This window comes from Callospermophilus lateralis, chromosome 18, assembly GCF_048772815.1.
Source record: "Callospermophilus lateralis isolate mCalLat2 chromosome 18, mCalLat2.hap1, whole genome shotgun sequence".
NCBI lineage: Eukaryota > Metazoa > Chordata > Mammalia > Rodentia > Sciuridae > Callospermophilus > Callospermophilus lateralis.
In genome coordinates this window covers 2081894-2301429 of record NC_135322.1, presented here as the reverse complement: position 1 = coordinate 2301429, position 219536 = coordinate 2081894, and the positions used below count along the sequence as shown (strand labels likewise).

General features: G+C 56.4%; 19 protein-coding genes and 1 long non-coding RNA gene across 40 annotated transcripts in view; 9 read left to right on the top strand and 11 right to left on the bottom strand.

The window, feature by feature from the left end:
- The first annotated feature begins 14549 nt into the window (after nt 1–14549).
- On the top strand, nt 14550–21067 carry Kmt5c (lysine methyltransferase 5C). Of its 4 annotated transcripts, none has more exons than XM_076838784.1 (9): nt 14550–14622; nt 16242–16476; nt 16631–16796; nt 17059–17168; nt 17371–17534; nt 17629–17648; nt 19295–19431; nt 19558–19742; nt 19924–21067. In XM_076838784.1, exons 2-9 carry the CDS (start codon nt 16367–16369, stop codon nt 20415–20417), a joined length of 1386 nt encoding a protein of 461 aa, XP_076694899.1. In that variant the 5' UTR covers nt 14550–14622; nt 16242–16366; the 3' UTR covers nt 20418–21067. The 4 variants fall into 4 exon arrangements, with proteins under 4 accessions (XP_076694899.1, XP_076694895.1, XP_076694898.1 ...); XM_076838780.1 differs by having other exon boundaries at nt 14600–14622; nt 15438–16476; XM_076838783.1 differs by lacking the exon at nt 14550–14622 and adding an exon at nt 14629–15564.
- Nucleotides 21068–25851: 4784 nt separating this feature from the next.
- Nucleotides 25852–26831, bottom strand: Cox6b2 (cytochrome c oxidase subunit 6B2). The gene is made up of 3 exons (XM_076839161.1): nt 26576–26831; nt 26099–26199; nt 25852–26015 (listed from the first exon to the last, which is right to left on the bottom strand). Exons 1-3 carry the CDS (start codon nt 26760–26762, stop codon nt 25962–25964), a joined length of 342 nt encoding a protein of 113 aa, XP_076695276.1. The 5' UTR covers nt 26763–26831; the 3' UTR covers nt 25852–25961.
- A 9818-nt stretch (nt 26832–36649) lies between these two features.
- Il11 (interleukin 11) lies at nt 36650–39777 on the bottom strand. Its single transcript, XM_076839456.1, has 5 exons — nt 39771–39777; nt 38487–38659; nt 38221–38307; nt 37973–38134; nt 36650–36820 (listed from the first exon to the last, which is right to left on the bottom strand). Exons 1-5 carry the CDS (start codon nt 39775–39777, stop codon nt 36650–36652), a joined length of 600 nt encoding a protein of 199 aa, XP_076695571.1.
- A 4412-nt stretch (nt 39778–44189) lies between these two features.
- Tmem190 (transmembrane protein 190) lies at nt 44190–45230 on the top strand. Its single transcript, XM_076839226.1, has 5 exons — nt 44190–44247; nt 44337–44372; nt 44651–44776; nt 44856–44940; nt 45023–45230. Exons 1-5 carry the CDS (start codon nt 44190–44192, stop codon nt 45228–45230), a joined length of 513 nt encoding a protein of 170 aa, XP_076695341.1.
- Nucleotides 45231–46018: 788 nt separating this feature from the next.
- Tmem238 (transmembrane protein 238) lies at nt 46019–49565 on the bottom strand. Its single transcript, XM_076839069.1, has 2 exons — nt 48971–49565; nt 46019–46135 (listed from the first exon to the last, which is right to left on the bottom strand). The coding sequence occupies exon 1, from the start codon at nt 49497–49499 to the stop codon at nt 48978–48980; it is 522 nt and encodes a 173-aa protein (XP_076695184.1). The 5' UTR covers nt 49500–49565; the 3' UTR covers nt 46019–46135; nt 48971–48977.
- Nucleotides 49566–51164: 1599 nt separating this feature from the next.
- Rpl28 (ribosomal protein L28) lies at nt 51165–53783 on the top strand. The gene is made up of 5 exons (XM_076839068.2): nt 51165–51252; nt 51603–51691; nt 51787–51910; nt 53354–53472; nt 53653–53783. The coding sequence occupies exons 2-5, from the start codon at nt 51611–51613 to the stop codon at nt 53740–53742; spliced, it is 414 nt and encodes a 137-aa protein (XP_076695183.1). The 5' UTR covers nt 51165–51252; nt 51603–51610; the 3' UTR covers nt 53743–53783.
- A 7645-nt stretch (nt 53784–61428) lies between these two features.
- Nucleotides 61429–66772, bottom strand: Ube2s (ubiquitin conjugating enzyme E2 S). The gene is made up of 4 exons (XM_076837929.1): nt 66338–66772; nt 65603–65750; nt 63582–63772; nt 61429–61922 (listed from the first exon to the last, which is right to left on the bottom strand). Exons 1-4 carry the CDS (start codon nt 66338–66340, stop codon nt 61596–61598), a joined length of 669 nt encoding a protein of 222 aa, XP_076694044.1. The 5' UTR covers nt 66341–66772; the 3' UTR covers nt 61429–61595.
- Nucleotides 66773–83437: 16665 nt separating this feature from the next.
- Nucleotides 83438–90228, bottom strand: Shisa7 (shisa family member 7). 2 transcript variants are annotated; one of them, XM_076838901.1, is made up of 5 exons: nt 89549–90228; nt 87714–87868; nt 86293–86358; nt 85728–85877; nt 83438–84278 (listed from the first exon to the last, which is right to left on the bottom strand). In XM_076838901.1, the coding sequence occupies exons 1-5, from the start codon at nt 90226–90228 to the stop codon at nt 83635–83637; spliced, it is 1695 nt and encodes a 564-aa protein (XP_076695016.1). In that variant the 3' UTR covers nt 83438–83634. The 2 variants fall into 2 exon arrangements, with proteins under 2 accessions (XP_076695016.1, XP_076695017.1); XM_076838902.1 differs by lacking the exon at nt 86293–86358.
- On the top strand, nt 84100–101324 carry LOC143383902 (uncharacterized). 2 transcript variants are annotated; one of them, XR_013089208.2, is made up of 4 exons: nt 84100–84252; nt 97816–97943; nt 100420–100529; nt 100900–101324. It is a non-coding gene; the product is annotated as an uncharacterized LOC143383902 (long non-coding RNA). The 2 variants fall into 2 exon arrangements; XR_013089209.1 differs by lacking the exons at nt 97816–97943; nt 100420–100529; nt 100900–101324 and adding an exon at nt 88682–88971.
- Isoc2 (isochorismatase domain containing 2) lies at nt 96535–104340 on the bottom strand. Of its 3 annotated transcripts, none has more exons than XM_076838903.2 (7): nt 104204–104340; nt 99495–99634; nt 98918–99127; nt 98645–98715; nt 98404–98521; nt 97764–97829; nt 96535–96932 (listed from the first exon to the last, which is right to left on the bottom strand). In XM_076838903.2, the coding sequence occupies exons 2-7, from the start codon at nt 99630–99632 to the stop codon at nt 96855–96857; spliced, it is 681 nt and encodes a 226-aa protein (XP_076695018.1). In that variant the 5' UTR covers nt 99633–99634; nt 104204–104340; the 3' UTR covers nt 96535–96854. The 3 variants fall into 3 exon arrangements, with proteins under 3 accessions (XP_076695018.1, XP_076695019.1, XP_076695020.1); XM_076838904.2 differs by having other exon boundaries at nt 98930–99127; XM_076838905.2 differs by lacking the exon at nt 97764–97829.
- Nucleotides 104341–105262: 922 nt separating this feature from the next.
- C18H19orf85 (chromosome 18 C19orf85 homolog) lies at nt 105263–112564 on the bottom strand. Its single transcript, XM_076839225.2, has 2 exons — nt 112392–112564; nt 105263–105776 (listed from the first exon to the last, which is right to left on the bottom strand). Exons 1-2 carry the CDS (start codon nt 112562–112564, stop codon nt 105263–105265), a joined length of 687 nt encoding a protein of 228 aa, XP_076695340.2.
- Nucleotides 112565–118679: 6115 nt separating this feature from the next.
- Nucleotides 118680–126030, top strand: Znf628 (zinc finger protein 628). Of its 3 annotated transcripts, none has more exons than XM_076838952.2 (2): nt 118680–118841; nt 122763–126030. In XM_076838952.2, exon 2 carries the CDS (start codon nt 122768–122770, stop codon nt 125909–125911), a length of 3144 nt encoding a protein of 1047 aa, XP_076695067.2. In that variant the 5' UTR covers nt 118680–118841; nt 122763–122767; the 3' UTR covers nt 125912–126030. The 3 variants fall into 3 exon arrangements, with proteins under 3 accessions (XP_076695067.2, XP_076961968.1, XP_076961967.1); XM_077105853.1 differs by lacking the exon at nt 118680–118841 and having other exon boundaries at nt 122782–122933; nt 123080–126030; XM_077105852.1 differs by lacking the exon at nt 118680–118841 and having other exon boundaries at nt 122782–123185; nt 123548–126030.
- A 402-nt stretch (nt 126031–126432) lies between these two features.
- Nucleotides 126433–129131, top strand: Nat14 (N-acetyltransferase 14 (putative)). Of its 3 annotated transcripts, none has more exons than XM_076838955.2 (3): nt 126433–126747; nt 127447–127572; nt 128131–129131. In XM_076838955.2, exons 2-3 carry the CDS (start codon nt 127501–127503, stop codon nt 128677–128679), a joined length of 621 nt encoding a protein of 206 aa, XP_076695070.2. In that variant the 5' UTR covers nt 126433–126747; nt 127447–127500; the 3' UTR covers nt 128680–129131. The 3 variants fall into 3 exon arrangements, with proteins under 3 accessions (XP_076695070.2, XP_076695069.2, XP_076695068.2); XM_076838954.2 differs by lacking the exon at nt 126433–126747 and adding an exon at nt 126765–127069 and having other exon boundaries at nt 127450–127572; XM_076838953.2 differs by lacking the exon at nt 126433–126747 and adding an exon at nt 126765–127069.
- A 176-nt stretch (nt 129132–129307) lies between these two features.
- On the top strand, nt 129308–150690 carry Ssc5d (scavenger receptor cysteine rich family member with 5 domains). Of its 3 annotated transcripts, XM_076838749.2 has the most exons (14): nt 129308–130112; nt 130571–130597; nt 130892–131200; nt 131490–131603; nt 131791–131901; nt 132191–132499; nt 132908–133225; nt 133772–133948; nt 137190–137507; nt 138996–139592; nt 139669–139983; nt 140189–140335; nt 146307–146471; nt 149303–150690. In XM_076838749.2, the coding sequence occupies exons 1-14, from the start codon at nt 130088–130090 to the stop codon at nt 150646–150648; spliced, it is 4278 nt and encodes a 1425-aa protein (XP_076694864.1). In that variant the 5' UTR covers nt 129308–130087; the 3' UTR covers nt 150649–150690. The 3 variants fall into 3 exon arrangements, with proteins under 3 accessions (XP_076694864.1, XP_076694866.1, XP_076694865.1); XM_076838751.2 differs by lacking the exon at nt 137190–137507; XM_076838750.2 differs by lacking the exon at nt 139669–139983.
- Nucleotides 150691–156329: 5639 nt separating this feature from the next.
- On the bottom strand, nt 156330–162713 carry Sbk2 (SH3 domain binding kinase family member 2). Its single transcript, XM_076838878.2, has 4 exons — nt 162635–162713; nt 160550–160804; nt 158333–158535; nt 156330–157462 (listed from the first exon to the last, which is right to left on the bottom strand). Exons 2-4 carry the CDS (start codon nt 160800–160802, stop codon nt 156875–156877), a joined length of 1044 nt encoding a protein of 347 aa, XP_076694993.2. The 5' UTR covers nt 160803–160804; nt 162635–162713; the 3' UTR covers nt 156330–156874.
- A 3350-nt stretch (nt 162714–166063) lies between these two features.
- Nucleotides 166064–170101, bottom strand: Sbk3 (SH3 domain binding kinase family member 3). The gene is made up of 4 exons (XM_076839224.2): nt 170032–170101; nt 169427–169577; nt 168787–168989; nt 166064–166867 (listed from the first exon to the last, which is right to left on the bottom strand). The coding sequence occupies exons 1-4, from the start codon at nt 170074–170076 to the stop codon at nt 166064–166066; spliced, it is 1203 nt and encodes a 400-aa protein (XP_076695339.2). The 5' UTR covers nt 170077–170101.
- An 18524-nt stretch (nt 170102–188625) lies between these two features.
- Znf579 (zinc finger protein 579) lies at nt 188626–191866 on the bottom strand. The gene is made up of 2 exons (XM_076838356.2): nt 191771–191866; nt 188626–190680 (listed from the first exon to the last, which is right to left on the bottom strand). The coding sequence occupies exon 2, from the start codon at nt 190676–190678 to the stop codon at nt 189014–189016; it is 1665 nt and encodes a 554-aa protein (XP_076694471.2). The 5' UTR covers nt 190679–190680; nt 191771–191866; the 3' UTR covers nt 188626–189013.
- A 6425-nt stretch (nt 191867–198291) lies between these two features.
- Nucleotides 198292–205278, bottom strand: Fiz1 (FLT3 interacting zinc finger 1). 2 transcript variants are annotated; one of them, XM_076838042.2, is made up of 3 exons: nt 205229–205278; nt 203411–203762; nt 198292–200550 (listed from the first exon to the last, which is right to left on the bottom strand). In XM_076838042.2, the coding sequence occupies exons 2-3, from the start codon at nt 203726–203728 to the stop codon at nt 199360–199362; spliced, it is 1509 nt and encodes a 502-aa protein (XP_076694157.2). In that variant the 5' UTR covers nt 203729–203762; nt 205229–205278; the 3' UTR covers nt 198292–199359. The 2 variants fall into 2 exon arrangements, with proteins under 2 accessions (XP_076694157.2, XP_076694155.2); XM_076838040.2 differs by lacking the exon at nt 205229–205278 and adding an exon at nt 204292–204641.
- A 757-nt stretch (nt 205279–206035) lies between these two features.
- On the top strand, nt 206036–209184 carry Znf524 (zinc finger protein 524). 3 transcript variants are annotated; one of them, XM_076838531.1, is made up of 4 exons: nt 206036–206129; nt 206954–207085; nt 207779–208673; nt 208879–209184. In XM_076838531.1, exons 2-4 carry the CDS (start codon nt 207058–207060, stop codon nt 208925–208927), a joined length of 972 nt encoding a protein of 323 aa, XP_076694646.1. In that variant the 5' UTR covers nt 206036–206129; nt 206954–207057; the 3' UTR covers nt 208928–209184. The 3 variants fall into 3 exon arrangements, with proteins under 3 accessions (XP_076694646.1, XP_076694645.1, XP_076694647.1); XM_076838530.1 differs by lacking the exon at nt 208879–209184 and having other exon boundaries at nt 207779–208836; XM_076838532.1 differs by lacking the exons at nt 206954–207085; nt 208879–209184 and having other exon boundaries at nt 207779–208836.
- A 1234-nt stretch (nt 209185–210418) lies between these two features.
- The window catches only part of Znf865 (zinc finger protein 865), a 9662-nt gene continuing 544 nt past the window's right edge, over nt 210419–219536 (top strand). Inside the window, exons 1-3 of one of the 5 annotated variants that reach the window (XM_076837996.2) lie at nt 210419–210511; nt 216190–216354; nt 216528–219536. The exon at nt 216528–219536 is cut by the window's right edge and continues 544 nt beyond it. In XM_076837996.2, the coding sequence (XP_076694111.1) occupies nt 216343–216354; nt 216528–219536 (3021 nt within the window). In that variant the 5' untranslated portion in view covers nt 210419–210511; nt 216190–216342. The other 4 variants (XM_076837995.2, XM_076837994.2, XM_076837997.2 and 1 more) reach the window with 4 other exon arrangements.

The following is a 219536-nucleotide window of genomic DNA, read 5'->3' as shown; positions in this document are numbered from 1 at the left end:
ACTGACTACCTAACTTTAAATCTGGCTTCAACAGCATCTCTGTAAGCCTTACTTTGATCATCTGTAAAATGGGCACAGTAACCAACCCACAGATTCAGGGGTGTTTACACAGAAACAGCTTTCCTTTTTTTTTTTTTTTTTCTTTTTTTCTTTTTTTTTTTTTTTGGTACTGAGAATTGAACCTAGAGGTGCTTTACCACTGAGCCACATCCCCAACTCTTTTTATATTTTATTAAGAGACAGGGTCTCACTGAGTGGCTTAGGGCTCACTCAGTTGTTGCTGAGGCTGGCTCTGAACTAGAGATCCTCTGACAACCTCTGAGATGACAGGTGGGCACCCCTGTGCCCAGCTAAAGAAACTGGTTTGTGTTAGAAGCTCAGTAACTTGGTCAGAGGATGTAGCTCAGTGGTAGAGACTATGCCTAGCGCGTACCAGGCCCTGGATTGCATCCCCAGCCCCTCAAAAATAAATGAATAAATAGCTCAGTAATGGGTGAAGAGAAATTTCATTGTCTGCAGTAAGTCTTTAGGAGGATTCCCACCCCTGGCTGAGTGGCGGCTAGCTGGGCTGGGTGGGTACCTGGGTGTTTTGCTCCTGCCCCAGCCAGATGGCTGGCCTAGATGATGAGCTCTGTTAGGAAAGCACCTCGCTGCTCAGTTGCCTAGGTGCAAAGAGCCCTGGCAACTCGCCCTGGTGACTGTAGGCAGTTGGAGCCATGCAAGGCCCAGGGGTCACCAGAAGTCAAGGGCATCTAGTGTAGTCCTTGGCTGCCAGTGGACCAGATTTTTAATTTGGTCACACATTGCTGGTCATGGAGTCCACCTCAGAGTCACTGTAAGAGTCCGGCGAAACGTCGGAGGAAGAGACCACCAAGAGACAGCTCATGCAATTGCAGAAGGGGATTTATTGGGGATCCATTCCATTCCAGCAAGCTGGGGCTCCAGGCTCACTCAAGAAGGGAGAGCAGCCCAGAGCCCAGAGCTGAGGTCAAGCAGTGCTTAAGTACACTTTTTGAGGAGGGCGGGGGCTTTGCATACATCAGAACAAATCATCATGAGGCGCGGGGAAAATTGAACAACAACTCTGAGACATGATTAGTACATTCATTGGCGGGAACAGATTGGGGGGGCGGTGATTGGTCACTCCTAAGCGGGGTACACATTCAAACTGATTGGTTCAGGCCCTGTATGCCTACGTGACAAGCTGCACAGGGCCCTAAGCTATTAATCAGCTAAATGGCCAGTAGGGCATTGTCTTAACTGCCTCAGGAATTTCAGGTTCTGGGTGTAGCAGAGGAACTTAACAATACCTGGTCCTTCACTTTTTAACTCAGGCCTTATAGCTTAGAAGCAGCTTAGAAATTTTACCCTTACATCACCAGGCCACAGGAGGGAAGAAAGGAGGCAGGGAAACTAAATGGATGCCTGCACATGCCAGGCACTGGTAACATCAGAACTCCATTTTGCCATAAAATGCTGTCCTTTAACCCTCATGTTTGGTGTGTGTGATGCTGAGGACCACCCCAGGGCCTCTGGCAAGCCAGGCAGCCCTGGGCCACTGACCTGCATCTGCAGCCCATCCCTGTTCTTTCTTTCCTTATGTTATGCTCGAATTTGGGACCCCCAAAAGACCACCAGAGACCCAAGATCGATGTAAGCAGCAAAGAGGTGTTTATTGAGAGCTAGCTGGGTCCTCCGTGCGCACACACAGCAACTGGTGATGCTGAGAGGCCCCGAGCCCAGGGTTTGCAGCAGTTTTATACATTCTTTGGAGAAGGCAGGGACCCCCACATACATCATAGCATCTCTTAGCAAATCATCACACACCGCGGGAAAATCAAATAACAACTCTAAAACATGATTAGCACAGTCACTGGCGGGAACAAGTTGGGTAGGGGTGATTGGTTACTACAAGAGGGGGATTCGTTTGAATTGATTGGTTTAAGCCAAGAGGGGTGTTCGTGCTGAACTACATGGTTTCCCAACATGTTATCAACCACCATAAACTACTGGGAGGGTCATCTGGCATCCCAGGTATTTCCCTGTCTCATGCTGATTGGTGGCTGCTAGGGGGTTGTTATGGATCCCCACCTAGCCTGACTGAGTGAGGGACACCTGGTGCAGCAGATCTCTCCTGTTTTTGTAGATAAACAACTTAGCAGAGTGGGAATGTGCCTAGGAGTGCTCTGTGGGTCTTTTCAAGGACAAAGGTCATGTCCCTTCCTTGGACAGGCTTTGCTCTGAGGTAGAGGCTGGTTTTTCATTTCTTGTATGTGGAATTGAACCCCGGGGTACTTAACCGCTGAGCCACATTCCCAGCCCTTTTTATTTTATTTTATTTCTTAAAATTTCTTTTTACTAGTAGATGGACACAATACCTTATTTTACTATTTATTTATTTATTTATTTTAATTTTTAATATTTATTTTTTAGTTCTCGGCGGACACAACATCTTTGTCTGTATGTGGTGCTGAGGATCGATCCTGGGCCGCATGCATGCCAGGCGAGCGCGCTACCACTTGAGCCACATCCCCAGCCCAATATTAATGCTCTATATTACTAATATTATACTGCATGTGTATTTTCTCAATGCATATTTATATTCTTTCTGTTGTGTATTATTTTACTGTATGTTTGCACTTTTATGGTGTCATTTGTAATTTCTTTTTTTTTTTTAACAATTTTTTTTTTTTAAAGAGAGAGAGAGAGAGAACTTCAATATTTATTCTTCAGTTTTCGGCAGACACAACATCTTTGTTTGTATGTGGTGCTGAGGATCAAACCTGGGCCGCACGCATGCCAGGTGCCTGATTTATTTTTATGTGGTGCTGAGGATCAAACCCAGCGCTTACACGTATTAAGCAAGTGCTCTACCACTGAGCTAGGACCCCAGCCCCTTGATTTTTATTTTGAGACAGGATCTTCTAGGTTGCTTAGGCCCTCACTAAGTTGCTGAGGCTGGCTTTGACTTGTGATTCCCCGTCTCAGCCTCTGGAGTCACTGAAATTATAGGCACGTGTCACTGTACCCAGTGTTGGTAAAGATGGTGCCCAGAGTGCTTCTCTTCCGGGAGCTCAAGAGTATTGGTAAAGATGGCGCCTGGAGTGCTTCTCTTCCAGGAGCTCAGGTCCATGACGCACCTCCAATCCCTGTGAATGGCATGAACGTTGAATGGCGCATCTCCAATCCCTGTGAATGGCGTGAACTTTGAATGGCGCACCTCCAATCCCTGAAGTGACGTGAACTCTCAGCCAATGAAGTAACAGCCCACTCACCTTGCTCCTCCTCATCCTCTGTTAAGACCATAAATATCAATACCCTGTTCATGTTCCTTCTCTTCTCTTACTCTCTCTTACTCTGTCTCACTCTCTCTTACTCTCTTTCCTCTCTCTTCCCCCTCCCTTCTCTCTCCCCCCTCCCTTCTCTCTCCCCCATCTCCTCTCTATCCCCTCTCTTCTCTCTCTCCCTTCCCCCTCTCCTCTCTCTCTCCCCTTCTCTTCTCTCTCTCTCGACTCCCTTTGCTTCTGCGACTGGCCACTACGGTCCGGTCCCTCTAATAAAATCTCGGACAGGTAAAAGATTGTTTTGGCTTGTTGAGTTTACAGAGCTTTTCCATCGTCCTTTACATTGGTGCCAAAACCCGGGACGGGGATCCCCGTCGCTCAAGGCGGAACCCTGTTCCCAAACTTCGAGCCCAACCAGTCCTGTCATAGTCCACTCCTCTGATCGCCTGCCTGACATCCACCACCGGCCTGCAGATTGGTGAGTTCCCCCATCCCATGAGCGCCTGAACCTGACTCACCAGAATGAGGGAATTGGCTGTTGAGGCAATCCCTCCAGGTGTTTTGGGGGGGCAATCCACCCCACCCAGACCCATCAGGGTCGTGGTGGACCCTGGGCACTCTGCTAGGACACCCCTGGGAATCGACCACCTGGGACATAGGATTAATTCTCTTTCTAACTCCTCCGTCTCTCTTCACTCTTATCTCCCATGAACAGGTTAGCGTAATTGCCACAGCCCGTCTCACCAGAGTCCGGAACTGCGTTTGTTCCTCCCGGAACTCTGTTCCTCCCGTTCCTGACTCTCTCGCTCCAGTCGAAAAACCTTCCTGACGTCAGGTTGCCCATGGCCCCAGCCCTATTTGGGTCTCACAGATCGCACTTCACTGGTGACGACCGGGTAGTGCCCTCTGTATTTCCTGGAGGCAGTCAGTCATTTTGGGGACACCCACTTGATCCTCCATTCGCCCCAAGCTTCCAGGAAGCTTTTTCTGGCCCGGATTTTCTCTCTGTCCCTCTTTTACTCTTTCTGACTCCCATCTTGCCCTTCCAGCATGGGAACTTCCTTGTCCCTCCCGGCCGATTCTCCCTGGCGGTGCCTCTTAGATAATTTGAAAACCCTGAGCCTGGCCCCTGATATTAAACTGAAAAGGCTTATAAAATTCTGTACCCAGGACTGGACTACATACCCCTTAGACAACCAAAACGTTTGGCCCACGTGTGGGCCTCTGGATCCCAATTTACTCCAGGATCTTTTTAATTACTGTGAGCAATCAAAGAAGTAGAATGGGATTCCTTATGTGGAGGCTTTTTAAACCTCCTTCCTCCTCCTCTTCTCCACCCTCTGCCTCCAAACCTTCTCCTTCTTCCTCTTCTCTGCTCTCCACCTCCACTTTGGATCCAGCTGAAGAACCGCATCTATACCGCTCTCCCCCGCCATTAGCCCTGCTTTCCCCACTTTCACCTCCTCCCTCTTCCCCGTCTTCTACATCTGTGGCTTCTTCTTCGGACACTTCTCCTCCTCTTCCTCCTAATACTTCTGCACAAACTCCTCCCACTTCCGTTCCTTCCGTCCCAGTCCCTCCACCTCAGTTTAGTCCACCCGCCACCCATTCAGCCACCCATTCACGCACTAATACACCACCTACCCCACAAGTCACCACATCTCATCACCTGACTCAAACTTCACATGTTGTGGCCCACTTCGGGAGGTCGCCGGGCCGGATGGGATTTTAAGGGTTTATGTTCCTTTTTCTATGCTTGACCTTTCTCACGTAGAAAGAAAATTGAGGTCTTATACTGCAAACTCTCTCTTATATTAAAGAGTTTCAATACTTAACTCAAGCCTATAGTCTCACCTTTCATGATCTCTATATGATTCTGTCCAATACTCTCCTCCCTGAGGAAAGGAGAAGGGTCTGGGACCAGGCTAGGGCCTATGCAGACCAGGTTCATCAGACTGATGCCCACCATCCCTTAGGGACTCAGGCGGTTCCAGACCAGGACCCCCATTGGGATTATAATGACCCCCAAGACCTGGGACGTAGGGACCACCTTATTACCTGTCTGATAGCTGGCCTAAAGGTGGCAGCACAAAAGGCTATTAACTTTGATAAACTCCAGGAATCGTCCAGGAGAAAAATGAAAACCCTTGGCCTTCCTAGACGGACTAACAAAGGCCTCCTTCAGTGCACTAATTTGGACCCTGAATCCCCAGATGGGAGGAACTTCTTATGACCTATTTTTTCCCACAAAGCTACCCCGACATCCGGGCAAAGCTAAAAAAATTAGAGGGGGACTCTTGACTCCTCAGACCGAGCTGTTGGCCATGGCCTTCAAGGTCTACCACAACAGAGATGAAAGAGCCAAACGCCAGAAATGCCAGATGTTGGCCCAGGTGCTACAGGGCTGCTTCCAACCTAGGGAAAGGGGGAGGCAACAACCCCCACAATGAGGACCCTCTGGGCCCTGCTTCAACCTATGGAAAGGGGGAAACAACAACCCCCCCCCCCCAACGAGAACCCCTGGCCCTGCTTTAAGTGTGGTGAGGAAGGACATTGGGCTAGAGCTTGCCCTGACCCCAGGGCACCACCCAGACCGTGCCCCAGGTGCAGATGTCCTGGCCACTGGGGATCAGACTGCCCCAATTCCCGGAGGGGAGCTGAGGTCAGTCACCCCGCCAGTGACCTGCTGGGCCTAGCAGCCGAGGATTGACGGGGCCCTGGGTCTTCTGTCCCGACCTATTCCATCACCAGGCAGGAACCCAGGGTGTTTACTGGAGGGGATGGGCGTCCCATAAATGTTTTGGCAGACACCAGGGCCACATTCTCCATTCTGAGAGAGGTTTGGGGAACTACCTATCCCTCTGAATCTCCTATCCTCGGGGTAGGAGGTCAAACCAACTTCCCGCACAGAACTCCTCCCCTCACGTGCTCCTTATCTGAGTTCTCCTTTTCACACCATTTTTTGGTTATGCCTTAGTGTCCCGGTGCCCTTGCTGGGAAGGGATATATTATCCATCTTGAAGGCCCCCATAACCTTACCCTTATTGTCCTCCCCTACTTATATCTTCGTCATGGCTTTACTCCCGATGAAGAAGAGACTTTACCCCCTTGTGTCTGGTGTGGAGACCCCAGCTACCACCAGAACACACACTTTCCCCTCCCCTGTAAAATAGTGGATCCAAATGTATGGGACACTGAAACCCCGTCCTCTGCTAATTGGTCTCCCTTGGAAGTGCATTTTAAAGACCCTAACCACTTCCCAAACCAGGCTCAATACCCACTGCCAACTGCCAGTCTTTTTTTAAAAAAAAAAAAAGAGAAAGAGAGAGAGAGAATTTTTTAATATTTACTTTTTAGTTTTTGGTGGACACGTCTTTGTTTGTATGTGGTGCTGAGGATCGAACCCGGACCGCACACATGCCAGGCGAGCGTGCTACTGCTTGAGCCACACCCCAGCCCCACCAATTGCCAGTCTTAAGGGTCTAAAGCCAATCATTCAGAGCTTACTAAGAAAGGGGTTCCTCCGTCCCACACACTCTCCATTCAATACCCCAATTTTAGCAGTAAAAAAGCCTAATGGAACATACCGTTTGGTGCAGGATTTAAGGTTAATAAATTCTTCAACCAGGCCCATACATCCCCGGGTTCCAAACCCTTATACTATCCTTTCCTCCATTCCTGCAAACTCCACCTGTTTTTCAGTTACTGATCTTAAAGATGCTTTCTTTTCGATTCCACTATCTATCTCTTCCCAAGACATATTTGCCTTCACCTGGACTGATCCAGAAACTAGACATTCCCGACAGTTGACCTGGACTGTCCTGCCCCAGGGGTTTTGAGACAGCCCGCATATCTCTGGACAAGTCCTCACTGGAGATCTTGAAGATTTTTTCCCTCTATGCCCCAACTCAACCCTCCTACAATATGTTGATGACCTCCTCCTCTGTAGTTCCTCATTAGAAACCTCAAAGTTGGACACAGCCACCCTTCTGAATTTTCTTGCTCACCGAGGATATAGGGTTTTCCCGCAAAAGGTGCAGCTCTCTCTGAGGTTGTTTACTTTGGGTTCCACATTTCCCCAGGAAAGAAAGCTCTCACAACCGATAGAAAAGGCCTTATTGAAAGCCTTCCAGTACCAAAAACTAAGGAGGAGATTCTCTCGTTCCTGGGTCTGGCAGGCTATGTTAGGGCATGGGTACCAAATTACTCATTACTTGCCAAACCATTATATGATCTAGCAAAGGGGAACAAGCATGAGCCCTTGTGACTTTCAGCAGCACCACACTTCAGGACCCTCCAGAAGGCCCTCTGACAAGCACCGGCTCTACACCTGCCAGAGGTTAACAGGCCTTTTACTCTATGTTCATGGAAACAAAGGGCAAGGCTTGGGGGTGCTGTGACAAAGGTATGCGCCCACCTTCGCTCCGGTGGCATACCTTTCCAAACAGTTAGATCCAACTGCCCAGGGTTGGGCTCCTTGTCTCTGCGCCCTAGCGGCCTCCTATGTTTTATTAAAGGAATCACAAAAGCTTACCTTTGGAGCCCAAACCACTGTCACCTCCCCTCATCACCTCAAGGACTTGCTAACACACAAAGGACTGCAAACCCTCCCTCCCTGTCGAATCCTCTCTCTTGGTCTCTTTCCTCTACGACTCCTCCATGTGCTTCCAAACCTGCGCCCCTCTCAACCCGGCAACTCTGTTACCCATTCAGGCCCAAGGTCAAACACAGTCCCCAATACATAAATGCAGGGAAATTCTAGAAAACTTCCTCCCATGCCCAATTAATATTACTGAGGGACCTCTAGACCAACCTGATTACACCTGGTTCACTGATGGCAGCTCCTTTATGCATGAGGGGATCAGAAAAGCTGGATATGCCATAGTGTCCCTATCAGCCAATCCCTTGCCTGCAAATACCACCAACCAACAGGCTGAGCTGGTAGCTGCAACGCGAGCCTGCAAATTGGCAGCACGGAAAAATCTTACGCTTTATACTGATTCCAAATATGTTTTCCACATTCTTTTATCTCATGCAGCAATTTGGAAGGAGAGAGGTCTCCTGAACTCAAAGGGCACTTCTATAACCAACTCCACATACATCACCCAGCTACTACAAGCCTCCCAGCTTCCTAAAAAACTTGGAGTTGTCCATTGCAGATCACACCAGAATGACTCCTCCCCCGTCACCCAGGGGAATTCAAAAGCAGATCAGGCAGCCAGGTCAGCCGCCTTTTCAGAACCCACTGGATCTCTCACGGCCACGGGCTCTCCATCATTACCCAGGAACGGAGACCCACCTAAACAGGCCCTCTTTACTTACCTCCACTCCATTTTCCACACCAGTCCGCAGACTCTTGTTGGGAAAAGTATAATGGCAGCTTCACCTCAGAAAAAAAAACCCAACGTGGCGCCTAAGGACCTTCTCTTCCTACTTTCCCCTTTTTCCACTGGTGTGAAAAGCTCCCACAGGTGTGAACTCTCTCACCAGTGCCAATTTCAAGTCTCGCTGGTGGGAAACCTTAGCCCCAATAAGAACTAATTCCTGGGCTCCGGAACTGATATCTGGAAGAACTTGCCAATAAATGGGTGGCCTGCCACTTATCTGAGTCCTGCCATCTCTCCTTAGATCTATATAAGCACACAGCCTTTTGCAATAAAATTGGAACTCTCCCCGGCAAATTGTCTTGCGTAGAGGATTCTTTCAACTCTCAAAGTCTTTCTTTACTCTGACTCCCCAGAATAAAGAAGTGATACAGCAAATGACAGTCTCATGCCAGATATGCAAAAGAGTGAATTCCAATAGGTCTTTAAAGCCCGGAACCTTCCCTTCTCATCAGGCTAGGGGCCATATTCCTGGGGCAGCTTGGCAAATCGATTTTACCAACATGCCCAGAGTAAAAAACTTCAAATACATGCTAGTTTTAATAGACACATTCTCGGGTTGGGTAGAGGCCTTCCCCACCTCAAATAAGCGGGCTCCACAGTGGCCAACATCCTCCTAAGCAAAGTAATCCCTCGGTTTGGGATGCCCGCTTCAGTCCAATCTGACAACGGGCCTGAGTTTGTCTCTCAAGTAACCCAGAATGTGGCAAAGACATTGTCCATCCCATGGCACTTTCATTGTCCCTATCGCCCCCAAGCCTCAGGTAAGGTTGAGTGAGCCAACCGCACAATGAAAGTCATCATAAGGAAACTATCTTTACAGACTCATTTAGATTGGGTTAGACTCCTCCCTCTTGCCCTACTAGGCATGAGGGCTTTACCAAAAATGCCATCCCTTGCCTCCCCCTTTGAGATAATGTATGGTTGTCCCCTTCTCCCCCCGGGAATCTCACCAGAGCCTTGGCCCCTCCCCGACCAATATGCTCTTCCCCTCCTCTTCCTTATACGCTCTGACCTGTGGAAGCAACCGGATCCAGAGAACTCAGCTGCCTCCTTTCCGCTCAAACCAGGAGAATGGGTCGACTTTTCTTCCCCAGGGGAAAGACCCCCCAACACCAAAATGGGAAGGGCCATTACAGGTAGTCCTGTGTACACCCCATGCTGCAAAACTCCAACAGGAAGGAAAGAAACTCACCCCTGGATTCATATATCTAGGTTAAAACCAGCGGCAAGCCCTCCAGAGGACAACCCACCACAGCTCCCAACCTTGCAGGACCCCCACAATCGCCCAGATTTACCTGTGAGATATCCCCAGATAACCCTCTCAAGCTCCGTTTTTCAGAGTCATGCACCACCCTTCATCCCATTCCAGAGAAGAACATAAGAATGGGCCTCCTGATAGGATCTAGGAACCCACAGCAACACAGTACACCCACACCCTTTTTAGAAATCAGCATTTGGCACAGCAATCCTATTGGGACCTCTTCACAAACCCTGTCAGCTGCTGGATTCTCCTGATACTGGGACCTCTAGTTGGTCTTTTTGTTCTGTGTCTTCCTTCCTTGCATTTTAAAATTCCTTCAAGGACAAATTAACAAAATCTCTAACCAAACTTTCAATCAGCTCCTCCTCAGGGATTACCAGCTACTTGCCAACAAGCCAGATGACATGCACATCCAGTCATCCCAATAAACCTTCATCGAGTGCTGAAAGATGAAGATACCGAGTGACAACTGCACAGAAGGGCCATCTCTACCCCTCCATGCCAAAGAAATAAGCCCTTGGTTTTCAGCTTTATGTTCTAATCTGCCTTCTCCTAGGCATAGGCTTTTTCCTACCAGCCCTACAGACTAGACGACATGCCAGAAATTAATGCTGTTTCTTTTCATAGTTGCAGGGCACGTTCATGGACTTCTCCCCAGAGGAAATCCATGCCTTCAGTGCATGGATATGGGGCCTCCTGGCCCTTCTTCTCCAACCAACTGACCTCCCTTCCTCCCTCTAAACTATGCCCCTACTCAACAGGAAGTAGCCAGATCGAGTACCACGCACCCAAACCAAAACAAAAAAGGGAGGAATGTTGGTAAAGATGGCGCCCTGAGTGCTTCTTTTCTGGGAGCTCAGGTCCTTGACGCACTGAAGGCGTGAGAACCATCACCTCCAATCCCTGTGAATGGCGTGAACTTTGAATGGCGCATCTCCAATCCCTGAAGTGGCGTGAACTCTCAGCCAATGAAGAAGTAACAGCCCACTCGCCTTGCTCCTCCTCATCCTCTGTTAAGACCATAAATATCAACACCCTGTTCATGTTCCTTCTCTTACTCTTACTCTCTTACTCTCTCTCCTCCCTCTCTTCTCTCTCTTCCCCTCCCCTCTCTCTCCCCCCTCTCCTCTCTCTCCCTTCCCCTTCTGTTATCTCTCTCTCTCCCCTCTCTCTCTCTTCTCTCTCTCTCTCTCTCTCTCTCTCTCTCTCTCTCTCTCTCTCTCTCTCTCCTCCCTTTGCTTCTGCTACTGGCCGCTATGGTCCTGCTAATAAAATCTCAGACAGGTAAACGGTTGTTTTGGCTTGTTGAGTTTACGGAGCTTTTCCATCATCCTTTACACCCAGCTCTTATTTTTCTATTTTTCAAACAAGGCTGAGACCAAACAGTTTTTTTTTCAAGTATTTTTATTAGTTATAGATGGACAGAATGCCTTTATTTATTTTTATGTGTTGCTAAGAATCGAACCCAGTGCCTCACATATGCTAGGCAAGTGCTCTACCACTGAGCCACAATTGCAGCCCCCAAACAGTTTTTATAGAGAGGTATTTTAACAGGAATCCAGAGGCTCAAACCCTGGAAGTGGAGTTGACAGGTCAAATTTTTATTTACATTATGAAATATTTCTGAGATGTGGAAAGAATAGAGAGTAAATATATGAACTCATGAGCATCATCCTCTGAGGCTTCTGACAGCATTCCTTCATTCCCACTCCTGTCCCAGTCCTGGGTTGATCGTGGCCTTGTACTTTTCTATCCTTTTACAGCAGGTATCCACACACAACTCACACAATGCTCACGTATTTTAAAACTTTGTAAATGGGCCAGGAATGGTGGTGCTCACCTGAAGTTCACTACTTGGGAGGCTGAGACAGGAGGATTGAGACTTTGAGGCTATCCTGGGCAACATACTGAAACCCTATCTTAAAAACAAAAATACAGAGAGCTGGGGGCTGGGGATGTGGCTCAAGCGGTAGTGCGCTCACCTGGCATGCGTGTAGCCCTGGTTCGATTCTCAGAAGCACATGCAAACAAAGATGTTGTGTCCGCCGAAAACTAAAAAATAAATATTAAAAGATTCTCTCTCTCTCTCTCTCTCTCTCTTCTCTCTCTCTCTCTCTCTTTAAAAAAAAATAGAGCTGTCAACATTTCAAACACCAGTCAAGAACCACTGGGACTTCAGTGGCAGGCCTGAGAGTGCTGGGTTAGGGTTTTTATTTTAAACCTTTTTGCACTGCTGGGGATTGATCCCAGGGTGCTTTATCATTGAGCTAGCTCCCTAGCCCTTTGTATTTTCTATGTTGAGACAGGTTCCTGCTAACTTGCCCAGGCTGGCCTCAAACTTGCAATCTCCTGCTTCAGCCCCCAAGTGCCCAGGACTACAGGCATGTGCCACCATGCCTTGCAAATCTTCACAAGTGTGTTGATCCTGTAGGGTTTAGGATGTGTGCCAGGGTCATCTGGTGGGCAAAACAGCAGTTATGGTTGTTCAAGATGGCTTTGGTCAGTCAGGAGTGGTGGTGTACACCTGTAATCCCAACTACCTGTGAGACCCAGGCAGGAGGATGGCAAGTTCAAGGTCAGCCTGGGCAGTTTATCAATATAATAAAATAAAAAGGGTTGGGGAGGTAGCTCAGTTGTCGAGTGCCCCTGAGTTCAATCCCAGTACTGAGGGATGCAAGGAATGGCATTTGGCTATCTAGACTTCTACACCGGAAAACCTTGGGCTGGGGTTGTTGGAGTGGATAAGGAAGTGCAGGTTCGTCTGCTTTCACCACCTGCAGTGTTGCTTTGTATGACTACAGCAGGATCCACTTGTCCATTCTTTACATGCTGGATGCTGGGACATTTTGGTTTCTTGCTGGAGAAACACTGGCGAGAGTCTTGTATAATCTCCTCCTTCCATTCAAGAGCCCCAAGTAGAAGGGCTGTACTCTTTTTTTTTTTTTTTTTAATTTTTTTAAATAATTTTTTAACATTTATTTATTTATTTTCGTTTATTGCGGACACAACATCTTTGTCTGTATGTGGTGCTGCGGATCGAACCCGGGCCGCACACATGCCAGGTGAGCGCGCTACTGCTTGAGCCACATCCCCAGCCCAGAAGGGCTGTACTCTTGAGGTTCATACCTACTTAGAATGTCTAGCAACTGAGCATTTTGCGGGGTTCTGTACATTTGCTGTCTCCCCTTCCCTGGATAAAGCTGCTTCTCCCCTCTGAAGTTGGTGGTCTCTCTCTCCCAGTCTGAGGGCACTATGTTGACCAGGTCAGTCACCCCAGGGGTCACCCTGCCTTAGTTCTGCCACCTCTGCCCACCTGTGTTGCTGTGCAGGTTGCAGGGCCACTCAAGGACAAGACCCCAGATCTGATTCTCCTCTGACTGCACTGGACCTGCCCAAAGTGATGGTGACCAGAGGAAGGTGTGGTCACCTGTAGCTGGAGGGATGCTGGGGTGAGGGAGCACTGGAGGGATTAGGGAGGTGAAGCATGGAGCTGGGGAAGCTGGAAGCAAAAGAGTGTGTTTGTTTTATAGATGAAAACCTGAAGCTCAGAAATGGCAAGACACTTCCCCAAGGTCAAAGGGCAAGGCAGAAACTGTCAGCCTTATCCCTATTGTTTGGCCATTCATACATTCAATTTGCATTTACAAAGCACTTACTGTGTGTCATGCATTGTTCTAGGGGCTACAGTGGAAAACAAAACAAAGACCGTCTGCTTATTATTCTGGACAAAATTATGATGAATTGCTAATTATGTTTGCCTCAGAATGAAGCAAGGGGTGATCCTAATTAAGGAGGTTCCCCAGGGGAGCACCCCATGAGTCAGGTCTTGTCCTCAAAGCCCCTGTTTCTCAGTCGTCTCTCTTTCCCACCGGTTCGTATTGCACGAAAGCCCCCACAGAGTGCTTGTGGGGACACCTTTTCAGAAAGAACCCGGGGAAGTGGGAGAGGGAGTGGCCTAGGAGGGTGGGAGGAGAGTCCTTTGTAGCAGGCCGGGCTGTCAATAAAGTTCTGTCGCCTTGGCAACCGCAGGCCTCGCGGGGCGCGGGGAAGGGAGGCGAGAGCACGTTCCTTTTCTCCCGCCCGGATTTCTCCCTCTTGTGGCTGAAAAAGAAAGAGAATGGGGAGGTCGCGACTCTGGAGGGACCGGCGGGAGCCTTAGCCAATGGAGAGATGGCCCTTCCCAAGGTTAGCCAATGACATACAAGTTCTGAAGCCGGCACAATCCGCCCTCTTTCTTCTCGAACCAGAATAACCCGACCCCACCAGAGTTTCGCTCCGAGCGACCGCGCTTTCCTCCAATGAGGGCGTTGACTTGGGGCAGAAGCAGAGGAGGAGGCGGGAAATGTCTCCATGGGGAGCCGCTGACGGACAGCGGCGTGAGCCACTGGCTGCAGTTCACAGCGCTTGTTGGCAGGGCGGGCGTGGCGGGGTTTTGTCGGGGCACCGAGGGGGGCCGGGAGGGGAGGGAAAGAGTGAGACTCGGCCAATGGAAGTGGCGCGAGAGCCAGAGCAACGGCTGAGTGGCGGTGGTTTTGTCCAATAGGAGGCCGTGGCGGCTGTGGGGGCGGGCCCGCGGAGCAGAGGGGGTGCAGCGACCGGGTCTGACGAGAGCCGGAGGAGGCAGTGGGAGGTGGCGGCGGCAGCAGCGCGGGCGCCTGAGGAGGAGGAGGAGGAGGAGGAGGAGAAGCGGGTGAGGGGCGGCGCGGGGCCCGACCTCTGAGCCCCTTCTCGGCCCCCGCCCCGCGCCGCCTGGCTCCCAGTCGCCCCCCGCCCCTGCTGCCCCCGGCCCTTCCTCGCGCCCAGGCGCCCACGTCTCCCCGCCCCGGGCAGGCCTCGGGCTCGGCCGCGGCTCCTTCCCGTGGTTCCTCACTCAGGACTCTCCCTGCCCCTCTCGCCCGCACCGCTTCTGCGTGTACTCCAGGGCCGGCTCTGGCCCTGGGTCTCCCCGGCCTCCCGCACCCCGGGCCTTCCTCCTTCGTTCTCCCTGCACCCAGTGCCCTCCCCGACCCCTCTCAGCCCAGGCCTTTCCCTGCTCTTACTCCCCAGGTCCCTTCCGGGACCTCGGATCGCCCTCAGATCCTCCACTTGCCCTTCCTGGACCCCCAGGCCCTGCCCCTGGACCCTCAGGGCCTTCCCAGGCTTCTTCCTAGGACTCCCCAGGCATTCCCCAGGCCCTTCCCTCGCCTCCTGGGAACATCCAGACTTTCCAAACCCTGTTCTTCCCCAGGCTCCACCCTAGACTCCCAAGTCTTTGCCTGGCTTGTCCCGGGATCCCAGGGATCCCAGGCCTCCAAATCTCCCCTCGCTTTCCTGGGCTTCCCCCTGGACCCCCAGGCCTGCCCCAGCACTTCCCGGAAGCCCCCCCACCCCAGGCCCTTGCCGTAGCTCTTTTTCCTTCCCCCTACCCTTACTCCTGGCTTTATTTTTTCTTTACCCACATGCTGCTCCAGCCTCAGTGTTTTTCCTAGTGCGCTCCTGCAGTACCCCCTCTTCTTTTGCCCCCAGCCTTCCTGTCTTTTCCAGACCCCTCTCCCAGCTGATGTAGCTTCTGATGTCTCTGCCGCTCCCCCTCCTTGCCGGTCGGTCCCCATCTACCCCTCTCCCAAGACACAGATGGGCCTGAGGCACCATGGTATGGGTACACAGCAGACCCTCCTTCAGAGTTAGGGTTTGTTTGTTGTTTTTCTTAATCTCTTCGTTTTCTCTCATCCTTGCTCCTTTCCCCCCTTCTTTTGATCTGTTCCACTTCTCTGTACTAAATTCCTTTCCTCCTCCCCCGCTTTTGTTCTCTGAGCACCCCCATCCTTGGAGAGGGCGCAGGTGCTGAGACCCTGCCTGCTCTCCCTCCCCTCTTCCCCTCCTGGCTGCCTGGGGCTTCACCCAAAGCCTCCTAGCCTCTCCGGAGGGCTGCTAGGGAGTACATGGTGGAGACAGTGGCCCAGGGAGGGGGGAAGGTGGATCCTGGGCATATTGGGAACACTGGCTTCTTCCCAAGCTCCCCTGACTCCTGCCTCCTGCCGTGCTGAGCTTTTTAGAGTTATCCCAGACTCCAATTAATCAGCCTCCCTGAGCCCACAGGGACTTGTCTGCCTGCCACCCAGTGGGCTCTGCAAGGGTGTGCGTTTGCAGGGAAAGTTGTTGCGTGAGTTTGGGGGTTCATGCCTGCACTGCAGAGCTGGAGGGGTGGAGGTGCTAATCTGCAGGCTGATATCTGTCACTGGGTGTCCCCATTGTCAGAATACTTGTTGCATCTCACCCTCTGAGAGCCCTGTGAAGTCAGTGCTGCTGTTCTCACATTCCATTCTACAGATGAGCAGACTGCAGGGCCCCCCAGTGTCTCAGGCAGCTTCTGAGTGGCTCAGGGCACGCCCCCCGCCTGTAGCTCCTTGGTGCCCTCTGTGGTCTGCCAGAGGCAGCATGGTCCCTGCAGCACCATGGGCCCTGACAGAGTGACAGCCCGAGAACTGTGTGAGAACGACGACCTGGCCACCAGCCTAGTCCTGGATCCCTACCTCGGCTTCCGAACCCATAAAATGAACATAAGGTGAGGTGGCCTGGGGGCAGGGTATGCAGCCTGGGGGCAAGGGTAGGGTGGGCGAGACCTGCTTCTTGGTGGCCTCAGCCCATCCTCGAAGCTCCAGGTGGGTTGGGGGCACTGCCAGGAAGGCCCTGGGACTCAGGTTTGCCCTCTCCCACAGCCCTGTGCCCCCCCTGCGGCGACAGCACCACCTGCGGTCAGCGCTGGAAGCTTTCCTGAGGCAGCGGGACCTGGAGGCTGCATACCGGGCCCTGACGCTGGGAGGCTGGATGGCCCACTACTTCCAGAGCCGGGGCCCGCGGCAGGAGGCTGCCCTCAAGATCCACGTGAGGGAGCTCCTCCCAGCCCCCTGTGGCCCTAATGCCCACCCTTGGGACACCTGAGGAGACTCAGAGAATCCTAGGAGAACAACCCTCTAAGAGTCCTACCTCTTTGTCAGATGAGGAAATTGAGACCCCAAAAGGGGATACAAAGCCCTAGAACACACAGCCGGCCAGTCAGTGGTAGAGCAGGCCTAGCCTCAGAGAGCACAGGAGCCCCCACAGCTGCCCCTGCTCATCTCCTCACTCCGTACCCCACACCTCATAGGTCTTTCGCTACCTCCGCTCCTTCCTGCCCGAAAGCGGCTTCACCATCCTGCCCTGCACCCGCTACTCCATGGAGACCAACGGGGCCAAGATTGTGTCCACCCGTGCTTGGTAAAAGGGCCTGCAGGGAAGGGAGACCAGCTCCTCTGCTGGAGGTGCAGCCCAGATAGGTCGGGAGCTGGGAGGATTTGAGAGACTAGCACTGCCCCCTGGAGTCCGCAGGCTGGAGCCTCAGCTTCCTGGATCCCTCTAGAGCAAGAGGCCGCCCCCAGCAGAGGCGTGCTCAGAGCCCTGTGCCCTGGCCTCTTGGCAGGAAGAAGAATGAGAAGTTGGAGCTGCTGGTGGGCTGCATCGCAGAGCTGCGGGAGGCGGACGAGGGGCTGCTGAGGGCTGGGGAGAACGACTTCAGCATCATGTACTCTACCCGCAAGAGGAGTGCACAGCTGTGGCTGGGCCCCGCCGCCTTCATCAACCACGGTGAGGGCAGGGCTTGGGTGGGCACTGAGGGCCAGGTCGCTGCCCTCACTTGCTCACCACATCTCTTCTCTCCCCCTCATCCGATTGGCTGCAGACTGCAAGCCCAATTGCAAGGTAAGGCCTGCAGAGCCAGAGAGGAGCCAGTATGTGGGAAGTGAGGGGTCAGCCGCCTGGAGGAGTGATTGGGGGCAAGAGAGCCTGAAAGCATCCAACCTGACAAAGAGGTTTGGTCACAGTGCCCTGCACAGACAGAGTGGGAAAGCATGTGTTTCCCGGTGGGCTGTTCATGCAGTCATGCTAGCACCCAGCTTGCTGGCTCAAGCCCTCTGAAAGGGAGGCCGAGTGGGATAGGGAGTCACATCACACTTAGTGACAGTCAGGGCCCCTCACCCCAGCTTCTCCTGTAGATAGCTGTGAAAGAGACCCCCAGTGATAAGGAACTGGGGCTCCACAAGAAACTCTGGGTGGCCCAGCAGCAGGAAGAATGCTGCTGGCTTGGAACACAGAGCCAAGGGATCAGGAAAGGTGAGAGACCATGAAGCCTCGAGTGTTCACTGTGCAGCCATTGCTGGGCGGGGTTCTGGCTACATTGCCTGGCTTTGGGTTTCTTTTCTCAGACGCCCCTATTGTAGGGGTCATATGGTGAACATCAGATTCAGAGGATCTGGGGATGAATGACACACAGCCCTTGCTTAGTCGTCTCACCCTGCACCTAGACACAGGGTGGGATGGAAACACAGATGGGCACAGGAGGGAGTAGCCAGCTCGCTTAGTGATCCGGAGCCCACAGACTTCACAAGAAGTGACACCACACTGGGTGTTGAGGAAGAGCAGGATTTTCCTAGGCGTTAGAAGAAAACAGGGGCATGAGAAAGGCATTCCAGGCAGGATATGTCATGCCAGAAGGCCTGGCTGGAATGAGGCGTAGTGTGCCCTGGGATGCCATGGTCTAGGTCAGGGAGCCATGGACACTCCAATCAAGTGCGTAATAGGAGGTTCACTGTCTAGACAGTGATGGCAGCAGGTGTGCAGAAGCCTTAGTGAGAAAGGACAGGGTGGCCTTGCAGACTAGTGTGTCATGGAGCTTGAGCTGATGAGGGACTGGCTGCAGGAGCTATCCAGGGACCAGAAGAGGACAAAGATGCAGAAGGTGCTCATCAGTTGGCCTGGAGACCATCAGGCAAGGAGGCATTGAAGGCCACTTCAGGCAAGTGTCAGGCTTGAATAGACAGATGGATAGTGTTCTTGCCCTTCCTTTAGGGAGTGTAGAGGCAAGTGTGATTATGGAGAAGGTGAGGAGCCCAAGGGACAGCCCACTGGGCAGGTGATCACAGAGTCAGGGAGGAGGATATGGACACTGGGGCTGCAGAATGCACAGGAAGGGGGGCTGCCCAAGGCAGGCTGACAGTGAGCAGCTGTAGGGGTGCATTCAGGGGTGGGTCTTGGCACAGGCCAGAGCAGCCTGAGGAAGTATGCGGGAGGGAGCTGTTACCCCTACTGGTGCTGCATTGTGCTGGGAGGTCAGGGCAGCTCATCTCTTCCTGCAAGGAGGGGTGGACACCAGCCTGCAGACAGATCGCTTACAGGCTGCGAGCATAGGACAGGCCCTGGATGGGGTAGCCATCTCAGAATGGTGTTTCTTGGTGGGTCAGCCGTGACCTATTCCAGGAGAGGACTCTTGAACCTACCTGGCTAGGCTGAGGGAGGGGTCAGGCCCAGCCTATGCCTCAGGCGGGTGTGCTAAGTGGGCACGGCCTCAGTTTGTGCCTGCAGATGGGAACACAGCTTGTGTGAAGGTGCTGCGGGATATCGAGCCGGGGGATGAAGTGACATGCTTCTACGGTGAGGGCTTCTTCGGGGAGAAGAATGAGCACTGTGAATGCTACACCTGTGAGAGGTGGGCACAGGCTGGGGGCGGGTGGGATGGGGACAGGCCAGCTGGCCCCAGGAGGCATCCTGGGACCAATCCCTGAGCACATCCATCCCCAGCTGCCCCCTTGCCTCCCTATTTCTTGCTCCTCAGGAAAGGTGAAGGAGCCTTTCGACTGCAGCCCAGGGAGCTTCAGCAGCCACCACAGCTCCTGGACAAGTATGAGCTCCGGGAGACCAAGCGACGCCTGCAGCGAGGCATGGACAGCAACCGGCAGAACCTGCTGGGCCCACGGGCCTGCACTCACCTGTCCCCACTGCATTGGGACCCATTTTGTGGTGAGCACAGACCGATGGGACCCTCCTGCCCTCTCAGACCTGCTGTTGAACACCTCTTCTTGCATTTCTTTTCTGAAGAGCCTGGTGCAGAACAATCCATTTTCCATTGGAGGACCTACCCAGGCCCTCCTGACATGGCCTCCCTTTTCTCTCCCTCTCTGGTCCCTCTGTGTCCCTTCAGCTGCCTGTCAGCCCCTGCACCTGCCACCCTGCGGCCCCCGCTTGGACATCTCACCCCTCTGGCTCCAATGGCTGCCTAAGCCCCACCCTCGAGTGCGCCCCCGGAAACGCCGACGCCCCCGGCCCCGTCAGGCCCCCATGCCCCCCACTGTCCGTGCTGCCTACATCTCCCTCCACCGATGGGGAGGCTGTGGCCCCCACTGCCGCCTGCGGGCTGAGGCCCTGGTGACTCTGGGCCTTCCCCCTCGCACCCACTGGGCCCCCCAGCAGGACTGGCACTGGGCCCGGCGCTACGGGCTGCCTTATGTGGTGCGTGTGGACCTCAGCCGTCTGGCCCCTGCCCTACCAGCCTCCCCTGCCCCAGCTGATGCCCTAGGCCCCATCCCCATCCCTAAGCAGGCCCTTGCCTTTTCCCCCTTCTCCCCGCCCAAGCGCCTGAGGCTGGTGGTCAATCATGGCTCCATCGACCTGGATGTCAACAGTGGAGAGCCGTGACTGGTCAGGCAGAGGGGCCCAGGCAGGGTGGGGAAAGTCTTTCTCTTAGACACCCCACCAGACCCAGAAGGGACCTCTTGAGAAGGAGCTGACCCTTGACTCCAGCACAGTTCTGACCCTGGGACGGGGTTGGTTAGGATATCCCCAGGGATCTGATACCTGACCCTCTATGACTGCTGACCCCTGAGCCACCCTCACACCCAGCAATGAGCCCTGGCCATTTGCTGCCCTTGCCCCCACTCAGGACCACAGGAGCCACCCCCTCCCCTCAATCCTTCCACTCCAGGGAGAAAAGCCATAGTGCATGGGGACCACTCTATGGCATCTCCCCAGAAGCCCAGGCCTCATGAGGAGGTAGAACTGACTCGGGGGGTGGCCCTCCTAGAGACTGCCCCCATGATGGGGAGTGGATGTGCTCCCGACTCTGCAGCTGTGAGGTAGGGGCAGGTGGGGGGGCGGTGGTGCTGGGCACGTTCTCACCACCCCCACAGGTCTCAGGGAGGCCGGGTGCGACCTTATCTTTCTCATGGTGCTATCCCTGGTGCTACTGGGGTGTGCGAGCCTCTCCATTCCCCACACCAGAATGGGGTATGTTGGGGGATTGGAAGCACTTGAACTTTTTTATTTTATTAAAAACCTTGTTATAAGCAGTACCCTTGGAAATTTCTTGGTACCTCAGCTGCTGGGGAGGTGAGGAAGAGGCTCAGCCCTTGGGCTGTGAGCTGTCGTGAAAGGATAAAGCGCAATGGGTTCTGAGGTTGCAGAGTATGGAGGCAGAAGCCCCATCACCCTTCAGACTGCTCCCTGAAAATGCCTTCTGACCCAGGAGGAAACGATTCTCCTGTTTTCCGTATGAGGTAACTGAGGTCCAGGAAGCAGAGTGACTTACCCAGGGTACATGGGGACTTGACCACCCTTCTCTCAATTGTTAAGTCAGACATACCCACTCAGTTGGATGGGCCTGGCCAACCAAGGAGGTGGTCCTGGTATGCCTTTCTGTTTTCAAGCAGGTCTCATTTCCTGTATGTGTGGGAGAGGTCGGGGGGCAATTCTGGGGATTGAATCCAGGGTGCTCTACCACAGCTCCATCCCCAGACCTTTTTATTTTATGAGACAGGTTCTCACTAAGTTGCTGAGGCTAGCCTTGAGCTTGCCTTCCTTCTGCCTCAGCCTCCCAAGCCACTAAGATTACAGGCTTGAACTAATAAGTCCTGCTATGTCTTGTTTCTTTTTTTTTTTTTTCCTTTTTTTAAAAATCTTTTTTGTAATTGTAGATGGACAGCATGCCTTTATTTTATGTGTTTATTTTTACATGGTGCTGAGGATCGAACCCAGCGCCTCACATGTGCAAGGCAAGCACTTTGCTACTGAGCCACGCCCCAGCCCCTGCTGTCTTGTTTCTTCAAGTCCAACCCAAAATCTTGATTTTTGTTGTCCTCTGTTAACTCACAGCAACCCTAAAGCCTTGTTTGACAGGATAGAATAGTAATGGCTCAGCTGCTGACTGGCCAGCACTTCACAGACTCTAGGCTTCCCCTGAGCACCTCACAGATGTCCTCGTTAGACCACACTAACTTCTACAGTTCACGTGTGGGCTGTAGGCCCCTGTGTTTTTCCTCCATGTCAGCCAGCTGTGGACACAGTCACCCTGGGCGGGCAAGGCCCCAGGCATCTGTATTAGCAGCCCGTCCTCAGCCTGGTGGAGAAGGAACCTATAGGAAAGTGGAGGCAGCACTGGGCCACGTGGGCTGTGGATGGTCTGGGCAGGGTACCCTGGCAGTGGACTTGAGAAATGTTTTTTCATATAAAATTTACTTGCATAGATTGACTGGGCCTATCATTCCTTCTGCAAAGGGAAATCTTTCTTACAGTGCCATTCCTGCTAAACCCTGCTTGTTTCTCCCTCCTATTCCTAATGAGGAGGAGGGGACTCCAGGTCACTCAGCAGTTATGAGGGAAAGAGGAGAGATCTTTGCTGTAATGGGCACTAAAGAATTTATTTCCTACAGAAATTGAAGCAATTACTTTTTTTTTTTTTTTTTTTTTTTTTTTTGATACTGGGGATTTAACCCAGGGATGTTTAACCCCTGAGCCACATCCCTAGCCCTTTTTTGTATTTTCTTTTTTTTTAGAGACAGGGTCTCACTGAATTGCTAAATGCCTCACTAAGTTGCTGAGACTGGCTTTGAGCTCTCCATCTTCCTGCTTCAGTGTCCCGAACTCCTGGGATTACAAGAGTGCCCAAAAGTGATTGCTTTTTGAAATTCAGGCATTGTCACCATGGTTTCTAGACAGAATGCTTAAAAAAAAAAAAAAAAAAAAAAAAGAATGATAGCAGAACAGGGGTTCTTATCCCATGATTTGTGGACTGGAGACTGGAACTTCTACACACCTCTTGAAACCCTAGTCTAGTTTACGTTCTGAATACTTATTCATGTGAACTTTTTTTCCTGGGGATTCACAGCCTTCATCAAAGTCTCAGAAGTATATCCATCTGGGCCAGGTTGTGGCTCAGTGGTAGAGTGCCTGCCCAGCATTTGCGAGGCACTAGGTTTGATCCCCGGCACCACATAAACAAAGGTATTGTTGTCCATCTACAACTAAAAAAAAAAAAAATTTAAAGTATCCACAACCCAAGGGGAAAAAAGGTTAAAAATCAGTGGTTAGAGCACTAAAAACAAAGAGTTAGGGGGGCTGGGGGTGCAGCTAAGTAGACTACTGCTTAGCGTGTGTGAAGCGCTGAGCATGAGAAGATGGCACTCTCTATGTATCGAGATGGGCTGCCAGCACAGCCCTGAGAGGTGGGGTATGTCCAGGGTTATCTATAGACAGGAATACATGGAGAGGGTAGCCCTGCCCAATGTTCCCTGGCTGGGATTCCACATTGACCACAGGGTGCCACAGGGAAGCTCTGGGCACTAGCCCACTGGTGGGACCTGGAGGTTACTCCAGTGGAGCTGGAGCTAGATGTCATGAGCTTACATGGTGGCTCAGTCACCAGAGAGGAAGAAACTGCTTGGGAAGAGGGAATTGTCTGAGGGTTGATGGGTTAAGTCCCAGGCCTGAGGACTCCATCATATGTGTGGGGACAGCAGGAAACTGCGAAGGAACAGAGAGACTGGTAGTCAGACAGAAGCAGATAGGAGTTAAAACAGGAAACGCTGAAAGACAACATGGAACCCAGGTGTTGTCATGTGCCAGGCAACTGTACTATTCTCAGACTTGGCGGGCAGGAGCCCTGTCATGAGGACCCTCCATTCTAGACTCAGCTCCTACTGTGGGAGTGCTGTGTGACCCTTTGTGCTGAGCTCAAGTAGACCAGATGCCTCCAGGAGTTACAGGACTGTAGTGATGGGTCATCCCTCTGCCCATCTAGTCCCCCACTGTCCAGCACAATAGTACACACCAGAGTTGAGTTCTGTACTCTGCTGGTGACTCCAGTTGTTTCTGTAGACAGCCCACACGCTGAGGACAGCTGGGCTCATCCAGATTCTTTACATTCTCACCCTCTCCCACAGCCCTGGGAAGCATGGGTATCATCACCATATTGGGGCTGAAAGTTCACAGTACAAGGGTCTAGGGGGGTCTATCCTGGGTCATGTGACTGGCCAGTTGCAGTCCAGTTGCACCTATTGTCAGAGCCCATCCAGGCTCCTGGACCTTCGGGATAGGAAAGATGCAGATGCCAGAACCAACCTGCTGGGAGCCATGGAACAGCAAGCTGGCAGCAGTGCGTCATGGGATGGAGATGGAGGGAAACAGGCGTTCAGGGCCTTTGGAACAACTGTGACCAAGGCACAGTGTCTGTCAGTAGGCTGGGAGGAGGAGGAGAAGGAAGACCTCGAAGGCAGCCACACCAGGTGCCTTTGGCAGGAATAGCTGGCCAAGGTTTGTGGTGGGATGGCCCACCAGGCTGGAAGCAAGGCAAGTCAGGCCCTGGCAGGGGAGGCCAGGAATGAGAGACCAGGAAGTGGCCAAATGATGGTGGGGAGGAGAGGAGAGGAGGAGGCAGCCTCAGGCAGAAAGAAAGTTCAGAACACTGGCTCTGGGAAGGAAAAAGTTAGTCATGGCTGCACAGGTGTTGACCCTGTGCTCTGGACACTACCTGGATGACCTCACTAAGTCCTCAGACAGCCAACCTTGCTTGACTCCAGGTTCTTGCCCTCTGGCTTCCCTTCCAGCATAAGTGCCACCTCTGTGGCTTTGGGGTTGTTCAGTGACCAGATGTGGTCCCCCCCTACCATAGCCATGTCCACACCCTGCTTCTCAGAGGCAGGAAGGTAGGAGGCCATCCAAGGAGATGGTTCCTGTGGGATGTGCCCTGGGCAGGATGCTGGACAGGTCATCATGGAGTGAGGGTGGGATGGAGCTAGTCCTCTGAACTGACCAGCCCCTCTGCCCTGCTTAGAATATTCTGATAACATAACCCATCTACAGCTGGGTCACCCAATGAGTTATTATTTGTCATAGTCACCTTTGAGCCTTGGGTTGAGCAGGGCCTCTTGAGGCCACCTGGATCAGGATGTAGGGCTTCCTTCACAAGCTTTCATTTGAGGTTGATAGTCTTAGGCAGCAGCAAGTTTCAGGGAAGGACCAGCCTGGAACCCTTGGGCTCTGTCAAGGGCCACTCTTTGGCCTGGGGAGAGGCCACAGTTCAAGGAACACCTGGAACCAGAACAACTCAGCAGCTTGGTTCCGCAGCTGCTATGGATGGGGAAAGAGCAAGGATTCAGCCGAGGCTGAGCTTCCCAAAGGGGCATTGGGAGAAACCAAAGTGCCAAGTTGGGAGAGGGACAGATGGGGTCATTTGTGTGCACATGTACTCACACAGGGGTAGGGGGGTGCTGTTGCTTAGAGAACAGAGGAGGCTGCTGCTGCTGTCCCTTAGGATATGGAAAGGATGGACATGACACATCCCAGGAACCCTACTAGGAAAGGGGGCTCATGTGACTGGCACAGTGATGCTCAGAGAGGAAAAAGGTGGCGGGTAGGACATGGTGGAAAGGAGATAAAGCGTCAGAGCAGGGTGAGCAGGGAGGAATGTGGGCAGCTCTGGGCAATATGAAGACCCCTTAGAACTGGAGACTGGATGGACAGGGTGGAAGGGGTGGGGGAAGGTAAAGGAGATGACCCAGACAGGAGGGGAGGAGGCTGAGCCGTGGGCATAAAGACTTGGGTGACAGGTAGATGTGGGGATTGAGAGGCACGACTCGCTGGAGCCATCTGGGTATACTGGGGTATGCGCATCTTGGCTGGTCCAAATTGGGGCACGGGAGCCCCTTGACTTTTTCCTATCTTCCTGCCTTAGAGCCCTGACTGCCCTTCCTGAGAGGGCGGTGTCCTGACCCTGCCCATCCCCCGTTATCAGAAAAAACAGTGTTGGGACACAGGCCCCCAGAGCCCTGCCCCACCCCCATGAATCACCAAGGAACACTAGCAACAGCACAACTTTATTGGTGGCTTAGACTGGGGGGGTGGTAACTAAGGCGGGTCTTCCCGACACGGGCCACCGGCGCTGAAGGCTGGGAACACCGCGCTCGGCGGTCAGATTTTGCCTGGGAAAGTCCCTTGCCTGATCTGCTCGTTCCAGCGCTGCACCTGGAGAGGAGCAGCGGGCCGCCTCAGCTCAGCCCCAGCCCTCCGCCCCTCCGCCCCTCCGCCCGCGCCCCTCGCCCGCTCACCCAGCTGATGGGGCACAGCGAGCGGTACGCGCGGAAATAGTACTGGCAGGGCTCGGTGCTCTTCCCGCGGCGGCTCATGTTCTTGAGGCAGCGGTGATAGTCTGCGCAGTGCCGCGGGCGGGTCACCTGGCAGGTCCCGCCCAGGACCCTGGCCCGCGCCCCCCGGACCCGGACCCGCCGTCTGCAGGCCCGGCCCGCCCCGCCCACCCCCAGCTCCGCTCTCCACTGACGCCCCGCCCCCTCTAGCTCCTCACCCCGCTCCCCCAGGGCTCGGCGCCCCTCCAGGCCATGCCCCGCCCCTCGCACTCCGGCCCCGCCCCTCGCACTCCGGCCCCGCCCCTCGCGGGCCAGGCCCCGCCCCAGGCTTGGCCCGTACCCCTACCCCCTAACGGTCCTGGCGACTCCAGGTGGGCCCCGCCTGCCCGCCTCCCTCGTCGCTCGCCCTGCTCCCCTCTAACCTGGCCCACCAGGTCTCACCCAGGAAGTTCTGGTAGCAGTTACGGGTCTGGTTCTGGTTGGGGAAGCGCGGGTCGAAAGGGGGAGTCGTCCATTTCCCCCTGGGGGGCTTCTGGGTTTCAACGTCCAGTATCCTCGGAGGACTTACCTCCTGCGGAGCAGGAGGGGGTTCCGTGGGGCTCTGACCGCACCCAGTTCCTGAGCCCATCCCGAGCACCTGTCCTGCCCTCACCAGACTGATGTCCACGCGTCGTCGGTCCACTGTGCTTGGGGTTCCCGGGAGCCTCCGGCTTCTGAGGGGGGTGGGTTCCGCCCAGCTCAGGAAAACATGACCCTCGGGTCGGATTGGCTGGGACCCCAACAGACCCATCCAATGGGAGCCGTTGCGGGGCCGGACTGGGACGCGGGCGGGGACAGTGCAGACTGCCTCCAGGCTGGGACTGACGCCCCCTCGGGGCCGCGCACACACACAGGCACTGAGGCGGACTTTGGCTGAGTCTCAGACTCAGGCTTTTAATCTCTGCGAAGTTGGGCTACTCCGCGGGCTCTCCCTGCCCCGCCCCCCCCCCAAATATAAACTTATAGATAACTCTGGTCTCTACTGGAGAGGGAAAATCCCCCCGCCTGGACTTTCCAGCATTCTGCATCCTACAGTAGGGGTGCACAGCACCCTGGGGCCTGTAGGGGAAGAGGAGAAAGGGAAGGTGAGGTCACAGCCTTGCAGGATCCCCACCAGGGCTAGGGCCAGGGCCAGGTCTAATACAGGTATCCGGGTCTCAGGGGTACCTGGCCCCGCTGGGCTCCTCTGGACAGTTTGCCGACTGAGAGCAAGTTCTCTGCAACCTGCTATTCAAAGTGCTGGGAACTCGGCATGCTGCAAAGACAGAAAAGCCAGAGAGGACCTTGGGGGACTGTCAAGGACATCTGAAACCAAGGCTCTAAGTATATCACCGAAAAATACCTATTACATAAAACTTACGACTCTCATTTACAATGTACCCCTTAAATTAGCATTCAGTACATTCAAACCGTGAAATCACATCACCTCCAGTTCCAGAATGTTCTCATCACTTCAAAAGAAATCTTAATCCATTAGCAGTCACTCCCTATTCCTGCACCACCTTCAGCCCCTGAAAAACCCCTTCCTGTCTTCACAAATTCACCTACTTGTGGACATTTTGTGGAAATGGAACCATTTTACAAAACAGGGCCCATTATGTCCAGTTCCTGGCACTTGCCATAACATTTTTAAGGTTGCCCAGTATTGCAGCCTGGTGGCTTCCCCTTCTGTGCTCTCCAGGCCTGCTTCAGTCAGGCCTTCTCCAACATGTCTCCTCCCTGCCGAGACCCATGGGTCCTGTCTCAGTCCTCCCTCCTTCTTGCAGCATATGACATATGGTCCCCTGCTGCTCCTCCCTCATCACCTTCAGACAGCATTCTGGATGCTCCTGCCTTTTGCTATTCTACTGTCTGACTTTGGTTCTTCTTAACAACTTGGGCTGTCTCTTCATTTCTATTTACTGGTGACCTCCATCAGTGACCCTTCCATAGGCAGTGACACCCCAAATTGCTTCCTCTAAATTCCAGAATCATGTTATCCAACTACTACCCCATGGCTTCCCTGACCATCTCAGAATTGAGATGCAGCACAGAATTCACAATCTTCTCCCCAGCCTCTTTGATCCCCATGATCCCTCTGCTCTTAGCTCCCACCCTTGCCTCTCTGCATTCATACTCCTAGCCAGAGAGCCCTTTCAAGGTAAATCAGTTCCTGCCATTATTATTTTTTTTTTTTTTTTGAGGGAGGGATACTGAGGATTGAACGCCAGGGCACTTGACCACTGAGCTGCATCCCCAGCCCTATTTTGCATTTAGAGACGAGGTCTCACTGAGTTGCTTAGGATTTCACTAAGTTGCTAATGCTGGCTTTGAACTCAAGATTCTCCTGCCTCAGCCTCCCAAGCCACTACAATTACAGGTGTGTGCCAACGCACCCAACATCTTTTTTTTTTAACATATTTTTTAGTTGCAGATGAACACAATACCTTTGTTTATTTTTATGTGGTGCTGAAGATCAAACCCAGTGCCTCACACATGCTGGGCAAGCACTCGATCACTGATCTACAGCCCCAGTCCCAGTTCCTGCCACTCTTGTGCCCCAAACCTAGTTTATTCAGCATCAAAAGCTACAATCCTTAAACTTTTCTGCAAAGTTCTGTATGATGGGACCCTGACTGCATTTCCCACATCTGGACTCCTGGACTCACTCGGCACACACAGGCACTCTGCTCCTGCCTTGGTACTCAGCAGAGGCCTTCAGGTGTTTACACAAATGACTCCAGCTCCATACTGCCTCCCTGGCCACCTGCACTATGGTGGGGCTGTCCCTGACTTGTCCCTGCCCACTAGGTGCCAGCAGCATACCCCATGTTCACCCTCACTGTTGGATGCTGCATCCCTCCTGCCTAGAACAACACCCAGACACAGTAAACACTGATGCTAGGCAGGTTAGCTCAGCAGGCCCTGGGCCCTGGCGACAACCCCCCAGATATACATAAACATAGAGTCTATCTAAGGTGACATCAGGGAACAGATCCCCACTCTCCTGCAGACTAAGGAGTTGACAATAAGCATTAGCAGCTGATCCCAAGTACCTGGGCGATGGGTGAAACGAGCCCTGTTCTTCCGTTGTTATCTCTGCCTTGGTGACCACATCACTCCTATGGTCAATTTCCAAGAGCACAGGCCGGAGAATTTCCGAGGATGACCCCGCCTTGGCCAGAGGATGCTGGCTCAGCATGCTTTCAGGTTCTTGAGATATTCTCCTGGCCAGCTGGGGCGTCCTGACCGAGCCGGGCGTTCTAACTGAGCCGGGCGCCTTGACTGAGCCGCGTGCCCTGACTGAGCCGGGCGCACTGACTGAGCCAGGCGTGCTGACTGTGGTGGGCATCTTGACTGAGCCAGGCTCGCTGACTGTGCCGGGCGTCTTGACTGAGCCGGGCTCACTGACTGTGGTGGGCGCCCTGACTGAGCCGGGCGTGCTGACTGTGGTGGGCGCCCTGACTGAGCCGGGCGCGCTGACTGTGCCGGGCGTCTTGACTGAGCCGGGCTCGCTGACTGTGGTGGGTGCCCTGACTGAGCCGGGCGCGCTGACTGTGGTGGGCGCCCTGACTGAGCCGGGCTCGCTGACTGTGCCGGGCGTCTTGACTGAGCCGGGCTCGCTGACTGTGGTGGGCGCCCTGACTGAGCCTGGCGCACTGACTGTGGTGGGCGCCCTGACTGAGCCTGGCGCACTGACTGTGGTGGGCGCCCTGACTGAGCCGGGCTCGCTGACTGTGGTGGGCGCCCTGACTGAGCCTGGCGCACTGACTGTGGTGGGTGCCCTGACTGAGCCTGGCACGCTGACTGTGCCGGGCTCACTGACTGTGGTGGGCGCCCTGACTGAGCCAGGCTCGCTGACTGTGGTGGGCACCCTGACTGAGCCTGGCGCACTGACTGTGGTGGGCGCCCTGACTGAGCCTGGCGCACTGACTGTGGTGGGTGCCCTGACTGAGCCGGGCTCGCTGACTGTGGTGGGCGCCCTGACTGAGCCTGGCGCACTGACTGTGGTGGGTGCCCTGACTGAGCCTGGCACGCTGACTGTGCCAGGCTCACTGACTGTGGTGGGCGCCCTGACTGAGCCAGGCTCGCTGACTGTGGTGGGTGCCCTGACTGAGCCAGGCTCGCTGACTGTGGTGGGTGCCCTGACTGAGCCGGGCTCGCTGACTGTGGTGGGTGCCCTGACTGAGCCTGGCGCGCTGACTGTGGTGGGTGCCCTGACTGAGCCTGGTGCGCTGACTGTGGTGGGTGCCCTGACTGAGCCTGGCGCGCTGACTGTGCCGGGCTCACTGACTGTGGTGGGCGCCCTGACTGAGCCAGGCTCGCTGACTGTGGTGGGCGCCCTGACTGAGCCTGGCGCACTGACTGTGGTGGGTGCCCTGACTGAGCCGGGCGCGCTAACTGTGCCGGGTGTACTGACTGAGCCTGGCGCCCTGACTGAACCAGGCATGCTGACTGTGGCGGGCGTCTTGACTGAGCCGGGCTCACTGACTGTGCCGGGTGTCTTGACTGAGCCAGGGGACTTGAGCGAGCCCCGGGTCCTGACTGAGCCAGGCATCCTGAGCGAGCCCCGGGTCCTGACTGAGCCAGGTGACTTGAGCGAGCCCCGGGTCCTGACTGAGCCTGGGGACCTGATGGAGTCCACGATTCTGACTGAGCCCGGGCTCCTGGAGATGGGGGCTGCTCCCAGGGGAGACTGTGACGTCAAGTCTTCCCACCCTGAGGCAGGCAGGGCGATGGGAACCTGGGGGTCATCGACTATCTTTGGACTATCAGAGATTGGCACAGAGTAGAGGGTCACCTTAGAAGGCTCCACTGGGTCCCAGGGTGGCTCCTTCTCGGTCCATTTCTTCTGCGTGTTCTCCTTTACCCAGGTGTGTGACTCTGGCTGCTCCCTGACAATCACTGGTGGCCCATCCATGAAGGTCAGCTGGCTGGGACTGAAGGGCAAGGGGGCCTTTGTGGACACGGTGGATGTTCCAGAAGCCACCGAGAGCCAAGAGGGCAGTGAGACCTCAGGGAGTCTCAAGTGCTTCTCTTTGGAGTTGGCTATGATCATCAGCTTGGCCATCGCCAGCCCCTCCACGGAGAAGGGCCTGCTCTGCTCCTGCGGGGGGCCCTCAATGGCCATCTCCCTGGTCTTGATCCATTTCTTCTGATGCTCCACCTCCTTGGACTTCATGCCAGGCAGATCCAGGGTCAACTCCTCCTTCATCCTGTAGGCCCTGTCCTCCAGCCTCCCTCTGCCCCTTAAGCCATCCAGGGTAAGCTCCCGGGCCTTGCTGATCAAGATGTCCTCAGACTCCTTCTTGGTTGTGGTGAAGGGCAGCTCCAGAGACATCATCTGGGTCCTCATCTCCACCTTATTTATCTCCTGGGCTCCCAAGAAGACCACAGGTTTGGACTTCTCTTCAGACCTGCCTCTCTCCAGCATGTCCCCTCCAGGAATTCCCACGGGCAACACTTCTGGCTTGGCAGTGGCCTTCTCCTGCAAGGTGGACGGGCCAACTGCCGGCTGGTACTGGGGAAGTGAGGCTGGAGCCTTGCGGGATGGTGCAAGTGAGAGTAGAGATTCCGTGTGGGGGGGAGGGGGAGCAGCAGATGGAGGCAGGGCCTGCTGAGATGAAGGGAGGGTCTTCTGGGGAGGGAAATACAGGGCTGGAGGCTTCCGGGACGGGTAAGGCAAGGCTGGGGTCTTCCGGGAAATAGTTGATGCAGGTGGCAGCTTTTGTGATGGGCCACCTCCAGTGGTGGCCTTCCGGAATGGAGCACGAGCTGCTGGGGACTTCCGGGATGGAGCAGGGATTGCCGGCACCTTCTGGGCCTGGTCTACAATGAACGGTGCTTTCAGGGGCGTGGTTGGGGCAGGCATGGCCTTGTGGGAGAGTGGTGGGCCTGTGCCCTGCCGGGAGGCCATGCTCTTGGCCTTGTCACAGGGCTCAGGAAAAGAGATGCGAGTTGGAAAGAGGTACATGGGTGGTGGGTAGGGAGATGGACCCAAGGAGGAAGAGGATAAAGTGCTGGACTCCGGGTCCATTAGTTCTTCAACGTCTTGCTTCCACAGGAGTGTCTCTAAGTGATCATAGGAGCCCAGGAAGGTGAAATCGGGGCTTTGGTTGGAGATACAGCGGGTTGGGTTTTTAATCACACCTCCCTTGCCTGGAGCCTCATCAGAATCAGATGTGCCCGGCTGTAGATGGGTGGACGGATGAACGGTCAGGGCCCCAAGAGACCACAGACTCAGGAGTCCTGCCTGAGTTCCTCTCCCCTAGGCCTCAGACCTGGGGGTCCGCCCCCCAGCCCCCTCCCTCAGACCCAGGGGGCCACCCCCACAGCCTCCTCCCTCAGACCCAGGGATCCAGGATCCAGCCCTCCTCCTTCAGACCTGGGGGTCCACCCCCCAGCCTCCTCCCTCAGACCCAGGGGTCCAGGCCCAGCCTCCTCCCTCAGACCTAGGGCACAGGCCCAGCCTCCTCCCTCAGACCCAGGGGTCCAGGCCCAGCCTCCTCCCTCAGACCCAGGGGTCCAGGCCCAGCCTCCTCCCTCAGACCCAGGGTCCAGGCCCAGCCTCCTCCCTCAGACCCAGGGGTCCAGGCCCAGCCTCCTCCCTCAGACCCAGGGTCCAGGCCCAGCCTCCTCCCTCAGACCCAGGGTCCAGGCCCAGCCTCCTCCCACAGACCCAGGGGTCCAGGACCCAGCCCTCCTCCTTCAGACCCGGGGGTCCACCCCCCCAGCCTCCTCCCTCAGACCCAGGGTCCCCTGGAGTATAGCTGGCCTTAGAGGACTGTGACTGGTTGATGGTGTTGGAAATGATGCTGAAGATGGTGCGGATGGTGATACTGGCCTTTCCTGGTGGGAGAAAGTGGACTAAGCCCTTGTAGAGGAGCAGAGCCAGGCCCACATGTGGGAGGGAGCAGAGGAAGGGAGTTGCTCCTACCAGAAATGTGGACTTGGGTGTTGGACTTGTCAGGGTGGACATCTGGGTGGGACCTGTAGAAGCAATATTGTGGGACTTTGGTGGAACCCGAGCCAAAGACCTGCTCCATGTGCTGCCCTCCACCAGCAACAAGCCTGCACCCACTTCTCTGTGGCTTTCTTCTGATCGCCTGCGTGATCCAGCTGGGACCAGACGAGGGGCACGGAGTCACCCACAGCCTGAGACTTGAATCTTCGCTTGAGGGCCTAGAAGTGGGTGGAGAGAGACAGTCAGAGAAAGGGCAGCCCATCCCAGTGCCCGGCCCACTGGCCTGCCGAGTGGGCTCACCTTGGTCTTCTTCTTCTTCTTCTGAGAGGCCAGCATCTTATAAGGAAAGGTGGGCTCAGGGATTGCACCTGGAGAGAGAGCTGGAAAGAGAGGTGGAGAGAGGAGGGTCAGGACAGGACATGGGGACAAGGCCCTGAGGAGAACAAGCAGGGCCCACCCAGGGCAGAGCAGGGACCCAGTCCAAGTGTTGGCGCTTCCACAGGGAAGGCACCTGGCCCATCAAGAAGGGCCTAACAGATGGCAGAGCCCGCTTACCTGTCTGTCTGATGTGGGCCTGCTCCTGTGGACAGGGAGGGGGCAGTCAGGAGGGGTCACAGGCCCTGGTTCTACACTTCCATTGCCCACCCAGCCAGCAGTCTCATCCCCAGCCCCTCCTCCCTCAGACCCAGTGGTACAGACCCCAGCCCCTTTGCTGGGACCGTGGGACTTTAGACCCTAGGTCCCAGCTCCTCATGGAGTTGGGACTGCGGTTCCCTAGAGCTCTCTGCCTGAGATCTGCGTGTTAGGGCCCCACCTGGAGGTGCCAGGTAGAAGCAGGCGCTGTGGCCAAGGACATGTCCAGCGGGGGTGTTTGCAGGGTCCTGGGGGCCCAGGTGGTGGCAGGCTCCCGAAGCAAGTTGATGAGGCGGATCCAGCGGTTGAACAGGAAGCCCACCTCATGATCGGGGGCGTCTAGTTCCAGGTAGTAGCAGCGGCCAGTGACCAGGCGCAGTTTCAGGCGCCAGGAGGACAGATCATGGACGTATAGGTGCACAAGGTCTAGTGGGATCATCCTGGGGAGGCAGAGACAGCCAGCTAGAGCTGGAGGTGGGGGAGGGTGTGGCAGGGATGGGGGCAGGAAGGCACCTGGTCAGAACGAGGCCGGAGGCGTTCTTGCCCTCTGCGGGCTGAGCAATCAGCAGGATGTCGGGCAGCATCAGGCCTGGCAGGGAGGCAGCCACGCCCATGGTCAGCCGGTTGGCTCTGTGATGCACGAACACGGGGCCCCCACGATTTGTTACCTGGGGTGGCCAGGGAGAGGGGCTGGAACCGATACTTTCCCCAACACGCCTCTAGCACCCTCTGCCTGAGCCCCCTTCCAGCCTACTCCCCGACCCTCTTAAACCCCCACCAATGGTCTCAACCCTCCTTCCCCCTCAGCCCACAGAGCACAGGGAGTAGGGGACCTGGACAAAGTTACTCTCGAACATGGGCAGCGGGCGGAGGGGCAGGTACTCGCCCTTCTGGAGGGTCTTCTGCAGCTCCCCCAGAATAGGGACCCACTTTTGAGGGGTCTGGTGCTGCTGGGGATGCCGGATGTTCCAAAGCCGGTTCATGATGCCTGCAGAGCATTGGGTGAGGTATGAATTAGGGATCTGAGACCCAGGACCCAGCACACCCCTGTTCCACCCTGGCCCACTGGCCTCAGCCCCTTAGGCTTCACGGGTGGTGGGAGCTCAGTGGTTACAGAGAGTGGAGCTTCCCCAGGGCTGTGGCCATGGCCCTGCTGGGGTGGACAGCACTAAGCTGGGGGAGGAGCCTTTGGTGGAGGGCTTTGTGACCTCAACAGACACACAGGGGACTCTTCCTGGGAACTCTTCAGGAGCCCTGTCCTCCAGGGGTATGACCTGGAGTCTCCAGGGTGGGGATGGGTGAATCAAAACCCCAGACCCAGGGTGGGGTCCAGACCCATTGCACCCTCCAGAGCTAAACCTGTGACAAAACAGGGCCCCTTGGGGGTGGGTGTCTGGCTGCTATAAGGGGACCATTAACCAAAGGAGTGAGAGGCCTACCCGCTCTGCCCCTGGCCTGCTCTAGTCCCTGTGTAAGACCCAAACTCACACTGAGCCTCAGTTTCCTCATGTCTAACAGTGGGTGAGCCACGTCAATAGTCCCTGTCACCAAGCTGTACAGAGTGGGATGCCAGCCAGCTTTGGAATGAGTCCAACCAGACTACCATCAGTTTCATCCCCTTAGCTGTGTGACTGCGAGGAATGCACCCCACAAACCTCCATTTCCCTCACCTACCAGGTGGGGCATGTTCAAGGGTCCAGGGGGACCATCTAAGAGCCCACAGGCAGAGCACAGCCCAGGGCTACGGCTCAACCAATGGTCTTCATTATTTAGATTTTTTTTTTGGGGGGGTGGGAAGGTAAGACTGGCATTCCATCATTCTAAAAATAGTGTTTATTATTATTTTAAAATGTGTCATGCAAAATACAGTCATGGTAGAAATTCTGGAAAATACAGACAAGAGCAAACAATGAAAGTCACCCGCATCCCATCCCTCACTTCCACCTAGCCAGCCACTGTCAACACTCGGTGTATTTCCCTCTAGCATTTTTTAAAATCCGTAGATAAAGAGAAATGCAAAACCCTCAGTGGTTCTGCATCCTGCTGTTTCAGGCCACAGGGCATCTTTGGGTGTCTCAGCAGCCCGGTCTGAAGCCTCCTGTGGGCCAGGAGACACTCCATGCTGTGGGTGCCGTGCTCTAGTTAAACATCTCCCCACGGCTGGGCATCTAAATTATTTCCAACTTGTCATAGGAAGCAATGCCAAAATGAACAGCCGCCAGCCTGCAGCTCTGCCCCATGTAGGTCCTGTCAGTCACAGGGTGACCTTCTGGAACCTTCCATTAAATATTTATTGAACACCTTGAAGTGCTGGGCGCCAGACAAGGCCCAGACCCATGTTTCCTTTGAGTTCTCTGAGTAGCTGACCAGTCTCCCCTCCCCTGCTCTGCCCACTCAGGACCTCCGCCTCCCCCTGCACCAGGGACCCCAGCATCCAGGCCCCCAACCCTCTAAGAATCCACCTCTAAGTGCATAGGTATGACAAGTTTAATCCCCATTGTCTCACAAAGGTTTCCTCACATTTTTGTATAAAAACCCAGGCTTCCTTCCCCCCCTCCCCCCCCATAACATAAAAAGTAATTGTTTAATAAATAATATACACTCCTGCCCAGGCCCAGAGGGGCCGACGCCAGGAAGACACGGTGGAAAGATTTCTTAGAGATCCAAGTATCCAGGATCCTGGTTCCCTTCTCCTTAGTCCACCTGCCTCCCACCCCCGACTCCTTAAATAAATAAGTATAAATAAGGCACACATGCCCCCCACCAAGTCTCCTGGAGGGACTGTATCTAACTATGGTGGGTAATGACAGGGGTCATCCCTGCCCTCACACCCTAAGTACTGAAATAAATAAATAAATAAGATGTGGCTTTTAAGGACGATGGTGGCTTTAGGTCCCAGGTCATAGCCGAGTCTTCAGCAGCAGCAGCCCCCGAACGGCCCAGTCCAGAGTCAGATGCAACCCCCCTAGGATGGCGTGAGCCGCCCTGACGCCTCCCCAGGCTGAGGCAGGTGGGGCTAGGGGAGGCGCTGGTGGGTCTGGGGCTGACTGGGGCAGGGCCAGGCGGGACATCTGTCAGGAGGGGACAGAGGTGAGAAAAAGGTAAGGAATGTGGTGGAGGTCTGGGGAAAGGGGATATTTAGGGCATATTTGCAGTCTCTGGTGTGTGAGATGAGGGGTTAGGGAAGGAAGATCTCCAGGAACTAAAAAATTGAGACTGATGTCAAAAGGTTGTCATCTTAAGGTCGGCCTCCAGGACCCGTTTTGAGGGCTGGGAGTGAGGTCTGTAAAGTTGGGGCTGGGCTCCTGATGCTTTCTAGTGAGGGCTGGGGCCTCTTGGGGTAGTCAGGGCTGGAATTTTGGAGCTAGGTCTCTAGGGTCTGTGCACTCAAGTCTGGGGTCAGGCCCAGGATCTCAGGGCTATAGTTTCAGATGTATTGTCTCTAGGACCATCATTCTAAAAACAAGGTTTATTATTTTTAGGGACTCATTATTCGGGACTCATGGGTGGGCTGGGGTCTCAAATCTGGGATCTCAGAGCTAGGAGCTAGAATTAAAGGTCTGAGGTCTTAGGAGTCAGGTTCAGGAACTGGGACCCAAAGTCTTCCAGTCTCTTTGGGGCTTCGGAGGTCAGGTCTCATGGTCTTACACAATCAAGATCTGAGACTGGGATATTTTTGACCATGGAAGAGAGATCTGGGGTCCCAGGCTCAGGGTCTGGGGTCTCAGTACTTGAAATCTGGTCTCCAGGCTGGTTGGATTGGGGTTGCTCAGGGTTAGGAGCTCTGGCTGGGACTTTGAGGGTCACTGCCTTGGGACTAGGGTGTCCAAGTCTGGGGGTAAGGATTCAGATTCTCAAGTCTCCCCCAATCCTGGGGACCTTGGGTCTTGGGGTTCTCTGAGTACGAGGTCTAACTTCAGGTCAAAACCACAGGCTCTGAAGTCTCAGTCTCAGGGTCTGGGACCCTGGGGACATGACGGGGCTCAGGGTCTTGGGGTGAGAGTTTGGGGCTTGGGGGAAGTATTTTGGGGTCTGGGGTCTCAAGGCCACAGGACACTGTGTGTCTCAGGGTCAGGGTCTCAGAGCAGAGATCAGGTTTGGGGTCTGGGTTTCTAGGGTCAGCCTGGGATCCTGGTATCTCAGGATTCAAGGTCTTGGGCTATAGGTTCTAGGGATCTCAAGGATCGGGGTGGGTGGTGTAAAATCTGGGAGCTAAGGCATACCAGGAGCTGCAGCCGTCGCAGGAGCCGGTCCAGCCGAGCCTGCAAAGCACCCAGCTCGGGTTCCAAGGTCTTCAAGGAAGGGCCACCAGCCCTGCGCAGCCACTGCACGTGCCGCAGGTAGGAGAGCAGATCAGCTCGAAGCCTAGTCAGCACGCCTGGCAGCTGGAAAGCAGGCTGGGGCATCAGGACACAGCTGGTACATGCCTGTGCAGCCCCCAAACCCCTGACCCCCAAACCCCAGTTCTTACCTGCAGCGCTCCCAGTGCCCCTGCACTCATGGCCAAGGTGGGCAGGGACTCCAGGTTGTGGTCTCCTTCTGCAGGGAATTTGTCTCTCTGGTGGGAAAGAGGCTTTGAGCAGCTTCCTATTCCCCACCTCTGGTCCCAAACTCTCGTCCCCGCCATGCTGGGTGCCTAGAAGCTCTCCAGGTGGCATGCTGGAAGACACACACCCCCGCCCCCAGCAAGACTCTCATATCTGTCACTGCTCCAGCCCATTCCCTCCAGGCTCCTACCAGCTGTGCGGCCAGCTGCCGAGTGTCCGCCAGGAGGGAGCGTGTCAGGAGCACCGCACTGTCCAGGTCTGCTCGAGGGTCTGGGGGAACTCGAGGGGGACCAGGAGGTGGCCCAGGGGCAACAGCTCTATCTAACCGGAGGCTCAGCACCACCAGGACCAGGTGGCAAACACCTGAAGGCAGGAGGGCACAGAAGGCTCAAGCTGGACCCCGGGTCCGAGGGGAAGGCTGGGCTCCGCACTCCCGGTTCTCGCAAGGAGGGGCTGAGGTCGTGAGTCTCTGGGTGGAGCGCCCGGGGGCAGTTCGCAGGGCCCAGGCGGGCTTCCCTCTCCCTCCCCGACTCTGGCTGCCCCGCCCGTCGGAGCAGACGCGGCCCGGGGCGGGTAGACGGGCCGGGCGTCTCCCGTCCGCCCCCGGACGCCGGAATCTGGGCCCCGGGGCGGGGCATGAGGGGGAGGCACAGGCCAGAACCTGCCCCCTCCCCGGCCCGGGAGCCCAGCGGGCTGGGAGCAGGGGAAGGAGCCAGGGGCTCGCGCTGAGACCCGGACGCACCGACCCCTTCCTCGGGAGGGCTCCGAGGTCCCCAGCTAGGCCCGCCAGAGTGGGCGCAGAAGTCTGGGCCGCAGCGCCGGGCGGGACTCGGGCGCACCTGGGCGGCGAGGTACAGAGCGGTGCGCACAGCCAGAGACGGGCGCTCGGGGCGCGGGGGCTCCGGCCGCGCGCTCGCCGGCTGCCCATCCCCCAGCTGCCCCGCCCACTCCCGCGATCGCCAGCCAATCAGCGCCCCCCGGCCCGCTGCGCTCCCTTATCACACCCCCAGCCCGCCCCCTGGTCCCCTCTGGCCGAGGTCCATCCTCCCGCCCCTTCCCGGCCGGCGGTCTGTCCGTGCGTCTGTCCTGCAGCCGAGTCTGTCTCTCCGAGCTTCTTTCCACACTTCTGTCTGTCTCTGTTCCCCTGCCTGGGACCCGTGCTCCCAGGATTACTCTCATGTTCTAGGACTCTCTGCCTCAGTTTCCCTCGCTGAGCCTCTGTCGGGGTCCCCGGGCTCTTTGGGATCACCTCCCAGCATCTGTCCCTCTGTCCCTGTCTGGCCTGTCCCTCTCTGCTGTCTGATTTGCCCTTTCATCTGTCTCTCTGCTCATCTCTCCTCTTGGCTCCTACTTTCTCTGAATATTCTTTTTCTCCGTCTCTGACTCTCTCTCTCCTCTGTCCTCTGTCCCTCCCTCGCCGGTGGTGCCTCCCTCCCTCCCTGTCCCCTCATCCCATGAACTGGAACCAACTTACAGTTCATGTCCCCACAGGCCAGGGGTTCCCCAAGGCAGGGGGCAGGGAGCCCGGGGCCTTTAACCCTTCCCTGTCCGCTGCCGGGGGAGCCCCGGGGGTCAGCTGGGCTGCGGCCTGGGGTGGGGAGGCATGTGCGTGTGAGCAGCAGGGGCCGCGGCAGTGAGGGAGTGTGTGCGCCTGGGGGGTTATATAGGGGGCCGGGGCGGGCGGGCGGGGGGCAGGCGGCTGGGGAGGGCGGCCTGACACATCCTGACTCACCCTCCCTCCTGCCTTTTCCATTCAGACGAGCCGGCTGCCTAGCAGGGCTCACACCGCCTTGCTCGGAGGAGGGCACGGAAGAAAAAGTTGGAAAAGTTGAAAAGTGAAGGGGGGGGTGGTCGGAGAGGGGCTGGTGAGGTCATTGGCGTCCCCTCCCTCCACCTCCACCGCCAGGGCAGACACATGTGGCTCAAGAGCTGGGGCCCGCTGTGGGTGGGGGTCTGGCTGGACCAGGAAGGGTAGGAGAGGCAAGCCACAGGCCTGGGGAGATGGAGCTGAGGAAAGTCAGGGACGGGGAGAGAGAGATGGGGGACCAGGACAGAGATGGAGACAGAGGAGAGAGACATACCGGGAGATGGAGAGGTCAGGGCGGGAATGGAGGCTGGCGGGAGCAGACTGGGAAACTGTGATGCAGCAGACACCAGGAATGAGGGGACACCAGGAACGAGCGCCCAGAGCCTGAGGGAATCATCCATGAGGCAGAGGAGAGTGTGAAAGGCAAGACAACTGCAGGGACCCTCAGTCCTCTGTCCCTGTTCCCAGAGAGCCCAGGGGAAAGAGGACCAGACAGGAGGCGGCTGCAGGAGAGAGAGTGCGGGACACTGGGCAGGCAGCGACCCAGAGCCAAGGAGACAGAGAGTAGAAGAGGGTGTGGAGATGGGGGACTCAGCAAGGGGACATGACAAAGGCAGGGAGACACTGGTCTAGAAAAGACCAGAGACGGAGCCAGGTGTGGTGCAGAGGCGGGCTCTCTGTGCCTCAGTTTCTTCCTGTGTGAAGCAGGGGTAAGGAGGTCACCTCCACCCTTGAGCACACAGAGATAATGTGAGCTCATCCACCCACATAAAGCACAAAGTAGCACTGGACCAATGTCAACCTCCGCTACTGCCATTGCTCCATTTCACTAACAGTCCAGAGAGACAGACATGAGCCCAACAGACAGTGGTGAGTGGGTGAAAGGGAGCGAGGGGGACAGGGACACCCTAGAGCAGGGCCAAGGTGCTGGAGAACTGAAGGATGTCACACAGAGATGGGGACAAGACAGGTGTCCAGGCAGGAGAGGGACACACAGCCTGGGGAACATAGCAATGCAGTTGGTGACACCAGAGAAATGGGGTGGGGGGGCAGGGTGGCCCAGGATTCACGACCCCAAAAGGGAGAGACAGAGACGTCAACCCAGATTCCCCGGAGTCTCCTCCCCAGAATGGAGTTGGCAAGGAAAGATGGGGTCCGACTGAGCACAGGGGTAAGGACTTCCCAACATCTCTGCAGACCCCCATGCTGGCCCCAGACTACGCTGCACTGCGGGGAGGACTTGGGGCTTGGATGAAAGCTGAGGCTCCCCTCCCCATCCACCCCACGGGGGGACTGCTCAGGTCTCTCAGGAGATGAGGTCACAGCCCCCCACAGTGGGACATGACCTCATCTCCTCAGGTGAGTTTTTTCTCTGCCTTTCTAGGTCTGTCATGGCCACCCCTTCAACGGCCCCCCAGGGGCCCTGCCCAGCCCTGGCTCCCACTGGGACCCGCGCCTCTGACCATTGGGTCTCCGCCCCTCAGGGGGCCTGTTTCCGGCTGAGTCAGCGTGGGGGGCCCAAAGCTGCGTCAGTGAGGGGAGAGCTGACGTAGCCCCCCCCCCAGACCGGCAGGGCCAGCCAAGGTGACTCAGGCCACCAGCCTGGGGGATGGACTGGCCTGAGGGGATGGGGGACTGGGCCTGGGGCCAGCCCTGGAGCAACACAAGGGATCTGGGAATGCCAGCCCTTCCACCCACGGGGATCCAGGAATCACACCCCAGCCCCCTCTTCTCAGACACAGGGGTCCAGACCCCCAGCCTCCTCCCTCAGACCCAGTCCAAGCCCTAAACCCTTGTTTGAAGATAGGTGGAGGGATATTTGGGGCCCTTCTGCACTCTGTGGAGAAGGTCACAAATCTGGGTCAAATGAGGGGTCCCCGGCTGGCATCAGTTTCTAGTCCTGCCTTGGTCCTCACCCTTGGGGGTGTAGCATCAGACTTGACCCCCTCAAGGTATCTGCAGGAGGGTGGCCTTGTGCTTGGGACTTCCTGGGGCAGGGTGGGGACACCTTGGGCTACTTCTATGGAAACAGTAGCAAGAGACCAGACTGACTTAGAGGCAGCCTGGGGAACCCCAAGAATGACAAATGACAAAGCAAGTACAAATAGAGATGGGGCCTCCAAGGCCAGAGTAAGACCCAGACACAGGAAGAGATGGGTGCCGGGGAGACCAGCGTGGCGGGGTCTGGAACAGACTGGGGAGCAGGCAGAGAAGCCCCCAGGTGCTCACAGACTTGGGGGAGGTGCCTCTGCTCTGTGGGGTGGGCTGGGGGTCCTTGCTGTGCTGGCCCTGGGTGAGGTCCCGCTGGCTGCGTGTGATGACTGCAGCTCCCAGGCTGTGTGTGTCTGTCTGTCCCTGGGGGGTCCTGTCTGGCCTCTGGGGGTGACGGGGCAGGCCAGCCACAGAGGCAGCCCAAACCTGTCATTAGCGGTGAGGGCCGTGACAACTGGGCCCCCCAGTCCAAGCCGCGGTCCAGGGCCAGTCAGCCCCGCCCCCCACCCCCTCCTTGATCCCTGAGGAATCCCGGGAATTGGGAAGTGGGTCCAGATGGTGTTGACACAGGAAATGGTCAGCAGCTGCCAGGCCTCAGCCCCACAACCCCTCTGACCCCCACCCCCGGCCCCCTGCCGAGCCCCTCTGACCTGTGTCATCTCTGACGGAGGCAGCAAGGGCCCACTCAGCACCCAGGAGGATGTTTACAGGAGACATGGGTATGACAAGGAGTCAGCCCCGCGGCTTTTTGGGAAATGGGATCTGGAGTTGGACCCCTCCACCCTCTGACCAGGAGTCCAGGCCCCAGCCCTCCTCCCTCTGACCAGGACTCCAGGTCCAGCCCTCCTCCCTCTGACCAGGACTCCAGGCCCCAGCCCTCCTCCTCCTGACTGGGAGTCCAGGGCCCAGCCCTCCTCCCTCTGACCAGGGGTCCAGACCCTAGCCTTCCTCCCTCAGACCCAGGAGTCCAGGTCCCAGCCCTCCTCCGTCTAACCAAGAGTACAAACCCTAGCCCTCCTCCCTTTGTCTAGGAGTGCAGACCCCTGCCCTATTTCCTCAGACCCAGGAGTTTGGACCCCGGACCTCCTCCATCCCGCTGACCAGAACTCCAGACCCCAGCCCTCCTCCTCAGATCCAGGAGCTCTGGGCCAAAGCCAGAACACCAGAAGTCACTGAGGTTCCCTCCGCACTGTGCTGAGTGGTCACGGAGACAGGATAGACTAGGGGTCATGGTCCCTACCAAGTCCCTAATCTGGCTTCCCCTCGTGGGAAACCTGGCCCCTTGACAATCATTGTGGACAGGAAAAACAGCAATGGCACTTGAGAGTCTCCAGTGGACATTCTCCTTTTACAGGTGGGGAAACCGAGTCTCAGGTGGACATGGGCCCCTTGCTCTTGAGGCACCCAACAGCCGCTGAGCCCCTCAAGCCCCCATGTCTTCAGGGCCTGGATAGCCCCATGCCTGGCCACAGGTTCCTAGAGAAGGCCAGCTCTGGCTGGAGCTGGAGAGCCCTCTAGGGTCCTCCCGGCTAGGGCTCCAGCCTCCAGTGTCTCAGGCTGGGTCCAGTCTCCTGGTTGCTGCGGAAACCTTCCCTAACAATGGGGCTCAGTGAGACCCTCCTCCCCTGTGCCCGTGGCCCCTCCCTCTGGTTGCTAAGGGGACAGACTCCCTAGCCACGAGGTTTCCTGAGCCTGGGCCACCAGAGGCTGCCTTCCCCGGCAAGGTCAGGGAGGAAGGGTTCCACAGCGAGGAGGCCTCGGACCCTCCCTTCCGTACTGGGTGGGCTGATGAGAGGGAGGTAGCCAGCCCTAGGCGCCTGCCCGCCTTCCCCTTCCCTCTGGAGTTCCTAAGGGGCTTCTCTAAGGTCCAGAGGTGCCCACACACCGGCCTCTGCCTCCTGGGTGCCAATGGAGTCCCTCTTGCCCAGACATGACAAGGCCAGTGGACTCTCCCTGCCAAGCCCTGGCTGAGGGGACTCCCTAGCAACAGAACTCAGAACCCTGGGCTTGGGGCAGCAGGGCGGGGCTGGCCGTTGCTTGGTGATGACCTTCCAGGCCATTCCCCACAGAGGCCCCAGGGCTCTGGGAGGTAACATGGTGGGCTCAGGGATCCCAGCGTTGGGCCTTTTCCTGCTGATGCAGGGCTCAGTAGGTGAGGGGGCTCATGAGGCGGTCAGGGGCTGAGGAGCCGGCCACCCTGGCCTCCATACAGGCCCCCGACACCACCCTTTTCTCTCACAGATGGGAATGGAATCCAGGGATTCTTCTATCCATGGAGTGAGCCGGAACTGAAATCCTGACACCCCAAGGGAGAGGGAGTCCAAATTAGAGCTTGGGGTCTAAAAGGGCGGAGGCTGGGGTCCAGACTCCTTGGGCTGAGGGAGGAGGGCACCTGGACCCTGGGTCTCAGGGAGGAAGGCCTGGACCCTGGGTCTGGAGGAGGAGGCTGGGCCCTGGTCCTGTACCCCAACACTGGGCAGACAGTGCCCATCCTGGCTGGGCCCTGTCTAGCCTGAGGCCAGCTTTCTGAGCTTGTGCCTGGTATGGTTCCCCAGGCTGTGAGGGAGATGTGTGGGATAGGGAGAGCTGTGGAGGTCAGGCGGCCATCGAAAACCCCAACCTCTGTCTGCGCCTTCGATGCTGCTACCGAGATGGTGTCTGCTACCACCAGCGTCCGGATGGTGAGTGGCCAGGAGGAGGGTGCTGGGACATGGGGCTGGTGGTGGAGCCCAGAGACATCAACCTCCCTGTTTTATGCAGAGAACATGCGCAGGAAGCACATGTGGGCACTGGGCTGGACCTGTGGTGGCCTGCTCTTCCTGATCCTTGTCATCTGCCTGTTCTGGTGAGTAGGTGGGGCTCAGGTGGACACCTGCCCCTCAAAGCACAGGCTGGTGGCCAGACTGAGCACGTCCCCTCCTCTCCAGGTGGGCCAAGCGCCGGGACATGCTGCACCTCCCACCGTTTCTGAAGGGCAAATGCGACCTGTCGAGGACAGTTTCGCTGCTGTCCAAGGACCGAGCATCAAACGAGAAGAAGTCATCTGCAGGCAGCATGCAAACCCCTGGGGAGGGCGGGGAGACAGAAGGGGAAGCGACGGAAGGGGGCGAGGAAACAGAGGAGGGGGGAGACTAGGGGCCTCCCCAGGGGACCCTTCAATATAGATATGGCATATAGGTGTGTGTCTCATTTCTGGGGGCTGCGGGAACAGGTGACTCAGTGTGAACCTGGGGTAGGGTGCATGTGCTTGAGGGAGACTGAGGGTCAGACCTGAGACTGGGTGCCGTGAGCAGAGGGGTGTGCTGAAGGGGGTCTGGAGTGACAGTATTCTGGGGAAGTGGGGCAGATCTGAGCTTAGTGGCCCTAGGCTGAGGGGGCACAGGCGTAGGGGGCTGCAGTGGACCTGAGGTGGAGCTGGGATGAGTGGGGGCTTCGGGCCACCCAAGCAGGACGTGGGGTAGGACGCACACAGCCATGGAAATATGTCCTCAGCTGTCCTGCTGTAGTAGAGGGACTGGCCAGTGCTCCCTCCAGCCCTGTGTGCTGCTTGCCCCCATGGCTGAGCTGGGCATGGCTTTCCCCAGTGGACAGCTTTGGCTCCCAGGCTCCCCACTGGCTGGTGAAAATTCCTGTAGAAGTGTGCGGCCGTGGGAGACTCCTGCACAGCTGGCCTGACCCCTAGCCGGGTTCCAGGCCTGTACCGTCTGCCTTGCGTGTTTCACCCAGTACACAGCTGGAAAACCCAAGGTGCCTGTGTCTGCTTCTGAGAGGACCCAGGCCGCCTTGGGGTGCCAGGCGGAGGCAAGGGTCTGGGCTTGAGGTCCTTTCCTTCACCGTTGCCCTCTGATGCCTTTGAGCTTCCCGATTCTCAGGGGCTTCCATCCCACTCCAGCACAGTCCCTCTCCCAAACAGGCAAGTGGTATTGTAAGGTAGAGCTGTTTATCCAAGTGAGGACACTGGGGGACAGATGGGTGTACTGGTGGTCGGCCGGTGGAGGGGCAGCTGCACTTCTCAGTCAGGTCCTGACTGGTGAGGTCATCTGTAGGAGGGAAGGTGGGGTTAGTGACTGCTCAAGATTGCCTCCTCTCCATCCCAATGTCCTGGGCCCCCCACCAGTGGCAGGGGTGGACGCAGGGAGCCAGCCCCTCACACACTGGCGCACATTCTTACTCATTTGTGTCTCCCTTCCTGCATCCCTCCCATCTGCAGCAGACCCCAGGGTGTGCATGCATGTGCGACTATGTGTGCCTTCAGCTCACTGGAATTCATAGGACCAGGGAGAGGCAGAGGAGAGTGATAGAGGTGCAGAGACCAGAAAAGGACCTGGAGACAGAAGCAGAGGTGAAGAAAGCAGAGATAGAGGGGGGGGAAATAACGGCGGGAGGGTGGCTCTGCCCTTCTCATTTTGGCCTCAGAGGGATAGGGGTGCTATAGAGGTAGAGCATGTCCTTTGTCAAAATTCAAGTTTGGGCTGGAGATGCGATGGCGTGGCACACACCTATGATCCCAGCAACTGGGGAGGCTGGGGCAGAGCGATGGCATGTTCAAGGCCAGCAACTTAGAGAGACCCTGTCTCATAACCAAAAAAATAAAAAGGGCTGGGGATGTAGCTCAGTGGCACAGTATTCCTGGGCTCAATCCTCAGTACTAGGGCAAGGGGACCCCCAAACAAACAACTCTCCATGTGCTGGCTGCACCTCACCCTCCCAGGGAAGGAGGAGCCCTTGTTTGAATGCCTCCCTTTCCTCCTGAGAGGGGCCTGGCTCAGGCAGCAAGGTCTAAGGCTCTGGTGGGCAGTTCCAGCAGTGCAGATCCACTGGCTGGGGTGGCCTTGTGGGCAATGTCAAGGACTTTCAAAGCTCATTTTAACTATAGACAGTTAGTTTTGCATGATATGCCAAATTTTGCAGTGGCTCATGTTTCCCCTACTTACACATATAGTTGTTCCTCCTTTTAGATTTTATTTTTCGGTGCTAGGGATTGAACCCAGGGTCTTATGCCTGTTAGACAAGCATTTGACTACATGCCCCAGCCTTTTGATTTTCTTAAAATTTGAGACAGGGTCTCACTAAGTTGCACAGACTGGCCTTGAGCTTGTGATCCTCCTGCTTCAGCCTCCTGAGTAGCTGGGGTTGCAGGTGCGCACCACTGTACTGTGCCTGGCTCTAGCCTTCCTTTTTCCCTTTCCTTTTTTTTTTTTGACAGTTTTTTTTTTTTAAATATGTGTGTGTGTGTGTGTGTGTGTGTGTGTGTGTGTATGAGAGAGAGAGAGAGAGAGAGAGAGAGAGAAGTTGTAGGTATTTATTTTTATGCGGTGCTGAGGATTGAACCCAGAACCTCACACGTGTGAGGCAAGTGCTCTACCACTGAGCCACAATCCCAGCCCTAATCACAGATTATTTAGGTAAGAGTGTGGGCTCTCTTGAGTGAGAAGCAAGGCTTTTGGCTCTATTCTTTCTCAAACTAGTTTACTCATTTGAACTCAGAGCATAGGATATGGTGAATGACCATTTTCTCAATTCTCACAAATAGTTTATAACTAGTATCAATCTGGATGCATGAGAAAAATTAACTCATCAGAGAGAATCTCTCTGGGTTCACATCTTTTATGGGACTCCCATGTGGAACATGTAGTCACTCATCCACCCATCAGCAAACCCATCCACTCATTCATCCATCCACCACCCATCAGCTCAAACCATCCACCCACACACCCATTCACCCATCTACCCATCCAGCTAAACCACTCATCCACTCATTCATCTACCCACCCACATCTGCCCACTAAACAACCAATCCATACACCCATCCATCAACCAACTCATGCATTCACCCATCTACTTATTGACCCACCTACCTACCCAGCCCCAACATTTACAGGGTTCAGACTTTTTGCCTGGCAATGTTAGGAACAGAGACACCAAGACCCAGGCCTTACCCTTAAAGAGTCCCTGGCAGTGGGAGAGACAGTGCCAACACACAAAGCACAGTCATCCAAGCAGAACTGGAAACTCAGACAAAGGGAAGACTCCGAGGAGGGCAGAGAAGGGGGGCTGGCGCTTAAAGGATGAGCTAGGAGTTTTCTGGGTAGAGGGAAGACAGCAAGGACACTCCCCATATAGAGGGGATGCACAGAGGTCACTTGGTGAGGGAGAGCCTGGCTGTGGGCTGAGGAATATTATAACTGCAGAGAAGGCAAGAAAATGGCCTGGGCTTAACCAGAGGGCAAGAGGGATCCACGGCAGGTCCTGGAGCAGAGGCCGACAGGCAAGCTGGTGTGTTTAGGAAAGGGCATACAGTAGTAATTCTTCCTCATCCGTGTGGGATATGTTCTGACATTCCAGGGATGCCTGAGGCCAGGCATAGTACCGAACCTTACATAAGGTAGAAGGTAAAGGAGAAAGGGGAGGGAACAAGGGCGGTTCCACTCCTCCTGCCTCCGTTGGTCCTTCTCATAGGACTACTTGTCAGGAAAATCCGAGCTCCTCCACCTGTGTGTCGTAAGATCTTGGGCAAAGGTGGCAGCTTTACTGACCTCAGTTTACCCCCTGTAGAAGGGGGATAATAACAATAATCTCAGGCACCCAATCCCCTGAGAGGATTAAATGGGGTCGGCTTGAGGGTGGTATTTCCGAGTGCTGCCTAACCTTGACCACCCCACCTCCGGACTCATGTCCAGTTGCGGGGATCATTCGTGCGCGCCCAGTCTGCACCTACGCCGGCGGTCTCCGAGTCTCCGTCCCTCTGGCTTCTGTCACCCTGCCTCAGTCCCCTCCAGTCTCCGACTCCTGCGGTTCCTGTCTCCCTCGCCCCTCGCGGTCGCCATCTCTCCTGATCTGTTTCCACCTCCACGTCTCCGCCGGACTCCGCTCACCTGGGGCTCACTCGTTGCCAGTGCCTGCCGCCCCCGGCCCGGCCTCGAGCGTGGCGAGCTGCAAGCGCACGCGGCGGGCGCCGGCGGCGGGAGGCCCGGGCGCGCGGGCGGCTCGGCGCGCTCCGAGGGAGCCAGGCGCTGCGCGCGGGCCGGCAGCGGGCGCCGACCAGCGGCGGGACAGCTTGCGCGCCAGGCGGGCGAGTGCCGAGGGCCGCAGGCCGTAGTCGCGCTCGAGCTCCTGGCGCGAGATCTCGATGTTGCCGGTGTACCAGAGGATCCAGCCGAGCAGGCTCAGGAAGACGAGCAGCGCGCCCGAGTAGATGAGTAGGTCGCCGAAGTCGCGGCCGCGCACCTGCAGTTGCGCGAATACGCCGGTCAACAGCGCCGCCATGCCCGCCACGTCCAGCGCCACGGCCAGCAGCAGCGCCATGCGGCAGCGGCCCAGGCCGGCCGCAGGGGCGGGCGCCGTTGCGGCTCCTGTCACCGGCGGGGCCCCCGGCGAGGCGCACGCCGCCGGCACCGCCGCCATGGCCTTGCCCTGCTAGCCGCGCGCTCTGGGAGAGAGCGATCCGGGGTGCGGCCGCCCGGGGCGGGGTCTGGGGCCCGAGCCAGGTGTACCCGGGGCCCGCTGGGTCACCTGAGCTGAGCCGGGCGCGGCGGCCCGGGCCTGACTGAGGGCCTGTGCAGCCCGACCCTCAGGGGCCTGTGCTTTTGCGGATATGGCTGGTCATACGTCAGGGAGCGCCAGGCAAATTCCTGGTGGAACTTCAGGGTGCCACGATGGAGGCAGCAGGGCGTTGTTCTCTTCAGTGCCCACATCCCCATGGTGGACACTGCCGGGGTCAGAAACAAGAGCAGTTAAGGCCCCCAGACTCCAAGGAGCTCTGGGATGCAGAAAATGAACGTCCATAAGGGAGGAAACGGGAGGCTTCCTCTCACTTTCCTTTGTTGGCGCTGGGGATCAAACCCTCAGGCCTCATGCATGCTAGCACACACTGAGCCACACCGCGGAGTCCCTTTGTCTAGACTTCCCCAGGCGCAAAGATGGAACTCCCTCACTGGAGGGACTGATATCCATCAGACCTAGAGCGTGCTAATGGACATAGCAGGACAAGCCCGAAGGTCAGGGCTTATTACCGGTGAAGGATGAAGCCAAGGGCACAGATGTGGACCTGACAGGGTCCCCGCCCTCAAGGAGCTCCCAGAGAAACCGAGTCAAGGTGGCACGGACACTTTCACTCCTGGTGTCCTTAGTAGGTGTCTCCTAAGGGGCTCCCCCAAGGCCAGGCCTAGCTAGGGAAGCTGAGGACACACATCAGGCAGGGCTCCTGCTCCCCAGCCTGACTCAGTCCAAGGGAAACGCGCTTCCAGGGAGCCAATGCGGGTAACCAGGGCGGAGGCATTGAGGCACAAGCAAGAGCCTAGGCGAACCGCTCTGGAATACTAAAGGGAACCAGACAGTCACAGGTAAAGCTCCCTTCCTTCAAACAAACTAGTCCTTAGAGGAAATTCACTCTCCCCTGGGGTGGCAGTCTGAGAGACAGTTATGTCTAGGTTCTCCCCAAACTCCAGGTAGCAATTTTAGATTTCAAGAAGATTGAGGTACAATTGCTGAGAGGGACTAAAGGATTAACCGAAGGCTTCCGAACGTTGCCGAATGGAAACCGAGTGTTTCTAAAAAGATCGGAACCATGCTTGGGTGACTGGGGTAAAGCAGCTGGCTGACCCTTCAGACATTCCGAAAATGCCCGAGCGAGGCTCAGTGTCCCCATCGGGAATAGTCAAGGTCCTACGAAGAAGAGCGGAAGAATCCGAAGACGCCAGGGTTATGTTTAAATCACACACTCTTTCAAATTCACAAGAGTTTATTTATTGCCCACTATGTGCCGCACACAGTGCCAAGCGCTGGGTGAGCAATACTGGACAGATGTCTTTGAGAAATAGGCCTCGAGGTTTCTCGAATTGGATCCACTCGGAATCCACCGTAGAGTTCCGAAAATTTCCGAGCGACCACGGAACCGAGGCTTTCCACGGTCGAGAACACGTCTCCTCCTCTTTAGCCGAGGATTTCCGAAGGCTCCCGAGAGGTACGCGACTGTTGGCGGAAATAGCCGAAAGCCCCGGAGCCACCTCGGAGGCGGGGCCGAAAGCAGGGAGGAAGCGGAGGCCAGCGACTTCAGGTACGCGCTCGGAGGGGAAGCGGAAATGCGTATGCGGTATTAAAGGCGTGGCTCCGCCCCAAGCGTGCCTCTTTCCGTCTCCGGTCGTCGTAGCAAGAGGAGGTTAGCGTGCGCTCTCCTTCCCGCCCCCCCCCCCCCCCCGGCGCGGCCGCCATTTCTCGCTCGCCGCTGGGTGTGAGCTGCCCGGCCTGGCCCCTCTTTGCACCTGGGGTCTTTGGCGGTCCCCACGCCTGTCGCCCGTAGTTGTGGAGTCACGTTCTTCCCCTCCCCGGTCCCTACAGTCGCGTCCTCCGCGTTCGGTCCGCCTCCTTGGGTCATCAGCCCCGCCCGACGGAGGCGTCTGCCTGCCCCGTGGGCACGTGGGTCAGGGTCCCTGTGCCGACGAGGCGCGGTGCGCCAGCGCCGGCCTGCTGCTCGGGCTGACGCCTCGCTCGTGCCCGCTTTCTCCGCAGCCTGCACCATGTCCGCGCACCTGCAGTGGATGGTCGTGCGGAACTGCTCCAGCTTCCTGATCAAGAGGAATAAGCAGACATACAGCACCGTGAGTGGGCCGGGGCGGCTGGCCACCGCGGGAGGCTTGGGGGCGCCGCCTCCGCGTGTCTCTGGCGGCACTGACATTCCCTGCACCTTTCCCAGGAGCCCAATAACCTGAAGGCCCGCAACTCCTTCCGCTACAACGGGCTGATTCACCGCAAGACTGTGGGCGTGGAGCCCGCGGCCGATGGCAAAGGAGTAGTGGTGGTCATGAAGCGCAGATCCGGTGAGCGTCGTCGGATAGGGGCCCCTTCCCGGGCTGGAACTAGGGTGCTTCCCTCGGGCCAGCGGACGGGTTCTGCCGGGAAATGGAGCATGCCTGGAAGCCCCTTCCCTCTGCCCCATCTTAGCTGGCTAGGTCACATCTTGTTTCTTTACCTGTAAAGAGAAACTAACAGAACCCGAGCTTCAGAGGGTTGTTGAGACGGTTCAGTTGCTGGGTTGTGCAGTTGTGTGACATTTTCAGATGTCCTCAAGACAATTCAGGTGGGGTGATGTCTTGGTCTCACTGATGTGAAAATTGAGACAAATAAGGAACTGTCTCTTCTTTCCCTGTAGAGATGATACGCTGGGTCCAAGTAGCAGTTTGACATCTACCCCAGAGTTCTGCTGGCTGAGCTAAAGAGAAGGGGTCCTGAAGAGCCCACCCTGCTAAACTGTGCTCTCAGGCAGATAGGCTTGTTTTGTTTTGTTTTCCCCAGAGTACTTGTGGGAGGTCAAGGGAGGCAGGGATCTGCTGTGGGATACCCACCTCCACCTGGGGTTTTTAAGATAATGAGTTTTCCTTGGGTTCTCAGTGGGACTGGCTTCTGTTCTGGTTCAATGCCTGGTGACCTCAGTGACTCCTACCCATCCTGGAGGGAGATAGTGTCTCTTCTCAGGAGCATCACAGCCCAAGGAGTCACTAGTTAGTTGATTTCCCTAGTGGACTTAAGAGTTCTCCTGAGGACCATTCTGGAGCCATACATCCTAAGAACTTTTGATTCCTCTCTTGAATTGTTGAACACATGAGTGCCTTTTGGGGGCTAAAAATCCTCATGGTGACAGCCTGGTGTCTTGGGGAAGCTGTTTATGTCCCAGTTTCAGGAGCATCATTCTGGCTAGGCTTGTTAGTTCTAACTATGTCCTGATGGATGGCTGCTTCATGATACAAGAAAAGGACATTTTCACAAGAACGGTATTGGAAGAGCATGGAAGAATTTTGAAGATCTTTTTGATGCCAGATAACGAAGCCCAGGCTTGCTTTGCGTTTGACTTTTCTTGGCATCTGGGTCCTACCATGCTGAACACTCTTGCTCCTTCAAGATTGTTCCAGCCTGCATAGCCTGGGTCCTGGAACACTGGAATATTGTGGTTATGGGGTCTAGCTTAGGAACAGTTAGCTCTGCTACATGGGGCCTTGAGAGTCCTTATCCTGTTGCCTCTGTATTTTAGACCACTGTGAAGATGGGTTCGGTATACTTTCCCTGAGGGCCCTTGGCCTGAGTGTCTCCTGGATAGGCAGGCTGTCTGCTGGCCTGGTCCAGGAGGCTGGGGGGATGGCTGGGCAGTAGTTTGCTCAGACTCACAGCCAAGGGTGCTTTGACTCTTGGGGTGAGATTGTACCCTCTTACCCGGGAGGCACGCTAGGGCCTAGGCAGTTGAACTGACCCACAGACTCCCTCACCAGGCCAGCGAAAGCCAGCTACTAATTATGTCCGGACCACCATCAATAAGAATGCGCGGGCCACCCTCAGCAGCATCAGGCACATGATTCGCAAGAACAAGTACCGCCCGGACCTGCGTATGGTGAGTGTTCAGAGGGCCTCTGGGTAAGGGGGGGGGAGGCATGGGCTGGGAAGGTCAGGGACCTTTCCTTTGAGCTACACCCCAGCGACACCCGCCCCCCCCCACCACGTGGACCTTCGAGGCAGGCATTTGGGGTGACCGGAGCCTGTTAGCTGAACCCCACTCTGCCCTTGCCCTCAGGCTGCCATCCGCAGAGCCAGTGCCATCCTGCGCAGCCAGAAGCCTGTGATGGTGAAGAGGAAGCGGACGCGCCCCACTAAGAGCTCTTGAGCCTCAAACCTTCTAAAGCAATAAAGACGCAGCTGACTTTCTTTGGCGCTCTGTGTTGTCACTCAGGCAGCTTCACTAAATCTCTTGAGTGTCCAAGTGTTTTTCTGAGGGGATAATCCGCGCCTGGACATGCAGGAAGTGGGCAGGCAACTGTTTCCAGAAAAGGCTTGCTTGTCTCTTATCTACACACTCCTTTCTGAAATGCTTAAAGAATCCCAGCTGGAGCCCAGTGGGGCTGAGGTTTCTTCCAGCCTGGAATGGTAGCAGCCAAGGAGCTGTGGGTCCTGATGGTGCTCTCAGCCCAAATCTAAATCCTTGGTATCACAGTAGGGTTTGGGACCCTGGAACCTGGTGGCCCACAGGAGTGAAGTCCTCTGATGAGAGAGTCCTGCATGTCCTGGGCCTGAGCTGCAGGGGGCTACCTCATGTGGCCAGTAGGCTACATGAGGTAGGGGGGGCCTACCCAGTAGGGGGGCCAGCAGCCAGCCTCATAAATACCACATCTCTTCTGGTCCCAACCCCAAATGGGAGGCTCTTTGTCAGGTCTCAGCTTAGTGTCTCCTTTGAAGGGATCTTCACTGAGTATGTAGTTTCTCCTGGGTTCCCCAGCTCTTTGTGTTTGCTTCCTAGTGTTACAACCTGTGACATCGGGACCTCTGTGCACACTGAACATGGGCAGCCAGAGTCCTGCCACTGACTGGGCTGTTCCAGCTCTGCTTCCTTGCCAGAATGAAGTGGGTTAATGAATCCAAAGAGCTGAGGACAGGGGCTGTAGGTAGTTAAGTGCTTAGTAATTATCAATGGTCTGTATACTAGAACATGTACTTTGAGAAGCAGAACCTTGTTTCCACTTTTGATTATGTCCAGGTGTGTCTACCCAGTGACACAGCTCAGCAGTATAGCAGAATACTGTAATATTACGTCTGAGTGGCTGCCCAGCCTGCCGAGTCGTTATACTGCATGTTGCCAACACAGGAAAACAAAATTCAAAGTACAGTTTGTACTGAGTGCATGCCACTTGTACCATCTTAAAGTCAAAAAGATCAAAAGTTGACTCCTTGAAGTCAGGGATCATTTGCACACAGACACAAGTTTACATAGGTGCTTGTGTACCCCCAGTCACCTTGTGAGGCAGGTGTCAGCCCCACAGTACCAATGGAGTAGGTCTAAATGGGGAAAATGTTACCCATGTTGATCTTGCCATGCTTCCTGTGTGCCAGTCATGAGCCAAGAATCTAACATCCCAGATCCCTGGCCACAGACAAAGGGGGTCCTTGGGCTGTGATGTGCCTTTGAGGGCTGCAGTCCTGACTATCCACCTCCAGAGCTCAACCCAACTTCTACTTCAGCCTTACCCAGTTCAAAAACCCTGCTGGATTCTCAACAACCCTTCTGTCTTCCTGGACCCTTGCTGCCACACCCTGCCTTTTCCCACTCAGATCTCTAATCCAGATCAAGAGGAATGTTGTCTGAGTTGGGTGGCTTAAACTTGCTTAAACCTCCCATCCTTCCCGCCTGTGGAGGCCCACCTCTTGGCTTACCTCACCTCTGACACTGGTCTGTGCATGTGGCTCACTGGCTCATTCTGCCACATGACCTTCTAGTGAGGCCTCTCCACACCAATGAAACTTGAAAGCCCTCCCCAGACCCTTGCTTCAGTTCAGCATTAAGGTGCAGTCAGTGTTACTTGTCTACCTGTGTGCTGGTGAGTAGGACCCAGCAAAGGTTCTGCCAGCCTTCTGACCCTGGCTGAGGCAGAACTGCCCAAGTGCATGCATGAAAAGATGGCAAATGTGTGTGGTTTTTAGCCAAGTTTTTTTTTTTTTTTTTTTTTTCCATACCTGAGATGGAATTTGAGCACACATCCCCAGTCCTTTTTATTTTTTGAGACAGGGTCTCACTAAATTGCTTAGTGTCTCCTTATCTAGACACTCCTTTCTGAAATGCTTAAAGAATCCTAACTGGCTGGATTTGAACTCTTACCTTCCTGCCTCAGCCTCCTGAGCTGCTGGGATTACAGGCATGCAGCATCACACCCAGCTCCAAGATTTTTTTCTCAACAATTTTTCAACTGAGAATTAAAGTAAGATTTACCCTTTTATTTTTTGTTAATTAATTTTTGGTACCAGGGATTGAACCCAGGGTTACTTAATCACTGAGCCATCCCAGAGCTTCATTTTTTGAGACAGGGTCTTGCCAAGTTGCTGAGACTGACTCAACCTGCAATCTTCCTTCCTCAATTTCCCCAGCCACTGGGATTATAAGCATGTGCCACCATGCCCAGCTCTCTCACTTATTTTGATACAGAGTCTAGTTTGCTGAGGCTGGCTTTGAATTTGGGAATCTTCCTTGGGCCTTTCAAGTTGCTGGGATTGCCACCATGCCTAGCCCAAATTCACCTTTTTATGATGCACAATTCAGTAATTTTTAGTCTATTCATAATAAAGTTGTGTGGTCACAACCACTAATTCCAGAACATTTTCATCATCGCAAATAGGACTCCACATATTTTTTTTTTATTTTTTAATATATATTTTTTAGTATTTGGCGGACACAACTTCTTCGTATGTGGTGCTGAGGATCGAACGCGGACCGCACGCACTCCAGGTGGGTGTGCTACCGCTTGAGCCACATCCCCAGCCCTAGGACTCCACATTTTGAAACATCATTCCCATCCTCCACCTCCCTCCAGCTTTGGCAACTGCCAGTTGCCGTGTGCGGGCAGCAGACATCTTGTATGAATGGGTTGAGCACAGTGTGACCTGTGGTGCCTTGGCGTCCTCTGCTAGCCCAGTGCTTTGCTCCTGTGTGGAGGCCGCCTCACTTTGCACTCTGTGCTCATCTTGTTGACATGTGGTTCACAGTATGTCTCCCCATTTGCCTGGAAACAGAGGAGAGCGAATGCCTCGCCTTTCTTCTTGCCTGCCCCTGCCCCCCCCAGCACCCAGCACAATTCCTGGCACAGGGATGGTGCTCAGCCAGCAAATGTGTAGGTCCATGTCCCCAGTACTCCTACTGGGGACAGTTCCGGTTTTTGCTACTGTATTTCAGAGTACTCCCAGTGGACTCCCACAGGACACACTTCATTCTCCCAGCAATATTGTGTCACCCATCAATACAGAGGCTTGCCAACCAGGGATGCTCCACCAAGCCTTGGCATCCAGCGTTCTGACTGGGCCCGTGTGGAGCGCCCACGTGAAAGCCCCGTAGGCATGGCTCAAGGCCTCAGTAAGACACTTGCCTTACAAGATATTCCAAGGGCTCAAGAGTTATACCTCCCAGGAACCAGTCATGGGCCAGAGTTCCTGAGATGGGCTTGCTTCGAAATGTGCAGGGTTAGAGTAACCCAGATCTACTGAGTTAACCTGCTCTTGACCCAGACTCTCTTACAACAAAATGACAGATTTGTCTTAGGGACTATGTGTAGCATACTGGTTAAGGAGATTCAGCTACAGGTCCCAACCTCTCAGGAGGCTAAGGCAGGAGGATAGCAAGTTCAAGGTTAGCCTTGGCAACTTAGTGAGATTGTATCTCAAAATGAAAAATCAAAAGGTTGGAGATATAACTCATTGGTAGAACTCCCTGGGTTAAATTTCCAGTACTGGGGGAGGGGAAGAGGAATGCATACCTTCAACAAGGTTTTACCATCTCACTGTTTCAGTTAGAGCACATGAGGTTTTCTATTGTTCCACCATTTTGTCAACTCTTGGTATTATCAGATTTTATAATTGTTGGTAATTTCTTTTTTTTTTTTTTTTTTTTTTTTTTAAGAGAGAGAGAATTTTAATATTTATTTTTTAGTTTTCAGTGGACACAACATCTTTGTTTGTATGTGGTGCTGAGGATCAAACCCGGGCCTCAAGCATGCCAGGCGAGCATGCTACCACTTGAGCCACATCCCCAGCCCAATTGTTGGTAATTTCATGGGAGTATAGTGGTATCAATTTTGGTTAACATTTTTCATTTTTTCCAATCAGTAATGATGTTGAATAGCTTTTTATGTGTTTAGTAGCCATTTGCATTTCCTCTTTTGTGAAGTGCTCACTTAAGTCTTTTTGCTGACTTTTCCATTGTATTGTCCTGTCCTTATTGATTTGTAGAAACTCTTTTTTTTTTTTTTTTTAAAGAAAGAGTGAGAGAGAGTGAGAGGGAGAGAGAGAATTTTAATATTTATTTTTTAGTACTTGGCAGACACAACATCTTTGTCTGTATGTGGTGCTGAGGATCGAACCCGGGCCGCACGCATGCCAGGTGAGCGTGCTACCGCTTGAGCCACATCCCCAGCCCCTGTAGAAACTCTTTATATTAATTTTGGATGAGTCTTGGGTTGTATATTTCCAGATGTCTTTTATCATGCTGACTTGTTTTACCAGCTTTTTGTTCGTTTTTAAGTATTGGGGGTTGACCCCAGTGATGCTTTAATACTGAGCGACATCCCCAGCCCCTTTTATTGAGACAGGGTCTCCCTAAGTTGCTGAGGCTGGTTGCAAATTTGCAGTCCACCTGCCTTAGCACTCCCAAGTCTACAGGAGTGCACCACCAAGCCTGGATAGTTTTTTTTTTTTTTTTTTTTTTTAATATTTATTTTTAGGTATAGATAGACACAACACAATGCCTTTTTTTTTTTTTTTTTTTTGGTGCTGGGGATTGAACCCAGGGACTTGTGCATGCTAGGCAAGCACTCTAGCAACTGAGCCATATCCTCAGCCCCTAAAAGAAAATTCACCGAGGTCTACTTTACACAAAGTAAAACATATTATTTTAAAAATAGAGAGAGCTGGGCTTTGTGGTACATGCCTATAATTCCAGCTACTCAGGAGGCTAAGACAGAAGGATCCCAAGTTGGAGGTTAGACTCTCAACTTGTGAGACTGTCTCAAAAAATAAAGACTGGGGATGTATCTCAGTGGTAAAGTGCCCCTGCCTTCAATCCCTAGTACCAAAATAAATAGGGCAGAGGACATAACTCAGTGTAAGAGCATCCCTGAGTTCAATCCCCAGTAATGCAAAAAACAAAAAAACCTTAAATATATAGTGTGATGTCTTGACACATTTATGCACTCATGTGACCACCACTGCCAACTAGAATATGCCTATCACCCCCAAAATGTTCTCATAGCTGAACATTTGATTCACCTGATTCCAGAAAACCAATGTCCTGCTTTCAGTTATTAATTTTCATATAAATGGAATCAAGTATTCTTTCACTTTTTTTATATGCCTTAGCTCAGCTTATATATTTTTGACATTCATGTGTTTTGGGGTCTCAGCTGAGCAGTCCATTGTATGAATTCACCAGGTTCTTTGCTCATTCATGTGTTGATGAAACATTTGGGTTGTTTCCAGTTTTGCCTGTTACAAATAAAGCTTCTAGAAAATTCATGTTGAAGTCATTATGTAAATGTGGCATGTTTTCCTAGGAACAGAATTGCTGGGTCATGTGTGAATTTTTTTCTTTTTTGTGGTCATAGGGATTGAACCCAGGGCCTCGTACATGCTAGGCAAGTGCTGTACACTGAGCTAAATCCCCAGCCCCCCCAATTTTTAAAAAAATAAGTCAATTTTTAATTTTTTGTATTTGTAGATGGACAGCATGCCTTTATTTTATCTTTATGTGGAGCTGAGGATCAAACCCAGGACCCCATACCTGCTAGGCAAGTGCTCTACCACTGAGCTACAGTAGCCCCACATACTGCTTTTAGTGACTGCCATTTAGGTCCAGTGGGTAAGATGTGAGGGTCCCAGTTGCTCTGCCTCCTTGTCAGACTTAGTTATCAGTATTTTGCCTGTTCTAGAATTTCATATTTCTTTTCAATTTTAGCTGACTTCATGGATGTGAAGCCATGGAGGATTTCATTGAGAAAATTTTAAAACATGAATCCACTTTCTTTAATCATCACAGGGCCACTCAGATCATCTAATCCTGTGTATATCTGGATAATTCTTATTTTTTGAGGGATTTGTCCTTTTAATATAAATTGCAATTTTACTGCTATCAAGTTGTCTATCATATTCCCTTACTCTTTAATGTGCTCTACCACTGAGCCACAATCCCAGCCCTTTTGTTTAAATCTTGTTTTTTTTTTTTCCCCCATAGGTTTTTGTTCATTTTCTTGTGTTGCTGGGGACCCATCCCAGGTCTTGCACTAATGGGCAGGTGCTCTACCAGTGAGTGAGCTACACCCTCAACTCTTCAGGTCCACTATCACAGTCCTTTGTTTTATTCCCTGAAGGTCCTTTAAGTGTGCCTTTGTTTTTAAAACAGCACTTCTGTGGTTGCCTTGTGATTACCCTGAGACCTGTTGTCTTCAGTCAGTTTTCAGTTCATCCCCTCCTGCTTGTAGTCACCACAGGCCCTTTTACCTTGCGCAGCTCAAGGTTTTACTCACAAAAGGCAAAGGCAGCCAAGAGGGCCGGGTTGTGGCTCAGTGGTAGAGCACTGTCTGGCATGTGTGGGGTAATGGGTTCAACCCCAGCACCATGAGTGTTCCAGTTGCTCGGCATCTGTGTCCATCTACAACATACTATTTAAAAAAAAAAAAAAAAAAAAAAAAGGAAAAGAAAGGCAGCCAAAGTCTCAAAGCTATTTGAGAGGCTGAGGCATGATGGCAAGTTCAAGGGCTGCCTGGGCAGTTTAGCAAGATCTTTTCAAAGTAAAAAAAAAAAACCCTAGGGATATAGCTCAGTGGTAGAGCACCCTTGGGTTCAATCCCCAGCATCAAAATATAAATTGACCAGTTCCACCACGGTAAAAAGTTTTCACCCACCTATGAAATCTTAGTTGTGTCCTGGTTATTTTCTGCTGCTTTGACAATAATTTACTGCTTTCAACTCTTTAACCCAAGCCTATTCACAGAATAGCAGCGCACATACCACCCCCTGGTGTACACAGCTGGGATAATCCCTGCCCTCCAGTGAGATCAGACCTTGACACCAGGAAGGGACATAACTCCAGTGATTGGGTCTCCAGCCCTTGATTTTGAATAGATTTAAAAGTATCAGGGAAGTCTTGGCCTAGCTGGAATATTCTTAGAGGGATGGGTTTTAAGTCATTCCTGATGGGACTGATGTGGAGGGGCAGCATATGGGAGCTGAGAAGTCCTCAGCCCCACTCCATGCCAAGTACTGAAATAAACCAACAATATATAAGCTTTGTAGAGAGGACTAAGGAATGTGATTTAATAGCATCAATATCAACCTGTGAAATCCTGAGCAAGCAGCTCAGCTGTGTTAACTTCTAGCAGAAACCGGAGATGGGTCTTGTTTGAAGCCTCAGGTTTTGCAATGTTATAGAAAGGTATATACAGGATAGGAACCCACAAAGGAAGTCAATATTAAGGCCAGGCCTGGGATTAGACAATGCAGAGGATAGGCCCAGTATAAGACCAGACAGACAAGCTGATCAGACAAGGTTGAGTGCAAGGCTCTTCAGGCCTGTGGAGGAAGGTCACTGCAAATCACTGCTCATTCAGACAGAGCAAGGGCCGGACATACTGACTGCTGGGAGCAGGCTCCAGGGCTCCACCCCATTTTAGACTGGAAATCCCATTCCCAGAACACCTAGATGTTCTCAAACCCTAAGGAAAGTCCAGTAAACTAGACTAGGAGCCTTTGAAGACTGGGGGCAGAGCAGGGACACCTCATGCTCTAAACAACAATATAAGCACAGGTCCTAGGGCACCTGCCAAACGTAGAAACTGCTTTTCCAACTTTATTTAGAAAAACAAATCCAGGTCCCAGTGTCCCCCACACCCTCCCCCACCCCAGCCATAATTTAAATAATTTAGAGACAGCGTGGGAGGGAAGGGTTAGGAGGGGAGTTGAGCCAGGGATGGGAGGAGGAAGAAAAGCCCACTACAGCCGCCGAAGTGCCCGCTTCTTGTCTGTCTTTTTCTTGGCTGCCAACTTCTTATCGCGCTCACCAGCGTGCTTCTTGGCCATGGGACCATCAGCTCCTCCTAGACCTCCAGGGACCACAGGGTCAGTGGAGGACGCTGCGCCACTGGCCAGGGCCCGGCTGGCCTCAGCCCGCCCACTGCTGGGCCCACCTGCGCCACCGTGGATCTCTGTGAGCAGGCGGGCCCGGGCAGCATACTCCTCGTAGTTCTCCAAGAGCAGGCGGCCTGCCTCCTCGTTGAGCGCAGACTCTGGGTTAGGGTGGATCAGCAGGCACTTGATGGTCTGTGGGGAGAGGGCCCAGCAGCCTTCAGGGGTCTGGAATTGTCCAGCCTCATGCCCTTCATGCTGGCTTTTCCCTTTCTCAACTCAATACCTGAGACCAGTTCCAGCTGAAGCCTTACCTCTGCTGGAGTGGCCAGGCTACTTTCCTGATACCCACAGTAAATGCTCCCATAGGAGCTAATGCTACAGGCAAGCCTGGCCTAGTGGCTTCCTCCTCCTAGTCCCTTGAGGCCTCTCAGAGCCCACTGGTTTAACAGAGGCCTAAATGGAAGAGGGAAGGGACTCAAGGGCACTAAGGACTGGGCTGCTGGGCTCCACAGCTCCGAACTCTGTCTTTCTACAACACGGAATGCAGAAATCCAGACAGAAACCCAAATTTCACAGCCATAGGATTCTGGCAGGGCCCAACAACAACAAGAGGGAAAGGCATCAGGAGGTAGAATATTAAGAGACTAGTGGGCCAGAGGGAAGTCTTCAGGGCAGGCCAGGAAGGGGACGAGTCCTCAGTACCCTCGTCAGCCCAGGTAACAGGTATGATGAGTAACCAGGCCTAAAGTAGCCCCTGGTGGATCCTCTCAAGTGGGTCTGGGCAGACTAGCTACAGCTTCTAAGTATGGAGAGTATCTTCCCCTGACCCCACTTCAGGGGCTACTATAATATATGCAGAGCACCCAGCCCAGCAGACACTATTGATGAAGACCAGAGATGCAGGGACCCTACAATTTTTTACCATGGCACCCTAAACTTGGGGCCTGAATGCCTTGCTACAGGGGCAGGATGAAGCTCAGCATATACCACAGGGCAAGGAAGGTGGAATCCGTGGAAAAGGTTTGGGGTTTGGTTACCATTAAGCTTAATGCTTTCCCAATGCCTCCAAAGAAACCCCAATTCCCATCTTCCCAACTATCTGGTGAAGGGCTTATTAGAAATTTAATTGAAATTGAAAAAAAAAGAAAAGAAAAAAAAGTTCTTTTTTTTTTTTAAAGCTTGGGGGAAGGACAGGGAAGGCATCAAGTGACCTAAATGGTTTAAGTGGTTTTTAGAGACCACGGCACACTGGCCCAGACCAAGGTGTCTCTATTTCAGCCAATGCTGGGATGCTGTGGGCAGTCCAAGAAGCATACCTGGCCTCACCTCAAGGTGCTAGCAACACCTCTCTCTAGCAGTGACAACCAAAAAACATCTCCACAAGGCCAGGGGCAAAATCACCCTGGCTGATAAACAGTGTAGGAAACAATCTAGGACAGACAGCGGAGATGGCTGCATAGACCTTGTCGTTGTTAAAAAACTGCTGAACAAATTAAAAGGAAAAAGAAGCCAGGCAAATGCCTGTAATCCTAGTTACTTAGGAGGCTGAGGCAGGAAGACTGCAGTAACTTAGCAAGACCCTGTCTCAAAATTAAAAAATTTAAAATAAAATTTAAGGGGGTGGGGGAATCCTCTAACCAGACACTGATGTGTATGTATTTGCCAGGACACTATTCTAATCACAAACCCACCACTTGGTTCAGCGCCCTAGATCCAACCCTTCCACAATTTTTCAGAAAAATTGGGAACATGAATTTTTATGTGAAAATCCCCCAGACTTCAGAGTTGATTTTAAAAAAGAAAACAAAGCATGTGGCTCCCACATTACTGGGAAGCCAGGCCAGAACTCACCAGCAGCACATGTCGGATGCCCAGCTCAGCCGTCCAGTCCCTCTTGAGCACATTGACACAGATCTCACCGTTGGCACCCACATTTGGGTGGAATATCTTGGTCAGGAAGTAGCCCTTGGGTGGTGAGGCAGGGAAATCCTTCCCCAGCAGGAGTTTCATACGGAAGAGACCTCCAGCATAAGGGGTACCCTCTTGAGTAGAAGGAAGGAGATTGGGTCAGGAGGTTGAGGACTCCCAGCACCCCAAGCCCAGTTTCCAGGGTCTGGATGTGAGGCAAGTGCCTGACATCTCTTCTCCTAGACTGGAAGAATTCTTGAAGGCAGCAAAAAGCTAGTGTATAAGGGGCCATGACTGACATCCCCCCTTGGACACACCTTCTCTCTCTCCCAGGAAGCAGGGACCTGATGCCCACTTGTTTTCCTGGTAAATGAGAACAACAGTTTTCAACTCCACAGCCTTTCCCCAGCCCAGTACACAACTTCTCCATTTACCTACTGCTGGAGTAGAAAAATGTGGGAACCATGACTGTCTTACCCATCACATAGCCCCCAAATCCAGCACATCAGCAACTGGGCAGCTGCCCTTCAGAATCTCCTGAACGTGACCCCACTTTCAAGTATGGCTTCTCAACAGGCAACTAACTTCTTCCTTGCAGGTCAAAGGAACTAAGTAGGATCTGTCATACCCGTTAACCTCACTACTAGCTTCTTCCCCAAGCTCCTTAGAAGCCTTAGTGTCCCTAAAAGATCTGTTCCTTAACCGCTTCTTTCTATTCCCACTTAACACCCAGATCTGCCTGCTCTAGACCTTTCTGGAAGCCTTGCCTCCCCAACTTCTTGACCCTTCACCTTTCAACCATCCTACACAGCAAGATATGAACTCCTGCCAGGAATGGTGGCACACGTATGTACTCCCAGCGGCTTGGGAGGCTGAGGCACTAAGCAACTCAGTGAGATCCTGTCTCTAAATAAATAAAATACAAAATTAGGCTGGGGGGGCTGGGGATGTGGCTCAAGAGGTAGCGCGCTCGCCTGGCATGCGTGCAGCCCAGGTTCGATCCTCAGCACCACATACAGACAAAGATGTTGTGTCCGCCAAATACTAAAAAAAATAAATATTAAAATTCTCTCTTTAAAAAAAAAAAAAAAAAAATTAGGCGGGGGATGTGGCTCAGTGGTCAAGTGTCCCTGAATTCAATCCTCAGTACCAATAAAGAAAGAATTCCTATAGCTGTCAACATTTTAGGAAAATCTCCCTTGATCATATCACCGCTCCTAACTAGATCTTTCCTTTATAAGCTCTTGTAACACCCTGGCTGATTTTTTTTCCATATTTATTTTTTAGTTTTAGGTAGACACTATATTTTATTTTCTGTGGTGTTGAAGCTCAAACCTAGTGCCTCAAGCATGCTAGGGAAGCACTCTACCACTTGAGCCACAACCCCAGCCCTTGGCTGATGTTTTAAATATTTAAGTGATAACAGAAACATAATTTGCACAAAACAAGGTTCTAAATATCTCTGCAAAACAGAACAATCAAGTACAATCACTTATCTTCCCACAATGCGGAATTTTGCTTATGCCCAGCTACATCAGTGTTCCTGATACTAAAAGATGAACTTTCAGATGTGTGGACTACCTTCCCAACTTTTCCAAATATTAGTCCCACCACCTAGAACTCTCTTCCCACTCTTACTTAATTTTACCTACCCATTCTCAGGTCCCAGGGGAGCCACACTTGACAGCCTCACCCTCAAAAACTTAGGTTAAGATCTACATTATATGCTCTCAGCAAACAAACTTCTCAATGCTTATGGGAAAAGGATGCATGATTGCTCATTTGTGGTATCCTGCTGAGTAGGACTGTGGATACAAGAGTGCTATGCCTGCCCTGCCCACCATCAGTCCTCAGCTCCTAAAAGGGCACGGCCTCTGATGGGTGCTTTCAAGCCTTGTTTGTTCTAGAGCGGGCGACAGAAGATACTAAAAAGCAGCAACTCCCTCTTTCATGCCCACACTCACCAGGGCCCTCGATGGTGACCTGCAGGTCAGTGAGGTCCTCCTCGTTGGGGAAGACCTTGATGCCATCAGGTGGGTCCGTGGTCAGTGTCGTCACTTCCTTGTACACCAGGCGGATGATGTGGGGGGGCAAGTTCTCTACATTGGAGTTCTGAGCATAGTCGGGAGAGGAAGGTGAGTGGCCGGCAAAGCTGGGCCTAAGGATGCCGTGGCCTCCCTAGTCTTGACCCTACAGGTTTCACCCCTGGGCCAGAATGCTTTATCGCGGTCCCGGGCAGACCTCCCAAAAGAAATGGGGGCAGGTCTCCGAAGGGGCCTCTAATGGCTCCACCTAACTCCGATGTCCCCAAGGCCCGCTCCCAACCCCGCACGGGACCCCAACGGTAGGCCCGAGGCCTAGCATGTTTCCATGTCCCACATCCAGCCTTGGAAAACCCACCCTTGAAATCTCGGCTCAGGCCTGGAAATGGCGGCGGGCGTCTCGCTCGCAGTAACACCCGCAGGCGGGTCGCAGAGAGCCCAGACCCTTCCCCGAGCATCTGCGGGTCTTCCTGGCCAGGGCTCCTGCGGGATGCTGGGGCCCCTGTCCGCCTTCAGAAAGGCCCTTGGGTTGGACCCCAGCCCAAGACCCCCATTGGGTCCTCGCATCTGAGGCCGCTCTGAGAAGCTCCTGGGACTATGCCTCCTTCTCCAGGGAGACCCCGACCACCCCTCTCGGGCCCGGTGGCCCGCGCTTACCATGACTGCGGCCGGCCGGGGGCGGGTCCCCCCGGCCCCCTTCCCGCGCTCTTCGGGCCGCCAGCCGGGGCGGGGGGGCCAAACTGCGGCCGCTGCGGCCCTGGCGGCCCCGCTCCGCTGCCGGCTGCCTCCGACGCCCACCGAACACCGCGCCCGCCGCTCCGCCCGCCCCGATGCCCGGCCGCACTGAGCCAGCCGCGCGCGCACCTCCGCGCTTTTATAACCGCCCGAAAGCCCCGCCCCGAGGCGCGCCTTGACCCGAGACGTCAGCGCGCATGTTCCTCGGGACTTTACGCACTCGACCCCTTCCCCGCACACCGCAAGCGTAAGCGAGAAGCGTTCGGGAGGGGACTGCGTGGCGGGCTGGCCAATGAGGGCGCGCGGGGTTCGGAAAGGGGATCCGGGAAAACGAAGGACCTGAGAACCGGAGTGGAAGCGGAAGGAGACCCTGGAGGCGGGGCTGCCGCTGATTGGGCCGTTTGAATGAGAAGCCGCCACGGCCCGCGTACACGCGCGCGCGTCCTGACGCAGAGGAACTCGCGCACGCGACTAACGGTTGTTCTGTGGCCGAGGAGGAGGAGGAGGAAGCGGCACTTGGGTTTTTAAAAGAGTGATGGAAGGCGTTCGGGCCAATGGGAACAAGACTCGCGCAGACCAATCCCTGGTGAGAGAGGCGGGGTCGGGTAGGACTGGAATCCACCGCCGGGAGCGCAGTTGAACGCGGAGAAACCTCTCCTGGCCAATGAAATTCGTTAAGTTTTTTGTGTATGCAAATAAGCTCGCGGTGCCTGTCGGCGCTGCCGCCTCTCCACCAGGGTCGGGGTGGACCCTGGAGTCGCTGAGGTCTTTCTGTGGGGCGCCATTTTGTGCAGGAAGTGACCTGGCACACGTCTGCGTTGAGAAGGCCCACAGACGAGGAAGGCCCAAATAACCCTAAGGCTTGGACCGCTGGCCCCGCACTGTGTGACCTCCGTCCTGCCCAGCTCCGTTTCCTCACGTGGCCAGTGGGATCTGGGATCCCTAGGGATGGCAGGGTAGGGCGGAGAGCCCAGGGCCTTCTCTGGAACTCGCTGTGCCTCCTGTCAGTCAGGTGGACGAGGCCAGGGCTCCAGGGCTGGCCTTCCGGAGGTGCAGGGGGAGCTGCCCACCTCGGGCATCTGTGCGGGTCTGCACCTCCTCGCACCCTGGGGCACCCACAGCAGTCCCTAGTTTGCTGGCCTTCCCAGCCATGGGCAGGGGCAGCAATATTCCGGTCTAGCCTGGCCGCCAGCTTTCCCTCAGGGGCAGTCTTCCTGGAAAAGGAAGGAGGGACGTTTAGGAGAGACCTGCGGCAGAGCAGCAACCTGTAACCATTTCGTGGAGAACTGGCCACAGGTGGGCATCTCACACGCCTGATCACCAGGTTTAGTCAGCTGGGTGCGTAATTCCAGCCCATTTAACAGGCAAGGAAACTGAGGGAGTTGGAGGCCACCCCCAACCTGGGACCAGGTGGAGCTAGTGGTCATCCTGAACACTATCAAAAGACAACACTGGTGACACTAAAGGTTAATATTATGTGGGTGCTGTGTGCCAGGCCCCTTCTAATTTCATCTCTGGACGCCTGCATTCATTCACCTGCCATGTGGCTGCAAGAAGCTGAGGGGACCCAGCAGAAAGTAAAAGGGACAAGACCTGGGCTATGGTGGGCAAGCCAGACAGTGAGACGTAGGTCCTCAGGTGTCATGGCAGTGAATGATGAAGACTAGGACCGTAGGTCAGAGTGGGGTTAGGGTTAGGGTTAGGTCTTGCCTTGGCTGTGCAGGGAAGGGCTCTCTGAGGAATGACCTTCAGGGCTGTGGGAAGGTTTATAGGAGAAGCATTTTGAACTCAGGACCTGCCGTGCAAAGGCCTGGTGAGGGGGATCTTGCCGAGTGCTTGTGGAACCAGCAGAAGGCCATCAAGGCTGGGCAGGAGTGATCATGGGTTCTTGCCAGGGCTTGAGGTCAGGGGAAGAAGTTGATTTATCCTGCAGGGCCTCCTGGGCCATGGTGTCTGTTTTGTTTCTTCTTGGAGCATTGGAGCCACTGGGGAGCACGACATGCCTCCATCTCCCTTGTGGGCAGAAACAAGGAGGCCAGTAAGCATGTGTGATGGTCCAGGTGGAGATGGTGGCTCCAGTAGGACTGGTGGCAGTGGGATGGGAAAAGGAATGGCACTCCACAGGGAATGCCAACAGGAACTGGTGTTGATTGGACGTGGGATGAGGGAGAGGGAAACGGTCACCTGCACCCTGAATCTTCATTGTAAATTTGGACTGGTGACCTTCCCTGAAAAGGTTCTTGGACCTGTGACCCTTTGGGCTTGGTGCCAGCCTACTCACCTCTGCCATCACAGCTCTAGACAGTGGACAGGTGTGGCTGTGTGCCTACACGCTGTTTCTGAGAACAGATGGCAGGCCTAGGTGGCCCTCAGGCTGTGTTTTCCCGCCCAGCTTTAAACTACAAAGCTGAGGTGCCCCACTCCTCAAGGGCCCTCCTCTCCACTTTGTGTTGGATACCCCAATCCTGCAGGGCCTATGAGCTCTTTTGCATGAGGCACTGGGTTCGATCCTCAGCACCACATAAAAACAAAGATTGTGTCCACGTAAACTAAAAAGTTTTTTAAAAACAGAATTGCAGTTATATACTTGTTTCCCTCAACTAGAAGATCAGTGCCAGGAGAGCAGGGGTCTTGGCAGGGCCTCCACCCCTAGCAGAATGCTGGACAAATTGAAGATGTTGACCCATTCGGTGAGTGTTTATTGAGCACCTGCTGTGTGTCAGGCACCAATCTGGATGCAGACGAGGACGCTGTGGGCTTGTTGGAATGAAGGAAGACACACGCAAAGGCAGAACAAGGAGTGCAAACAGGGTCACTTGCCACATAGCACCATCGTGGTCAGTAATGGACTGTGTACTTATGGTGGTGGTTCCTCAAGATTGGATTGGAACTAAAGAAATCTATGGCCTAGTGTTTACTTCACATTGTATATGTTTAGATACACAGACACCACGGTTATAGTTGCCTGCCGTACTCAGTGTGGTCATATGCTGCGTGGCTGGCAGCTGTGGAGGGTAGGCCTACCTCATGTCCTAGGTATGCAGGGGCCTGCCCATCTTGCATCCTACGTCATTATGTAAGTAAAGGCAGAGGGTTTGCCAAATGACACTGATCTCAGATCTTGTTTGGTGACACGGGAGTGAATGTGGTTTGAGAAGGCAGTGTCATGGAAATGAGTAGAGTAGGGGAAAAGGGCCTGGGGTGCCAGGTGGTGAATTGAAAGTGGGAGGTCAGGGCAGGCCTCCTGAACGGGTGTCAACGGGACCCAAGTTTGAAGGAGTTGAGCTATATAGGTATCAGAGGAAGGACATTCCCATCAGTGGGAACACAGGTCTCGCGTATCTCAGGAGCTTCCCAGAGGCAGGTGGGCTGGGAAAGAGTGAGCAAGGTGGAGTGTGGGAGTGGGGTGGGGTGTCACGGAGCATTTTCTAGGCCTAGTTTAGGACTCTGGCCTCTTCTCTGCAGGAATCGGGCGCCACTGCAGGGTCTTGAGCAGAGGAGTTCATGATATGGCTCAGGTTGTCTCAGCCCACTCTCAGTGAGGTGGAGGTGGAAGGGCCAGGGAGGAGGCTGTTGGAAAACCCTGAGAAAGGATGGCAAAGGAGGAAGGAGAGCAGCCATAGAGAAAGAGGGTCCAGGACAGCTGGGGGAGTGTGGCGGCATGGCAGACGCGAAGGGCGGTGGGTGTGGGTCTCACAGAGATGGCCAGTACCAGGAGTGGGGGGATTGGAACCTGGCTCTGTGCTCTCTGTGCCACCACAGGACTCTGTAGGATCCAGGATGGGCCATGGAGTGGTGGGAAGAGGGGCAGGGTGAGGATGTCATCATTACCAAGGGAGAGATGACAGTGGGACATCATCCAGGAGCTGGGGCCTTCCGGGAAACTGAGGCACTGTGAAGACCCCCTTCAAACCCTGATTCTTGCAATCAGATCAGAAAGATTTCAGACCTGTCACTTGGAGAAATAGGTATGAGTTTATTGAAGGGATAGGAAAGGGGACGTTCTCAAGGGAGACAGTAGTCCCTCTCAGAGAGGAGAGGGACAGTCTGCCCTTCCTGCCCTCCAGTTTTATTGGTGATCCTAGAGAAGTTATCAGATTCCTGCCCAGATCCACTCCTGACTTGACTGCTGTGAGAACTCTAGGTCACTTTGGCCCATGCTGACCAGTTTTAATTGGGTTTTTAACCATAAATTCTTACATATTTTGTGGTTTGGAGGAGTTATCCTTATTTCCCTGAGTTTCAGGGTCTGGCCTATGAAAGGATACACAAAATCTCCCTTCAGGGTAACTTGGGTCCTTCTTACCAACATTATTTCAGGCCTGCCTTCCTCCTGCAGATAAGGTAGTTTACTGAGGGTTGTAGCATATCCTGTCCACTGAAGCCAGGCAGAGCTGCAGATGAATTGCTTCTTGGGAAATCACACGTGGGGGTCTGCACAGCAGGCCAGTTACCGGATCATTCCCTGGACCTCATGTTCCCACCACTCGCGTCTGTCTGTGCCCTATCAGTGTGGCTTGTGTCAGGGACTGTGCAGAAAGAGCAAGGGGCACTGTGAAGACCCCCTTCAAACCCTGATTCAAACCAGGCTTGACCCTTGCCTTCAGGGAACTCGGAGTTTATGGCAGTGGCAGAGAGGTTTTGAATGACCCCAGTGGAAACCTGCTTTCTCTGGGGGCAAGTGCCAGCCGTTTTGTTTGTTTTGTTTGAAGCAGTGTTTCCCTGTGTTACCCAGACTGGCCTTGAACTCCTGGACTCAAGCCATCTTCCTCCCCCTCTACCTGCCAAGTAGCTGGGACTGCAGGCGCACATCATCATGCCAGCTCTAGGCCATCTCTTAGCTCATAGCAGTGGAGTACCACCCGGACTGGTGGCCTCCAGGAAGAGATGATGCCCGGGCTGAGGGCCAAGGGAGAGGGGGCATCAACAGGATGGTGGGATGGGGTGAGAGAAGGGTGTCCCGGGCAGGCTGGGCCAAGGCCGGGTGCGGGAGGGAAAGCAGTAACTGGAACGTCACTGTCATTTTAAAAAGCAAAGAGGAGCTGTGTGTAGTGACGCACACCTGTGATTCCAGTGACTTGAGGCTGAGGCAGGAGGTGGCAAGTGCAACTTGCAACTCAGCGAGATCTTAAGCAACTTCGTGAGACCCTGTCTCAAAATAAAAAATAAAGGGGACCAGGGATGTGGCTCAGTGGCAGAGCACCTCTGGGTTCAATCCACAGTACCAAAAAGAAAGAATTAGAAAAGAGGAAATATTAGTGACTCACCTGTAGGAGTGTCGTTGCTCTCTGAGATGTCATTTTGGGTCATTGTATATTAAATTGGCAGCTCTTAGGGGAAAAACCACAGGAGACTGAAGTATAGCTCAGTAGTGCTTGAGTAGAAGGCCTAAGGCCATGGATTCCATCCCAGCACCACCAAAAGCCAAAACCAATACCCCCCACCCCCACCCCCCAAAAAACTATAGGGATAGCCCTTCATTACCTTGTATGCATCAGGCAGTGGTTTCTGAGACACGACTTCAAAAGCACAAACAACAAAAGGAAAATAGGAAAATTGGACTTCAAATTAAAAATTTTCATGCTTCAAAGAACACCACCCAAAGTGAAAAGCTGCAGACCCAGCTCCATCATGAGAGCACTTGCCTCACCTGCACCAGGCCCTGGGCTCAGTCCCCAGCACCACACACACATTAAAAGAAGTGGAAAGATGGGCTGGGAGTGTAGCTAGGTCAGTGGTGGGTGCTTGCCTAGTGCTGCAAGGTCCAGCACTGCCAAAAAAAAAAAAGTGAAAAGACAAGGCTGAGGTCTAGCTTAGTGCACACAGAGGCCTGGGTTCCATCCCACACTGCACACCCACAAGCCTGCACATGCACACACAAAGTGGAAGGCAACTTGCAGGATGGAAAAAGACTTTTGAAAACCAAGGATCTGCCAAGGGGCTGACATCTGGAACATATGAAGAACAAAAGGACACATAACCCAGTTAAAAATGGGCAAAGGAGCTGAACAGGCATTCTTCCAAAGAAGATATAGAAATGGCCACTGAACACAGGCAAAGACGTTTCACATCACCACCATCAGGGATGGAAATCAAAACCTCAGGAGAGGCACTTCATCCCAGTAGGAGGGCTGGCAAGAAGACAGCAACATGCCAGGCACCATGGTGCATGGCTGTCAATCCCAGTGGCTGGGGTGGCTGAGGCAGGAGGATTGCAAGTTTAAAGCCAGCCTCAGCAATTTAGGGAGGCCCCAATCAACTTTCTGAGACCCTGTCTCAAAAAAAAAAGACTGGGGATGTGGCTCAGTGGTTAGGGAGAAGATGGTGACAGGCTGAGCAGTGGTGGTGTGTCTGTGATCCCAGTGACTCGTGAGGCTGAGGCAGGAGGATGCGAGTTCAAGGGCAGCCTGGAGAACTTAACAAGACCTGTCTCAAGAAAAAAAGGGCTGATGGGTGGTTCAGTGGTATAGCACAGGCCTAGCATGTGCAAGACCCTAGGTTCTATCCTAGCACCAAACATAACAACAAGTGAAAGCGAAGAATTTAGTGCAGCCGTGACCCTCACGCACTGCAGGTGGGTGTGTCACATGATGCAGCTGTTGTGGAAAATAGAGTCAAATGGCTCAAGAGTTACGACATGACACAGCTAGTCCACTCCTAGGTGCTTACCCAGGAGAAATGACACTGTCCACACAAAGTCATATGCAGATGTTCACAGAAGCATGTTCACAATAGCCAAAAGATGGACACAACCCAGATGGCCCTCAGCTGTGCGTGGGCGGACATGGGCTGGAATGTTATTCAGCCATGGAGAGGGCTAGCACAGTGATGTGTGTTTCAGAAGGGATGTGCCCCGAGATCCTTATGCTAAGTGAGAGATGCCAGTCACAAAAGACACATTATATGGTTCCATTTACACAAAATGTCCAGAACAGCCAAATCCACAGAGCGAGCAAGTAGGTGAGGGGTGGCCAGGGCCAGGGGCATGGAGTGATGGCTGGTGAGCACAGGCTCCCTGGGTGTGGCAGGTGCTGAGTCCCGATATGGCACTCTGGAGATATATTAACAAGACACGGAAGTTGGCACTACAGATGGGTAGATTTGAAGGCATATGAATTATGTCTCAATACAGCTGTCATTTACTTATTTTGATGGTGATGGAGATCAAACCTGGGTCCTCATGAATGTTAGGCAAACTACCGCTGAGTTACACTCCCAGCCAAGTCATTGATACCTAAAGAGAATTTTAAAAGAAATTAGTGTGATGGGAGAAACTGCAAGAAGAGAGAAGGATGGGGTAAAGAGACAGACAAATCTGAGCCAGGACAGGTGGTGAAGAGAGGCCAGGGTCTGCAGGCCTCAAGAGGCCTTGGGCAGGCTTGGTGGTGCCCTGGGGAGCCTCTGAGGTTCCCTGGATCTGTGTCAAGCTCGGTTCTCATCTGGAGAGGATCCTGGAATGTTGAGAGTGGAGACAAAGTCCAGCATCCAGTTGGTTGTGACCTGGGTTAGGGTGGTGGCTGTGGGGCGAGAAAGGCGATTTGAAGAAGTGACCTAGCAATGGGCAGGAATTGTCAGAGGATGAGTGGGGACAGTCACTCATCCTTCATAAATTTTGGTTATTCAGAAATTTACTTTTGCTCAAAGAAACCTAAATTTCCCCTTGGCTTGAATTTTTGCTGCAGAATTAGCCTTGGTTCCCATGTCCCTCGGTGTTAAATTATAAAAGAAACCTGTGCTTGGGGGGAATTCTGGCCACGGAGTGTAGGGAGGGCAATGAGAGGAGCCCCAGCCCTCCTTCCCTCTGTGTTCTCCCCCTACTGGCAGCCATGTTTTCTGCCCATGTGTCCTGGACACTTGATTAGAGGCCCGTCCATCCACATGTTGGCAGCTCCTGGTCAGCGACTGCCTTCAACTCTTAAACTGCACTTTGTTCCTCCAGAAGTGTCCTGTATCTAATGGTACCCAAGCAGGGTCTGCCTGTGGGCAGATGCCACAGTGAGTGTCCCGTACATTCGTCTGTGGCACAGCTGTGAACATCTCTGCAGAAGAAACTTGGAGAAACTCTGGAATCCCACAGGCTCCGAGTGTGTGTACTTGCCATTCTGCCAAGTGGTCCTTGGCAGGTTCTCCTCTTTGGGTTCTTACCATGAGGACGTGACTTGCTTCTGCAGCACATGTTTATTTAGCACCAGCAGCATGCCAAGCACTGTTCTGGGTGTCTGGGACTCATCAAAGGACGAGTTAGGAGACAAAATCCCTGTCCTCCTGGGGCTTCCATGCCAGCGGGAGGCAGGAAATTAACAGTCAGTACTGAGAGTGGGTGATGACCGTTGGGGTTGGCCTGAGGCCAGGGGCAACCCAGGACGCAGGGTGTCCAGTGCTCACACTGTGAGGGTCTTGGGTTCAGCCTGTAGTCATTAAGACGTATTCCTTAAGACAATTAGTAGCTGTGAAAATCAGAGCAGGCTGAAAGAGGTTCAGGAATGCTGGGGCACAGTCTAAATGGGCAGCTGCAGTGAGAAAGTGACATTTGAATGAAGATTTAACAGAATAGTGGCAGTCCTGGGACAAGGAAAGTGTCTCCGCTTTTATTTGCGTTTCCTTTCTTCCCAGTGGGCTTCTCAGTCCACTGGCTGTGGTTCCCTGCCCCTTACCAGCCTGAATCCTTGAACGCAGCCACTCATGGCTGCAGCTTGAAGTCTCTGTACACACTGGGGTGGGTAACTGTGGGAACCACTTTGCTTTGTGCTTCCAGAGCAGAGGTCTGCTTTCCTGGTGAGAGCATCCCTGCTGATTCCTAAGTGGGCTCCTAAGTGGACCAGGTGCTCCCTCTAGTGGCAGACACAAACCCTGGCGCCCAGGGCCAGGCTAGGCTTTCAGGGCTTCCTTAACTGCTCTGAAAAAGACGCCAAGAATAAGCGGGAAGTACCCAGCCAGGGTGAGAATGGGAGCAGACATACTTCTCACCCAGATGGATGGACTCAGGCTTTCTGTGCTGCAGTTGGCATCGTCTGGTAGAAGTCCTCCAAAGCAGCCAGGCCTTCACCCAACTGTCTGCCTCCAGGAGGGCCTCCTGAGGGACTGAGGGAGGGCGCAGAGTGCTATACAGGAAGATGCTCCTCAGTATTGCTTTCCCCAGGAAACTGGGGACACCTGAGCCCAGATGGGGCTGGTTTGCACCCATTCAACACAATAGACAAGAGCCATCAGAAATCATGGTGGATTTGTTGTTGAATCCTAAGTGCCCTTTTAACCATTTTTTTTTAACTTTAGAAACAAACTGAGGTAGAAATTAACATAAAACAGAAAGGGGACAAACAATAACAAACAACAAACAAGACAGGACAATGAAACACACAACAGGTAAGGCGCCAAAGACAAATTTAACCTACAGAAAACCAGACTTGGACCAGGGGACCAAGGGAGACCAGACTCGGACCAGGGGACCAAGGGAGACCAGACTTGGACCAGGGGACCAAGGGAGACCAGATTTACCTTCCCTGGGGAAATAGATGACTCTTGTAGTTTTAGGTGGGTGGAGGTTGGTGGAGAGATGGCCCTAGGGCTGAGGAACATCTTCTCAGAGGCCTTCCCCTAGGTGATCGCTCCACCACCTCACCTTCCTTGTGCGACCTCCAGAATGCAAGAAAAGTATATCTTGCTGGGGCCTCCAAACTTTGTGGGGCAGGTCACTCAGAAAACATACCGAGTCCCAGTTTTGTCCAAATTGAAGAGTTTCGTCCAAATTGAAGAGTCTTTATTTAGCTAGCCGGCTGGTGACTGCTCCCTGCAGCACCCATAACTGTCTCTGCAAGGAAAAGCCCTGAGCCTGAGCATTATAGGATATTTAAAGGCAAAACCACATCTGGGTTGACGTAGCTGCAAGAATGCAGGTACAGAAGCTGAATTGGGCAGTTAGCGAGACAATGGTATTTCCCATGGGAATTTCCAGGTTGGCATAGCAGCAAGCAAGCAGAAGGGAAGGGGGTCAAAATGACCCTAGTTCAGCACAAGTTAGAGAGTGGTTACTAACGTCTAGACAATCAATCTCTGACAATGTGCATTGCCCCAGAAAAATGAAAAGCAAAGAGAACAATTTTACATTGTATAAAAATTACTATTTTGTGTTGCCGAGTATGCTCTGCTAGGAAACTATTAGTGGGAACAGAGGCGGGCTTTCCCATGGGAGAAGAATTTCTTACATGATATGGAGTCTCAGGGTAAAATGGAGTCTGTTTGGTCATTGCCCGTATAGCCTGGCCCATAACAAAGGAATCTGATGAAAGTGCTAGATCCTTTTCTCTGAAACAAGCCATGAGCCTGCAGTAGTAGTGCATGACTGTAATTCCAACAACTCAGAGGAGAATGTCCTTGCTCTTCACAAATGCCTCCAGGGGCAAGGGGCATGATGATGGACCTATTCTTTTTTTTTAATTTATTTTTTTATTTTTTAGTTTTTGGCGGACACAACATCTTTGTATGTGGTGCTGAGGATGGAACCCAGGCTGCACGCATGCCAGGGGAGTGCGCTACCGCTTGAGCCACATCTCCAGCCCCCTGGACCTACTCTTAACTGCCTCCAAGAAACACCATGGATATTTGTGTGGCAAAGAAAACCAAAAAGCCCCGCTGTGAAATGTCAACACAGGGGACTGGCCAAGCGATGCAGGAGTCTTGAAACTTTCTGTAAGTTACAGAATATAAAGTCTGGAGTATAAAGTGAGACAGGAAGAAGTGAAATAGGAAGCAGGCCTGGTGCAGACTTCATCCAGCTCGGGCCGAGGACAGCAGCCCAGAGGCTGTGCTTACTGACACTACTGCTGGGAACGGAGCCCATGCCAGGCCCAGGGGGAAAGTGGGAGGCTGAATGCCCCTGTCAGGCCTCACCCTTGACCTGCCCGTCCAGGGCACAGTGTGCACAGAGGAGACTGCTTTCCTTGGGAACATAACGAGGTTGTTGGCTGGCATGGGAAGGCCTCGTCCTGTGTCATGTGCCACACGTGCATTGTGGGGTGGTTAAGGCTCCTGTGTGGCATCATCCTGGGTCCAGTTTGAAAGAGAGCCAATACCTCAGATATCACCAGGGATGACAGCAGAGGGACCGGAAGGCACGAGGGCTCTCCGAAACGCCATTGGAAAGTACCTCCACTCATGTTTGACCAGCCAGGGCCAGTCGCATAGGCAGGGAAGTGGAATCCTACCACGGGCCCTGAAGGAGAATGGGCGTCTTCGGTGCAGCAAGTTTATATTTGGAGTCTACCCCTCTCTCCTTTCACACAAATGAGGGCTTACCCACTGTTCTGTGTCCTGCTTTCCTACTTCAGACATCTTGGAGATTGTTCCATACCAAGCAATGTGGGCAGACAGAAGGGCACCCACGTTCTCTTTCATGGACTGCCTCACTCTGTTGAACTCCTGTTTCTCTCCCTGCAGCAAGTACACTTAGCTGGGTGCACGTGTTGCGCACACACGTGACTTCACACCCTCGTGATAATAGGTGAAGAGCAGCAGAGCAGCCTACATATGGGAATTCTGTTTTGTGAGAAAATTATTTGCATATGGAGAATTCTGGAAGAAAACATCAAAACACAAATAGCATTGACTCTGAGCTGTTGGTGGGCCTTCCCCTCGCTTCTCTGAATTCTCTGACAGTCACTGTCGTCATCAGGGTGCATTTGGCTGCCAGGAACAGGAGCCCGATCAAGAGAGACTCATGGAAGGGTTCAGGGACATCCGTGGGTCCTTGCTCCTCAAGAACAGGAAAGTGTTTGTTCTGTTCACTATTTTGCTGGTTAAGTTAGTGAACCGGCATAACAGAAAATAGGATCCGGCTTCTCGGAATCTCCAACCAAGGCTTGGCAGCTGCGGCCTCTCCACCATCCTGTCCCCTGCGTTCTCACCTCAGCATTTCTGTTTCCTGTCTCTTATCCTTCTCCGATCTCTTTCCAGAGTGGTGTGCAAATCATCTTGAGGTAGAGGCCAACACTTAGTTGCCCCTGGGGGAAAACTCTCTGAAAGTTTGTAGAACCAGTACATGGAGACACCTTCTTCCCCTGCTGTGGTCTGCTCAAGCTCTAAGACCAGAAGGCAACTTTGGCCGTCACTTTGCACAAGTTCTAACGCCCTGGATGGGAGGGGGAATGTTTTCTAGTGATCAAAAAAACTGACACTTCGAAGGGCTGCACCGCGCAGTTCCCCCTGTTTAGGATATCCCTCAAAAGAAATGCTGGGCTGGGCGTGATGTCGCACACCTGTCATCCCAGCAGCTTGGGAGGCTAAGGCAGGAGTATGGCAAGTCAAAGCCAGCCTCAGAGACTTAGTGAGGCCCTAGGCAACTTAGGGAGACCCTGTCTCAAAATAAAAGGCCTGGGGGGCTGGGGCTGTAGCTCAGTGGCAAAGTGCTGGCCTAGCATGTGTGAGGCACTGGATTCGATCCTCAGCACCACATAAACAAATAAAGGCATTCTGTCCACCTACAACTTCAACAAATAAAAATTTTTAAAAATAAAAAATAAAAGGCCTGGAGGTGTGGCTCAGAGGTTAAGTGCCCCTGGGTTCAATCCCTGGTACCCCCCATAAAAGGGATGTTGAAAGCCAGGCCCAGTGATGTCCACCTGCAGTCCCAGCCACCCAGAAGGCTGAGGCAGGAGGAGGGTGTTGGAGCCTGGTCTTTCTAGAAGTCATGAGGGAGGCCCTCACCCAACACAACACTGACAGTCTTTAAAAAAAAAAAAAAAAAGCGGGGGTGGGGAGAATTGTGAGCACAGAAACAGGTGCAGAGGGAAGACATGGGTAGTCACAGGGAAAGACAGTGACCTCAAGACAAGGGACCTGGGGAGAGGCCTAGGATGGGTTCTCGCTCTGTGCCCCCAGGAAAAAAACCAGCCCTGCTCACACCTTGACCTCAGACTTCAGAACCACAAGACAATCGGCTTTTGTTGTGTAAGCCACCCAGTTTGCAGTTCTAGAAAAGTCCCCTGCCCTTCCTCTTCATGATATTTAGTCAAAATTTTCAAAGATAAGAATATGACTTCCAGCATCTGCAAACACATGCTTACATGCTCAGAATGGAGAAGTTTCTGAGGAAAAGATCCAGAACTTAACCCTGCCCCACTCGACCCCACTGGCACCACCAGCGTGGTGGTCAGGGCGAGGGCTGTCCCTGAGCCACCTAGACGTAGACACTAGAAACACCAACCTGCCATCAGCTACACGTGTGGGTAACCCAGGGACCCATCCTTTGCCCCAGAAAACCTGGAGACCACAGATCAGGAAACGTCAGTTTATTCCAAAAAATACCAAGTCTCAGCTCCTTGAGCTGTCCTTACCAGGAAATCGAGGCAGGGTCCAGTGCTGGAGGGAGGCGTGAGGAGGGGAAGGGTGGGCAGAGCTATGGAGGGTCTCCTGGTCTGGAACTGTTTGTCACTTTCAGTGACGCCCCTTGGCAGCCCCCAGTCAGAGGGAGGTGCTTGTGCGTGGGTGTGCACGTGTGTGCACGTGTTTGTGTGCATTTATTGGGGGTGCGGGGGAAGACAGATGGTGAGGTCCCAGCTCCATAAGCATCAAGGAGGACAGGCGAGTGGGCCTGCTGCCCACCCCTAGACCTCTGCCCACTATGGCTTATCTGAGTTAAGAGGTCAGGGCCCCAGGGTCAGGCAGCCTGTGCCAAGTGAACTGAGGGTGGAGGGCGAGGCCAGATCCCTAGAGTCCAGGCTAGGGGAGAGCAGGTGCAGGGGGCACCCCACAGCTAAAAGACCCCAAACCTCCCCATTCCAGGGACCAGAGAAAGCTGAGTGTTCACTGGGGGTGCTGAGCAGTGGGGAGGGACCCCAGGCTTGGGCGGCGCTCCAGCTGGCTCCTCTGGGGAGGCCAGAGTCGGCCTGAGCACACTGGAAGGAGGCCTCAGAAGGGACGGGGGAACCCATGAGGGGGAGCCCATGAGAGCAGCCGTAAGCAATGCGACTGAAAAACTGGCTCGGGGCCTAGGTGGATTGGGGCCCCCCAGTTTCCTCAGTATGCTCAATTAGTGCCCCAGGCTCCTGACAAGAAGGGAGGAGCTGAGAGGCCAGTATTTGGGGGGAGACATAAAAGGGAGGGGGTGGCCCAGAGGAGGGAGAAGAGGCCCCCCCCACCTCGCCCTGGGGGCTGGGGAAGGGGGGCATGTAGCCCTTTAAGAACAGGGAATGGCCACCCCCTGCAACATGGCTATGTACAAAGAGAATTGGGGCAGATTGTGCATTGGGTGTTGGGGACTCCCTGGACACTCCTGGTAGCTGGAGAGGGGGCGAAGGAGCACCCTTAGCCCCCGAAGGTGGTTCCAGCAGGGGCTGCTGCTCCCAGGGTCAGGCCAGCAGAGGCGGCGCTGACAGCCACAGGTGGCTCAGCTGGGTTGGCCTCCACAGGGCCAGGGGCCTTTGAAGAGAGTGTGGCCCGAGCCAGTAAGTTCTGATCCTGGTGGGGTCCAGGGAACAAGGCTCAGGCAAGGGCCAGTGATACCATCCAAGGGCTGGGGTGCCCCAACTCTGGTGCTGATGAGAGGTCGCTGGGTGACCCTGTCACCAATCAGATGGCTGGGCAAGGGGCAGTGATGCTGCCGGGGGTACCCTCACCAGGAGTGAAGGGGTGCTGGCCAAGGCCAAGCCTGTGATGGGGCTGATCTGGGCCTCCACCCTGTCAGGAGAGAGGCAGTGGCATAATCCAGAAGGGCACAGTGGGGTGATGTCATCCGAGGGGCCAGCGGGCTCCACACTACTCATTTGAGGGAATGGGAAAATGTCATGTTCTGCTGACCCTGGAGGACAATTGAAATGTAACCTGTCATGTACTCGACCCCTCAGACGGTGACTTTGGGGAGGCCATGGCACATGGCTGCCTGGTATTTGGGGACACACTGGGTGTCACGGATCAAGGGAGAGGATGACACCATGGTTACGATGGACATCGGTGGTGATGACTCCTCGGAGATGATGAGGACATGGCTGCAGTGGCCCTAGGAGGTGCTGACACTGTTGACTCTCATGGATCTGGACACATGGTGGCACAGATCTCCTCGGAGATGATGAGGACATGGCTGCAGTGGCCCTAGGAGGTGCTGACACTGTTGACTCTCATGGATCTGGACACATGGTGACACAGATCTTGGATGTCGTCTCTGGTGATGGCATCCCCCAGGGAGGGAGGTGATGGCACACGGTGGAAGTGGATCTTGGGAGGTGGAGACACCATGGCTCCCACAGATCTTGGAAGAAGATGATGAATTATTAGGTACCATCATGTATCACGGGTCACGAAGACACTGAGGTTGATTAGACACCACTGGCTCTCATGGCTCCTGGGAGATGAGCGCACCACAGTTGTGGTGGATTGGGGGGCATGGAGGACTCTGTGACTGGAGAGGATCTTGGGAAGTGATAACCCCAAAGTATGGTGGGTCCTGGGACGTGGAGACGTGGGTAAAGCAGATCCTGGGAGGTAATCAAAGGGAATTCTGGGAAAAAAATCTGGCATCATCAGTCTTAATGGGTCCTGATAGAGAAGGTCACCGTTAGGAATAATGGATTTAGAAGGCAAGGACGTCACTGGTTAGGGTCAATTCTAGGATATAATGACACCATGCTTGTGCTGGATCCTGAGAGATGGTGACACCACTGGCTGTAGGGAATCTTGGGAAATGATGACAGTATTAATTATGGAAAATCCTGGAAAAAGAGGATGGTTGAGGTGGGTCATAGGGAATCCTGGCAAATGACTGGTTAACATTTGACCCCAAGTGCTATGTCATCATGAGTGGTGGACACTGTGTGGCACTGATGATGTCCTGGCCAAGATCAACAGCAGGCACACCCCAACCCTCCCCTCCAGTAGGAGGCCAGGACTTTGCTGACAGAGCTGGTGATGTCTCTACCTGTGGCAGAGAGAAGTGACACAGCTCTCAGGCTACTGACAAGTGCCACGGCTCCAGAAGCTAGGTGGGTCAGAGTGGGCTCCTTGGAGCAGAAGCCCATCTAGGGACACCGCTCCTAGGAGTCACTGCACAGGGGCCCAACCTCCCTTTAGAGGCTCTGGCAGGCATCATGGTGGTCATATCCCTGGGGTCAGGGAAGGAGCCACCAAGCCAAGTCGTAGTGGGATGGGGCAGAAACTCTGGTGACACCGTCAACAGTGATGGGTGTTCTGAGCAGACACTGCCTCTGAGGGGAAGCATCTGGTGATCACGCTGAAACGTGGAGCGTCACTGTCAACAGCCGACAGCCACACAGTCCTCACTGGTGGAGACTGGTCCCAGAGGGTGGCCTCTGAGTGGTGACACTTAGGTGACATCTCAGGACAGGGGCTTTCTCTAGCACTCCCCCAGGGTGATCCTGGCTCAGTATCATGCCTCGCCCTCTCACACATGGCAACAGCAGTGAGGTGTCCCCTGGTGTCACCCCCGTGGGTGGCGTTTGGTGGTGACATTGCCAAAGCGCTTCATTCTGGAGAGGTCACAGGAGCAGGTTGTCATCTCTGGTGATGGCATCCCCCAGGAACAGCCACAGCCCCTCTGGTGGCATCATAGGGCAAGGCAGCTTCTCTGGTGACAGCATCCAGGAAGGGGGCAGAGTTCTGTGACAGTGTTGTGGAGAGGAGGCCTGACCTTTGGTGAGGACACAACCAGCAAGGCATTTCTCCTGCAGTGTGTCCCAGAGAGATGGCTTCGTCTGTAGCGATGACATCCTAGGACACAGGTATCTTGTCCATAGCAAAAACAAGAAGGAAAGTATTTTCCCCCCAACACTGATGCCAGAGAGGCCTCGGAGCTCAGGATGACTTCGGAGGGTGAGACTTGCCTCTGCAGGGATATCCTAGAAAGTCTGTGGTGATGTCAGAGAGAGTAGAAGCAGCCTCTAGTGATGACCTCATAGGCAGGCCTCTTCCTCTGTGAGGACCTCATGGGAAGGGATTTTGTCCCGCTAGTGACATCACAGAACACAGACATTTCTGTAGTGACTTCATGTGCAGGCCTCTTCCTCTGCGATGACATCATGGGAAGGAGGCATTGACTCAGTGACAGAAGAGGAGGAGGGATCTTGTCTGCCGTCTGACATCCTGGCGGGAGGCTTGGTCTCGGTTCCAAGGGCCCATCCTGGTCTCTGGACCCTGGGTGTGTGAGCCTGTGCCGGTGGATCCCGACTTGGGGCAGGGGACCTGGAAGGCCGCAGCCCGCAGCCCCCCGCCCGGCCTCAGACAGTCACCTCGTTCTTGCTGGCAGTGCGCAGGTGCTGGGGCAGGTGGTGGCCAGGGATGAACTGCAGCTGCTCCAGGGTGCCCTGGCGTTGGAAGGGCGGCCTCCGGGCCAGCGTGCCCCCGCCCCCGCCGGCGTCGGACATCCAGGCGGGCTGGGGCGAGCCGTGCAGGGCGTGGTGGTGGTGGGCGTGCAGGCCGGAGGGCGGCAGCCCGTGCAGCGGCGTCGGGGGCCCCCCCGGCCCCAGCAGCAGGTTGGAGTGTGAGGCCGCCAGGCTGGCCCGGGGGGCCGACTCGGGGGGCAGCGCTGGGCTGCGCGGGGGCGACAGCAGGTGCTCGCGGCTCTGTCGCAGGGCCTCAGGCGAGGAGAGGAGCAGGTGCTCCTGCGACACCAGGCGCGCGCGAGGCAGCGTGAACTCGTAGCGCGAGGCGCGGCCCCCGTCGCCCAGCAGGTGCTCCTGGGACATGACCCGCCGCGGGTTGGGCGCGGGCGCCAGGCCCAGCTCCTCCGGGCCACCCCAGCCCTCCATGCGGTAGCCGCCTCCAGTGCCGGGTCGCCGCAGCGCGTGCAGGGGCAGCGTCCCGCGGGGCACCTCGGCCAGGTGCCGGCGCTTCAGGTAGGCCTCGTCCAAGTCCTTTTCGGCTGGGGAAGAAGGGGAAAGGTGCAGAGTCTCCCTCCCGGCGGCCCAGGGCCTGCCTCCCCCCGCTGCCAGGGGAGCTCCCGCGGGTGCGCCCAAAGGGCCCACAGCCCCGCGCCCCACCCCACTGACGGGCGGGAGGCGGGGTCCCTCTCTTTGGCCTCTGAGTACCCCTTCTTTCCAGAGGTGAACCACTCCGGCTCTGGGGGACCTCTTCACCCCCCTTTCACCGGGAGCACTGTTCCTCACTCTTGGCATGCTGAGTCACTGCCGGGAGGTGCAGTGAGTTTTGCGGGTAGTGACTAGCAGTTTGGAAAAGGGGATAGAATAGGAAAGAAGGCTAGACCAACAGACGTCCTCAGGATGAAGAATACAGGGTCCAGATAACGTGGCTCCGATGTTAGGGGATGAAACGACCCCATGCCTGGGGTTAGTTTATCAGAACCCCCCCAAAAGACAGGCACAGAGAGGACGGGAACAGAATGAGGCTCGTGGCTAGAGCTGACCATGGGAACATGGGCTTCATTGACAAACGCTCTCTACTTCCACAAGTGTTTGAAAATGCCCATGATAACTAGTTTCAAAGCTTTTCTGCAATTAAAAGTATGCATATCTGTGTGCCTCACAGATCGTGATATAAAAAGCATGTCTTAGTGTGGTTTTCAGTTCAAAATGTTAGAAAGCTACTCCACCACCAGGGAAAATCCCCGGGCTGGGAAATGCCTAACCAGGGTGAGGATGATTGGTTCAGAGAGTGGCATGTGACCAGTGGTATCCAGGCCTGGGGTTTTTGCTGGGATTGCAGAAAGGGGATTCTTTTCTGCCAGGGAGACTTAAGCTGACATGGTAGAATGACAGCCGGAACATTCATGGGGCAATCTTTGCGATTATGGGGAGAGAACCTGTCTGAAAATGAGGCCAGCTTGTTTAGAAAAGCTGAGACTATAAAACACTGAAGAAACTCTTGAGCTGCTGGATCCAGCCATATCTCAAGGTAGAGTCATGTAGACTTTCCATGATCAAGCCAACAGGAACTTGTTTTCTTTGCTTAAGTTATATTACTGAAAAATGCAATAGGTGGCCAGGTGCGCTGGCACACACCTGTACTCCCAGCGGCTCAGGAGGCTGAGGCAGGAGGATCACAAGTTCAAAGCCAGCCTAAATAAAAGCGACTCAGTGAGACCCTGTCTCTAAATAAAATACAAAATAGGGCTCAGGGGTTGAGCACTGAGTTCAAACCCCGGTACCACCCCTACAAATGCAATAGGTCTTCAGAGGGTAAACCATGAATTTTCATTAAAAAAGATACCCCAGGTAATTCTAATATAAAATTGCCTTGGGTAATTCTGGAACAAATGTGGATAAAATCCTGAGAGAGGATCTAAATTTTTAGAGGACTGTAGGGTCACTGTCCACTGCCCTGAACCCAACCCTGTCCCCTCCTCCAGACTCACCCAGCCTCTTCAGGGAGGAGTAGCGGTTCAGTTCCGACTTCACAGCAGCCTCATAGGACGGGGGCAGGTGCGAGAGGTTGTGGAACGAGCGAGAGCAGGACAGCGTGGAGTAGTGCAGGGAGGGGCTGGGTGGTGGCAGGGCCCTCCAGTCTGGGGGGCAGGCAGGGGTCAGCCCTGGGTCCAGACCCAACAGCCTCCTCCCTCAGACCCAGGGTCCAGACCCCAGTCCTCCACCCACAGACCCACTTAGTCAATTGGGCCCCTTCCCTGGGGGAGGCAGAAATCTGGGACCCCAGCCACCTTAGCTGCCCCACACCAGTACCCAGGCCTGTTGTGGGGAGGAAGACACACTGCAAGCTGGCACCTGTCTGGGGTTGGGGTGCAGCCCGTGTGTGCCCCCTCTAACATGGGGGGAAGGAGGACCCCTCCATGTCCACTGGAGGACACGGAGGCTGCCTTGGTGGCTGGCACTGTGGGCGCTGTGAGCAGGGCACAGGGCACCTCGCTCCGGTTCCTTCCCAGGCCTGGCTCGGGCGCCCACGGCGGGAGGGAGCCCTCTGCGTACCCAGCATGGCGGCTCGGTGCGTGGGGCTGTTGGCGCTGAGGTGCAGGTAGTTGTGGTGCAGATTCTCTGAGGGGACGGAGAAGGAGGCGATGTCACTGCCCTGCTGCCCCCACCTCCTGGACAGATCCCGGCCCTGAGCTCAGCCCTCGGGCAGGCCTCACTGGGGCTCTCCCAGGTCACACCAGCCATTGGCTGTGTATGGTGACAGTTGGGGACTTGCAGGGGGCAGCATGCAGCACAGGCTGGTGGCTGGGGAGGGGCTGCGGCCACACCCACTCTAAAGTCCAGGCCAGAGAGCCTCCCTCCACCTCCCCACTCATGTCTGCTTGGTCCCTCCTGGCCTCCAGGTGTCCACCCTGACCCATGCTCTCCCCCTGACCATTCAGCCAGTGCATTTCGACACACTTCTCTGTGGAAACCCTTCCTATGGCTCACCCTCACCCCTGGGACGACATGGGACTTGGGAATGGTGATGAGGCCTTGGAAATCTGAAGCCTCATCTTCCCTCTCGCTGCTCCTCTCTCTGAGGCCTGCATAAGCCCAGCTCAGTTCTGCCCAGGGCCTTTGCACATGCTGTTATTCTTTTCCGGCTGCCTTGAAGCCCTTCTCCCCCTCCCTCTCTCTATATATATTTCTCTCTCCCTCTCTCTGTCTTCTCTGGTCCTGGGGATTGAACCCAGGACCCCACACATGCAAGTCACATGCTCTACCACTGAGTTACGTCCCCAGCCCTTTTTATTTTGACACAAGTCTAAGTTGCTCAGGTTGGCATCAAATATGCCATCCTCCTGCCTCAGCCTCCCGAGTGGCTGGGATCCCAGGTGTGCATCTCTCTGCCCTCCTCCTCCTCTTGCCTGGAGAACTATTCAGCATCCATCTTGAATGTTCCTTCTTATAACTGTTCAGACCCTCTTCTCCCCTCCCCCGACTCCAGCTCCCCAGGACCATCATCCCAGCCTCCTCCCAAGCCTCTTCCCCTTCATCTTCCCCTTTTTGACTCCAGAGGCGTGGTTCTTCCCCTCTCTTCTGACGGAGCTGTCCCTGTGACTCCCGCGGCCCTCAGAACCAGGCAGTCTCTCCTTCTTCAGCCCCAGCCTCTCCCTGGCCTCCAGCTGGCCCAGCTGCCCAGGGCCTACGAGGCTGCAGTAGCCCCTCACCCTACGGCCCTTTGGCTCAGACATCACTCTGGGGAGCCCTCCTCCCCCAGGACAGAGGAGACCCTTTTGTCCTCCTTACAGCCCTGGGACGCTCCTCGGTGCACTCAGAACGCCTGCCGAGCCCACGGGTGCTGAGTGCAGGACAGCTCAGGACGGGCAGAGGCTGGGGGCAGGCTGGGGGCAGGCTGGGGGCCCGAGGCGGGCTGGGGGCGAGGCCACAGGGATGAGGGCGCGTCAGACCAGGCAGCCCGTGACACCACTCACCGATGTTGGGGGGCTTCACTGTGCTGTAGAGGTTCTTGGGCGTCCTGGGGGGCATGCTGTCGGGACCCCCAGTCCCTGGGGTCAGGGAGCTGCTTCGGGCCCGGTCCGGACGGGTTCCAGGCCCCGCCTGATGCCTTAGGATGTCCACCAGGGCCCTAAGTGGGGCAGAGGGATGGTCAGTGGCCCAAGGCTTGGGGACAGGAGGGAGGCCGGGCCCTTCCCTCCTGTCCCCTCCTCCGGGGAGTCCCTGGCGCCCTCTCTAGGCCATACTTCCCCTTGAAGGGTCCTTCCCAGCTCACTGCCCCACCCCATGTGGTCCCTGCACATGCTCTGTCCCATCCTGAAACCGGAAGCCACAAAGGAGCCCCAGGAGCCCAGTCACCCAGACCCCAGACCTCGCCATCACCACAACTCCTCATTCCCACCTTTCCCGTGAGCCGCCAGCTCCCGGTGCCCCCGACATTGCCCTGGCCTCCTTCCTAGTATCCCCACTTCTGCCCCGGCAGTTTAGTCTCACCCACAGCCTGGGTGCTTCTCCCCCAAGGTCAGGACCCTCCCAGAGCCCCCTCCACAGTTAGAGACACTCGGCCTGGACTGCTGCTCCTTGCCTCTTTGCTTACCACTTCAGCTGAACCAATCCCTTTCCTGCTGCTGTCAGGGTACCTCAGGGCCTTTGTACATGCTGTTCCTCTGCCTGGAATGCCCTTCCCAAGATATCACTCTCTTCATGTTTCTGCTCAGCAGGCCTTTTCTGACCACTTCATCTAAACCAGACTTTCCCACACTCTCAGCCCTTGATGGGGCTTTTTTCCCTTCAAGCCATTACTAATATCTAAAATTATATTGCATGCATACTTGGTTGCAGACACAGGGCTTGTCTGCATGGCAGGGGAGGTGCTGGGACTGAACCCAGTGTTCCCTACCACTGAGTTACCTCCCACCCCATATTTATCTTATTTTTTCGACAGAGTCTAAGCTGATGAGGCTGCCCTGGAGCTGTGATCCTCCCACCTGGGCACCCCAAGTCACTGGGATTCCGGGCTGCACCTGCCATGCCAGGACTCTACCTGAACCAACTCAGTTAATCTTCACTACAGTCCGATAGGTCAGGATGGTTACAGACAAGGAAACACAGAGGCCAAGCAGGGCTGGGCTGGGGCTCAGCGGTAGAGCGCTCGCCTAGCAGGTGCCTTCAAGGCCCTGGGTTCCATCCTCAGCACCACATAAAAGTAAATAAATAAAATAATGGTACTGCGTCCATCTACAACTAAAAAAAAAAAAAAAAAAAAAAAAATGTTAAGCTGCTGGCCTTGGGCCGCACAGCCGGCAGGCAGCAGGACTAGGTTTATCCAGAAGGCGGGACCTTGTTTTGGTCAGGCAGTAATCCCAGCTCCTGACCCACAGAAGGTAACTGAGAAACGTTTGTGGAGGCCAGGCATGGTGGCACATTTCTGTAACGTGGGAAGCTGAGGCAGGAGGATCGCAAGTTCTTAGAATTTAATGAGGCCTTACCCATCTTAGTGAGGCCATGACTCAAAATATAAAAAGGTCTGGAAATATAGCTCAGTGGTAGAACGCCCCTGAGTTCAGTCCCCAGTACCAAAAAGAAAAAGAGAAAAAAGAAAAAGAAATAGTTGTTGGGTGAAGGAAGGCTGGCGCTCCCCGCTCAGTCGCCGACAGCCCAGTGGGCCTGTCTTCTCCAGTCTCAGGCCCTCCATCTCCCTGGGCCTCTGGTCCAACCCATCCCTGGAGCCTGCCCTCGCCCAAAGGCTCCACTTCCCACGGCCCAGGTCCCGCCCCCAGGTTCCTACCCTGGCTCCCCAACGCACACGCACCTGGGCACGTTGATCTCGCGGTGCGCCCTGGGCGCGCGGGACGCCTTGCTGAAGGCCACTTTGGCTCCGACGCCCACGGCCAGGGCGAAGCTGATGACCCCGCACACCACATAGGCGGTGCTGCCTCCAGGGCCCTCGCCCCCTCGTCCCCCCGCACCCCCAGGACGGCCCCCTTCCAGCCACCCGGCCTGGCCTGGCCCTGGGCCCCCGCCCGCGCCCCCGGCGCCCCCCGCGCCCCCGGCCAGCGGCGGCGGCGTCGTGGCCCATCGAGGCGTGTCGTAGTTGGAGCAGGAGGCCTGCGCCAGGCGCATGTGGCGGTGCTCGCAGCAGAAGCGGTAGTGGCAGGTTCCGCAGCAGAAGCGGTAGGAGCCCGTGCTGCAGTTGAAGGTGGCGTCGTACTGGCCCATGACATCGTAGTAGCCATGGCAGAGCTCGGCAGGAGGCGGCGCCCGGGCTGCTGCGCCGGGGCCGCCTGGGGGGCTGGTCCTGGTGCCGTTGGCGCCCGGGCCCGCCGCGCCCCCGCCGCCCGTCAGCGCCCCGGTCAGGCGCCGCAGGTGCGCTAACAGGGCGGGCAGCGGGCCGGGGGGGTCGGCGCTCGTGGCGTTGGACGGGCGCGCCCCGGCCTGGCCGGCGGTGGAGGCCAGGAGCACGAGGGTCCCGAGGAGCAGGAGGGCCGGCATGAGCGCAGGAAGTCGGCCGCCAGGCTGCTGCGGACGGAAAGCGGAGGCTGGAGTGTGGGCAGCGGAGAGATGGCCAGAGGCGGAGAGTCGTAGACAGGTGGCCGGGCAGGGTGGGAAGAAGGACCGGGAACGGGGAGGGGTGCGGGGAAGGGGCCCAGAGGTGACCGCCGCACGCGGAGTCGGGCGGACATCCCAGCGCGAGGGAAAGGCGACGCACACCGGGGAGGAGAAGGGAAAGGACAGGGGCACGCAGAGAAAAGACCAAGTGACCGAGGGAGGAAGATCGGAGGGTCCACGGAGACATCAGGGCGTGCGCAGAAATAGAGAGGCCAAAGGAGAAGGAGGGTGCGATGAAGGAGGCAAGGAGGGCGGGAGGTGGGGAGAGCAGAGGAGCAAGAGAGCCCGGGAGGCGCGGGAGCGGGCAGAGGCCGGCGGGCGGCAGGACGGTGGGGTGGGGGACACAGTGCGGGGAGGTGGAGCTCCGAGCTGGGAGTGGAAGCTGGCAGCCCAGGCAGGCCAGGGGATCGTGCCAGGTTCTCTCCTGGGCTTGCTGACCTGGGGCAGGAATCCTGATTTGTCTTGAGAGACCGTCCTGAGAATACCGGAAGTTGAGCGGCATCCACAGCCCCCCAGTTTGTGACAACCTAGGGTACCTCAGGCATTGCTCGGAGTTCCCGTGGTGGAGATGGGGGCACAGGCTGAGAGCCACTGGCTCACCCACAGGCTCCTCAGTGCCCCCATGCCCACTTCTGTCCTCTATTTAGTGTCCCCTCTCTCCGTCCCTGTCTCATACACACCACACTCTCTCAGTTCAGGTCTGAAGTGTCTGTCCACAGCGGGGGAGGCAGAGTAGCAGGGCAGCTCATCTGCAGCTCAATGGAGTGCAGCTACTGGACACCTGATGGCTCTTACCCAACCACAGCCCCACGCCTCATTTCCTCACTGTAAGACAAGGGCAGGAGTAAGGCTGGTCACCCCAGGGTTCTTGGGAGGGTGGACCCAGCCTGTAAGGGCTCCGGATGGGACCTGCAGGCATCGAGCAGGATTTCATGGACCAGAAGGACTGTTCTTTTCAGAAGGGAGACTGGATGGGGGTAGAGAAGTGAGTCTGGGGCCATTCAGGGCAGGTTCCCCGCTGTTTCTATGGCAACAGTCCAGCCAGGCCCAGGACATGCCCAAACAGTGGACATAGCAGGTGGGGAGGATGCCTGGCTTCCTTTAGGGAGCAAAGAAGGCTGCACTTGCTCCATTGCCAGGAAGGATGACCGAGCATCAGAACCGGGCAGCGGGCAGTGGGCAGCTGCAGGCTTCCTCCTCCCTCCTACCGGCAGATGCCCAGAAGCTGTCCTCAGTAGTGCAGGCCCTGTGGCGCCAGGTCGGGATGCCGACTCCTTCTGCACAGGGCCGCCAGGCAGTGCCTACTGAGTCCTGGGGGCGTAGGCTTCTGGGAGCCCTGGGGTGCTGTGGGGAGCTAGCCTACAGGGCCCTGTCAGCCTGCGGGTGGCCTTCCAGTGAGCCGGGAGAGTCACAGACACAGATAAATGTGATCCAAGCTGAGAGCATAGCGCTGTGAGGACTGGTGAACAGGAGGGATCATAAGTAAGCAGCATCAGCGGAAGGAGAGTGGGTGGGACTAACCTGACCATATCATCAGGTGCTGTTTTTACTATCCGTCCCCTTCCAGTGCCTGTGTGTGTCTAGGGACACACTGTCAACAAGTGGCTGGCAGTTGGGTGGGGAGAGGGTTGGGGGGTGCAGGTGCCGCCTCACCCCACATGGGGCCTCAGGTTTCACTCTGAGCTCCCAGTGGGACCCATCCCTGAACTCCAGCCTGGATGCCCACTGCCTGTGGCTCTTGTGCTTGGTGTTTAGCTGTGTCTAGAGTGGCTCACCTGCACTGTGGAACAGCTAGACACAGAGTTACAGTGGGACTCAGAAGCTGCACTCCCACGCTTCTCCTCCGCAGACCCGAAAACACATGTTCACACAAAAACATGTAGATGACTGTTCACAGCAGCACCAAGCATGAGACAAGGTCCATCAGGGATGGACAGACATAAAACATGGCAGTCTGCAGAGAGGAGTATCAGTCAGCCCTGAAAAGAAGCCAAGTGCTGATGCCTGCTGCCTGGGGGAGCCCTGAGTGAGGCATTGCTCTGGGGAAGCGGCCAGTCTTAGTGCCTGATTCCGCCGTGTGTACTCCACAGTGCCAAATCCGGAGGCCGGAAGCCTCTTAGTAACTGCCTGGAGCCGAGGGGAGGGGCAGAAGTGGCTGTGTAATGGGTAGGGGGCCTCCTTTGGGGGGGTGAGGACAGCAGTGATAGACACACATGCTTCTGACCCACCAGCCACTCCCCATCCGGACCCTAGACTGCCCCACCCAGGTAAGCCCCAGCTCTGCCAGGAGCCCTGCGCCCTGCTCCTCTTCTCCGTGGCCCCTTCCTGCTTGCTCAGGGTCATGCCCAGCAGGTGCCCACTTCCTACCTTCCTTGTTTGTTTTGGTATAGGGGATTGAACCCAGGGCCGCATCACCAGTGGGCCATCTCCCCAGCCCTTTTTATTTTGAGACAGGGTCTTCCTAAATAGATGAGGCTGGCCTTGAACTTGCACTCCTCCTGCTTCAGCCTCCCCAGCTGCTGGGATCCCAGGTGTGGCCACACCTGGCACTTCTCTGCCTTTTGCACTTGCTGTTCTCTTCTAAGATCCCCTGCTTTCCTCTGGTGTTGCTTCTCCCAGCGGGCCTCCTGTCCAGCCTCTGGCAGCAGCCTGGACATGCGCCAGTGTCCTCCCCTCTTGGTATCCTCTAACTCCTGTCTCCACCCGCCATGTTTTAGTGTCCCATCGCCCCCTCCCCTGCACTAGACATCCATAAGACAGGTCTTCCTGTCAGCGCTTTCACCGTGTCTGGCACCCAGCACTAGTGCCTGGTCCTTTGTAGGTGTCAATGTACCTTTATGTATTCATATGTGGTGCTGAGAATCGAACCCAGTGCCTCAACATGCTAGGCAAGTGCTCCACCACTGAGCCCCAGCCCCAGCCCTCCATTAATGTTTATTGAACAGATAAAACAAGTGTGAGAGGGGTTTCTCTCTGTCTTATGCACGTTTCAGATGGGGAAATCCAAGCTCCAAAGCCCTTATTGTTTGCCTGAGCCCCACAGTGCAGGAGTGGTGCAGTGGCCTCTGAACTTGGTCTTCAGGCACTGAGGCCTGCAGACTGTGCATGGCTCTATCCCACACCCAGAGATGGGGGTGATACACACACAACCACCTGGGGTCCTTCACCACTGAGGCTGCCATCGAAAACCAGGCAGGCAGAACGCTGGCAGAGGGGCCCAGCAGGACCCTGCTCCCCACAGGGGCTGCATCCACCTGGGCAAGGGATGCCCTTGGAGACTCACAGGCTGCCATCTGCCTGTGAAACACTAGACTTGGGAGCTCATGGGACAGGAGGGGCTTTTGTCTCGTCTGCACAAGGCTGTTCTGTGGAGTAGCAGTTCTGCTTTCTCCATCCTGTGCCACCCTCTGGCTGGGCATCCCTTGCTAAAGGAATTCTGTTGTCTCCTCCATTGCATCCAAGTGGACACCTGGGAGACACGCTGCCAGGGCATCGCAAAACCAGCCGGGGGGTGGCAGAGCAGCATACTCCCCATCGAGCTCAGTCTCCCCCCACACAAACTGCCTTTCTGCACCTCCCCATACGGGCAGCACCTACAGGTGGACAGAGGACACACCTGCAGACACAGTGCCCGACCAGAAACAACAAAAAAAAAACAGGGGCTAGCTCTTCCCTTACCTCACAACAGCACTTACCCACACACAGGGGCACAGAGCACAGGACACTAGACAGTGCACCAGACACAACGTGCAAGGACCCCAGTGTGGTCCCCGCAGCTCCACATGGACACAGCCATGCATTTCTGCACCTTTGACTCAGACACCATGACAAGCTGGGGCCACAGCAGCTCAGGAACCAGCCAGGGGGCTGCCAACCTCTCTGCAGTGGGCACACATCTGTGCGGGCCCCTCACAGCTCAGCCACAGAGCCTCGGGGTGCATGCACACGTGGCAACACCCTCGCCTGGGATGGAGAGCCTGGAAGCAGGCATGTGACACCCCACCCTGCCCCCAGAAGGCCCCCACCTCTTGCTCTGTCCTCCTCCACAGCTGGGAGGAGCAGGCCAGACCCTAGTGTCCATGCACTGCCCTGGCCTGGCCTCTCCAGCCAGGCCCGCAACCTGAGAGACAGGGGACACACATCAGGGAGCCAGGCCTGGGCAGGTCTGCTCTGGGTCACGTCCTGTGGACCTCTTGCCACGCAACACTGTTCCAGATTCCACTCTCTTGCTGTCCCCTCTCAGCCTTGCCAGCTGGGGGATGGTGGGTCCTGATGAGTTGCCCCCGGGAAGCCCCCACGGAGAGCAGCAGGAGGTGGGAGCTGAGGGTGCCCAGAAGCCCAGAGCAAAGGGCAGACACTGACCGGGAAGTCGAGATCCGGGAGAGGGATGAGGGTTCAGAAAGAGACAGGGGACAGGGAAGAGAGACAGAGAAGGGAGGAGATATGTCCCCCAGGAGTGGTGCGTGGGGGGAGGTGAAAGGTGGAGAGAGGGGCCGGGGCAGTGGTGAGCAGAGGAAGACACACACCTAGGGAACTGGGGGGCACAGAGTTAGGTGGAGGGAGGGAGAGAGGGGCATGGAGACTGGAAAGGGTCAGAGCCTCTGGAATGGCGGCCATGGGGTCAGCAAGTGGCAGTGGAGGGGCTGGGGATGCAATGGAGAGGGGCGGGAGGGGTTTCCAGGAACATGGGGTTCACAGGCAGTTTGGGGTGGGAATGTCAGAAGCAGGCAAGGAGGACCTACAGAAGGAGAAAGCGGAGGGAGAAGCGGGGTCTGGGTGCCCGTTCAGGGTGCGGGGGAGCTTGAGCAGAGGAAGGCGAGGACCACACCACGATCCTCCCGGGCTGAACACCTGAGGGGGACCACATAGGGGGCCAGGTACGGTCCCCATGCGGTTCCACCTCCGGGTCTCCAGCCCCAGGCGTCCCTGGACCCCTGCCTTCACCGCCCCCTCCTCAGCCGCCCACCGCCGTCTCTGTCGCTGCCGGCATCTGCCCTCCGGTCGAGTCTCCCATAGGTCTGTGGCATCTCTGCGCTGCCTGGGTCTCGGTCTCAATCCGCCCCCTGTTTTAGCCTTCATCCCCTGCCTCCCCCGCTGGGCTCTGCGTCTTCCCGGACTCCGCCACATTCTGTCCCTTTGCCTCTGGCTCCCTGTCTCTGCGTGCCTCTGTCCCTCTGAATGCCAGTGTCCCCTTTCCTCGGACCCCCGCCCCTCCGGCCCCCACTCTCAGGAGAGGTGGGTGGGGGGCGCTGCGGCGGGAGCTGTGTGTTCCCAGCGCAAAATAGGCTCCCGTTGCCATGGTGACGAGAGCGCGGCTCCAGACGCAGGCTTCAGGCTGGGGGTGCAGAGGGGACACCTGGATCCGGAAGGCGGGGGCCGGGGGTGCCGACTCCCGTCCCAGGGGCCCCAGAGGAGGGGCGGCTGGGACTCCTACTCCCAGGGAACGGGGTGCTGGGCTCTGTGCTGCCGGGCCTTCTGGGAGGGGTCTGGGCTGCCAGCATCCGTAGTGAAGGGCTGGCTGGCTGAGGGCTCTTGTCCCTGCATTCCCGGGGGGGACGCAGAGGATACCTTCTTAGGTCCCCAAGTCTTGGGAGGGGGCAAGGACTGTCAATCTCCGGGGGGTTGGGCGTCTATTGAGTTCTAATTCCCAGATTTTCAAGGGGGCTGCAGAATCTTGGAGCTCTCATGTTAGTCCCTGGACTCCTGAGTCGTCGGGGCACAGGGACCACTCAACGTAGCCGACTCTTCTTCCATCCATCCATCCACCCATCCATCCACATGCCTGCTCCTTCCTCCCTGTCCAGTGCCTCAGTCTCCCCCTCCGCACCGGGTGCGGTCGCGCTCACCTCACCTTCCGGATGCGGGACCCTCAGGGAGTCGGGGGTGGTGGCGTGGGGGCTGGCCGGGGGAGGCACAGCGAGCGCGTGTCTGCGAGCCAGCCGGGCTGGGCGTGCGCGCACCGCGCCGATGGGGGCGCAGCGTGGCGGCGACCCCGGCCAGCGGTGCTTTTTCCCCGTGCAGATGCGCCGGCTTCGGTGCAGATGTGGCAGCGGCCGGTCCTCGCCAGTGCCTTGCACAGACTGAGAAAAGGCACCTCCCCCTCCCCACTTGCTTAGGACCCCTCTTTCTCCCACTCGCGGACCCCAGTTGCCCCCAGGAAACCCCCCCAAACCCAATAATGGTTCGGTCTACAGCCACATCAATGTTTATTCTGCGAGTCCGGGTCCCAGTCTATAATAGTCCCCCTCCCAGTTCAGGCCCTTGAAGTGGCCCGGGGCCCAGCCCCACCCCCACCTCGCTCTCAGCCAATTCCCGCCCAGCTCCCAGGAGTTTCATTTGCATTTCCGGGAAGAATTGCCCAATGGGAAGACATAACCACGCCTCCCCTCCCAAGGGGGCGGTACCTCTGGTGGACGGCACCACTCTTGGGATACAGGGATGGGGGAAGAGCACTTCCATGGGGTAACAGGAGGACCTTGGTATCCCCTCAAGTTAGGGCTGGAGATTCATCAGAAAAGGGGGTTCTGGCCTTGGAAGAGGCCCAACAGCCCGCTGTCCGGGACGGGCTCCTTAATGATCTTCTGGATCTGTAGAGGGAGGGAGGAGTCAGGAAGTCTTCAAGGGTCCCCATCTCCATGATGACAAATCAGAGGGACACATCTCCATCTTCATCTTTCCTGACAATCTTGGCAGCAGCTGACTAAGTCAACTATTCTCTCTTCTCAAAAGCTTTCCCAGGGCCTCCCTTTCATCACATCTGTCTGGTTTAAGTCATAACTTCAAACCATGTCAGTCTGATTTGCTGGCTTGGACCACTAAACATGGATGGCTTTGTCCAGGGATTCTTGTCTATACTTACTCTTCAGTTATTTCCTTTCTCCCATCACTCTTCTGGCCTTTGATTCCCAAAATCCAGCCCAGGCTTTGCCCCCTGAACTCCAACCCATTTATCCTAACTACCTATTGAATATGAACAACCAACCATATTTCATCCATCAAAAAGTTCCACCAAGTTTATCTCTGGAAAATTAAACAACAAAAACCAAGGCTGCATCTCCACTGCATCTACCCTAGTGAAGCCCCTATCACTGCTTGCCTCGATGCCTGAAGTTGCCCCCTTGCTGGACTCCCTTTCTCCTCAATCTGACCCATCCTTTTAGCAGAAAATCTTTTTTATTTGCTGATCTGACTATGGTCAGCTCCACTGTGTAAAACCCTGATGACTGCCTATTGCTAAAATCCCAAATCGTTGCCAAGATGTGACTCTACCTCCTGCCTTCCTAGCCTCTTCCGCATACCTGCCCAGCACCGACTATGTCCTCCAACATACAGTTCCTCAAATAAGGCAAGCTCAGTCCCACCCTCTGGGCTTTATCCCAGCTGTTCCCTGCACCAGGGAAGGAACTGACTGCTCCTACCCTCCAGGTTTTGGGTTCCAGATGACCTATCATCGCCCTCTGCACATTCCAGCTCCGGGTCACAACCTGTTATTGAACATGGATCGGCTTTTTGTCTCCACACTGCGTTACTAGCTCCAGGAGGGCTGATTCTACCATTGCCTGGCCAAACCACGTGGCTCAACAGATGCTCAACAGCACGTAAGGAAGGGGAGGGGCAAGAACTGGGGCTTTCTAGTTTGAGTCTTTTCCCATCATCTTGAGGCCTAGGGGTTTGAAGGTGTGGTGGGGAGAGCACACTAGCATTTGGTCAGGCACCAGAAGAGGGTGAGGATGGGCACCAGCACCCAATGGGGCAAAAGCCCAGGGCACGAGAGTTGGCAGTGGGTATCAGGGTGTCAAGGGGTTCTGCTCACAGGGTCCCTGCTGGACTGTCCACCCCGTGTCTGCCTGGCTTCCTTATTTCATTCTAAACCACGAACTTCAGAAGCCTCCGGAACCACCCCATGTAACCCCCTCCTCTGCACTCCAACACCCCACATCATCCCTCTTGTCCTCTGGAGTCTTTATGGGCATCTGACATGTCCTTTCATTTATGTATCATGGTGGCGAGCAATCCTCCACCAGGGTGGGCCAGCAAGGGGACACCAGGATCCATTACCTCCCTGAACTTGGGGTGGGCAGCATCCCCCACAAGCTGCATGATGAGCCCTTCGCTGGTGGAGAGGAAGGCACCACTCTGCCTCATTCGGGCCAGCGCTGTCAGTCGGTCCACCTGACTGTAAGCAAGCCCGAGGAAGAGAGGGCAGGGTCCATGCTGTGGCAGACACCTGATACTCTGGCACATGTGGCACGTGGCCCCAGTTGACCCCCACACATCCACTCCTGGGAGGGACTCTCACCTGCGTGAGGAGCAGGCGTCCACCACAATGTGGACCTGCAGCCCCCGTTCCAGGAGGTCCAGAGTTGTGTGCTAGGGTGGAGAAAGGTCAGAACCAAACCCAGGCCAGAACCAGGGGCCCAAGTGAGGGGCTGGGTCAGAACTGGAGACCCTGAATGGGGCTGAGGGAGGCTCACATCAGAGCAGGGGCCCAGGTTAGGAGGTAAGTCCCTGGTCAGAGGAGGGCCCTACAGGTGAGAATGTGGGGCCCCAGGGGATCAGTGGGGAATCTCACCAAGATGCAAACCTGGGCCTCAATGCCACAGAGCAGCACTGACTGAAGCTGGGGCCGGCTGTCCAGCTCCCGCTGCAGGGTGGGCACCATGCTGAAGCAGGTCTTGCTTACTGGCTGAAGGCCCTCAGCCCCCAGCTCTGGGACTGTGGGGCCTAGGCCTTGTGGGTACTGCTCTGTCAGCAGGGCTGGGACTTGCAGCAGTCGGGCCACCTGTGCCAGAAAGAGGGAACAAAGGCCTTATTCTGAGGGAGGAAGGCTGGGGCCTGGACCCTAGGTATGAAGAAAGATGGTCTATGGCCTGTGAGGGAGGATGGCTGAGGTTTGAACCCCTGTGTCTGAGGAAGGCTGGGCCTGGACCCCCGGGTCTGAGGGAGGAGGCTGGGCCTGGACCCTGTGTCTGAGGAGGGCTGGGCCTGGACCCCCGGGTCTGAGGGAGGAGGCTGGGCCTGGACCCTGGGTCTGAGGGAGGAGGCTGGGCCTGGGCCCCTGGGTCTGAGGGAGGAGGCTGGCCTGGACCCTGGTCTGGGGAGGAGGCTGGGGCCTAGACTTCTGATCCAGGTAATAGGCTGACACATACCCTGAGCATTCGAGCAGCCACAGAGACAATCTGTGGGAAGTAGACGATACTGTGACGAAATCTCTCCTGCATGTCACAAAGGAACAGGATGGAGGATCCCGGGAGGACTCGGCCCAGGCTGGTCCTGGCTGCTGCCATTCCTTCAAGTGAGAGACAGGCAGGGGGCAGGCTCAGCAGGGAGGGAGTCCAGCACATTCTGCAGTTTCCATCCAGGGTTTGCATGGTTTCCGCCTGGGGTCCTCACCCCGGACTTGCTTACTCCAGACCTTTGCATCTACTGATCTCCTGCATCTTCTTCCCATCTTCTTCAGCTAGAAGGACACTTCTCTGGGAAGCCTTTGTAGCCCTGACCATCTTGGTCCCCAGTGTCACCCTCCCAGACCTCTCCATCCTGGAGACTGTACATCAGCAAGCATTTCTATGACCTTAGTTTCCACCTGCCACTAACAGGGTTCTGGGCTCATGCTCTGCCATGTGTCCAGCGCCCTCCCATGAGGCTCCTACGTGAAGCCTCAACCGTACCTCACCTCTGGGGAAACTAAGGACCAAGCAGTGAAGTGACCTTCCCAGGGACACATAGAGTTGGGATGTGCCCCTTGAGAGAAAAGGACTGCACTCTCCAGGCTGTGCCTCTCCCCATCCCACCCCTTGCAGCTGCAGGGCTTAAGCCTTTGAACCTGACTTCCCAGGGTGGCCACTGGCTCTTCTCCCACCTCCCTTTACCCAGTGCAGAATACACTGGCAGACTCCCTCCCAGGTCTCCGAAAGAGGATGGCAAACAGGGCTGGGGATGTGGCTCAAGCAGTAGCACGCTCGCCTGCGGCCCGGGTTCGATCCTCAGCACCACATATAAACAAAGATATTGTGTCCACCAAAAACTAAAAAATAAATATTAAAAAAAATTCTCTCTCTCTCAAAAAAAAAGGAAGAAAGAAAGAGGATGGCACACCACAGCAGGTATTCTTCAGCCATACAAAGGAATGAACTACCAACGCGTCACACCACAGGGGAACTTTGAAATATTCTCAGTGAGAGGTCAGTAACAAGGCCACTCTGTGTGTGTTTTTACTTGTAAGAAATATCCAGAATAGGCAAACCCAGAAATGGAAAGCAGAGTGGCAGCTGCCAGGGATTGGGGCAGGAGGAACCTGGGGTGACTGTTAATGATTCAATATTTCAATTTAGGGTGACAAAAATGTTCTGATTCAGGCAGTAGTGACAGTTGCACAACATCATGAACGTACTAAGAGCTACTTAGCTGCACGGTTTAAAAATGAAGAGGGCAAGTCTTTGGGCTGGAGTGCAGCTCAGCCGTAGAGCATGTGAAGCCTTGGGCTCCAACTCCAGCACCACACACACACACAGGTTTTATGTTCTATGTATTTTACCACTTTTTAAAAAACAGAAAAAGAAGAAAGAGGATGGGACTGGTGAAGCTACCTGCCCAGCAATCCTTCTACAAGGGAGGAAACTGAGTCCTAGGGAGCCCCTGACTTGCCCAGGTCTGGCCTGACTCCCTCCATCAGAGCATCTCCAAGAACCTTGGTGTGTCCCAGGTGTGCCCCAGCCAGTGCCCTAGGAGGCCTGTTTCTGGGTCCCCACGCTGCTGCACAGTGAGGGGAGTTCTGGTGGCGTTTTTCTGCAGGTCTCACACTACACATGGAAGGTTTGTTTTGCTCACTCGTGGGAAGCCACTCTGAATAGTGGCTCCGCACACTCACTCATTCATTGACTCATTTGGGAAACAGAGACTGTGGGGACCCAGTGAAGTGTGGACCAGGGTGGGGGAGGCAGGCACTAAACAATAAACTGCTAATATTTTTAAGCTGAGTGCTGAGCCCATGGGTGTTTATTATTAAAACTTAGTATATCTACCATAGAAAATGTGTTTTATGTGTAACATCTCAACTTTGAGAGTGAACAGAAGACTGTTGGTGATTTGTTTGGTAGTGCTGGGACTGAGCTCAGGACCCTGTGCATGTGAAGCTCTACCACTACACTACACCCCAGAGCAATGGTGAATTTTGTGTTTTATCAATTTTATCTCAATTTTTTAAATGTAATGGATACCCCCCTAAAACAAAACCACAGCAAAGTATTTAATCACATAATTACTACTGTGATAAGTGCTGTGATTACTTGAAACCTGATCTATCTCCTGACAGAGTCTGTATACCTCTTCCCAAGAAGTGAAGAGAGAGAGATGATCTTTTGGAAAACAAAGCTGTTGTTCCTGTTGCCATTCCCACAACCCGGACCCCATGGCTTCTATTTGTCTTCAGGACAGAGATGCAACCCCCTCCAACAAGGTTCTGGGGAGCCCTCCAGCCCCAACCCATCCAAGGGTCTTTGTTGGAGAGCTCCCTGGTGGGTCACTTAGGCCCTGGAATCTCTGTGAGGGGAGTGGGCAGCCCAGGGAGTCCAAGGGTGGGGCGTTGGAAAGCTCCACCAGCGTCAGTCCACTGAGGAGTCCCCTTCAGGCTGGCAGCAGTGTGGACAGTGACTCCAGGTGACAACTACAAGGCCCCATTTCTCAAAATGGTAGATACACAGACCCTCTGCCCCAGAAATCTGCTCCCAAGTCTTTATCTGGCAGACATCCCTGTGAAATGACAAAGGTCACTGATCACAGCACTCTGGCAGGGCAAAGGAGCAGAAACAAATCTAAATGTCCAGTCAGGCACTGGCTGCTACTATAGAATTCTGTGCAGCTAGAAACAACTACAAGGAAGCTCTTTAACAATAAGGAAAATTCAAGAGAAGTGAAAAAGGAGGCCCAGTGCAGTGGTGCATGCCTATGATCCCAGTTCTTGTGAGGCTGAGGCAAGAGGATCACAAGTTTTAGGTCAATCTCAGCAACTTAGTGAGAATCTGTCTCAAAAAGGCTGAGATGTATCTGTGGTATAGACCCTTCAGGTTCAATCTGTAGTACTGTTAAAAAAAAAAAAAAAAAAAAAGGAAAATAGAGTGTATGAAATACTTTCATTTATATCAAAATCTTTATCTACTGTCTCTGGCAGCTACAAGGACCAGACACTCAGGTGGGAAACTGGGTCGAAACTGGGTGAGAAACAGTGTGATGGAGACTTGAGTTTCACCCTTTTGGATTTTGGACAATGTATAACAGGTTGTCCTGTAGAGAAAAAATATGGAAGCCTAGTGCAGTCGCCATGCATGTAATCCCAGAGACCTGGGAGACTGAGGCAGGAGGATCAACCGTTCAAGGCCAGACTGGGCAACTTAGCAAGACCCTGTCTCAAAATAAAAGGCCTGGGATGTAGCTCAGTAGTAAAGCACTTATCTAGCATGTGTGAGGCCTGGGTTCCATCCCCAGTCCCATTTAAAAAAAAAAGAAGAAGAAGAAGAAAGTCCTTTTGTGTGTGTGTGTGTGTGTGTTTTTTTTTTTTTTTTTTTTTCTTTCTTCTTGGCATAGGGGAATGCCCAAGGAGGATCACAAGTTCAAGGCCAGCTTCAGTAACTTGGAGAGGCCCCATCTTAAAACAAAAGGAAAAAAACCTCAACAATAAAACACCCCATGTTCAATCTCCAATGCCCCTTCCAAAAAGGTAATGGGTTGGTTGGCTTGTTTTTACATAAAGTCAAAACCTAAAACTAATTTGTGGTGAAACATGTTAAGATGGTCAAGCACCCTGAGGGTTTCTGGAGAATGTTCCATCACTGTTTACACCAGGTGTTTACTTCATGAAGATTTATTTGAGCAGTGTATTTATGGTTTGCACTGTTTTCTGTATATGTGATATACTCCCCTTTAAAAGTTTTCAAGATAAATAAAACGAAAAGGCCTCGATGACCTTGGTGGGGCTGGACTAGAGGAGGAGCCTTGAGAGGAGATTGGGGCTGGGGTCTACTAGGTTGGGGGGCAGATGTAGAAGAGGGGGCAGGTCGCAGGGCATGTGGTGCAATCCTGTAATCCCAATGGCTCAGGAGGCTGAGGAAGAAGGATCCCAAGTTCAAAGCCAGTCTCAGAAATTCAGCCAGGCCCTAAGCAATTTAGCAAGACCCTGTCTCAAAATAAAAAAAAATAAATAAAATGCGCTGGGGATGTGGCTCAGTGGTGAAGCATCCCCTGGGTTCTGTCCCAGGTACAAAAAACAACAACAACAAAAAAAAAAAACAAAAAAAAAAACCGGGAGGGCAAGACAGAAACTCAGGGGCCTGAAGACACGCCAGGTTTCCGGTCCAGCGCCAGGTTTCCGGTCCAGCGTGGTTCAGGACCTGAACACTAGCGGGGTCCTGAACAGAGGCGAGGGGGGCTGGTCTGGGGAAGTAAATACTTGGACCAGTGTGGGGATAAGATGTGAGGAGGAGGTCTGGGCTGCAGCTGGACCTGAGTGTCGTGGGGAGAGGTCCGGAAGGAGCCCGCGGGAGGCACAGTGCTCTGGCCCGCAGGGGGCGAGGGCGAGCTGGCTACTTCCCCAAGTGCCCTCGGGGACCCGGCTCTGAGATGGACGTCCTGGCTGTACGACCCTGGGCAAGTTTCACTCTGTCGGAACCTCGGGTTCCTTCTCGAGGAAGTGGGGGTCAAACCCACCCATCCGCCGGGAGGACGCAGAACTCGGCCCGGGACTCGGAGGCGGCGGGAGCGCCCGGGAGGGCTCAGGTCACTCCGCGGGCGCCGAAGTTCTCGGCCACGCGGACCTCGCCGGGCGCCGCCGCCTCCTCCCCTTCTGCGCGGCGGGCGGACTTACCCGAGGCGCCGGGGTCTGGCCGGGCGGGACTGGGCACCGCGCTCGGTGGGTCTCCGGCTGTCCGGAACGCACGGCCCGCCGCGGCCAGGGGGTAACCGCCCCGCGCCGGCCAATCCTCACGCGCTCGCCCCGCCCTCCGTGACGTAGAGGGGGCGGGGCTGTTTTCCTGAGAACGTGATTGGTCCGGGGCGGGGCGGGGAGGCCGCGCGCCCGACCATTGGAGAGCCGTGGGGGCGTGTCGGCGAGCAGGGCGGGGCGCCGCGGAAGGCCTGGGGCTCGCGCGGGTGACCTTGCAGGGAAGACCGAGACTAAGCGAGTCCCCTGTTGGCCACCTGTTGGTCCCCTCCTCCTTGAGTGGTTGCACTTGGCAAGCAGGGTGGTGAGAGGGCAGAACTTCCAGGTATCCTGGAACTAAGTCTGCATTCCTCCCTGTTAATGGTGGGCCTTGGCCGACCTCGGTGCCTCTCAGGTCCCACCTTCCCGCTGCACGGCCAGGTGTCTGCCTCAGGGCTCGGGGCCTTGGCGTGTGCCCTTTCTGTCCCCAGGCCCCAGAGCTGCCCTGACCGTCTCCTTGCAAGAATGCACTGCTCGAAATTCCCCTCCGGAATTGGAGGTTTACCTTGGTTTTTGAAAACCTGTCTGGGTACTCCTTTATTGTTGGCTCCTCCACACACAAATGAGAGCGCCAGGAGGGCAGGGTGTCCTCTGCTGCACCTCCACACCTCCATCTGGCCTGGCCCACGGTAGGCGCTCAGTAGATCTTGGGAATAATTGCTAAGAGCCTAGACGTTAGGCAGAGATGAGCCGGGTGAGAGGGAGCAACAGATGCCAAGATGGGGCTCGGAAGAAACAAGGGAGAAGGCAACCCAGAGTGAGACCCCAAGGGGCAGAGGTGGGGCCCTGGGCCTGGTGAGGCCCCTGAGACTGGCCCCGAGGCAGGAGTCTGGGCTTGGCTTGTTTTCTCAGGGTCTGTCAGGAAAGGAGTGGAGGACAGGTCAGGGAACTTCTGGGTGAGGCCTCTGCTTTGTCCTGGGCCCTGGGCTGCATTGCAGTTGATAATCATGGGGTCCCCCAGTCTTGACGGATCCCCTGAGAATGCCAGGTACTAGGCACTTCCCACCTGTCCACCCAGCTCCAGTCCAGATGCCCAATCTCAGACTCTCCCCATTGGGCATGCTGTGTAAGAGGCAGAGGATCTGAGCAATGTGGTGCCAGCATCATGTCCTGCTGCCTCAGGTCTCCCTGGCCCAGAGCATGACAGGACAGATCCCACGCCAGCTGGGGAGTATCAGCAGTCAGAGGCTGTGAGGACAGATCACATGGCACTGAAGGACAGTCTGGGGTGAGTGCAATGTCATCGAAGAGGTCAAGGGTGGAGGCCTCTAAGGCAGCAAGGCTCAGGGTGGCGCTGGTATGGGGTGCCTCCATGGGGGCCATAGCACAAGCCACCCCCAGGAAGGGAGATGGAGGTGGCAAGGGTGGCCTTCTGGCTGGCTTTCTCTGGGGGGTTGCCTCCTGGGACAGGATGGATAGGGCCAGGCTCTGGGTGGCAGCCTCAATCTTGGCGAATTGCCTGCAAGAGAGACGGGTGTTAGCTGTGTGACTACAAAGGACCCCTCTCCTTTCTGCACCCCTGGAGCAACTTGTTCCCTCTTTCCATCCCATTTTTCTTCTTCCTGCTCATCTCTGTGCCCTGGCTCTGTTTTCTTGAGTATGGTAAGGGAAACTGAATAGCTGTGAGGGTGGAAGGGGCAGCCCTTCCAGCCCAGCTCTAGGCACATTTTTGACATTACAGATTTATTATGACCTTATTCCAACATATAAAAGTGTAGGGCTGGGGATGTGGCTCAAGTGGTAACGTACCCGCTTGGCATGTGCGGGGCGCTGGGTTCGTTCCTCAGCACCACATAAAAATAAAATAAAGATGTTGTGTCCACTGAAAAACTGAAAAATAAATATTTAAAAATTCTCTATCTCTCTCCCTCTCTCTTCTTAAAAAAAAAAAAACGTGTAAAATGTCTTATGGAAGTGCTTTCAAAGAAAGGTGCAGGGCAAGGTGTTTCATGCCTCTAGTGTCAGGTACTCAGGAGACTGAGGCAGGGGGATTATGAGATCAAGGCCAGTCTGGGTAACTTAGTGAGTCCCTGTCTCAAAAAATAAAAAAGTTGGGGTTGTAGCTCAGTGATAGAGTGCTTACCTAGCATGCACCAAGCCCTGGGTTCAAACCCCAGTGTGCACACATTACCCATCACCCATCACCCATCACAAAAAGGTGTGCTATGGACTGGTGGCACAATCATATTGATGTGACAATCAATCTGACAATATGGTCTTATTGATGCCCTGTGGGTTCTTTTGGATCAGCCTTCTTCTTGGCTTCTCTAGCAACCGCAGGTTGGAGTCTCCAGCATCTCCCAACTGCAGTAGCCACCCAGTGGATCTCTCCCCTAGCATTCCTACACTCTCAGCAATCTGGATGGCTTTCGTGAACTGTTGTGGACTACACTATGTCTCCAAATTCTTACACTGAGTTTCTAGGTCTGAGTACCTCAGATGAGACTGCATTTTCAGATGAGGCCTGCAGAGAGGTGATTAAGGTGAAACGAAATCATTAGGCTGGGTCCCAGTCCAAGAAGAAGAGACTCCGAGACAGGTTTAAAGCACAGAGGCAAGAGCCCATCGGGTCAGAAGGAGGCAGGTGTGTGCAAGCCAGGGAGAGAGGTCGGAGGGAGCCACCTAGCCCACCCCCTGACTGGGACTTCCAGTCTCCGGAGCCAGAAGAGAATGAGTGTCGTGTAAGCTGCTGGGTCTGCAGTGCTGTGTTGCGGCAGAGCTCCCACAGGCACGCGTCACGCACACACACACACACACACACACACACATACACACACGGGTGCACACACACACACACGTCACGCACACACACACACAGGTGCACACACACACAGGTGCACACACTGGTGAAGGCAGTGAGCCCCATCAGCTGTACTGTGTGACCCTTCCCTACACAGCCCCAGTCGGGCTGAACTGATAGCGGGGAGAGAGGGCAGGACCGCGGCCTAGGGGAAGAGACCCACCAGGCCCCTGGGGCGAGAAAGCCCTGGGCTCTGGATCTGAGTGTGGATCACACGAGTGGGTTCTCTTTCTTACACTAGTGGGGAGGAGAGTCATGGAGCTCTTTGCTAATGGTGTGGGTGTGTATATTAAATTTCCATAAAAAGGCTTATTTAAAAATATATCTGATATCTATAATTCCATGTGAATGAAATATCCAGAACAGGCAAATCCCAAGAGAGAAAAAAGAGATTAGTGATTTTCCAGGGCTGGGGGAGGGGGTCTGGGGGTGGCTTCTTCATAGGAGTGAAGGAAGGTACTGGGACTAGACAGAGGTGATGGCTGAAACATGGTGACTCTATCAAATGCCACTAAACCGTACACTTTAAAATGGCTAAAATGGTGGGTTACAAGTTATGTGTATTTCGCCACATTATTAATTAAACATCTATCTGGGCCTAGGGATGTGGCTCAGTGGTAGAGCACTTGCCTGGCATGTGTGAGGCCCTGGGTTCCATCCCCAGCTCTGCAATATATATCTCACCATCCAGGTATGGTGGCACATGCTTGTAATCCTGGCTACTCAGGAGGCTGGGGGTGGAGGTTCACAAGTTAGAGGCTAGCCTCAGCAACTTAATGAGACCCTCAGCATCTTAGTGAAACCTTGTCTCAAAATAAAAATGAAAAGGGCTTGGAGAGGTGTGGCTAGGTGGTAGAGTACTTGCCTAGCTTGTGTGAGGCCCTGGGTTCAGGCTGCATACTGGAGAAAAAGAAAAAAAGGAGGAGGAGGAGAAGAAGGGAGATAAAAAAAAAGAGGAGGAAGAGGAGAAGGAAGAAGAAATATATGTGAAATATATGCTAAATGCTGCCAAGAGTAAAAACCTAAGGCTGGGGCTGGGGCTCACATGTGAGGCACTGGGTTCAATCCTCAGCACAACTTAAAAATAAAATAATGGTATTGTGTCCATCTACATTATAAATATATAAGTAAACATTTAAAGAAAAAAAAAGAGTAGAACCTAAGTCTACTAAGATCAGACCAGAGGTTCTCAGACTTGAGCACAATTCAGAGTCACCTACAGGTGACTTGGGAACAATGGCCCCTGGCTGGAGCTGTTTTCGGATTCTGTTATTTGGGGGTGGGGTCTGGGAGCCTGCATTCCCCAGGTGATGCTGGCCTGTGCTTCTAGGGGCCTGGGGTAGCTGTCGAGAGCCACTGCACCACCCCGTCCCCACCCAGCCCCACCCTTCGCTGCTTGGACTTCTGCTTGGACTTCTCTGTAGGTTTGGAAATGTTCACAAGAAAGGGTGAGAGCCCACGGGAGGAGGTGGGAGGCTTGCTGGGGGAGCAGGGCCTGAGGGTCGGGGATCTGAGGACGGCCCTCCGCCCCCGGGTTTTCTCAGGGTGAGCCCAGGGGCCAGGGGAATGTGCTCCAGGCTGCCCAGCCCTCAAGACCATGGGGGTCTCGCCTGGGATCTACCTGCCCAGGGGAAGTGTGGCCAGCCGGGGAGCTGCAGGAACCCTGGGCTGGGGGCTCAAGATGAGAAGGGCCTGGAGCAGTTGGCGGGGGGCTCTGAGGCGTTCGAAGGCAGTTCTAGAACACAGGGCTGGGTTTGTTGGGGAGATGAGCTTTCCTCTTTGGTGGTGGTGGTGGTGGTGGTGGTGGGAGGCATTTTGGCGACGGCCAGGTTGGGCCTCCTGGCAGGACCGAGCCTTGGGCGTTGGGGCTGAGGTAGGATAGACTCCCATATACTCAAGTTTGGTTCCAAGACCTGCTGGGCAAGGTTCTGGGTGGCCAGGAGAGGCACCCTACTCACAGGAAGCTGGGTCTGTGGCCAAGTCCACTACCACCCTGGGTCTCAGAGTCCTCATCTGAGAACCTTCCAGGACTGGGGTGTAGGTCAATCAGTTAACCATCATCGTGCACAAGGGCTCACTCCTTAGTGTTAACGCGGAAGTGCTTCTCTGTGCCTGGCACACGGTCAGCTACCACCATCGCCACCAAGGTCAAAGTCAAGGTCAGCACATTATAATCCTCTTCTTCACATCAGCACCATCACTATCGCCACATAATCCTCAGACCAATTGTCACCGTGACTGTCACCACCACCTCTCTGTCATCCTCTCCACCTCATCACCACCGTCACCGTTCTCATCTCCATCATCTCCCCTCTCATACCATCATCACGGTCATCACGGGACAGCTCAACTGTGAGGTGTCCCCAAGAGCTCAGCTGTGGGACCTGCAGGAAAGCTCAGAGGGGAGGCCGCTGGGTGACGAGAGCCTTACCTAGCAGCACTCTGACCCCTGGTAGGAATTAGCTGGTGGTGACTGTAGGCACCTCGGGAATGGCTGGAGGATGTCACTGGGCTGTGCCTTTTTGTGCCTGGTGAGTGGAGCTCTTTGCCTCCTGGCTGACCTGTCCTGAGCTGCTTTCCTCTGCTGCACCCGTCCACATGACACTCTGCCTCACCTTGGGCCCAGAGCTGTGGAGTCAGCCAACCACGGGCTGAACCTCTGAACCATGAGCCCCCAGGAACTTCCCCCTCTCTCTGGGTTTTGTAGCCGGGATTGAACCCAGGGACAGTTCACCACTGAGCCACATCCCCAGCCCTTTATATTTTTAAGTTTGAGACAGGGCCTTGCTAAGTTGCTTAGGGCCTCCTAAGTTGCTGAGGCTGGCTTTGAACTCTTGATTTTCCTGCCTCAGCCTCTGGAGTCCGAGTTGCTGGGGCCACAGGTGTGTGCCACCACGCCAGGTGTCTATATGGTTCCTGTGAGGTCTTTTGGTCACAGCAATAAAAAGCTGAGTAGAGCACTGTCACCACCATCACCCCCATCCTCAGTGCCATCACCATCAGGTGGGCAGGACTGACCACTGGCACAGAGGGTGGGCCCCGACCGCAGGCTGCCTGGGCTTTGTTCACCTCTCTCAGCCTCCTCCTCTGTGACACGGGGACAAAGACAGAACCTCCCAGGGAGATTCTCGGGAGCATTCAGTGACACGCAGTATGCCAAGGCCCCAGCAAGTGTCCTGGACCACAGCAAGGTACTTGTTACTGTCTTGTTTAGGGGGGAACACAGGGGGGAGGGTCTGGGAGCGGGTGGGAGGGGGGTGGACTGAGACAGAAGCTGAAGGACGAGAGGCCCCCAGGCCCCACAGAGACGGGAGGGCGGTGCTAGGCAAAGGGAGCAGGCCACAGACCAGCAGCAAAGGGTGGGGCTGGGTGGGGACGGGGAGAGCCCAGGAACAGGGCGAGGGCCATGAGTGGGTCCTGCCTGGGAGCAGGAGTGGCAGCCTGACTCTAAAGTGCCCCAAGGGCTGGGTGTGCTGGCCAGGGCTGAGGACAGGAGGGTCACAGGTTCAAGGGCAGTCTCACAGTTTAGTGAGATCCTGTCTCAAAATAAAAAATGAAAAAGGCTGGGGATGGGGCTCAGTGGTAAAGTATCCCTGGGTTCTGTCCCTCGGACCACAACAAACAATAAAAAATAAAAGTAAAATAAAAACTAACTAAAACACCCTGTGGGATCCCACTCCCCGCCCCACCCCCACCCTGGTGGCGTCTTCATTGTCCCTCCCCAGGACCAGGGCCGGCTCTCAGGGCAACCTCACTCCTAGGCTCTGTTCACAGAGCAGCCAGAGACCCCAGCCCAGCGCCTGTGCTCACAGCCAGGCCTCCAGGCTCCAGGGTGGCCTGAAGCTGCCGCTTATCCCAGCCTCGGGCCTTTACCCTGGCTGCTGCCTGGCCTCCTCCCTCAGCCGTCCAAGGCCTCCCCGCAGCCCCTGGGACGCCTCTCTCAACACACCGCCCTGGCCCCCGCACTCCCCGTCCTCCCTCTCTCCAAGGCTGCATCCCCTTCTAACAGATCCACAGATTTTTAAATGGAGGCAAAATGTACCCAAAGCCACCATTTCAGAGAGTGCAGGAGACTGGGGGTGGGCAGTGGTGAACAGGCGCACAACGTGTACAGCCACCACCTCTACCCAGCGCCCAGGCTTTCATCACCCCCAAGGCAAGCCCTAACCTGCGAGCCCCCCCAGTGCCCTGGGGCTGCCTTAGGCTCTGTCTATGGATCTGCCTGCTGGGAACATGGAGTCCCGCACAATGCTGCCCTTGGTGGCTCACCACCTTCCCTTAGCACCGCGTTTCAAGGTCGTCCATGCACGCAGTGGTATTTACTTGGGTCCTTCCTTCCTATCTGCCACCCCCATGAGGACCCTTACTTTAGGATGGTAGGGGTCTCCAGGCCATGGCACAGGCCGAGCACACAGGGGCACTCAATAAATGCATCCTGAATGACCCTTGATCCAGCTCTCAGTCCACTCCTGTCCTGTTGGGGCCTTTGATCCTCTCCAAACTCTGCCCCCACCTGTCCCCTTCTCCCACTGTCCCCCACCTGTCCCCTCCTCCCACTGTCTCCCACCTGTCCCCTTCTCCCACTGTCCCCAACCTGTCCCCTTCTCCCACTGTCCCCCACCTGTCCCCTCCTCCCACTGTCTCCCACCTGTCCCCTTCTCCCACTGTCTCCCACCTGGCCTTTCCTCCCACTGTCCCCTCCACCTGTCCTCTCCTCCCACTGTCTCCCACCTGTCCCCTCCTCCCACTGTCCCCCACCTGTCCCCTCCTCCCACTGTCCCCCACCTGTCCCCTCCTCCCACTGTCCCCCACCTGTCCCCTCCTCCCACTGTCCCCCACCTGTCCCCTCCTCCCACTGTCCCCCACCTGTCCCCTCCTCCCACTGTCCCCCACCTGTCCTCTCCTCCCACTCTCTCCCCTACATGTCCTGTCCTCCCACTGTCTCCCACCTGTCACTTCCTCCCACTGTCTCCCACCTGTCCTTTCCTCCCACTGTCCCCAACCTGTCCCCTTCTCCCACTGTCTCCCACCTGTCCCCTCCTCCCACTGTCCCCCACCTGTCCTTTCCTCCCACTGTCCCCCACCTGTCCCCTCCTCCCACTGTCCCCCACCTGTCCCCTCCTCCCACTGTCCCCCACCTGTCCCCTCCTCCCACTGTCCCCCACCTGTCCCCTCCTCCCACTGTCCCCCACCTGTCCCCTCCTCCCACTGTCCCCCACCTGTCCCCTCCTCCCACTGTCCCCCACCTGTCCCCTCCTCCCACTGTCCTCCTACCTGCAGATCTGGTTGTGCAGGAACCTCCTGTGGTTGGGCCTCCTCTTTGATGGCCGGGTGCCCCTGGGCTGCAGGGCCCGCAGCATGTGGGCCGCTGCCCCACTCACAAAAGCACACAGCTCTCGGGGACCAGGCTCAGAGAGCCCCAGTGCTGCAGGGACCCCAGGGTGCATGACCAGGGCACTCTGAAGTCACTCCCCAGATAGTGCTGATTGGAAAGCCCTCCCCAAATCTCGAGGGGCCAGTGGACTCCAGGGCAGGGCAGCCCTGAGGTTGGGATCAACCCTGGGAGCTAGGGTAAGGGCCCCCTCTGATCCCTAACATGGTCCCTACTTCCTGGAGCTGGACCTGAGGCTTGAGGGACGCATGGGCGAAGGGCAGCTGTAGGAAGGCAAATGGCTGGGAGCCAAGGAGCTTCCTGTGTGCCCCCCAGGTGCCCAATTAGCACATAGTTGGACCTGGGATATAGGACAGGGCTGGTAGGTGGGGGGACGGAGAAAAGAGCCCGGAGATAGCCAATTAAGGGGACAAAGGCCTTGTTAAGGAGGCCAGGCCAGGAGCAAGTCAACCTCACCGATTAGTGTTGAGGACCCTTAATTGGAGTCAGGGGAGGGGACAGGTGGTGGGTGGAGAGAAGGGGGCCAGCCCCTGAAAGGAGCTGGGACGCCAGGGTTGAGTGTGCGCAGACTTCTCATCAGCCACCCACCCCCACATGTCCCCCAGCCCCTGGCCCAAGTCTTTAGGGGAAACTGAGCCCCGCGGTCTCCAGCTCGCAGGAGGGCTGGCTTCTGGGTGCTGAGCACTGGCACAGAGGAGGGAATGGCGAAGGGGCAGTGGCAGGGCACTGAGCTGGGGGGTCGAGGGGAAAACACTGGCCAGGTTCCCCCAAAGGGCATTTTATTGAGGACCAGTAGCATTCCTGGTGCTGCTGGGAGAGAGGATGTCCTCTGGTTGGGGGCCTCCAGGACTTCCCTGTCTCGCAGGTTCTCAGAGCTCCAGTCCTCGGGGTGCCCTCTCAGTCGCTGCCCTCTGTCTCCCTGACGTTGCTTTCCTCCTGGGGCCCCCCTGCCGTCTCCCTTTCTCTCCTCTCTGGCCTCACCTACGTGTCCCCTGCTCCTGTCACCGAGGCTCTCTGAGTTTCAGTCTCTCTCTCAGTGTCTGTTTCTTAGGCTCTGAACGTTCCTCTCTCAGGCCCAGAGGTGAGGACCCAGGGCCCCTTGGCCAGGGGCTGAGGGAAGTGGACCCCCATGTCTCTGGAGGATTGGAGGGCAGGAAGGGGCTGCTGCTACCATGGCTGAGGCATGTCCTTTGCTAGCCCAGCTCCGGAGTTGACTTGCATTCCCCAGCCCCAGGAGCCAAGAGCAACACCTATGGCAACCCTGTCCCCACAGCCAGCAGGAACACACAGGGCTGCTACTCCAGGCGCTGGCCTGGGAATGCGCCACCAGGGGTGCCAATGACTTGGCTGGTGCTGGGAGACCAGGCTCAAGGTTCTAGGCCCAGACTTAGGGTTACTTCTCCTGTGCCCTGAGCTGGTGAGACTTTCCCACAGCTGAGGGCTGACTTTGTCCAGGACCTGCACTTCCACGTGCTGGCCAGGTTTCTTTTCCCTATGCCAGCTCTCATAATACTGTCTGTGGTGGCGGATTTAATCATTCAACATCTACTGTGTGCAGAGACTGAGGATGCAACCCGCTGTCCCTGCAGAACTGAGTGGGGAAGGGCCCACAAACAAGCAATGAGAAAACGTCAGGTGGTGTGCGCTGTGGTGGTGCCAAGACTGGACCATGAGATGGAGGTGGGGGTGCAGGTGGGGCCCCTTCAGATGGGGAAGCCCTTTTTAAAAATTTTTTTAGTTGTTGATAGACACAATATCTTTATTTTTATTTATTTACGTTTTTAATGTGGTGCTGAGGATCAAACCCAGGGCCTCACGTTCTACCACTGAGCTACAACCCCAGCCCTGGGGAAGCCTGTTCTGAGGAGGTGACTCTTGTCCTGTAGCCTGAATGCTGAATGTGTTGGATGGACCTTGCTTTCCTCCTAGGGCCCCCCTGCCGTCCACCTTTCTCTCCTCTCTGGCCTCACATACGTGTCCCCTGCTCCTGTCACTGAGGCTCTCTGTCTCACCTGAGGTCAGGGTCCTCTTGCAAGCTCATGTGGCAGAGTTTGTTTCCTTACATCAGTGGATCCACGGAGGCTCACATCCTTGGGGCCAGCAGTACAATCTCTGACTTGTGGACACAGTCTTCCAGGGCCTGACAGTCTATCAGGTCCACCCAGGGCAGTTAGAGTTAGGATCAATTGGAGTTCTCAGAGAAGTAGGATCTACTATTTATTAACCTATTAATCAGTCCATCTAGATAGCTATGGATGGATAGGTGGACAACCCAGTATAGACACCTCTCCAGAAAGAGACTTATTGTAAGACATTTTTTTATATAATTTTATATTTATTTTATTTTATTTTAAAGAGAGAGAGAGACAGAGAAAGAGAGAGAGAATTTTAATATTTATTTATTTTTTTAGTTTTCAGCGGACACAACATCTTTGTTTGTATGTGGTGCTGAGGATCAAACCCGGGCCGCACACATGCCAGGCGAGCGCGCTACTGCTTAAGCCACATCCCCAGCCCCATATTGTAAGACATTTGTTCATGTGTTTGTAGAGGCTGAAAGTCTCCTGATCTGCTTACTTTTTTTCTTTTTAAAAATTTTTAGCTGCAGATGAACATAATACCTCTTTTCTTTTAGTTGTCAATGGATATTTTATTTATTTTCATGTGCTAGGCTAGTACTCTACTACTGAGCTACAACCCCAGTCCCTCTTCCTTTCCTTTTCATTAAGAGTAGGAAAGATTTATTTTGCACTCACAGTTTCAGAGGTTTAGTCCATGATTGGCCAACTCCATAATTGGGCCCAAGACGGAGCAGGACATCATGGTGGAAGGACAAGAATAGCCAGGAAGGAGGGTGAGAGGAAGCACTCCTGATATGCCTTTTGCAAGCTGGAGACCCAGGAGAGTTGGTGGTATTCAGTGGGTTTCACTTTCCACAATCTCAGTTACATGCAAACCTTGGTGTGAGTCATTCTGAGTAGTGTGATGAAATCTCATGTCTTCTCCCTCCGTATTAATCCACTGTACATGCCACCCACTGGTTGCCTGCTTAGTAGCCATCTCTGTTATCAGACAAACTATTATAGTATCATCAAAGTGCTTGTATTTCAGTAACCCAAAGCGCAGGAGCAGTGATGCTGGTAATTTAAATATACTAAAGAGAAGCTGTAAAGTACCTCTTTAAACTGAAAATGAAAGTTCTCACTTTAATAAAGGAAAAAAAAATATTGTTTAGGTTGTTTTTAGTCATCTTTTGTGTCCCTGTGACCAAAAGATCTGACAAGAACAATTAGAGAAGGAAAAGTTTATTCTGGCTGATGGTTTCAGAGGTCTCAGTTCATAGATGGCTGCTCTCATAGCTCTGGACCCAAGGTGAGGCAGATCATCATGACAGAAGAGCATAGTGCACGAAAGCATCTCGGGACATGACACCAGGAAGCAGAGACAGCAAGCCGTTCCATTCACCAGGGACAAAACATAAGCTCCAAAGCACACTTCTCGGTGACCTTCTTCCTCTAGCTACACCCAACCTGGACTACAGTTACACCCAATTAGTCCATATCAGTGGATTAATTCTCTGATTATGTTATACCTCATAAAATAATCATTTCACCTCTGAAAATTCTTGAATTTTCTCTCACATGGGGTTTTGGGAGATACCTCATATCTAAACCATAACTTTCTGCCTCTGGCCCCCAAAAGCTTATGCCCATCTCACAATGCGAAATGCATTTAGTCCATTTCCAAGAGTCCCCATAGTCTTAACAGTTTAGCATTGCCCAAAAATACAAGTCCAAAATCTCATATGAGACTCGAGGCCAGTTAGACTAAAAGATCAAAAGGAATTTACATTCATCCAATATATGACACAGAGTAACATTTCCATTCCACAAGGGAATACCAGGGACACAGAAAGAACGGATGGGACCAGAACAAGACTGAAGTTCAGCTGGACAAACAAGTCCTGTAGCTCCATGTCCAGCCTCTGGGGCACCTGGCTTTGTGGTGTTCTCTCTAGCGGGTGTGTGCAGTCCAGCCATATGGCATTGCTGGTTGCAGTCCACCTGGTTTCTCTCTTGGCTCGTCTCTGCTAGATTCCTGCAGCTTTCCTCGGCAGACTTTCCACATTACTGGCATCTCAGGGGTCTCCAGTGCAGCTTTGGCTTCCTGTTCACATCTACACATTGACCTCTCAGAGGCTGCCGCAGGAATTCCAACCCTGCTACACTTTGCCTTACCTCCTAGGTTGTTCTTGAAAATCTTAATGGAAACTTCCATGATACCCGAAGTACAGTATTCTGCAACCACATGGTTGATGCCAAGGTTTGTCACCATCTTGAGCCATAGCCAAACCTCATGGGACCACAGCTGCTGCCTTCAGTGCCTGGGCAGATGAGCAGAGTGAAATAACTTCCTAGGCCTCCCTGAGCAAGCAGGGCACCTCAAGGGTCTCTTCTCAAAGGAATGTTTACTTTTATACCCTTAAGCCTAAAATGGGTGTGGTCTTGCTAACTTTTGAAATGCCCTCAAGCCATCTTTCCTACTTTTCTAGGTAAAACAGTTAGCACCTCTTTAGTGGCTGTAATCTCTTTTAATAAACACACTTTCCTTAGACCTAGTTAGTCAGTTTTTTTTCTTTCTTTCTTTCTTTTAAAATATTTTTTAGTTGTCAGTGGACCTTTATTTTATTTATTTTTATGTGGTGCTGAGAATCAAACCCAGTGCCTCACACATGCCAGGCTGGTGCTCTACCACTGAGCCACCACCCCAGCCCCACAGTTTTCTAATCATACTGCAAATTTTTCAAGTTTTTCTGCTCTGCTTTCTGCTTCCGATTATCATGGTAAAGTAGCTAAAAGCTGCCAGCAATATCCAGATCACTACCTGAATGCTGTGCTGCCTTGAAATTTCCTCCAATCGATTAATTAGTTCATCACCTTTGAATTCAGCCTCACAAAAAGTCTGACATGGACAAAATGTAGACAACTTCTTTGCCAGAATGTAACACAAATGGTTCCTAGTCCAATTTCCAATAGAAATTTCAGAGGTTTCACCTCATGAACCTCAAGACTGGAATGGGCAATGATGATTTTGTTATCTTATTTGTGACTTCAGCTCCTGGATTCTCCGTTTTCTTGTAAGTACGAGATGCAGGGCTAACAGAGGTTTCTACATACAAGGGTTCAAAGACAGGTCAAGCACAGAACTGATGTGGGATGGGGTGATGATGTCCCAAGACTACTCTTTGGCTTGGCAAATGCTGAACATTCCTCCCTCCTTGGTTCCAAGACACTGTTCTGTGTTTTAAGACTAACTTGTTGAATGTGCATTACCTTTATAGTGAAAGCCTGTTGCTCAAGGCCACTTCTAGACCTCGGATCACCTTCCACTGCAAAGCAGAGAATGCTAAGGAGGGCAGAGCCTCTCCCACCTCCCTTGTTAACACCTCTGGTAAAAGGGGTTGAGTTGAGATCTCTTCATCACTGCAGGAATCCCCGGAGGACTGAGGCAAGGCGGAAGACAGTGGAACCCATATCCCTGGGCCTACCCTCCACATCCACTAACCCAACCCAGCCCTGCAGCCTCCATTATGTTTTGATGGGTGTTTTAAAAGCCAAAGTGAGAGGAATGTCTGAGCTAAGCGGGATGTCATGGGTTTTACCCGCAGGAATGCCCTGCAAACAGGGCCCAAGCCCTGCGGGGCCAAAGTGGGTCTAAATCGGCTCAGAGTTCCAGGCAAACCGAGGCATGTGAGTGTAGTTGGTGCTACTGGATCTAGCAGGTGGAGGCCCGGGCTGCTGCTGACCACCCTACAACCCACAGAAGAACGACGCAAGTCACTGTCACGGGTGTCCAGGTTGAGACACCTGCCCTGCCGCTGGACGAGTGGCGCTGGGGCAGGTCAGGCGGGAGGGAGCTCGGGTCGGTGCCGGGGACTCGGCCTCTGTCTCCCCGCCGGAGCGCCCACGCCAGCAGCGGGCGGGCGGGCTCCGGAAGCGCGCTGCCGGACAGTCGCGGAGCACCGCAGGACGCGCCGCGCCGCTCTGGCACCGCCTCCGCACCAACCCTCTCCGCCCGCTCCGCAGCGCCGAGGCCGGGGGCGGGGCCGGGCGCGGCGCGTGCGTCATGACGCGCGACGCGAGTCGGGGTTTGTGTGCGCAAGAGGCCACCGATAAAGGTTGGGTGCCTCGCGCCGGGGGCCGTCGGGAGGGAGCGCGCCCCCGCCCCTCCCCGGCCCCCGCTACTGCGGCGCCGTGCCGGGCCCCCCTTCCCGTCGGCCCCCGCGGGGAGCTCCTGGGCCTCCCGCCTCGTCCTCCGGACCGGGGCCGCAGGTGAGAGACCGGAGGGCGGGGTGGGGGAGGGGCTGGAGGGCGGAGTCGTTTGGAAAACGGCGAGCGTGAAACCGGAAGGGGCGCCTTAAAGGGAAGTTCTCTATTTCGCCTCCGACTTTTTTGTCCGTTGGGCCGGCTCCGCCCTCTTAAAGGCTTCGGAGATGCGTTTAGAGGCCGGGGCAGGGTTTACATTTTCTAAACTTTCCCGCTGATTTTTCCTCCTGTGAAAAGGAGATTGTCAAATTAAAGTCCAGTGACAGTTTCTCAGACATTCAAGGTAAAACTCCATAGTCCTGGTGCCTTCAAAACGATCCGTAGTTTTGCTGAACAAAGGTAGAGATGAGCATGCAGCAAGCGCATCCCCTTAAAGGGAAATTCTAGCCTGTTGGAGGGGGTGATCTGGCCTTTTAAAGGCACGCTCTCTGATTGCTAAGGTGGATCCCTGTTACCTCCAGAGCGTGGGCATTTCGCGTTTAAGAGGCAATGTCTGGCTTCTCAAAAATGTGTGCAGCTTCTTGGGATCCTTAGTCCCTTTAGAGGACCTGCTTACAGTTAAACTGGACCTCTGTCTTTCTTTTTTTCTTTTTTTTTTAATTGAATCTAGGGGCGCTCTATCACTGAGCTCCATCTCCAGACCTTTTTTGCTCTTTATTTTTTGAGACAGGGTTTTGTAAGTTCCCAGGCTAGCCTCAAACTTGGGATCAGCCTCCTGAGCCGCTGGGATAACAAGCCATTGCCACCACGCCCAGTTGACATTCATCTTTTATTTATTTATTTATTTATTTTCATGTGGTGCTTAGGATCAAACCCAATGCCTCACACATGCTAGGCAAGCACTCTGCCACAAAGCTACAGCCCCAGCCGATATTCATCTTTTTATTTATTTTTTAAATATTTATTTTTTAGTATTTGGCGGACACACCATCTTTGTCTGTATGTGGTGCTGAGGATTGAACCCGGGCCGCACGCATGCCAGGCGAGCGTGCTACCGCTTGAGCCACATCTCCAGCCCATATATTCATCTTTTTAAAAGGAGATCTTTATACTTGTCTAAAGGGAATACTCAGCCTTCATTCATGTAACATATGCTTACTGAGCACACACTGCCAGACAGATGTTAATACAGAAACTGGAATACAACAGTGAACAAGACAAAGGTGCCTGTTTTCATAGCATTCTGGCATGGGGAGGCAGAATAAAACAGGAGGCCCCAGGCATTCTGTAGCAATGGTTGTCAGTGGGAGGGGGTGATGGTACTTCCGGGTGGGTGACAGTGCATAAAGACCTGAAGTGCAGTAGTGAACTTTGTAAACAGTGTAGAGGAGGAGTGCTTAATAGATAATGGTCAGTCAGGCAACATTTTAATTGTCACAGCTGCAGGGATGTGGTTGCCACTAGCATCTAGTGGGGTGGAACCAGGTCCATGCTCAGCACAGTATGCACAGGATGTGCTCTCTGGCAAATGGTGCAATCCTAGTTTTTACTGCTGAGGTTGAGAAACATTGGCTGTATAGTACTGAGAAGGTGATAAATGCTCTAGAGGGAAAATGGGGTAAGGGGAGAAAATGGGGAGAGTTGAAAGAGACTGCATATTTAATAGGGCAATGGGAGAAGGCCTTATAGAGGGGATTTCAGTGAGGATTTGGAGGTGAGGGGTAGGAGATGGGAGCAGCCTGCCTCTCCTGGTTGGGAGGCTGGAGTAATGAAAATGGAGGTGTATAGCAGAACAAGCCAGCAAGGGGCTGAGGCCCCAGGGTGTGGAAAGTCAGCAGGGTCTTGTAAGGGATTTGTTTTCTGCTCTTATGTGGGAATCTGCAGAAGTCTTTGAACAGAGGGATGAAATGCCCAGTTTTCTCTAATGAAGGTTCCTTTAGCTGCAGTGTTGGGAATGGACTGGGGCAGGATGGCAAGGAAAATGGCAGTCTGTTAGGAGGTCACATCTGCCCAGGAGAGAGATGGCAGTGCTTGGACAAAGGTGGGGCTTGTGAGAAGTGGTCACATTCTGACTCGGTTCTCACTGGAACAGAGGAATCTGCTGATGGGTTGATTATACAGAATGAGAGAGCTGGAGCGGGAGAGAGAGAGAGGTGAGGAGGACCCAAGGCCTGAAGAATAGCACCCCTGTTTTCAGAGAAGACTATGGTTGAGTAGGACATTTAATTCCTAATTTGAGGGGGGGCACAGGAGCAAAAAGCTGGATTAGATTTTGCTCTTAGGTGTCCAAGTTTTAAAGTTGAGCCGGTATTGTAGTGTGCGCCTATAATCCCAGCTATTTGGGAGGCTGACGCAGGAGGATCACAAGTTTGAGACTAGCCTGGAGAACTTAGTGAGACTGTCTCAATAAAATTTAAAAGAGGGGAGGGCCTGGGGAATGTAGGTCAGTGGTAGAGCACTGCCTACCCTGTGTGGTGCTGTGGGGTCCATCCCCAGCACCTCAGCTGGCACAGTCTAGCAGGGGATGTGGAGCAGTGGCGTCTCAGGCAGAGGTACGTGTTTGGAGTCACATGTTCCTAGGCTGTAAAGCCACTAGGGGTTGAGAGTTCCTAGGGAGTGGGCAGATAGGGGCGCAGCAAGGCTAGACTGAGCCCCAGTCTCCTATATACAGAAGTCACTGGGACAAGCAGGACCCAACTAGGGACTGAGACAGCCACAGGTGAGGGAGGAGGAGACCTGGCTCTTGGAAGCCAGGGGAGATGGTTGGAAGAAGGAGTTGAGGGCTGAGCAGTAGGATTTAGCAGCAGGGGACAGGGCAAATGTGTGACTGAAGTGGCCTGAGGTGGGAAGTGCAGGCTCTGCTCTGCTGTAAAGGGCTGGAGAGAAGAGAGGCTGTGGCTGGAGGGGGAAATGGGGCGAAGAATTTTTTGTTTCTTTTAAAAAAATGGGAGACATGCTGACAGGCATGGTCCTGGAGAGAGGAAAACTCCAGAAAGCAGTGGGAGCTCCAAGTCTTGGCACAGGAAGGGGCTGATGGGACCCATAGTGCAGTTTCTCAGCCTGACATTTTGGACTGGATTCGTATTTTGGACTAGGTCCACCTTTGTTGGGAGGGTTGTCCTGTGCATTATAGGATGTTGAGAAGCATCGGATCTCTCCACCCACTAAATGCTAGTAGCACTGGCCCCTCCAGTTGACTGACAGGCAGCAGTGTCTCCAGGCATCATTAGATGTCTGGTGGTGGGAGGACATTTGCCCCAGTTGAGAGCCTCTGGTGTGGTGATTGGAACGTGGAGACAGTCTCTTGGTGGCTAGTATGGTTGATGGCAAGGGAAAGGAGGGAAAAGGAGGTGCTGGAGGCTTCAGGAGAAAAGAAGCATGCCAGGCAGTCACCCAGGGTAGTGCGTGAAGCAGAGTAATATGTGTGAGGTGGAGAGGGAGGCAGGCAGGAGTGCACAGTGAGACAGCCCTGTGCTTTCGCTGTGCAAGGGACTGCAGGGTCCTCAGCAGCACTTCCCTTGGGCAAGGGCAGAACTGCGGGAGTGGATGGATGGAGCACTGGAGCTCACAGAGCCTGCAGGATCCAGAGAACTAGATCTGGCTGGCGAGGGAAGGGACTAGAAGGCGGGGTGGTATAGTGGGATGTTCGGCACAGCTCTCTCAGGGCCTGGAGAGTGAATGGTTCAAGGTGTAACAGGAAGAGCCAGTGTTGAAGTGGAGTGGACACGGGAAGCCAGGCTTCCAACTTTAGAGGGTACCAGAGTGGGCCTCCTGGAGGAGATGGCCAGCATGCTGGGAGGTGGCTGATTTGTTTGCTGGGAAGTTTTAGCACCGGAAGTCTCACATCCCAGGGACCCCCTTACTCCTCTCTCAGTCTCAGGTAAAACGTGGGCCACTGTAAACCCTAATCCTGATAAGGGTCCTCTGCAACCCCTGTCCCTTAAAAGTTCAGTGCCTACCCACTCTGATCCGGAATCCCTCCGCCAGGTGTGATGGTTGGCTCCCACGTGGACATGGCGCCTGCCTCTACCGCGGACGGGGCCGGGGAGAAGCCAGGCCCGGCGACCCCCGCCCCTGCGGCCCAGTATGAGTGCGGGGAGTGTGGCAAGTCATTCCGGTGGTCGTCTCGGCTCCTGCACCATCAGCGCACGCACACAGGCGAGCGGCCCTACAAGTGCCCGGATTGCCCCAAGGCCTTCAAGGGCTCCTCAGCCCTGCTTTACCACCAGCGGGGCCACACTGGCGAGCGGCCCTACCAGTGCCCCGACTGCCCCAAGGCCTTCAAGCGCTCCTCGCTGCTGCAGATCCACCGCAGCGTGCACACAGGCCTGCGGGCCTTCACCTGTGGCCAGTGCGGCCTGGCCTTCAAATGGTCGTCCCACTACCAGTACCACCTGCGGCAGCACACGGGTGAGCGCCCCTACCTGTGCCTCGACTGCCCCAAGGCCTTCAAGAACTCATCCAGCCTGCGGCGCCACCGGCACGTGCACACTGGCGAGCGCCCTTACACCTGCGGCGTGTGTGGCAAGAGCTTCACGCAGAGCACAAACCTGCGACAGCACCAGCGGGTGCACACAGGCGAGCGGCCCTTCCGCTGCCCGCTCTGCCCCAAGACCTTCACCCACTCCTCCAACCTGCTGCTGCACCAGCGCACCCACGGCCCCGCCCCCGCCCCGGGCGCCGCCCCCGGCACCACCCCCGTCCCCCCGCCCCCTACGCCTGGTGAACCCTGCGCGGGCAGCAAGGTTTTGGTCTCTGACGCTTACCTGCAGCGCCACCTGCCGTCCAGCAGCCCGCCCGCGCCCCCCGCCCCGCCGCCCCAGCCTCCGCCAGTGGTGCCGGAGCTGTTTCTGGCGGCAGCTGAGACCACGGTGGAGCTGGTGTACCGCTGCGATGGCTGTGAGCAAGGCTTTGGCAGCGAGGAGCTGCTCCTGGAGCACCAGCCGTGCCCGGGGCCTGCTGCCCAGCCCCAGGATGCCCCTGCGGAGACGCCCAACGATGCGCGCCCTGCGTCGTTGTCCCCGACGTCCCCTCTGCCGCAGCCCCCTCCTGTCACTGCTCCTGGCTTTGCCTGCCTTCCCTGTGGAAAATCCTTCCGCACGGTGGCAGGCCTCTCCCGACACCAGCACAGCCATGGGGCAGCTGGGGGACAGGCCTTCCGCTGTGGCAGCTGCGACGGGGCTTTCCCGCAGCTGGCCAGCCTCTTGGCACACCAGCAATGCCACGTGGAAGAGGCTGCGGCTGGGCGCCCACCCCCCCAGGCTGAGGTTGCCGAGGTCACCTGTCCCCAGGAGCCCACGGCCTCTGCTGCTCCTGCCCCGCCGCCTCCCCCGCCTGCTGTGGCTTCTGTAGAGCGGCCATATAAATGTGCAGAGTGCGGCAAGGCCTTCAAGGGCTCCTCAGGGCTGCGGTACCACCTTCGGGACCACACCGGTGAGCGGCCCTACCAGTGCGGTGAGTGTGGCAAGGCCTTCAAGCGTTCCTCTCTGCTGGCCATCCACCAGCGCGTACACACAGGCCTGCGGGCCTTCACCTGTGGCCAGTGCGGCCTCACCTTCAAGTGGTCATCTCACTACCAGTACCACCTGCGGCTACACTCCGGCGAGCGGCCCTACGCCTGCAGTGAGTGTGGAAAGGCCTTCCGCAACACGTCGTGCCTGCGACGCCACCGACATGTGCACACTGGTGAGCGGCCCCACACCTGCAGCGTGTGTGGCAAGAGCTTCGCCCAGACCTCCAACCTGCGGCAGCACCAGCGTGTGCACACGGGCGAGCGGCCCTTCCGCTGCCCGCTCTGCCCCAAGACCTTCACCCACTCTTCCAACCTGCTGCTGCACCAGCGCACCCACTCAGCCGAGCGCCCTTTTGCCTGCCCCATTTGCGGTCGCGGCTTTGTCATGGCCGCCTATCTGCAACGACATCTGAGGACGCATGCCCCAGCCAACACGGCTTCGGGCACTACAGCCTCCGCTGCTGCAAGCTCTCAGCCCCAGGCCCCACTGGCTGCAGCCCCAGCCTCACTAGCCACCCAAGATGTACATGTTCTCCCTCACCTCCAAGCCACGCTTTCCCTCGAAGTGGCTGGGGGCACAGCCCAGGTCCCGCCCCCGGGCCCAGGGGCTCCCAACTCCCAGACGTTTCTCCTGGTGCAGACTGCCCAGGGTCTCCAGCTGATCCCTAGCAGCGTCCAGCCCCCTACTCCTCCACCCCCACCTGCACCTAAGCTCATCCTGCTGCCCTCCAGTGCTGGGAGTGGGGGCAGCCGTGCAAGGCAGTGCCCTCGCGCAGCAGGGAAAGCCAGCCCTGGGACAGGGGTAGTCTGGCTGCCAGGCCCTGGGAGTCTAGGGGTGCAGGGAGGGAGTGGACCAGGGGCCAGCGGGGGAGGCCAGAGCCTCATTGTTCTGCAGAATGTAGTGGGTGGGGAAGCAGGACCCCAGGAAGTGAGTGGGGTCCAGCTCCAGCCCGCACAGGAAGTGGCCACGGTTCAGCTCCAGCCCGCACAGGAAGTGACCACGGTCCAGCTCCAGCCTGCACAGGAAGTGACCACAGTTCAGCTCCAACCCCTGGCAGGCCAGCTTTCTAATTCCAGTGGAGGAGCTGTGACTGCTGAGGCCCCCAATCTGCTGGTGGTTCAGAGTGGGGCAGCTGAGGAATTGCTAACCGGGCCAGGTCCTGGAGAGGCAGGGGATAGTGAGGCTAGCACGGGTGTGGTCCAGGATGTCCTCTTTGAAACACTGCAGACGGATGAGGGGTTGCAGAGCGTGTTGGTGCTGAGCGGAGCAGATGGGGAGCAGACCCGGCTCTGTGTGCAGGAGGTAGAGACCCTTTCCCCCGGACTGACAGAGCCACCTGCCCCTGGCCCGCCGGGGCAGAAACTCCTTATCATCCGCAGTGCCCCAGCGGCTGAACTGCTGGAGAACAGCAGTGTTGGAGGAGGCGCTGCCACACTGCAACTTCTGGCCCCACCACCTCCTGGCCCAGTCTCTACCCCTGCAGGGATGCCTGCTGTTCCCACCTCCCAGATGGTGCAAGTGGTCCCCGCAGGGGCTGGGCCTGGGGTCATGACCTCACAGGGCCTGCCCTCTATCCAAATCGTACAGACCCTACCAGCAGTCCAGCTGGTGCACACATTTTGAGGACTGGCGCCTCTATCCACCCCACACAGAGACTCCTAACTCATTTTCCTTGGCTGAGCTGGGGTTAGCCCCAGAAGTGGGCTGTAGGCTGGGCGTGCTAATAAAGACCCAGAATCTCCTCTCTGTTTTTTTTTCTTCCCCTTGGGGGGTGGGCAGGAGACAGGGAGCAGTCAGGCTATGGCCTCCACCTGGGGTCTTGGATTTTTTTTTTTTTTTTTTTGGAACTGGGGGTTGAACTCAGGGGCACTCGACCACTGAGCCATATCCCCAGCCCTATTTTATATTTTATTTAGCGACACTGCAGTCATTGAGTTGCTTATCACCTTGCCATTGCTGAGGCTGGCTTTGAACTGTCAGTCCTCCTGCCTCAGACTCCCAAGCTGCTGGGATTACAGGCGTTTGCCACTGTGCCCAGCCTAGTCTTGGAGTTTTTAACTTCTGCTTTCTGGCTCTCAAGAGCTCTGCGTCTTTGGACCAGCCACTGTTCTTTATGGAGTTCTTTCCCTATTCATTAAAAGGGAGCTGGTGGTGATGCCATGGTTGGTCTCCAGCAGGGAGGCATTAGAGTCAGAATACCAGTTCTGCCTCTTGTTTGCTGGATGTCACTCGCCCCCTCTCCTCATCTGAAAAATGGGTGGGGGGTAGATCTTTTATCCCGAAGGGCACTGTCAGGGCGCCCCCAGGGATTGAGGTGGGGGCTCCGGACCCCACCCGCAAAGGTTCCAGCACCAATGGGAATCGATGCACTGGCGTCGCGGTTGCGGTCGCCGTCTCCTCCCGCGCTTAGGTCGCTTAGCAACGAGGGACCGTCGTGAAGGAAACTGCGAACGCTCGGGGTCAGTAAGTACTTCTCCCAGACGCTCGTCTCTACTCCCACCACCTCCTTGCTGGCCTCTGCTCCCGTTCGCCCCCAGGTCCCTTTTCCCCCTTGTAGGTCGCCTCCACCCACCTCCAGCAGTCCGGCTCCCTGCCCCGGTCCCACCCTAGCGCACTCGGTTCCCGCCGCCTCCCCCGGAGACGCTTGGCAACAGTTGCTAAGGCCCGGAGCCGGCGCCGCCCCGCCCAGCCGAGCGCGAGTGTGGACGTCACTTCCGCCGGCGACCCCCTCCTGACCCTGCTCCCCCAGCACCTTGTCTAGGGATCGGAGCGCCAGAGGAGGTGCTCGCCCATCCTCACTGGCGCGGCGCGGGGCGAGGGGCACGGGGGCGGGGCGGGGGGAGCGCGGCCCCTCCTCTAGTGGGTCCCGGGGTATTCGTGGACCCCCGGGGCAGTCCCGCCCGGCGCCTGGGAGGGACCGTGCTGCAAGGTGTTCGCGTCCACAGCCTGATTAGGGGCGGATCGCTGACCATGGGGAGGGGGATCAGGAAGACTTTAGGAAGGTCACTGGGTAGGGGGGAACCTATCCTGACACGGCCTTCGCTCAGGGACCCCGAGGGTCCTCGGTACCCGTTTTGGAAATTGCCGCTGCTGCTCGCCCCGCGGGAGGCTTTCGGGACAGAGGCGCCCACCTGGTACTGACCTACTTGTGTTTCCAGCAGGTGCACAAACTACGCCAGCTCCCTTTTGGGGGCGGTGGCCTGGGGGCTGCCATGGCCCCCAGCCACCTGTCTGTGCGGGAGATGAGGGAGGATGAGAAAGCCCTGGTGCTGGAGATGCTCAAGGTGAGAGAGGTGAGGCGGGCAGGGGCGGCCTTGTCCACCCACGCCACGCCTGAGCCGGGCAGGGGCGGGCTTGTCCACCCACGCCACCGCCGGGGGCTTTTCCTCCTAAGCGGCTTGGGCCTTTTCCTCCAGTGCCTTCTCCCCATCTGGCCTCAGCTGCCCCGGCTTTTAGCAGAGGGGGTCCCAGGGGGCAGGGTGCTGCGTCCAGCACCCCAGCACCAACTCCTAGTCTTCCCCGCCTGCCTCCCACCCCAGACTCTCCTGAGCAGAGCCGGTAGCCTCAGTTTCCCCATTCCGTCCTGTCGGGCCTCCTTGTCCTTCAAGAGTGCTTCCCTGAAGCCTGGCTCTGGGACCAACGCTGGATGGTGCCCACAGCTCCATGTCACCCTTCCCTATCCACCCATCCCTCACCCTTTACTCACACCCAGTGTGCCCACCCCCTCAGCTGCCTGCCTCCTCATGAGGGAGCCCCCACTCTGGCCCTGGACAGGTCCACCTCCTTTCCTGATCCTGGGGGCAATAACGTTCTGGATGGCTGAGCCCCACCCCTACCCACAGGCTGGCGTAAAGGACACGGAAAACCGTGTGGCCCTCCATGCTTTGACACGGCCCCCGGCCCTTCTTCTCCTGGCGGCAGCCAGCAGCGGCCTGCGCTTCGTCGTGGCCTCCTTCGCCCTGGCCCTCCTGCTGCCTGTGTTCCTGGCTGTGGCCGCAGTGAAGCTAGGCCTGCGAGCCTGGTGGGGCTCCTTGCCTCCTCCCGGAGGCCTGGGGGGGCCCTGGGTGGCCGTGAGGGGCTCTGGCGATGTGTGTGGAGTCCTGGCCCTGGCCCCTGGCACCAATGCAGGGGATGGAGCCCGGGTCACCCGCCTCTCTGTCTCACGCTGGCACCGCCGCAGGGGAGTGGGTAGGAGGCTCCTAGCCTTTGCTGAGTCTCGGGCTCGAGCCTGGGCAGGGGGCATGGGGGAGCCCCGGGCCCGGCTTGTGGTCCCCGTGGCCGTGGCTGCCTGGGGGGTGGCAGGGCTGCTGGAGGGCTGTGGCTACCAGGCCGAGGGGGGCTGGGGCTGCATGGGCTACACACTGGTGAGGGAGTTCAGCAAAGACCTGTGACTGCAGACCTGGGGCAGGGGGACGCCAGCACCCAACGCTCCTGCTGTGCCCGGGCACTGTCACATCCATGCCCCGGTGACCCCAGCACACCTGTGCCCCAGCGAGGACTGCAGACCTAGACACCCACCCCTCTACCTGTCGCCAGCCTGCAGTGTCCAGTGTGGAACAAATTCCTCTCCCCTTTGGCTACGAGGGCCACCAGAGGTCAACATGTCAAGCCCCTGCCTCAGATTCTGTCTGCACTGAGAATCTCCCTGCTTTGTCTGCAGAGCTGTGCTGTCTGTGCTGCTGGCCCTGGGGGAGCTCTGGGGAGGGACGGAGCAGCCACAAGCTCACCCTGAGCTGGGACTTGAGGCAGGGTGCCTGGGGCAAGGCCTCCCTGGGAGTCGGTGGGGCTGGTGGGCACAGCTCCTGTGCGTCCGTCCGTCTGGTCCTTACAGTGTGTCAATAAAGCCTGAGACTGCTATGTGCGGCCTCGTCCTGATGCCTTTTCCAGCCTGCCTCTGGACCCCGCTGGCCCTTCTGCCTGGCTGGCTCCTCCTCTCGCCAGTTGCTCTCTGTGTTGGTGGAGTGGGGGGTGCTGGGCTGGGGAAGGGGGCAGTGAGCTCACGCAGCTGCCCTGCCAGGCTTCTGAGTCACCTCCCCATTACCAACTTTTTCCCCTCGCTGCTGCCTGGTGTGTGTGGGGAGAGAGAGAGAGAGAGAGAGAGAGAGAGAGAGAGAGTGTGTGTGTGTGTGTGTGTGTAGCTCCCTCCCTCTCCCCCAAGCCTTGGCCCTGTCTGCCCAACCCCCACCTCTTCTATCTGGGGGCTCTGAAGTTCAGCCTCTCCTCCCTCAGATGGGGCCTGAGGGCTTTACATTCAGGTCCACCAGTGGGGCTGTCAAATGAAAAAAGGGTTTTCTCAGTTTCTTTTCCTAATCCAGAAAGTCCCTTCTGGTGTCTGGCTGCAAGCCCTCTTGCTGCTGCAGGAGTGCCCTAGATCTGGCCACTCACAGCCACACTTCCAGGGCTGGACAAGAGAGGAGGCAGGAGGGTGTGCCCCCTCCCTTGCAGTCTTCCAGACACTGGAGTCCAGTCTCTTCCCTGAGCCTGCCATCCCCTAAGCATCTCTGAGCACAGGGTGCGCTGGCGAGCCTGCCTGGTCTCCTCCGTGTGGGTGTTTGCAGTTGGACGCTCTCCCCCTCCCGCCCGCCTCCCCCCTTCTCCCCACGCCTCAGCTGGGCCAGCCCCCTCCCCCTCCTGTCCCCTGCCGCCTCCCTGCAGCCTCTCTGCTCCTGGCAAAGCCTGTAGCCGGCCTGCTCCTCTGCGGGTCCAGGGAGCCTTGGTGTGTCCCTACCTCCCCTCCTCCCCTCCTGCCCTCCTGCCCTCTTCCCCTTCACCCTGTCCCCTGCCCCGGACTCTGCAAACATGAAGGTCTTGGCCTGTCTCCTTGGTGAGTGACCTATTCTCCCGGGGGACTCACTGGGCCTGGGCCCACCTCTGACCCCTTAGCGCATCCAGATTAGGGACTGAGAAGTCCAGCGCCCAGTCCTGGTGCTTTGGGTTACCCTGGCATCTGGCTGCCTAGCCCCCCAGGGAGCCAGCCCTCTGCATGTCCTGTCCCACCCTCCGCAACCCAAGGGACCTGCCCCCCACCCCCATGCCCTGGCCCTGACCTGGTGGGGGATCACCCGCCATTCGACCTGGTCCCAGCCCTGACTTCAGGATCCAGGCATCTGGGGCTCCACCCGCCACAGGGACCTCTTGTCTTGTCCCAGCCTCTGCCCGGTCCACTTCTCAGCAGCAGGGTGTCTGGTTCGGAGGTGTGAGAAGCCTGGGTGTGTCTTGGTGTGTGTAGGCTGGGGAAGGGCCCTGCCTGTCCCTCACTCTGTTCTGTCCACCCCCCTGCAGCAGCGCTGGTGGGGATCCAGGCTGTTGGTAAGTTCCCAACTCTCCTCCCGGCTGGCCTCTGGCCTCGCCCAGCGAGAAGCCTCCCCATCTGTCTCGCCCTCCTGCTGGGTCCCTGGCCACCCCCACTGCACTCTGACTGACCTGGCCCCAGGGAGCAGCGCCTCAGGTGCCTTTGTCTGAGTACCCAGGAGTCCACGTGGAGGGTCCCGGCAGCAGCTGGTCTCCTGATGGGCCCTGTGGGGTAGTCCCTGGGCCTGCCTCACTCTGGTCCTGCCTTGTGGCCTCCTTGATAGGAGTCACAGCCTTCCCTCTGCCCCCCAGAGCGGCTGCGCCTGGCTGATGGTCCCCACGGCTGTGCCGGCCGCCTGGAGGTCTGGCATGGTGGGCGCTGGGGCACCGTGTGTGACGATGGATGGGACCTTCGGGATGCTGCTGTGGCCTGCCGGGAGCTGGGCTGCGGGGGGGCGCTGGCCGCCCCCGGGGGCGCCTTCTTCGGGGAGGGCGCAGGGCCTGTGTGGCTCAGCGAGCTGGCCTGCCGGGGCAGTGAGGGGCAGCTGGGCCTCTGCCCCCACCGGGGCTGGAAGGCCCACATCTGTTCTCACGAGGAGGACGCCGGCGTCGTCTGTGCAGGTGAGGGAACCGCTCTTCCGTTATGGGGCAGCTCTTTTGAGATGGCCCAGGGGCCCAAGTCCTGCACCCCCGTATGTCTGAGCTGACGGGCAGTCCTGCAGAACCTGACCCCTGGCCTCCCTAGAGCCATGTGACCTCCCTAGCGCCACGTATCTCCTTCCTTCTGGGACCCCCAGCTGACAGTCACTTACTTCTGAGCCCCAGGACACCAAGGCATGCAGGGCCCTGTCCCATGGAGCAAGTGGCCTCTGCTCCCCCACCCCTTCACAGCTTCTGTCCTCTCCCATAGGCCAGCGAGTGGCGACCTCCAGGGACGACTCCGCTTCCCCCCCAGATGGAGATCTGTGGCCAGGGCTGTCTGGGGGGCTGAGCCCCGGCTCTGAGGAGCCCCCTGTGACCCAGGGTGAGCCCCAAGGCTGAGGCTGTGCGTGCCCATCCTGTGCCCCTGCTCCCATTTCAGCCAGTACCAAGGTCTCCTGGCACAACCCAGGAGCGCTTTGTCACTTTAGGTCCTCAGGAAGGGAGTCCTGGCCCCCTGGGGACAGGAAGGATGGACAGCTCAGCACCTGTCCTCCTGTGTCCTCTCCTAGTCCTTCGCCCAGCTGGGATCCCCCAGAATGGCCCCCGGAAGAAGAGCCTCCGGCCACCCAAGCCAGCCAAGTCCACCCGGGCGCCTTTGCTGACTGGAGCCCCACGCCAAGGTAAGTCCCTCCAGACCCCCCAACATCCGGATGCTCTGAGACCTGGCTAGACTGAGGACCCTCCATTCCCGCCCCTGGCCTCCACCGAACCCCACGTTCACTGCACCTGCACAGGCCTGGCCTCCCCTTTCCTCCCGCCCTCCCCTGCCGGAGACACCGCTCTGGCCACGCCTTTCTGGGCTGCAGTGCCCCCAGGCTTACCGAGGAGGGGGCTTGGGTCTGCTTCCCCCAGGCTGCAGTCAGAGGAGCCCCTCACTGTCCCTCTCCCTCTTGGTCTGTCCTTACCCAGAGCGGCTGCGCCTGGTTTCAGGCCCCCACGGCTGTGCCGGCCGCCTGGAGGTCTGGCATGGCGGGCGCTGGGGCACCGTGTGTGACGATGGATGGGACCTTCGGGATGCTGCTGTGGCCTGCCGGGAGCTGGGCTGCGGGGGGGCGCTGGCCGCCCCCGGGGGCTCCAGATTTGGGCCTGGTGCAGGGCCCGTGTGGATGGACGATGTGGGGTGTGGAGGAGGAGAGCGGGCCCTCCGGGACTGTCCCCGAAGCCCCTGGGGCCGGAGCAACTGTGACCACAGTGAGGATGCTGGTCTGGTCTGCACTGGTACGCTGGGGCTAGGGCTGTCCTCTGTCCCCACCTTCCTCAGACCCCAGCTCCCTCTGCCTGCATCTAGGAAGCTGCCAAGAGCCTGGTCCCAGGTCTGTCCCTCTGCACTGCAGCCACTCTCCTGGGGAAATGGGAGGGACAGCTGAGGGGCCAGGGCAGCACCCTACCCCCACCCAACATAGTGTCCAGCTGTCTCCTGGAGGTCACTCCCCTCTGGGACCTGTGATGGAACCCGGAGAAGGCGGACACCAAGGAGCTGTGCAGGACTGCCCTCCTGCCCTCCCTCCTGCCCTCCCTCCTGCCCTCCCTCCTGCCCTCCCTTGCCCCTTAGTTTCCCATCAGAACTTGGTGGTCCCTCATCCATCCTAGCTTCCTGTCCTCTTGACCTTCTTTCCTGCTATCCAGGACCCGCCCCCCGGCTGCGCCTGGCCGATGGTCCCCATGGCTGTGCTGGCCGCCTGGAGGTCTGGCATGGTGGGCGCTGGGGGTCAGTGTGTGATGACGCCTGGGACCTTCGGGATGCTGCCGTGGCCTGCAGGGAGCTGGGCTGTGGGGGGGCGCTGGCCGCCCCCGGGGGCGCCTTCTTTGGAGAGGGGACTGGCCCCATCACCCTGGATGACCTGCGCTGTCGGGGAAATGAGACAGCCTTGAGGTTCTGCCCAGCCAGGCCCTGGGGCCAGCATGACTGTCACCACCGGGAGGATGCTGGGGCCGTGTGTGATGGTGAGGGGCTCGAGGGGGGCCCGGGGAGGGCAGGCACTGGGCAGGAAGTGGGGGTGCAGTTGTCCCTCTGCATTCAGTCGCTCTGTCCAACCTCCCACTTCCCCCTAATCCTCTAGCCCATTCCACGGCAAGGTTTTCAACTGGGGGCTGTTTTGCTCCCGTAGGGGGCACTGGGCAGTCTGGAGACAGTTCTGGTAGTCACAACTGGAGGTGGTGCTACTGGAGGTGGACAGAGGCTGGACACTGCTTAACATCCTGTAGTGCAATAGACACTTCAACCCAGAGAATGATCCATCCCCAAATGCCAGCAGTGCGGAGCTGAGCCTCAGCCTGGGCGGCCCTCCCCGCCCTGCCTCCTGCCACCCCAGAAGCAGCTTCCCTCTTCCCATCACCACCAGGCTACCTCCACTTCCTGCCCTCTCTGTTCCCTTACTCCTACCCACACCTTCTCTCCCCGGGTCTGGGACTCAGGGACGGGAGGCTTGGGTGGGGACGTCTGGAGGCTCAGCAGGCGGGAGTGGTGGTAATGGCTTCCTTCTGCCTCAGGCATGCCCCTTGGCCTCGGCTCCCCCACGGCCTCCGCTGTGGACAGCAACAGTTCAGCACCCAGGGAGGTGGCAACCAGGCCACTTTCCACCACGGTGGGCCAGACCCTAGGGACAGCCGGCAGTTCACCTCCTCCAGCTTCTCCTACTACCCCCTGGGAGCCTGGGCCAGAAGCTGGTGAGTCCCTTCTTGCCCCAGCACGAGGAGTCCCCTGGGGTCCTCCCCTCAGGACCTCTGCTGACACCATCCTAAGATCCATGACCATGTTTGAGTAAGGGCCCAGGCTGCTGTAGCTGGCCCTGGATAGAGGGTGGTGGCCTGAGTTCACTATGTCAAGCTCCCGCTTCTCATGCCACAGGGTGTGGCTGTGGGACTGTCACCAGGTCCTCTGCTTAGCTCAGGAATGTCCTCTGGCTTTCTTGTCGGGGAGCTGCTCGGGTTCTTAGAACATGGGGTGAATGATTTTGTCTGTGTCCTTCCCATAAGTTCTGAAAGGGCTGTATCGGTGACGGCTGTTGTTTGAACATAGGCTCTTTACACTCAGGGATGTGAGGGCCACAGACCAGGAGTCAGGGGCCACTGAGGAGTTGGTATGCACAGTTCCCAAGGGGGATGAGGCACTGCAGGCCACGCAGGGCCACAGGAGCACCAGGGTCTGTTAGGGGCAAGCAGGAATGTGGGCAGTGGACTTTGTTGTGGATTCTGTGGGAGTAAGCAGGTGATCCAGTGACTGGATCCCAACAAGTCAAATGAAGCCACTCACCCTAAAAAATCAAACAGAAGTAATGGTGGAAAGCAGGCAAGGAGCTCTGGTCAGTATAGCTGAGCGGGAAGACGGGGGACCTGGGTCTTTAGCCCTATCTTCAGGGTACTGACAGGAGCTTCCAAGTCATATTCACAAGGTGGGTCACAAGCATGCAGTCAAGAGCCTCTGTTGGACTGTGGTCAGGGTGACCAGGTCTCAGGACAGGAGGGACTTGTCAGAAGGGTAAGAAAGTGGCTATTGCCTGAGGGCTAGTTTTGACTCATCACAAGATGTCTTTTGATCAGACCTGTTATTCCTGGAATCCAAGGTGATTCAGAAAAACGGAGACAGGTACAAAACGTAGGTAGAGACACCAAGGGTTTTCATCCTTTTAGTTCACCACTGGGCACTTGCAGGCTCAAGTGAAGAGCTCCTGTTTTTAGTTTACAAAAGACTCAGAAGTACCGGAAATAAAAAGACACAACTGATAGGGCTTTCTTAAGGCTGGGAGAGGCTGAACAGGTGGCGACTGGCTGTCACCACGGGCAGAGCACCAGAGGCCTCATCTCCCTTACCCTCTGTAATAATAGCCAACATTTATTGAGCACTCACTGGCTTCAATTTACAGAGGCTGTTCCAAGTTCTCTGCCTCAGTCCAGGCAGTGCTACAACTCATGGGGTGCTTCCAACTGGTTATAACCCTCGTCTCCAGTAGGCAGCACAGCGGAAAGGTGGAAAAGCCAAGACCCAGAGATTTGTCCAGAGCCCATATTCTTTTTTTACTTCTGATAATATAGTCATACACCACAAGGTGACATTGTGGTTAATAGCAGACCCCAATATATGGCAGTGGTCCCATAAGATTTTATCACTTGGTGAAGCTGTGGCCATTTCAATTTGTGTAAGTACATTCTGTGACATTGCCTGATGACACACTCCTCAGAATGTACCCCACTGCTAAGTAATGCAGCTCTGTACACCTAACAGGAGCAACCACTCCGGCATTCCTAGGAACACAGGTGGGTGGTACCCACTGTTCATACTGTTACCAACCATCACCACCCTCCATCCCCAGACTTCTTCATTATTCCAAATGAAGATTGAGTCACTGTGAAATATTAACCTCCTTCCCTCTGCCCAGCTACTAGTAGTCACCATTCTACTTTCCATCACCATGAATTTGATTCTCATAAGTAGAATCACATACCATTCATTTTTCTGTGACTGGTTTATTTCACATATACAGTACCCTCAAGGTTCATCCACATTGTCAAAAATGACAGGATTTCCTTCTTTTTAAGGGCTGAATGGTATTGTTATAATTATGTACCACATTTTCTTTATCCATTCATCAGCTGATAGACATTTAGGTTGTTTCCACATCTCATTTATTGTGAATAGTGCTGTATTGAACCTAAGACTGCTAATATTACTTTGAGATAATTATTTCAACTCGGGGGAATATATACCCACAAGTGGGATTGCTGGATCATATGGAAGTTCTATTTTTTACTTATTTTTTCATATTTTTTATTGGTGCATCATAATGGTATATGATAGTAAGGCTCATTGTTGCATGTTCATTCATGTAGACAATACAATATAATTTGGCTAATATAGTAGTTCTACTTTTAATTTTCCAGGCACCTCCATACTGTTTTCCATAGAACTTCCCACCAAAGTGTACCAAGGTTCCAGTTTGTTTCTTTTGTGGGGGCATATTGGAGCGTGAACCCCAGAGGTGCTTTACTATAAAGCTATATCCCCAGCCTTTTTCATTTTTTTGGAGACAAGGTCTAAGTTGCAGAATTTAGCCTTGAACTTGATCCTCCTCTCAGTCTCCAAGTCACTGTGGTAACAGGCATGTGCCATTGTGCCTGGCTGGTTCCAATTTCCCTACATCCTCACCAACACTAGTTGCCCTTTGATTTTTTTTTTTTTCCTTTGGTAATAACCATCCTAACAGGTGTAAGGTGGTGACTCATTTCACTTTCAATTTGCATTTCCTTTATGGATAGTGACAAACTTTTTTTCATATTTATTGTGTTTGGAGAAATGTCTATTCTAGTCCTTAGCCTCTTTTATGTAAGGTTACAAGATGTTTTACTTGAGTTGTTGGCATATCCATGTTTTGGAGATTAACCCCTCATGAGATGGACAGTTTGCCAATATTTCCTCCCCTCCTGGAGGCTGCCCTCTCACCCTGTTGATTATTTCCTTTGTTGCACAGAAGCATTTTAGTTTAATGAAGTCTCACTTATTTTTGTTTTTATTGGCTGTGCTTTTGGGCTGGATCCATGAAACCATTGCCAAGACCAATATCACTTTTTGTGTATCCATTCATATACTGAGGGACTTTTGGGTCACTCCCACCTTTGGGTTATTATAAATAGTGCTGCCATGACATTCACATACCTTTTTGAATACCTGCTTCAGTTAACCTTGGGTATATCCCTAGTAGTGGAATTTCTGGATCACAGGGTAATTCTACCTTTAGTTTTCCGAGGGACCACCCAACTGTGCCTGACTGTGCCGTGTGGCCAACGCAGAAGAGCCTTCATAAACACCCCATCTGGAAGGAGAGATGGGTGAATGAGGGGATGGCACGTGGAGGCCAAGGTGGAGGACTGGACAGCTTCCTGTCTCTAAGTTTTTGCATTTCTTCTATGCCAGGGTCCCCTGGGCTGCGGCTGGTGGCTGGGCCCAGCAGGTGCTCAGGCCGGCTGGAGGTGTGGCATGATGGGCGCTGGGGGACAGTGTGTGATGACAGCTGGGACATACGAGACTCAGCTGTGGTCTGCAGAGAGCTGGGCTGCGGGGGGCCTCGGCAGCCAGACCCTGCTGGGGGCCACTTTGGCTGGGGTGCAGGCCCCATCTGGCTGGATGATGTCAGCTGTGTGGGGACAGAGAGTTCGCTGTCTGACTGCCCTGCTGCTCCCTGGGGGAAGCACAACTGCGCTCACAATGAGGATGTCGGGGTCACCTGCACGGGTAAGGATGCCATAGCCACCCCCAGACTCCAAGAGGCTTCCAGGAGGAGGAAATGCAAACTTGCCCTGGCACCGACACTGACCGAGCATGTCCCAGGCCCCAGCCCTGTGCTGTGTGTTTCCCTACATGTGACCACGTTCGAACTGTAGTGTGGACTTACCCTGACCAGGGGATATTGTGCCCATTTCACTGAGGAAGAAGCTGAGCATGGGGAGGTTAAGTAATTTTCTAGAAGTCACATAGCAACCAAGTGGCAAAGCTGGGACTCCCACCCAGGGGATGTCTTCCTCTTTCTTGTTCCAGAAATCAAAGACAGCCCCCCACAAAGAAAAGGGCTTTATCCTCAGATGAAAGGAAGTGGAAAGAGAGGGAGGCATGGAGAGATGGCAAGAAGCCACAGTGAGGGCAGCTTCAACTCACCTTGAGGCGTACAGCTGCGCTCACTTACCACATTCACTGAGCCAGGTGCTGGGTCCTCAGAGTGGACGACACAGCCCTGGTCTTTGAGAAGCTCACAGTTCAGAGAGCGAAAGATGCACAAACAAACCACTGCAAGCCCACGTGACACATAGTTGGGAGGTCCCCAAGGCCATCCTTAGCTCCAGGACTTCAGTAGGACTCACAGAAATCAGAGGCTTATACTCAGGGTGATGGCTCATCACAGTGAAAGGACATGGATTTAAATGAGTCAAGGAAAGAGGTGTGTGGTGCAGGGCTCGGGGACAGGCTGAACTCTCCCTGCACACAGGAAGGACTGCCAACCAGAGACGCACTCTGAGCCTCGATATCCTTGGTTTTGTAGGGCTTGGTCTTGCTTATGCGGCAGTCCATAAATCACTTGGTCAGCACAGACCATCTAGCATGGCCAACTCTTCCACTGGGCAAGATGATTTGAGGGTTTAGAAGTCATTTCCCAGTAGCCAGGGGCAAAGGGCCAAGCCTTTCTTCAGGCAGTTAATCCCTGTCTGTACACATATGCTATCAAAAAGATGTGAGATGAGTAGTAATGTCCAAAAAATGGAGTCACAACTCCACTGATACTCGGCCCTTTCCTCCACTCTCTTCCTGAGTGCCATGGGAGCCACAGAAGAATCTGAAGCCAGGGAGTGGCCTCTCAGACCTGATGCCACCCTGGTGGTTGGTAAGAATTGCCAGGGAGGTAGAGAAAACCCCCAGAAGGCCCAGAAATCTAGGCCTTGATTCAGAGCAGAGGCTGAAGAGTTGGAGAGGTGGGAACAGGAATAAGGGGTGGAGAGGTTCATCACATCCAGACTGTAAGTGCCAAGAAAGCAGGAGATGGTATTGGGTTGGCTCACCACAGTACCCCCAGGGTCTGACATGGTGCGTGGCTCACAGGAAGTGCTCAATACGTACCTCTAGAATGAAGGGACAAATGGGAACTAGGTGACCAGACAGAGGAGGGGCCTGAACAGATGATATGCTCCTCATGGTCTCTGATCCTCTCTTTCCTTTCCACCTGCCTTCCAGGGACCCCTGGCCTGGACACCATCTCAGACCCTTTCAGTTGGAGCTGGCTCCCTGGGCTGGGGAGAGATCAGGATGCCTGGCTCCCAGGAGAGCTTGTCACCAAGCCCTCTGCAAGTCTGACCTCCAGTGTGCTGGAGAAGACCACTAAGGCCCCAGGGAAAATGCCCAAGAGTACTAAGAAGTGGGTGACTAAGATTCCAAAGAGACCAACCACTCAACCTCCTGGGATGCCAACCACTAAACCCTCTAGGGGTCTGAGCACCCCAACCCCCCGAGAACTAACCGCCCAGACCACAATCCTGACCACTGAGGCCTCCCCCAGACGAACTTCTGAGCCCCAAAGGCCCATCTCTGAGGATCCCCACAGACTGACTTCACATCCCACTGGAGTGCCGACTCGTCAGGTGCCCAGGGAAAGGACCTCAAAGACTGTGGCAATGCTGTCCACACAAAGCCCTCGAGACACTACCTCTGAGGCCACTGCCGGGCAAATCCCCCAGGCCTCCCCAGGGACATCTGCTGAGATCCCAGAAGGATCTCCAGAGCCATCCAAGGACTCAGGCCCCTCCCCCACTGCTAGCACCCTCGGGGAACCAGGTGAGTGGTGGAGGAAGGAGTGGGGAACACAGATGGGCTGCCCCTGCCTCCTGACCCTAGAGCTTTCTACCCACAGGCCCTTTCCGGGTTCGTCTGGCTGATGGACCCAACAGGTGTGCTGGCCGGCTAGAAGTATGGCATGCTGGACGCTGGGGGACAGTCTGTGATGACAACTGGGACCTGAGGGATGGCACTGTGGCCTGCTGGGAACTGGGTTGTGGAAAGGTCCGGCCCCGAGTGGGCAAAACTCACTATGGCCCTGGGACTGGGCCCATTTGGTTGGATGACATGGGCTGTAAAGGGACTGAGACTTCGCTAAGTGACTGCCCCTCGGGGCTGTGGGGGAAGCACAACTGTGACCATGAAGAAGACGTGGGGCTCACCTGCACTGGTAGGTGCAGTCTCCCAAGGGGAGGCGGCCAAGGCAATGGGGGGGCGGGCAGGGTGACTGCACCAGGGTGCAATCAGAGGACCTGGATCAGAGGGGTCAGGGCTGGGGCACCAATAGGCTCCAGGAGACTCCAGAGGAGCAGGAAGCAGTGGCGAGGACCTCGGCGACAGGGAACTGCGTCAACTGCTGCCCAATTTCTCCCAAGGCTACACAGACGATGATGACTATCCTCCCTGGACCTGGGACCCCACTTCAGGAGAGGACCTGGCCACGGAGACCACTACAGCAGTGGGGTCTGAACGCACGCGTCCCTGGGGCCCCTCTCCAGCCACCCAGCGACTTCCAGACACAGGTGAGGCCTGGCAGGGCGGCCAGGGGCCTCAGGAAACCTCTGCTCCCCTCCCTGCCGGGTTCCAGAAAGACCCAGGTGAGCTGGCAAGGGCCTCTGGGACCCTGGACAGGCCTCCCGGGGCCCAGGGGAGCCCCCTCCAGGGCCGGCTAGCGGCGACGCCCCGAGGCCCTGGGATCACACTGTCCAGCAGGCCCCGAGCCCACGATCGATCCGGGAACCCGCAGGGCCACGGCAGCAGGCCCCAGAGCCTCCGTGGGGTCCTCGTCCGCCCCGCCCCGAGGCCGCGGCACCACGCCGCCCTCCTCCTCCCGCCCCGCGCTCCGCCTGGCGTTGGCGCCCGCTGCACCGCGTCGCGGCCCCCGCCGCCCCCTTCCCCCTTCCCGCCTCCCACCGTCCCGCTGCGCTCTCGTTTCTCCGGCACGTCTTCCGCCCTGCCGCTTCCCTCTGTCCTCCTCCGCCCCGCTCGGCCGGCTTCCCGCCCCTGTGGTCCAGCACGCCCCCTCCGGAGCGCCTGGCCGCTGGCGTTCTTTCCCGCCTTTCTCCGGCGCCTAGCACGCATGCGCACGCGGTGGGCAGGCGTTCCCGGCGCCTCGTGACGTCACAGGGCGCTGCGCGTCCTGATTGGCTGGATGGCCCACTGCTACGGCGCTGGAGGTGGGATGAAGCGCCGGAGGTGCTTGGAACCCTGTAACCTGCCCCAGAGGGAGAGAGGAAGGGACCTGGCCCTGGGGGCGCCGTGACTCGGGTGGGGGGCTCAGGCAGAAAGTAGGACTGCCCGTCCCGCTTCCCAAGCCGGAAACTGGAGCTGCCAGCGGTGCTGCTCCTCCTTCAGGTGTGGCCAGGGTTTCATCGCCCTGTACCCTGCAACCTGGTGCGGCTTCCCTGGCCTGTAGCGCCCCCTCGTGGCAGAGACGGCCACTTGCGGGACACCTGCCCTGCAGAGGCGGCCTTCCCCAGCTAGACCCCGCAGCGCAAGTAACGCAGAGTTACCAACTGCGCAAGGGAAATCTACACAGTCTCGTGTACAGACCTGATAAGAACCTTGAGAGGGACTGAGAGGTGGGGTGGGGCGTGAAAGAAATGACAGGCATGAATTCGTATCTTCAGTAGCAGTGCAAAAATGACCTCTCTTTGAGCCCTCATTTCTTCCTCTGGCGGTGGGAACTTGGGTTCCAGAGTTGTTGGAAAACCTCAATGAGAGCTCGCTGTCTGTGCTGGACAGGCACGATTCCAACAACCAGGTGGTGTAAGGCCTGTTGCTAACCCCATGTTTCGGATAGGGAAAAGAAAGGATCGGGAAGTTCATCTCTACCGCAGAAGCCCTGATGGGAATCAGCTTTAAAAAAACTTGACACATTTTGCTCATTGGATTGGGGAGGATCTATGCTACTTAGTTAGAAGCTGGAGTTCTGGCGTCTGTCTCCCCCACCAGCTGCCAATCTAGGCCCCATGGGGACCGGAACTGATGGGAGACAACAGTTCCCAATCCAAAGAGCAAAATGTGTGTGAAATTGCTTCAAACCACAAAGCGATGGTTGTTACAGTTATTTACTGGAAATTTCCAGCAACTATAGTATCCCAGGGATGGAGTGATTATTTTTAGTAGTAGAATCAAGGAAAACCTCATGGAGGTGGTGGTATTATTTCACCAGCAGAAAAGAGCAGGAGGGAATTCTCAGAGTAGCAAAGGCCAGAGGGGAGAAGTTTGCATTGCTTGATACTTGCCTTGAGGCTGTCAATCTCAGCCAGATTTTAAACTATAAAGGATCTGTATCCATCTCTATTGCTGCCATAATACGAATTTAATGAGTTAAAGCAACATGAACTTATTTTCCTGCAGTTTTGTAGGTCAGCAGTCAGGCATCGGTCTCACTGGGCTAAGATCAGAATGCCTGCAGGGCTGCTCCCTCCGGGAAGCCCCAAGGGAGAACCCCCGCCCCCTTGCAGCTCCTGGCCTCCCGGCCCCTTCCTCCACCTCCAGAGTCAGTAATATGGCATCTCTCTGAGGCTCTCTGTCTTTAGAGCCTTGTCACTCTGGCTTCACAGCTTCCCTGATTTTAGGGATTTGTATGATTAGTTTGGGCCCAGAATAATCTCCCACCCAAGGTCGGGGTCCTTAACCATATCAGCAAAGTCCCTTTTGCCATATTCACAGGTTTTGTAGATTAGGGGATGGTATTTTGGAGGTGGGGGCATTATTCTGCCTACCGTGTTTGGGTCTAGGATGGGGCTTGGAACTCAGACTTTCTAGTTAATGTTGAATGAGTGAGTGAAGGAGAGTCTACAGTGTAAGCCCAGAGGAGTGTGCGGGGACGACACTGGGGGCTGCGGAGTTGGAGTTCCACATAGCCGCATTTCTTGGAGCTTCCTGGCTGATGGCCTCTGCAGGCCGACTGATTCATGTCAGAGGCCAGCTGTGTGTCAGGTTGTGGACCAATCCCTGGGAACACAGCGGTGAGGAACACAGCAGAGGCTGGAGAGGTCCTGAGGTTGTGCTTTGAAACGGAGCAGTCGAGAGACACCTCAGAAGGTGCCATTTGCACAAAGACCTTGAGGGAGAGGGGGAGAAAGCCATGCAGCTCTCCAGGTGAGGGGCTCCAGGGAGGACCGTGTGTGCAGAGGCCCTGAGGGAAGCTCCTGGGCTGGCTTGAGGAGCCTCCGCCAGGTCGGGGTGCCGGGTGGGTGAAAGGGGCAGGCGGGGAGCCTGGGAGGTCCAAGCCAGAGGTGGCGGTGATTCCTTTAGTGTCAGGGAAGAGATGTGGATGTCTTCAAGCTGTATCTGGGGGTTGAGCTGACGGGCCAGGTCAGGGGTTAGGGGAGGCAAGGAGGTGGGGGCCCACCTGCAGTGTGGGGCGGGTGCACAGCACAGGGTGGGAATGTCAGGAGACATCAGTGTTGCAGTCCTGCAGCTCAGAGGAGCGTCTGGGCTGAGAAGTGAAGAGGCCAGGCCAGCGGTGGGCTGTGTGTATGGTAGTTCCTGCCACCTGCCACTGCGGAGGTAGGATGACCTGTATTTGAGATATTGCCATAAGCCATTGCTGCAGGAGGTCACGCACAGAGAAGAGGGTCCAAGATCGAGTTTAGGTGTAGGATCACATGGTAACAGTCGTGCTGAGTCCACGACGCTGACCGGGTTTGATTCCTTCCTCCTAGTGCAATGTGAGGAGGTGGCTACTGTCCTTGGCCCCGTTTTGCAGATAAGGAGATTGGGGTAGAGAGATGTCAGAATAGCAAAAGGCAGGGCTTAGGTAAAAACTCGAGTTTACTCCACAACATGGAGACTGGTAAGGACAGAATCAGTCCTGAAGAATCCAGGGAGCATGGAGGGGGGAGACCTCATCCAGGGAGGAATTGGGGAGGTCTTTGAGCTAAACCAGGAGTGGGATGAGGCTTGGGATCTGTGCCCAGAGGGAAAGAGGACCCATTCAGAACAGGGGAGAAGCCTGGGCCTGAAGCCTGACATGGCACTGAGCTGTGTGACTGTGGTAATGTTCCTCGAACTCTCTGAGCTTCAGTGGAGTTATCTGTGGCAATTCAGAAGCTTCTCAGTCACTCCCTCTGCACAAGACCAACAAAAATCAAACCCTCTGACAGTACCAAGGATGTGGGGTACAGGTGGGAGCGAGGATTGGCACCCCCCTGGACAGCAGCCTGGTGATGCCCAGGGGAAGTCCCTGCTGCCCACACAGCAATCCTGTGTCAGGGCCAAGCCTGAGGCAAGGCAGGGTTCCCCAGCCACCTGTGCAGCTCCTTTTAGCAGGAGTCCCGGGGCAGATCTGTCTGGTGGACAGGTCACTGGTTGTATGTTCAGTGTGGAATATTACACAGGTTTAAAAAGAATGAACCAGAGTTACATTACTTCAGGGTGAAGAACAGCATATCCTGTGCCCAGCTCTGTGATCCCATGACGTGGACGTCCTGAGGACACCCATTTTACAGATGAGGACACTGGGTCACAGAGAAGTTACTTGCTTACCCAACCAGTTAGGGACACAGCGGGCAGTCACAGTCAACACGAGGTTGAATGAAAACAAGTTCCAAGAGCGCAGTGGCTCTGCACACTATTCTGACACCGGGAGCCGCCGCCCTCTGCGGAAGCAAGTGTGAGCACCTGCGTGAGTGACAGCCACATCCCGCCGTAGCTCCCTCTGGAGAAGGGAGGGACGTAACTGTGTACTGGTCCTTCTTTTAAAAAAACACTTAAAAAGTATATTTTAATGAAATCCAGCCACACCCACGGACGGTGAGCATGTAGTGACCTCTCAGCACTCGCCAGGTGCACAGGACGCGTCTGCAGTCGGTGGGCCGCATTCCAACAGGTGGTCAGCTTGGAGTTTGTTCCTAGTGGAGTCCTCCGAAAGTCCACCCTCTTGGAAAATCTTTAACAGTTCACAAAAATGGACTGTTTTCCCTCTTTTTCTTTCATCATTTCTTAAATTGCTAGCGCTGCTAATGGGTTTCAAGTTCCCTAGGAGTTCAGAGCCATCCCCTTGGTGTTAATAAGGATGAGAAATGTAGCTAATTAAGAATGGAGCAGATTTGGTGGCTGTGAGCCCGGTGACTCAGGAAGCTTAGGCAGGAGGATCACAAGTTCGATGCCAGCCTGGGCAACTGAGTGAGACCCTGTCTCAACAAAGTTTAAAAAGGGAGTTGTAAGGGCTGGGCTGTGGCTCAGTGGTGGAGCGCTTGCCTAGCACGGTGGGGGGGGGGGGGGGCTGGCTCCATCCCCAGTACCCAAAAGGGGGGAAAGTGATTAATAACCTGAAGACATTGCTGGGCCTCGGGTGGAAGTGGACCTGTTCTTTGGGCACGTAGCACATCAGTGTCGCAGAGGTTTCTGCAGGTGGGGCAGCTAGCCACAGAGATCAGAGTGATCATGTCTAAGTGCCTGGGACCTGGGCCCTGCCCTTCTGCCTGGTTTTGAGTGTGGAGGGGAGAGGGTGTTAGCAGGCCCCTCATTGGAAAGTGGGCGGAAGGGAGTTCCCGGGGGAGGCAGCAGAGTCCTGCAGAGCACTGGGGGACTGGGGACTGATGCCCAGGGGCCGGCAGGGCAGCTTCTGTGGACTTCACAGTGGACCATGGGGGCCCGTGGGAAAGCCTGGGAGGGGCCTGGCAGGCTCCATGGTGTGAGGAGGCCTCTAAGGTCAGAATTGGGGGACACGGTCACAGAAGTCGGTCTGGGTGTGGTCAGAGCAGTGGGCAGGGAGCTCTCTGTGAGGCGATGGAGATGCTCTTCCTTTCTGATGCCGGGTGAACACTGGACCTCGTCCTGACGGTAGCTGTACAACTTTGTGAATGCACTGAGAACCATGCCTGTGCCGCTTCAGTCAGCCAGTGGCCATGTTTGTGGGTTCTATCCCAAGAAAAAGGGTGTTGAGCTTTTTGATCAACAAAGTTAGAAGACTGAATTATCTTTCTGTTCTCCCCTAAATGAAATTTTATGTTGATGATAAACTTATATAAATTTGTTTTATAAAGTTGTTCTACAGACTATCCAAGTGTATCTGGCCAAAAAACCTAGGGAGGGCTGGGGTCGTGGCTCAGAGGCAGAGCGCTTGCCTAATACAGGTGAGGCACTGGTTCGATCCTCTGCACCAGAAAAAAATAAATTAAAGTATTGTGTCCATCTACAACTAAAAAATTTTTAAAAAGAAAAGAAAAAAAGAAAGAGACCCAGGGAGCACAGTGTCGGCTGGTGGGCAGAGTCACTGGTTTCCCCAGGGAACGGAAGAGCAGGCCGGCCAGGCACTCAGGGAATGGGAACCCTAAGCGCTCTTGTTCTGTGAGCTGCCTCTGCCACAGGCTCTGTTTCTGGTAGCAGGAGTGTGCCCTTGGCCACCAGGGTGGCTGTAGGACTGGGGAGGTAGTCTGCGTGATGGACTCCCTGGGGCCTGGTGCTGCCGACATTGGGCTGGGCCAGTTGGGGCACAAAGCCGGGTCAGACCCCACCTTCTTCCTCTTGTCTCTTCAGGTGACCAGGATGGTGACAAGTCTTCCTGGACATGGGACACACCTTCCAGAAGGGACCTGGCCAAGGGGACTCCCACTGCAGCCACAGCTGGACCCACTCTAACCACTGGCACCACCAAGAGCCCAGGCCAGCCCTCTCCAGCTCCAAGGGCCCCTGGGGACAGAGGTGAGGCACGTGCCCAGGGAGGGTAGAGGTAGGCTCTAGACCCCTCAGTGGTAGCCCGGCTCTTGCCCCAGGAAGACCCAAGAGAAGTGCATCCTGAGACCGAGGGCGCTATGCAGACCAGGGCGCCCCAGGAGCCATCACAGGTGCATTTGGTAACGTCAGAGCAGGGAGCCAGCCGCTGGCCCTCATGAGCCGCTGGCTGGGGTGGTGTTAGGCACAGGACGGTCCCTCAGCCAGAGCCATGCAGCCCCGGATGCCAACAGGGCTGAGGGGGAGGCGCGGCCTGCACCCCACAAGTCACTGCGGCCAATGAGAGTGCCAGTAACTCCCAGAGAAAGCAGAGGCAAGCCCCGGGGCTGGGTGTGTGCAGAGTGCCCCCACGGGGAGCCCGGCTGTGGGGCGGCAGCCCTGGGAACAGGGCAGCCCGGGAGCAGCCCCTTGACAGAAACAGTCTCGAAGCACTTAGTGGAATTAAGTGGTCATGGACGGGGACCCAGAAATCCCACTCCCAGGACGGTTCCGCAGAGGAATTCTTATACAGGCTTACAACGGGAGGCAGGTATGAGGACGTCCCGGGAACTCTGGGGTTCGCAGGGCGTGGAGGAGAGTGCAGGTGGGTAAGCGATGCAGTGGGCCCGGGATGGGAGCTCCGGATGCACGCCTGCTGGGCACCGCAGGGCACCGCAGGGCCTGGCCCACACCAAGGCGGAAGTCAGAAAAGAAGGAGGTTTTCAGCTGAATGTTTTTCTGCAGAAGTTAAAAACACAACACAAAAATACACACACACACACATACACACTCACACACTTACAAAACATGCTGTGGAGGACACAGGCGTATTTAAGGCCATGTGTCAAATGCACTGGTGAAGTACCTGTGGGAGAGGGTGATGGGGTGGAGAAGGGCCAGGAGGGTTCCAGCCTCTGCTGATGGCCTCCTGCAGAGGAATGACACAGCACGGTTCTCTGCACCTGGGCTCTGACCAGCTGAGACCACCACCGTTCCCAGGGTCTGAGGCTGCAGTACACAGCCACGTCGAGATTCTTGAAATAATGACTAAAAACATTTAGAATGACGAGTGGTGCACCGTGCCGAGTGCTGTTGGAGCACCCTGTGCGTCATTCCCTCAGTCCCCGTGTCGCTCCCCAAACCCAGGGGAATTGAGGCAGGCATCCGTGACACAGCCTCGGTAGCCTGAGTGCTTGTTCCCTGCCGGGACTTATGCTGTGCTTCACGCAGCCACCGTCCCTCTGGGTCCCTGTGGCTGCTCTACAGGGATTTGGTCACCTCTGGTTCATGGGTGGGGATCACACTGAGATTCAAGCAGTGAAGGAGCTTGCCCATGTCACCCAGCCAGGGGGAGAGCCTGGCAGGGGCCCTGCCCTTGGCTTCTCTGCTTCTGGAGCCCGCTAGTACAGGACATGGGAGCGGGTGCACCTCCAAGACCCCGGGCCTGGTGGGGTCTCCAGAGCAGTGCTGTTCCGGTGGCCATTCATCACTTGCAGCTGTTGGAATTTAAGTGAGGCGACATTTTGAACAATGACCCACCCTGTTCCTCATTCATACTGGTCCCATTTCAAGTATTCGCCAGCCACCAGCGGCTAGTGGCCACTGAATTCTGACGCTCAGCTGGTGGAACAGCCCCCTCACTGAGAAGGGGAGATCTGAAACCTAGACTTGGGTGCCAACTGCCCGGGCAGGTTCCTGTGCTCTGCCCTCTCGGCTCGCCTCTGTGAGAAGATGAGCTCTCATGAAGGGGAAGCCAGGCCAGGGGCAGCCAGCCCTCACTCCATTGGGCACAGAATGAAGGGGCACAAAAACCACAGTAGTCAAGATAATGCCACCCTATTAGAGTGTTGCTAAAAATCAAAATTAATGCGAAAAAGACCCACGATGAAGTAAATACCAGAATTAACTAAAGACAGGATCCTACCCACCTCTCTCCACTCCCCTTAACCCAGCCTATTGGATCCTGTCCTTAAAATTTTGTTATTTAGCTCATTGTGGATTTTCTACATTGATTTTGTTTAAGATTTTGCCTTGAAGTACTTATTTTGATTCCTAAGATCACCTCTCCCATCTCCCAGCCTGCTTCCCTGCTCAGGCACCCTGCACCACACCCTGTGTCTGTGCCCAGGCCGCACCCTCCTCAGCCAGCCCCCTCCTCAGCCAGCCCCCTCCTCAGCCAGCCCCCTCCTCAGCACCCTCCTCAGCCAGCCCCCTCCTCAGCCAGCCCCCTCCTCAGCACCCTCCTCAGCCAGCCCCCTCCTCAGCCAGCCCCCTCCTCAGCACCCTCCTCAGCCAGCCCCCTCCTCAGCCAGCACCCTCCTCAGCACCCTCCTCAGCCAGCCCCCTCCTCAGCACCCTCCTCAGCCAGCCCCCTCCTCAGCACCCTCCTCAGCCAGCCCCCTCCTCAGCACCCTCCTCAGCCAGCACCCTCCTCAGCACCCTCCTCAGCCAGCCCCCTCCTCAGCACCCTCCTCAGCCAGCCCCCTCCTCAGCACCCTCCTCAGCCAGCACCCTCCTCAGCACCCTCCTCAGCCAGCCCCCTCCTCAGCACCCTCCTCAGCACCCTCTGCAGCCCCATCTCTGTCCAGCACATCTGGCTGGGACTTCCTGCCACAGGCAGAGGACAGAGGACGCCAGGTGGCGTCTGGAGCCTCGGAGGAGGAGAGAGGAGGGGCACTAGGGCCTGGCGAAGTCTGCTGGTGACCCATGATGTTGTGAGCTCCCCGCCCTCCAGTTGGCCAGAGAGGGTGCGGGACCCGGGACCCAGGGTGAGCAGGGCAGACTGACCTCAGATGGACCTCTGTCCCTCCTGCCTCTTCCAGGTTCCCCGAGGAAGCCGTGGTCGGGGCGCCGACTGTCGCAGCCCACCGCAGCCCGCACAGGGGCCCCCACCCCATCTCACGCGCCCTCCCCCGCAACAGGGCCCTCGGGTCCACTCGCCCTGGACGGGGCTGCACCACGGGAAGTGACCTCGGACCCTGTTGACACTCCACCCACCCCAACCCTGCCCTCCTTGACAACAGCTGACCTTGCTCCGTCCACCGCTGACTCCAGTGTGGTTCCGGCTGTGACCCGGGAGCTCTCCTCTATGCCGTCCTCCACCTTGCCCCAAGAGCTGACCTCTGGCCCCTCCACACCATCAGGGGTGACCCCAGAATCTGTCACTACCCCAAACATGGAGACAGCTTCTTACCCCAAGACAGCCCCAGAGCCTTCTGGATCCTCAGACCCCTCCTCAAGCCCTGGCCCCACTGTGACCACACGCCCCACCATGACCCCTCGCGCCACCACCCACCCCACTACCTCCCTTCACCCCACCACAGTGCCTCCTCCTCCTATGACCCTTGAACTCACCATGACCCCTCACCCCACCGCGGCCTCTCCACCTGCCGTGACAGCTGAGCCTGCTGCCACCGTTCACCCCAGTAGGACTCCTGACCCCATCTCCACTCCAGCCCTCTCCAAGTCCCTTCCAGTCTCCCTGGGGACAGAACTCCCTTCTCCCACGCTGGCACCAAAGGACGAGCCCAGCTTGCACCCCCAGCTGACTTCAGTGAGGACCCCTCACACGCCCACCCGCCAGGTACTGAGCCTGGACCCCTCCCCAGCCTCCGGGCCCAGCCACTCTAGGGCCTCTCCAGCGCCGAGCGTAGACCCACTACCCACGGAGGGCCTCAAGCCACCCAGAAGCCAGACCCCCAGATTAGCCCCTCCACCTGCCCACACCCCACACTCAGCCTCTGACCCCACACTAGCTCCTGACCTCCACCTGCCTCCCAGGGCTCGTCCCTTGGACCAACCACCCCCCGATCCCCTTGTCCTGGGCCCAGCCCCTGGCCAGATCCCAGGTCCCCTGGGCCCGTGCCTGTCCCCAGCACCACCAGTAAGAGTCATGGCTTGTGAGCCACCTGCCTTGGTGGAGCTGGTGGACGCTGTGAGGGCCGTGGGTGACCAGCTGCAGAGGCTGACCCAGGTCCTGGAACAAGACCGTCAGGAGCGCCGAGCCCTGGAGCTGGGGCTGGCCCAGTTGGCAGAGGCCGCCCAGGGGCTGGGGCACCTGGGGGAGGCTGTGAAGAGACTGGCAGAGGTGGCCTGGCCCCCCAGCACACCTGTGCCCACTACCACCACCCCAGAGGAGGAGGAGAGACCTCTGAGGGGAGATGTGTGACCCTGTCCAGGATTTGGGGAGCTTAATATACTCTCAAACAAAAGAAAGCCAAGCCTCTGATGAAAAGCAAGGCGTGTGAGACCAGTGTTTCTGGGCGATTCTGGGAACTCTGGAGAGAATCCCAAGACAGACCTCTGTCTCTGAGTGGTGGTGGAGGTGGTGACAGTAAGATGGCAGCAGTGGTGAGGGTGACGGTAACAATTATCATGAGGGTAATCATGGTGATGGCAGTGGTGGTTATGATGACGGGGTGCTGATGGTGTCGGCGGCGGTGAGGATGGTGGTGAGGATGGTGACGCAGTGGTGAGGATGGTGGTGAGGATGGTGAGGATGGTGGGGAGGAAGGTGAGGGCGGTGGGGAGGATGGTGAGGAAGGATGGGGACGGGCTGATGGTGACGGTGGTGACGGTGGTGATGAGATTGTAGTGAGGATGGTGAGGAGGATGGTGACGCAGTGGTGAGGATGGTGAGGAGGAAGGTGAGGGCGGTGGTGAGGATGGTGAGGAGGATAGTGAGGATGGTGGGGAGGAAGGTGAGGGTGGTGGGGAGGATGGTGGGGAGGATGGTGGGGGAGGATGGGGACGGGCTGATGGTGACGGTGGTGACGGCGGTGGTGGGGAGGGGTGCAGTGGCTAGGACACCTAGGTAAACCTGTGAAGTATGGTTTGTATGCATAAAACCTGGCGATGATGGCCGTGCTGGTGAGAGGGGTGGGGAGGCTTCGTGTGGACAGGAAGTGCTGACTTGCTCACGGGTGTGCCCAGCTGGAGATAGAGCCTGGTGGGCACCTGCGTGAGGCGCGCTTAGGGCCGGGCCCACGTGATGCCATTTCACCATGGTGAGTGCTGCCCAGGAGGACACTGGTGCGGCCACTCAGCAGTGAGGAGGTGGAGCCCAGGCAGGGCCTCTTGCGCTAAGCTGCAAGGTGTGGTGACTGCAGGTGCCCCTGGGTGGGCATGGAGTGAGCTGTAAGTGGTTCCCCGAGGGCTTGGGGAGAGATCTGAGTGCTGGGCACAGAGAGGGCTGGTGGTACACATGGACAGAGCCATGATCGGCAGCCAGGCTTGCTCCCTGGGCCCGGCTCTTGCGACAGTGCTGCGTGCCCCTGTCGGAACAAGCTGGGTCCAGTCCCGGCCTCACCACACCTGTGGAACTCTGATTTTCTCTCCTTCTCTGCGCCTCAGTTTTCTTTTCTGTAAAAGGGGATAGAAATAGTGTCTGCCTCCCCTGCCGTGGGGAGGGAGTGTTGGTATGTGTAAGGATAGCACTTGGCATGAGTACACGCACACTGAACTAGAGTCCCAGCCACGCCTCTTGGTGCTTTCCTGGTTGACACCATGTAGGCTCAATATAATACAGTTGTCACAATAATCCTGCAAGGGAAGAATGTTGATCCCCATTTCAGAAAGGGCTCTGAGGATCAGAGAGGGCAGGCCTCTTGTTTTGGGCCACAGAGCAGAGCCAGGGCTCAACCCCAGAATAATGTGGTGAAGATCCCCTGCTTTGACTTGTCCTGTGGTGCCAGATCAGGACTCTTTGACTGCCCCGAGTGACCTCTCCCATCTCTGTGTCTCAGCTTGCTGCCCTGTAAGTTGGGGGACAACTTGGAAGATCTGCCCCCCACACTCCCACTGTGGCCCCTGCGCCCTTCGGCAGGAAACCATTCCCTCCTCCTCCTCTCCCCAGACCAGAGCCTGGCTTGGAGGTCACAGAAGGTGATGAGGCTGGCGCCCCCACAGTCCTGTAAAGGCCAGCAGGGTCCAGTTACTTGCTGGGGGTGGGGTAATGCCTGGGGGTCCTGATGGATGGACTGTTTGCTCCCGCCAACAGGCAGAGGAGCATTCAGGGAATCTCTGGTCCCCAGATCTCATGCAGCCCAAGACTTAAATAACTGCTGACCAGTGCCCTTAGGGAGGACACAGGGAGCGCTCCTGCGGCCTTCCCCCTCCTGCCCTGGGCATTCAGGGCATCGCAGAGCAGGACCCCAACTGGCAAAGAAAAGTCGCCTTTCCATCTCCAGGTGGGAGCGGGTGGGACCCTGGCTCTGGGTCATCCCCCCAAAGTAGCAGTTGGCCAGCTTGGGGTTCACCTCCTGGTCCTTCTGTAAGCCTGGCCCCAGGCCCCTCCACCCCGCCACCTCTGCCAGCCCCGAGTAAGCGGGTGCTTAATTACTCGTCACCCTATCCCTGCTTGGCTGGGCAGCTAAGCCCAAACATCTGGCCCTGGGGCTCGAAGCCAGCATGGGTGGCCGGCCTCCACCCACTGCTGGCCCTGACTCGGGACACTCCCACAGGACAGCTGAGCTCAGTCCTCTGCCGGCTGGCATCCAGCAGGCCTGGCAGTGGCTGCAGAAGCCCTGCAAGGCCACCGGTGCAGAGGGTCCCTGTCCTGTGTCACCCACAGGCACCACGTGTCTCAGATGGAGCCGCAACGGAGGTCCTCCACAGGAGGACACCAAGGAGGACCCACATCTGCCATTCCCCATAGCCTGACGGCTGGCAGGGAGCCCGCTGAAATCACACCCCACCGTGTGGCGCCCACCTCACTGGGGCTGGTCGGGAGCAGATGCCCAGGCCCTACCCTAGCCCAGCCGCCCTTTGTAGCCCTTCCTGTTGGAACCCTGTCCACTCAGGAAGGCCTCTGGGGTCACCTGGGTTTCTGTGTGCCAGTCCCAGCTGCCTCCTGCATCTTAGGCAAACCCCCTCCCTGCAGCCCTGGGATTGGTGGGGCTGCATGGAATCCAGGCCTTGTGCGCGGGAGGCCGGCTCTCCACCAGCTGAGCTGTGCCCCAGCCCGTGTCTCGTGATTGTTGGTTTTGCCTTTTGTATGTGAAGAGTCTGGTGAGACGATGGATCGGGTGTGGGGACAGCTCCGAGCTGTCCCGTGAAGCCCAGTTTCCCTAATGGTTTGGAGGGTGGGGGTGGGGAGGGCCAGGGAGGGCCAGGGAAGGAGGAAGGGACGCTCTCACAGTGATTTTGGTATAAGAGGCCCAGATTTGCATCTTGTATGTCACCCACGAGTTTATAGCTAGCCCTGCTTACAGTCTTCGGGGACCACCCGTCACACATCAGGGGCGCTGTGGGTCAGAGTGGGTCTGAGTGCGGCTGAGGCCCCTTTCTCCCTGGCTCTTGCCAGGGGGACCACAGCAGTGACCCAGCCCCGCCCTGTGACCAGGGATAGGAGTCGCACTCTGGCACCCCGAGACTCCTGTGTGTGACCTGACGGAGAGCACTGGGGGAGGCCTGAGGTTTGCTGAGGGAGGGGACCTGCGGAGCCCGGCAGCAGGGTGGGCTGCCGCGCTGCCGCTGTCCTCAGGCTTGCCCTTGGTCTCTTTCTGGACAGCCTTGCTAAGATGCAGTTGACACGCCATAAATTATGCCACTCTAAATGTGCCAGGCCGTCGTCTTGAGCAGACACGGGCTGGTGTGCCGCGCCCCGGGGCGCCCGTGCATTTCCAGAGGGTGCCGGGCGTGGAGCTGTGGCCTCCTCCCGGTGCTGTGGCATTGCCAGACCCTTCTCCACCCTGTGAGCAGCAGTGTCCTCGCCTGAGGCGGCCACTCCAGTGGGCCTGGAGGTGGTGCAGCCCCGCTCCTTGGCTGTCACCACAGTGCCCCAGCCTGTTCTCCCAGGGCGGGTGACACCTCACACACACGGCCATGCTCAGTCCCTCACTCTCACACACTCCACTGTCCGCAGGGAGCGTGGTCGCACACACACTCAGCCCAGGCCCATGTGGGCCACCCTGTGCTCCTTGGTGGACCAGGGCAGTTAACAGCATAGAGCCCAGGGGCCACCTGAGCTCTGGCAGTGCCTGGCGGCTCAGGGTACTGTGGGCCCACCCATGAGGAAGGGTGTGTCCAAGGGACCCTTTGGCTTGGTCAGGGGACAAGTCAGCGACAGGCCACCCCCGCTGCTGAGGTGGTGTTAAGCATTCCCGTTAGCACTGGGCGTGACTTAATCAGTGTGGCCCCTGGCTGGGCCCTCTGGGCATCTGTCCTCCTCTGCTGCACAGGTCCATGCTGTCATTATCACCCTCCAGTTAATCCTCAGCTGCCACCTCCAATTAGCACAGGCAGGCACAGGCCCACTCTGCCCCTGCCCCTCTACTCCTGTCACCCGGCCACTTCCAGCTTTAGGGGACACATTCTTGGCCTGAGTGCGTGGGCTATTTCAGACCCACATGAGGTGGCACGAGGTCTCAACGCGACCCTCCACATCGTGAAGCTCCCAATCGTCAGGCCAGGGGCTCCAGTCCCCTCTTCTCTGGCTTGAACTTGGATTCAAAAGGTCTTGGAACCATTTCACGTGGGCATGCATGCTCTGCCACCCCCACCAGGCAACACCTCGGGGCCACAGCAGGGACACTGGGGGTGTGCAGGGGCCGGGAGCTGGTGACATGCGATCCAGCCTGAGTTGTAGCCTTGCCTTCCTCTGGGCCCACGGCCAAGCAGGGCACGGAGAGGAAGAGAGAGTGTTTGCAAACAAGGCAGCTGCCAGGAAGGGGACGGGGTGGCGGGGCAGACGCCAGGAGAGAGGGGCCAGGTGGCAGCTGGCCATGGCGCCTGCCTGACCTTTCCTACCCAGCTATGCACACGAGCACACTCATGCGCGCACACACACATGGTTCAAGGTCTCAGACAGATCCGATGTCCACACACGCAGAGCTGCAAACCCGTGCTCTCCTCCTCCTCGACACACACATAGCCCATGCTCAGACACAGAGCATGCACCAAGCTCTCGCCCACGTGTGCAAGGCGTACTCACACTTCCACTCTCACTCTCACACTGTGTGTGCACACCTTCAGGAGAGAATCTCTGAGGACCGTGTTCTTCATTTCAACACTCTGACACAAACTTTGATTTGTAAAGGGAAAGGATTCTTAGAAATAAGCAGCTCATGGGAAAAGGCATAGTCAAACTTTGTTGGTGGGAGTGAAAATGGGTACAACCCTCCGGAAAGCACTCTGGGCTCCTCAGAACGCGAGGACTGGAAACGCCTTAGGACCCAGCTACCCCGCACCTTGGTGTTTTTCCAAAGGATCCAAAACCAGCACATGGCAGGGCACAGTCCCATCAGTGTTTCACAGTGTGATCCACAGTAGGCACGGTGCAGAGCCAGCCCGGGTGCCCGTCAGCAGATGATGGATCCAGAGAATGTGGTCCATGCCCACAGAGGAGTTTTACTCAGTCATCAAGATGGATGAGGTCACGGCATTGCTGGTAGGTGGACAGAACTGGAGGACATCTGCTAAGTCGCCGAAAGGCCGGCGACTGTTTTCCCTTCTGTGTGGACACTAGAGCCAAGCTAGGGAGAGGGGTGTCCGACAGAGGGGAGAGCAGTGGAGTGGGAAGAGAGCTGAGGGCAGGCGGGAGGGGTGGGAGAGGAGGGAGCTGCGGAATGAGGCGGGCTAAATGTGCTGTGTGTGTGTGCGAACGCACCACGTGATGTCCACCTTTGAGTGTGCCTGTCCGGGACCACCTGAGAAACCAGCAGCTCACCCTGTGCTCTACCGTCCACCGCAGGGCCAGCTGGGCTGGGGTCTCGTCCCCAGGCACTCCACCTCTCCCTCTCCACAGCACCTGCTGGGGTGTGTGTGTGTGTGTGTGCGCGCGCGCACACAATTACCCTCCTGAGCTCACAGACCCACAGTGTCAGGGGACCTGAACACCAGGTGGACTTTATTTGCAGAGAGCAGCTGGGGCAAGAGAGGCAGAACACGAGAGCGACTCCCCAGCAACATGGAGGAAAGGGCCGAGGGACGGGGTGGAAGGGAAGCCCTGCAGGAGAGGGCAGGCCAGGGGCAGTGTGAGGCACTTGGAAGGGAGGCAGGGCCCGGCCAGGCGTGGCTCTGAGCACGTGGTCCTTCAGGAGCAAGAGGGCAAGACGGCTCCCTTTGGGATCTCATTCAGTAGCCATGGTAAGTAAAACATCTGGATTAAAGAGGACACGGGTCACAGGAAAAGTAAAGGAACACAAAGTGGGGGGAGGGGGCCGCAGGGGAGGGCGGCGGCCATATGCTGGGGCGAGGGAAGGCCTGGAGAGGAGGCGGCACCTCCCAGAGCATCCAGGGAAGGTGCAGAGGAGGAAGGACACGTGGGGACAGGGAGGGGCGGGGACTGCACAGAGCAGCAAGGGGGCACAGGAGAGGGGCAAAATGGGCAGACACCAAAGCCGCTTGGCACAGCCAAGCACCCCTGGAAGTGGGCGCTGCCCTCCGAGCCCTGCTCACTGCCCATCCTCTGCCCCCTTTCCCAGCTCCTCAGCCTCCCTCTCTGGCTGTTTCCACGGTCGCCCCAGGTAGCCCTTGATGGAGCCCACCAGGCTCCTCCTTCGGGGGTGAGGGTCCAGCAGCCCCCACAGGAGTGCATCTGCCGCAGGCGCCAGGCCGAACCAGGGCTGCGGTCGGTCCTGGGGCTGGCCTGAGGCCTGCCAGATGAGAAAGTCCTCGTAGAAGGGGTCGGCCTCCACCAGGGGCTGGTCCCAGGGGAAGTAGCCAGTGAGGAGGCAGAAGACCAGGACCCCCAGAGCCCAAGCGTCCAGGGCAGGCTGGATGGGCAGGCCCTCGGGGAGAGGCGGCGGGGCGCAGAGCTCGGGGGCTGTGTAGGGGATGGGTGGCCCGGCTAGGCGGAGCAGGGTCCCGCGGGGCCGTGTGTGGCCAAAGTCAGCCAGCTTGACGCGACGGCAGGCTGGGTCGCACACCAGCACGTTCTCTGGCTTGAGGTCCCGATACACCAGGCCGCGGGAGTGGATGTGCTCCAGGGCCGAGGCCAGCTGGGCCGCACAACGCTGGGCCTCGGGCTGAGGGAGGCCCACCTGCAGGGAAAAGATGATGGGTCCACTGCCCGCTGGAGCCGCTGAGGGGATGGAGACCTGAGGCTTCTCTGCAGCACGGAGCAGGCCCAGGCAGCACTAAGGAGCCAGCAAGGGCTGCAGGTGGGATGGCCAGGTGGGCCCTGTGAGCATGAGGCCTGGTGTGACGAGGCCTGGTGTGAGCTGCAGAGGCCTGGTGAGGCCTGGTGTGAGCTGGAGAGGCCTGGTGAGGCCTAGTGTGAGCTAGAGAGGCCTGGTATGAACTGGTGAGGCCTGGTGTGAGCTGGAGAGGCCTGGTGTGAACTGGTGAGGCCTGGTGTGATCTGGAGAGGCCTGGTATGAACTGGTGAGGCCTGGTGTGAGCTGGAGAGGCCTGGTGTGAACTGGTGAGGCCTGGTGTGAGCTGGAGAGGTCTAGTGTGAGCTCACGAGGCCTAGAGTGAGCAGATGAGGCCTAGTGTGAGCTGGAGAGGCCTAGTGTGAGCTGGAGAGGCTTAATGTGAGCTGGTGAGGCCTGGTGAGGCCTGGTGTGAGCTGGAGAGGCCTGTGACGCTCTGAGTCTTGGCTGAACTTCTGAGGCCTATGTGGCTTCCTGTGTCCCACTGGGGGCACTTATCCTAGATGGGTCTAAGTGGCAGCTGGGAAGCCTGCCAGCCACAGTGGGCCAAGGGCAACCTTGTGAGGACTGTGGAGTGCAGGTTCTGTGAAGACACAGAGGCCTAACAACCCAGAAATCCTGTGGGCATGTGGAGGGGTGCCGGGGGCCGGGTAAGGTCCAGTGAGGCTCTGGGCAGGGAATGTGATTTCTGGGATCCAGGGTACTCCTGTGAGGCCTAGTGGGCCCTTGAAGGCAGGCTCAGGGCCGCCTACCCACCTTGGGCTGGATGAAGGTGATGAGGTCCCCGTGCAGAACGGGCTCCGTCAGGAAGCTGTAGGAGTGGGCTGACTCGATGCCGATGCCATAGGCAGCCACAATGGCTGGGTGGGCGCCCAGGGACAGGCCCACACAGAACTCATACAGGAAGCCACGGAGGGATGTAGAGGGCTTCGGGAGCTGCTTCAGTGCCAAGGGCGTGCCTGAGGACAACAGGGGTGGGTGTGGGGGCAGCAGGAGGCTGAGGTCACTCAGGCAAGCTGTCCTGCCCTGCAGTCATCATTGCTGGCCACAGCCTGGATTCTTTCCCGCCTGTCCTTGCCCCCATTCCTCTCTCCATATCAAGCACCCCCTAACCACATGGCTACAGATGCCAGCAGAAATGACAGCACTGGCCGAGTGTCCACACTGCCCTCTCTGTCCTAGAGCAGATGGACACTGGCCCAGAGTCTCGGGGGCCCGCATCGGCTCCCTGTGGCACTCATGCATATGTGAGGCTATCAGGCCAGTGGGGGGCAGCGGGGAAAAGGTGACCACCACCGGTAGAGAACCAGTTAAGGACTCATGGATCCTGTCCTGCATGGACACTTCCAGTGCCTGCGTTCCCCAAGGGCAGAAAGTTCTGGCCTCTTTGCTGTTCTGGCCCTGCTGCCGGTCCCCATCTTGCTGGCTGTGGGCTGTGTGATGGGTGGTCACCTCCTGGGATGAGCACCACCACTCCCCAGGCACACCCCAGCTGGTCCTGGGGATTCGGGTCAGCAGCACACGCCACCCACTGTGCCGATGGCCTCTGCCTACCTGAGCTCCGTCCCCACACTTGCAGGGTCACCTGGCTCAGCCGGGAGTCAGGGGTCTCAAGGCCTGCCTTCAGTGAAACCCAGTGGGCAGCCCCGGGCGCAGCGTCTATTCCCCTGTAGTTCATGCTTTTAAAAGCACCCAGGGGTGGCTGCCTCTGTCTGCCTCCCTCTTACGGGCTGGACGAGTCACCTGCCCATTCCAGCCTTTGCACAATGTGCCTGTATCTGGTGGTCATCAGGGTGAGTCCAGACCCAACATGACCGGTGTCGTGTAACGGTGGAGAGTGAAGACACGCGCACAGAGGTGAGACCTGTGAGGACACGGGAGAGCCCGTCTGCAAGCCAAAGAAAGACACCAGTCCTGGCAAATAACCCTCCATGGTCAGAGAGCTTTGCAGCAGAGTCCCCAGCACACGCACTGTGCCGTCACACGGTCCTGCCCACTCAGCTGCTCCCGGGCACACTGGGAGTTTCCTGAAGCAGGGACAGGTTCAGATGCATCTCAGAGACCTCAGGTCCCCCAGCTCGGGCCTGAGCCCCAGGCAGGCTCCAGAGGTGTACCCTGAACTCAGATGGACTCTGAGGCTCAGCCCAGGGCCCCTGTTTTGTGGGAGGGGCAGAGGCTCTGTATGCTTGGCAGGAGAGCACAGGGCAGGGGACACGTGGTCCCTGTCCCCAGTGTGTGGTGGCTGCACTAAGTGCCTGGGCTCTCCAGCATCCCAGTCTTCTCTACGCCAGCCTGTGAGCAACTCACGATGGTGGGGACTGTCCTAGTCACCAGTGTCCCCAGCGACAAGAGCAGTGGCTATACGGTGGTCCCTCTCAACTGCAGTTCCCTTCCCAAAGATTCAACTTTATTCTAAATATACCAAGTGGATGACCCAGAGGTCAACAAATCGAGGGTGTGGGGGATGGCCCAGTGCTGCGCTTACAGGCCCTGGAGCCCCCCCAGGACCACAAAACAAATAAATGAAACTTCAAGGGTTTTAGATCGTGCACTGAGTCCCCACGGCACATCATCCTCAGGTGCACACCGCGTACTCCCCCATCCCTCCGACACTTGGTGGCCATCTCGGGCATCAAATAGACTAACATGGCTGCCGCTGTGTTCGGAGTAACACTATTTATTGACGAGTGTGATGCCGACAGTCAGAGAATGCCCCGACTACAGTGCCGACATGATAAACCACCGGACCACAGTCTGCCTGCACAGGAAAGAGCATCGCATGCACGGGCGCAGGACCGCTCAGGGTTCTGGGCATCCACTGGGGCCAGGAGGCGGGCGTTGCTCGAGGTCAGAGGGGACCACACATTCCTCTTCCCAGAGGAGCTCCTGGGATGCCCACATTGGACGGTCACCCAACTCCACAGCCTAGGTGGCTCCCCAGCCCGTCCCCATGATCTTGACCCATCCCCATACCTTTCTGTCGATGAGTGACCAGTAAGACGCGACCAAAACGGCCCTGGCCCAGGGGACGCACCTCCTGGTAGAGCTGGTCCACCTCAGCATGGACCAGGGTCTGGGCGCTCAGTGTCATCATGTCCTCCAGGGCCAGGGCGGCCTCCTGGCCCTGCTGGAGTTCCTCTGGGGTGAGGCCCCCAAGTCCTTCCTCAGTGCCATCGTCTGCAGCCCCAGCCTCCACTGGCCCTTCTACAGGCTGCTTGCCTGGCATTTCTGCAACAAGACACAGAGAGAGACCAAGCCGCAGCCACCATGAGGGCCAATGGAGAGGTTGGGCCCAAACACCCGGGTCTGAGGGAGGAGGCTGGGCCTGGACCCCGGGTCTGAGGGAGGGGGCTGGGGCTGGACCCCTGGGTCTGAGGGAGGAGGCTGGGCCTGGACCCCTGGGTCTGAGGGAGGAGGCTGGGCCTGGACCCTGGGTCTGAGGGAGGAGGCTGGGGCTGGACCCTGGGTCTGAGGGAGGAGGCTGGGCCTGGACCCTGGGTCTGAGGGAGGAGGCTGGGCCTGGACCCTGGGTCTGAGGGAGGAGGCTGGGCCTGGACCCTGGGTCTGAGGGAGGAGGCTGGGGCTGGACCCTGGGTCTGAGGGAGGAGGCTGGGGCTGGACCCTAGGGGTCTTGACTGGAGGGTTACTGTCACTTCCCAGTGTGGACAGTGTCCATCCTTATGAAAGGACTGCAGAGAGGAGTTGCTGCTGCAAGGTGAGGTCAAGTGAGAGGTCACCAATGTCCCCTGCCCCCACACCCTCCCGCCACCCTATGCCTGAGGGTGAAAGATGAACCAGATAACTTGAGATGCCCCCACCTAGTTTCCAAAGCAAACAGACTTGGGCCCTGGGGGTGGATGAGCAGCCTCAGCCTCCTAAGAGCAAACAGGTGGTTTGAGCCCCAGGGGCAGAATGGGTGGGGCTCAAGGAGGGCCTGGGAGCCCAGCCTGCAGGACAGTGGATCCCCTTGCCCTGCACAAGCTGCAGAGCAGCTCCTACAGCCCACCTCGCTCCTCAGACCCATGGTGGGCCCAGCCTCCTCCCTCAGACCAGAGGTCCAGCCCCAGCCTCCTCCCTCAGACCCGGGGGTCCAGGCCCAGCCTCCTCCCCCGACCCAGGGTCCAGGCCAGCCTCCTCCCTCAGACCCAGGGTCCAGCCCCAGCCTCCTCCCTCAGACCCAGGGTCCAGGCCCAGCCTCCTCCCTCAGACCCAGGGTCCAGGTCCAGCCTCCTCCCTCAGACCCAGGGTCCAGGCCCAGCCTCCTCCCTCAGACCCAGGGTCCAGGGTCCAGGGTCCAGGCCCAGCCTCCTCCCTCAGACCCAGGGTCCAGGCCCAGCCTCTTCCCTCAGACCCAGGGTCCAGGGCCAGCCTCCTCCCTCAGACCCAGGGTCCAGCCCAGCCTCTTCCCTCAGACCCAGGGTCCAGCCCAGCCTCCTCCCTCAGACCCAGGGTCCAGGCCCAGCCTCCTCCCTCAGACCCGGGGTCCAGGCCCAGCCTCCTCCCTCAGACCCAGGGTCCAGCCCAGCCTCCTCCCTCAGACCCAGGGTCCAGGCCCAGCCTCCTCCCTCAGACCCGGGGGTCCAGGCCCAGCCTCCTCCCTCAGACCCCAGGGTCTAGGCCCAGCCTCCCCCCCTCAGACCCAGGGTCCAGGGTCCAGGGTCCAGGGGCCAGGCCCAGCCTCCTCCCTCAGACCCAGGGTCCAGGCCCAGCCTCCTCCCTCAGACCCGGGGGTCCAGGGTCCAGGGTCCAGGGCCAGGCCCAGCTCCTCCCTCAGACCCAGGGGTCCAGGCCCAATCTCCTCCCTCAGACCCAGAGTCCAGGGTCCAGGGTCCAGGCCCAGCCCACTCCTCTTCTGGGACCTTATACAAGTCACACAAATAGTGACCCTCAAATCTAGCCTCCAGCTCTCATCCCCTCTGCAGCCTCAAGGTGTAGCATGTGCGCTGCTGAGGGCCACAGGACGTTGGCCACAGACTCCCTTCCTGTTCATGTGCTGCCCCCCTAGGCCATTTAACCTTGCCTCCCCCTGACCTGGGCTCAGAGCCCCATGGACCTCACCTTCTCCGAGGTTTGCCAGACCCTTCTGTCGCCTGCAGTGGTGAGTGCCCAGCACTCAGAGCCCATGCCAGCAGCAGCCTGCACAGGGAGCAGGATCCGCCCCCAACTTGGGGGTCGCAAGGCCCCACCCCCAGCCCCGCCCCTTCTGCACCCATTGGGCCAGGGCGACATCGTGCGTTGAATCCCAGAACTGGCTGTGGTCAGACAAAAGTCAGACCATGGGTCTCAGTGGGTTCCTCTGTCCCAAGTTTCCAGGCCCCTTCTACCTCCCTAAACTCAAGAGTCCAGGCCCAGCCTCCTCCCTCAGACCCAGGGTCCAGCCCAGCCTCCTCCCTCAGACCCAGGGTCCAGCCCCAGCCTCCTCCCTCAGACCCAGGGTCCAGGCCAGCCTCCTCCCTCAGAACCCGGGGTCCAGGCCCAGCCTCCTCCCTCAGACCCAGGGGTCCAAGCCCAGGCCTCCTCCCTCAGACCCAGGGGTCCGGGCCCAGCCTCCTCCCTCAGACCCAGGGTCCAGCTCCAGCCTCCCCCTCAGACCCGGGGGTCCAGCCCAGCCTCCTCCCTCAGACCCAGGGTCCAGCCCCAGCCTCCCCCCTCAGACCCGGGGTCCAGGCCCAGCCTCCTCCCTCAGACCCGGGGGTCCAGGTCCAGCCTCCTCCCTCAGACCCAGGGTCCAGGCCCAGCCTCCTCCCTCAGACCCAGGGTCCAGCCCCAGCCTCCCCCCTCAGACCCGGGGGTCCAGGTCCAGCCTCCTCCCTCAGACCCAGGGTCCAGCCCCAGCCTCCTCCCTCAGACCCAGGGTCCAGCCCCAGCCTCCCCCCTCAGACCCGGGGGTCCAGGCCCAGCCTCCTCCCTCAGACCCGGGGTCCAGCCCCAGCCTCCCCCCTCAGACCCGGGGGTCCAGGCCCAGCCTCCTCCCTCAGACCCGGGGTCCAGGCCCAGCCTCCTCCCTCAGACCCGGGGGTCCAGGCCCAGCCTCCTCCCTCAGACCCGGGGTCCAGCCCCAGCCTCCCCCCTCAGACCCGGGGTCCAGGCCCAGCCTCCTCCCTCAGACCCGGGGTCCAGGCCCAGCCTCCTCCCTCAGACCCGGGGTCCAGGCCCAGCCTCCCCCCTCAGACCCGGGGTCCAGGCCCAGCCTCCCCCCTCAGATGCTGCAGAACCGACCCCAGCCTCAGCTCCTCAGCCCAGGGATCCAATCATTCTTTGAGGATGAAATCTTTTAAATCTGACCCCGCGTGACACACCACCCCCAGCTGTGACCTTCCGTCCTCTATTGACAGGCCAGACACAAGTGTTCTGAGGACGTGTCCTGGGTCGGGGTCCCGCTTGGGGAAGGGATGAGACAACAGGATTCCAGAGCGATGCAGTGAGACATGACCTCAGCGCCCGGGGGGAGCAGGTGGCAGAGCCACTGGGAGGGCGGGTCCCTCTGGCCTCTGGGACAGCTGCTCCCTTCTCTTGGGGATGATGGGAGTTACTTTATTTTTTTAAGTTTAGTGATTAGTTGTAGATGGACGCAGTGCCTTTATTTTATTGAGTTATTTTCCTGTGGTGCCGAGGATGGAACCCAGGGCCTCCAAGGCACCTGCTAGGAGAGCGCTCTACCACGGAGCCGCGGCCCAGCCCTGCTTAATTTTTTTAATGAGCATTTTATTTTGCTGTAGTTCTAGATTCATGGAACAGTGGCAGAATCTGCAGTGCCTGTGTGCCCGTCACCCAGCCAGCTCTCCCAACGTCCCTTAGAGCTCCACAGGATCTTTTCACCAGGGCTGCCACCAGGGGCCTTTTCCTGTCCCAGGGTCCTGTTCAGTGGACTCACTTTTGCATCCAGAGAGCGTGAGTTCCTGTGCAGGGGCAGTGTCCAGCCCCTGACCCTCTGCGGGGACAGGATGGGCCTGGCTGGTGCTGCAGGCAGAGCTGTCCTCCTAGGGAGGCGCTGTGGGGGAGAAGGGGAGCCTGGCTCCTGGAATGGATGGCTCTCTGGAAGACAGCTGGACAATACTAGCCTTGGTGCTCAGTGCTCTATAGGAGGAGAATCCGGAAGGATCTGAAAACGAAAGACCAAGTCCACCCTGGACAGTGTAAGATGGGAGGCAAAGAAAAGACAGACACAGATGGCTCTGTCACCAAGTCCAGAGAAGCCTGGGGTGGGGGTGCTGTGGGCCCGGAGCAGGAGGGGGCAGGGGTGGCGAGGGGGAGGGGGAGAGGGAGTAGATTAGGTCCAGAATCCATGAGCGACTTCCACCACCTCACTCAGAGCCAGAGGAAGGGGAGAGGGGGAACCCAGAGACGTCAGGTCGGATCCTCCAGTTCAGATTTGGTACCATGGACACTGGGTGACACCTATAGTCTTCAGAGAGGAGTGGTCCCACAAGAACCCATGACAAGCTTTCAACATGTCCCCAGAGTACAGAAACATATCTATAGAGCAGACAGGACCTTCCTCGGAGAAGACACACCTAGGACAAAGGAAGGGTCCTGTGGGAGGACAGAGCTGGGACTCCTGGGCCTGAGGGAGGAGGCTGGGGTCCAGATCCCTGGGTCTGAGGGAGGGGGCTGGGCCTGGACCCTGGGTCTGAGGGAGGAGGCTGAGCCTGGACCCCTGATTCCTAGGGAGGAGGCTGGGCCTGGACCCTGGGTCTGAGGGAGGAGGCTGGGGTCCAGATCCCCGGGTCTGAGGGAGGAGGATGGGCCTGGACCCTGGACCCTGGGTCTGAGGGAGGAGGATGGGCCTGGACCCTGGACCCTGGGTCTGAGGGAGGAGGCTGGGGTCCTGATCCCTGGGTCTGAGGGAGGAGGCTGGCCTGGACCCCAGGTCTGAGGGGGAGGCTGGCCTGGACCCTGGGTCTGAGGGGGAGGCTGGGGTCCTGATCCCTGGGTCTGAGGGGGAGGCTGGCCTGGACCCTGGGTCTGAGGGAGGAGGCTGGCCTGGACCCCGGGTCTGAGGGGGAGGCTGGCCTGGACCCTGGGTCTGAGGGAGGAGGCTGGCCTGGACCCCAGGTCTGAGGGGGAGGCTGGCCTGGACCTTGGGTCTGAGGGGGAGGCTGGGGTCCTGATCCCTGGGTCTGAGGGGGAGGCTGGCCTGGACCCTGGGTCTGAGGGAGGAGGCTGGCCTGGACCCCAGGTCTGAGGGGGAGGCTGGCCTGGACCTTGGGTCTGAGGGGGAGGCTGGGGTCCTGATCCCTGGGTCTGAGGGTGAGGCTGGGCCTGGACCCTGGGTCTGAGGGAGGAGGCTGGCCTGGACCCCAGGTCTGAGGGGGAGGCTGGCCTGGACCCTGGGTCTGAGGGGGAGGCTGGGGTCCTGATCCCTGGGTCTGAGGGGGAGGCTGGCCTGGACCCTGGGTCTGAGGGAGGAGGCTGGCCTGGACCCCAGGTCTGAGGGGGAGGCTGGCCTGGACCCTGGTCCTCCGTTGCAGTGAGGACTGGCCTTCACTAGGGGAAGGTGCAATGTGTTTCTCTTCTGTCCTCCCCAGAGCAGCTGTCTTGCCTTCCAGGTGGCCATGGGGACAGGGGGGGGCCTTTGGCCCAGGTTGGGCCACCTGCCTCAGTCACCTGGTCGGGGAGCTCCCCGTCTGTCCCCCTGCTTCTGCCTCCTCCCTCCCCCTCGTCTGTGCTCTCCTCCAGGCTTGACCCTCCCTCCTCCCCTTCTGCCACCTCCTCAAAGGACGGCCTCCCCAAGTCTCTGGGTCCCTCTGCGTCCCCCTCCAACCCCCAGTCATCGCCCAGGACGTCCAGGACAGCCAGTGGGGGGCTCCTGGTATCGGGGTCCAGGTCCAGAAGGCCCTGCAGCAAGGTCAGAGCTGGGGGCGCAAACTGGTCCCAAGGCGCTGGTGGCCGAGGGGACTGGGGCCTGGTGGTCATCCAGCCAGCAAAGGCTTCAAACTCAGGGTCAGGAGCCAGTGCCACATCCCAGGGGAAACAAGCAGTGGCGGCACAGAAGAGAAGCACCCCCAGGGCCCACGAGTCCACAGAGGGCCGCAGGGGCAGGGTGTCGGGTGGCAGCAGGAGGCACAGTTCAGGAGGCGCAGTGGGTAGGGGCACTGGTGGGGCCGGGGTTGGGCTGCCCTCTGGCCGGGTCAGACCCAGGTCGCCTAGGGCCACGCGGCTGCAGAGAGGATCGAAGACCAGCACGTTGTCTGGCTTGACGTCTGCGTGCACCAGCCCCCGGCCGTGGAGGAAGTCCAGGGCTCCAGCCAGCTGGGCCACCACCCGCTTCACCATCAGCTCCGGGAGGCCCTGTGGCCAGGCAGAGGAGGAACGTCAGGCTGCCTGGGTCCTTCTTCCTCCACCTCAAAATGGTTCTGGACTGTTCTGAAGGGGTGGGGAATCCAAGCCCTGGGACCAGCAGCTACCTCAGTGTCCCCACAACATCCCCCAAGGTCCTGCCATCTTCCAGCACACCCTTATCTGGACTTGGCGTCCACCAGCCCCCGGACATTTTCCCCACTAGAGCCCCAATTCTAACCAGAGGCCCTTTCCTGTAGCTTCCTTTGAAAATCCTCCTAACACTCAAACCCACTCTGAGGATTTCTTATGTCTCCTCTGACTACCCAGTTCTTCCCCAGGGGGAACCCCAAACTCCTACCTACCCCTAATCTTAGTTCAGTGCTAATCTCCACCCTATCTCCAACCCAGATCCTATTCTTATCCTCCAGATTGCTTCAATTGATTGGTTAATCTTTGCACCCAGATAGGCAGAGGCAAGTCAGCAAAGCCAGCCACCTATCCATGAAACCATCCCTCCATCCAACAGTGTTGATCAATGTGTCCATTCCACATCCAGCCAATGATCCAATAGTTCAATTATTTAATATCCAATACCACCCATTCATCCTTGCTTCCTTTCATCCATCCATCCATTCATCCATCCATCATCCAGCCAGCCAACCAGCCACTCAGCCATCTATCAAAGCATCCACCCATCTGTCTACCCACCCACCCATCCATCCATCCATCCATCCACCCACCCATCCATCCATCCACCCATCCATCCACCCATACATACATACATCCCCCTACCCATCCACCCATCTGTCCACCCACCCATCCATCCATCCACCCACCCACCCATACATACATACATCCACCTACCCATCCACCCATCATCTGTCCACCCACCCATCCATCCATCCATCCATCCACCCACCCATCTATCCATACATACATCCACCTACCCATCCATCCATCCATCCACCCACCCATCCACCCTTTCATCCATACATCATCCATCGAGCCAGCCAGCCACTCAGCCATCTATCAATGCATCCATCCCTGCATCCATCCATGCATCCATCTGTCCACCCACCCATCCATCCTTCCATCCATCCATCATCCAGCCAGGCAACCAGCCACTCAGCCATCTATCAATGCATCCATCCATGCATCCATCCATGCATCCATCCACCCATCTGTCCACCCACCCGTCCATCCATCCATCCACCCACCCATCCATCCACCCATCTGTCCACCCACCCATCCATCCTTCCATCCATCAATCTGTCCATTCATCCATATATGCATCCTTGTTACTTCTGTCCACCATTCCACCCATCCATCCATCCGCCCATCCACCGATCCTTCCCTCAAGAGTGTGCACATCCAACACCTATCCTTCGTCTCTTTCTCCCCGCACCTTCCTTCCATTTATCTCTCAAATCCAAAGTCCTAGAAATATCCCTGCCCTCTAGTCCTCAAACTCAGGAGGGCCTATGATCCCACAGATCCAGTCCTGACCTGGTCTCATTCTAGAAGCCCTATTACAACCCACACCCAACTCCATCATGGACACATCTTGAGCCGCCTCTGCCTGCCGGGGCAACCCCACCATGCCCACCCTTCCTTCTCTCCGTGGCCAGTCTGCAACCAGCCCTACCTTGACTGCCTCACCCCCACATAATCCCAGTCCCAGCCCCTTCAGCAGTCCCAGGGCATCCTCAGCCCCACCCAGCTCCTGCCCCTCCACACAGGGCTGGGGTGGCTGGAAGGATCCGCATTGGGGTTGGGCAAGGAACTTGCATGGAGAGTTAGAAATGGGGAGGTGGTTTGACTCAGGGTGGACCTGGCTTGAGCACTGACCTGGGATCAGCACTGGAGACAGAGGAGGGGCTGGGGGCGGGCTGGGAAGTGGGACAAACAGCCCCCCTCGCCTGCCTCACCTTTTCCTGCAGCATCCTGCTGAGATCCCCGCAGGGAGCGTACTCCTGGGCAAAGGCGAAAAGCCGAGGCGTCTGCAGGGGCCCGCCCAGGGTCTGCAGCAGGCCGGGGTGGGAGGACACGCAGCGCCCCACGCAGAACTCCCTCAGGAAAGTGGCTCTCAGGACGGAGTCCCGACGGAGGAGCTTGAGAGCCACCGCAGGGCCTGCCAGGGAGACAGGGCCCGAGGGGGGCTCAGGGCACTGTCCTGGGGTGGGGCCTGGGCAGGACCCGCAGCCTCTCCGAGCCCCAGACTTCCTGCCGTGTTTCTCCACAGTGAAGCGTGGGGGAGAGGCCTCCCGAGGACCCTTCCGCTCCGCCTTGGCGTGCTGTGTGGGGCTTCGCGGCCTCACCCTCTCTGAGAGTGGCCTCTGTTTTCTCTGGCACAGAGGGACATGGCAGTGGCTTGACTGTCAATCAAGCTGCACTCCTGCCTGGCTGTGGGACCTGGAGTTGGCCACTTGGCCTCGCTGGGCCACCTCCTTCTCAGAAGACCACAGAACTCTCAACTTTCTGAGACCCCCTCAGCCCCACCTGAAGGCTGGCTTCCCGAGGCTGGAATCATGGGGGAGTGTGGAGCCTGCCCTCGGTGGCTGGACTCACCCCCTTGGCGAGGCTGGGCAAGCAGCACCCGGCCGTAGGAGCCGGAGCCCAGTTTTCGGATGAGGCGATACTGGACACGCAGGCTTCTCACTGGGGTCACCCTAGTAGCGGTCAGCTCCACCAGCCGCTGGAGGGCTGCAGCCGTGTCCTCCTGCCAGAGAGAGGCAGGGTGGGGGGGTGAGTTGGGGTCCCAGGAGAACAGCCCAGCAGGGAGCTGGAGGCCCAGCCCAGGACTGCACTTGGGGACAGGGGACCGGGGTCACTGTCCCCAGAGAGGAGAGTGAGTCACAATGACTCACCCAGACTCAGGCCACCTGTTTTTGTGTCCTGGTGGGTTAGGGGTCATTGTCTCAAGGCCCTGCCTGTCCCCATCTGTGGGAGGCAGCAGGAGCCCCCAGCCCCACCTGGGGCTGTGCCCTCGGCCCGCAGGACCCCACGTCCGTCTCTCTGCCCGGCTGCCTGTGTGACCCCGGCTGTCCCTCAGGCCCTTTCTCTGGGTCCTTGGCCTGGGGCTGCTTGGGTCTGTGTGACTCTCCCTCCCTTGGGGTCGCAGTCTCTCTTGTGATTTTCTGTCCCTCTGTCACCTCCTGTCTCTCCCATCTCACCTCTGGGTCCCCATCCACGGGGGTCTCAGGGGCCCTGGGCTCCATCTCGGGGCTGCCTGGTGATGGCTGACCTGGGCAGACGGACACCCTGTCTGCACTCCCCAGAGAGAGACCAGCACCTGGGTCCTCGCCGGCCCCCGTGGGCCTGGGGTCTCCTGGCGGCTCCCTCTTCCTGTCACCCTCTCGCGGTCCAGTCGCTTTCCTTCGCTCCCTCCCGGCCTCCACTCCTCGGGTCCCGCCCTCCCTCTCCCCTCCTCTCTCTGTCACTCTCGGGGTCCCTTGGCTGCCCCTGACTCTCCGGGGTCTCTGGAGTGGCCTCCCTCACTGCCTCTGCCCCAGCCCTCTGCCTTGGTCCACCCTCTGCCCTGTTGGCCACCAGGTCTCCTGCTGCGCCCCCTCTGCCCTCGGCTCCCTGCTCTGCCTCTCTCTCCTCCTCTCTTTGTTCAGGTTCTCAGCCCATGTCCCTCCCTTTCTCTAGGCAGAGGTGTGTGTGACAGCACAGAGACAGAGACATCCCGTCCCCCACACCCCTCCCTCACCCCCCTGACCCGCTGCCCCCTCCCTCCCCCTTCCAAACTTAGACCAGCTTGGACTCCGGGCGCTGGTCCCAGGACAGAGGGGACAAAACATATTGTGAACCCCCAAGGGCCAGGCCTGAGGGCAGAGGCAAGGGAGGGAGAGGCCCATTCACAGCCTTTGCTGGGGCCAGAGGCCAAGAGGCCAGAACTCAGTGCTTTCCAGTTTCTACGAGGTGCTGGGAGTCCTGGTGGCAGATCACAGGAGACCCCAACCAAAGCTCTGCTCCGTGATGCCTAGAGTCCAGGCCCCGGCCTCCTCCCTCAGACCCAAGATCCAGACTCACAGCCTCCTCCCTCAGACCCAGGGTCCAGGCCCAGCCCCCTCCCTCAGACCCAGGGTCCAGGCCCAGCCTCCTCCCTCAGACCCAGGGTCCAGGCCCAGCCCCCTCCCTCAGACCCAGGGTCCAGGCCCAGCCCCCTCCCTCAGACCCAGGGGTCCAGGCCCAGCCTCCCCCCTCAGACCCAGGGTCCAGGCCCAGCCTCCTCCCTCAGACCCAGGGGTCCGGGCCCAGCCTCCTCCCTCAGACCCAGGGTCCAGGCCCAGCCTCCTCCCTCAGACCCAGGGTCCAGGCCCAGCCTCCTCCCTCAGACCCAGGGTCCAGGCCCAGCCTCCTCCCTCAGACCCAGGGTCCAGGCCCAGCCTCCTCCCTCAGAACCGGGGTCCAGGCCCAGCCTCCTCCCTCAGACCCGGGGTCCAGGCCCAGCCCCCTCCCTCAGACCCGGGGTCCAGGCCCAGCCCCCTCCCTCAGACCCGGGGTCCAGGCCCAGCCTCCTCCCTCAGACCCGGGGTCCAGGCCCAGCCTCCTCCCTCAGACCCAGGGTCCAGGCCCAGCCCCCTCCCTCAGACCCAGGGTCCAAGCCCAGCCTCCTCCCTCAGACCCGGGGTCCAGGCCCAGCCTCCTCCCTCAGACCCGGGGTCCTGACCAGCTCCTCTCTGGGCTGGGAGATGCACTGGGGAGAGAGGTCCTCTGGTGTCCTGAAGCTTTGCCTCACCCTGGCCCTGTTTAGAAGGGTGTGCCCTGGACCCTCCCAGCCCCCAGAGTGCCCGGATTTATTCCCAGTTTATGGAGTAGGAAACTGAGGTTCCGAGTCGCAGATTGCCTTACACTGGGTCAGCTCCAGCCAGACCTGGGCCCGCCTGTGTGACTCACCTCCCTGACGGCTCCGCTCGGGTTTCTGCTACTACTACAGCCTGCTATTAATAAGACCAGCCGTGTGGCCCGAGGCTCTGGAAGGAGCCCCGGAAACCTGGCTGTGGCCATGGCCCCAGGGAGCCCGGCGGGCCTGGTGGGCTGAGGAAGACCATCTTTGCTCTGGGACAGGAAGTGGTGCCCTTGGGAAGCAGTGGGAATGCGGCCACCGAGAGCCCTGGCTGCTGACCCGGCTTCACGTGTGTTGCGGTTCTGCCACAGCCACTTGGTCTCCTTTTCCTGGGGAGACACAGATTGCGTTAAAGCAAACAACATGTGGAAATCTGGGTGAAAAGAACTCACCGCTTGAGATCTGTTTTAAAACACTACAGCAAGTGCACACCTATCATCCCAGGGCTCCAGAGGCTGAGGCAGGAGGATGGCAAGTTAGAGGCTAGCCTCCGCAACTGAGCCAGGCCCTAAGCAACTTGGCAAGACCTTGTCAATTAAAAAGGGCTGAGGATGTGGCTCAGTGGTTAAGTGCTCCTGGGTTCAATCCCTGGTAAAAACAAACAAACAGACAAATGAATCCTGTAGCAGATTATTTAAGTGGGGGAGGAGACAGGGCATGCTGCTGGAGGGGGTCTCGTGTGACTCCATTCTTTTCTATTTTTGCTACTTAGAATTTTCCTTCATAAGAAGCTAAAAGTTATAAAATAAACTATAAATGTCAGGAGAACTGGTGCCCGGGCACCAGGTGCACATAGATCAAGATGACCACACCTCAGCACCGGACAGCAGGTCTGTAGGATCAGCCAGCAGCTGGTCAGGTGGATGTCTCCCAGTTTGTCCCCAAAGACCTTGACCTGGGTGAGTCACTCGGAAGTCATGCCCTACGGCTTTCAGGGAGTTTTTGTGTTATTTGTTTTTCCCTGAGCCGGTGTGGCTGCTGAAAAGTGCAGAACAGTGGGGTGGTGACTGACTCTCTCGGTAACAGGCCGAGACCCTGCTCCCTTTTTCTTACTCATCCAAGACTTGGCGGAGTCCCCCCAGTGAGCCTCCAGGGGGGCCTGGAGAAGCAGTCACTGGCCACAAAGATGCAGCCAGCAAGGGGCAGAGCCGGAACAGGAGGCTTGGAGTCTCCTGGCTGCTCTCGTCCCTGCCTGGACAGCATCTGAGGACAGACTCCAGGTCCCCACGCAGGGTTTGTGTCAGCTGTCCTGGAGCTGGGGCTACTGGGCTCCCGGGGCAGCTGCCGTGCTACAGCCGAAAGGTCAGTCTGCAGAGCTGGCCACCTGGGCCCCCGGGAGGAGTGGGAGAGGGACACTTGGGCCTCCAGCCCTCCCCCAGAGGCTCACTGATGATCCAGGGAGCTTTGCACCTCCCCATTTAGCAACGCACTCCACCACTCCAAGGGGTCACCCCGAGCGACCTCAGCACGCAGGTGTGGCTGGGGGAGGTTCCAGGCCTGGCCCCAGGGCACACCCCTTTTTAAATCCCGCCTCTGGGTGTCGGGCCTCCCCCCTGCAGTCAGGCGACCCACGGCTCCCAAGGGCTCCCTGCCACCGTCCCCTGACTTTGTCTCCTCCTGGCTGAGTGAGCAGGCCCACTGCCTCCCGCCTCAGCCTGCTCCCCGTGGCACCCGGCCCTCGCGCTCCCACCAGAGCTGGACTGTTAGAGAAACACTGGGGAGCTAGGATGCACCACGCCTCGAATAAAATAGCCGGTACGATTCTGTGGGAGACTGTATGTGCTGCACACATTGTATGTGAAACTCAGTTAACCAAGGTATGTGTTTTATGGATGATACCGACTGTTTATTACATACCACTTTTTTCAATTAAATTTAATGAATAAAACATACTGAAAGAGCCCACAAAAATTAGTTTAGGGCTGGGGGTGCAGCTCAGTGGAAGAGCACTTGCCCAGCATGCACAAGGCCCTGGTTGCCATCCCACCACCACCACCATAATAATAATAATAATAATAATAATAATAATAATAATAGCAATAATAACAAATGATGATGATGATGATGATGATGATGATGATGATTCACCCTCAAAGACTGCACTGTTGACAACTTAACCCCCCAGCCTCCCTCCCATCTCATCCTTGGGGCAAAAGAGACAGAAAAGAAACCGTAACTGCACCCTGATTTGCCTTGTCTGGAGCAGATGAGGCTGTGAACTAGCAAACAGACCTTGGCCTCCCACCCTCTCCCTGCTGCCCGCACAGGCTCTGCAAGCAGAGCGCGGCCTCCTGTGCTCTTTCCTCTTCAGGGCGATGCGATGTCCCTTTCACTGAATGTAGATGGGAGAAAACACGGACCTCAGCGCCAGATAGGGAGTCATGATCACTGGCCACTGTGTCTCCGCTGCGGGCCAGCCCCTGCTGGGGGGTCGTGGGCCTGCAGGGCCATCTGCAGGTCTTACCCTCATCATCCCTGTGGCACAGGAACTCTTACTTCCTGAAGCCCAGACAGGCCACACCCAGTTCTTAACGCCTGCAGCGTGAGCAGTGTGCACCCAGCCCCAACCTGGTTACGATTCCCCACCTAGAGCAATGTCTTGGACATGACCACCGTGAGGACGCCTCTCAGCATATAACGAGCACCGGGTTCGCCCTCCCGATTAGGAAACATGACTTTCCAAATGGAGCTGGACCCCTCTTGTACAGATCCTTGCCTTCCCTCCCAGATGGGACACTAGGCCAAGTGAAGTGCTTGCTATTATCTGATTTTTAAAAAACTCTGAGTTACGTGGGTACTGGCCCATCCCATGTCGCCTTGCTAGTTGTCAAATGCCACATAAATAGTGTCATGTGTGGGAGCTTCTTGGCTGGCTTTGGCTCTAGCAGCTCAGCACATTGGTAAGGTTCCCTGTTCCCTCGGCGAAGCTGTTCAAGAGCCCAGAGCTGCCGTGCTGTCTTGGGGGCACCCCTTCTTCGGACGGTGGACACAGGGGTCTCTCCAGCCCTGTACTCTTTCCCGCAGCGGTGCAGCCATTGCTCCTATGCGGAAACGGGGACCACTGCGGTCGGAGCCTGCGCTGTTCTCCCAGACAATGCCTCCCGCTCTCCAGGCTGCTCACATTACTGATCTCTGTATCTTGGGTCCATCGAGTCCCTGGAGGATCTGAGAAAGCTGGCGAAAGCGGCCCTGTCCAACAGCGGCTAGCCACCTGGGGCTCTTCAGCCCTGAGACCTGGCTGCTCTGAGCCGGGAGGGACTGGAAGCAGCCTAGACTCCAGGCTGAAGGGGGAGTGGAGGAATCTCCCTGCCGGCTCTTGCGTCCACGTGTTGCCTCGACCGCGCTCTTGCCATGCGCCACCCCTTGTTGTCCGTGGATTTCATACTTCGAATACACCCACTTCCTAAAATTTATCATTAACTCCTAGATCCATAACCCAGTGCTATAATTAATAACAATGTATCATATACTTGAAAATGGCTGACAAAGTAGATTTTCTCTAGCTGCAAATAAATGTGTAAAGTCTTATGAAAACAGAAGTGAGACCAGTGGAGTGGAGGCGGGGGACCGGGAGGGAGGAGGGCAGGTGCTGGAGAAGGCAACTGACCCAGTGACGTTGTGTGCTGTGTGCAGGTACAAATGGGTAGCAGGGAATCTCACTGTTATGTGTGATTGTGAGGCACCACTGAAAATTGCGTCGTGGTCCCTGTGATCAGCCACTCCACGATGTGTGCATATTTCAAAACATCATGTTGCCCACCATAAATGCAAGCAATTTTTATTGGTCAATAATAAAAAGTTAAAAAAATAATAAAGGGGGGAAGGAACCCTAAAAGCTCACACTGCCTTTGCAGGGTGGTATGGAGCTTCACACGACGGGAGCCCGGTGCTGGCCTGGGTCACGCTCTCAGCTCATCCTGCGAGCAGGTGTCCTTGGGGTCTGGTTGTGCTGCGATTCCCACATTTTTGCACTTTTTGCTGGTGACTGGGGTTGCCAGGCCCACATGTGTAGGCTGAGAGGCGTCCACTCTGGCTCCAGGGCCCAGGCAGCCCCGTGTCAGGTCAGCCTCCTTCAGGCACCAGCTGCAGTGCTGTGGCTGTGAACTCGGGGGCTCCACAACGTGTTTAAAAGGTGTCTTTAGACAGAAGTGCATGCTGGAGCAAGGTTCTGTGTCCATCATCGATGGGTACACAACTCTTTCCAGTAGTGGTCCTCCGAATCTTCCTCTTGATTGGTGATTTTCTTTCCTCGTTAACCTCCTGACCCTCTCTCCCCGCTTGACTCAGAGTTGCCAGTGGGGTGTTGTCTGCAAGTTCACAGACAGCTCTGAGCAAAGAGAATCCTCGCACCCGGTGGAAGTCAACATCATTGAGATTATTTTCACCCAATTTATTTGGGACTGAAGCCCCCACTGCAATCCACCAAGGAACCCTCTGGAAGTCTGGAGACCACTGGCCAAGAATAGGGGCGTCTCCATCCCCAGTGGCCGCTCTGCAGACCTCGTCCCTGCCACGTGGCCCACTGCTGCAGCCTCTTCCCACCTCCAGTCTCACCCCCCACCCAAGGCAGCTTTCCAATGCTCCCTCAGACCCATCCCTCCCTCTGGCAGTAACCTCCACGCAGCCCTCTGCCCTAGGGATGCAGTCCAACCTCCCCAGCACCAGAGCCCTCTGGAGCCGGCACCTGCCCCTTATCTCCTGCTGCGCCCATCTCACCCCCACCCCTGAGTCCTAAGAAGGACTCAGAGTGCGCGGGGCAAGCTGGCTTCTCTCCCTGGTCTCAGGAAGCGAGTATGCAGTGAGGAGAGCGGCGGAGGCCAAGCGCAGTGGCTTCGTAATGGCTTCGTAAATCCTATGCGATTAGCAATGATTCTAGCTTGTATTTACTGAACTCTGCATCTTACCAGCCCCTGTGCTAAGCCTCGCAGCGGCCCTGGGGAGATAGGCACTATTCTTAGCTGTGTTTGATAGTTGAGGAAAGAGCGACTCACAGAGATTAAGTCCCCTGCCCGAGTCCTGCTGCGGGTCAAGTGGAGCAGCCTGCGTTTCACACCCTGGCCTCTGGCTGCCGGGAGCTAGGCAGCTAGGGGCACGAGTAGGTCAAGGTTGTAGAGTCCTCTGGTGGCCTTCAGCTCCCCACACACTTCCTGGGGCCTTGCGCTTGCTGAGCCCCGAGCAGCGGCTGGCAGCAGACGGTCTGTCACCTCCCGGTGCGTGTAGGGGCTCTGCAGGCAGTTAGGAAACAGGTGCTCCTGTTGTAGTTGTGGGGCAGAGGGAGCCCAGGAGTGCCTCCCACCCAGTCCCGATGGGACCCAGGTGGGGGAGAGAGAGCCAAACGAGGACAGGAGAGGCCACCCAGTCTCCTGGGATTCCAGGTAGAGCAAGGAGAGCCATTCAGTAATGCTGAGCCCCACGCCCACTGCCGGGCAGCAAGTGGCCAGGTTCTGGAGCTGCAGCGGAGGGCAAGGCATGCCCTGCTCTCCCAGGCCCGACCGGAGGGCATGGGGCGGAGGGGGTGCTGGGGCAAGGCTGGGGATGGGTGACAGCACCCAAGACCCACTGTGGCCATGGCTGTACCCGGTGGCCATGCCACGCCCTGCCAACCTCCCGTGGGTGGATGGCATGGCGTGTGCATGACATGGCAGCAAACCACCAGCCTGGCCTGGAGGAGGCCCCAGGGAAGCTGACCTGGACACCCAGGTCCTGTGAACTTTGACCTCCTCCGCCCGTACACAACTCTTTCCAGTAGTGGTCCTCCGAATCTTCCTCTTGATTGGTGATTTTCTTTCCTCGTTAAAAAAAAATAATGGACTTCATCCCTTAGAGCAGTTTTAGGTTCACAGAAAAGGGGAGTGGATTGCACAGAGATCTCCAGAAGACCCCCTGCCCCGCTGCGGGCCCCCCTTGTAACCAACACCTCCATCTGGGCGGCCCTTCCCTGGTCTGTGAATCCGGTGACAGGTCATCTCCAGAGCCCAGGGTTCTCAGGGTTCACTCTGGCCACCCTGGTGCAGGGTGGGCTTGGACAGAGGTGTGTTGGGGGGTCGGCCCTTACAGTTCAGGGTGGTTTCCACACCCTCTGCCCTCTGCCTCCCTGCCCCAACCCTTGGCACCCCTGATGGCCACAGGCTCTGTGGTTCTTTCTTCTCCAGAGCTCAAGTGGGGGGTCAGGCAGGCTCCCCGCTGCCCGGCTTCTTTCTTTTCTTTTTTTTTTTTTTTTTTTTAAGAGAGAGTGAGAGAGGGAGAGAGAGAGAGAGAGAGAGAGGGAGAGAGAGAGAGAGAGAGAGAGAGAATTTTAATATTTATTTTTTAGTTATCGGCGGACACAACATCGTTGTCTGTATGTGGTACTGAGGATCAAACCCGGGCCACACGCATGCCAGGCCAGCGCACTACTGCTTGAGCCACATCCCCAGCCCCTGCCCGGCTTCTTTCACTTGACCACATGCATTTAAAGTTCCCCTATGTCCCAAGTCCCAAGTTCAAGGCCAGACTCAGCAACTTAGCCAGACCCTGTCTCAAAATAAAAAGGGCTGGGGATGTGGCTCAGCGGTAAAACACCCCTGGGCTCAATCCGCTGCACTGTGAATATGAACATCAACAAACAGGATCAAACTGTGCACAAATACAAGCTCCGTGCTCACACAGCCGACGGCAGGGCAGTCACTTGGGCTGTTCCGCACGTCTATTTGTCAGGACCGTCCTACCCAGCAGGGACATGTGCTGCAGGAGCTGGAGACGCGAATGGCCAGCACCGAGAATCGGAGGGCTCCCGGCCCCGCGAGCGTATTCTCAGAATGAACGTGTGAGCGGGCAGGTAGCGCACGCCTGTAATCCCTGCGGCGTGGGAGGCTGAGGCAGGAGGATTTCAAAGGCAGCCTCAGCAAGGGCCAGGCGCTGAGCAACTCAGTGAGCCTCTGTCTCTAAATAAAATACAAAATAGGGCGGGGGATGTGGCTCAGTGGCCCAGTGCCCCTGGGTTCAATCCAGGAGTAGGGGGGCCAACTGCAGAAATGACGCTCTCTGAATCAGCTTCCCCGGGCAGCGCTGTGCTTGTTAAAGGATGAGTGACGGAAGCCGCAAGGACGGAGCCTGTGAGTGTCCCTGCACATCCACCTCCCCTGCAGGCGCTGGGGACGCTGCGGGGCCACTGGAGGGAGTGTGGTCCTCCTGACGGCCTGCGACAGAGGACGCCCCTCGGGGGGAAGAGCTCCAGGAGCTCCCCACGAGTCTCGGGGTGAAAGGAGGACCCCTTCCCAGGCGTTCAGGGCAGCAGGGGCAGTCTGTCATGCTGCCCTCCCTGTGCCTGTCTCCCCTCTCTCCAGGTGGCCCTACTGCAGGGTCATCGGCTGGAAGCTCCTGCAGCGGGTGGAGAGGCAGGAGTGGCCGAAGGTCAGGGAGGGTGTCCATCCACTCCCGGCCAGACTGCAGCTTGCAGGGGACAAGGACCAAGCACTGCAGTGGCCGAGACTTCACTGTGGGTGGCATGAAGACTGGGCCCAGGGTGGAGGTGGCAGAGGGCTGTCCACAGATGCACCATTATGGAACAAGTTGGCCGCCACGGTCGAGTAGTGGCTGGAGTGAGATTTCACATCCTAGCCAAAGCAGCCAGCAGCGCCACCCTGTGCCTCGGTTTCCCCATCTGTGAAAAAGGGATGCTTGCACATGTGTCACCGGCCGACAGGGAAACTCGGTGTTAATAGATGCCTATCTGTTTCTAACTCTGGAGAGCAGTCCTCAGGGACTCCGAGCAGCACCCACACCAGCTCCATAGCAAACCCCGCGATCCCAGCTTCTCAGGAGCCTGAGGCAGGAGGGTCTCAAATTCAAGGCACCTCTGGGCAACTTGGCCAGACCCTGACTCAAAAGTAAAAGTAAAAAAGGGCTCAGGTGCAGAACACTCCTGGGCTCAGACCCCATGCACCCCCCTTTCTCAGTTCCTCTGTTTCAAGGACCCACAAACCTGCCATCAAGGGGTCACTGGGCTGAGGTCTCAGCTGAAGGCTGGTGAGAGGATCTGCACCCAGCTCACCCAGTGCTCGTGGCTGGACTTAGTGTCCCCTGGGCTATTGGACTGTTGGCTAGTTCTGCCTGCAGCTCTTCCAGGTGGGCTCCCCAAGGCGCAGCTGTTGGTCCTCAGAGAGGAGAGTGGAGAGAGATGGCCAGCCAGACAGGAGCCGTCTCCCTGGCCCACTCTCGACAAGGACACCCTTGCTCTCCCTGATCTTTTTATTAGAAGGCGTGAACCTGGGCCCTTCAAGGGGTGGGGATTCACCGGGAGGGTGCCCCAGGAGGCAGGGGCTAGCTCGGGCTGTGGTCACTGTTCCTGTTGGGACAGGCACCCATGTTAACAGGCAGGAGCCCCCAGACCCTCTCTGCTACTCCCTCCCTTTGTGACCTTGAACAAGTCTCCAGACCTTTCTGAACCTCCGATTCCTCCTCTGGAACACGGGAACCGTCCTGATGTGTGCACTGAGGATGTGGTGCTGGGACCGGGAATGAGCCCCGAGGGGCTGGAGTTCCAAGGGGGTGGTGGTAGACCACCCCTGAGTCAACTGTACTCATGACAAATGGGAAGAAAATGGCGAAGAAAGTGGTTTCAGACAGACGGGGAAAGAGGCTATATAATTAATTCAGGTGAACTAGCAGTGTTTTTCCTGAGCACCTACTGCGCGCCAGACATGGAGGCCAGCTGAGGTCTGCACCTGCACACTGCACATGCAGCCGGAGGTAAGACACACTGAAGTCCAATCCTCAGCACCTCAAATTGCGGCCCACGGTCCAGTCGTGCTGGAGTGGAGGGGCTCCCAATCGCCTGTGGCAGGTGCCCTCAAGGAAGGCCACATGGAGTCAGAGGTACAACGTGGGTAGAGCGCCAAGGGGTGCCAAGGCCTGGGGCAAGGCCGGGAGGACCCTGGACCTCCCCATCCTCCAGGACCGGGAGATAGTTTATTCATGTTATTTTAAGCCCCTGGTTTATGGGACCAGGTCACAACAGCCCTAGGAAACAAACACAGGTGCAGAGACTCCGGCAATCAAGAAGAATCCCCTCCCGGTCCACATGTGGGCCCGCTTAGTGCCCTGTCTCCAAAGTGCAGCTTGGAGAGGGAGGCTGCAGTGCAGCCCCTCCCAGGCCTGTCCACCTGGCATCCAGGAGGGTAAGTCATGTGGGTCTCACCAGCCCTGACCGGGGCTCAGGGTGCAGTGAGAGGGCTCTGTGTGTGCGGTCTTTGGGGGTGGGGAGTGGGAGGTAGAGACAGCCGTGCTGCCTGGCCTCAGTGGCCTTCGCCAGGAGAGACATAGTGGGCTTGCGTTCACTTTCTGTGCGGCAACCTCAAATGGCACCCGTGGGTGAGCCTGCAGTTTCGTCGGCCAGGTGTCCAGAGGCCTGGCGGGGCCTGGCGGGGCTCTCTGCTCCAGGCCTCACAAGTCTGGAATCGAGGTGCAGCTGGGCGGGGCTGTGACTCAGTTCACCAGGGGGCACAGAGGTTTCAGGTTCCTGCGTCCTGGTTCCTGGCCGGCTGGGGCCACAACCTGCCTTTGGCTTGAGGAGGCTGCCTGTGTTCCTTGCCAATGGGAAACTTCCACCTTCAAGGCAGCAAGGAGAACCTCCCCTGAGTGGAATCCCCTCAGCTTCAGGAAGAGCCTTGTTCCTTTTAAGGGTTCCTCCGATTAGGCCAGGCCCACCGAGGGCCATCATCTGCCTACCCTGAAGTCAGCTGATTAGGAACCTTAATGCCACCTGCAACATCCCTCCACAGCTATGCCTAGGAAAGCATCAGACGGAATAACTGAGAGCAAGGATCCCGGGGTCACCTTGGATCCAGAGGGAGGTGGGGTGTAGGAGAGAGCACGGAGGGCTTCCTGCAGGGAATCTACAGGGAAAACAGAAAGGAAGGGCGGGAGTCGCTCCAGGCCAGGAGAACGGCTTGGCAAAGTCGGACAGAAGGGAGGCCCTGTGCCAGGAACCCACAGAGCCGTGGAGAACACACCAGGTAGAAACAGCGGGAGCGCCTGGCACCGCCAGTGGGCAGGACCTTAGATTAGCCGCTGGGCCGACCCGATGACCGGGTCCTGGAAGTCCAGACAGCCCCGCTCCTCCGCCCTCTCCTCCCTCTCTCTCCCCCTCTCCCTTTCTCGGTCTCTCTCTCCATCTCTCCCTGACCACCCCGTGTCCCGTGGCCTGGTGGGTTGCTGCCCGGTCCCTGGCTTCAAGTCCACGTCCACCACGCCCCCTCTCTCCTTCCGCCAAGGCCCAGCGGAGGGAGCGGCGGCGGGGGCTGGGCAGGCGGGAGGCGCCTCTGACCCGCAGCAAATATTTACGGAGCGGGGTCTGCCCGGCCCGGCGCTGGGCGTGGCGAGATAAGCGCCGGGACTGGGCGGGGCCGGGGCCGCATTCCGCAGGGAGGGCTGGCGCCTCGGGTGCTGGCGCAGCGGCGTCGCTGGGGGCCCCCCGGCAGGCTGCGGTCCCCTGGGCTGCAGGTGGAAAGTGGGGTACCCGGCTCGGCTCGCCTCCGTCCACCCGCACCCGGCCCCTCCTCCAGCCCTGGCGTCGCCCCAGCCGAGGCCACATATCCCTTCTCTGGGGACCAGCTCCTGCTTCCTGGCTCCAAGCTGTTCCGGTTAGCAGCTGGGGCGAGCCAGGTGGGACTGGACGGCCCGCCAAGCACAGACGCCCCCAGCCGGCCACGCCCCTGCGAAGGGATGGCCCAGCACAGACCCGGGAGGAGGGGGCATGCCGCCTCCCGGTGACCCCAGAGACTGAGGCAGGAGCACCTGAGGCCACCCTCTGCATCTCGCAAACCCGGCTGGGGATGTGGCTGGAGGTAGCGCACCCCGGGCTCGATTTCCCACACACACGAAAGAATGTCCTGGATAGCTCCTCCTCCAGAAGGTCAGCCGAAGCCTCCCGCGAGAGCCCCTCCAGCCGCCCAGTCAGGGGCGACAAGTCCCGTGGGCATCTCCTGGCCTGCCTGGCCGTGGTGGACTCGGTGACAAGGGCCTCTGAGACTCTTCCCCCCAAGGCTCCTCAAAACCACCCAGGCCCTCCCTGGTCAGCTGGGGACAGAGCAGGCTCAGCTTGAGGCCCTGGGTGCGATGCCCAGCCCCCAAGCCCACAGGAGATGGAGGGGCCCAGTGGGGAAGCCATGTGACTTCCTGGGTGGGATCCTGGGCCACTGAGGGACATTTGTGACATCCCCATAGAGGGTCGTTTCCTTAATAGTAATGTGCCCGCCTCTCTCTCTCTCTCTCTCTCTCTCTCTCTCTCTCTCTCTCTCTCTCATTTTCCAAGTCCTTTATTTTACTTATTTTTATGTGGTGCTGAGGATGGAACCCAGTGGCTCATGTGTGCTAGGCAAGGACGCTACCCCAGCCACAACCCCAGCCCCTCTTGGATTTTTTATTTTTATATTTACCTATTTATTTTTAGTTGTCGATGGACACATACCTTTATCTTATTTATTTATTTTTATGTGGTGCTGAGGATCACACCCAGGGCCTCACACGTGCCAGGCAGGTGCTCTCCACTGAGCCACAACCCCAGCCCCAGGTTCTTGCTCTTGACAGATACACTAGGGCAGGTAATGGCAGGTGATAATATTTGGTTGAGGCGTCAAAGGGAATCTAGAATCACTGCAAATTCTCTATAAATCTCAAAGTTTCTAAGATTTTTTTTTAAAGGTTATTAAAAAGGAAAACCAGGCTTATGAGTACCTCTGTCCAGCTCACAACCATCATTCACACAGAAGGCAGAATCTATTAAGTCAGGAGAGGAATTTGTGCTATAAATTGCATTCATAAAAATTCATTAAATGTAATTTTTCTGTATTTTTGTGGTACTAGGGATTGAAGCTAGTGGTGTTTTACCATTGAGCTGCATCCCCAGCCCTTTTTATTTTTTTACTTTGAGACAGGGTCTCACTAAGTTTCCCAGGCTGTCCTTGAACTTGCAATTCTCCTGCCTCAGCCTCCTGAATCACTGGGATTCCAGGTGTGCACCACCATGGCTGGCTGTATTTAAAATGTGCTAAGGACAAGAAGCTCAAGTATCCGATATCTTGTTATTATGTGCATGTTCAAATGTTTGGAGTGAATTGATACTTGCAAACTGCTTTGAAATGATTTCTTTTTAAAGGGATGTATAGGGAGGTGGGGGTTGGGGCTTAGTGCTTGCCTAGCACACATGAGGCACTGGGTTTGATCTTCAGCACTGCATTAAAAAATTTAAAAATGAAATAAAGGTATTGTGTCCATCTACAACAAAAGAAAAATAAATTTTTAAGGATGCATGAGAATCCTGTCACTTCTGTTCAGTTTTGGTGTGAACCTAACACTTCTCTGAAAAATAAAGTTTACTGAGTAAAAAAATATGATGGATGGATGAATAGATGGGTGGATGATGAATTGATGCATGTGTAGATGAAAGGATGGATGATGGATGGATGATAGATGCATGATGGGTAGATAGATGAATTGATGGATGGATGGATGGATGATGGTAGATAGAAGGATGGATGATGATTGGATGATGGATGGACGGATGGATGGATGATGGATGGATGATGGATACATGGAAAGGTGGATGATAGATGGATATAGATGCATGGTGGGTAGATGGATGAATGGATGATGGATGGATGGATGGATGATGGTAGATGGAAGGATGGATGATGGATGATGGAGGGATGTATGGATGATGGATGATGGATGGATGATGGGTAGATGGATGATGGATGATGGATGATGGATGGATGGATGGATGAGTGATGGATGAATGATGGATGGATGGATGATGGTAGATGGATGATGGAGGGATGTATGGATGATGGATGATGGATGGATGATGGGTAGATGGATGATGGATGATGGATGGATGGATGGATAGATGAGTGATGGATGAATGATGGATGGATGGATGATGGTAGATGGAAGGATGGATGATGATGATGGAGGGATGTATGGATAGATGGAAAGATGGATGATGGATGATGGGTAGATGGATGAATGGATGATGGATGGATGGATGGATGAGTGATGGATGAATGATGGATGGATGGATGATGGTAGATGGAAGGATGGATGATGATGATGGAGGGATGTATGGATAGATGGAAAGATGGATGATGGATGGATGATGGGTAGATGGATGGATGGATGGATGGATGATGGTAGATGGAAAGATGGATGATGGATGGATGATAGATGGATGATAGTAGATGAGTGGATGGATGATGGATAGATGAATGCATGATGGATAGGTGAATGGATGCATAGACAGATTCATTAAATAGAAAATATAATAAAATGCTAATTGTAGACTCTGGGGGTTAGTATATGAATGTTTTCTATTTTTGATTTTTATGGTCTCATAATGACATGACAAAAAGAAAAAAGAAAGTCAAATCCTTCCAGCGTCTGGGTGAACCTCTCTGATGTTCCTCACCTCACTTTGAGTGGAAGACAGTCCTTCTGAGCCCCTACCTGATCTCCTGTCCCTGCGGCCCCTGCCCCCTCCTCGCACTCTCCTTCTCCGTCCCTTCACAGTGGCCTCTGTGCCCCATGAGCAGCCAGTCTGGCTCTTCCTCCGAAGTTTGCCCCAGCTACTCCCTGGGGACACATCCTCATTTCCCATGGCTCTGTCCTCCGGCTCCTGCTTCCACGGCCTGTGATTCCTGTGCCCCTGGCCTAGATCATCTTTCCCCATTGCATCTAGCCCCTACTAAGACGCTGTACCATTTACTTGATCGCTGTCTTCTTTCCTTTTTCCCTTTTTCTATTTGCTACTGGGATTGCACCTGGGGTTGCTCCACTACTGAGCCACATTTCCAGCCACTTTTTTTTTTTTTTTTTTTTGAGGCAGAGCCTGGCTAAGATGCTGAGGCTGGCTTTGAATTTGTGATTCTCTTGCCCAGCCTCCCGATTTGCAGGGATCACAGGCGTGGCCACTGCCCACCACTGACCCTCTCCTCCCCCTAGAATGGAAGCCCCAGAGAAGGAGGTATTTGTGTTTCATTAACTGAAGGACAAGCAGCACCTAGGCTGGTGCCCAGCACACAGTAGGGGCTCAATAAAGACTTTGGGAGAGTGATGAGTGGGCAGGATGGGGATGAATCCTTGTGTAAGGGTCTGGAGCTGCAGCGTCCAGGGTCCCACTGGCCTTGCTGCTTCCTGCTTTGGCTAAGCCAGTCTCTGTTCCGGAGTTTCCTTCTCAGGAAATGGACCCTGTGGGGAACCCCCACGATCACCAGGGAGGCTGTAGATAGTACAGTCACTTTGGAGAGCAATCTGGCACTTTCTCGAAAGGTAAACTGCGGGCTTCTCATACAGCCTCGTGATTCTGCCCAAAAGAAATGAAAGTAAGCGTCCACACACAGACGTGTCTGCACATGTTTAGAGCAGTGCTCCTCCGCAGCCCAGGAGCAGAAACAGCCCCACACCCGCTGGCCGAGGAGGCTCAATGGCATGGTGTATCCGCACACAGAGCATGACTGAGCCGGAGGAAGGGATGAAGGTCTGAAATTCACATCGTGCAAGGACCTTGGAGGCGTTGTGCTGGGTCAAAGAGCAGGCGCCAAGCCACCATCTACAAATCCACTGTCTCAGATGTCCAGAGTAGGCAAAGTTGAGGGACAGTGGGTGGGGGCTGCTGGGTAGAGGTGGGGTGAGAGGGACTTCAGTGGGCCGAGAGCTGTTTGGGGGTGTCAATATGCTCTAAAACTGGATTGTGGCACTGGTTAAATTTACTAAAAATCAGTGAGTGAAACGTGAAGCGGGTGAATTCTGAGGCCTGGAAGTGACATTGCATTAAGCTGTTCAAGAGACAAAGCAGAGACATGAATGAAAGCAGGAGCCCTCCTCTGCCCTGTCCCGGGTCGTCGTGTAAATGAGCCTACTTCTGCGGCCGCGACTGCGTGCCCGGACTTCACCAGCCAATGTGCTGAGGTCTTGGGTGACAGGGCTCAGCGCACAGGCTCCGAAGGGCCCAAGCGCCACTGCTGGGACCTCTGTGTGCTCGGCCGTGGCTTTGCCACTTCCTGGTCTGTCCCAGGGTTCTGGGTCCAGGTTCCCACCTGCATGGGGGAGCTGGGCTCCTTCTTGGTCCTTTTCTCCCGAGCTACGTGGTTTGCTCTGGGCGTGTTCCTCTCTGGGAGCAGAGTTTGAGGGGAAGGTGGGCCCACCAGAGAGCAGGGGTGGGCCCTCAGGACTGGGAAGGGAGGAAATGGGGCCTGAGTGGGTTGTGTGGGAGCCGATGCGGAGGGTTTCGTGGACCTGGGTTTGAATCCCCACAGCTGTGAGGTCTGGGCAAGGGCCTTCCCTGGGCAGTCACCATCTCTGGCAAGTGGGGAGGTCGCAAATGTCCTGGGGCCCCCCTGGTCTGCATCCATCTGGAAGGGTCCTGCCAGGTGCCGGGCATTATGTCCAGCCCTCTCCACCAAGTAGCCCATTTACTGCAAGGGTCCCTTGCCGTCAGCATGACTGAAGCAGCACAGATGACATTTGCCTCAAGCCTCAACTTGTCCCTTCTGAAAGTGACCTATGATCTCTTCCCCTGACTTTGTGCTGACCACGGGGCCAGCCTCAGAAGGTAGTCACTAAACAGTGGCCTGCATTTACATATGGTGACTGGGAGCCCAGGAGGTTCCAAGGAGGGAGTGGATTTGATGTAACAAATCCCTCCATTTCCCCAGCACTGAGGGGTAGAGACAACTCTCGAGGACCTGGTTCTCTAGGGAAGAACCAGCCTCCTTTGGTTACCCTGATTTATTTGTGCCTGATTATCACCACTGTCCTGAGCTGAACTGTCAGGCCCACAGAGACAGGCACCCAGGTGGTCTCACCCAACACTGAATGCTAATGCCAACCACTGGCTCCAACACAGTGGTGATCAACAGACCCTGCTCTGAGGCTTAGCCAAGATGGGCAACAGGCCAGCTGTCCCAGGGCTCACCAGGGAAACCAGCTTCCCTGCAGAACCTCAGTTAGTCCCCCTGGACAGCGGGGACAGTCTGGCCTTTTCTTGCAGGTAGGAAGACACCTAAAGTAGTGATGCTGCTATCAATTGCACGAGACAGCCATGGAAGGGGGAGGGGCAGGATGCCAGCAGAAGGCTGACTGGCAGGTACCCTCCCCTCCACTCCAGGGTCTAACACCTGAGTCAACTCTAAACATCCCACCCACCCCTGAGAGTATTTTCTTCAACATGTCAAACCTGCCCACCTCACAGCCTAGCCCTGGCTGTCCCTCCACGCCCGGCTATTTCCAGATAGTGCCTTCTCACATCTGGTTCCTTCCATCTTAATTCAGGCCAACCACCACCTCCCCAGAGAGGCCCCACCTTCCATTGCCCTCCACAGTGACCTTCAGCGGACCTCATCAATACCGACACCATGGTACATACAGGTTACCTAGAACAGTGCTGTCCGCTACAACTTTTCACAATGATGGGATATTCTAGATCTGTGCTGTACAATATGGCAGCCACCAGCTATATTTGGTGAGGAGCTGAACTTTTATTTCATTTGAATTAAACTTACTTATTCTAAATTTAACCAAAATAGTACCCATTACTAGATACCCTATTGGACAGCAAAGGTCTAGAACACTCCAGCACCACAAAAAAGTCTAGTGGGCAGAGCAGCGCTGGGACTCCAGCTCTTCAAAGGGGACTTAGCTCCTTCCTCCTCAGTTCCTGCAGGGCTCAGCATGGGTCTGGCACAGAGGAAGTGTAGGGCAAACTTGGCTGCAAGAGGAGTGCAAGGACCCACAGGGCTACCATATTGGTGGTCCATGGTGCTGCACCCCTGCTTCTTCTCAGGCCAAGGTGCTTGGTGCAGGGTCTCCCCTACTCAGAACCCAAGCACACTCCACCCCCACCTCCACACACAGCCTCACTCCTGGGTTTCACGAACTCACATTTATTCACAGACAGAGGAACAGGGACAGACCTTTGATCACTGGAAACCCCCAGGGTCTGGCAGTTCCAAAGAGGTGATGGTGTCCAGTGTATGTCACAGGGAACAGGCAGGCTGGGGCAAACCCACCAGTCTGAGTCCCTCTGGCCAAATGTCCTCCGCCTCCTTTTCCAAGTCGTTCTGCCTTAAGACACGGGTCGGGGCGAGCGGTTCCTAACCGGCATCAGGGGTCTAGGGATGGGCAAAGGGGACGGTGGGTGGCCCAGGGCCTCCTCTCCTTAGTGTCAAGGGCTTGGGGCAGGGTAGACAGGAGGTGCCTCTCCTTCAACTTCCCTCCTCCATACTGCGAACCGAGAGCTCAAACGGAGGGGCGGAGGGTGGGTACGAGGGTCAGGAGGCCAGGCCCCCCAGGCCGCGCAGATGCGCTTTGCTGTCTACCTCTTCTTCCTCCATCTCAAAGGCCGAGTGGTCTTGGCTGTCGAAACAGGAGGCGCTGAGGAAGACGGGGGGAGCGGGAGGGGACCGGGGTGGGGTCCCGGGGGAGGGTGGCTCTTCCTTGATGTGTGAAAGGGGCAGAGGGAGCCCTTCGGCATCCTGCTCAGGTGGCTGGGGCGAAGGCGCGGCCTGGGCCTGGAGCGCCTGCAGCGCTGCCGCCCTCTCCAGCTCTGCGCGGTGGCAGCGCTGGTGGCGAAGGAGGCTGTAGGCTCGCGAGAAGCGCCGTGGACAGCGCGGGCACGGGTGTGGGGCCGGGCCGCCAGCGTGGACCTGCGCGTGGCGGGCCAGGTCTGCCAGCCGCTTGAACTCCCGCTGGCAACGCACGCACTGGAAGGGGCGCGCCCCCGAGTGGGTCACACCGTGCTGCCGCAGGTGTGCCCGGCGACGGAAACCTTTGCCGCACTCGGGACACCAGAAGCGGGGCTCCCCCGCTGGGGGCCGGGCTGGGGCGGTGTCCCCTCCGTTCTGCCCGCCTTCTCCCCCTTCGGGGGCACCCCCGCACTCGGCCCCTTCGCCCCCCTCAGGCCCTTTCCCTGAGTTCCGTCCACCTGAGGCCTTGTCGTCCTTCTTGCCCGCCCCGGGCAGCGGGGCCAGCAGGCTGAGCGCTCCGTGGACGCGGCGGTGCTGGCGGAGGTAGGAGGCCAGGCGGAAGGCTAGGCCGCAGTCTGGGCACACAAAAGGGCGGTCCGTGGAGTGGACCAGCCGGTGGCGCGACAGGGACCAGGGCCTGGCGAAGGCCTTGAGGCAGATGGAGCACTGGTGTCGCTTGGGGCGTGGTGGGGGCCCCCCTTCACCCTCCTGTTCGCCCTCGGGGCGCAGACACGGGTGCGCTTTGAGCTCGCCCTTGGTGGCAAAGGCTTCGCGGCAGCGGAGGCATAGCAGCGTCCAGTCGGCCTGGAGCAGGACCTGCTTCTCCTCCTGCCGCCCAGCCGCCAGCGCCAACTCGGCTCTCAGCTCGGCTGCCCCAGCCTCGGCCTCCTCCGCCTCCGCCTCCCGGGGCTCGACGCTCGCGGGGGCCGCCAGTGGGGCTGGATCCGCAGCAGGCCACGACTCCGGCCACGCTGTCTCCTCCTCCGCGGCCCCGGCCACTGCAGTGGCTGGCTGCTCTGCGCCCTCCTCCTGAGGGCTCCAGCTGGACTCGGCCGCCTCCTTGGCTGCCCTCTCGATGGCCAGCTCGACCTCGCCGCCCGCGTGCTCCTGAGCCAGGTGGCGCCTGAGCTGGGCGGGCTCCGGGAAGGTGCGAGGGCAGGCCGCGCAGCGCAGCGGGGGCTGGGGCCCGTGGCCTCGCAGGTGGCGGGAGAGATGGGCAGGCCGGCGGAAGGCCTTCGGGCACAGGGGACAGGCGTGGGGACGCAGGCCTGAGTGGCTCAGCCGGTGCCGGGAGAGGTAGTAAGGGAAGCGGAAGAGGCGGCCACATGTGGGGCAGGGCAGGGGCGCCCGAGGGGCTCCAGCGCCTCCCCTGCCGCGACCGCGACCACGGCCCCGGCCCCGGCCTCGGCCCCGGCCCCGGCCACGGTGTGGTGGGCTGCCCTGGGCAGGTGGAGGGGGCTGCGGATCCATGTCTGTGGGGAAAAAGGGGAGAGGCGGGCAGAGGTGAAGGGAGGTCTGTGGGGTGTGGCAGAGAGGGGCAGCCACAGAGACAGGCAAAGGCAGGACAGCGGTCAGCGCTCACCCAGGGAGAGGGGAGGGACGGAGGAGGAAGGCAGGAAGGTGGGCCGCGGTGAGAGATGGGCAGACAGACCCAGATCAGAAGCAGAGATGGGACAGAGACAGGAAAATCAGAAACAAGAGGAGCAAAGAAGCACAAATGGACAGAGCCTCAGGAGAAGGAAAGGGAAAGGGAAAGGGAGAGGTTTAGAGACCCAGGGGCAGAAAGTGCAAGCAGACCAGGCCCGTGGGAGGGTGACAGGAGACAGGAGAGGGGGACAGAGAGTCAGCCAGCTGCTTTTGCTCAAGGGCCCTATGGAGGGATTTTTGGGAGAGGCCAGAAACTAGCCCCCAAGGGGCCAAAATGGAAGGGGTGGAATTTCAAGTCTTGAGGCCCAGGAAATGGAGTGTCTGCACCCAGAGGCAGGGGCTTGCAGACGCCAGGGGATTGGAGAGCTCAGACTCCCAGTCTGAGGGCAGAGGGCTGGGGCTGGACCCCTGAATCTGAGGGAGGAGGCTGGGCCTGGACCCCTGGGTCTGAGGGCAGGGGCTGGAGTCTGGACCCCTGGGTCTGAAGCTGAGGTCTGGACTTCTGGGTCTGGGGGAGGAAGGAGCTGGGGTCTGGACTTCTGGGCGTGGACTGGATGGGATGGGTGGTCTAACCGCCTGGTAGGTAGGACACAGAGTTCCTGGGTCCAGGTGGAGGAGGGGGTTGGGGGAGGGGGTCGGGCTCCAGAGCAAGGGGAGGAGGGGTCTGGGAGCCTGGATGCTGGAGATCCCCAGGGAGGAGGAGGCTGAGGGCCCGACCCTGGACCGGTCGACGGGTCCAGGGGGCGGAGGCTGCCGCGACACGGGCCCTAGGTCCCGGAGGGGGCGATCCGCTCAAGGCCCAGCCTGCGGCTCCCCGCCAGCATGATCTGCAGAATTGGGCGGCGGGTGGCGGCCTCGCGGGTTTCTCAGCCCGGGGCCTGGGGCTGGCTCTGGCTGCTGGGCGCCGGGTCTTACCTCCGCCTCCTTCGCTCCTTTCTTCCTTCCCCGCGGCCGGCCGAACGCGGACGGTGGTGGCGGGGAGGGAGGGGGCCGAGCGTGGTGGGGGGTGGAGGAGGAGGCTGGGCTCGGTGTCACCGCCTAAGCCTTCCCCCCGGAAACTCGGCCTTTGGTCGGAGCCTGGAAGAGGAAAGACTGTCTGGGAAGCCGGAAGCGGAGGACCGGGGACCCGGGAGCCGGGAGGCAGGGCGGCTGCGTCTCCTGGGTCCTGTGCCGGGGAGACGGCCGCTAGGAGACGGAGGCGGCTTCGGGCCTGGGAGGCTGAATGCAGCCATCCCCCACTCCCCAGCAGATGCACGTATTCATTCATTCTTTCAACAAGTACTCATTTATCAAGCCCTGTCTGTGCCAGGCACTGTGTTGGGCCAGAGGGCAGGTGGGGGAGGGTGTTGAATGCAGCGACAGTCTTCAGAAAGTACTGGCATGCTGGATTTGAACCTGGCTCCAGCCTTCCTTTGGCAGTCTGGGCAAGCGAATCTATTCTCCAAGCCTCGGTTTCCTTCTCTGTGATAAGCCCTTGCATATATTCATTTCATCGCAAGTGGCCAGTATTTACTGAGCACCTACTATGGGCTAGCTCTGTCCTTGGTACTGGAAGGACAGTGGCCAAAACAGAGGCCACTGCACCCTGTCCCAGGAGATGACCATCCACTGGCGACAAACCAGCCAGTGGGGGTGCGGGACTGCTCTGATGCAGGAAGTTGGATGCTATAGGAATGCAGGAAGAGAGGGGCTCTGGGCTGAGCTCACACTGGGAGTTGGGGTGATCCATGAAGTCTTCTAGGAGGCGAGTGCTTCGGTGGAAACCTGCAGGATGGAACAGCATGACCACATCCCAGAAACCTCACGTTCTGCAGAAAAGGCATGTTGAGGTGTATACCTGTGCTTGACTGTTTCTTGTAGGTTCCATTCATGCCAAACATTGTTGGCAAGTGAGTGGGCAAACAGTTCCTTTTATACTTAGCCGGGGATGAGCTATGTACAAGCACAAGCCAGCAATTCCAGGAATTTCTCCTTAAGAGAGATCAGAAACATGCAAAATTATGTCTGTACCAGGTTACTTGCTAGTGTGGCACATCTCTGAAAATGGCTCAAAACAATCTAGATGCCCATCCAGGAGGTGTGAGTGACAAATCCATGACTGACTGATCTAGCCAGTGGGGTCCTAGCCTTCATAAACAGACTGAAGATGCCCACTGTGTAAAGATGTGGAAAGTATCCAAGCAGTGACGGGGGCGGCGGGCGGGGAGGGTGAAGAACAGCCTGGCCTGCTCTGTGCGCTCTGGCTGTGCTGAAGAACTGGAGGGCCAGAGAAGAAACTGGCAACAAAGTCCTGTTCCCAGGACTGAAACTTAACCACACTTCATCCTTTTGTAATTTCCGAGTTTGAAATCTTCGGAATGTGTTCTATATTAAAAAAAAAAAAAAAAAAAAAAAAAAGTAAAGGGGAAATAAATTAAGTGGGGATACTGACAATAAAATGAAAATTATAAAGCTTATTTATATTTTTTGGTCCTGGGGATTGAACTCAGGGGGCACTTTACCACAGTCCTTTTCATTTATTTTGAGACAAGGACTTGCTAAGTTGCCCAGACTGGCCTCAGACTTGGAATCTTCCTGCCTCAGCCTCCTGAGTCTCAGGGATTACAGGCATGTGCCAGTCTGTCTGGCTTAATGAAAATAGCTGACTCTTCTAAGTGCTTTAAAAATATGAGTCAGGGCTGGGGTTGTGGCTCAGTGGTAGAGTGTTTGCCTAGCATGTTGGGGGGCACTGGGTTCGAGTCTCAGCACCACATATAAATAAAGAAAATAAAGATCCATCAACAACTAAAAAAAAAATTTAAATGAGCCCATATTTCTCCTTATCTTTTGAAATAGATAACATTATTTTCCCCTTTTACAGAAGATGAAAATGAGACACTAGTTTCAAAGCTAGTGAGTCTCACTAAGGTTTTTGACTTCACAAAGTGGAGAAATGGTAGTGGATCAGAAGCACGATTTTTAAAAAATCTGGGCAGTAATACTATATTTTAAAGATTATATACATAAGGAGTAAAAATCTACGAACATCTATGGAAAATATAACCAATTGGTGGTGGGGGTTCCATTTGAGAAGGAAGAGACAATCAGATGTATCTCTAATATTTCAAAGCTGGTAGTGTATGGGTGTGTGTATGTGTTCTAACTTTTTATTTGGTAAAATACATAGAACATAAAACTGACAATTTTAACTCTTTCAAAGTGTATGATTTTAGTGGTCATAGTAGCAAGTATATTCACAATATGGCACAACCATCCATGCTGTCCAGGCCCAGGACTTTTCCATCTGCCCATCGTCTAAGCAGTCATTCCTGGTTCCCGGCTCCCGGCTCTGGATTCGCCTACTGTGTGTGTTTAATATAAATGACATTATAAAACCTGTGGTCTTTTGCTACAGCTGCTTCCACACTTAGCCTCTTTTTTTTTTTTTAAAGTTGTAGATGGACACAATACCTTTATTTTTTATTATTTATTTTTAATGTGGTGCTGGGTATTGAACCCAGTGCCTCATGCATGCTAGGCAAGCACTCTACCACTGAGCCACAACTGCGGCCCCTAGCCTCATGTTTTCCAGAAACACCCATGTTGTAGGTGAATAGGCGAATCATTCCTTTTTGTGGCTGAATAATATTCCATTACATGAATAAACTATATTTTATTTATCTATTGGTGAACGTTTGGCCGCTTCCATCTTTTGCCATGGGGAATAGTGCTGTTGTAAATATCATTGTGAACATTTTTGTTGGACAGCTAGCTGTTCTGAATTCCCTGGGGTATGTACGTATGTCATTTTGTCATCCGTTGCAAAGGCCAGAATTCTTTCTTTAAAAAATAAGAATTCAGGAATGGGCATGATAGAAAAGAAACTGAAGCAGAAGACGGTAAGGGGGCTGTGGCTTGAGGGGATTTGATGGCTTGGTTTGGGCAGCAAAGGCGGCTTGGAGGCCAGCGCCCTGCGCCGGGAAGTGCGGGGCCTCCTGGTGCAGGCTGCGCTTGGAGTGCACTGAGAAGCACTGAAAAGTTTTAAGGAGAGACACATGATCTGATTAGTGCGTTGGAGAAATCCCTGCGGGACCGGTGGAGGCCAGGCCGGATGCCTGGGAGACTGGGCGGGCGGGGAGGAGGCGCGGGCGCAGGTGCGCTGGGCCCGCGGGAGGCGGCCCCGGGCAGGGGCGGGGCCTCGCGCCCAGGGACAGGCGGGGCTGCCGGTCCGTGGCTACAGCCGCCTGGGTGGCTCTTCCGCTTCACGTCGTCGCCGGTGTCCAGTCCCCTGCCTCCAAGGCCGCCCAGGTGGCTTCTCTGCTGAATGCTCTTCTGTGGCTCCTCACGTCCTCCGGAATAAACCCAGGCCTTCCCCCGCTGACCCTAACAGGCACACGAACCCCGGGCCTCAAGGCTCTGCATGCCCCTCTCCTCCCAGAGGACGGCTCTCCTGCTTCCTCGGCCCCGCCACCACCCTCTCTTCTCTTCCTGGGCTTAGGGCATTTGCACGTGCCACTTGGTAAAGTTCCCCTGCTCCCCGCACTCCGCGCGGAGCCCAGCCTCCTGTCCTGTCCTCCCTAGCTAAAACTGCCTTCCATCTTCAGCACGGTGCCACAGGCCCACCTCGCCCTTGAACGTATCACTGCCGTGTGGCTGTGGCTTATTTTTAAACTGACACCCCACCCCCTTTCCCCTTTCTCTCTCCATAACCTTTTCCCATCCTAGGCCGAGTTATCTGTCCTTTGGTTCACAGAGGACAAGAATGGAGCCCAGACTGTGCAGTGGGCCCCTGAGGACCTAAGAAACAGCTGGCAAGGCTGCAGATGAATCGCGACTGCCCACAGGGCGCAGCTGCCGTGTGGCCTTTGAACTGCCTCTTTAAAAGCCTCTGTCCCCTGACAGAAGCACAGCCTCTGGGCCAGGAGTCCCCTGGCTCCTCCTTTGCTAGCAAAGCCATACGACTTCTTTTCCCTTTTTCTCGAAACCGCGTCCTTCTTATTGGATTGGCATGGAGACAAGGCATCAATCTGGGTATCAGTCATCCTTACTGGCCGCCCCTGGACTGCCTGTGCTCGGCCGCCCCTCCCACTAGATCAGAAACTCCACGAGGGCAAGGGATCGTCTTGCCTATTTGCCAACCACGCTACCCATAGCACCAAACACAGAGGTGGGAGGAATGTGTTGTGTCAGGGAGCGAGGAGGGGAGGGGAGCTGCCGGCCACTCTTAAATCAGCACATCTGTGAAACAGGGCCACAGTGAGCGCCTGCATTGGGGAGGCACTCAGGAAATGAAAAGAGGCCCTGGTTGCACCTGGGAAGCACCAGGATTGTGGGAGAGGTGAGGTGGGTGGGAGCCTCAGGCTTCGCCCGCTGCGATTTCCATGACAACCCTGGCATCGTTCCAGGCCCTAGACCCCTGGACAGCTGTCTCCAGGCAGGACTGGAGAGGGGGCTGTCTTGTCCCTGGGGGCGGTGCCTGTACCTAAGGTGGTGGCCCTGCTTCTCCAACAGGGACCACCGCATCCCACCGCCACACGCAGGGAGTCAGTCTGGTGGTGTAGAGAGGAGTCTGTCCAAGGTCTAGAGTCCCCTCCCCCAGGCGGGGCTGACCTTGTTCCCAAGAGGTGGAGCCTTTTCAAAACTGGTAATTGTGGATCTCAGCCAGTCTTCCTCGAGCTTCAAACTGTTCCTTGTTTCCACCCCCACATCTCCCTCCTTAACATTGTCTCCCCTTGAAAACTAAAACTTAGGGAAACTGCACAACACAAACGAATAATTGAATGAAAATTTTAAGATGATCCTCAGATGAAGAAACAGGACATCACGGTCCATCAGCAACTGTAGAAACCTTCCGACCTCCGCCTGAACTTAGCTGTCTAGCCCACTACTCTGAGTTTTATAGAGAAGAGTTTTTCTGTACCAGTTACTACCCATGATGCATCCTGAACACTGCAGCAGCTTGCCTTGGAATGCCGTGTGCATGGAGTCGGGCTTTCACACACAAGTACCTGTGTGTGCTCTTGTCCACCCTCAGTGCTGCTCAGTATTCCATGGCCTAATGCACCATCACCATTTAGCCACTGTACTCATGAGTGTGTGTGTTGGGGGGTGCTAGGGATGGAACCCAGGGCTCCAACGCACTAGGCAAGTGCTCTACCTACCACTGAGCTACCCCTAGGCCCAATCTACTGTGTTCTTTTCTTTTCTTTCTTTTCTTTTTTTCAGAGAGAGAGAGAGAGAGAGAGAGAGAGAGAGAGAGAGAGAATTTAATATTTATTTATTTTTAGTTTTCGGCAGACACAACATCTTTGTATGTGGTGCTGAGGATTGAACCCGGGCTGCACGCATGCCAGGTGAGCGCGCTACTGGCTTGAGCCACATCCCCAGCCCTCTACTGTGTTCTTGATGGACATTTTGGTGGTTCTGAATTTGGGTATACAGACATTGCTGCTGTGAACATTCTCCTGTGTCTCCTAGTGCCAGTGAACATGACTTACTCCAGGGTTTATGGCTGGCGGAATCACTGCATCGCAGGGAATGCATATTGGCATTCAATCTTAGAGAATGCCAATCTACTAGGCATTTTCAGTTTACATAGAAGAGCTCTGATTCCCCAAGCCCTGACCTTAACTTGTCCTCTGGTCCTGATACCAAGTGCCACCACTCGCCCACTTACTTCTGATTCCTCCCTTTCCAGTGCACGCTCCTCCCACCTTGGACACACAGGTAAGCCACACATGTACACAACCCAGCCTCTGCATTCTACCTCCAGCCTTCACACCAAATCCTCCCACTATTTCTCTCACCAGCTGGCCCAGACTCTCACTACTCCCTCCTGGCAGACTGACTAGTCCTCTACTTCTTTCCCTTTGCAGGCTCCGGCTCCTTCTCCCCTGAGCCAGAGAGCTGGCCATCTGCACTGTGGAACCGGCTGGTCAGTCAAATGCTCATCTTGAGTTCCCTGGCCCTGCGTGGTCTGACCTCTGCCTACCTCTCCACCTCATCTCCTCCCACCTTTCCTGAGTTCACTCTCCTCCTGGCCACCACTCCTCATCTTTCAGGACTCCGAAGTGCCACATGGCAGGGAAGCCCACCCTAACTGCTCATGGGAGGTGGCATAGCCTAGCCATTCGCCATTTCCTGTTGCCTTCAGAGTGCTCAGGACCACCTGAAATTACCTCCACTGTTGGTTCCTCTTGCTCCTACCCTGTCGCCCACTCACTAGAACGTAAATGTACCAGAGCCAGGATCAGCTATTTGCTTACTGTGGGGTCCCAGAGGGGGTACAAGGCCTGACTCCAAGAGTTGTGTGTGTGAATGTGACGGGGCTACTGGTACCACCTATCCTGATGATCTAGAGGTCTTTCTTAGGATCTAAGGATCTTGCCAGATGGCTGTCTAAGGGGCAGAGTCTTTTCCTGGGCTCTCTAAGCCCCAATCAGAAAATGAGACAGTAGTGATTGACAGGACAAGGTTTATTGGGGTCCTGGAGACACTGGGGAGTGGGAGAAGGGGGCAAAGTCAAGGCTCACAAGGGAGGAATCCCCTAGCCAATTTCCCCCCTTCCCCTTGGGGTTAGGAGGAACATAGAGACAAACCAACAGAGATGGAGAGAAAGATGGACTAGTGCTACAGGAGCTGGGGAGGAAAACCCCGAAGCCCACCACCTCCACCTGGATGAGGTCACAGGATGTGGAGTAATGTGGACCCAGCCACACTCTACAGGATAAGGGAGTGTCTGTCCTATTCACTCTAAGAAGGGTGGGGCCAGACCACTATGTGAACCAGCCCAGTGCATTTGGGTCAGTCCATCCTACTGGCTAGGGGGATTTCGGACCAGTCTATCCTAGTGTTTTGGGGTGGGGGAAGATCCTTAGGGTCGATCCATTCAGTGGTGAAGAAAGGGACCTAATTGGAAGGTGGGGGAGTTGAAGGCAAGGTCATCTACCCTGGTCCTCTTTCAGTATTGGGAATGAAATGGGGGAAAGGCAGATTTCGGCTATATTCATTTTCTGGGGTCACCAGTGACTGGTGGGTAGTATTTGGAGGGGATCCTGGAAGATTTGGGAACACGGTCCCTGCATTCCCCAGATCAAGGTTACGGAGAATGATGGCTGTCTGGGAGCGGGCAGTCTTCCCTTGGAGATACCCACACTTAATTAGCTGAGAGGTGCTGGTGGAGACCCATTTCTCATTTGTAGGTCCCCACATCTTAGAGGCCTATTGACTGGGGTTGCCCACACGCATTCCTGGGGTCTCAAGCTCAGGAGTCTCTCCGTAGTTTTAGGTCCCCCAATGAATATGTTCGACCCCTTCGTTGGAAGAGGCCTCTTTCTTTGTGGTCCCCCAGCTGGGGGGCCTGTGTGGGCTCTGGGTGGCCCCATCGCCAGGTCGGGGCCTCATCTTAGGGCCTTGGCTCTGGACTTGAAGGGCCGGGGCCTCACCTGCACACAGTCCTGAGGTCCCTGGCAGGGCCAAGTCCAGTCCCTGGGTTGGTTGGGTTGAGGGCTGGGCAGCCTTGCGGGTCAGTCCATGCCCCGGTGCAGCTTCAGGTGCCTGGAGAGGTTGCTGAGCGTGATGAAGCCCTTGCCGCAGATGTGGCAGGGGAAGGGCCGCTCGGTGCCATGCAGCAGCCGGTGGCGCTTGAGGTAGCACTCGTGCCGGAAGAACTTGCCGCACTCGAGGCACGGGAACGGCTTCTCGCCGGTGTGCACCAGCACGTGCCGCTCCAGGTCGCGGGGGGAGCGGAACAGCTTCTCGCACTCAGAGCAGCCAAAGATCTTCTTGCCGCGGCCGGAGCCCGACGCAGGCTCCCCGGATGCCGGCTGCCCCCCAGGAGCCGCCGCTGCCGTCTCCTCCCCGCCGCCCTCACCGTGGCTGACCCGCCGGTGCTCCTCCAGGGCCGCCAGCGCCGCGTACAGCGCTCCGCAATGGCCACAGCCGTAGGTGGCTGGACCCGAGTGAGCCTCCAGGTGGCTGGCCAGCGCCGCAGCCGACGCGAAGAACGTCCCGCAGTCGCATTGGTACAGGGTGTCTTCCGACGGCTCGGCCGCCGCACCCCGCGCTGGGGCCTCACCGCCGCCCTCCGGAAGCAGCCCCCCGAGCTTGGGCACGCCACCCACGGTGGGGCCCAGGAGTAGCCCGCCGTCCCAAGCCGATCGAGCATCGCCTGCCTCGGCTGAGCCGCCCTCGCGGGCCGTCTCCAGCCCACTGCTGGCCCCCGGGACCCAGACCTGCACAGGGGGTGCGCCAGCACCCTGCAGGTCGTGGGTCAGCTTGTGCCGCTCCAGCAGCGCGGGCGCGTTGAAGTCGCGCTCGCAGCGCGGGCACTTGAAGGGCTTCACGTCTGTGTGCGCGGCCCAGTGGGCTGCCAGCTCGCGGCCGTGGTCGAAGCGCCGTGCGCAGGCGCCGCAAGCAAACGGAGGCAAGGAGGCTGCGGCTGCGGCTGCCGCCTCCGCCAGCCCCCAGCTGCCCGCGCCCGCGCCCTCCAGGCCCTCTCCACTGCCGGTCCCCGCGCCCCCGCACACTGAGCAGGGCCCCACGTTGCAGCAGACCGAGCAGGGTGTGCTTAGGGCGGGCAGGCCCGGGCCAGGCTGCAGCGGTGCTGGGAGCACCCCGCGGTGCTGGCGCTTGAGGTGGCGGCCCAGGCTGGAGCGCGAGGAGAAGCGGAGCTCGCAGACCAGGCAGCAGTACGGCTTCTCACCAGTGTGGACGACCTGGGAGTGGGAACACAGTGTCAGCGCAGAGGGCTTTCGGTGTGGCAGATTCCGGGACACCGAGGAGGAGGAGGCCCAAGCTTTCCCACTCGGATTCCACACGCGCAAGCTCACTCTCTACTTGGGGCCACGCAGGCATGTGCTGAGGGTCGAACCAGGGCCTCCTATGTGCTAGGTGAGCGCTCTATGCTGAGCCCCAGCCCCAGCTTTGAATCTCTTGACCTCTGCTTTTCCCTTCCGTAAATGGGCAGAATCAGACTAGCCATCTCCCAGTGCTGCTGGGAGGACACAGGGAAATGGCCACAAGATGATTACTAGGTCGGCATGCTACCATGGCCAACGACCCTCTGCGTGTTCTCTAAACCAGCATACAATGGGGCAGGCGGACGGGGCTCTTACATATGCCTAGGTGGGAGGTGGCGTTTCAAGGTACCCGGGAAACCTTCTGGAGTCCAACAGAATTGTGTGATGATGGAAATGTCCTACATTCATACTGCCCCATAAACTAGTCACGAGCACATGTGCTACTACTGAGCACTGGAATGTGGCTGGTGCCAGTGAGGGCCTGGCCGTGTGCCTGAAGAGGTGTGGAGGGCAGTGGAAGCTCTAGCCACATACACAGACAGGGAGGTGACCCCCTCACCCACTCCAGTGTCTCTTCCCTACTCTAGAAAGCCCCTACCCATCACTGTGCCACCTGTCACCATGCGTGAAGCCTGGCACCGGCACCACCACCCCTGCCCCTGCTGCAGCACAGGCCACACCTGCTGCCCCCCCTTCACTGCAGCTAATGGTTCCAGAGTCCCAGAGGCCAGCCTGGGAGGGGCCGCACCCAGTGTCAAGCCTGCTGTCACCAGCCAGTCACTAATGGCCCTCAGGTCTATCAAGGCAGAGCTGTGATTTGAACCAAATCTGGCTGCTTTTCAGAGTCCCACCTAATGTGTTTTTCTGAGGCACAGCTCGGCCTGCAGACGGGGAAAAACCAGAAATCTGAAACATCATTCACCCTTATGGCTAAGAGCTTTCTGAGAGTAGAGTCCTACTGATTGGTAATATTTGCCTTGAGGCCTGTGAGGGTTGATGAGAGTTCAGTGTAATTGATAATGTCTACCAGGGGCACGGACCTAAAGAAAGAACCAGAAGTGGTGCCTATCTGCCATTCTGGCTCCAGACATGGTGATGTCTGCAGTACAATGGGGTGCATGGAACTCTCTCTTCTTGCTAGATTTATTCTCTGTCCACCTGCCTTTCTAACACACAAGCTTGTGCTGGCCTCAGGACCTTTGCACATGTTGTTCTCATTGCCTGGAAGGCTCTTTTCCATGACAGGCTCCTCCCTTACTAGGAAGAGTGTCAGTGTATCTGTCAGCTCCCTTGCCCTCAGCTCCCTCCTGGCATCCATCCTCTCCCTTTTGAGTTTCTACAACCCATCTGGGTGTTGTTGTCTCCCCAGCATGTAAGCAAAGAGGAAAGAGGAACCAGCTCAGTCTGCTTACTGCTGTGGTTCCAGGGTCCTGTGCTTACTGGGTACCCCAGGACCAGTGGACTCTGCAGCCTTCTCTGGTACCATGCTGTCCCTGGCCCCCTGGCCCCTATCCTGCTTCCATGAACACGTGCACTTCCTGGGCTTGGGCAGCCCTCTCCTGCCTGTTGAGCAGAGGTATCATTCTCAGAAGCAGCATCCTCGACCCCGCCCAGCCCACTTTACCGGCTCTCCTCACCCCCCAAAACGTTCTGGCAGCAGTCTAACGGTTACTAATCTGGTGTCAATCAATGTCCCCCTCCCTGGACTGTTGGATGTGGGGGCTCTGAAGGGGGGCTGTGTTTTCCCTGAAGAACCTTAGAGTCGGGCTCACTGAAGGGTTCCGCCGGATCCTGACCTACTGGTGGGAGTGGGCAGATGTCCATGGAGGGGAGGGACTTGTTGCCTGAGCATTAAGGGCTGTAAGCAGTGGGTACTTGGTCTCTTTGATGGATGCAAACACTGGACATGAGAGAGGGAGACAGGAGGAGGGGACACAACTAGAGTTGGGGCCAACACCAAGGACATGATGTTCTGAACCAAGAGAGATGCCAGGGGACAGAGATGGGGATGTGGAAGACCACTTTCAACCAGGTCTGCCTGGCCCTAGCAGGGTGTCTGCCCAGACTGGTTTTCCGGGTGGATGTGGGCCTGCCCTGCCTGCCCCCACCCTGCCCAAGCACAGTCTCCTGTCAGTCCTGGACACACCGAGCTCCTTCCCACCTGGGGCCTCTGCGCGGGCATCCCTCCTGCTGGAATGCTTTCCCACCTGGACTCCTCCTCAGACTCAGGTCCAGCTCCAACATGGCCTTGCCCTGACCTTTCTCCATCTCCCCTCCTGCACTCCCCATGTCGATTTTACTTATTTATTAAAAACATCCTTCCCAACACCTCTCCTTTCCCAGAACCTTCTTATCTGTGGAACTGCTTTCTTATCACTTTCCTGGCCACTGTCCTTCTCCAAAGGAACATAAATTCTCTGAAAGCTGATATTTAATTGATTTTTATCCTGGCAACCTCAGTGTTGGGCCCAGGGAAAGTCCTCAATTGGTAGTTGTGAAATAAAGAAGTTATATGTACATGTGATAAAGCTATTTTACCATAGGGAAGGGACACACAGGGCAGGCCCTGGCAGGGGGCAGAGCGAGGGCCACACGGGAGGGGCAACTTACTAGCATGTTGTGTGTGTGTGTGATGGGCGGTGACCAAAAAAGAAGTATCTCATGGTGCTTTGGCGGAGGGAGGAAAGGAGAAATTCTCTATGGGAGAAAGCCAGTGCACGGGCCTCGATCTGCTGCCTCTCAACCCTGTGCAGGCTGTGTGGGCCTGCGGACTCACCTGGTGGTGCAGCAGGCCTGTGGAGTCGCGGAAACCCTTGGGACAGGCAGAGCAGCGGTAGGGCCGCTCCCCCGTGTGGGAGCGCAGGTGGTTGGCCAGGTTGAAGCTGTGCTTGAAGCCCTTGCCACAGCGTGGACACGCATGGGGCTTGAGAGCTGTGTGCCGAGCGAAGTGACGCCGCAGGTCCGAACGGTAGCGGAAGCTCTTGCCACATTCGCTGCAGTGAAATGGGACACGGGGGGCTGCAACAGGTGCTGCCTGTGCTGTAGCAGGTGCAGGGGCAGGAGCCGGGGGTGCCGGCAGCCGGGCTTCATCCATGGTGACAGGTGGCACAGTGGTGGCTGGGGGCCTTCTAGAGTAGGGAGGAAACACAGAGTCGTTGAAGGGATCACCTCCCTGTTAGCCCCTTAGGCTCACAGGTCCCACACCAGACCCCTTGGAGACCCTTCTACTGCTAAGCCACGCCCACCACACTAACCACACCCACTGTTCTTAAGATTCTTCTTACAAACCTTTCTCCCTCTTCTTCATTCATCTGCCAATCTTCATAACCACTACCGTGTCACTTCTACTCAAGTCACCGTGTTAAGCCTCTCTGGATCCTCTCTAAACCCCTCCCACTCTGATGCAGGTCCCACCACTCCTTTGGAGACACTAGTTCTATTCCTTAAACATCATGTATTCCTGGCCATGCCACTTTCCCTCCAAAAGCCTCTCCTACACTTCTTTGAAGATGACTGCTCAGTGAACAGAAGGACAAGGATTTGCAGCTAAGCACACCAGTGTCATGCTTCCAGGAAGACCAAAACTAGCTGTGCAACCTAGATAAAACCAGTCAAAACTCTGGTCCTCTGTAAGAAGGGAAAGATTCTAGTACCTACCTCATGGAATGGTGGCAGGCACTAAGCCACAGCCAGGCAAGTATGCTTGTGCTCACGTGAGCCAGCGTACAGTCGAGACTCAGCAAGTATGCTGTTGACTACCCCTATCTGTAAGGGCCCTCCTACTTTCTTAGTTTAGCACCCCCATGCTTTCCAAGTCATCCCACTTCTCCAATCTTTGTACTTTAACAAGATCTGACTTCCAATACCATACATTTTTTCCTTCAAATAGGCCCCATCCTTTCCAAGATCAATCCCCACTCCACTCCTATAACTTCCTCCACCCTTTCTTAGTCGGCTACTGAGCCCCCTCCATCCTCTCCAAATTCTTTCACTTTTATTATAAAGACTTGATAGTTCTATGGAACTCACCAAATTACACACCTAAACCTGGGCCCCCTCTCAGCACCAAACCCCACCCCAGACAAACTCTACCCCTTCTATCCTAAGCTCCTCCTGCCCTCTTCCTGGTCCCTATTTTCCCAGCAGGCCTTAAACAGAGTTCCTTCTGCCTTTCAATATAGGCCCCACCCACCACAGTATTAAAGCCCCACCCCTTACCTAAGCCCCTCCCAGTTTCTATCCACAGACCCTTAAAATGTACGAAGCCCCACCCACGACAAGCCCCGCCCCCTCGGCTCCTCCGGTCCCTGTTCCGCCCACATCACCACTAGGCCCCGCCCCCTCGTGCTCCCCACGGCTAGCAGAACCGGCCCCCCCAGCACAGTCGGCTCAGAGACCCAGGCCCGAAAAACGGCCCTTTGTGCCCCTCCCCCTGGCCCTAGAAGGTTCGGCCCCGGGCACTCGGGGCGGGGGCAGGTCAGGCGGGCCGGGACCGAGCAGGTCCACCTCGCTCAAACAGGGCGGAGGTCCTGGAAGCTTGATGAGGCCTCGAGAGGCCAGGGAAGTCAGTCCGCTTTCCTCTTTAATTACTTACACCTCCCTCTGGGCGCCGACATTTTGGGCAGCGGGGGCAGCGTCACTTCCACCCGGGGGGCCCCTCAACTTCCGCCTCGGCTCCCTTCTCCCCCCCCTTCTCCCGCCCCCTCGACTCCCCCTTTCCACTCCACCCCGCCCTTCTCCTTCTTTCCCTTCCCTTTCCTGGGCTTGAAAGTTAGAGAGGCCATATCGGCGCCATCTTGGTTGAGGGCAGCGGGGCGGGGCCTATGATCATCCCCGGCGCTGCATAGCGTCAGGGCAATAAGCTCAGCCTGCGGATTCCTGCAGTCTACAATGACGCTAACTGGTGCTAACATAGACAGTTATGATTCCTTTTCCCCAGTCTCGCACTACTTATTTACAGGATGCCGAGTTGCATCTGGAAGGAAGAGAGAAACTGAATTGCGCCAAGTGCAATACAGATAGAAAAGACCAGGCACCATCTTTTCTATTTAATCCTCCATGGGGCCTTGAAGCTATCAGGCGCCATGTTAGTTGCGGGCACTAAGTAGACATTTCCCGCTTCTCATCTTTCCGACCCATCTTTGATTGGATCACCCGGTTGGGTGCTTTCTGGGAGGAAAGGCATTTTGATGTGGTCAGGGATGTGGTGATGGGCTCATTCCCACTGGGGTAAATCCGGCGACTTGTGCGCCTCTGCCTGCAATGGACGTGACCGGTCCTTAGGACCCAGCGAGTACCCTTTGTTCCCCGCGGGCGGCGAGGGGAGGGGCCGCTGGCGTCCGCTCCGAGGGGCGGGGCCGGGCCCGCGCGCCCCCGCCCCCCGCCCCGCCGCCGCCGAGGGGCAGGGCCCCCTCGCCCCCGCCCCTTCCCACGCGCCGGCCCGTCGCCCCCCGCGCGCGTGCACACACGCGAGCCCAAGGCGGCATGCAAATGAGGTACCCGGGAGGCGGGGGACCCGGGAGGGGGAGGGGGATGGGGGATAGGTGGCCGGGAGCGCGCCAGAGCGCGGCCCAACACCTGCTCCCGCGCTCGCCCTTGCGCGCGCCGACCTCGCGCCCCGCGGAGCCGCCGGGCTCGCGCGCGCAGACCCCCTCCTGGCAGCTCTCGCTGCTTGCGGCCCCCGCGCCGCTCATTGGCCGCCGCCCCCGCAGGGCCCGCCCCGCGCGCGGGCTCCACCGCTCCGGTCCGACGGGCGCGCGCCCGCAAGGAATAGGAGTGGGGGAGGGTCGAGGGACCAGGTGCTCTCCTCCCGTGTTTCAGAGGTCCACCTCCCGGTCCGGGTTACCCCACGGGAGCGAATCATATGGTCGTTGAGAGATTGTCGCGCTTTGGATTTCAGGGCGCTCTGGGTCCATTAAAGGGGGTTGGGGGCTGCGGGTGGTAGAGTACTTGCTTACCATAGTCAAGGCCCTGGGTTCCATCCCCAGCACCACAAAAAAACAAGTCTAAACGGGGGCGCGGCACACTCGTGCTACCCCTCCAGTTATACCCCGATCCCATGCTCCCAGGTTGTAGTTGGCTCCGGGAAGATGGTGATGTTGGTTGTCGTTTCACTGTGCACCAGTAGGTTGGGGCATTTTAAAGCCCCTTCCTTATTCCTTATTACTCTCCCACAAACCAGATATAGCATTTTACGTAGAAGGAAACTGGTTCAGAGACAACACTTGCTTATTATGGGTAGAGCTGGATTTAAACCTGGGTCTGAGAGTCTTCATGCTGTCCTCTATCTCCTTGGGTCCATTTCTTCTCATTCCCTAAGCCACTGTGGTCAGCAACACCGGATTGGAGCTTGGCCTTGAACTAACTATCAGAGGGAACTTAGCTGACTTGGCTTTCCTGTATCTCAGTTACCCCATTTGCAAAATGGGAAAGGTGCATCCTCATTCAGAAGGTTGGTGTGAGACTTAGCTGCGGCATGATGCTAATGAAGAGAGCATGATGCTAATGAGGGCTCTTCTGTGTAAAATATTGTCCTATGCATGTCTGGGCGGGCAAGTAGAACAGAATCCCATTTTGTGAAAGACTTAATTGAGCTGGGAGAAGTGAACACCTTGCCCAAGGCCACAGAGAGAGGCTAAGTGACAGACTCTGAATTTGAACTTGGGATATCTGACTCCAGAGGCCAAACTTAGCAAGTGGATATGTTTCCTCGTGCACGAATTAGGGTCAAACCTCACCTAGGACTGATTCCTTTCTTCTAGTCCTGAACCCTTCCCTTCTTCTGCCAATTAGGAAGGAAATCTCTGAGACCTCTATGGCTCTGGAATTTGATGGGCTATTTTGAGGCTTGCAATCTCAGTTGAACCCTTATTTTTCTTTATTTAGCTAATGTTGATCTTGAATTCCCTGGTCAAGGGAACAGATTGTGGGGCATGGGGGACATTTGGGGAAACCAGGGCAGTGCCCGTTTATGAACCAGTACTAAATTATCTTATTGTTTTACCCACCAGCATGGCTATAATTGTCTGGGTGAGGTCAATCATATTCAGGTCAAGAGACTTGGAGCCAGGGTTGGGTGACATATTGGGGTACACGGGGTGCTGGAGACCCTCCCCACACTGACGCTGCCCCTCTCTCCTCTTAGCCGGCTCCAGTGCCCAGACCCAAGCCCCTCACTGCTCAATGGACACCCCCAGCCCAGACCCGTTGCCTTCGACTTTGACTGGGGAGGAAGAGAAACCTCTGGCCTTACTTCCTCCCGTTCCCCGGGGCCGCAGAGGCAGACCTCCCGGGGGAGCCGCCTCCTCAAATCGGACCCTCAAGGCCTCCTTCCCTCGCAAGCGGGGCCGCCCCCCCAAGTCAGGGCAAGAGCCCCCGCTGGCGCAGGAGCTGACCTCACAGGTGGGCAGTGGTGGTGGCAGCGACCTCCTGTTGATCGATGATCAGGGTGTACCCTATACAGTCTCAGAAAGGTCGGCTGCAGGTGGGCCCCAGGGCTCTGTCTCCAGAAGGGCTCCGCACTTCTGCCCTGTGTGCCTGCGCGCCTTCCCCTACCTCTCCGACCTGGAGCGCCACAGCATCTCACACTCAGAGCTGAAGCCGCATGAGTGCAAGGATTGCGGCAAGACCTTCAAGCGGTCCAGCCACCTGCGGCGGCACTGCAACATCCATGCGGGCCTGCGGCCCTTCTGCTGCCAGCTGTGCCCGCGCCGCTTCCGCGAGGCCGGCGAGCTGGCACATCACCACCGCGTGCACTCCGGCGAGCGCCCGTACCAGTGCCCAGTGTGCTGGCTGCGCTTCACCGAGGCCAACACCCTGCGGCGCCATTCCAAACGCAAGCACCCAGAGGCCTTGGGAATGCCCCTGTGTCCCCCTGACCCAAGGCCCGAGACGCCGTGGGACGAAGAAGAAGGCATCCCGGCCACAGCTGGGGTGTGCGAGGAGGGGCCTGAGGGGAAGGAGCCCGCCGGTCCTGCACCCTCGGCTTCTGCTTCCCGGTCCTGGCTTACAGCCAGGAGCTCAGCTGGCACCGGGCCCAGGCAAGTGGGCCAGGACACCCTCGCTTCTGGTGGTCTTCCTGTCTTGGGAGGGGGTCGAGGCTAGGGACCTACATCTCCAGGTCCTGCTGCCTTGTGGCACCTTCCTACGGACTAACAGGCCCCTGGAGGCAGGGGCTGTGGCAATAAATCCCTGCCTACTGGCTTCCTGTGTGTGTTCCATGATGATGCCTCTTCTCCGTTGCAGTGTTCAGCGGCTGCACCGCCCTGACAGAAGTGCGTGGGATTCCAGATAACCCCACGTCACGTGCCTCGCTAGCATGGCGCCAAAGAATAGCTCAGAAGAAGCCTTTGCTCCTCTCCCATTTCCACCGGACCCCAAAGTACTACCAATAAAGAGCCAGACTAAGTAAAACTGAACTTTTATGCAAATGTGACTCTAGGCTTCCCTCATCCTTGCCAAATTCCTTACATGTAGGTCCTGCCTCGGTGGACCCACAGTTTGCAATGAAACACTGAGTTGAGGGCTGGGATGGAACTCAGAGAATGTGTGCCTTGCATATATGCAAGCCCCTGGGTTTAACCTCCAGCACTAAAAAGGAAAAAAAAAAAACAAAAAAACTTGAAGATAAGAGGACTGAATTTCGGTAGGGTTTATCAAAAGAAGGGGGGGGGCTTGGCCGAGGTGCAAGCCTTATTGGGCAGTTTGGGGGCATTAGGGCGGGTCTTAGAAGGTGCAAATGCTGGGGATGGTTTAAAGAGGTTAAGGTTGGCCAGAAGAAAGAGAATGACTTCCAGAGAATGGGCGAGAGTTTACCTGAGGGATGGGACTAGAAAGAGAGCTTTTGAAAGACAAAGTATTAGAAGTATGACTTAACTGTTAGAAAGTGCTGGGGGGTGGACATGACTAAGGAGAAGGAGGTACCTGAGAGAGGGGGAACTTAGCAGGGGGAGCTGAATAGATCTGGGCTTCCCTACTTGAGGTAGGGCTGAGTTGGGAGGTTTATGGAGTTATGTGAGGGGAGCAGTGTCAAGTGTGGTAAAGCTGTGGTTGAGCTCAAGAGACCCTCCTGAAGGGTATTTTCAAACACAGACGCTAGGCCCCACCACATAGGTCTCTTCTACTGAGAGGTTTGGGGCAAGGAGCTGGAGACGGATCTTTGCTACTCAAGAACCACTGGTTCAAGGCAATGCTTTAGGTGTGAGGCATAACCGTACATACAAGTTATGAGGGTCGCGCAGCTGTGGGAAGAAGGACAGGGCTTAAATCCAAGGGGCAGACACAGTTTAAGAGGCCCCCCCCACCCCATCCCCATCAGGGCTTGGAAGGGGCGTGGCAGGGCTTGGGAGGGAGGGTGGAGCTCCAGAGCATAGTCTCGGAGAGAGGAAAGACCAGAAACTTGGTGGAGGTGGGGCGAAGGGTATAGGTTTGGGGCGAGGGCGGAGCCTATAAAGATTGCAACAAGGTAGGCGTGGCTCAAAGTCCGGGGGCGTGGCCCAAGCGTGGGACCGGAGCTCAGGGTGTGCCTTAACCGGATGTCCGCAGCACGTGGGCGGTGCCGGAGGAAGGAGCGGGCACACATAGCGCAGGCGCACCTGACTCCGCTGACCCACCGGAAGCCGCCTAGGCCTTCCCCGCCCTTATCCCCGCGATAGTGCGCAGGCGCGTTGCCCCTCCCCGCGCCGCCGCCGCTACCGCCTCCTTCCGTCCTCCACGCCGGCGCCTCGGGAACGGGCGCGACTTCCGCTTCCGGGCGGGCGGCGCGGGGCTGCCGGGGAGGGGGAGGGGGCGGCACTTCCGGTAGGGCCCTCGGGTCTCCCCGGAGCGGCGGAGCCTCCTCCGCCTTCTCGGCCTCCTCCCGGCGGAGACCCCGGCGCCGGTGAGTGACGGGCGCGCGGCCCGGGGGCCCGGGCGGCGGGGGCGGGGGGCTCCGCCCTGGACTGCAGCGGTCCTCAGGACCCCCCCCCAGAACGTCAGTGCTTCTCTGCCGGGCGCTAGCCAGGGCCTCCCCACACACACTGCTCTCCAAAAGGCCGCTCCAGATGTGTCCCGCATGAACGCCCCCTGCTCGGACGGCTGCCAGAGCGCCTTCATTCGTGACGGTCCCCTCACCTGCCAGGCCCCCCACCAATGCTTTCTCTAGGATCTCTTTCACATAGTTCACAGTCATTGCCTCTTTTGCAGGGCAATTCCCCGATGCCACCAGCATTGCTCCTCTTTTAGTGCAGTGGCTCGTGAACCCTAAAGTACTGCCTCCGAAGAGGGCTGCATTCGTGCTTTGCGACATAACTGTCCCCCACTAACGATGATTACATACATTCCACTCCCAGAGCCCCTTTTGTCGTAAAAATGTTTTCTATTCTGATCAAAATGCTATTTACCCATGTAACCCCTCCTTAATTCCGCTCAGGAATACCCCTTTTAAACACACCCCTCAACGAACAGCTCCCTCTAGCGTTCCCCTTTAATACCCACATCTTCCCTCCTGCCCCCCCCCCCCCCAGGCCCCCAGCAGAAAAACCTGTCTGCTTAGCGCCAGACTCTGCTCCTGCCTTCATCCTGGCCTCCTCTGCCTTCAGTACTTCTGCTCTAGAACAGAGCTCAGCAGTGGGACATTCTTAGAATGCTCTCCTTCCCCTAGCCTTAACCAGTTCTGTAGTCACTTGCAGCCAGTTTGCATGACACTTCCCTGGACTTCCTAGGGAAGGTTTCCTGGCTCCACCAGCGTGCAACACACTTCTTTCTGTAGACATTTGTTGTTCATGGAGTGACTATTCACCCTTCCAGGTCCAGGGCATATAGTTGGGAAGGAGAGAGGTGCAGTTTTCCATCTTATGAAATTTTAAAGTTTAATTAAGGCAGATCAGAAACAAGAAAACAAATAAGCAGTATAATGCTGGCTCTCCAGGAGGCTGGTGAGCCTCTTCAGAAGTGAAACCTGAATCATGAGAGGTAATTTAGCAAGGCAAAGATCTTGGTAAACAGCCAGGGGGGACAGGGCACTGTGACCACGGTGAGTAGAGGAGCAGCGGAGGAGGCTGGTGAGGGTGAAGCATGAAAATTGAAAGGAACAGTGTTGGAGGGAAGGCTGATGGCAGAGAGCCTAGGACACCTCTTCTGGCCCAAGCCCGGAAGGCACTTCATTCATTTGTTCACACACACATACTTGCAGCTATTTTATGAGTGCCCACTTCACCCTAGAAATGCCACAAGAACAAAACAGGCAAAAATCCCAGTCCATGTGGACTGGATATGCTGTCAAGAGGGCAGACAACTAAAAATCAAAATCCAGAGAAATACAAAGTCATATAGTGGGCTAAGGAGACAGAGTTATAGGGCTGGGGTTTTAGGAAGACCTCACCCAAGATTCTCTCACTCTCCAATAAGCCATAGGACAAAAAGTTAGATTTGGGTGTAAATTCCACTCCTCTTGACAACTGTAGCCCACCACAGGGCTACTTTTAACACCCTCTCCCCAGGAGCAAATGATTAAGAGGGGCTACTAGGGCTCATAACTTAAAGCACTTTCTCTCTTCAGTCACTTTCTCTCTTCTCCTCCTTCGTTAATTTAATCAATGAGTACTTATCAAGCCAGGCACTCTTGTTGGTCCTGAGAACAGAGTAGTGAACAAAATGTAAACATTGCTTCTGAGCTGGGTTTGGTGCCTATTATCTCAGTGACTTAGGAGGCTGAAGCAGGAGGATTGCAAGTTCAAGGCCAGCCTCAGCAACTTAGCAAGGTTTTAAGCAACTTGGTGAGAACCTGTCTCAAAAATTAAAAAGGATTGGGGTTGTAGTTCAGTGGTAAAGCACCCCAGGGTTCATTTTCCAGTATCTGCCACCCCCGTTGTTTTTTTTTTTTTTTTTTTTTTCCGCCTCTGCAGTGGCACCAGCTTATGATCCCAGCTACTTGGAAGGCTGAGGCAGGAGGATTTTAAATTTGAGGCCATTGTGAGCAACTTAGCCAGATCCTGCCTTTATACAAAAACATTTTTTTTAAAAGGGCTAGGGTTGTCACAGGTGGTTAGAGCAGTTGCCTTACATGCGCAAGGCCCTGGGTTCAATTCCCAGTACTGAAAACAACAAAATATTGAAAAAAAACAAAACAAAAACCACTCTCTCTGGAGAGGGAGACCAGCAAAACAAGACAGGCTGACAGAACGTGTGGAGCATTAGGTGATGGTGAGTGGTATGGAGGGAGATGAAGCAGTGGGGATGTGGGCCTGGCCGTGGGCTACAGTGGTCACCAAGAGCCAGTTTGAGAAGACAAAGTGGAGCAGACAGGAAGGAGGTGAGAGAAGGAGTCAGAGCACTTTGGGCAAGGCAGCAGCCCTGGGCATGGGTGGAGTGGACACACTGGTGTCTGTGGGGGTCTGTGGGGGAGGTGGAGGTCATCCTAAGGTCTCAGTTGTGCTCTGAGTAGAATCACTGTAGGGTTTTGATTAGAAGAAGGTCATGGTTTGACTCTAGTCCTATCTTTAAATGGGAATAGTAATGTTTATGAGTTTGTTGTGAAGTTGAGACAAGTCACATGAGTCAACAAACAATAGAGTTAACAAATGTCAGTGGCTTACCATGGATTGGGTCCACCCAAGAGATTGAGATTAGGTGGCAGGGAGGTGGGTGAAGCAGATCATGCCTCCAGTATACAATGGAATGGGGGCTCCACCGTTGTCTCAGAAGGTAAAATACTGAAGGCTTATGTAGGGAGTCACACCTGCTGTGTGATGTTGGGAGACTAATTTACCTCTTGGTTACTTTCTTAGTTACTTCCTTTGTATTTCAGAGTCAATAAGTGTAACCATCTGGGCATGGAGGCGCACACCTGTAATCCCATCAACCCTGGATGATGAGGCAGTAGGTCCCAAATTCTGGGCCAGCCTGGGCAACTTAGACTCTGTCTCAAAATTTAAAAGTGGAAATGGTGGGGGAGGCTGGGGATGCAGCTCATTGGTAGAGTGCCCCGGTTCATTTCCCAGTACCAGAAGGAAAAAACCACCAAATTAATTTAACTTGTCTCATAGGGTGTTTGGGAGGAGGGTTTAGAAGAGTGCTTGGCTTGGTGGGAGGCTCTTACCCAGGGCTCCGTGCCTCTGTGCATCACTGTTAGATAACAACAGGCTGGAATTTCATCATGAGCTGGTGTGTTGCAGCTGAATAACTCATAGGTCCTGACAACAGAAAGAACTAGAATCAAGAACCTGGTTTCCCTCTTACTGGCTATGTGACCTTGGGGGAATAACTCAGCTCCTCAGATCCCCACTTAGCAGATGGGACCAAGAATGGCTCGAGACTGTTGTGAGGCACTAAGGACATGGTACACATCAAACTGGGCCAATGTGGATGTGAGCGGTCACAGCTTTCACTGTGGGACCTCTCTCCCCAGTATGCCTCTCTGCATAAAGCCCTTCTGTGACACATTTCCCCTCAGAAAGACAATGTGAAGCTCACTGAGTCCTCAGAAAGAGGAAGTATCTTATTTCCCACTGGAAGTCATCTTGAGACTGACCGTTCTCTCCCCACTAACCCCCCCTGCCCCCGCACCTGCCCACCTTGCCCTCTGTGCCACAGCACTGTTCCCAGAGCCTGCTGTCTGCTCCCTGGGGAGCAGTCAGCTTGGCCTGCACCTGCTCGCTCCACAGAGCTTCATCAGCTCGGGCGCTCGCGGCGGTCCTGTCCCTCTGGGCACTGCTTCGGCTGCATTTCTTCAGCTTTGGAGTGTTATGGTTTTGTTTTCATTCATTGCAGAAAGCATTTTCAAATTTCCCTTGTGATTTCTTCATGGACCCTTTGGAGATTTTGGAAGGGGTTTAATTTCTACATATCAGCAAGTATTTGTCAGGTGCCGACCCAGTGTCCATGCAGTGCTGTGCTGGGTCCTGGGGTCACATTAGGGAACAAGGTAGGCCAGGTCTGCGCTCTCAGTGAGAGCAGACAGTAAACACACAGCGAGGAGGACATCACCAGCCAGTGGCAGTGACTGGGATGTAGAGAAGAGTGGGATGGTGGCCTGGGAATGCCACCAGAAGGAGGCTCTGAGGAAGAATATTCCAGGCAGAAGGAAAGATCCATGTTGATTTTTTTTTTTTTTCCCAAGATAGTAGCCAACACCCCCTCCTACCAGGTTCCTTGTGCAGACCTCCCTCATACCCAGAAGGATGTGGAATAAGAGGGAATAAGACTCCTGCCTCCACTCCCAGGACACAGCTTCTAGCTGCTCAGGCCAGTTGCTCCCTTATAGACTGTTGCTCTATGACCTTGAGCAAGTCACTTGGCCCCTCTGTGCCTCTATTTTCTCACCTTTTCAATGAAGAGAACAAATATCCCATCTCAGTTTTGGTGCGATTCAGTGAGTTAACAGGACAATGTGCTCAGAAAGGTGGGCAGCCTGTGGAAATGCCAGCCAGCCACAGCTGTTAGTAACAGGTAATGTCCACCTTCCCACCACCCCAAGTTGCTCCCCTAAGCCCAGCATTCCTGCACTGAGTGTTTTCTCCTAACCCCTGGGGCCCGACCTAGGTTCTGCCTTTGCTCCTTCTGGAGAGAGATTAAATGGAGAAAGTATGAAGGGCATGGGATGTCAAGCCTTGTCCAAGGACAAGGACACTCAGAGCTGGAGATAAAAATATCGAACTCCGGTGGACAGGGGGTGGAGGAGGCACTCACCTTTTACCTGTGGGAGGAGAGAACCTGCCATGCTGACAAAGGATGAGGGTCTGTGTCTTAGGAGGCCCCTAGGTTCCTAAAGTGGGCTGGACACTGAGCCAGGCCCCAAGGGTAGGGATGATGGGCATGTAGCAGACCCCATGGGCACCTCTCTTATTGGCTCAAAGGCTGGCTGGGTCCTGAGAACTCAGAGAGCAACTGCAGGAGACAGTGCTGGGGCGACTGTTCAGACAGGACAGCTGCAGTCTGGGACGTTAAGTACTCCTAGGCAGATGTTGGGAGTGCTTGCTTGAGCTCCCCCAGGTGTGTGATGTCATCAGGGCTGTGTGCAAAGCTCAGGGGACAGATGTGTTCCATTATGTGCTGTGTCGCCTCTTCAGTCCCCCTGCAGTTCAGGACTTCCAGCCCTGTTTTAAACATGGAGAAAGTGTGGACCCCAGCAGATGGCATTAGACCCCCTTGTCTTCCCAGTCGCAGGGCCTGTGAGGTGCTGTCTGGATCAGGCTGTCCTCCAGAAACACCAGCACCCTTGCAAGCAGACGCTTCTTCCCACCTTGAATTCCTGGAGAGCCCCTTCCCCAGGACCGGCTCTTCCTGTTCTCTTGCCTTCTCCTGACTTCCCTTTTCTACTCCTAGAAGCAGTAGCAGTAAGGACACATGGTGATACTTTCCATTCATGCCAGCAGCACTTTACCTCGAGAGCTTCCACGTGCCAACACTGCGTCCTCATAACTGCCCTGTGGCCTAGGGAAATGCTCTTCTTCCCCCTTTGGAGATGAAGTGGTCGCTTAGTTAGAAAGTGGCAGGGCTTAGATTTGAACCTGGCATTCTCGCTCCGGAGCCCACTCTCTGAATCACTCTGACAGAGCTGCTGTTACCCTCATTTTACAGAGGCAAGCAAGTCCCGAGGGGACTGAGAACAGAAAGTGGAACCCGAGGTGACAGAGAGTCTTAGAACTGAGATCAGAGGCTCCCCCAGTGCCAGGGGAGCTAGACTGAGAAGGAGAGAATGGACTTGCAGGTGGTGAGGGGGAGGATCTGGAGATGGACTGGGAGGTATGTGAGGTCCCTGAAAAAGCTGGGGAGAGATGAGGGAAGTGGGAAAGGGAGGGGAGGACCGGGGCTGGTGCAGTGAGAGGGAAAGTTGGGGGACAAGAGGCTGGATACACAGCTCCCTTTGCTGGCAAGGGGCCTGCTGCCTTTCCTCAGCCCAATCCTCCTCTTTACAGGGTCTCCCTTCTCCCCATCTGCCAGAAATGGAGGCAAACCCGGCAGGCAGCAGCGCCGGGGGTGGTGGGAGCAGCGGCATCGGGGGCGAGGACGGGGTTCATTTCCAGAGCTACCCATTTGACTTCTTGGAATTCCTCAACCACCAGCGCTTCGAGCCCATGGAACTGTATGGGGAGCATGCCAAGGCCGTGGCAGCCCTGCCCTGTGCCCCTGGGCCCCTACCTCAGCCTCCGCCCCAGCCCCCACCTCCCCAATATGACTACCCACCCCAATCTACTTTCAAACCCAAGGCTGAGGCTCCTTCCTCCTCCTCCTCCTCCTCCTCCTCCTCCTCTTCCTCCTCCTCGTCGTCCTCCTCCTCATCGTCGTCCTCTTCCCAAGCCAAGAAGCCAGATCCGCCCCTGCCACCCGCTTTTGGGGCCCCTCCGCCTCCGCTCTTTGACGCTGCCTTCCCTGCCCCACAGTGGGGTATCGTCGACCTCTCGGGACACCAGCACCTGTTTGGAAACCTGAAACGAGGAGGGCCAGCTTCTGGGCCGGGGGTAGCACCTGGGCTGGGTGCTCCAACAGGTGCACCAGGGCCACTTCCAGCCCCCTCGCAGACCCCACCAGGACCCGCCGCAGGGGCGGCCTGCGACCCAACCAAGGATGACAAGGGCTACTTCCGGAGGCTGAAATACCTGATGGAGAGGCGCTTCCCCTGCGGTGTGTGCCAGAAGTCCTTCAAGCAGTCCTCGCACCTGGTGCAGCACATGCTAGTCCACTCCGGGGAGAGGCCTTACGAATGCGGCGTCTGTGGCCGCACCTACAACCATGTCTCCAGCCTCATACGCCATCGCCGCTGTCACAAGGATGTGCCACCAGCTGCCGGGGGTCCACCACAGCCCGGACCCCCACTCCCTCAACTGGGTCTCCCAGTCCCCACAGCCAGTGCGGCGGCTGCTGTCCCCACCACGGTTTCCTCTGGCCCCCCAGCCACACCTTCCGCGCCTGCCACCTCTGGGGATGCCAACACCGCCCCCACTGCCCCTGCAGGCGTTGGCGTGCCCCCTCCGTCCACTGCAGGTGGTGAGGGCCCATTTGCCTGCCCACTCTGCTGGAAGGTGTTCAAGAAGCCCAGCCACCTTCACCAGCACCAGATCATCCATACGGGCGAGAAGCCCTTCTCCTGCTCCGTGTGCAGCAAGAGCTTCAACCGGAGGGAGAGCCTCAAGCGGCACGTGAAGACGCACTCCGCAGACCTCCTGCGCCTCCCCTGCGGCATTTGCGGCAAGGCCTTCCGGGATGCCTCCTACCTCCTCAAGCACCAGGCGGCCCACGCGGGGGCGGGGAGCCCTCGGCCCGTGTACCCTTGCGACCTGTGTGGCAAGTCCTACTCAGCGCCGCAGAGCCTACTCCGGCACAAGGCTGCCCATGCCCAGCCTGCGGCTTCAGAGGCATCCAAGGACGGCGCTGCTTCTGTCCCGCAGCCCCCACCCACCTTTCCCCCTGGCCCCTACCTCCTGCCCCCGGACCCACCCACCACAGACAGCGAAAAGGCCGCAGCGGCCGCAGCGGCAGTGGTATATGGCGCCGTGCCAGTCCCACTCCTGGGTGCCCATCCGCTGTTGCTTGGTGGGGCAGGGACCAGCGGGGCTGGAAGCTCTGGCGCCGGTGTCCCAGGAAAGACTTTCTGCTGCGGCATCTGCGGGCGTGGCTTTGGGCGCCGGGAGACCCTGAAGCGCCATGAGCGCATTCACACTGGAGAGAAGCCCCACCAGTGCCCGGTGTGCGGGAAGAGGTTCCGCGAGTCCTTCCACCTGAGCAAGCATCACGTGGTGCACACCCGCGAGCGGCCCTACAAGTGCGAGCTCTGTGGCAAAGTCTTCGGCTACCCACAGAGCCTTACCCGTCACCGCCAGGTTCACCGGCTGCAGCTGCCCTGTGCCCTGGCCGGGGCCACTGGCCTCCCCACCACCCAGGGTGCGACAGGAGCCTGTGGGCCTGGGGCTTCCGCCGCGTCTGGGGGGCCCACGGATGGGCTAAGTTACGCCTGCTCAGACTGCGGAGAACACTTCCCAGATCTCTTCCACGTCATGAGCCACAAGGAAGCCCACATGTCTGAGAAGCCGTACGGCTGCGACGCCTGCGGCAAGACCTTTGGCTTCATCGAGAACCTCATGTGGCACAAGCTGGTCCACCAGGCTGCCCCAGAACGCCTGCTCGCACCCACGCCGGGTGGCTCCCAACCCCCTGATGGCTCCAGCGCCACTGATGCGGCCAGTGTGCTGGACAACGGGCTGGCGGGAGAAGTAGGGGCGGCTGTGGCAGCGTTAGCAGGAGTGTCTGGGGGCGAGGACGCTGGTGGGGCTGCAGTAGCCGGGGCCGGTGGAGGTGCCAGTTCGGGTCCTGAACGCTTTAGCTGTGCCACGTGCGGCCAGAGTTTCAAGCATTTCCTGGGCCTAGTGACTCATAAGTACGTGCACCTGGTGCGGCGGACCCTGGGCTGTGGCCTCTGTGGCCAGAGCTTCGCGGGCGCCTATGACTTGCTCCTGCACCGCCGCAGCCATCGGCAGAAGCGGGGTTTCCGCTGTCCGGTGTGTGGGAAGCGCTTCTGGGAGGCAGCTTTGCTGATGCGCCACCAGCGATGCCACACAGAGCAGCGGCCCTATCGCTGTGGTGTGTGTGGCAGAGGTTTCCTGCGCTCATGGTACCTGCGGCAGCACCGCGTGGTGCACACCGGTGAGCGGGCTTTCAAATGTGGCGTGTGCGCCAAGCGCTTTGCACAATCGTCTAGTCTGGCAGAGCATCGGCGGCTGCACGCGGTGGCTCGGCCCCAGCGCTGCGGGGCCTGTGGCAAGACCTTCCGCTACCGCTCCAACCTGCTGGAGCACCAGCGGCTACACTTGGGCGAGCGCGCCTACCGCTGTGAGCACTGTGGCAAGGGCTTCTTTTACTTGAGCTCTGTGCTGCGCCACCAGCGCGCCCATGAGCCCCCGCGGCCCGAGCTACGCTGTCCCGCTTGCCTC

Coding starts and splice junctions, on each gene's coding strand:
- Kmt5c (XM_076838784.1), top strand. CDS start 16,367: ATGGGCCCTGACAGAGTGACAGCCCGAGAACTGTGTGAGAACGACGAC. Junction 16,797..17,058: donor AGGCTGCCCTCAAGATCCAC/GTGAGGGAGCTC, acceptor CACACCTCATAG/GTCTTTCGCTACCTCCGCTC. Junction 19,432..19,557: donor GAATGCTACACCTGTGAGAG/GTGGGCACAGGC, acceptor CTTGCTCCTCAG/GAAAGGTGAAGGAGCCTTTC.
- Cox6b2 (XM_076839161.1), bottom strand. CDS start 26,762: ATGGGCTCAGGAACTGGGTGCGGTCAGAGCCCCACGGAACCCCCTCCT. Junction 26,200..26,575: donor CTGCTACCAGAACTTCCTGG/GTGAGACCTGGT, acceptor GGCACTGCGCAG/ACTATCACCGCTGCCTCAAG. Junction 26,016..26,098: donor CGCTGTGCCCCATCAGCTGG/GTGAGCGGGCGA, acceptor GCTCCTCTCCAG/GTGCAGCGCTGGAACGAGCA.
- Il11 (XM_076839456.1), bottom strand. Junction 38,135..38,220: donor GGGCACTGGGAGCGCTGCAG/GTAAGAACTGGG, acceptor CCTGCTTTCCAG/CTGCCAGGCGTGCTGACTAG. Junction 36,821..37,972: donor TGCGACGGCTGCAGCTCCTG/GTATGCCTTAGC, acceptor CCCTCCTGACAG/ATGTCCCGCCTGGCCCTGCC.
- Tmem190 (XM_076839226.1), top strand. CDS start 44,190: ATGGTGGGCTCAGGGATCCCAGCGTTGGGCCTTTTCCTGCTGATGCAG. Junction 44,248..44,336: donor GCTGATGCAGGGCTCAGTAG/GTGAGGGGGCTC, acceptor TTTCTCTCACAG/ATGGGAATGGAATCCAGGGA. Junction 44,941..45,022: donor CTTGTCATCTGCCTGTTCTG/GTGAGTAGGTGG, acceptor CCTCCTCTCCAG/GTGGGCCAAGCGCCGGGACA.
- Tmem238 (XM_076839069.1), bottom strand. CDS start 49,499: ATGGCGGCGGTGCCGGCGGCGTGCGCCTCGCCGGGGGCCCCGCCGGTG.
- Rpl28 (XM_076839068.2), top strand. CDS start 51,611: ATGTCCGCGCACCTGCAGTGGATGGTCGTGCGGAACTGCTCCAGCTTC. Junction 51,692..51,786: donor ATAAGCAGACATACAGCACC/GTGAGTGGGCCG, acceptor CACCTTTCCCAG/GAGCCCAATAACCTGAAGGC. Junction 51,911..53,353: donor GGTCATGAAGCGCAGATCCG/GTGAGCGTCGTC, acceptor CTCCCTCACCAG/GCCAGCGAAAGCCAGCTACT.
- Ube2s (XM_076837929.1), bottom strand. Junction 63,773..65,602: donor GGTCACCATCGAGGGCCCTG/GTGAGTGTGGGC, acceptor CTTCTACTCAAG/AGGGTACCCCTTATGCTGGA. Junction 61,923..63,581: donor GCATCCGACATGTGCTGCTG/GTGAGTTCTGGC, acceptor CTCTCCCCACAG/ACCATCAAGTGCCTGCTGAT.
- Shisa7 (XM_076838901.1), bottom strand. CDS start 90,228: ATGCCGGCCCTCCTGCTCCTCGGGACCCTCGTGCTCCTGGCCTCCACC. Junction 87,869..89,548: donor CGCGAGATCAACGTGCCCAG/GTGCGTGTGCGT, acceptor TGCCCCACTTAG/GGCCCTGGTGGACATCCTAA. Junction 84,279..85,727: donor CTCCTCCCTGAAGAGGCTGG/GTGAGTCTGGAG, acceptor CTTCTTCCCCAG/CCGAAAAGGACTTGGACGAG.
- Isoc2 (XM_076838903.2), bottom strand. CDS start 99,632: ATGGCAGCAGCCAGGACCAGCCTGGGCCGAGTCCTCCCGGGATCCTCC. Junction 97,830..98,403: donor CCCACCCCAAGTTCAGGGAG/GTAATGGATCCT, acceptor GTTCAATAACAG/GTTGTGACCCGGAGCTGGAA. Junction 96,933..97,763: donor TGGAACCCAAAACCTGGAGG/GTAGGAGCAGTC, acceptor CTCCCTCTACAG/ATCCAGAAGATCATTAAGGA.
- C18H19orf85 (XM_076839225.2), bottom strand. CDS start 112,564: ATGCACCCTGGGGTCCCTGCAGCACTGGGGCTCTCTGAGCCTGGTCCC. Junction 105,777..112,391: donor CTGCACAACCAGATCTGCAG/GTAGGAGGACAG, acceptor TCTCTCTTGCAG/GCAATTCGCCAAGATTGAGG.
- Znf628 (XM_076838952.2), top strand. CDS start 122,768: ATGGTTGGCTCCCACGTGGACATGGCGCCTGCCTCTACCGCGGACGGG.
- Nat14 (XM_076838955.2), top strand. CDS start 127,501: ATGGCCCCCAGCCACCTGTCTGTGCGGGAGATGAGGGAGGATGAGAAA. Junction 127,573..128,130: donor TGGTGCTGGAGATGCTCAAG/GTGAGAGAGGTG, acceptor CCCTACCCACAG/GCTGGCGTAAAGGACACGGA.
- Ssc5d (XM_076838749.2), top strand. CDS start 130,088: ATGAAGGTCTTGGCCTGTCTCCTTG. Junction 139,984..140,188: donor CGTGGGGCTCACCTGCACTG/GTAGGTGCAGTC, acceptor ATTTCTCCCAAG/GCTACACAGACGATGATGAC. Junction 140,336..146,306: donor CCAGCGACTTCCAGACACAG/GTGAGGCCTGGC, acceptor TTGTCTCTTCAG/GTGACCAGGATGGTGACAAG.
- Sbk2 (XM_076838878.2), bottom strand. CDS start 160,802: ATGCCAGGCAAGCAGCCTGTAGAAGGGCCAGTGGAGGCTGGGGCTGCA. Junction 158,536..160,549: donor GGTCACTCATCGACAGAAAG/GTATGGGGATGG, acceptor TGTTGTCCTCAG/GCACGCCCTTGGCACTGAAG. Junction 157,463..158,332: donor TCACCTTCATCCAGCCCAAG/GTGGGTAGGCGG, acceptor TTTTCCCTGCAG/GTGGGCCTCCCTCAGCCCGA.
- Sbk3 (XM_076839224.2), bottom strand. CDS start 170,076: ATGGAGCCCAGGGCCCCTGAGACCCCCGTGGATGGGGACCCAGAG. Junction 168,990..169,426: donor TGCCCAGCCTCGCCAAGGGG/GTGAGTCCAGCC, acceptor TCTCCCTGGCAG/GCCCTGCGGTGGCTCTCAAG. Junction 166,868..168,786: donor GCAGGATGCTGCAGGAAAAG/GTGAGGCAGGCG, acceptor GCCTGGCCACAG/GGCCTCCCGGAGCTGATGGT.
- Znf579 (XM_076838356.2), bottom strand. CDS start 190,678: ATGGATCCGCAGCCCCCTCCACCTGCCCAGGGCAGCCCACCACACCGT.
- Fiz1 (XM_076838040.2), bottom strand. Junction 200,551..203,410: donor CAGGCCTGCTGCACCACCAG/GTGAGTCCGCAG, acceptor TCCCACTCCCAG/GTCGTCCACACTGGTGAGAA.
- Znf524 (XM_076838530.1), top strand. CDS start 207,058: ATGGGAAAGGTGCATCCTCATTCAGAAG. Junction 207,086..207,778: donor GGTGCATCCTCATTCAGAAG/GTTGGTGTGAGA, acceptor CTCTCCTCTTAG/CCGGCTCCAGTGCCCAGACC.